Genomic DNA, 258,758 nt, shown 5'->3' with positions numbered 1-258,758 from the left:
TGATTTTAGACAAAGAAATTGAGACCTAGAAAGGAGAAGGGAATTACTCAAGATGATATAAGTCAAAACTCAAATTTTCAGAATTCAAAATCAGAATTCAAATACAGGTGTCTCACCACAAAAGGGAACAAATATAATAATCATACTGAAATTTTAATGGCACTTTAACGTCTATTAAGTTCTTTGTACAATATTGTTTCATTTAAGACACCCAAAAGCCCTGTGAAGTGGATATTGCACACCCCTTTTACAAAGCAAATGATTCCTAAAGATACTTGCTCATGATCATGCAGATACAATTTGAATTTAAGTGTTCCTGACTCAAAGTCCAATGTTCCTTCTATTACACTATGAGTTTGTCAAGATCTATGTTTTATTAAGACCATTCCACTATATAACAAAGGTTTCCTCCTTAGCAACGCTCCATTTTTGGACAACTAATAGACAAACATATAAATCTTAATACTACTACTACTACTACTACTACTAATAATAATAATAATAATAACTTCTTATACTTGTACATCATTTTAAAATTTATGAGTTGTTTTCACAGATAGAATCTTATTTGATTCTCACAACAAGTCTCTGAAGTAGGCAACAAAAGCATTATTTTCCCCATTTTACAAATGAAGAAACTAAGGTTCAAGATGAAGAAGCAATTTGCCTGCAGACATACTGTTGGCAAGTGGCTGAGCAGGGAACTAGAATCCAGATATTTTGATTTCAATTCTAGTGTGGTTTTTTTTTTTTCCCACTACCACAAATTGTCTGTCTTTCAAAGCTATGTACTCCTTTAATGACATCTGACACAGAGGATGGAGGAACCTTTCTCAAGATGGCAGTAAAACAGGACTCACAGTAGCTTAGATATCACATCCTTCTTTTTTTGTAGACATGGTATCATTTTATGTAGGTTTAAGAAGATTAAGAGAAACAAAATGGAATTGAGATCTATTTATTTAATAGCTCTGCCCCTCATTAACCAAAGATCATTAAATGGGACTCCATAGGTGACAGATCCATCATGTATTTTTCTATAACCCACTAAAACTAACATTCCAGGAAAAGATAAGTCTGCCTAAATGGGAAACAAGACTAGCATGGATTGCTAAATGCTATTATTTTTTTTATCTTCCCAGTTTTTATAACACATAAATGTTAACTGGGTTTGGAGAGGACCTAGTTCTGCCACTTTATTGATTGTGTGATCTGAAGCAAGCAACAATGTCGTTAGGTCTTGTTAGGATTACAAGGTGAGAACTCAGATTGTCTGGACAGTGACAAGGTGAGAACTCAGGATGTCTGGAAAATTACAAGGTGAGAACTCAGGTTGACTTGACAGTTCTCTGGCTCAGACCTTTGGTTTGGGCCTTTAAAGGGAGTTTACACCTTAGGAATTCTAAGAGGAGCAAGTTCATTGGTGGAAGTATTTCCACGCCCCATTGAGTTCTCACATGCCTATTATCTGGGAGGATAAAAGAAGGGCAGCATTGGGTCTGAGAGAATCTACTGTGGGATAAGGAGACCTGTCTGATTTGGGGAAGGATAAGAGCTGGAGGAGATTCAGAGCTCCCAAGAAACCTGCACACAGAGGAAAAGATTTTACAGATCTCCTCCCAGAGAAGGATTATAATTGAGCAGATGACCGGACTCTCACAATTCAAGAACATTACATTTTGGCGTCCACAACTTGGGGCCAGGACTTTTGCTTATGCTGATAAGGACTTATTCTGAGCCCTTCAGAGGAGCTAGTCCATACCTTTGCAATTTGGTGCCAGAACAGGGACAGTTTTTTCAACTATAAAAGGAGAAGGTTGGATTCCATACCCTCTAAACTACATCCAGCTCTAAATTCCATAGGATTCCATAATCTCTAAGCTACATCTATCTCTGATCTGATACTCTTCTTATCATTTGAAATAAAGCAAATCTGTGAATTAAAAAACAATTCAGGTTCTTTAATGACAAATCAATTTAGAACTATGAGTGAATATATTCTTATGTCATGTAGTCAAAAGACTAAGAGTGATCAGATTCAAGTGGATGAAATATAGTTGTCATAGTTTTCACATTCTCTTTAGTATTTTGTTGCCACTCTGTACTTAGCAGCTTTCTTCACAGATACCCCACAGAAACCTGAAAGAAATCAGATTCACAGCTCCCACCTCTATAGTTCATCTATCCCTCTCCCTAGTATCTTCTCAACCTTTTACTTCCCACTCTTCCTTGGGATTGAAGATCTGCCAAAGCAAGACTTTTATTAAATAACTATGACCACATTCCCCGGTGAAAAGGACCATGATGCAATATTTTGTGAGAAAGACTTTCAATAGAGAATCATGAAATCATAGATCTAAAGCCTAACAGGACAATCATACTCAATCCTTTCCTTTTATAGCAAGGGGAAAATAAGGGCCAAAGAGGATTAAGTGTTTTGCCCCAAATTACACAGGCAATCAAATAGCAAAAAAATAAAAAATAAAAAATAAAAAAAAATTACTCAGCAAGCCATTGCTTGTAATAATTTTTTAAGGCAGAAAAAATAAGAAGTTCAACAAAACTAACCAATACAGTGACAACTAATACAATAGTACAAAACCCTATTCTTGTACCTCTCCTATGATGTGAGAGAAGGTACATTTTCTCAACCTTTTTCTAAGGTCAAGCTTGATCATTGTATGGAAAGCAGTTCTGTGGAATAGTTTTCAATTTCTTTTACTTACATTTTTGGTGTCATTGTGCGTATTGTTTTCTCTGTTCTGCTTATTTCACTCTGAGTCAATTCACATAAATTTTCTCAAACTTATCTGAATTCTTCATTTTTTTTTTTCATTTCTTATGGCACAGCAACATTTCATTATATTTGTGTACCACTAATTGTTTAGCCATTTCCCAAATGATAGGTATCTGTTTTATTTCTAGTTATTTGCTACTATAAAAGTCATTGCATTCAACATTATTTTGGTGTATGTGAAATCAGCCTTCTTGTCTTTGTCTTTCTTGTGATATATGCCTAACAGTGTGATTTCTAGGTCAAAGAGTATAAAAATCTTAGTCATTTTTATATTAATTCCAATATACTTACAGAAAAGTTAAATCAAATTCATAGTTCCACAAATAGAATGTTAGCTTCCATCATCCCGCAATCTCTCTGATAAAAATTATTTCATTTTATATTATCTTTGCCAAGTTTCCAGGATATGAAATAAAACTAAAGAAAGGATTTGAATTCAGCTTCTATGACTTCAAATTCAGTACTATTTCCTTACAATTCCTCAAAAGTGGGATAATATTGTGTCATGAAATTAAAATTCAACTACAAAAATACACAGGGAGTCAAATATAATAAGAATGTATGTTCTTCTACAAATAGTCAGGACCGTAGACAGTAGTAGCTATCAATCAACTCAAAATCCTGCCCACTACTGCTATGTCACCCTCTCAGATCCTTTCTTATTCATTTAATTATATGATTCATTCAGTCTCACAACTCATGTCTCCATTTCCCTGGTCTTCTCCCTTTCTTCCCTTCCTAGCAATGTTGTTCCAATCAAAAATCTCTATCCAAAGGGTGATAACTTTAGCAAGCAGTTTAACTATACTAAGTAAACTAGCAATAAAATGCAAGTATCAAATTCAAGTATTACAAAACCAGCAGCCATCTTAGTTCCCTTTCAACACCACCCCAGAGTGATGAGAAGTGGGGAGGTACTCTAAAAAGCAGAGGGGAAGAAACAGAAATATTCATCCTGAATGTAAACCTTATTATTCCCACTGAGTTCAGGGAAAGAGGTGGTTTTAGTCAATCATTCAATTCTATCATCAGATATAAACTGGACATCATATTCATTGCTTGAATGGCTATGAAAACTTAATCTTGCCCCATTGGCTTTCCATGGCGATTATTCATTGACTCAGCCTTTGCCCCGTACAACCATTACTTCTGACAGATGACTTCTGCTAGAATAGAAAGCTACCCAACTGCCATAAAAACAGTATAAAGAATAAAGAACTTTCCCATTGCCACCATTTCTCCAAGTTTCTCTATCTCTTTATCTCTATCTCTGTATATGTGTGTATGTTTCTGTCTTTCTGTCTGTCTGTCTCTCTCTCTCTTTCACACATACACACACATCATGAAAATCCACACACAGCTATTCCAAAAGAAACTTTCATTTTTATCATTTCATCCCCAGTAACTAATAAAGTAATTGACACAGAGCAGGTGCTTAATAAATGTTAGTTTTTTTGGTTAAGTGATCATATTCACTCCAGAAGTATATCAATCTAAACAAATTTCATTCCAAAGGTATGTCAATAATTGCTTTTTTCCTGATGTCTCACTCTAAATAGGAAACAGAGTCCCACCCCCTGTGCATACTCATTTTGCACATATGGAAATATTGTTACTTTTAAAATATAAAGCCCAATATTTACCAAGCATTGGAAAAAACCAAGTTAGGAAACCAACTAACATACTCTTTTGTGGAAGTTGGTTCAAATGCATCTTGCATGTGCACATAGATAACATATATGAAAGTTTATGCAAAATTTTTATTATTATTTGTAAACTCCTTTAATTTTTGCTCTTCAAAACAAGAAGTTTTTACTTTCCCTCTTCCACCATGAATTTTAATACTAAAAGGCAGAAAAAGAGGGCTTTAGTTTTTTTTCCCCAAGTAGAAGCAGTTCTGAGAAATGCATTCTAAGGCCAAGAAAATTCAGTCTAACCCCTCAAAGACACTAAATTAGAAGGGGAAGCTCAGTGCACAAAAACTTATTATTTCTAACTACTTTCCTCCTGATTATTAACCTTACACAGATATATCATAGTTCATATATTTAGAACTGGAAGAGACTTTTGAAGTCATTGAGTTTATTTCCATTATTTAACATAAGAAACTAAACTGAGAGGGGTATAGTGACTTGACCAAGATCACAGAGAATGTCTGAGGGAAGATTTAAACCAGGTCTTCCTAACTGTGAACATCTCTTTTCATATATGCTGATTCCCAAATCATCTCAGACTGGGCACATGTCTCAAAAATGAAAAGAAGTATCAGTTTGCTTGATTTCCAGTTCATCAGACAAACGCTGGAAGAGTAGACCTAGGATTGGGACTGACTATCTAATCCCTGGGGAAGTCCACATTGTCATCTGCTTGCTTTCCTCATTGACCATTAGCTACTCCCCCATGGGATTGGCAAATAAAGATCACTAGCTTACTTTTTCTTACTCTCATTTAGTATTTATACCTTAAAGAGTTAGCTGAATATTATTGTTCTGTAAGAAATGACTAACAGGACGATTTTAGAAAGGCCTGGAGAGACTTGCAATAACTGATGCTGAGTGAGATGAGCAGGACCAGGAGATCATCGTATACTTCAACAACAATACTATATGATGATCAATTCTCTTCAACAATGAGATGAACCAAATCAGTTCTAATAGAGCAGTAATGAACTGAACCAGCTACACCCAGCGAAAGAACTCTAGGAGATGATTATGAACCACTAAATAGAATTTCCAGTCCCTCTAATTTTGTCCACCTGCATTTTGGATTTCCTTCACAGGCTAATTGTACACTATTTCAAAGTCTGATTCTTTTTGTTCAGCAAAACAACTGTTTGGTTATGTACACAGATGTTGTATTTAATTTATACTCTAACATATTTGACATGTATTGGTCAACCTGCCATCTGGGGTGGGGGAGAGGGAGAGGAAAAAATTGGAACAAGGGGTTTGGCAATTGTCAATGTTGTAAAATTACCCATGCATATATCTGGTAAATAAAAATTATTAATTAAAAAAAGAGTTAGCTGAGACACTAGGAAGCTAAGTGAGTTGTGTGGATGTATCAGAAGTGGGAGCTTCCTCTCTATCCATAACACCATGCTGTAAGAATATAAGATCAGGTGCCAATCTACATTAGTCAAGAAGGTTCTCAGTAGGAGCTCTCTATATCAATGAATGAATCACAAACCTTATTAAAAATGATGTTATGGTATACATATGTTGTATTTAATTTATATTTTAACATATTTAACTTGTATTGGTCAACCTGCTATCTCGGGGGGGGGGGGGGAGGAGGGGAAAAATTAGAACAAAAAGATTTGACAATTGTCAGTGTTGTAAAATTACCCATGCATATATCTGGTAAATAAAAACTATTAAAAAAGAAAAAAGAAAAAAAAAAGAAAAGGCTTGAACATGAAAAAAAAAAAGAAAAAGATTGAACATGAAAATCTGTATTGTTTTACCATATAAACAAGATACAAGATATAAGGAATAACACACCCAACCCACCACAAAGACTCTTGACTTTTTTGAGGACAGTTTTGGAATACTGTCCTATCAGAAATAGAAGAATTACCCTCAACTATGCATTTATTCTCATTACATGTGTTACATAGATGTATGTCCTTCCACATAAGTTCCCATGTATTCCAGTTCATGAACATTTCTTACGTATGTCCATTTAAGAGAGTGAGTGTGCCACAGGTTTATGGGGGAAGTATTATATAGCTACTTTTCTTGTTCTGATATTTTGCTATGAATTAAATGTATCATCTGACTGATTAGTAAGAGCAAACACATTGTTGAGGCTCATAAACTATGATTCTGAGTAGATGTGGACACATGAAATATTTTAAAAATTAGAGTATATTAGACAAGTAACATTATCATTAATTTTGTCAATCTTTGTTTATTTTTTATTAGCAATCTTTTAGACAGGGAATAAGTACCTTGAAAACTCATTAGATTATCTATATGGCTTCCCATAGAGGAATCACCACTAGAAATGTATTACTGCTTGACTTTTAAAGAAAAGGGCTTTGTAAATCACAAAACTTTAGAGTTGAAAGGGAATTATAAAATCAGTGACCTGAAAGGAGTAAGTCTAATTCATTATTTTATAAAGAGAAGGTTGAGATTTAGTGTATGGAGATGATTTGCCTACTGTTTTCAGACAAGTTAATAGTAAAACTGGAACTAAAATCTAAATCTTCTACCTTCAAGGACACTATTTTGTTGTTGTTGTTGTTATGTTGTTCTTTTTAAGCTTAACAAGTTGTAATATAGCTTAAATTTTCTCATTCACAGGAAATAGAAATAATATTTGGTCCAAATATTGATATAGAATCAGTATATGAGTCGTCATGAAAATTAACATTATTAACAATTTTTGCAAAGCAATTAGGGTTAAGTGACTTGCCCAAGGTCACATAGTGAGTGTTAAGTATCTGAGACTGGATTTGAACTCAGGTCCTCCTGCTATTTGGTCTGATTGATCAGCTTCTGAATATCCTATTGCTTGGGGTTACCTATCTCAAGTTAAAAAGTTCCAGAGGAAAAGACCTACTCTATATCCCTTCGGTGGAAAACTTTGGAGTCCTTTGCTTAAAAATTAAAAATATAAGTGTACCCTCTTTTAGAGGAAAAAAAAGTCAACATATACAGTAACAGCTTTTTTTCTTTTCTGCATAAGAGAAAACTATCAGTTTTCAGATCTTTGGTAAGTGTTGATTTTTTTTTTTTATTCTAAAATAAGACACTACCTCTAGGGGTCAACAGACTAACAAAATAATCAGCTAGTTAGGTAGCACTTAAATACATCATCTGGTTTTTTAACCTTTCTTTTCATTAAAGGCCAAGGTTAGAAATGCCTTATATTTCATGTTTAATATGCAATTACCACCCTGTCCTCTCTCTGGATCATTTGAGGGCCCTCCCATTTCAACAAATTGATAAATACTATTTTGGTCTAAGTCCTTCCCTCCACCTCAAGGTTTTATTAATCCTGACATTCTTCTTTCATGTAAATGAATTCGAGAAAGGAAAAAGAATAGAATTTTCTGGATGAAATCTCTGTAAGGAACTGCCCTCTTTCTTAGTTCTTTGCACCAAAATTTTTTTTCTTCCAAATCTAAACAATTATTTAATTAAAGAATGCATTGAAGGGCAACTAGGTGGTGCAGTGGAGAGAACATCAGTCCTGAAGTCAGGAGGAGCTGAGTTCAAATGTGGTCTCAGACAATTGATGTGATCCTGGGCAACTCACTAAACCCCAAATGCCTCAGCAAAATAAAAAAGAAGAAGGATACATTGAAATAACATATATTATACTGTGAGGATTTTTTTTTTTGCAAAATAAGGAAAAAATTTAAAAAGGTAGAATGACAGAAAAAGTGAAAAAAAATGTTACATACCTAGCAGAACATTGGAGAGGATTCAAAATATGTTAATTATAGGGGACAGCTAGGTGGTGCAGTGGATAGAGCACCAGCCTTGAATTCAGGAGGACCAGAGTTCAAATGTGGTCTCAGACACTTAATACTGCCTAGCTTTGTGACCCTGGGCAAGTTACTTAACCCCAGCCTCAGGGGGGGAAAAATGTTAATAATAAATTTCCATTTCAAGAAAGCATATATAATAATAGAAGACATTGTATTCATAACTGTCCTTTTTTTCTGTTTCCTTGTAGGTTTTCTTTTGTATATTTTTTATTTTACTTTTCCTCCTTTCCTCCTCTCCCCAATGCAGACTACAGTTAAAGATGGATTTATTTATGTATAGATATATTTTGCTCCAAATTCTTAGCTTTATTATATACATGTAGCCAGTCAAACATTTTGAATTGCTTTATACATGTATAAAATCTACATTCTCACTAAGTGTGAGCTAATATAAAATCTACTATAACTTTGTCCCATTTGATTTTATTAACAGGTAGATACTGTGGTGAAAAATATCATGGATCTGAGTCAAATAACCTAAATTCTACCTGTATGGGTAAGTCATGGAGTAGAATGTAAGCTTCTTGAGAGTAGTAACTGTATCACTTTTCCATTTGTCTTTCCAGTGGCTAGCACAGTGACTGGCACAATTAAGCTAATATAAAATTTAAAGAAGGAAGAGACCTTCCTTTCTCAGGACCATAGACACCAGATATGAAGCCAGTTCTTAAATGCTAAAAAGCCAGTCATTTAAGTGGAGAGTGCTAAGGTAGAATTCTAATAAAATTACTGTGAGTTTTTTTTAATTACAATTTTATGGAATTTTTCCTATAACATGGTTATAAATTTTATTCAAATATTTACTCAGTATCTCTGGTCTACCCAGTTTTTTGGCAATTATGAATACAAAGAGCATAGAATCATAGATGTAGAGCTAGAAGGAATAGTATAGGTTATCTAAAGCCAACTTAATGATTTTATTGATGAGGAAAATGAGGTCTAGAAAAAATAATTTTCAAATCTATCAATAAAGCTTTGTTGATTACTTTGTGCATGTCACTATGCTAGTCACTAGAGAGACAAATGAAAAAGTTATATAGTTCCTACTCTCAAGAAGCTTATTTCATTATACTCTATGACTTGCTCATGATCACAAAGGTGGCAAAGCTAGAATTCAGGTTCTTTGATTCCAGGTCCAATATACTTTCCATTGAACTATTCTGGCTTTCACAAAAGACAAACTCAAAGCCATTTTTACCTTTTATGAAAACAAAGTGAAGATATTGAATTAATTTCCAAACATCTTGCTTCTGGATTTAACCTCCCATTTCTCTTTCACAATGAGATTCCAAATGGAAATAATATAAAACTATCCAATAATCAAAAGGTATTATAAAGGCTAGATTTCTTTTGGGGGTTGAAGAAGGCAGATTAATATAAAAGAAATGTATAGGATTTATTAAAACCTGAAATAGTCTGCTTCCTATGCTACCATTTAGAAAAGCAGGAAAAGTTTGCCAATTGATCAGAAATTTAGATCATTTAGACAATCTCTCCATAGTTGCCTAAGTCAATCTATAAGCAATAGAAAATTGATTTCCTCCTTGTGGTTGTATCTATTTTTCCATGTGATAGGAAAACACAAAGCAGAGATCATTTGAGTCTATTAAATTCAATAAGCATGTGTTAAGCATCTATTATGAGCCAGACTCTGGGGCATAAAGATAAAAGAAAAAAAAAAAAAAAAAAAAAACCTAAACAGTTCTAAGTCAACAATCTGGGACTAGTCATTGAATAGTCACCTCAGATGAACTCTGCAAGACCTGCTCCTGAGGATTGACTCCTTTAAATGTGCTTCATATATATACAGAGATGGATGCCTTTTTAAAGCCTACCAAGCAAAGACTGATCATTCAATCAACTAATAGTTAAACATTCTAAAATTCCATCCTATTGAAGTAAGAATTTCACACACACACACACACACACACACACACACACACACACACACACAATATACCAGTAATTTTTTTTTCTTTAAGGCTATTTACTTTAGTATTCTTGATTTTATAGGTCATTGAACCAAATTTTATTCCACTTTGTAGAAATTATGTACCTTAAAAATCATTTAAAAGTCCTTTCCCAGGAATGCAACGAACATCATAATCCTGAATGAATAAGGCACAGCATTAAAATTCTTTTAGAAAATTAGCTAGTTTTATCAGTGACCCAAATTCCTAAGCACCAACATTTCTTTTTTTATTTTTAATTTATGGAATAAAACAAACATTTCCATAGCATAGTACAATAAAAAAGATGATTGTATACAAATCTACTATGCAGAGTTTATTATTCCTTTCATATACACAACTAAATTGTTTTGCAAATTTCTTCCCCTGTCCATTTATCAGTTCTTATTCTAGATGCAAAGTAACTTATTCACTCCAAGTCATACGTAAAACAATATTGCTGTTATTATATACAATGATATCTTGGTTCTGCTCATTTCACTCTTCATTATTCTGTGCAAATCTTTGCAGGTTTTTCTAAAATCAGTAAGTTTATCCACGTCTTCTAACATAATTCTGTCATAATCATATATTACAACTTGTTTAGCCATTCCCCAATTGATGGGCACCACTGCAATCTCCAGGTTTTTTTTTTCCCATCACAAAGAAAGCTGCTATAAACATTTTAAATATATAGCTTCTTCTCTTGCTCTATAATTATCTTTAGTAATGAATAAGTAGTGGTATTACTTGGTCAAAGGGCATAGGTAGCTTAATTATAAATTGGGTACAATTCTAGATTGCTTTCCAAAATGGTTGGGTTATTTTACAATTATTTTGTACATTTTACAATTATGGATTAGTAAACCAGTTTTTCCATATCCTCTCTAACAGTTGTCACTTTCTCCTATAATTTTAGCCAATGTGGTAAGTATAAAATTATTTTTAAAGTTGTTTTAATCCACCATATACCAAGATAAGATCAAAATGGATCCAAAATGGCATAAAGAATGAGATCATAAATAAATTAGAGGAACATAGGATAGTTTACCTCTCAGACTTGTGGAGGAGGAAGGAATTTGTGACCAAAGAAGAACTAGAGATCATTATTGATCACAAAATTAAAAATTTTGATTACATCAAATTAAAAAGTCTTTGTACAAACAAAACTAATGCAAACAAAATTAGAAGGGAAGCAACAAATTGGGAAAACATTTTTACAGTTAAAGGTTCTGATAAAGGCCTCATTTCCAAAATATATAGAGAATTGACTCTATAAGAAATCAAGCCAATCTCAAATTGATAAATGGTCAAAGGATATGAACAGTTTTCAGATGATGAGATTGAAACTATTTATACTCATATGAAAGTGTTCCAAATCACTATTATCAGAGAAATGCAAATTAAGACAACTCTGAGATACCACTACACACCTGTCAGATTGGCTAAGATGACAGGAAAAAATAATGATGAATGTTGGAAGGGATGTGGGAAAACTGGGACATTGATGCATTGCTGGTGGAGTTGTGAATGAATCCAACCATTCTGGAAAGAAATCTGGAATTATGCCCCAAAAGTTATCAAACTGTGCATACCCTTTGATCCAGCAATGCTACTACTGGGCTTATATTCCAAAGAAATACTAAAGAAGGGGAAGGAACCTGTATGTGCCAAAATGTTTGTGGCAGCCCTTTTTGTGGTGGCTAGAAACTGGAAAATGAATGGAGGCACATCAATTGGAAAATGATTGGGTAAATTGTGGTATATGAATGTTATGGAATATTATTGTTCTCTAAGAAATGACCAGCAGAATGAATACAACAGGCCTGGAAAGACTTACATGAATGGATGCTGAGTGAAATGAGCAGAACCAGGAGATCATTATACACTTCAACAACAATACGGTATGAGGATGTATTCTGATGGAAGTGGATATCTTCGACAAAGAGAAGATCTAATTCAGTTCCAATTGATCAATGATGCTCAGAATCAGCCACACCCAGAAAAGGAACATTGGGAAATGAGTGTAAACTGTTTGCATTTTTATTGTTCTTCCCAGGTTATTTTTACCTTCTAAATCCAATTCTCCCTGTGCAACAAGAGAATTGTTCGATTCTGCACACATATACTGCATCTAGGATATACTATAATATAATTAACATGTATAAGACTGACTGCCATCTAGGGAAGGGGGTAGAGGGAGGGAAAGGAAAAGTCGGAATAGAAGTGAATGCAAGCAATAATGTTGTAAAAAATTACCCAAGCATATGTTCTGTCAATAAAAAGTTATAATAAAAAAGAGAGAATTAAAAAAAATAAAAATAAATAAAGTTGTTTTAATCTGCATTTCTCTAATCAACAATGATTTAGAACATTATTATGTTACTATAAATTATTTTGATTTCTTCATTGGAAAATTACCTGTTCATATCCTTTGATTATTTATCAATTGTGGAATTTCTAGTATTCTTATAGATATGATGAGATATGACAAAGTACATATTTTAGATATGAGATTTTTTTTCTTTTTCTTTTTTTTTTTTTTTTGCTGAGGCAATTGGAGTTAAGTGACTTGCCCAGGGTCACACAGCTAGAATGTATTGTCTGAGGCCACATTTGAACTCAGATCCTCCTGATTTCAGGGCCATGTTCTATCCACTGTGCCACCTAGATATGAGATTTTTATCTGATAAACTATCTATAAATTTTTTCCAATTTTCTGCTTTCCAATCTTGCTATATTTGTTTCATTTTTATAAAACCTTTTAAATTTAATGTAATAGAAGTTATCTATTTTAAACCTAGTTTTGTTCTCTTTCTCTTCTTTATTCATAAATTATTTACCTATCCATAAATCTGATGATTTATATATTCCATATTCTTCTAATTAAACCACAGTTTTGAGTAAAAGTTCCTCTGCTTTTCATGCATATACTATATTTGAGAATAAATTTTGAAGTTCATTCACATTATTTGTCTACAGTGTAGTTATTACTTACTCATACTAACTCATTTATAGAAAGCAATAAGAAATTGATATATGAAAATCCTTCACACTCTGGCTGGTCTATTCTTTTTTTATCATATCTCTGACATCTGGAGATAGTGGCATAGGTTTGCTGATGAGATATGAATTTATCTATATCATAGTTATCCGTTATCTGAGGGTGAAATGGAGGGAGAGCTTCCCTCTTCTTTAGCAGATTATGGAAGAATATTTGAGACTTGCTACCTAAAAATATCACATTTGTGGTTGACAACCAAATCTTTCTTTGGGATTCTTGTTTAAAAATTCCTTTTATATGAAGAGGACTTTAACAGAGAGTGATATAACGGTTCAAACTGATTTCTCTCTCTCTCTCTTTTTCTTCTTCTTCTTCTTTTTCTTCTTCTTCCTTCTTCTTCTTCTTCTTCTTCTTCTTCTTCTTCTTCTTCTTCTTCTTCTTCTTCTTCTTCTTCTTCTTCTTCTTCTTCTTCTTCTTCTTCTTCTTCTTCTTCTTCTTCTTCTTCTTCTTCTTCTTCTTCTTCTTCTTCTTCTTCTTCTTCTTCTTCTTCGCTAAGTTTTGGGGTTAAGTGACTTGCCCAGGGTCATGCAACTAGGAAGTTAAATGAATGAGACTAGATTTAAACCCAGGTCCTCCTGACTTCAGGACTGGTTCTCTATCCACTGCTCTACCTAGCTGCTCCTCAAACTAATTTCTCAAGAAAAGTTTGAAAGGGGAAAATTTCAGTGTTCATAACCAGATTGTTTGTAATTATATCAAATGGATATTTTCCTGTCATCATCTCAAGTATCAAGATCCCATGGTCTCACAAATATAGGATTTCTTCTCCCTTTAGGATTTGTGATATAATATAATTTTATGTCCCACAGAAAGTGTTAGGTTCTTACTAAGTGTTAATGAGATAATGAGATATTAGGTTCTTACTAAGTGCTAAGTCAATACTTGACAATTCTCTAGTTCCGGCCTTTCCTGGGGGAAGAGCTTGCATGCTTAGGAGCAAGTTCATTGGTTGAAGTAATTCTTCCCAGAAGACCTTGCATTATCCCACGCCCATTCTCTGGGAGGATAAAGAGGGCAGCTCTGGAGGAAAAAGGCAGTTGTTTTCTGGACCAGACTTCAGGCTGTTCTCTGCAGGAAGGGAAGTCAGCTCTCTACAGGAAGAAGAATCTGTCCGAGAGATTTGAGTTGACACAGCAGATCTCCCAGAGAGCGATCGGCAGCTTCTGGAGACAACAGCACGTTACAAGAAAGTGTTTGTTGTGTCACAGGAATTCATACCTTTCCTGTAATCTGTTCTTTGGCTATAAGAAATCTTATCAACTTTTAAGTCCCAGTAGGTAAATCCTAATTTCATCAACATAAAACCTGATATATTCTTCTGGAAACTGTTTTTGCCTTTGTCTGTGGAACATGAGATCCTCTTCATTCATATGCCCTATGACAAGGAACAATAGATTTGCTATTTAGAAGCAGGAATGTAAGTAAATGGATTACTGTGTCAAATACAAGTTTCAGGTACATGCCTCTGGTCTGTATACAATCTATGTCTTCATCATTGTGGACAAATTTCTTTATCATTTTCAAAATATGGTCATTTTTTTAATGTCACTAAGAGAAATTTAGTATAACTTCCCCATCCAATAACTCTGTTTAGGTCAAAGACTTTTAGACTGAATCTCTGAGATATTTTAATTTCATCTACTTCATCAAGTAACTGATGTAATGTCCCCAGAATCTTCTTCAATACAATTATGCTTCCAGATTGAGGGAATACAGGCACATCCATCACTTTCTTCTGAGGATGCTGACTTCATTATTTTATCAGCTATTTAAGATTTGTGGCTTTTTATCATCTATGTGAGGTACAAATCTACATGCCTTTTTCAGGGGGTATGAGTACATGATAGCATTTATAGATCAGTTACACTTGATACATTTGTAGCTTTGTCTTTCAAGACCCCAAAGCCTTTGCTTGTAGTAACCATGATATTATGCTACTATGTTAAACATATGGCTTCAAACACATCTCCATTTACATGGTAGAGCTTCCCCCAATTTTGGGGCTCCTTGGTAGGATAGATTTGGCTTTCCTAGGATAAAACTGGATTCTCTAGAATGCTAAGAAAAATGCAAGTTACCAGTCCTTCACCTCTGTGTTCATAATACTGGTAAAAGTTTCTTCCTTTCTTTCTTATATTATTTCCATTTGAGAAAATATGATACAAAAATCCATCTGAAGATAAATGGTCACAAAGTTCACTATAAATGGTAGATGCATTTGGTATAGCCCAGTACAGAATAAGGAGCTAAAGTTGCCTGACATTCCCAAAAGAGATTGTAATGCCTCTGAGAAGGAAAATACTATTATTGGTGGGGCATCCTTATGTAGGGGTGATGCCCACTTATCCTGAACCTATAACTGGGTCTATTGACAATTCACATAGTATAACATTATTATTATATTAATTAATCATTAAATTTATCATATTATTAATAATCATATTAATATTATTACTATCAGTTATATTAACATAATTATATTATCAATTACTATGTTATATTATTAAAATATATTATATAATTAATATTTTATTATGCTATACAATATCACAATACTATACAGTCCTATTCAATGGAGTAAGGGTCAAACAACCTCTCTTAAGTCTAATAATTCCTATTATTAGATAATTATTATATGAAAAATTATTAAATAGTAGATAGAGAATGAGGCCCAGATTCAGGAAGAGCTATGTTTAGATTGACACATATTGATTGCATGACTCTGAACAAATCATTTAACCTCTTAGTGCCCTAGACAATTAAGACTATAAATTACAGAACATTGCTAATCTACATTAGTAAAGGGAATTTCTTCACCAGGAATACTATTTGTAAATTTATATATTCACTATTTGTTAGTGTACTATTGGAATCTTAATACATGTACAATAATACAAATAAGGAGAATGAAATAAAAATGCTATTGAATACTTTTTTAAATTTATCAATGTGCAAAATTTTCTGTTTTCACTAAAATATCAATAAGAACACATTTAGTGAGAACAATTTTAGGATATAGTTCATCCTTTTTGAGAATGTTTGTTTAACATTTTGTGGTAGAATAATTTGGAGGTATGGTTCAATGGCTAGTTTATTTTGACACTAGATGTGAGAAGAGGAGGGTTTTACAGGTGATATGTTTTGGGCCATAAAAGCCTGGGTTAGAATGGTTTTAAGCTATCATTAGCTCATATCTCAAGGAAAAATACAAACTTATTACAAGGTTTATTATAATGATAGTGAATATGTACCCATATTTCAAATAATATTAACAATTTTTCATGTTTGTCAGCTCTAATTAGATGCCATTGTTTTTGACCCACAAAGGAGCAGACAGTTCCACTATTGTATTGTTCATTCATGCTCACAGTATTAGCATTATCTTCAACCATGTCTTCTTTGCCAGATTCTCTTTAAGCCATTTTGTTATGAGAGTTAGTTTAGTTAAAATTAGATAATATAATCTGTGACTCAATTAGGCACACATAAATTGGAATACATTGTAACATATTAAAAGGAAATAAATGAATAAGGGCAGCACTGTCAATACATCACATTGGATCCTCTGGATTCTCCACATACTGATACCAAAGTGACATGTGACCATTTGACGTATAGAGTGGATGAGGGTGTGATGTTAATGTCAATCCACATACTAAAAATTGGGAGGGGGAACCAATTTATTTCTTTTTATTAGATGAAAATACACAGAATTAGACATACTGACATTTTTCCTTCCATATTCAAGTGAATTATCAAATGTATCAAATGAAAATAAAAAGCTTTAATAAAAAAAAAAGAATAAATTTTTTTCCCCAGAGCACTGTGATAAGTAATACGAAAGAAACAAAGTTGGATAAGATGGGGTTCTTTTCTTCATGGAATTCACAGAAGGGTAAAGGATCAAAAAACAAAAAATATAATAAAGACACTGATGTCAATCAATCAGCATTTCTTAAAAGTCTGTCATATGCTAGGGAGGAGATATCAACCTCCTGATGTCACTGGTCCTCTGAAAACAAAGGAGGAACAACAAATACAAACTGTATGTCAAGTAAATACAATACCATTTCAGGGGTGGAAGGGATAGTAGAAGCTGGAAGGCAGCAATCAGGAAAATCTTCATTTTGAAGATGTTCTGAAGAAAGAGAGAACTTATAGAAGTCAGAAGGAATTAGGAGACACATTCTAGTCAGGGAAAACAGCTTGTGTAAATGAATGAAAATGGTAGATAGACTATCATGGATGAGGATTAACAAGTAGGCCAACTTCCTGGCATGTAACGTGTCTGAAGAGGAACAAAATATGGTGAGTCCGAAAAGGCAAGCTGGGGCCAAATTGTGAAAGATTCTAAATTTCAAAGTTTAAATTTGTTCCTAGAGGTACTAGTGAGTCAATGGGGCTTTTGAGCAGGAGAATGACTTGGTCAAACCTATGTTGTTTGTTACCTAAGTATTTTAGAGAGCTGTAGCACAGATGTTTTGGGAGGTTGTTGGAGGACAACTACTACAGCAGATGGGGAAAAAGTGGAATCTGCATTGGACTTTAAAGAATGAATAAAAATATACCAAGTAAATAGAGAAACAATATCGACCCAGGAATAAAGATCTGATTTTTATATGTATTAGGTTTGCTCTTATAGCCTCTCACAAATACAGGATCTTCTCTCAGGGTCTCCTCTGGTAATATTGATGTGGGTTAAGATTCCTTTCTAATTCCCAGCCCCCATGAATCCCAATGGGAGATATCTAGGCTTTCCCAGATCCCAGCGGATCTGAGCTAACTTGGGCTGTCCCAGCCCCCACTCTAATGATCTGCTCAGGTTTCCCCAACCCCCACCCCCAGCACAGTTCTATTTAAGTTCTAACCCTGGTTGAAACTAGCCAGGAGCCTGGGACTTCACCCACCTTCAAGATTACCAAAAGCCCCCATTATAAAAAGGGGAACCCTGGAGTCCACTCTTTGCAGGAGCCCCAAACATAGCATATGCCAGCTATGCCAAGGGTTCCTGTCCACCCGGTGCCAGCCCTGGCCTATCTTTCTACCATTAACCTTACTTCCAAATCCCCAAATAAACCTCTTTTATTAATTTAGGCTTTCGGGTCTGTAAATTCCTTTACAGAGAACTCTTGGGGCAGCTAGGTGGCACAGTGGATAGAGCACCAGCCCTGAATTCAGGAGGACCCGAGTTCAAATCTGGTTTCAGACACTTAACACTTCCTAGCTGTGTGACCCTGGGCAAGTCACTTAACCCCAGCCTCAGAAAAAAAAAGAAAAAAAAAAAGAGAACTCTTGCGCTGCTACTAGATTTCATTTAACTCTGTATTCTTGTGCCGAATCCAAAGGGGTTGCAAGAGAGCTCTATTTTACTCCCTGTACCCCGAACCTGCCACTAGACCTCAATTAACCCTAATTTCATCTAGGTACCCCTTACCTAACTTTCATCAATATCAAAATTTAACTCATGCCTAAAACTTAAGAAAAAAGTTTTCTCAGTTCCTTTGAAGGTCCTGGAGCTAATAATGCATAGAATTTAGGATTCTTTCTTTCACTTTCATTTCACTTGAACTAAAACAAAAAGTCTCATAGCAAAAGCCATAAACTATCAAAACAATTCCTCTGGTGGACTTCTAATCTCTCCCACCACACAACAGGACACTTCAGTTTAGGAAACCATAATCTGACCCTAGCTTTCCTTTCCAGAGTTACTGCACTTTATTATCCTTCATGCACACTGAGTCCCAGACAAATTGACCTATTTGCTGTTCCCTACTATGATATTCTAACTCCCAGTTCCATGCATTTTGTACAGGATGTTTCCCAGGCCTGAAATGTAGCCTCTCTTTCTTCTGAATCCTAGAAACTCTCTCTTCCTGCAAAGCCTGGCTGAGTACCTTCACCTTTTCCTAATTTCTACCTTCCAGTTTTTAATATCCCTCCCCACTCCTGAAATGACATTGTATTTACTTGGTTCATCGTTTGTATTTACTTATGTACTTATATTTACTTATCTGTACCCATATAACTTCCCAGTTCGAAATTGGGTTGTCTTCCTCCCTTCTTCCCCCACAAGAGAAAAGCTCTCTATATAAAAAAGGATAACCTCTTTTCCATTCCTTTTTTCCCCTAAATTTTTCAAATTTAGGTCAGCCTAAAAAGTCTCCATCCTATATAGTACCAGTGCAGATCAGGTCTTCCTCTCCTCAATAAGGCTTCCTCTTACTCTTCTTGGTTTTACCTTCATCCAGGAGCTCCTTTGCTTTGTTAAAGAGGTTTGATCAAGAAACTTTTCCATTCCTCCAAACATGCCCCTCCATTGCTGCTGGCCTATGTTCCTATTGCTCCTAAATTAATCCAGGAACTCTTTATCACTTGGCATTGCTTCTAGCAGTACTAGAATGGAAAACCAAGGTTCAAACCCAACTCAAAATACCTGCCAGCTGTATGCACAAATCACTTAACTTTCTGAGTGTCGTTTTTTTTCTCATTTGTAAATGAAGAAGTAAAATTTTAGTACCTTTTTGCTCTAAATCTGTGAACCTCTGATCTTGTAGTCCATTACCTGCCATCTCTGAGGCTATAGCTCCCTGGAGTAGCTGAAGTAGGCTTAGTGAGGCAATATCTATCCCATTCCAGATTCTCTCTTTTATAAGGAACTCTGGTTTCCTGACCTGTTTCTCCACCCTTCTTTTTAGGACAAGTCTTTAGGCATAGTTCTAGTAAATGAACCATCCATGAATTCTTAGATGTAATAATAAAGGGCAAATGATATCATATAAAATAGAGATCAGTGCCAACCAGGAAAAAAATTTAAGTTCAATCATATCAATAAATATTTATTATGCACCTACCATATATAAGTCCTGTATCTCATTTGTGTTTACTTTCTTAACCGGGAGTGGTTAACTTTGTCAAAGAAATCTCACAGAAGAGCCTTACTTAGCCTCTGTATATAATTTCTGAACCTACAGGAATCTGGTGGCAGAAGAAGAAAAAAATATATATATATCAAACAGCTAGAGTTCCAAACACTCAGAGCTGCTCATATGCATATAATTGAGCCCACTAAGAAAATGGAACCCCTTTTGTGTATTGTAATGATAATAATAGCTAGCGTTTATACAGTATTCTAAGTTTTACAAAGTATCCTGAGTCAGTGCTGTTATACTCTTTTTAAATAAGGAACCTGAAGCTGAGAAAGAAAGATTGAGTGACTTTCCAGGATCACATGGGATACCAAGTATTCTTGAAAGAATTTGAACTTAGGATTTATTGGCTCCAGGTCCAATATTCTATCTACTGCACCACTTAGTTAATTGTTTTACAATAATCAATATCCCCTCAGACTCTATGCTACCTTTCTGTGACTTCATTTTTATTTGTTCTCTACAGGGTTTTCCCTGAAAACATCCTAAGCAGATTTCACCTATATAAAGATGAATTTTGTGGGGCATGTTCCCTAGAAATAACCTTGCTCCCAAGTTTCCCCACAACTTAACCATATTAGTCCAATTATGTAGTCCTAACTTCATATCTATTCTAATAGGCAGTGTTTGCATTACCTGGGAAAGCCTAGATCTGGGCTGGTTCTTAAACCAATTATATACAGTCTAATGGGAGATATCTATGCTTTTCTTTCACTTTCAAGAAGCAACATCAACATAAGGAAAGATAATATACACAATACTTTTGTCTTCCTAGGCCCCAATTTCCTCATTTTAAAAAAAATCTCTTCCACCTAGGGATACACTGTCAAAGTTTAATACCCACCAAGAAAAATCAACACATGACATGTTTTTAAATTTAATCTGTAAAAATATCACTTTCTTAAGTCTAGACAAGCAATGAAACAATAAATGAAGGCCAGATTTGCCATTTTGGAAATATAAATGGTCACAATGAAATTTTAATAATCAGCTCTCAAGTCCAGAAAGATTTAGCTCCAGCTTATCTTTGCTTCCATTTCTAACATCTCATAATTTCAAAATTTTGGATGAGTTTTCCCATATACTAAAATATATTTTTAATGCAGATAAATACAATAAGTAGAATTAAGAAAAGAAGCTATTTATCTAATTGCTAGTTAAGGTCAATAGAATACAACCAAAACCTCTAATTAAGACTCACATGGCAAGAGTATTGGTCTACACCTCAGCTCATCATACCTAGGCAGAAAAGTAACATAATTTTATAGCCTTCATGATTTGGTGGTTATGTTACATTTAATTTTTATTACTAATCCTTTACTAGGCATCTTAAAAGAGCTTCCATGAGGCCCTATTTATTACTGTCTTCTGGAATATCAACAGGTAATGAGAGGCCATATTTAAAGTTATGTTGCCATATGTACGAATGCCTGTCCTCAGAATCAAGAATTCCTGGATTCAAGTCTCACCTATGAGATAAACCAGCAAGTGACCCAGGCCAAGTTACTTAACTTCTTGGTGCCCACAAGTTGCCTCCAAGGATTCTAAGTTGTAGAACAGTTGTCAATTTTGGTAGAGGCAATTTCCTGACAAGGAACACCTTATTCAAATGACATCACAGACCCAGATCCTCTATCCTTTTAAATGTCACACTCACCTTAGATTCTAGGGCTAGATGGAACCTTTGTAGTCATCTAATCAAATTTCTTCTTTTCCCAGATGAAAAATCTGAAATAAGAAAATAATAAGGTTTCCAAAAATGGTTTCCATTTTGCTTCCTAGGTGGTTCCACTCCCACTTAGAAATAGGAAAAACAAAAGACTTATCCTTTGCTTGAAGATGTGGTGAAAAGCTACTGAATAGACCTGAATATCATTGGGATTTTTTAGGGGACAGGAGGTGTGGGCAGAAAGAAAAGGGAAAGGAGATGCCTTTCACACCACAGATCAGAACTGAGAAGCCAAAATCAAACCAGACTTTGACTTGAAAAGATGATAAACTCAGTGTTATCAATCTTCATAATCAGTGGAAACTACAGAGGCTGTCAGAATGAGAAAGAATCCAATCAATTTGTCAAGGACAAGTGATTGAAAACAATAGCAATAATAATTAATTAGGTGTGCTGGAAGCCTTCCTGACTATTGTGGTCTATCATTCAGAGTAGAGTTTCTGAAGGCTTTCCCTTTTTTGGACCTTTTTTTCCCCACACACATGCTTTCTACCACAATCAACATACATTTATTCATGCAACAAATACATTTATTCATGAAATATTTATTAATTATCTACTATATGACAAGGTCCTCTGCTAAGCAGTGGTGAGATGCCATATATGCAGATCAATCTGACAAAGGGTAGGATATGAGCAGAGGCAGCAGGAGATCCATAAACAGTCATCTAAAATAAGGGTTCATCTCTTCTGTGTCTTGGACCCCTTTGGCACAATCTGGTCCCAGACCCCTTTTCAGAATTTTTTTTAAATGTAGAAAAATAGTGTTCTTAGGACAATATTTTAAATACAAATACATCCAAAAAGAAAATTTTAAATCAAATTCATAGACCTCAGATTAAAAACCTTTCTGTTCCAGGAAAACTTGAAGATGAAGATGAAAACTTTCAACTGAGAAGAGGAGGGGAAGGCTTTCTAGAGGGCTCCCATATCCCCTGAATGCACACTGTTTTCTCCCACTCCCATGAGAATGTCTTCTCTACACTTTTTCTGTTGAAATTCACATCTATTCTTCAAAACCCAGTTTAAATGCTTGTCTCCATAAAGTCCTCCCTGATGCCATTTTTTTCCCTTTGTAAAGACTTTGCCCCTTAGCTATCATAAAGCATTTTGTTTTACAACTCTCTAACAAGCTTTTTATGTAGTGTATATTCTGGTTATCTGTGTCTATGTCTATTACCAGACTTTGTCCTTAGTAGACTGAAAATTTTATGAGGGCTGATCCAGTGACTGATGTTTTTCTTCTCAGTGGTATTTTATTTTTTCAATTATATGTAAAGATAGTTTTCAAAATTCATTTTGGTAAGATTTTGAGTTTCAATTTTTTTTCTTCCTCCCTTTTTCACCCTCCTCCTTCCCAAGACAGCAAACAATTTCATATAGGTTATATATTAAAATAATTTAAAAAATATTTCTATATTAATCATATTGTGAAAGAAAAATAAGATAAAAAGGGAAAATTATGAGAAAGAAAAATCAAACAACCACAAGAAAAAGGTGAAGATAGTATGCTTCAATTCATATTCAGTCAACAGAGTTCTCTCTCTGGATGCAGATGGCATTTTCCATCTCAAATCTATTGGAATTGACTTGGATTACTACATTGCTCAGAAGAGCTAAGTTTATCATAGTTGATCACATACTCTTGTTGTTCCTGTGTACAATTTTCTGCTTGTTCTACTCACTTCCCCCTGACTGATTTTAGTTGCATCTTTCTCATAGATACACATATACACACACACATACACACACACACACATATACATACACATTTTCTCTTCCATTGGCACCTTGGAGGCAAGAATTTTTTTTCTTTGTATCCCTCAGAACTATATACAGTATCTGACACAGCATTACTCAATAAATACTAATTTATTGGAGTTATCTTCACTATCATTTTCTTTATTCTATAGCATATTCCATGAGACTCTGAAATCCTTCACTATTCTGGGTTCAATGTAAAGTAGTCTGCATCATTTTTCAGCAACGGTTTGAGCCCCCACCCAGTGGATCCTCTTTTTAAAAAAATTTCCCTAGTTTTATTTAAAACAATTATTTTGCATTTGCTGTTAAAATTTTCAATTCTAGATTTATCCCTTATCCTCACCCTCAGCCCTCATTAAAAAAAGTACATGTGAAGTTATGCAAAACATTTCCATAAAAGTCATGTTGTAAAAGAAAATAAGCTCTTCCTCATCCTTAAAAAACACTCAAGAAAAATAAAGTAAAAAGAGGAGGGAAGGGAGAGAGGGCAAGAGAGTGAGTGAGAAGTAGAAAGAGAAAGGGGGGGAGAGAGACAGAGAGACAGAGAGAAAAAGAGAGAGAGAGAGAGAGAGAGAGAGAGAGAGAGAGAGAGAGAGAGAGAGAGAGAGAGAGAGAGAGAGAGAGAGAGAGAGAATATGAAGGAAAGGAAGGAAGAGAAAAAAATTTTTTTTTTTTTTGTCCTGAGAAGAAAGCTGATTTCAGTAATATTTGAATATATGGCTCCTTTCTCCTTTTTAAAAATCTCTTTTGGGATTCATGCCTAGTAGTGATATTGTTAGGTCAAAGGATATGCATGATTTTATAGCCCTTGGGGCAGAGTTCATAACTTTTGATCATTTATCAATTGGAGCATGGTTCTTTTTTATAAATTTTATAAATTCTCAGCTTCCTGAGAAATAAGGCCTTATCAGAGAAACTTGCTTCAAAATTCTTTTTACAATTATTATTATTAACTATTCTCCTCCCCACTTATTCTAATCTCTCTTCTTTTACACTGTCCATTCTCAAAGGTGTTTTGTTACTGAGTACCCTCTCCTTCAATATATTCTCTCTTCTATCACCTTCCCCCCTTCCTGTATCTCTTTCTCCTCCTATTTTCCTAGAGGGTAAGATAGATTTCTATACTCCTATTGAGTATGTATGTTATTTTCTATTTGAGCCAATTCTGCACTCACCTTCTCCTCTCCCTGTTCCTCTCCACTGTAAAAGCTTCTATTTGCCTCTTATGTCAGATAATACATCATTCCACCTCTCCCTTTCCCTTTCTCCCAGTACATTCCTCTCTCACTCCATAATTTTTTTTAGATATTCTTTCATATTCCACTCACACTCATGTCCTCTATCTCTATATACTCCTAACTTCCATAATAATGAGAATGTTATAATGAGTTTCAAGTATTATCCTCCCATGTAGGAATGTAAACAGATAAATCTTATTATGTGCCTTATGGTATCACTTTCTTGATTACCTCCTTATGCTTCTCTTGAATCCTATATAAATTTCCTATTCAATTCTCGCCTTTTCATAACAAATGATTGGAAGTCCTCTATTTCATTGAATTTCCACATTTTCTTCTGAAGGATTATATTCAGTTTTGCTGGATAGGTAATTTTTTGTTTTAATGCTAGCTTTATTGCTCTCCAGAATACCATATTCCAAAACTTCTTGTTCTTTCATGCAGAAGCTGCTAAATCTTGTGTTATCCTGACTGTGACTCCACTGTACCTGAATTGTTTCTTTCTGGATGATTGCAAATATTTTCTCCTTGACCTAGGGGTTCTGGAATTTGGCTATAATATTCCTGGGAGTTTTCATTGGGAATATATTTCAGAAGGTGATCAATGGATACTTTCAATTTCTATTTTACCCTCTAGTTCTAGAATACCAGGACAGTTTTAATTGATAATTATTTGAAATATGATGTCCAGCCTTTTTTTTTTAACCATTATTTTCAGGTAGACCAATAATTTCTAAATTATTTCTCCTGGATCTATTTTCTAGATCAGTTGTTTTTCAAATGAGATTGTTTCATTTTTTCCCTATTTTTTTCATTCTTTTGGTTTTACTTCATTGTATCTTGATTTTTCATAGTCATTAGCTTCCGTTTGCTCAATTCTCATTTTTAAGGAATCATTTTCCTCAGTGAGCTTTTGTACACCCTTTTCCATGTGGCCAATTTTGTGTTTTAAGGCATTCTTCTTCCCATTAGCTTTTTGTATTTCCTATCATATCTTTCTCAATTCTCTTCATAATTTTTCCTCTATTTCTCTTACTTGATTTTCAAAATCCCTTTTGAGCTCCTATATTTTTCTTGGAGAATATGGGTGCAGAAGCTTTGACTTTGTTTTCTTATTCTAAGTGTATGTTTTGATCTAACTTGTCACCATAGTAACTTTCTATGGTCAGAATCTTTTTCTGTTGTCTGCTCATGTTTCCAGTCTATTACTCTGCTTTTAACTCTTTATTAAAGAAGGTCTCTGTTTCTAGGATGGATAGTGCACTGTCCCAAACTTCTAGGATTTGTGCATCTGTTTTCAGAGATCCTTCTAGAGACCTGATTGTAGAGGGATGAAACTCCCAAAAGGTGTGCTTGAATAGACAACTGAGCACTTATGGCTATTTGATGAGAGATAATGACTCTATTAGCATATATTTAGATAAATGGCTCTTCTCACTATTAGTACTTGCTGAATGTTTGGTGTTAAGATAATTAGAGGCAAGGATTGAAGGGCAGAGGGAGAGAGGCCAGAGTCATTTGGCATCAGGAGGAGGAGGAGAGAGGCTGGTGACTCAGAATTCCAGAATCCAGGATACATCTTTGGCAAGCCTTGTGGCAGTTTGCTTGCCTCCTTCACTTCTCCCCCTAAAAACCAAGGACTTCAATTCATCCTGACTCTGGCTGACCCCGAGGCCTCCAGGGAGCTAGCCCTGGATTTACACCTGATTACACCTGATTATAAGCACTCTTTTCTGCCCTGGAAGTGTGAGAAGTTCCCGCTAAACTATAGCTGTAAGATACAGTGTGCTAAAGCAACAGAATTCTTCCTCGGTTGCTAGTAAAGGGACCTACTGCCAGCTAGACTGCTGGAAGCTACTACCACCACCACTGCCCATATCCACTTTTAGTATGCTGGTTTCCCAAGGCCTTCTCATCCTACTGATTAACCTTTCCTACCAATCTCCCAAATTGTCTTTGGATTCTCTGGGCTAATAGATCTGGAAGTCACTAGTATTGCTGCTGATTTAAAGGTCCCCTGACCAGTTCCTGCTTTGTTGGGGCTAGGCTGGTATTGTCTGCATTGAGATTGCACACTTGACTCCCACCCTAGTGCCACAGACCTTTCCCACTGACCTTAAGTTGTCTTTAGCTGGATTATTAGATTCAGGTTTTGTTACTTGCTTCTTTTTATGAGTTAAGTTCATATCATTCACAATTCTGATTATTGTGTATTTCCCTCCATCCTATTTTCTTCTGTTTATCTTTCCCTCTATTTTTTACCCTATCCCTCCCTGAAAGTTTGTTTTGCTTCTCACCACTCCCTCATTTAAACTGTCCTTCCTCTTATCTACTCTCCTTTTTTATTGCCCTTTCCTCCTCTTTTTCTGTTGGGTAATAAATTTCTATACCCAAGAGAGTATGCAATTCATATATATATATATATATATATATATATATATATATATATATATATATATATATATATATATATATATATATATATATATACTACATGTATATATGTTTAGGTATGTGTCCGCCTTTGAATCTGTTCAGATAAGAGCAAGATTCAAGTATTGTCCATTCCCCTTTTCCCTACCCACTGTAAAATTTCTTACTTAAATGCCTTTTTTTACATAAGGTCCACTCTTCCTTTCTCTTCCCTTTTCTCCCATACATCCTTCTTTCTTATCCCTTCACATTTTTTAGATCATCCCAATATAATTGATTTGCACTCATGGATTCTCTCTCTATAGATTCCTTCTAATTACCCTAATAATGATAAAGTTCTTAAAGGTTATTTATATCATTTTCTTATATAGGAATATATACAGTTTAATCTTATTAAGTATCTTGTGATTTCTCTTTCATGTTTACATTTTTATGTTTCTCTTGATACTTGTATACAAATTTCAAATATTCTATTCATCTATGGTCTTTTCATTAAGAATGCTTGAAAAATCATGTATCTCATTAAAATATTCATTTATTTTCCTAAAGGATTCAATTTTTCTGGATATATTTTTCTTGCTTAGAGTATGATATTTCAGAAGGTAAAGGAATTAATATTACAATTAATATTACTCCTTTAATGTGGAAGCTACTATATCATAGATGATCCTTTCCTGCGCCTCCATGATATTTGAATGGTTTCTCTGTTGTTGCTTGAAGTATTTCCTTGACCTAGATGCTCTGATATTTGGCTATATAATATTCTTGGAAGTTTTCATTTTTGAGAGCTCTTTCAAGAAGTGATCACTGGATCTTTTCAACTTCTATATTGCCCTCTAGTTCTAAGATTCTAAAGTTCTAAGATAGATTTCTCTTACATGATGTGCAGATTCTTTTTTTGACATGAATTTCAGGACATCTAATAATTCTTAAATTACCTGTCCTTAATCTATTTTCCAGGTCAATTGTTCTACTAATATCTTACATTTTCTTCTTTTTTTATTATTTTTTTGACTTAGTTTAGTTATTTCTTAATGTGCATAGCATCATTGGTTTCCACTTGTCCAATTTTATTTTTTAAAGAAATATTTTCTTCACAAAGCTTTTTCCTTTTGGCTAATTCTACTATTTAAGGGGTTCTTTTCTTCAGTGAGTTTTTGTACCTATCTCATCAGTTCCTCAATTCTGTTTTTAAGGGGTTATTTTGTTTAGTATTTTTGTGCCCTTTTTACCAAGCTGTTCATTGTCTTGAAATGCTCTCAATTCTTTTCTCAATTTTTCCTTTAACATTCTTATTTTGTTACTTTTTAAAATTGTGCTTTCTTTAACTCTTTCAGGAATTCTTTTTTTTTTCTTGGTAAGGCAATTGGGGTTAAGTGACTTGTCCAGAGTTACAGAGCTAGGAAGTGTTAAGTGTCTGAGGCCATATTCAAACTCAGGTCCTCTTGACTTCAGGGCTGGTGCTCTATCCACTACACTAACTAGTTGCCCCTCTCAGGAATTCTTGTTGGACAATGCTTTGCTTAAAATTGTTTCCACATCATTATCTTTTGAGTCTATGTCTTGACCTTCTGCCAGGCACCATAATGATTTTCATGGTCAGATTCTTTTTTGTTGTTGTTTGCTCATTTTTCGACCTATTTCTTGACTTTGTACTTTGCCTTTAAGTTTGGCTCTGCTATCCTTGAGTGGGAGTTGGAGGGTGGAAGCACTATCTCAAATCTCAGGCTTTTCCATACTGCTATTTTCGGAACTAGTTCTGAGAGTCTGAAAGATTTCAGTGCTTTCAAGGTGATGATCTGAGAAGAAGTGTAGTCACTGCTCAACTCATCTGTATGTACTCTGGATCTTATGCAGGGAGGTGCTCATTCCTTGCAGTGCAATTAATCCTTAGGATTTCCACTCCTTTCCTTCTCAGAATTGGGACTCAGAAATATGGAAAATGGAGTTGCTAGTGCCTGATGCTATACCCAGTGCTGCAACAGAGGAGCTGAGGCAATGAATAGTATTGTTAATGGCATTTCCCTGAGAAAGGGAGAAGAGATATAAGGCAATAGCTTGAGGGGATGGTGAGGTCTAATGACAGAATTTTGAAGATGGGGAGACTTGGATGTCTAGACAACAGAGAATGAATGAACAAGAAGGGAAAGATTAAAGATTAAATAAAGGGATGAGATTTGAGACAATCTGCTAGCAAAAGGATGAAGGATATTGGTAGAGTTCTATTCCTAGAAAAAAATATTCCCTCTCTGCTACCTATTGACTATGTCACTTTGGACAGATCATTTAAATTCTCAGAATCTCAGGGTTTGTTTTTTTTTTTTACCTGTAAAAAGAGGTTGGATTAGATGATCTATAAAGTACCTTCCAGTTCTAAATATATTATCTGTCATTTACTAGCAGACTCTGTCCAGTAATACTGCCCCCCCCCTCTAACACCACCCCTCACACACTACCCTTAATGTTAGGCATATGTAATGTAAGGCAAGTCAGTGCTACTTCTCTTTATTTAAAACCAACTGAAATGTATTCCTAGATCTTGGTGACAGCTAGGTAGTACAGTGGATAAAACACTGGACCTATACACAAGAATATCAGAATTCAAATCCAGTCTCAGACACTAATTGTGTGATACTAGACAAAATCATTTAATGTCGTCTACCTCAGTTTTCTCATTTGTAAAATGGGGATATTAAGAGCAACAATCCAGGGTTGTTCTGAGGATAGAATAAGATATTATTGTAAGCACTTTGTAAATTTTAAAACACTATATAAATGGCTAGCTATTACTATTGTCTCTTTATTAATAAGCCCAAAATGTGTTCTTCATCATATGAAATGTCAATATTCCTCAAACATAACTACAGTTCCATAGGATGCCAGAAAAACCAATGATATTTTCATCATTGCTCCAATCTTTGGTCATATAGCCAGATCAATAACCAACCATTTGGGCTCTACTATCAGTTGCTTAAAGTACTAAGTTTTTAATAATTAAGTATCAAGCTTGCCTCCCTGGGGCATGAAGTTGCAGATGAATAAAAGGAGCCTAGAATAGTGACTGAACTAATAGAAGGAATCTGGTAGGTATCAAATCTTGTTAAAAATTAGTTTAGTTCAGAAAAGTGAATGAAACTAAAATGTTCAGGTGCATATCTGAGGTTAGGCAAGAAATAGGTCCATTCCAGAAGATCAGATAAGAGAAAATCTTGGGGTAGAGGAGGCTGGAAATGGAATTTGAAAAATGTCATGATAAAGAGGAGGTTCTAATAGTTTGAAAGAACTTGTGTCAAATGTTGTATATCTTTAGTATTATAGGATTGTAAATTTAGAGCAGAAAGTGATCTTTCATTTTAAAGATCAGCACATTGAGACCCAGCTTTCATTAGAATGCATATTTGTTAAAAGCAAAATTTGTTTCATTCTCCACCCTGGTATCCCCAGAACTTAGCAGAATACCTTCCGCATAGTATATACTTAATAAATACTTGTTGATTTACAATTGCAGTGTAAGACCACTCAGGTAAGTAAATGTCAGAGCTAAGATTGGAATTCAAAATCTGTGACTCCAAATTTAGCGCTCTAATAGGGAATCCCTCTCCTCAAAAAATCAACTTAATAAGCAAAATATCTTTTTCTCAAACATCATTCTCTTATTCTAAGACTTTTGCTATTGTTTTTTGGTCATTTAGTCATGTCCAACTCTTTGTGATCCCATTGACACACCAAATCCTTCTTTTCTCCACTATCTCTTGAAGTCTATGAAGAATAGATGGCATATAACTATACAAATTCTGAGGTTCTTGTTGCTTGAAATAAGTCAACCCTTATACCCCAGCTGCAATCTACCCTCTCTGATGATATTTGCATGGGACAAAAATGTACTAAAATAATACTTCAGTTGAAGACTCCATAAATCAGATGAAGGTAGCTTGAGTGATTAACAGTCTATTAACAACAAATATCTTTTCTTTTCATAAGGCAATGAAGTGCACCTATAACTGTGAGAAATCATGTACAAGGGCTTGGAAATCTATCAAAACCTGACAAGGGATTGGAAACTTGTCAAACCTGAAAAGCTATGACATCCCCACCACCAACATTCACTGATAGGTTATTCTAAGACAGTTAACCTTAGTCAACTCTTGGAACTCAATCTATCTTCTACACATTCAGATTTTATGTGTTCTCACAGATACTCACCTCCAGGCAACTTAATCATGCTAAAGTGATTGAAAAGGAAAAGATCAAGTTCAGACCTAAGTAAACTGGCTTCTTATTCTTCTTCATACATAACTCTCTATCCCCATTTCCATGCCTTTGAAGTATCTATCTCCCAAACCTGGAATGTATTCTCTCCTTATTTCTACCTTTCAGAATCTCTAGTTTCTATCAAAATTTGACTCAAAGATAATCTTCTATATGAAATCTTCCCTAATTCTCCTGCTCCATATACCACTACCCAGCAAAAAAAAATTACTTTGTATTTATTTAAAATATGTATATATTTATTTATTTATTTTTATATAAATATATTTATGCTATGTATATATATATGTATACATATATAAAATCAACAAAAGCATCATTAACAAAATACTAGAAAACTGTTGAAGAATAAATAACCTCAACAGTATGATGCAATATTCAAAGTAGACTTAGGATTTGTAAGGCACCATTAATCACCAGGACTGAATTGTTTTCTTCTTTAGGTCAGATCTAGCAAAAGTACTCTGTTGCAGGTAACTAAGATCTGTAGAACAAGAGGAATCTGAAGCCTGTATTTTCTCTCTTAAATTACCAATACACAGCCAAGATCCTCCTTCCTTTTCCACAAGAATCACAGAATTTCTTAGTTGAAAGGAATGTCAATGGGCATTTAGTCCAATCTGTTGTGCTAACAGGAGATGTTGGTATACTGGGAGCCACCTGACAGTGGCTGCTGGAGGTCCACCCCAGAATAGATCTCCTCTTGTGAGAAGATGATACAAGGACACTGAGGGGAAGTTGCTGTTGTCTGACCTCTCTCCTCTTCCCCCTGTCTCCAATTTATCTCATTCCCAGTCTACAATACCTGTGTCAGCAAGGCTGCCCTGCAACTCCTTCAGATGCTATGATCTACAGCTGTGGAAGCCCTCGGAGAATTGACCTATCCCTTATCTGGAAAAACCTTTCTCTGCCATATAGCCAACAAGTAGTTATCAGGTTTTTGCTTGAAGAGTCCCCCAAAAAGGGGAACACCCCACCTACTGAAGCATTTCACTCCAATTTAAAATGACTGTTAACTAGGTTTTTTTTCTTTATCTGAAATCTCAATTTGCCTTTTTGAAACTTCCATTGCTCTTAGTTTCTGCTCTCTGGGACCAAAAATACAAGTTTTGCTTTGTATAGATTTGTTTTCCTAATATCTCCTCCTTAGATTAAATTCCCTATTAAAAATAAGAGGAAACATTTCCACCACTACCCCACCAAGAGGTCTCTTAAAGAACCATGCTCATCTAAAGGTCAACCACCAAGCCCATTTAAAGGTCAATTATGTAAAAAAGAAAAAAATGATTCTTCATCCAACTTTGGAGGAATATTAGTAGGACAAGAATATATGAAAATATATAGTAGTTCATTTTCTTTGGCTGCAATATTGAGATTTTTATTTCCTTGATGTGCTGGATTGTAGCAGGTTGTGTCAGTCAAGCCCAAGTGAGATTGTTTGCATACCTGGGGCTAAAAAGAAATTAATCATGCTGGTGTGCACCATAGAGATGAAACCACAAGCAAAACAAATGGGTCCTTTATCAGCCTTTTCCATCTACAAGCCATTAATGCTAAATCTCTCTCTGCAGGAAGTTTTGTCCACAATAAAGGCCAGCAAAACACCTATGCTCCTGATGGCAGATACTTGGCTACAAATAACAAGACATCTGAGAGGAAGGAGTTGAATTACCCCTAGTTAGTTTTGAAACAAGGCCAGTTTGGATTACCTCGATACTAATCTTACCTGCTTCAGGACCAACTCTGGGCGATTTCTAATCTCCAGGGGACAAGTCCCAGAAAACCAAAGGAAAGTTAAGGATTTTCAGGACATCTGCAAGATTGAAGCCAAAAGTTTTCCAGAGGTTTAAGGTTGTTAGCTGCCATAACTGAGGCTTCTTTTCCTAATTTGACGTAGAATTTAGGGCTGCAAGAGAATTTAGAGCTCATCTAGTCCACTCGCCTCATTTTTAGAGATAAGAGAAAGTAAGTTACTTCCTAAATTTATACAGCTAAGGGACAGAGTTGGGATTAGAACTCAGGTCCTCTGATTAAAAATCTGGTTTTCTTTTTAGTTAACCATGTGGACTACTTCCATAATTGCCTTGAGTCCTAGGCTTTTTGTGGAAGGAAATAATGGAGCCCAAGGAACCAACCATAAAATTATAGTATTCTAAGGTGGGATGGGGAGAGGGGGGAAATTTCCTCTGTAATTTCCAATCATAGCATCATTCAATTTAAATCTAGAAGGAACTTTACAGGTCATTTAGTTCAGGTACACTGAATTTGGAGTCAGAAACCTCAGTCTGAATCTTGGCCATGCTAATTATTACTTGTGTGACTGATTCTGGATAAATCATTTAATCTTTCTAGTTTCAGATTCCTTATCCTTAAAATGAGAGAATTATATTAAATGATCATGTAATTTTAAAATTTAATTTTAAAATCCTATCATCTCAAAATATTTCATTTTATAGGTTAGGAGGCGGTGACCCATAGAAGGGGAAATGACTTGTCCAAGATCACAAAATAAGTAGCAGAGGCTGAGCTTAAAATAAATTAAAATCCAATGTTCTTTCCACTAAGCCACATGACTTCATAAACCACCAAGTCCAATGTCTGCCTAAGAAAAATTTTCAACAGGCAAGAGGAGAAATTCATTACCTTTTTAGTCAGCCCACTGTTCTTTCATATATTTTTTTTTATTTTTAGCAGACTTTATCTGCTTTTATAAAAATCCAAAATCATCATCTCTACAATCTTTACCCATTACTTCTAGTTCTACTACCAGAAAAAAACCTATTCCTTCTTCAAAATGACAGCCTTTCAGATATTTGAATATAGTCATCAAGTTCCTCCAAATCTCTCTTCTCCAAACTAAACGTGGACATGTCATGATGCTTACAAATTTTCTTCAGGCTCTCTTTCCCTCGACTGAAACTCACTACCCAACCTCACCAATACCTATTTTGATCACTGACTTTCCTAAAATGTGATCTCCAGAATTGAGCACAAATATTCAAGATGGAGGTAGAGTACAGTAGAGGTATTAAGAATTTTATATATTGGAGCCATGTCATTTCTTTTAAAGTAAAAAGAAAGACTGTGGCTCTCCATCAATTATTCACAAAGGACATTAGACTCCATATTTCCCTTATACAGTTATAAATTCAGAAAATTGTGTCTTATTCAAAAGTACTGTTTGAAAGTTCTAAGAAAAAGAACTTCAAAGAGTATCTAAGTTAATTGCCATGAAAATGGACCTTGATAAAACAAAGCAAGTATGAATTTTTTAGCATGAATTAAAAAAAAACTTCATGACAGAAATAAGAGAAATAAAATATTAGAGTTGAATAGAACTTCAAAGATAACCTAATCTAACTCATCTATAAACAAGAATCCACACTATAATATATCTAATGAATGATCATCCAGCATTTGCTCAAAGACCTCAAATGAGGGAGAAATCAACACATCTAGAAGCAACCCATTTAACTTTCTAACTATTTAATAATAATTGTTAAGGTTTTCCCTGCTATTATGAAGCCTAAAATGGCCTCTTTGCAATTTTTATCCATTGCCCCTAAAAGCAAATTGAATGAATTTAATCTCCCTTTCATAAAATAGCATTTAAAATATTTGAAAGCAACAATCATGACCCATAAGTCTTCAGTTGGCTAAGCCGAATATCCCCACTTCCTCCGACTAGTCCTCGATTGCAAACATGCCCCCAAAAGAACTAAATATCTTTCTCCTTAAATCCATCTTTTCTCTTAACTTCCCCATATTTTTCAAGCACCTGGGCTTGCAAACAGGAATCACGCTCGACAAGTCTTGTTAATTCTGTTTGAACCATCTCCTCTCCCTTCACACCTTAGTTCAGGTTCTCTCTCATTTGGCCTGCTACAACAGCCTCCTCATTGTGCTTCTTACATCTGGGATCTACTCTTTCCAATCTATTGATATTACCAAAACAATGTCTGATATTGTCATTCCCTTAGTCAGAAGGTTAGCTGACTCCCTGTTTCCTATGGATTAAAATACAAGATCCTCATTCACTCATTAAAATCCCTTTTCCAGCCTAATTACACATTTCTCTCATCACATATTCCAAACAAACTGATCTACTTGCTATGGCTCTTCTGGAATTTTCTCCCTTCTTGACTCTATTTTGTGGAATTCTTAGTTTCCTTCAAGGCTCAGATAGTTGTTGGGACAGCTGGTGACACAATAGATAGAGCACTGGAGCTAGAGTGAGGAAAACTTCAATTCAAATATGACTTCAGACATTTATTAGCTACATAAAACTACTGACTGTTGTCTAATGATATCTCTGCCTAATTTGTACTCATGAAATTGGGTGTTATTCTTTTATTTGAATAAGGAATCATGTTTATGCCTATCTAATTTCATCTTCTTAGATTCAACCCAACTTTCTAATCTTTCAGTATCTTTTTGGATTCTTACTCTGTAATTCAGTTTACTTATTCACTCCCAAATTGTGCTCACTCCAAATCTGATATACATTCCATTTGTGTCTTTATCTAAGTCATCAAAAAACATTTTAAATAAAGACCAAACCCAGATCCTGGGATATATTCCATTATATACTTCCTGCCAAGTTCATGTCAACCCATTAAGAACAATTTTTATTCAAACTTTTTCTGATGTGTTAACCCACATCAGGAGTTCTGTGTTCAGTAACATGTTTAGATGGATATTTAGCCAAGAGGAGTGATTGTAGCAGGTGGGAGATGGGGGTAGCCATGGCAGGGGTGCCCACACTCTTTAGGTATTTGAAGAACTATCAAATAGAGGAAAGAATAGGTTTGTTCTACATAGGGCCAGAGGAGAAAATTAGGAGTTATAGACAAGTTATGAAGAGGTAGATTTATGCTCAATAAGATAAAATTTTCCAATGATAGCTGCCCCAAAGTGAAATGAATTGTTAAGGATTTCTACTCAAGTTTGAATCAGGGTACCTACCTGGCACTATGAATAGAATGCTGGGCCTGAAATCATGAAGACCCTTCTTCCTCAGTTCAAATAAGGTTTTAGACACTTATTAACTGTGTGACCCTGTTTACCTCTGTTTTCTCATTTATAAAATGAGCTGGAGAAGGACATGGAAAACCACTCCAGTGTCTTTGCCCAGAAAACTCCAAAGGGATCATGAAGAGTTGGAAATGACTGCAACAACTGAACAACAAATACCATAGATGGAGACACAAGCAACTTGGCTTATTTCCCACTAATATGGAAAATGACATGGACATAAAAATTTGGGTAAAAATGTTTAATTCTAGAGGGCGACTAGCAGGGATCTATGCATCCATATTCTGCACAATGAAAATGCAAAGGACAGAAACTATTGGTCGCCTATCAAGCAATTAAAAAAATTACATAAATCCATCTACAAAACCAATATGAAATGAAAAACTCCACAAATGTGCCAAAGACTATGTATCATGGTGAAAATACTGGAAAGGTCATATGGTAAAGATAATCTATAACAGATAAACCACCTAATTAATATACTTTGAGATATCTTCAGTTTCTTTATCTGTAAAATAAGAGGATAGAGTAAATGATCCCCAAGATCCTATCAAACTCTAAATTCTAATTCTGAGGCACACATTCTCACCAACTGTTGCAGACTAGAATGTCTTTGTTTCTCCATGTGGTCCAGCCTCCCTCGGACCCACACTTTCTGATTTTGTGAAATTGATCTCTTGCTTGCTTGATGTTTTATACAAACCTGATTCTTCCAGCCCTAATCACTCCTCCCTGGAGTCAGCTATTGCCCCCTACCCTACTGATATCTGCCAGACTACTTCAGCTGAATTCAGTTACTGAGCTCTGTCTCCCTAGCATTAAAACTATTTTTGCCACTTCAATTGGTCTTAGCAATCTGAATCTAAAGAGAGACAGTACCAACAATTAGAATGGCCTGATAGGAAATGCTGCTGCAGTCTGAAGAATATCCCTCTATTGAACCTCCTCATGAAGCATTTTACTCAAAGAATAGCTATAGCTAAGTGGAAAATTCTGTGCCTATCCATTTCAAATCACAGTCAATTAAAGCATGAAGGGCAGGTTATACATTTGTTAGCATCATTTTGTCCTTGATTTAATGTATTTAAATTAATTTAAATTATATTCTCTAATGGGAACATTTCAGCTGTGTGTTTGTCATTTTTGTTAAAATCAAAACAATTCCATCTAATTCAAGTCATTTGTTAAATACCTACTATGTGAGAGGCACCAGACTAGGCACTGAAGATGCAAAGACAAAAACAAAAAACAAAACGGTCTTTTTTGTCAAGGAACTTACATTCTTCTGGGAAGAAATTATATGTTCCCAAAGAAATAAATATAGGATAGACAAAATAAATGCCAAGGAATTTGGGGGAAATGCTATTGATAAAATTCAGGAAAGATCTCTTATAGGTAATTTTAAAGAAAGCTAGAATTGAAAGACATAGAGATGATTGGGAAGAGACTTTGAGACATTATGGATGTCTAAATGAAGCCATGGAGATGACAGATGGTATGTCACATATAAACAAATAAATCAATCTGTCTGGAGCACAGAGTGTGTGTGAGAGAGTTATGTGTTATCAGACAAGAAAGATAAAACAGCCAAATTGTGAAAGGCTTTAAAAACCCCAAAGTGACAAATAAATTTTATTTTAAGGGAAATGGGGAGCTACTGAAAGCTTCTTATTCGGGGGATGTTGTGGTCACTTCAGGGATATAAATTTGGCAGTGTATAAAGAGTGGGCTGGAGGAAGGGAAGATGGAAGCAGAGAGACCAATTAGATTTCAAGGTAGCAAGAGACTGGACAAGGTCTAGACAAGAGGTGACAAGGACCTCAACTAGGGTGATTATAGTATAAATGATGAAAAGACAGAGAATTAGTCTTGTTTCAGGGGTTAGCAAGAATTATTGACAACAAAAATTGAACAAATTCTCCCTTCTATATTATTTCCTACATTTAGTACCAATTACCTTCTAAATGAATAGCCTTAACTAGGCTGACACATGAAGGAAGAAAGAAATAGCTCACCTATGGAATTGATTTTTTCCTGACAAAATTTGTCTGAAGAATGTTCTTGATAACTATCCAGAAGAGGTTTTGAGAGGCCTGGAGATAGGGATTCTCTGGTTCCTCAGATCTATATCTCAAGTTGGATATCCAAAAGCTATTTGAGCAGAATAAAACACTATGGCCTCAGATTGACTTGTGGTGAGTAGAAGTGCCCTAAGTAACTGAAAATGCCAAATACAAATAGGGTTTGTGAAATGGGCAGCACTACAGACTGAGTGGCAGTAGCCAAGGTGTTTCTCAAGCTTTCCCCTTTTATACAAGTGGCACTCCCTTTTGGCTATCTCCCCAATTTAGTCCCCATTGGTCAGCAGGCTAGATCACAAGAAGGTTAACTATTTCCAAGATAAAAGGGATGAGTATATAGATCTAAATAAACTGTAATTCACAATCCCTCATAACAGAGCTTACCTTTAAAAAGTGATCCAATAGAAAGAATTAACTCAAAGCGAAGATCATATTGTAAGAATAGTAGGGGCAGCAGATGGCACAATAGATAGAGCACCTGAAGTCAAGAGAACCTGAGTTCAAATATAGCCTCAGATGCTTAATACTTATTAGCTACTTATTAGCTTAACCCTAATTGCCTCACCAAAAAAAGAATGTCTAAGGGAAAGCCTGTATTCAGGGCTTAGCAGATTTAGCCAATCAAACTTCCAATTCAATAATAATGCTTATATATAAAGTAAAGGATGATAGTGCTCAGATATCTTATTTTTCCTTCAACACATTAATATCTCTTTATCTCTTTTATCTACCCCTGTCTTTCTTTGAGCACTCCTCCTTTACATAAACAAAAAGTTCTATTTCTTATGCATATTTTCCAAGAGATTTATCTAGGGACAGCTAGGTTAAGCAGTGCCTAGATCACTAGCCTTGAAATTAGAAAAATTCATTGTCCTGAGTTCAAGTCTGGCCTCAAACACTAGGCAAGACAGGACTGGACAAGATACTTAACTCTGATTGCCTCAGTTTCCTCATCTGCAAAATGGAAAACCACTCCAATATCTTTGCCAACAAAACCCCAAATGGAGTCACAAAGAGTCAGACATGACTGAAATACAACTGAACTACAACAGAGTTTCTGGGGATGTGATTGGTTAAATGATAATGACAAAGGTATCATCAATCTATGAAGTCATAATTTTTGGAAATATGGGGAAAATCAGTCAAGGGAAGTAAAAATAGTAGTGGAAAACAATAAATTACACAAGTTAGCAGAAAATTGTTCATTCAATGGGAACTCCAGGTATTTTAAGGGAATTCTCTATGTAGCACTAATTGTTCACTGCCAGGGAGAATGGGCTGAGACATTTTTTGATGCAAAGATAATAGTCCTTTGCCTTAAAAAAAATTAAAGGTTTTTTGGAAATATTTTCTTTTTTATAATTTTTCCCATTGAAATATTTTCTCATAAGCAGTCTATTCATTCACCAGGGAAAGAGAATATTTGTAATTTAAAAAATCCTTAATAAGAAACATTCCTACATTCATGCATATACATATATATGATATAAAGTAGTATATAGTAACTTCAAACAAAATTTTATAGAATATGCTATGGTTTTCACAATTTAGGTATCCCTAGTACAGAAAGAGGTGAAAGATTTTTTATAGATAGCAAGACTAACCAGAAAAAAAAAAAAAGATAAATTGCAACTACACATTATTGCTTATTATTGTCTTTTAAAACAAGTTCTTAAGATTAGGTATTGGCTGCTTATTGTCCTTTATGCTTGAAAAGAATCAAAATGACATAATTATGTCAGAGTCAAGGTGTAGTTTATCTGACCAATCAGACCAATATGAGCTCAGAAGGCTCTATCACAGGTCAGGCACAAATAGTTCATATGAATTTTTGGAGTGAAAATGTCTCTAAATTTGCACATCTCACATTTCTTTAGAAATACTGAAATTCTGCTTTACTTACAAAGCATAGTGCCTTCTTTGATACAACATGCCATGCTGGGTAGTCCTATGCCAGTATATCCCATGACCCACAATTGATTCCAAAGTTCTTCAGAGAGACCTTGAAAGTATCCTTTTTGTGTACACATTCTACAAAAAAAAAAAAAAATAGGTTTTAAGCAAATGTACATTTGTCATGGGAACTTGGTCAGCCCATTTAAGTTGTGTTCACTGCAGTAGAGTTTGAATATTTGGCAGTTCAGATTGAGAAAGGACCTCAGCATCCAGTACCTTATCCTGCCAGGTAATCTACAGATTCTTCCTAAGACAATTCAAAAGGAAGTATTTCAGTTTTCTAGCATGGCACTGATATACTATTCAGGTTTCATAGGCATACAGCAATAAGATCAGCTCAATGACTCTAGAGCTTCAGTGTGGTAAACAGCCTAATCCCTCTTTTCTCTCAGATTTCCCCTTCAAAGCCTCTCAAATACTAAGCTACTAGCTCAACCTCATCATCTATGTGTTCATTCCTGGAAAGTACACTGCCAAGGTAAGGGAACTTATCCACAATATTCAAGAGTTCTCCATTTGTTGTAACACATGATTCCACACAATCATCTGCAAATAAAAATTTGAACACCAACTCTCTCTTCACTTTAGCCTTGACTTTTTTTTTTCTCAAATTAAATAATTTACTATCAGTGCAGTAGATGCCTGACCTTCATCTTCCTTGAAGGTGTCTGACAACCCTGTTAAAAACTTCATGCTAAGTAGCATGGGAGTAAACACATATTCCTACCTCACTCCATTGGTGCTTGTGAAAGCACAAGAGCATCACGCATTATCCAGAGCCCATGCAAACCATCATGGTAGTGCAATACAATATTGATGAACTTCTCTGAGCAACCAAATTTTGCCATGATCTTCCACGAGCCCTCATGACTGATAATATCAAAGCCCATGATTAGATAAATGAATTCTATATACAGACCTCTGTTCTGCTCTTGGAATTTCTCCTGAATTTTTGTTGGGTAACAATCTCTAACAACTATTCTTCAGTCTTTTTGAAGTCATATTGGTTCTTGGGTAGATGACCATCTTCCAGGTGAAGAATCAGCCTATTAAGGAAGAATCTGGCAAGAATCTCTCCAGAAATAACTAAGAGGGAGACCCCTCTGTAATTATCACGGGACAACCTATTTCCATTTCCTTTATATAGATGGACAATGGAGGCATGCTTGAACTCCTGAGGAATAACCTCTTTTTGCCATGATCCCAGAAGACATCAGTCAATTTTTGTACGTGCATTAGATCCTCCCCAACTTAGCCTCTATCATATAAATCTCAGCTGGAAAATAATCTTCAACAGTTGTTTTTTGTTTTTTTTTTCCATTGAGAATTTGGCTAAAGAAGGATTGACTTCAGCTTAAGATATATTATCAGTGGCTTCACTTTGGTTGATGATAAATGCTATAAAAGTGTTCAGCTCATCGATTCCAGGACCATGTCTTTTTTTGCTAATCAATGTGGCTCCATCAATGCTGGGTAAATAAGATATACCACAGGTCTTTAGCCCATAAATAGCCTTTAGGATCATAAAAAACACTTTGGGCTGTTACAATTAGTATAAAACTGAATTCTATTTGTCTTCTTACTGAACCAAGAATCTTGCACCTCTCTAAGCATAATTTACACTTTACTTTTGGTGGATATAAATGCTGCCTTCTTAAACTATCCTACTAGTAAACCATGTGGAGTGCTTGTTTCTTATTTAACAGTTTCTGAATTTCTCTATAATTTTCATTAAATCAAATGTTTATAAGTGTTCTTCCCCAAATGTTTGTAAGTATTCTGGCCCAAATGAGTAAATGCGATGCTGTTTCCCAAATCTCTGAAAGTTGCCCACTCCTTTTTTGTTTTACTGTTTTCAGCCATGTGTTAACTCAGCTTTCTTTCCAATTCAGCAAGAAATTTTTCACATAATACAAGCTCTCTAATCTGTTAACATTAAGTCTTCTGGTAGTCATCTTGCCTTGAGGGGGGGGTCACTGCTTTTGATAATAGTGAATGTTTAGCTTGGAGTGGACAAATTTATGATCAGTACAGTATGCTGTACTGTCCATTGCCTTCATCATTCCTACATCATCTTTTCTCTTCTCCTCACAGAGACATAGTCTACTAAATGTCAATGTTTGTTGAAAGGGTGCAATCAAAATATTTATCTAAATACAATAAAATGTTGTATTGGTGATGACAAGGTCATGAGACACACTAGTCTTTGGTTGTAAGTGACCATTGCTGTTACTGTTTTTGACTCCATTCCTCCCAAGGACCTTCTGCCATGTCTTATCATTTTTACCTCCTCTGAAACGATATTGATGATGAAGCTGTCCTGCTCTTCATAAAAATTTCCTCTGACCTCAACAGGCTTTGTCATGGTGGGAGGATACACAGTGTGGCACTTTCCTATTAGGGGAAATTACATTGTCATGAATATGTCATTCACTCATTTGGGAAGTCATACAGGCTTGTTGACTAGATTAGTTTTGATTGTGAAAACTATGCCAGTTTCATGGCACTCACTAGCAAAGCTGCCACTCCAGAAAAATGTGTATCCAGCTCTAACTTTGATAGGATGGTTTTTATTTGCCAGCCTTGTATCACTCAGAGCTGCTCTTTAGATGTGATACCTGTTGAGTTCTCTCACAGCAAGAGCTGTTTATTTTTCAGGTCCACTGGATTTCTTATTGTCCATAAGTTTGTACACATTTCATGTACCCATAGTGAGTGGAATCATCTTTTCAAAAGGTTTTGTACATTTTTCCTGCAAGAGAGGATCCCTGCCTGCTATGGTAAGCAGACTACTTTTCACTAGGCTAAGTGAAACAGACAATTTTTAAAGCCCCTCTCCTAGCCAATTCCTCATACCAAAAAATAAGCCCCGAAGTACTTCAACAAAGACTTCTCCAACACCTATGAAGTTGCCAAATCTCATTGCTTCTTCAGTCCGGGAAGAAGATGACCCTATGGCCATCTGTGTACAGAGTTGTGACTATAGCTGTTGCTCCATACTTGTTGCTCCATCATTTGTCTGTTGCCACAGAATTTTGAAGCAATTTAAAATGGCAAAATGATATGAGTTTTATCTTTTAATTCATGCATAAATTGAATTTAAATGAAGCAAAGTTAGACAATGTCATTGATCTGACTCTTCCACAGCCATCAGTGTCCAATGGCAAGACAACTAGTGATGGCTCAGGATACATCAGATGACCTAGGTGTCTTCAATGTTTACTCACAGCACCTGCTTCAGTCACATTCATGGATATTGGAATAAATTGTTCTCATCCACCCATTTCATTGGGAGAAGTCTTCACATGCTTGGGATAGACTATCACCGATGACTTTGAGGTGCCTCTGTTATTTTCAGCCTGGTTTAGCCCATCTGCCAAAACAGTTTGCCAGGATGTGGCTACTGAGAATGCTACATCTTCTGGGAGCCCCAGGTGAGAGTTGAGAAGCACCAGTGGTGGAAAGCAGCCGTGAAAAGGTCCCAGCAGCCCTCACATTAGCAATATTGGTCTTCCCTGAACGCCAATACAACCCATTAGGCATCTCTCATTTTCCCTATACTACTCAAATCCTTCCCACCCAAATCATAACCTTGGGAGGATGTCTCCATTTCTCAGAGAGGAAATCTTCTCTGGATTCCCACAGAAGAAACCTCACCAGGAAGATCATTAGAACTAATGAATGATAGGGTTTAAGGCCAGGATCCTGAAGAGAAATACAACTAAGTGACAGAGTGACTAGCTGGATAGAGCACTGGATTTGGTGTCAAGAAAATTTGAGTTCAAATTCTTCCTCAAAAATGTACTAGCATCCTCCCTTCCAGGGTCATGGGAAGATTAAAATGAGGTAATATTTGTAAAAACACTTTGTAAATCTTGAAGTGCTATGTAAATGCTATTATTATTATTATTATTATTACTATTGTTTTTGAAATTTACAAAAAGGCAGATTTAGGGTCAATATAAGGAAGTGTTTAGGTGCTAATTAACTATTTTCCAGGAACATGTGGAGGTTAGTTCTTAAATTGGGTAGCTAGAGGACACTAAGATTCCATGTTCTAGGATCCTAGTTAGTAGCTTCATTTTAAGAGGACTTGAAGTAGCAAGAGAGTTGAAAAAAGTCAGATTTCCATTTAACAGAAGGAAAAACTTCCTAACAATTTACCTCTTCAAAAGTAAAATGGGTTGCTTTAGAAAATAAGCCTCCTCAAATAAAATCTCCCAATATGTCGGGCAGTGACCCTTTGTGTATTTGTATCCACAGTTCCAAACAAAATGCCTTATACAAAATAGTTATTTGTTGAACTGAATATTTATTCAAGAGTGAATTCCCCCTCACAGAAGGTCTTCAGAAGAAGACAACGCTGACCACATGCAGCAAAAAGAACTATGGAGTCTGAATGCAGAGGCATGCTATTTTCATTTTTACTTTTTTTTTATTTCTGGTTGTTTTTCTCTTTTGTTCTGAATCTTCTTTCATGACATGCCTAGTATGGAAATATGTTTAACATGATTGTACACGTATAATTTATATCAGATTGCTTGTTGACTTGGGAAGGGAAGGGAAGGGAAGAAGGGAGAAAAACATTGGAGTTCAAAATCATACAAAGGCGAATGTTGAAAAGTATCTTTACATGTAATTGGACAAAAAAAACCCATCAAATATATATATATATATATTTGCTGAGTGAGGCAATTGGGGTTAAGTGACTGATTTCTTTCTTTTTTTTTTTTTTTTTTTTTTTTTTCTTTTGACTTGCCCAGGACCACCCAGCTAAGGAAGTGTTAGGTGTCTGAGGCCACATTTGAACTTGTGTCTTCCTAACTTCAGGGCTGGTGTTCCAAAAAAAAAATTTTTTTTTAAAAGGAAACTTGTAATGCATGTTCTGGAAAATATTGCTATTGCTTGAGATAAAAGCTTGTGCTAGGAATCCTTCCCAATTCTATAATTTTGTGAGTATATAATGAAGGCAGAAACAGATGGTACCACTGAGGCTTCCCAGAAGTATCACACAATCAGGAATCAGGGGCCAATAACTAGGGAACTACTTCAAGGACTTATCTAAGGAAGTAGGTTCTGGAAGGGACTGATATCAGGCCTCCCAACCCAGCTGTAGGTGGAAGCCTAAGCATATTAATGCTTCCTCCTTCCTCCAGTTTGCCTAGGACTGAGGAAAAGGTCATTAAGGGGCAGGGGAATGGAAAGAGCTGCTGAATTTCCTGGGTTCTGCTAGCTCGGGCCAGTCTGTGGCTAAACTTTAGTTAGGACAAACATTCTGTGTTCTATCAGCTTATCCAATTTCATGCTCTGGTATTCACCTTCTTTCCTTTTCTATCAAAATTTCCTTTTTGGAGGGGGTGGGGAGAGGGAGACTATCTGACTAGTCTTAAATAAACTGAAGAAAAGACCTTTCTCTATGTTGGTTAGGATAGGTGGGAGGACTCCTAGTGGCCACATCCAGTGGTAGCAGCAGCTGTCCAAATTTCATAGTTGGGAAAGAGGTAATAGAATGGAATTCAGTGGAGTGGAAGAAGCTAAAAGGAACCTTAAAGACAGAGGAGGAGGGCCATCAATTTTAAGTTGAGAAAAAAAATCCCAACTCCCTTCATCTTACATGGGAAGAAAATACAGCTGAGAAATAGGAAGGAACTGGCCCGGTTACACCGATAAAAGCAGCAGATAATCTGAATCTAGTTGAATTTCATTCAACATTCAGTTGTACTATGATTCCTAGACATCTATAGGCACAGATATTTTCTCTATAGAGAAATCTCTATAGAATGTTGCATGTGCCCACTAAGCCTTCTCTCATACTCATATCCCTTTTCATTGCCTAAAAATGTATTTTCATAAAATCACATTTTAAAATTAGAAGAGGGACAGTTAGCTGGTGCAGTGGATAGAGCACCAGCCCTGAAGTCAGGAGGACCTGGGTTCAAATCTGGCCTCAGACACTTAATACTTCCTAGCTGTGTGATCCTGGGCAAGTCATTTAACCCCAATTGCCTCAGCAAAAAAAAAAAAAAAAACTAGAAGAGACTTCAGATGTTAGCTAGTAAAACCCCCACCTGGACAGCAGTACTCCTCTTTAGTCCATCCTTTATAAATTCCTCATAAATGATGATCCAACAACTTCTTGAACACCAACCAGAGACATGGACTTCATCATTCCCTCACAGGGAAACACATTTCACTTTTAGACACTTCTGATCAACAGGAAACTTTTTTTTTCTTAAAAAATACTAGAATCTAATTCTAGTTCTGAATTCCACTTATTCAGCCAAATGAAGTGTCTTTCCTTCAAAGAAATGCTATTTAGAAAACTATTAATTTATTCCAACATTACTGCTTTTGCTTGAACGTGCTTTGGGAAATGTCTTGCCAATAAGATAGTCTCATTACTTTATAGTCACATTTTATTTATTAAAAATAATATTAGATTTTAAAAAATCAAATTCACTCTCACAAGGTACAGAGTTATAATTATCATTGATAAGATAAAATATTTAGAAATGGAAAGAACTTTATGTAGTAATTTTATAGATGAAGAGCTGAGTTCTAGAGAGAGTAATTTGTCCAAAGCCACATAGGTACTAAGTCTTAGAATTTGGGTTCTCTGGATTTGAACGAAAATCTTTTGACTCTAAATCCAGGATTTCTTCCACTGTGCCATGTGCTGTTTTCTTTAAAACAGGAAGGCAGAAATATCAAAATATTAAAAAACTATGAAAGAGACAATATCAATAGAAAGGCAGTCAAGTAGCCTAGTAGATAGACCACTAGGTCTGGAGTCAGGATGCTTACTAGCAGTATGATCCTGAGCAAGTAACAATTCCAGTTTATCTCAGTTTCCTCATTTTTTAATAGAACTCATCTTCAAGAATTGTAGTTAGGATCAAATAAGATAATTGTAAAGTTCTTAACATAGTGGTTGGCACATAGTAAGTACTTTATAAATGTTAGCTATTATCAATACTGAAGAAACTGAGGGTCTGAGACATTAAGTGACATACACAAAGATGCATAGAAAGGAGCTAAGAGTTGAAACCCTATATTCTGATACTAACTCCCTTGTCTTTTCTGTCCTTCCAGGCTGCTTATTGTCTAAATATCCTGTCTTCTGTTGTTTGAAAAAAATGAAGCTGGGGGGGAGGAGAAGGAAGAGAATGAAGGCAAGAAAAAAGGGAGGAAGGAAGAAAGAAAAAAAGAAAGAAAGAAGAGAAGGAGGGAGGAAAGAAAGAAGGGAAGGAGGGAGGAAAGAAAGAAGGGAAGGAGGGAGGAAAGAAAGAAAAAAGAGAAAGGAGGGAAGAAAGAAAGAGGGAAGGAGGGAGAAAAAAGATGGCAAGAGAAAGAAAAAGTACAAAGAAACAAAGAATAGGATAAAAATGAAAGGAATGAAGCAATGGTGTCTGTTTACTTAGGTTGATTAGAATACTGTGATCAAAAATTTGGGTTATTAATTCAAGTCGTGACATGGATTAATTAAAAGAAGCAGAGAAATGTCTCTAATATGTTGTCTAGCTTTGGAATTCTTAATCTGAGGTCCATGAGCTTGTTTTTAAAAGTATTTTGTAATTGTATTTCATTACACTTGGTTTCTTTTGTTTTAAGCATTTAAAAACATGATTCTGGTGAAGTCTATAGGCTTCACCAGACTAACTGCCAAAGGGTACAAGACACACAAAGAAATGAAAAGTCCCTGAGCAAAAGATTGATTTAAATGAGCCACAGTATGGCTAGCTGTGAGGCAATATCTGCTAAAAGCTTATTGCATGTCAGATACAGTATTTATGAGCTATTATAAGGAGATTTGAGACTAATATTCCTTGCTTTATGTCAACAAGTACTTTACTGAAAGATTACAATGGTCTGGATCTATGATTTCATTAGTGTGAGTAACTTTCAGTATAGAAATTGCGTCCATGCATATAGACCGTCAACTTATCTCTTACTGACAGTCTTAGAGACCAGACTGGGGCACTAATAGATAAATTAACTTGTCCAGGATCACAATTCTGTCATATGTCACAACCAGCACTTGAATACAGATCTTACTGACTCTGAAACTGGGCTTCTATTAGCATAGCATAATAATACTTCACAGAAAATAGCTGTAGAATATTTTCACAGAATTAGAGAATTTCAGAGTTGAAATTGTAATGTTCTTGAATTGTGAGGGTCTGGTCGCTTCTCAGTTGTAATCCTTCTCTGGGAGGAGGTTTCTTTTCTGTATAATCTTTTCCTCTATGAGCAGGTTTCTTGGGAGGCTTCTGGAGCCTCCAGCCAGCCTCTTCTTCTTCCTGAATCCTGGCTCTGAATCTCCTCCAGCTCTTGTCCTTCCCCAGTCCAGACTTTGTGACCATTGATTCCAACTCTATCTGAAAAATAATCTTTTCTAAAACATATTCAACAAGTAGACATCTAACCTTTTCTTGGAAACCCACTTTCACAGGGAACTCTCTAGCTCCCTGGCTAGCCCATTCAAATTCTGGATAGCTCTAATTGTTAGAAACTATTTCCTTACAACAAATCTAAACTTGCATCTCTGCTCTTTCCCTTCAGGACCAAACATGCCAACCCTAATCCTTCTTTTGCATGACTGCCCTTTAAGTAAGAGCTGGGCTATCACTAGTCATCTTGACTTTTGTCCCGGACTTTGATGACCTTGAAGGAGAGAATGAGGCTGGTGACTTTGCCTAGCTCGGGCTCATTTCAATCCAATTTATTTACATGTTAAGACATCACCCTCATGATGTCATTCATCCTTATCCAGAATGAAAAAAGAACAACAATATTTAAATATTCAAGGGAAGCTCACTTTTTTTTTTAATTAATAGCTTTTTATTTACAAGATATATGCATGGGTAATTTTCAGTATTGACAATTGCAAAACCTTTTGTTCCAATTTTTCCCCTCCTTCCCCCACCCCCAGATGGCAGGTTGACCAATACATATTAAATATGTTAAAGTATAAGTTAAATACAATATATGTATATATGTCCAAACAGTTATTTTGCTGTACAAAAAGAATCGGACTTTGAAACAGTGTACAATTAGCCTGTGAAGGAAATAAAAAATGTAGGCAGATGAAAATAGAGGGACTGGGAATTCTATGTAGTGGTTCATAGTCATCTCCCAGAGTTCTTTTGCTGGGTGTAGTTGATTCAGTTCATTACTGCTCTGTTGAAACTGATTTGGTTCATCTCATTGTTGAAGAGGGCCACATCCATCAGAATTGATCATCATATAGTATTATTGTTATAATGATCTCCTGGTCCTGATCATTTCACTCAGCATCAGTTCATGTAAGTCTCTCCAGGCCTTTCTGAAATCATCCTGGGAAGCTCACTTTTTAAAAGGATCTTTTTGTGATAGATTCTTGTATAAAAAAAGTTATTTTGCAAAGTGAATAATTAGTATGCAAATTGATTTACATTTTTTCCCTAAATGTGAATCTCTACACATCAACTTTTCTTTTCTTTTCTTTTCTTTAATATCTTTTTTTCCTCTTGTGAGGCAATTAGGGTAAAGTGACTTGCCCAGGGTCACACAGCTAGGAAGATTTGAACTCAAGTCCTCCTAACTCCAGGGCCAGTACTCTATCCACTATGCCATCTAGCTGTCCCTATATTAGCTTTTCTTAAAGACACAGTTTCTATCCTTGTGAAGATTATCATTCTTTGGGAATCAACAGAAGAAAACTCCATCAGCCATCATAACTGGACATTGGATATGAGGGTCTCAGTCTGGGTCTGAGTTGGCTTCCCAAAAACAGATGGGAAAGGAATGTTATTAGAGTATGAGGAATGAATTTTTTAAGGCTCTCACTCTTCTGACTTCTTCACTCTAACCTCAGATTATAGACTCAAGGATTATTTTATCTGATCTTTGCCATGATCATGAATCCTATCTATGCATGGCTGAAAGGTACTCATCTAGCTTCTGCTTAAACATTTCCAGTGATAGAAATCTCACTGCTTCTCCAAATAGTCCATCTCACTTTTTGGATAGCTCTAGTTTTTAGCATTTTTTCCCCCTTATGTTAAGCTGAAATCTCTCTTACTATCAACTTCATGCTAGAAAAGATGTACAAAGTGATTTACAGAGTACTGAACTTAGAGTCAGAAGAATTGGTTTTCAATCTTTTCTTCACTTATTTTATAACAATTACTAATATTGAAAATACTTTCTCAGAGCTGTTGTAAGACTCAGATGAGATCATTTATGGGAGCATTTTTCAAACCTCAAAATTGCTGTACAAATGTCAATTATTATTACTTCTTATTTCTGCTCTCCAAGACCAAGTCCTCCACCCACCAAAAAAAGCTAATTTCTCTTTCAAATATTTGAATATAGCCCTTAAAGCATTTGAATATCATTTTTATGTTCCACCTAAGTCTTCCTTTCTATAGCCTAAATATCCTAAATGTTTCAATTTAGGAATCTTAGAGAATTGCTTGTACATTGAGTGTTGTGACTTATTCAGAGTCACACTGTGTCAGAGGCAATATTTGAATCCAAGACTTCCTGGATCCAAGGCTAGCTCTCTATCCACTACATTGGAGTGACAAAATATGGGCAACATTACCTAATGCTGCCAGAACCAGATTAAAATGTGATTGGGAAATATTTAACAAAATAAAAATATAATAAAACAGACAACTTTATATTTAAAACTAAATCAGTATCACAAGAGATCATTCTACACAGATCAGAAGTTTTCAGTTCTATTTTAGTCTGAGATCATTGTATTACAAGATGACACCTTGATATTAAAAATAAATTTTATACTTCATAACTTGCTATTAGAAATTCAGGTGGCACAGTGGATAGAGTGCTGGTCCTGGTCTCAAGAGGACCTTAGTTCAAATCCAGCCTCAGAGATTTACTAGCTATTCGACCTTGGATAAATCACTTAATCCTATTTGCCTCAGTTTACTCATCTGTAAAGTGTGTTGGAGAAGGAAATGACAAGCCACTTAGTATTTTTGCCAAGAAAATCCCAAACAGAGTCATGGAGAGTCGTCTAGCTAAAACGGCTTAACAACAACAACAGCTTAATATTTGAAGTTTTTCACAAACTGGCCTCAGTTTATGTCTCTAGCCACTACTCCTTTACTCTATGGACTCCTCTATGACATCTTTATTGGCTTTTCTCTTCCCTCTAACATGGCCTGAAGGTGAGTTTGAGGGTGACCTACCACATCTTGTTTCCATATACTTCTTAGGAAACCCATTAAATGAAACCCTCTATTTATTTTCAAAAGTTTAATGTGAGCTATGGCCTAAATTCAGAATGGGGAAAATAAGTATCCCTGATCCTCTCAGGCTGGTTCTCTAATGAGGTCATGGGGGGCAAGAGATCAAGACTTTACACCACAAAGCCAGTCTCTAAAAAGGGAAGAAGCTGCTATAAGCCAGTTTTAGCCATAGAAGAAGATATAATTCATTAATGACCATTTAAAGACCATATAACTTTTCATTGTCTCCTTTCATTGTTTTCAAAACTAAAAACTAATTCTACTCTCCTAAGGGGAATGGATTCTTTGTGCAATAACTGATATTTATTTACTGTCTCCCTATTCAGCATGCTGGGAATACAAAAACAACTCTTGCCTTTAAGAAGCTTCTATTCTACGTGAGGGCCTGTAGCATTCACATAAATAAGCAGATACAAGGAAATATGAGATGTGAAAAAAGCTTCCTTGAGGTAGAAGCTGAGTCTTGGAAAAAAGATGAATATTTAGATAGGTGGAAGGAGTGATATCCAGGCATGGGGTCAGAGAAGACACAAAAAGGATAATAGAATGCCCAGTTGGGAAACAGCTAATACTTCTGTTTGGCTGGAATATAGAGCATGTATAGAGAAGCAATATGAAATAAATAAGAAAAGATCTGGTGAGGTCAATTATGAAGGGAAAAATGAAGAATACTTTGTTCAAAGCAAAAGAAAATTTAAATGAAAAAGCAGGTTATTGTAATGGGGAGGAAATCATAGGATTTAGGCTCAGGACCAACATGAATTACAGGTCTGCTGTCTGGAATGAATGTGACCTTTCCTCTCTCTGGGCCTCAGTTTCCCCATCTGTAAAACAAAGGGGCTAATAAATTTATAATCCTATATCTGTTGATTTAAAAAAAAAATCTATGCAGTAGCTTATGGCATATGTCCCTGTACAAAATCCATTTCAAATCTTGACATATTGCTTTTATTTTCTCACTCTCACTTCACCCCTAACAAAATGACAAGCATATGGAGTTACTGACAAATGCCATTAGCTGATTGATTGTTATTTTATGGGCTTAACAAGATTGTCTCTGGGTTCCAGGAATTAGGTAGAAGGTAAATTCTTTGATAGTAAGAAATAAAACTTCTTTATCTTTGTATAATACAAAGATACCTGACATAAATGTTTAATTATCAGACACATGTAAACAAAGTTAAAGGAGGATATGAAACCAAGATTGCCTACTACTTTATATACATATAATTATGCATATATATGTATGTATTACATACAGACACACAGAGAGACATATATATATATCCCATTCTACCTGAGTCCATATCATCTTGTACTTGCGAAGTTGATTTTTTGAACCCTGGTGCCAGATTTTATATTTATTCCTATTAAATTTATTTTGTTCAAGTCAGTACATTATTTGCCTTTCAAAATATTTTTAAACTCTCCTGTGTCATCCTATGTGATTTGTGTCACTCAAAAATTTGTCACAAATTTGCTGATTATTAGTTTGTCCACAAGATGGCATGTCTGGAACAGAGGAAAAGCTAAATTCTTAATACCTGACTGCACTAGGTACAGATATCACATAGTATGCACATAGACTTCAAAGTTGAGAACCTTAATGGCCATTTAGTCCAATTTCTTAATTTCCCAGATGAGAATATTGAAAACCAAAGAGAGCAAGTGACTAGCCTAAGATCTCACAGATCATATGTACTTTTTCCCTTCCTTCTCCCTCTCTTTCCTTCCCAACAACCATACATGGCTAATACAAATTTGGTCTGCAGAAAAGATTCTGGAATGATGGGGGAGTAGATCAGGAGATTCCTGGTTCTCTAGATTTCCTACACACACACACACACACACACACACACACACACACACACACAATTGTGCCTGAGGGCAAACACAACAAGTGAAAAATAAGACTTTGGACAGAACAGGGGTCCTCCTGGAAAGACCCCAGGATGGAGGGTTGAGCCAGTGTGAAGTATAAACACCTCCAAACTGGACTGAAACAGCTGGAGCTCTGGGGCAAACTGGGTCCTAAGGCAGCCTCAGACAAAACCACAGGAACTTTCACCTCTCAGACAGTGTAGGGAGTCTGGGGTCTGAGTCTGGAAAGATTGAAGGCACCTGTACTGATAGGATGTTGTGCTGCTGAGACATGGTCCTGGGTGAAAGGGACCAGCACACCGGGTGAGTGCAGAAGCAGTGGGGCAGGGATACTGCTGGCTACAGGAATTCACGGGAAGGGAGAGTTCTTGGTTTTGGGGTTCTAGGCCAGAGGGGGAAACTTAAGTGAAGCAGGAAGCACCATCCCTCCCACCAAAGGACTAAAGGTAATTACACTAATAAGATCTTATTTTTTAAAAAAAATGAATAGTCAAAGAAGAAAGAATCCAACTATAAAAAGTTGATATGGGAATAGGAAAGAATGAGGTTCATCTTCAGAAGAAGAGACTGAAGTAAAAAAAGAAAAAAACTTCTCCTATCCCACAGAATAATGTTTAATGGTTACCTGCACAAAAAAGAATTTATAGAAAAACTAAAAAAAGACTTCAAAAATCAAGTAAGAGAGACTGAGGAAAAACTAAAATAATAATAATAAGGACAATCCAAACCCCTCCCCCAAATCCAAGATTAAGAAAAGAAAGCCAACCAACTAGAAAAGGAGATCCAGAATCTTTTTTTCCCATTTTTAAAAATTTATATTTTTTATTAATTTTATAATTATAACATTTTTTTGACAGTACATATGCATAGGTAATTTTTTTTTACAACATTATCCCTTGTACTCCCTTCTGTTCTGAATTTTTCCCCTCCTTCCCTCTACCCCCTCCTCTAGATGGCAGGCATTCCCATGCATATTAAATATCTTATAGTATATCCTAGGTACAATATATATGTGCAGAACCGAATTTTGTTGTTGATGTTGTTGCAAAGGAAGAATTGTATTCAAAAGGTAAAAATAATCTGGGAAGAAAAACAAAAAAATGCTCACACTTTACACTCATTTCCCAGTGTTCCTTTTCTGGGTGTAGCTGATTCTGTCCATCATTGATCAATTGGAATTGGATTAGCTCTTCTCTATATTGAAGATATCTACTTCCATCAGAATACATCCTCATACAGTATCATTGTTGAAGTGTATAATGATCCCCTAGTTCTGCTCATTTCACTCAGCATCAGTTGATGTAAGTCTCTCCAAGCCTCTCTGTATTCCTCCTGTTGGTCATTTCTTACAGAACACTAATATTCCATAACATTCATATACCATAATTTACCCAACCATTCTCCAATTGATGGATATCCATTCATTTTCCAGTTTCTAGCCACTACAAAAATGGCTGCCACAAACATTTTGGCACATACGGGTCCCTTTCCCTTCTTTAGTATTTCCTTGGGATATAAGCCCAGTAGTAGTATGGCTGGATCAAAGGGTATGCACAGTTTGATAACTTTTTGGGCATAGTTCTAGATTGCTCTCCAGAATGGTTGGATTCTTTCACAACTCCACCAACAATGCATCAGTGTCCCAGTTTTTCCACAGCCCCTCCAACATTTATCATTATTTGTTCCTGTCATCTTAGCCAATCTGACAGGTATGTAGTGGTATCTCAGAGTTGTCTTAATTTGCATTTCTCTGATCAATAGTGATTTGGAACATTCTTTCATATGAGTGGAAATAGTTTCAATTTCATCATCTGAAAATTGTCTGTTCATATCCTTTGACCATTTATCAATTGGAGAATGGCTTGATTTCTTATAAATTAAAGTCAATTCTCTATATTTAGATTGCTATTTTTATTCACTTATCTTGCCCTATGAACCTAACCTATTCTACTGATCAACTAGTCTATTTCTTAGCCAATGCTAAATGGTTTTGGTGACTGTTGCTTTATAATATAGTTCTAGATCAGGTACAGCTAGACCACCTTCATTTAATTTTTTTTTCATTACTTCCCTTGAAATTCTCGACCTTTTGTTCTTCCATATGAATTTTGTTGTTATTTTTTCTATGTCATTAAAATAGTTTTTTGGGAGTCTGATTGGTATAACACTAAATAAATAGATTAGTTTAGGGAGTATTGTCATCTTAATTATATTCGCTCGGCCTATCCAAGAGCACTTAATGTCTTTCCAATTATTTAAATCTGATTTTATTTTTGTGGCAAGTGTTATATAATTTTGCTCATATAATTCCTGACTTTCCTTTGGTAGATATATTCTCAAACATTTTATGCTATCGACAGTTATTTTGAATGGAATTTCTCTTTGTATCTCTTGCTGTTGGATTGTGTTGGTAATGTATAAAAATGCTGAGGATTTATGTGGATTTATTTTGTATCCTGCAACTTTGCTAAAGTTCTGAATTATTTCTAATAGCTTTTTAGCAGAGTCTTTGGGGTTCTCTAAGTATGCCATCATGTCATCTGCAAAGAGTGATAGTTTGATTTCCTCATTACCCACTCTAATTCCTTGAATCTCTTTCTCAGCTCTTATTGCCTAGGCTAGCGTTTTTAGTACTATATTGAATAGTAATGGTGATAGTGGGCAACCTTGTTTCACTCCTGATCTTACAGGGAAAGGTTCCAGTTTATCGCCATTACATATGATGTTTACTGACGGTTTTAAATATATGCTCCTTATTATTTTAAGGAATAGTCCATTTATTCCTATACTCTCAAGTGTTTTTAGTAGGAATGGATGTTGGATTTTATCGAATGCTTTTTCTGCATCTATTGAGATGATCATATGGTTTTTGTTAATTTGATTATTGATATAGTCGATTATGCTAATAGTTTTCTTAATATTGAACCAGCCCTGCATTCCTGGTATAAATCCCACTTGGTCATAGTGTATTATCCAGGGGATGATTTTCTGTAGTCTTTTTGCTAATATTTTATTTAAAATTTTAGCATCAGAAGATCCAGAGTCTTTACGCAGAAAATGACTCTTTGAAAATTAGAATTGGGCAAGGGAAAGCCACTGAAGTTATAAGAGACCAAAAAATAATAAAAACAAAATATAAAGAATAAAAAAATAGAAGTAAATGTGCAATATCTTATAAGAAAAAAATATAGATCTGAAGAACAGGTCAAAAAGAGAAAATATATAAGAATAATTTAATTACTTGAAAGCTATGACCCAAAAAGGAAGAAGAATCTTGATACAATAATACAAGAAACAAATAAAATTATACTGAAGTAATAGAATATCTATACATACATACATACATACAAAAAGGGCATAACACCCTTCCAAATCTATAATGAAATAAGGGGGGAAGGAATAGGATAAGGTTAGATATAGAAGGGTGTATAGATTAATAGGACTGGAATAAGCTATTTAGATTAATGAAAAGGGGATAATGAGGAAGGGAAAGGGTAACATAGGAAAAGACGGGGTACAGAAGAGTGGGAGTAGGATAAGTGTGTAGATTAATGGGAAGGGGCTAAAGAAAGAGGAAAAGGATGAAGAGAGAAGATAAGGGAGGGATCCATAGGGAAGAGAGGCAGAGATTATGTAATAGTCAGACAAGTTAACAGAGGTAAAGTAGAAGAATTAATAGGGATAGGAAATAAGATATTTAAGCAAATACAATAACAATGATCAGGAGAAGAATTATTAGAAAAACAGCAGGGGAACTAATCATCAATCTCAAACAAAGTCATACTTTAAAAAGATACAATAGAGAAATCTATATTGTATGTATTCTTTTAGATTATATATATGCATATGTATATATGTGAATGTATATATATTGGTATATGTGTGTATGTGTACATATGTCTGTGTGTATGTATGTATATATATATATATGTATATATATATATATTTATGTGTACATAAATATATCTATGCTTAACTATAGCCTGCTTGGGGGAGATGGGCAGGATGAAATGGAAAAATAAGGAATAAAAGAAAAGGTGTGCAGCAGAGAACAAAAGAAAACCTACAAGGATGCAAAGAAAAGATGATCAATTATGAATACGTCTTCTACTATTATATATGTTTTCTTGAAATAGAAATTTATTGTTACATTTTTGAATCCTCCCAATGTTCTTTTGGGCACATGACATTTTTTTTCTTTTTCTGTCTTTTTTTTCTATTTTGTTTTTTGTTTTTCTTAATTTGCATTTGTGTTAAATAAGTACAGACAGTAAAAAAAAAAAAAGCATTATGAGAATCATAATGTTCAAAATAATGGAAGTGATAATTCCATTATATTTTCCTCCCAGTCAGACCACAAATAGAATATTGTATTAAGTTTTAGATGTAGTCAAGAAGGTAGCTGAAATATGGTTAATATTGCATGAATAAATTATATTGACTCACATTAAGTTTGAAGTTCCCTAAAACCTTCACAAGAATTATCCATATATCTATCCATGTTTCAGTCATCTTGTTCTTATGAAGTTGATTTTTTGAACCCTAGCTCCAGATTTTATATTTATATATTCATATGTTTATATTTATATTAAATTTATCTTGTTAGATTCAGTACATTATTTGCTTGTCAAATTTTTTTACACTCTTTTATGTCATTTTATGTTTTAGCTATTCCTTCCAGATTTGTGTCACTTAAAATTTGATAAACATATCATCTTTGCCATTACTCACATCAAAAATGAACAGCACAGGACCAATAATAGATCCCTTGAGTACCCTGATGAATTCCCTCAAATTTACCTTTACCCGTTAAATTATGACATTTTGGATCCAATTACTAAATGTTTTATATTGTCATCATGTATTATAATCTATTCTATATCCCTCAATTCAGTTCACAAAAATAGCATAAAATTTTGTCAGATGCTTTACTCAAATCTAGATGTATTGTGTTGTACCTACTCCCCTCATCTACCAGTCTATAAAAGACAAATTAATCTGAATTTTTCTATTCACTACTTCCTGTTTTTTAACATATTTATCAAAAAAAAATCTCTTAATACATTCTAAAATTTTTCTAGGAATGGAAGTCAAGCTTAATGACCTATATTTTATAGACTCCTTCCTTCCTTCCTTCCTTCCTTCCTTCCTTCCTTCCTTCCTTCCTTCCTTCCTTCCTTCCTTCCTTCCTTCCTTCCTTCCTTCCTTCCTTCCTTCCTTCCTTCCTTCCTTCCTTCCTTCCTTCCTTCCTTCCTTCCTTCCTTCCTTCCTTCCTTCCTTCCTTCCTTCCTTTCTCTTTCTTGAAATTCCAATTACAGAATCAAACTGTTACAGGTCATTGAATCATAGATCTAAAGTTAAAAAAGCCCTTTGAGAAGTCTTAATTTACCCCACCCCTTATTGTACAGATAAGAAAACTGAGATTTGTAAATGACTTGTTCAACATTCCACAGAGAGTAAGCTTTAAAAGTGGGATTTGAATCCAGGTCCTCTCAACTCTAGCACTAGTGAACTTTCCATTCTATTTCACTGATTATCTGAGGAGAACCACTGAACTATCTTTCCATTTATTTAGAACTTCTTTTAATCTTCTGGCTTAATTTATGGTGAGAAGTTTGGAGTGATTCAGTTCTTCCCTTAATTTATCCACTGAAACATTAGACAACATTAGTACTCTAAAGCTGCACCCTTTGCACCTGTCCAAATTAGGTGTCAAAACCATTCTCTTTCTTCAAAACTAAGCTCAGGTGCTTCTGTCTCTGAAGCTTTCTTCTATTTTCCCAATTAATAGCTCTTTCCCTCTTTATCTCTATGAAGAGTTCTTTAACATTTTTGCTGAAGCCTATGGACCTCAGAATATTTTTAATGCATAAAATAAAATACATTAATATGTTATATTATCATATATTATTGAGCTGTTTTAGTCATGTCCAACTCTTCATGATCCCATTTAGGGTTTTTCTTGGCAACTCATTTTAGGGTTTTCCCAGAGTTGCTGGAAAATTCAAATGAGATAACTTATATAAGGAGAATTTAATCCAGACTTTCTTTATAATCTAATAATCCCATTTTACAAATAGGTCAAATTGACCTATTCTTAATAAAGTCACAATAGTTCACAATGGTTCTTTGTGATCACAACTTTATATATATATGTATATATTCAATAACTATACCTTCAAACTCACTCAAATGGCTTTGGAATCTCAACAAAGTGAATATTTCCTTCAAATTGCAGTTTATAATCCATCCAAATCTGTTTATTCTTGAAATTCTTCTCTACATTCTCCAAAGAAGTTTCCCCAGAGGATGCAGCCATATTAGGTGACTTACTTTCTCTTGACTTCATGAATATATCATTGAAGAAAATGGACTTTCCAATACTTATTTCTCATTCTTGATATGTAATCAAACCATCTTCATTTTCACTCATACATTTCTTTAAAGACATCTTTTTCTCTGTTTCATTTTTATAGCCATATTTAAAATATAGGGAATCCTACTTGCACCCACCATTCACCTTTTCATTGTCCTATACATGATGCTTATTTTCAGTTTTTCAGAAATTATAGTGTTCTGTGTCTCATATTCATAAACAACACAGAAAGGACATTGTTATGAAAAAGATGAACTTTTGTTTACTGGGCCAAATTTGGGGCCATCAGAAAACTTTCCTATTATTTCCAAGACTATCCAGTATGATATAGTCCTTCTGTTTAAATTCTAGGCTTAACTCATTATCCATATACAGTGACTAAGATACAAATTGATGTATCTATAAATTCCATAAATTGTCTAACTGCATATCACAGTCAAGCAAATAGACAATTTTAATCTATTTAGTTTTTGTTGAGTGGATAATAAGGTCAAACTCTTTTGAGTAATTATAGATTTCATCTAGATTCATACTTGTATTCTTTACTAGAGAGAAACACTGACAAAACCGGAGATGTGTTCCAGTCTGACGGAGAGGTAGGTGGAGGTGTGTGGAGACTTGGGAAAGGAAATTGAGTAGAGTTGTTAAGTTATTAAGAAGTAAAAGTTGAATGCAAAAATTGTATTCAGTTTCAGGGTTTAATGGTATCCATCCATAAAGCAAGTAGCTTGAGTTTTTGTCTTTTTTCTTAAATGCTAAAAATCTCAACTTGAAGGGAGAGTAAGAGAAATAGTGTAGTGACTTGTCTATAAAGTATTCGATGTTTATTTTTATTTTATTGACTGAAGTCTAGTTTATGTCTGAGTGCATGATTTCATTTCCATATTACATGAGTTAAAATAGTGACATCAAAGATATGCAAAAGTCATTCTCCAAAAGATAAGAACAGTTATTAAAAGAAGAAATACAAACTATTAACAACTATATGAAAGATGTCTAGAAATAGCTAATAATAAGAAATGAAAATCAAAACATTTTGGGGGTTTCAGCTAACATCCAGCAAATTGACAAAGATAGGACTGGTCAGTCTTGAAGGGTCTTGGGAAAGACTTTCATAAAAACACGTCAGTAGAGCTGTGAATTGATCTAATCATTTTGGTAAGCATTTTGAATTATTTTAAGACATGAATTAAAATATTCATATTCTTTGACACAAAGATCCCGTTACCAAAGAACATAAATACCCATGTAGGTCAGCCATTTTCTAAAAAAATAAGGCACTATATACATCAAAAAATTTAAAGCAACATCCTTTGAAATAGCAAAGATCAGGAATATATTATATACTCATCTGTTGAGGAATGCCTGAACAAATTTTGATACATTTAACATAATGGAAAAATAGTGAATTAAAAAAAATGATGAATATGAAAATACAGAGAAACATGAAAAGACATACATGAAGTGATGCAAAATAATGCAAAAAGCATCAGGAAAACATTATACACATTGACAATGTAAAGAACAAAAAGCAACAAAATTGGACACTATATAATAACAATGAATATAAAAAAAGATTTACAACTTTATATGTAAACCGCTCTTTTTCTGTACCGTATATCAAAATGTTAGTCTTATTTGGTGTTTGCTACCTAAGTTTAAAATATTTTAAAATTGCAACAAAAACAAGTTTGGCTCCAAAGAACAGATATGAGATGAGATATGAGAATGTAACACCTGTATTAATTTGCAGAGGCATGGGATATTATGGCTATAGAACTTGCATATGTCAGATTAAGCTGTTTTTATTCAACTATGGTTTTTTTTTGTTGTTGTTGTAAGATATAGTTCTCTGATAAAGGAGAGAGAGATATACTGATAAAGGTAATAAATCACAAAAACTATCAATTATTTTTTTAAAAAGAAAAAATAATAACAAATTTAAGAGGAGAGAGAGACAAGGAAGGCCTTTTTTCTCCAAACATTGATAAAGTAACTCATGGAAGCTTTAGGATGAAAGATCATCTAGTAAGAAACAGAGAAAGAAAAGAAGAATAGCAGTAGTTGTTGGTTCCTTACATTGGGATACTGAGGCAACTATTTGTCAACCTCTTAACAATGAAGAGATCTGTTGTCTCTCTCGTATGTATCCAAAACATAATGCAAACCCTACCAATAGGTTTCAAAATAGATAAAAACTATCCCTTTTTGGTGTTTCATGTCAGCACAAATGAAGATGCCAAAAGGAACCATAATTTTGAAATCTTAAGGGGAAAAATAAGCACATGGTGAATTCCAGTTGTGTTTTTCTCATTCTTATCTATTGAAGACAAGAGGTGCAAGAGAGATTAATTTGGAAAGTGAAGAACTGTCTAAAAGAAGATAGTATCAGTGGATAAAATGTCAATTTCTGGCACAGCTTAAAACACAAATTTTGGACAGAGATGTAATATGTTCCACAATAATTGGAAAGAATGTGCTTTCCAGGTGTCTTGTAAAGATAATCAAGGAGGTTTAAACTAAAGGTGTTAAACTAATGCAAAACTCCTGGGCCTGAACCAGATTAAAATATAATTTAGAAATGTATAACAAAATAAAAATATAATAAAATATGTTAAATTTTGTTTTTCTATGTCAATATACTATTTATAGAGATCATTTCTATTTGAATTTGACATCACTGGATTTAACCAGAAAGAACAGAAGACGTAGAAGACTATTAATTAATGTATGTCTACTAAGTTAAATATAAGTAGTTACAAAGAAGGGAATAGCTGAGACATCTACAAGTGCACAGTAAATGTGCACAAATTCAAGACAAAAATTCAAGAAAAGTGCCAATAGTAATAATAGCCTCATTTATAAATATATATGCATATAGATAAATCTCCCATATTTCATTCCCTATAAATACATGTTATATGAAAATATATATGTATACACACACACACACACACACACACACATATATATATATATATATATGTCATATACAGAAATGTCTCCAATTTAGTGAATAAACAAAAAGAAAAAGAGGTCTTAATTCAAGGAGACAAATTTGAACTCATAAGTGTCACTAAGACATTAGTGAAATGAATCATGATTGCACCATGTATAGATTGGTGAGTTTTCTTTTTTTTTAATTTTGTTTTTATTCTGAACTTCACAAACACAAATGGTTCCAGGTACAAAGTAGAACAGAAAAAAAAACAGGATTATATGTGAAACTACAACTCTCCATTAAATACAAATTGGTGTTTTTAGGTATATAATTAATTCAACATGTTACTTTCAAAGCTATCCTGCTCTCTTTCTTTTAAACTTCATTCTGTTCTTTGATAAGCATTTTTTTTAATAAGCTTCTTTCTTTTCTTCTTTTTCTTTTGTCTACAATATAACTAGCTACTTATTCCTCTCCAAATCAACTCCCAAATGAAATAAGAAAAAAAAACAATAAAATAAAATAAAAACTTGTAATACATATAACAATAGTCTACTAAGTGCTAAATCTAAAAATGTAAATCTTATTCTATATATATCTTGAGTTCATCCTGCTATTAGAACTTATTCAAAAGAAACAAGATAAATAAAAGGGAGAGCAGGGTAGTATAAACTTTATATTTTAATATTAGGAAATCCAGAAAATGGGGTAGAGGGAAAGAGGAGAAGAATAGAATAAAAAGCAGTTGGGTAATAGTCAATGAAGCTAGAAACAAGTAATTTTTGTTATTCAAGGCTTCTTAAACTTTTTCCACTGGTAACTCCTTTTTGCCCAAGAAATTTTTACATGGCCCCAGGTATGTAGGTATGCAAATCAAACATTACTGAAAATAAATCATAATTTCACAATTTCCACATTCAATTAGAAGACCCTATATGAGGTCACAAACCTCAGTTTTAAAAGATGGGATATAGAAGAGGAAATAGAGGCATAATATAATTCTGTTGAGGTACTTCAATCATCCATGTTTTCATTCATTCCTTCCATCCTTTCCTCCTTCCCTCTCTCTCCCTTCCTCTCCTTGCTCCCCTTCACTTCCCCTTTCCCACACCCTCCCTCTCTCTAATTTTCTCTCTCCCAGCTCCTTTTCTCTCCTTCATCCCCACTCTCTCTTTTCTCCTCTCTCTTTCTAAGTGTCCCTCTGTTTCTGTACCTCTCTATCTCTCTGAATCTGTTTCTGTCTCTCTCAAATTCTGTCTCTATCTTCTCAACATCCCCCTCCTGTTCTCTCTTTCCCCTTTCTCTCTCTTTCCTTTATTCTCACATCTCATTCTTTCTCCTCCTCTCTCTCTCAACTTACCTTAGGGATAATTTTATCCTTCAAAAGGTAAAGAACTCAACAAGGAAAATTCTATGTGGAATCTTAAATCTCATCTTTTACAGGAAACCTTTCTCAACTTTTTTGATTCTACTGTTGTTCCTCTGCTAATTACTTCCTAGTTGGATAAACATATAATGTTTGGATAAATATGTATATAGTTTATTTTTATCTATTTATTTGTATGCTATCTCCTTTATTAGACTATAAGATCCTTGAGGGATTTTGTCTCTTTTTGTATCCCCAGCAAAATACCACAATGCCTGCCATATGGTAGGCACTTAAAGTTTATTGATTGATCTGATTCTCTCTAATAGACAAAGATTGATTGGTAGGTGCTAAGTTGAAATGATGGAGAAAATAATCATTCTCTTTTAGAGTTTGTGAAAGAAAATAAGAGGAAATCTGGCCATAGTCTGACATGCCTCTTAGATTTTGGGAAAGCAGATTTTAAAACTTTCAGAGGAAAGATAAGATTCTTTGAACTAAAATGTTATAAGGGAGATTACTGCAGAAGGCATAGGAAGTGCTAAAGAATAAAATTCTGCAGATATAAAGAAAAACAATTCCTATGAAGAGAAAAAATTCCTATGAAGAGTAAAAAATATTTGTATGAAGTGATCAATGTGGATACATAGGGAACTCACCACCTAACTTAGATTTTTAAATGCACAGAATCAAAGAAGCAAGTGCAGGTAATAGAATGAATGTAATAGTGTGCTACAGTCCTAAAAAGAAAAAAAAATGTCAAGATTTTTAAAGCAGAAAATGAGCTATGTCTGGTGAGAAAAGCCAAGAACAACAGAAAGCATTTTTTTTTCTAGCGATATTGGGAGAAAAGGGAAAATCAGAAAAGAGACAGGACTTTTGCTTGAGCTGGATGGGATAACAACTGATAACAAAGCTACTTAGTTCTTATATTGCTTTTGTTTCAGTTTTCTCTACCAAGAATGACTTTTGTTCTTAAAATGATACAATTAATATGATTAACAGGAAGTTGATGCCTGTATTAAGTTAGGAGTTAGTATTAGAGCAACAAATTGTCCTTGATGACTTCAAATCACCTCACCCCAATGAACTACATTCTTGGATAGTAAAGAACTAATAAATATGATTTTGCCAAGCCACTATTAGAAACATTTGAAAGCTCATTGATTACAACAACAATGTAAATGTATAAAAATAATAATGCAAAATAATAGAATACTTTCCCCATCACTTTTGCAGAATTGAGACAAAAGATACATAGATATAGAAAAATGCAAATGTCAAAAAATTATTTACTGATCAATTTTGCCAATTTTTTTCTCTCTATTTAAAAAATGGATGTTGTAGGGTATGGCTCTGAGAGGGGAGGAATACAGGGGGAATTTGAGCAATGTAAAAAAAAAGATATTAATAAAATTTATTTTATTTTTTTAAAAATAGAAGGATAATGAAAAGAGGACAAATACCACAAAATTAGAGAAGGGCAAATGTTCTGATTTTCCTCCCCAAAAACTATAAACCATGAGCCATTAAACTTGATTTTGATTCCTAGGAAAATTCTAGAATTAATCATTGAAAAGATTCCCCACCCCAGATATCTAAAAAGGAAAAGAATCATTCCAAAGAGTAGCATGATGTTGTCAAGAATAGGAAATACCAGAGGACTCTCATTTCCATTTTTGTCAGGATTATTAAACCTATAAATGAAAGGTTCATTAAAATTCTGACTGTAGTTCATCTAGATTTTAGTATTTCATACTATTCTTATGGAAACTTGAAAAGATATGGATTAGATAACAATACAAACCAGTAGATTCAGAACTGATTAGATTGGCCATAACTAGAGATAATTGTTAAAGATTCATTTTCAAGTTTGCCAGAGGTCTTTAATGGAATATTCCCAGGGATCTGTGCTTAGTTCTGTGATGTTCACCATTTCCATTGACGATTTAGGTAAAAGTATAGATATTATGCTCCTCAAGTTTGCAAATGTTGACAAAATTTGGAGAAAAGCTAATATTAGAAAAATAAATCAGCTCTGTTTAGCAATAGGAGAATCAAATGGGAGAGGAGCTCTAATTCCACTGTGAGATTTCCCACCTCTTTTCAATGTTGGAGTATAATCTTAAATCATTCCAACACTTTATAATAGAAACTAAATTTGCACTCTTCACTTGGAATGATGGGTGGGATGGGTATAAACAATTTGGGGGTTGAATGTAGAGAATCATTTGGTTTATTATGGGAGAGATGAGAATGGAGGGTACTCTAAAGAACTTAGAACTATATAGGCACATGAACTTTGCTGGATCTGATATATATATAAAAAAAATTAACCTAAACTATCTTACTGGTCTTTTCTAATAGACTTCAAGCATTGACTCATTTTAAAGTTAGCTTCTCTTTCCCTTCTCCAGAAGACTGGAATTCTAAAATCTCAGTAATTCAGTTTTCAAAATCATAGATATAAAAGCTACAAAGCTTAAAAAAAAATACTATGAAACTAGAAAGGCCTGAGATCCATTCTTCATCTAATCATTATATAGTCCCTCACTTTCCTTGTGCCCCATGGCAATCTGATAGCTGAGATTGAAACACAGAAGAGAAATAACTATTCTAAAGAAGGAACAAACAAGAAAGAGATCTAGGTGACCCCATTAAAGGAATTCTTGTTTTTGCTTCTGTTGACAAAAGGTTGCCAGTGCCTCAGTTCCAGCATCCCACTCCCTCCTGGCAAGGACACAGGAGACACTGCAGGAAACAAATGGAGGTTTTAATATGCCTCCCTGCTGATAAAAGAAATATTTCTTGATTTTTCTTTCTACCTTTTCACTCTGGAAGATGGGAGTCCCTTCCTCATACCCTCTAAAACAAATCTTCAAAGCTATCTAAAGACCTAAAACCTTTAACTGAGCTAAAGTTAGGGGACTAGTGAACTTTTACATAACTCTTTTTATAACTATCTAATTGACTATTTATCTCTACATGTATATATTGAGCTTAATATGCATTACTGGATAGTCATTTCCTATATCTAACTTGGACATTATCAGCTTCAACTAAATTTTAGTTTTTCTATTTCTGTCCTCAGTAGAAAGAAGAAAAGAATTAAGAAAAGAAGAAATTATTAAGTGTCTACTATATACCAGACCCTGTGGATCATTTGATTCTCATATCATCCTCGGGAAGTGGATACTATTATTATTCCCTTTTTAGTTAAGGAAATTGAGGCAGACAGAGGTTAAATGATTTGCCCAGAGTCATACAGCTTGTGTGTCTAAGGCTGCATTTGAATTTTGGTATTCCTGACTCTAGATACAGTGCTTTATCCACTATGACAGATGTAAGACATTTGGATAAATTTTCTCCCACCTTTAACCTTAACATCAAGTGCCCAAGAAAACTTTTCTTTCATTATTCTTTACACAATAACCTATCTCAAATTGGCGTTGAAATGGTTATTACCAAGAATTCAGGGACACAGCTCAAATAGAAATTGCAACTTTAGTAAACAGCTAAATTCTTGACCTGCAGAAATTCCAAATGAGATTCTCAGACTAGGAAGGATCCTAAGTGCATAGCCAGAAAAAAATCCAGGGTTTAAAGATAAGATCTTGGCAGAACAGATGAGACATGTTGATGCATAAAGTACAGCTCAGTGGGATAAGCAAGTTAAACTGGATAGACTGTGCTGTTGTCAAGGCTCAATGAGGATCTAAAAAGAAAACAGTTATTGGGTTAAAAACTAGGACAGGAGTTTGGTGAATCCAGTTTGCACCCTACACTTGGAAGATGCAGTTTAGTTGAGGTTAAAAGTGAGTCTTAACTGAAACTCATTGATATGGAACACAAGATAACTGGAAAAATTCTTTGATTTCTCATTTAATTTCCACTTCCTTAAATATGTTCTGGGTAAATCAGATGGCAGTATTTTCCACACACTTTGCTATGGAGGAATCATATCTTTTTAAACATGTGTAACACTGAATTTTTAAGAAGTCTGAAGGAGCTAATAAAATGCTGGATATTTGATGGCTAGCAAGTCTCTGTATTCTCTCATTTTGTGATATAAAACCTCTTCTCTGGCAAGAAATATTAAAATATTTTCTAGTACTTGTACTAGTAAGCAATTAATTAGAGACAAGCATTGGCTAATTTAAGGCAATTCAAACTAATGCTATCTAGAAAAACTGATGGGCTTGAAGCATTGCTGAAATTTGGGAGCTGAAACCTAGTCTCTTCATTAAATGAGTAAAAAGTGTACATTCTTTCCACATATAGACATATTCTTAGAAAGAAACTGACAAAATATTGAAGGTTTCCACTGACCATTCAAAAGAACTGAGAATTGAGGTCAAAGATTAAAAAAAAGTCTTCGATAAATGAATAAATACCAAATAAATAAATAAAGGGGGAAAAAAAGCTGTGTCATTCTGGGCAAGTCACAACCCTAATTAACTCCAAAAAAGTGAGGGGGGAGGAGGGAAGACCTCATATTCATCAAAATATTTATATCAATATAAAGTAGATGCTCATTGAATGGAGGATTGTTAAACAAATACAGGAATGTGATCAAACGTTATTAAACAGAAAGAAACAATAAATATTAAGAAATGCAGGGAGGCAAGGGAAGACATAAATTGATACAAAGTTAAGTCAACAGAACCAGGAAAAATATGTCCACAATGACAACAATTTGTACAAAAAGAAAAATGATAAAACAAATCAAAATTGAATGCTGTATAATTTTAATGACTAAGCTTGATGGGGAAGAGAAGCTATGAGAATGTACCTCTCTTTTCGATATAAAATACAAAATATGCTCCCAAACGTGTCTGATGTGTTTACCATTTTGGGGGAACTTTCTTTCCCCCCTTCTTTTCTTTAGTCTTTATTATAACAGATGGTTCTCTGAGTCTAAGAAAAGGGAGGAATATGTTAGGAAATGAAGATGATATAAAAACAAAAGATATTAATAATTTTAAATACAAAAACTAGATTTTAACATTTAAAAACAAAATAAAAAGAACTGCAATGTTTAACTTGAAGAAGAGAAAAATTACAAGGATCATGATAGTTGTCTTCATATATTAGAAAGACCATCATGAGAAAGAAGTACTGTCCTCAATATAATTAGCCTTAGTGGAGAAAACTCAGAACAATGGATGAAAGCAGATTTCTGTTCAATGTGAGGAAAATTTTCCTAATAATATGAGCTGTCCAAAAGAGCCTCAGGATATAGGTTCACCTCTCTGTTTCCTGTCACTGGAAAGTGTTCCAGAAAAGACTGAATAAACTTGTTTGGAATATCATAAAGAAGAGACAATAGGGATAAATAGGTATAGTACTGAACTTTTCAGGGAAATCTGCAATCAGAAAAAAAAATCAGCCAAAGCTACTTTTTACTTGTCTGATTCTTGGCCTCAGTTTCCTTATTTGCAAAATAGGAATAATAATAGCACCAACTACACAAGATTTTTGTGAGGATCAAATGAGACAAGATATGTATGTATTGTAAAGCATTTGGCAAACCTTAAAGAACTTTATAATTAGTGTGCCTGCCAGTCTACTCAAGTGCAAAATCAATTCAATGACCTCTAAAATTATTTCCAACTCTAAAATCTGTGATTCTATGAAGAGGAATCTGGGTAGATAATCATGTAGAAACAGGAGGGCCAAAAAAAAACCACTAGAGAAAAAACTAAGCCAGTTGGGAGGCTATAACAAGAATTCAGGGACAGGTAAAAAAATAGAGGAAAGGACAATATTTATTCTTTTTAAAATATTTTTAATTTTACAGTTATAACTTTTTTGACAGTATATATGCATGGGTAATTTTTTTACAACATTATCCCTTGCACTCACTTCTGTTCTAATTTTTCCCTTCCTTCCCTCCACCCGTTTCCCTAGATGGCAGCAAGTCTAATACATGTTAAATATGTTATAGTATATCCTAGATACAATATATGTGTGCAGAACCAAATTTCTTGTTGCACAGGAAGAATTAGCTTCAGAAGGTAAAAATAACCTGGGAAGAAAAACAAAAATGCAAACAGTTTACACTCATTTCCCACTGTTCCTTCTCTGGGTGTAGCTGATTCTATCTGATCATTGATCAATTGGAACTGAATTAGATCTTCTCTTTATTGAAGATATCCACTTCCATCAGAATACATCCTCATACAGTTGAAGTGTATAATGATCTTCTGGTTCTGCTCATTTCACTCAACATCAGTTCATGTAAATCTCTCCAAGTCTCTCTGTATTCATCCTGCTGGTCATTTCTTACAGAATAATAATATTCCATAACATTCATATACCACAATTTACCCAACCATTCTTCAATTGATGGGCAAAGGATAATATTTAAATGAAAATTTGATTGAATGTCTATGGGAGTAATTTATTAGACAAAGATGAAAGGGAGAAATTAAAAAAACCCTCTAAGAAAATCGTGATGCCATAGTCAGAAATAGAAGGAATGGGAAGAAGCTTTCCTCTGGAAAAGGAACTAGTAAGGAGAATTAGGAATTCAGACCTGTTCAATTTGAGATGCCAATATAATATTTGAGTGGTAGAGTGATATAAATAGAAGTATAACTGTGATGTAATGAAATCCTCAAAATAAAGATGACAAATTAAAATTCATGAATTTTCCAAGGGAGAAAAGATGGAAGGAGAAGAGAAGATGGCTTTGGGAAAAACCTACAGTAAAGAGTGGAGAAAAGAAAAAAATAAGACAGAAGTTGGGAGAAGGAAATAGTAGGAGAACCAGAGCATAGTGCTTTCCTGGAAGCTAAAAGGAGTTTCAAAAAGGAAGAAAGCATTAACAGAGTCAAATGATGAGAAGTTAATAATAATTCACATATTAGCTGTGTCATTTAACCCTGATTATGAAGGAGGAGGAGGAGGAAGAGGAGGAAGAGGAAAAGGAGCAGGAGCAGGAGGAGGAGGAGGAGGAGGAGGAGGAGGAGGAAGAGGAGGAGGAGGAGGAGGAGGAGGAGAATTCAGGTTAAGCAATGAGTATATATGAAGTGTCTCTTATGAGCAAGACACTGTGCAAGGACTAGGAATGCAGATTCATAAAATAAAACAACCTCCATTTCAAGGACCCTACATTTTAATGAGACAGCTATATGTGTATGTGTCTATATCTACATCTACATAAATATGAGAGGGTTAAGTGTGAGTTAAGGAGGGAGGGCATCAGCTTTGGGAAAGCAAGAAAAGCTTCATGCAGAAGGCAGTATTTGAAAGGTATCATGAAGGAACAGAACAATTCTAAAAAGATGAGGAAGGAATGCATTATCATTATGGGTATAGTCAGTTCAAAAGAAAGATGGTGAAAATAGAGTATTGTGTATAAGGAACAATAATAAAATAAGTTTGACTAGATTTTAAAGTGCAGGAGGGGGAATAATGTATATAGAGGATGAAAAGGTAGACTGGGTCAAGGTTGTCAAGAACTTTGAAAGCCAAATTGGAGTATATATTTCATCCTAGAGGCAATCGAAAGGTATGTGAGTTTGCTGAGTCAGAGAATCACACGGTGAGATCTGTGTTTCAGGAAAATAATTTTGGCTGCAGTGTGGAGGATGGCTTGGGGCAGGGAGACAAATTAGAAGGCCATTAAACTAAAATAAGAAGTAATAAGGGCTTGTACTAAGGTCATAATAAAATCAATTGAGGGTAAAAGGTGTTTTGTAGGTAAAAATAGCAAAATATAGCAGTTTTGTGTTTGGCAGCATATGGGCTAAAAGAAGATGAAAAGTTAAAGGTAACAACAAAGTCAGGAACATGAAAGACCATAAAAATTATGGTGCCTTTGGAAGAAATAGGAAAGTTTGGAAGAAGGATAGTTTTGAAAGGAAAGGGAAAGGATTTCATTTTGGTCATGTTGAGTCTGAGATGTTTATGCAATATATAATTTGAAATGTCCAATAGGCAATTGTTAATGTGAGATTGAAGCCAAATAAAACTCAGAGGAGAGATTGGAGCTAGAAACACACACACACACACACCCCTACATGCATTGATACATACATATATATATATATATTTATATATTTATTTACTTATTTATTTATTCATGTGTGTAAGTGGCCCAGAAAGATACATAAATACACACAACAAATAAATATATGCATATATGTATTTGTAAGTCATTTGCACAGAGGTAAATAATTAAATAAAAGGTAATAAAAAATTAAAGAAGTAAATAATTAAAAATTAAAGCTAAAGAGATAGATATCAAAGTGGATAAAGTGCATGCCCTGGAGTTCAGATAATTATTAGTTATATTACCTTTGGCAAGTCATTCAAACGCTGCCTTTCTCAGTTTCTTCCACAGTAAAATGGAATTAATAGTGCCTATATCCCAAGGTTGTTTCTAGACCCAAATGAGATAATACTTGTAAAGCACTTAGCATGGTGTCTGACCCTCCTTCCTTCTTTTCTTCCTGACTTTCTGCTTTCCTTCCTCATGAAGTGACTGAGAGAAAAATGTATAAGAGAAGAAGATAAGAGATCCCAAATCAAAATATTAGAAAATCACCACAATTAGAAGGTATTATATGGATGATGAATCAGCAGAAGAGTCTAAGAAAGAGAGATCAGAAAGTAGGAAGAGAATTATGGGCATCATAAAAAGCCAGAAAGGAGAGGGTATCCAAGAGAAGAGACCAATAATATCAAAAGAAAAAAAATGCAGTAGAAAAGGCAAGAAGAATGAAGAATGGGGAAAGGACATTAGATCTAACAAATTGATTATTCATAACTTTGGAGAGCCATTAAAGAACTGAGAAATAAGTGGAAAAGAAGTAGAGGCAATGTGTATAGTTATATTTTTCAGGGAGTTTGACTAAGAAAGGAATGAAGAATATAGGATAACAGCTTAAGGGAATGGTATAATCTATTGAAGATGTTTTTGTTTTTTTAAGTCTGGCAGAGGAGATAGACATATTTGAAGTCAGTAGAGAAGTAGATAGGGAGAAGATTGAAAATTAGAGGTGGGGTATGATTATTTGGATAATATGCTGGTGACAAACATCACTGCTAAAAAGTAGGAGGGGATGAGATCAAGAATATTGGTAGAAGATTTAACCTTGGCAAGGAGAAAGGGAACTTCATCAATATAGAAGACTAAAGGAAAAGAATAAAGAATAGGGAGTTATATCAAGAACTGAAATGAGAAGGGAAGAGTTCACAATAGATGGTCTCAGTGTTATATTAGGTGCTCAGCTGAGATAATAGAAAAGAAAACAGAGAAGACATTTATTAAGCTTTTATCATATATAAAGCACTGTGCCAAGGGAGAGGCCATTGGATTTGCCATGTAAGTCATTAGTGGCTTTTCAAAGGATGCTGAAAAATGCAACATACCCAGTCTATTTTAACTATCTTTCCTGTACTTCACCCCAGTAGAATATAAGTAAAGGCTGCTTTTCATTTTTTTTCTTTTTGACTCTAATACCTGGCAAAATGACTTAACCAGAGTAGGTCCTAAATAAATGTTTATCTTTTTTTCTATTTGTATCCCCAGTGCTTTCCAATAGTGTTTTGCATGTGGTAAGAGCTTATTAAATGCTTTATTTTTTCACTCATCCATTGATGGATGAAAAAAATGTTTATATCATTTGGAGTCTACAAATCATAATATGAAAAATACCAGCCTGTTTCAATTTGTTTGAAATATGTAAGGCAATTTCTATGTGGAATGACTGTGCTTAGAAAGTAGCAATTTGTTGAAATATGTGAGTAATTAAAACACCACAATGAAAGTAGTATATATACACATCCTTTGGGAATGGATACTATCAGAGAGTATTTTACAATATAGGCTTAAAGAAGAAAATAAAAATTAGTTCAACTTTTGCACTATGAATACATAATAAATATTCCATGGTGCCACTTGGGACAAATACAGAAATGTAATAAACGCCCACACAATATTGATAGAAAACCAATGGAAAGATGAAAGGAGCCCTGATTGAAGAGAAAAGGGAACAGTGCCAGCAGAAAAAGAATGAAGTATTTGGCTATGATCATGAATATAGCTCTCAGTTCTCAATACTAACTGAAAACCAATAACAATTCAGATCTAACCTTTCCACTATTTTAACTTTTAATAGGGCCATAGAGTTAGAGCTGGAAGAAACCTCAGATGCTATCCAATCCATTATGTACATTTTACAGATGAGGAAACTGAAATCTAGAAAAGACACACAACTGATGAAAGTTGAAAATGGATTTGAATTCTATTTTTAAGGCTTAGTCAAGCTAGATTTACTATTCCCCTTCACTGTAAGATTCACTCAGATCATTTGGGCCACAATTTTATATTTTTTTTAATATTTATTTTCCTTAGGTTACATGTAAAAACAATTTTCTTCTTTTAAAAAAAAAAACATTTGTTTTTAAAACTTTGATTCCTCCTTCTTCCTTAAATCACTCCCCCATTAAGAAGGTCCATGTGAAGTTGTGCAAAGCATTTCCATAAAAGTCATGTGCAAAAAGAAAACATACATCTACTCTCTCTCTCTCTCTCTCTCTCTCTCTCTCTCTCTCTCTCTCACACACACACACACACACACACTCACACACACACACACTCACACACACTCACACACACACTCACACACACACACACACACACACACACACACACACACACCCTTAAGAAAAAAAAGGTTTGTTTTTTTTTTCTTTTTTTTTTTTTTAAGGATGTGATCAGTCTACATTCAGACAATCAGTTATTTCTTTGGGTATAGATAGCACTTTTCATCATAAGTTCAGAATAGTCATGGATCACTATCTTGCTAAAAACAGCAAAATCAAGATCAGTTAGCTTTGCTATTACTTTGTACACAGTACATTTTTCTTTGCTTGAGCTTATAGAAGACTTTTCAGGTTTTTCTGATAGCATTGTGCTCATTATTTCTTTTAGAATAACAATATATTTTTTTTCTTGTGATTTAGGCAACCTCAGGATTTATAACTGTATTGCATTGTAGTTTTTTAATCATAATTCTACCACTGCAACTTCATCCACTACCCACATGAAGGAGAAATTTATATAAATGTTAAACTTTTTTCTAGTAATTACCCCTACCTTTGTCAATCCCCTCATCACTCATTTCCTAGAGATACTTGGTTAATCTAAAGTGAAATCTCAATGATTTAAACTATTATAATAATTTCCATTACTTAAAGGCTACGCTAGTTGCCTGGGAACCTTTGTCTTCAAACTCAAATCAGAAGGTTTGGCTGTGGATACAGAGATTTCAGAAGGTGAGCTCCAAATAATATAATCAATAGCCTATAAGAAGACACACTTATATTTAAGATTTTGCTTTGTCACCTTGCCAATTGTTATTTAAAAAAAAAAAAAAAAACAATGACCCTATCAACCATCACTCAGGGTTTATAGTCCTTAAGAGGCCATTGACCCAATTTATTGATTACTGCTAGCCTAATTAATAAACAGATGATGCTCAGAAACTTGTCTCTCAGTTTACCTTAATTTTCAAACACAATAGTTGATCACACAAGCAATAAGTGGCTGAAATAGGATTCAAATCTAACTTCTCGGAATATAATTTCAATGTTCTTACCACTATCTCATAAACCTCTTTTCTCTTTTTTTCTTTTTTTTTCTCTTTGAAAAGCAAGTGACAAGCAAAGCCCTAGGAGCTAAATATGGATCCTGGAAAGAAAGAATATCCTGATAGAAACAGCATAGGTTTTCTGAAAAAGTGACAAATTTACTAAATATTTGCAGTCATTCATGGCTACTCTGACAGTTTTTTATGAAGTCACAGGCTTTAAACTAGAAGTAACTCGGGAGATTATCTAGTCTCTATTAGGGGAGAAAGAACTAAATCCTCTAGGAAAGCCTTCTTTGAATGCATATTCTACATTGCAGAAAAAGTTTCAAGATGTGGGTTAAATGGGAGTCCATTTAATGCATTTGAAACTACTGAATTTCTTTTTTTTCCCTCTCTTTTTTTAATATTTAAAGCTTTTTATTTTCAAAACATATGCATGGATAAAACTACTGAATTTCCATATCCAAAAAATTATCATTAATAAATCCATGTGAACTTGGAAAGAAGTCTCAGATAGGTTACCTGGATTTTCCTTTCAGCCTGTGCTGTTCAGCATCTGAAGGCATAGAAAGTATGTGTGTCATATTTGAAGAGGACATAAAGCTTTAAGGAAAAGTCAATACATTGAATGGCAGAATTATAATCTAAAAGGGACTGCCATTACCTTAGGAAAATATGTCACATTGAAAAAGAGTCTATTTAATAGAGAAATGTTTTCAGTTCTATCCTTGAATTAAAAAAAAAAAAAAAGAAAGAAAGAACAGCACTTCACAAGTACAAAATGAACATGTTTTGAGTTGAGAAACAGAGTTGAACAAAAGAGATAGGTGTTTTAATAAACTGAAATTTCAGAATGAGTCGACAGTGTTTCAAAATCACATGCCTAATTGTAACCAAAATAAGAGAGGTAAGAGTTCAATTATGCTCTGATTTAGTCAATCAACTAGTCATAAGTCAACATCACATTTAAGATAATCATAGAGAAGGTGATGAGAACTAGATAAGGGGTACCTAATTGAAATTAGGTTTGAGGTCTAGTGGCAGGTTTGGGGTACAGGGAGTCAAATAGAACTCCCCTGCAACCTCTTTGGATTCGGTGCAAGGATACAAAGTTAAATGAGGTCTAGTAGTGGTGCAAGAGTCCCCTGTAAAGGAATTTACAGACATGAAAACCTAGATTGATAAAAGAGGTTTATTATGGGGTTTGGAAGTAAAGTTTAGTTAGTAAAGTTGAGGATAGAGATAAAGGGCACCGGAACCACAGGTTCAGTGGGCAGAAATCCTGACATGGCCGGCGTAAGGATGTCATGTTTGGGACCTCTGCAAAGAATGGACAGTTTGGCTCTTTTATAATAGGGGGCTTTGGACCATCTGAAGGGACCCAGGGGTAGAGTCCCAGGTTGGCTTCTGGTTTGAGCTTCAGCCAGGGTTAGAATTTGAATAGAATTCAATGGGCTTTTAGATAAGGAGGAAACTGTTTGTGCTTGGGGTGGGGTCCCTTCCCTGAGACAGAGTCCAAGGAGGTTTTAAGAGTTTTGTGGTTTCCTCATCATTTCCCACCGCGAGCAGTTAAAACTTAAATTCATTTAAGAAAGAAAGACTTGGGGCAGTGTATGGTATTGAGACAGGGGTGACGATTTACTCCAGGGATCTTCAGAGTGGCAAGGTCCCCTCTTCAAAGGGACTCATTAACAAGGGGACTGGGTTGGGGGAGAACTAGAGACAATGACTTATGAGCTTTAGTTGAAGAAATTGGTTATGTTTAGCCTAGAAAAGAGATTTAGGCAGGATAGTCTGAGTATCAGTAGTACCATCACATGAAAGAACAATTAGTTTTGTTGTACTTGACCCCAGAGAGCAAGAAGAAGAACAAGACATAAAAATTGTATTAAAGCAGATTTAGATTAAATTTCTTAGTCGCTGAAACTATCCGAAAGCACAGGGGGGGCTGCTTTTGAGGGGATGTTCTTCACTAATGGTCATCAAGCAGAGACCAAAAGACCATGTGTGTTGGAGAGAAAGTCCTTGATTAGTTAGGAGATGGACTATATTACATGCGAGATCCCTTCCCAATCTGAGATTTGGCGATCTCGATGATTAATTTGCAAAGAGCTTAAACATTTTCAAATTCAAAGCCCACCTCCAATTTTTACTCTTCTGACCTTGGACAAGATGACTTAGCTTCCCTGGGTTTGTTTCCTAACGTTTAGTCAGCTCAACAAGCATTTATTAAATACCTAGCGTTTGTTAAATGCTTTTTTTAAGGGCACACACAAAAAAAAAAAAGACAGGAAAAAAGACCTACTTCTAGTCTTCAAGGACTGAACATTCTAATGGAGGCATCCACATACTAATAACTGTGCAAAACAGATAGACCTGGGATCATTTGAAGGCTCAAAAGATGCAAAGTCTAGCATTGGGAAGGACCAGGCAGGACTTCTTGTAAAAGGTGCATGTTTTCTGAAGGAAGAGGGGAAAGTAACACCCAGTGAAAATGACCAGATTTAGGAGATACAGTATCACATGGCAGAAGAGCAGAGAGTTCAGAGGATGTGGAGATACAGTATCCCATGGCACAGAGAGCAGAGAGTTCAGAGGATGTCATAGGAAATAAGGTTTAAGAATGATGACTAAAAAGATAATCTCACTTTTTCATTGTTTTTCAGTCCTGTTGGACTTCTGAGATGCTCTTGGCAAAAATACATTGTACAGATGAGGAAACTGAGGAGAATCTAAGAGTCACACAGCTACATGTCTGAAGTCACCTTTGAACCCTGGAGGATCAACCCTCCTGGCTCCAGGCCCGGCCCTAGCTTCTGTGCCACCTAGTCCTCCTAAACAGAAGGGACTGCTTTATGAAGGGCTTTAAATGTCAAACAAGGATTTTACATTGAATTCTAGAGTGAGTGGGAGCTACTGGAACTAAAAGTCAGTGCTGCACTTCAGGAAATCAATCTGAATCTAACAAAAGGAAGGCCTTGGATTAAATGACCTCCAAAATTCTCTCTAGTTGTATGTCTAAGATTCTATGTTCACCTCTTGCTGAATCTGGTAATTTTATGACCTTCAGCGGAAGACCTCATAGTTGCAAAAGCGCAGATAATTGAGAAAGCAAAGGGCTTAAAGGTAAGCTTCCCCAGGTTGCGACCTTTGCCCCAGGCCAGCGGAAATCCAACGAGAAATTCACCCCTTCTCACTAAGCCCCGCCCCCAACTAAGGTCCCTCCCGGAGGCCCGGGCCCCGCTCCGCGGATTCCACGGCCCCCTCTCCTCCAACCCCAGGGCTCGGCTTGGCCTAAATACGAACCACAGAGATGGAGGCCTCCGGATTTCCTAGACGAGCCGCTTGTGTCTCCGCCCCCCTTCCTTTATTCTGAGTTTCATTGACTATGAGTAGGTGGGCGGGGCGTGAGTATCTCAGGAACCACCCCCTCTCCTGTTTCTCAACGCCGCCTCTCCCCACCTCTGTACGGTCAGGCCCATGTGGTGTGACTGGGTGTAAATAGGGAAGACTGGGTGCATCCCGGGGCAAGCGACTCCTCTCCGTCCCGCACTCCGAATGGCCCGTGGGTAAGTGTCCGTCTGTCCGTCAGCCCTGGGAGCGGGGGCCAACCGCGGTCATTTATCACTCGGTGGGTGAGTTACCCCCGTGTGGTCCAGTCAGTAGGTCCCTCAGTCGTGGTCGGCGAATGAGTCAATTCAGTGCTGTTATTTATCCTGTCAGTCACTGAGCCGGTAAATCATTCAGTGAGTCAGACTTCACCAAGTTTGGCCTTAGTCACTCAAAGGTCAGCGGACTGCTCAGTTGGGTCAGGGGGATATCAGCGGTCACTTTTCTTTCAGTCTGTCACCTCAGCCTGTCGGTCGGATGGAGGAGGGGTCAGGCAGCCCGTCAGTCAGAGGGCCAGCCGGTCAGTGAAGAAGTCACTCTCAGGGAGTTACACAGTGCCCTTCCTCCACAACCAGTCAGCAGTCAACAGGTAAGTTGTCAAACTTCCAGTTAGTCAGCCAGCGTTGGGACCGCCCCTCAAGTCAGCCCTGTGCTCAGTCCATCGGTGGAGTCCGCCAATGGATGGTCATTGAACAATTTCTTTCTTCATTCTTGAAGGAACTCTTGTTGAGTCAATCAGTCTTCCCCTCACCCCAAACCAATCAGTCAGCAATTAATTAATGAGTTGTTACAAACATCTGTCCATCCTAAAGAAGGGAATATAGGTGAGACTGGCAAACTTATACTCTAGGCAGACCTAATTTTTAGAATGAAAAAGAAAGGAAATTGTTGATAAGGAGGTTAACTGATCCACTTGGGATGATTTCCAGACTAGAGTAGCCTCTGACGGATGATTGGCCCCACCAGCTCAACTGACCAAAACAAATGGCCACATTAGCCCTGTCCAAAAGGAAAAATATTTGTGCCTACTAGGTGGCATGGTGCAATGGGGGTCAGGAGACTCATCTTCCTAAATTCAAATCTGGCCTCAAGCACTCAGTAGCTGTGTGACCCTGGGCAAATCTCTTAATCCTGCTTGCCTCAGTTTCCTCATCTGTAAAATGAGTTGAAGAAGGAAATGGCAAGTCACTCCAGTATCTCTGCCAAGAAAACCCCAAATGAGGTTTTGAAGTCAACTGAAGTGACTAAACAACAACTATACCCAAACACATGTATGTCATTCTCCACTCTTGAGTTTTTTACTTCTCTTTTCACCATTAGTAGTCTGATCGGAGTTCCTAAATCTTTTTTTTTTTTTTTGAATTTTTTTTTGAATTTTCATTCTATTTTATTTAGAATTTTTTTTCCACAGTATATATGGAGTTCCTAAATCTTTTTGGAATTGTAGTTGCTCAGAATTCTTAAAATTGTCTTTGTGGTATTGTTGTCATATAAATTGTTTTGCCTTTCTATTCATTTCATCAATTCACACAACTCTCTTCAGGTTTCTTTGAAACTATCTCCTTCGTCATTTCTTTCTTTTTTTTTTTTTTCCCTTGATGCAAATTGGGGTTAAGTGACTTGCCCAGGGTCATACAGCCAGGAAATGTTAGTGTCTGATGCCAGATTTGAACTCAGGTCCTCCTGACTTCAGGGCTGGTGCTCCATCCACTGAGCCACCTAGCTGCCCCCTTTATCCATTTCTTAAATCAAAATGCTCTCATACACTCACACACACACACACACACACACACACACACTAAGAGCTGGATCAGAAGGCCTCCCCTGTGCTGGAAGGAGCTGTAAGGGAGGGCTCCCCCGTGGGCAGGAGACCCGCCTCTGCCCAAGTGCTTCCCCATGGTTTCTGTCACCTAAGGTAATGATGCAGCCATGGTGGCGATGACCCCGTCTTAGATGGAGAAACTGAATCCCAGACTCAATTGTCTGTGCTCATCCAGTCAGTGCTGGAGCCAGCCCGGGTCTCAGCCCACTGAACCTCCCCACTCTCCATTCCTTGGTGGCTGGCCTTGCAGGGAGCATGACAGAAGGTGGCTACACCGATTGAGTCTGCTCTGGTCTGACCCTTGGGTCTTCAGCCATTCCCCAATTGATATCCTTCATCCTCAGGTGAATTTTGTATATCCTCAAAAGAAAAATCTATAAACATTTTTGCATATATTTAGTAATTATTTTGTTTAGAATTAATCCCTCCCTCAATCTGACCTCCCTCTAATTCTCCTTCCTACCCTTTCTGCTCTATTTCTATATTGAGTGAAATATATTTATAAACCAAATTACATGTGTGAGAATGACTTTTATCAATGGCTTGTACATCTAATGGTGTTAAGACTTTTTTTTTCAACAAACACCAATTAGAGATTAGATAAAGTTTCTATTTGAGTCATTTAAAAATGACTTGGGGCAGCTAGGTGGTGCAGTGGACTGAGTACCAGCTCTGAAGTCAGGAGGACCTGAGACACTTAACACTTCCTAGCTGTGTGACCCTGGACAGGTCACTTAAGCCCAATTGTCTCTGCAGAAAGGAAAAAAAAGTTTCTCTCAGGATGTATGTATTTTTTCCCTCTTTTGAGCATGAGATTCAAATAGCAGCAGCTTTCCCACTTCTTCGTATGACTTTTTACTCTCTTATCCCAATTGAGACCTGTTGAAGATCTCGAGCTTAAAATGGCCAAGGTTTCCCATTGCATCCAGGGCCATATCTAGTCGTCCTGATCTGTATCCCGTCACTGGACCCAGAAGGCTCTGGAGGGGAAAGTGACACAAGTGACCTTGCATAGCCCTTCCTCACTTAAGTCCAACTCATGTCATGGCATCACTTCCCTGCTATCATGATCCTTTTCAAGATCAAAGGACAAACAACACGCTTATCCCAATAACCTTACTTTCTCTTCCCATCTACCATATTTCTCTTTCCATCTCTTTCTATTCTTTTAAGATCTTCAAGACATAATAAAGCCATTTCCAAGACTTGTCTTATAAAATTCCTTTTATGAACTTCTATCATCCCATATTAGAACATAAGCAGAGTACCTTTGTGTAGTCCCTTATTTAGGGGGACTATTTATTTATTAAACCATAGTTCATGGTTTGTTGGGGTTTTTTTTAATGCATCTTTTATGCATATTTTTATGTTTCATTCACTCGTGTTTAAACTTCAGAGTTTCTACACAGTTCTGGTATTTCCATCAGAAACAGTTAAAAATCTTCTATTATCTATCAGTGATCCTCAAACTTTTTAAATAGGGGGCCAGCTCACTGTCCCTCAGACTGTTGGAGGGTTGAACTATAGTAAAAATAAAAACTCACACTCTGTCTCTACCCTTCAGCCCATTTACCATTAACCCAGCTGACTTCATAACTGTCCTCAGCCCGCAGCATCTGGCCCTCAGGCCATAGTTTGAGAACCTCTGATCTATTTCATTAAAAGTCCATTTTCCTCTCTGTATAATTATACTCAGTAAAACTGAGTAAGTTATTCTTTCCTGTAAGCCTATTCCTTTTGCTTTCTGGAATTTTCTGTTTTATAGTGATGACTGCTAAATCATGTGTGATTTGATTTGTTTCTAGGTACTCGAATTCTTTCTTTCTGGATGCTTGAATTATTTTTTTTCTGATGAGAATACTATGGATTTTGGCTATGATGTTCCTGGGAGTGTTTTCACTTTGGGGTTTCTTTCAGGAGACCACCAATAGATTCTTTCTATTTTGACTTTGTCTCCTGTTTTTAAGAGATCTGGGAAGTTTTCTTTATGGGTTTCTTGAAATTCTGTATCAGATCAATTCTGATGGATGTGGCTCTTTTCAACTGCAAGATTGAAGCCAGTTCCAATGGTCTGGAGAGAATCATCTACAGTCAGAGAGAGAACTATGGGAACTGAGTGTGGGTCACAATATTGCATTCTCACTCTTTTTGTTGTTGTTTGCCTGCATTTTGTTTTCTTTCTCATTTTTTCCCTTTTTTATCTGATAATTGTGGAAATATGTATAGAAGAATTGCACATGTTTTACACATATTGGATCACTCGCTATCTAGGAGAGGAGGTTGGAATGGAAGGAAGGGAGAAAAAATTTGGAACGCAAGGGTGAATGTTAAAAATTTCCTCTGCATATGTTTTGAAAATAAAACACTTTAATAAAAAAAGAAATATTGTATAAGACTATTTTTTTGTAGTCATGGCTTTCCAGTAGTTGTATGATTTTTAAATTTGTTCTCAGTCAGGATTCTAGGTCAATTGTTTTTGCTATGAAATACTTTATATTTTTTTTTTTTTTTTTTTTTTTTAGTCTTTTGACTTTGTTTTTATATTTATCTATTGGCTTCAATTTGATCCATCCTAATTTTAATAGTTTATGGCCTGGACACAATTGTTGATTCCCTTTCCAAGTCTTTCTTTCTATATCCCTCATTTTTTCCCCATTTTTTTCTCTCAAGCACTCTCATTTCATATATAAAAACATTTTTCAAAATTCTTATTTCATCTCTTCAAGGAATTTTCTTTGAATTTGTTCTCAGGGTATTTTTCTTAAAGATATTGCTGATAGATGCTTTAGAGGCATTCTTTTCTGAGTTTGTATCTTGATCATCCCTGTTACCATAATAGCTTTTTATGCTGGAATTTGTTGTTTGCTCATTCTTTCAGATTACTTTCTGACTTCAAATCTGATGTAAGGGCCAAGCTCTGCACCCTTTTGTAGGGAATATCCAGGCTGGTCCTACTCTTGCTTTCTTGGGAATATTGAATATTGTAGAGATCCTACAGAGATGGCTCAGGCTGGGAACATTCAAACTGATCCAAGGCCAAATCTGATCACTGACCCTCTAATCTAAACTCTTCAAGTGCTTTATCCTAAGCAAGAGGTTCTACTGCTGCTGGACTCAGCTGGTAAGCTGCACTGGTTCCCTTTGCCCTGGGATTCCTATCCTAATTTCTCTACAGGCTTCAGATGAGGCTGGAAGTTGGAACTGAAGCCCTGCTTTGCTCCTGGGCATCTCAGCCACACTGCACGCTTCATTTGCTCCTTTCTTGGCGCATAGCCCCTTCCCTAGAACCCCAGGCCTGGGCACAAATTTCTGTCCACCATGGATCTTTGATTTAAATTGGGTTGTAACAAAGCCTCCAGTTGGCACCAGCTCCTGCATCCTGGTGTCCTCTGGGGAGCTACTTCCTCTTGCCCTAGTTTATTATCTCCCTGCTTCCCAGGGTGTTTTCCTGGCCGGATACATCCTTAGTGTCCTCAGACTAATCTGTCTGCTTCTCTATACATATCTTGGCCAGAAAAATGAACTCCTAGAGACATTTTTCTTGTATATCTCCATCAGGATTCAGTCTGTTTTTCTAGGTCTGTTTGGAAGAGTTGGGTGGTCATAGGGCTTGTTGTACTTCTGCCTGCCATTTTGCCATGTTAGCTCTTTCCCCCAAGATATGAATATTTTTATCAAAAGAATATGCAGATTTAAAGTTTTACTTTATGCTAAATTAATTATTAAAATCCATAGTTCAAAATGTAGTTCTTTAGTTATCAGCTTAATTTTGTATAATCTTTTATCTGAATTATTGAAAATAAATTACTTTAGTCTGAGATCTGGCTCATCAGAAAAGCAATCACCATTCCCAGAAAAAAATAAAATTTTAGATCTTAACACAGCCATGATTGAAGCAAGTAGTTTGGGTGCTGAGGACTCCAGAGTGCCCAGGACAATAGTGAAAAACTTCCCAATAAAAACAAAAGTGAGGAGCTCATAAAAATTAGAAAACGGGTAAACAAAATTACCTTTTTTTCTGTTCCTACTTGGCTTGTGCATCATAAAAGTATAGGAAGAACTAAGTGCATTTGAAAGGGAAAATATATGTATATGTATGTATGTAACATTTGGTTTATAGAAATCTGACTTACCCTATAGAGTAATAGGAGGGATAAGGGATAAGAGATAAAGGGGGAGGATAGTGTTGATAAAAGGAAGGGTGGATTACAGAAGGCAGTGATCAGAAACAAAACACTTTTTGAAGAGAGACAGGATGAAAAGAGAGAAAGGATAAACAGAAGAAAATAGGATGGAGGAAAATACACAGTAATCATAATTATAAATGTGAATGGGAGGAACTAACCCATAAAACAAGCAGATAGCAGAATAAATTAGAAATCAAAAATCAATATTGTACATTGTGTATAAGAGATACTTGAAACATAAAGGGCACAGTTTAAAGGGCAGGAGCAGAATCTATTCTGCTTTAACTGAAATAAAAAAAGAAGGAACAATCATGATCTCAGACAAAACAAAAGCAAAAAATATATGTAATTAAAAGAGATAATCAAGGAAACTACATTTTGCTAAACATAGACAATGAAGTGATATCAAAACATTTAACAATCTTTTCTGATAAAGGCCTCATTTCTCAAGTATGTGGAGAAGTGAATCAAATTTATAAAAATAAGAGTCATTCCTCAATTAATAAAAGGATTTAAATAAACATTTTTGCTATTTATAGTCATATAGAAAAGAGCTTTAACACATTGATTAGAAAAAGACAAATTAACACAACTCTGAGGTACCACCTGATACCCATCATAAATGGCTAATGCTAAAGGGGATAAGAGAAAATAGGCATACTAATATACTCTACTAATTGTGGAATTATGATCTATAATCCAAACAGTCTGCAGAATAATAGTCTCCAACTATATCCAAAGAGCTATAAAACTAATTTTATTACTCTTGATTCAGCAATACCATTACTAAATCTATGCTCCAAAGAGATCAAAAGGGAAAGAACCTATTTGTTCAAAAATATGTATATCAGCTCTTTTTTTGAAATGGCAAAAAATTAGAAATTGAGGAGATGTTCATTGATTAGAGAATGGCTGAACACTTTGTATCATATGAGTTTGATAGAATACTATGCATTTTTGGCATTGGTACTCAAATTAGCTATGAATGACCTGCAGTTGTAATGATGATAGGACAATATAAAAATATATTAATTAGAAATCAACATAAGTTTCTTCTTGGGTCATTTTAAAAAATGTTTCGCTTAGAAGCAGTGAATGTGCCTTCCTAATGTCTTAGGACAACATGATTATACATTTAATTCATAAAATTTAAAATCAGGTATAGTAAAATTTGTCACATGATATTCTATTGATCATAAATGTATTCAAAGGACTTCTTGGCTTTGTCAGAAAAATATATGAAATTTACAAAATGACCCAAGGCTGTGCAGTCCTGATGCGCCTTCTGAGTCATCAAGGAAATGTGAAATAAGCAGCCTTCAGTTTTAGTATTCAGAAAATATTATGGAAATTCATAAAGGGTGCAAAGCATTTAAGGACTGTACTAAAAAGTAGAGTTTGTTCTACATGATTTTCTTACCACAATGTTTGAATTTCATGAACCAGAAACCTGAGGCCTCAAAAAATTTTTTCTATGCAAATGACTTCAGTTATGTAGTTATAGATGTGAACATATGTGCGTGTATAGTCTTGCTCCTGAGCTCCAGTCCCCCATCACCAAATGCCTATTTGACATTTTAAACTGAATGTCCCATAGCACCTTTAACCCAATATTCCCAAAACAAAGCTCATTATACTTCCAAAATTCACCATTCCTGTTGAGGGCATTGGATGATCCATCCAATTAAGATCCAGGTTTAAAACATTTGTATCCTCCTCTATTTCTCACTGTCATTCAATACACATATTCAATCAGTTGTCAAAATTTTTTTCTGCCTCCATAGCATCTCTTAAATCTTAAATGTTCATGTGTCACCTCCCAACTGGCCTACTTCAATATCCTCAATATGATTTTCCTATCTCAAGAATTCCCCCCCCACTCCAGTTGGAACTCTCCACCAAAGTAGCCCCACTAAGGTAGAAATCTGACCAGACCACTTACTACCCCCCTCACCCTCCTTGGCTCTTACTAAGCAAACTTCCATTCTGTTTTTTTTTTTAATTAATTTTTTAAATTAATTTTTATAATTATAACATTTTCTTTGACAGTACATATTCATAGGTAATTTTTTTTTTTTTTACAACATTATCCCTTGTACTCCCTTCTGTTCCAAAAATTTCCCCTCCTTCCCTCCACCCCCTCCCCTAGATGGCAGGCATTCCCATACATATTAAATATCTTATAGTATATCCTAGGTACAATATATATGTGCAGAACTGAATTTTGTTGTTGTTGTTGTTGCAAAGGAAGGATTGTATTCGGAAGCTAAAAATAATCTGGGAAGAAAAACAAAACAAAACAAAACAGTGCTCACAGTTTATACTCATTTCCCAGTGTTCCTTTTCTGGATGTAGCTGATTCTGTCCATCATTGATCAATTGGAATTGGATTAGCTCTTCTCTATGTTGAAGATATCGACGTCCATCAGAATACATCCTCATATAGTATCATTGTTGAAGTGTATAATGATCCCCTAGTTCTGCTCGTTTCACTCAGCATCAGTTGATGTGAGTCTCTCCAAGCCTCTCTGTATTCCTCCTGTTGGTCATTTCTTACAGAACAATAATATTCCATAACATTCATATACCATAATTTACCCAACCATTCTCCAGTTTATGGACATCCATTCATCTTCCAGTTTCTAACCACTATGAAAAACTCCCATTCTGTTTTGACCATGTTGATTGTGAGGTGTCTACAAGATAATCCAATTCATATTATCCAAATGTGATGTGAGACTAGAGATCAGAAGATTAGAACTGGATACAGAAATCTGAAAATCAGTTGCATAGAAATAATAATTGAATCCATCGAAGCTAATCATCAAGGGAGAAGTAAAAAGGGGAGAACGCTCAGGAAGGAGCTTTGCAGGACAACAGTGGTTAGTAGTTATCACTTAGATGAAGATCTAACAAAGGAAACTAAAGAGCAGTCAGACAGATAGGAGTTGAGGACCAGGAAAGAGCAGTGTCATGAAAATGTAGAGAGGAGAAAATATCCAGGAAAAGAGAGTGATTGACAGTGTCAGAAGGTGCAGAGAGATCAAAAGGGATGAGGATTGAGAAAAGGAATTCTATTTGGCAATTAAGAGGTCACTGACAATTTCAGAGAGTAGTTTCAATTGAAAAATGAGGTCAGAAGGGTTTAGAACAGTGAAAGAGGAGGACGTGGAAGAAAGTTAACAGCTTTCTCAGAAAGTTTAGCTGAGAAAGGGAGAGAGATAGTACAATAGGTAGAGATGATAGGATCAATTAAAGGATTTTGTTTTGTTTTTTAAGGATAAGGGATATATGGGAAAGAGCTAGGATGTAAGAGGTGACCTATAGTTAAGGAGAAAAGGGATGATGGAAGGAATAATCTGCTGGAAAAGCTAGAATAGGTTAGAATTGAGGGTACATATAGAGGTAGTTACCTTGGCAAGAAAAGGGCTACCTCTTCAAGTGAAACGTATGAGTCATTTGAGTTGAAAAATATAAGAAAAAAAGATCTTTGGAATATCTTTAGTTTGTCCATATTGAAAATAATAATGTGACATCTTTCTTAAAGCATTTTTTTGTTTGTTTTAGGTTTTCTTTAATTGCTTGAGTACACAGACATGGACCTCCAAAAATCTCCTCAGGAAACAGTACTTATAACAGGAGGAGGTGGCTACTTTGGTTTCCGGTCAGTACCTATTGAGGGGGGGGGGGGGGGAACATTCATGGATTTCTTTCCTAAGTTGTTGCTTTAATGGAAGAATAGAAAAAGTATAGCTGGGAGCTGTAATAATTTTGTAATACAGACTCTCACTTATAATGTCATAGTAGTAATCTTATATGTGAGCTCACTACAAGACCACTTTGGACAGTAACATCCATTAATACTTGTGTGTTCCATTTCTCAAAAAAGTCAATATTTGAAAAATCTAATTAACAAAGTAAATATAATTAGAAGTATTTATTCACATCAAAGGATTTTTTTTAAACAGATACCAAAATATCTTTTAGTTTTTTATTTTTTAAACTGAGAATAGAGGAGAGATACTGAAGAAAAGAGAAAATGGGGTTGAAAGCATTAGAAACTATTACCTAAAGATCATTTGAAAGGTAATACCATTCTGTAGTCACAAAATAAGCCAATGATATAAATTTACAAATTATGTGTTACTTTTCACATATTCAATATGTAAATAAGGTAAATTGTAATTCCAAGAAAATTTTATTTAGTTCACATTTCAAACATTAATCATTTGTTAATTTTACTAGAGACAGCATTGTAATTAATACTTGTGATGTTTTCTCCTCATTTCAGTTTGGGTTGTACACTATGCAAGAAGGGTATCACTGTGATTCTGTTTGATATCAACATTCCTATTCAAGATATTCCCAAAGGGATGAAGTTGATATGTGGAGATATTCGCTGCATTGCCGATTTAGAGAAAGCTTTGCAGAACGTCACTTGTGTTTTCCATATTGCTTCCTTTGGCATGTCAGGAAAAGAGCAACTGAATCATAAGCGTATTGAAGATGTCAATGTAAAAGGCACAGAAAATGTACTCGAGGCTTGCAGAAGGAAAGGAGTGTCAAGATTGGTTTATACTAGTACTTATAATGTGGTGTTTGGAGGCCAAGTTATAATGAATGGGGATGAATCTCTGCCCTACCTACCTCTTCACTTTCATCCTGATCACTATTCTCGCACCAAATCTGTTGCAGACAAAAAAGTACTGGAGGCAAATGGAACAGCCTTGGACAGGGGAACTGGTGTCTTGAGAACCTGTGTTTTGAGATCAGCTGGTATCTATGGGCCTGGAGAACAGAGGCATCTTCCCAGGATAGTGAAATATATAGAAAAGGGGCTCTTCAAATTTGTGTATGGAGATCCCAAAAGCTTGGTAGATTTTGTCCATGTGGATAATTTGGTACAAGCCCATATTCTGGCCTCAGAAGCTTTAAAAGCTGACAAGAAACATGTTGCCTCTGGGCAGCCGTATTTTATCTCTGATGGAAGACCAGTGAATAATTTTGAATTCTTCAGACCTTTAGTTGAAGGTTTGGGTTATCCATTCCCTACCGTACGCCTACCATTAAACCTCATTTATTTCGTTGCTTTCATGACAGAGATGGTGTACTTCCTCTTGGGCAGGTTTTATAATTTTCAGCCTTTCCTCACCCGAGCAGAAGTCTATAAAACTGGGGTCACACACTATTTCAGCATGGAGAAGGCTAGAAAGGAACTGGGTTATGAACCACAGCCATTTGACCTCAAGGAAGTAGTAGATTGGTTTAAAGCTGAGGGTCATGGTAGAAAATTCCAAAACTATACCTTAAAGCATCTTATTTGGAATGGAATGTTGGTTTTCCTCCTAGCTATTGCAATTCTCACATGGTTTTCCAACGATAATGGTGATATCAGTTTGAAGGATTTATTTTGAAAATTGTTTTGTGGAGAACAAAAAACTTCCAGAGATAGTACAATACTGTTATTCCACAAGAAGACTCTAGAATATACATCCTTTTTTAATCAGTTGCCTAAATTTTTGACTCCAAAAACTGCTAAAGAACAGCCTTTTATAGATTAGATTCTAACCTTCAATTATCCCTCTTAACTCAGAATAATGTCTGATGAGAGAAAGAAATGAAAGATGAATTTGAAATTTTGTTTTATTTTGTTTTCATTACTTCTTTTAAAGTTATGGCTACGAGAAATGTAGTCATTTCAAAATTTTTGTGTGGGAGCAGCTTTTTCCTGAATTTCTCCCAAAGCAATTGTGCATTTTTCTCTCATGGCATATTTCAGAGCCAAGATAACATATTTTATATAACATGAACTAGAAACATGAACAGACATCATATTAGGTCTTCAGTGATTAAATACTTATAAAAAGGATTTTTAAAAAATATTAACAGCTTTTCAGTCAGATTTCATGGTGGATACTTTTCTGAAGAGGAGGTGGACACTGAGAGAATAGAATTAGAAGAAATTTTAGAGCTATCTGGTATAACCTCATCTACCCAGTTCAGGACAACCCTCTGCATTATCCCTATCAATATTAACATGTTGGGCTTAAATAGCTCTTTTAATAATAAATTCCATATCTAATTTCATACTTGAACATCTCTTATTGTTAAAAAAAATTCCTATATCCAACAAAAATCTGTTTCTCTAATTTCTACAGGTTGATCTTCTGAGGCCTCAAGTTCTTGTTATCTAATAGCTTCTAATATATCTCTCAGGGTCAACTTTTTTTTTTAAGTTAATAGGCTCTTTTTCCCTACCAGCCTATAAACCCCTTGAGATTAGAAACTTTTGTACCTTACTTATCTGTTTTTCATAGTGCCTTATACTTAATAGGCAATAGTTGTTTATTAAGTGAAATTAAGAGTCTGTAGGATAATTTTTTAATCTGTTTAAAGGTCTTCCATCTTTATCTTTTGAGACAGTTAGATTTGATTTTTGGAAAACAGCCAAGATTCATTTCGAGTCAAAGTTCATAAAGGTGATAGAAGATCAAGGTGTGAATTTTTCTTTTTGACCAAAACTGCACAAAAAATGACTAATTTTGTTACATGGTTATAAACTGGTTCTAGGGACAAGCACCAAAAGAGGAAAACAAACACATTTTAAGCATTGGAATCATTGCTGGAATGCATATAGCCTCCCATAGAGACATTATGTAAATGTGTACATCTGATCTGTTAATTAAAAAGAAGTTGTATTACTTTGTAATCCCATCTCTTATAGATTTTTAGTTTTTTAAAAGTAGCACTCAATGCATTTCCTTTTAGGTATTTCACCTATAATATAGCAGTTCCTAGCAAATGAATAGTGATATCATAGGGATAATCTTGTCTGAACAGTTGTTTCAGCCACAGATATCACTGTCTAAGAGAAAGATTACATGTTTTCCACTCAGTTTAACTTTAAAAAACAATCAGAAATATAAACTTTTTTATTCAAATGTTAAGGCAAAAAAAAAATTTTGTCTCAGTACACTTTTAAAGAAGTACTTATCTTGAAGCTGGAAAACTGTGGAGGGCTGGAACTTTGGAGAAATATACTTGAAACAAGGATACTTACAACAAGGTGTTAACTCAGTGCTATTGATGAGATAATGGTTGTCTAGTATACATATACTTAGTACTTAGCATGGTGATGTAATGGTTCTCTAGTTCACACATAATCAGTATGCTATAATGGTGTAATTACAATAAGGTATATAAGGGCTAAGAAGGACTGGAAAAGAGACATTCCATCTTTTACCACCCTCCTGGTGGCTCTTCTGCCTTCCTCATGTTGGTTTTCCTCCTAGCTCTTGCAATTCTCAGTGGTTTTCCAACAATAATGGTGATATCAGTTTGAAAGATTTATTTTAAAAATTGTTTTGTGGAGAACAAAAAACTTTCTCATGTCACCTAAAGACCAAGGCCTGTCCGAAAGACCTCCGGAAAGCTAGCCCGGACATTACAGAAAACATCAGTTTATGTCCAAGTTTTGACTTACTTCCTCTATCTCTGTCTTAGTTTCCTTATCAGTAAAATGAAGAGGGACTAGATGAGTAATTTTCAAAATGTGGTCTGGGGATCCATGTTTTCTGAATCCCTTTCAGAGGTCATAAAGGCCAAATATATTTTCAAATTAGGACTAAGATGTTTTAATTTCTAACTTGATAAACATTGATAGATAAAACCTACATAAAGAAAAGTTCTTTGGGGTTTAAGAGTTTAAGGGGATTCTGAGATCAAAAAGTTTGAAAACCACTGGACTAAATGATTTCTAAAATCTCATAACTATGATGTCACTTACCTATGGTCTACTCTAAATAATAATAGTTGACATTTCTATAAAACTAAGATTTGCAAAGTGCTTTATATAAATTTTCTCATTTGATTAATAAACATTAAAGCACCTAATATGTACAAAGCACTATGCTAAGTCCTGGGAGTCCAAAGACAAAAACAAAACAATTCTTACTCTTAAGGAATTTATATTTTTTGGGTCAGTCACTGATAAGTCTGTAAGACAATCATTGGTAAGTCAGTCTGTATTCATTTATTAAGTGCTTGATGTGTGCCAGGCACTGTGCTACATGCTGGGGTTACAAAGAAAGACAAGAAAGGATACAAAAGCAAACCAATCCCTGCTATAAAGGAATCCACAGTTTAATAGGAGAGGAAACAGCCAAACAGCCAAAATATGTACAGAATAATTTGGAGATAGGTTGTAATTTGTATTGTTTATACAAACAGGTGAGATCTCAAACTTCTAGGCAAATGTCCTTTCCATGGGACTAGAGTATTTCTCTCTCTATAATACCTTATCTTAGAAATGATGATTGTTCCTAACTGATGGCACTTTTTGCAAACTGGTTTAGTTACAAAAAATTCCTTAGAACTACTGCAATTTTAAATAATACTTGGGAAGGGGAGAGGAATATGTAATAGAGACCTAAAGTTGTTCCTTTGTACTCTGTTGTTGAACACTTTCTTCCAGGCTCCTGCTGGTACTGTGAATCTGCTACCCTGGCACCTTGCAGTTTTTTGGGTTTTTTTGCCTTGCCATAGGAAGGAAAATAGCATGCTGTGTTAAAGAGGAGTAGGTACCCCCCTGGAATGCTAACAGTGATCCTCATGTTTGTGATAAAAGAAGCTTAGGAAGTTATCTTGTTCAGAAGACTCCAAAAGTCATGTTCATGCCCCTGGTGACCTAGAATGGAAATCAATATAGATACTCTAGGTTTATTTCCTTCCTTGGCCTCTTTAACACAGTGAAAAGAAAAAGAAGGGGGTTTTCCAGTCTGGCAACAACTATTGAGCACTCCACATGCTCGTTATACTGTGGGATGTGGGGGAGATCAAGGTACAAGACAAGATTTATGTACTTAAGCAGGTTTTATAATCTAACTAAGGAGATAAGATATATACAAGTGAAAATTCAATAACAATTCCAGAAAATATATATTCAAATAGTTGTCACAAGTATTGTTCAAAATGATTTGTTTTAGTTTCAGAAAACAGCAATCTTCACCATCAGTCAGGGCTTCAGAAATAGTATCACTATCATAATTTTGCCCAGCTTAGATAATGGAAAAGGTCCATTTCATAGTATTTTGAACTATAAAAGAAATATTCTAGTCCAATTCTCTATGATCCCAGTTGGGATGTGTATTTGGGCAAAAAAGGCTACTTCTCACAAAATCTTCCTCTTCTGTTCCCATTCAATGAAATCTTGAATTCTTCTAGAACTGACTCATATTCCTCCCCCAAGGTTTAGGTCTTTAGCACTTCTATAAGTATTCAGGCTAACAAGCAATAACAGAACAAGTTTTATTTATAAAGTAAAAATGAAGAAAAGCCTTGTACCTCAGGTAAGACAAGAAAATTCTCCGTTTCCATAAGGAGCTATACAATCCTAGTAAAAGTCCTATCTTGTGTGACTTGGGGTTCACAGAAATTTGACTTTTCTTCTACTTGGACCTGTACGCTCCCTTTGAGTCAGTACCATCAAAGGAAAAGATCCAAATTTTCTCTCCTCCATTTCTCTGTTTTTTGACTGAACCTCATCCAATCTTTAGCCTGCCCTTCTGTTTCTATTCTGTAGTTCTCTGCCACGCCAACTTTTCCCACTTTGGCATTCCAGGGCTTTGCTGTCAGCTGAGTAGCTGAGCAGCATTGACCAGTATGAGCTTCCCTGGAGACTGGGCAGGCTTTTCTCCTGATCTGTATGGGACTCGTCATGTCCATCAAGTCTCGCTCATCTAATGGTCAGGCCAGAATTAGCACAAGCAGCAGAAAGTTCATCTATAGGCCTTGCATATTATTCTCAAAGTCTCCCTTAAGACATGAGAGACGTTGGTACAGGACTACCCAACACAATGAGCCCACGTCAAAGAAGGTGCTGTGCTCTATGAGCAAAGCAGAATGGCAGCAACTCCAAAGAAATGTGAGATGCACAAATTCAGGGACATCTCCATCCCGGACGTGTGCCGAAGATGCACAAATTTGGGGACATCTCCATCCCAGATGTTCAAGTGCATTATTTGTGCCAGACAACAACCACCTCTAGGAAGTTATTCACATGGATGCATGAGCTGTACATCAAAAAGCTTTTAGTAAGCACTAATTATGTACCACAGACTGTGCTAAGTGCTGCTTTATTATTACTCAGTCAATTCAATCCTGTCTGATTCTTCATGACCCCATTGAGGGTCATCTTAGCAAAGATACTGGAATGGTTTGCAAAGTGGTGCAAAGAATTACAAAAACAAAAAACAGTCCCCAAACTCAAGGATCTCCCATTCTAGAAGAAAATGTGTCAATAATTAAGTACATACAAAATATATCCAAAGTAGATGGAAGGCGAACTCAGAGGGAAAGCTTCCTATAGAAGGCAGAATATGAGCTAAATTTTAAAATAAACTAAGGTTTAAATGACAATGGCAGATTCCTCACCCACTTCCCTATTTTTTAGGGCCATGAAATGTTATTCTGAATCTATGCCAATTGTGTTTTCATGTGTTACCTTAAACAGAAACAATCTAGCATCATGAATGCATGCCCTCAGAAAAAGTAAAGGATTTGAAGTTAGAAGACCGAGGTTTGAATCTTGGCTCTACCACTTACGACTTAGATGACTTGGACACATCTCCTGGCATCCTCATCTATAAAATGAGGGAATTAATCAAGATCTTTTCTAACTCTTAAGTCTATAATCCCATGATTTTGCCAGCTGTTTGATGAATTCCCATTATACACCTCACTTTATAAAGGAAACAATTGAGGTCCAGAAAAGTGAACTTACCTGTTCAGATTCATAGAATTAATAAATAATGGAACCAAGATCCCAATCCAGATCCTGTGATCTAAAATATTGTTCTTACCACCTACTATCAAATAAAAATTATGTGCAGTTTCTGGCAAACTGACTCAGAATACAAACAAGTTCTTATTTCCAGTTAGTTTTCCCAAGGTAAACCCTAGTTTAATGTGGGCTCATCAGTAGTTTTCAAATTTGAATACTAGATATTTGAAGAGCACTTTGTAAAATGTGCTCTTTCGCAAGCATTTAATTCTCACAACAATCTTGTGTGGCTGACAGTTATCTCATCTAGAAAATGGAGAGAATAGGATTTGGAGTGGGAAATGACTTCTGCAAGCTCATACCATAATTAGCACAATGGAAATTTAGAATAGATCTAGATTGAAGAGGGCAATTGTTTTTAGATATGTATATCTTTTTCTAGAAAGAATTCCACAAAAGGACTGTTTAATCTTTAAATAGTTCTCAATATACACTTTTTCACTTACAACCCCTTTTCACCCAAGAAAGTTTTATGCGACACCAGGTATATAGGTATATGAAGCAGATCGACACATCAAACATGTTTAAATTAAATTATAATTTCACAACCCCTACATTGTTATATTAATCCATATAGGGTCGCAGCTCACAGTTTAAGCAGCTTTACTCTATAACAGTATTGACTCCTATGAGAGCCAATCAAGGAATCAGAGAGGTAGAAGATGTGTCCTCTCCCTACTTCTGACTGGTTTTATTTTCATTTCTGGAAGGTTTAGGACCCCAGGCATAGAGGTCACAGATTTTCTTTGCTGTCCTAATCCTGACTGTTCATGAACAAGCGAACTAAATTATCTAACTCTGATCCATCAAAATCCTGAATGTTTTCAATTTCAGTCTCCTATGAGTCTCCTCTTGGACAAACTCTCCTTTCTGGGTTTTCTTTATTCTTTTTGTTCTCCTCCTTTCTAGCTGATGGCTTTTTAGTCTCCTTTGCTGACTTTTCATCCAGGTCATGTCCACTAAGTGTATAAGTCCCCCAAGACTGTCCCTTAAGTTCTCTTCTTTTTTCTTTTTGAAGTGGAAGGAAAGGGCCCACACATAATAAAGTCCATCCATGATTAGAAGCTGTCATTCTGGGCAGTTTGAAGGGAGACAGAATAGACATCTCTAGCCCTGCTTCCCTTTCTCTTCTCCAAGGAAGAGTTTCATTCCCTTTAGGAGAGTAAGCAGGAAATTGGGGCAAGGTACTACTGAGTTCTCCTGTTGGAGGGAGGGTGGAGTATCAGGCTTTTCCTTAAGCACTGATCTTCTAAGGGGATATGATCAAGTGTGTTATCTTTTGATTACTGTTATTTGGGGAAAAGAGGGACCCCAAGTTCTATATCCAAGGCATGACCCCTTTCCTACTTAATATTACTTCCATGATGAATACATAGCAAATAGCAAAGAAACTCATTGCAAATAAAAACAGGAATCTGAGAAGGTATATGCTGAACAATAGAGAATGAAAGAGCTCTCCTGTTGGGATCAAGGTAACTCAGCTCAACCAAGAGACAGAAAACTAGATCTCTCCTGGAGGGAATTCTCCAAAATCTTTAGATTTTCTCCTGATCTGTATGAGACTCGTCATAGCCATCAGTTCCTACCCAGCAAGTTGGGAACCGGGACATGATGAAGACTGCCACATCCTCTCATGTCTTCCCAAAGCCTTTTCCTTTAGAGACTTAGAGTTGGTCTCTTCTATCTTCTCTCTCAAAGCTAAAAGCCTGCATCACCAAAAGCAACTCAGAATTGTGAAGATTAAAAGCTTGAAGGGTCCCCAAAGAGGCTTCTAAGGGGATGGGCCCCTTGCATAGGGCAAGGCTTTCATCTCCACCAATAAGGAGAGAGTCCCATGGCAATAGGCCTTGGGACAAAAGTCACATCTCCCTACTTTCTCTATACATATCCCTACCTCTGAGGGAGCTAGGTGGTCTGTACCAAAAAGTTCTGGGTTCAAATGTGACATTATATAATCTCTGTGTGATCTTGGGAAAGTCACTTTACCTCAGAGTCTACCTCAGTTTCCTCAATTATAGAGAAGGTTTTGAGGATCTTCATGAGATATCTAGAAAGTGCTTAGAACAATGTCTGAAACATAGCAGGTACAATATAAAAATGTATTCCCTTCTTTCCTAGCCCACACAGTATATTTTCAGACATGTAACCATCCAGCCAAGGTCTCTTGCCTGAGCTCCAGTTTCCCATCATCAAATGCTTTAATAAAGATTAAACATTTTGACCTGGATTCTACAACATCTCAAATTCAACATGTCCAAAACAGAACATCTGTCCCCCAAACATCTCTATTACAGTCCAGGGCACCCCCATTCTAGTTATTCATGTTTGCAACCTTGGTATCCCTCCTGAAGCCTTTTACTAGCCCAATCTATACAAGAAGTTACCAAATCTTATTTCTCTTTCTACTATATCTTAGATGGAACAGATAGGTACTACTGTAGAGGGCTGGGACTAGTCAAGAAGGAATCATCCCGAGTTCAAACCTGACCCTCAGACACTTGCTAGCTGTGGGATCCTGGGCAAGCCACTTCACCCTGTTTGTCTTAGTTTTCTCATCTGAAAAATGAACTGGAGAAGGAAATGGCAAACCATTTGGGAAGGGAAAGCTATCCCTTTCAATCTGTGCCTGTATCAACCCCCAGTTTTGTTTTTTTTTTTGTTTGTTTGTTTTTGAAGATTCATCTCAAGGGCTACCTCTTCCAGAAGGCTTTCCCTGTTTTCACCACTACTACCACTCAGTTAGCGATTTTCCCTTTTGGGCTATCATCCATTTTTTTGTAAGTCTTTTTTTTTTTTTTTTTATGTGCTGACATATATGTTGTCTCCCCCATCAGAATGTTAGCCCCTTTGGAGCAGAAACTTTTTGTTCTCTTTATATCTCTAATGCTTAGCATATTATATTCCTGCCACATAATACAGAAAAAATCTATCTGTGTAGGATTTTGATGAGAAATCTGTGCTGAAATAAGGCAGCAGTAGAATCTAAGAAATGGGGCATAATCTCTAAAAGAAGCAGTCTTAAAACAAACTTCAAATGATCCTCTGACAAATGTCTGGATGTTCAATTCTTTATTGATTCTGTCTATTCTATATTGAATTCCCCATTCCTATTGATCAAAAATATGATTTCAGGGTTCTCTAAATAAAAGAGAGATGAAGTAAAAAAGAAAGCATTCTCTCTATTTTATGGTTCAAGATTAAGAAGATCCCTTACCAATTAGAGAATGGCTGAATAAATTATGGTATATGAATACTATGGAATATTATTGTTCTGTAAGAAACAACCAGCAAGATGATTTCAGAGAGGCCTGGAGAGACTTATATGAACTGATGTTGAGTGAAATGAGCAGAACCAGGAGATCATTATACACTTCAACAACAAAATTATACAAGGATCAATTCTGATGGAAATGGCTTTCTTCAACAATGAGATGATTCAAGCCAATTACAATTGTTCACTGATGAAGAAAACCATCTACACCCAGAGAGAGGACTGTGGGAGCTGAGTATGGACTACAACCTAGCATTCTCACCCTTTCTTTTGTTGTTTGCTTGCATTTTGTTTTCTTTCCCAGTTTTTTTTCCTTCTCCGATTTTTCTTGTACAGCAAGATAACTGTATAAATATGTACACATATATTGACTTTAACATATATTTTAACATATTTAACATATATTGGGCTACTTGCCATCTAAGGGAGGGAGTAAGGAGAAGGAGGGGATAATTTGGAACAGAAGCCTTTGCAAGAGTCAATGTTGAAAAATTACCCATGCATATGCTTTATAAATAAAAAGCTTTAATTTTTAAAAAATCCCCTCCCCCAAAAGAAAAGAAGATCCCTTAGATGCCATTTATACATTGCCTCTCCATGTCAGAAGGAATTTTTGTGCAAGTGATTTAAATTAATTTTTCATAGGGTGTGTGTGTGTGTGTGTGTGTGTGTGTGTGTGTGTGTACAGGGCTCTGATACCTGAGCCATTCTTCTCTCAATTATGGCATTAAACATATTGCTAATTTTTAGCATTCATTGGGATAGAACTATTCAGAGGAAAAATAACCAGATTAGTTACTAATAAATTAGTGTGAATGAAAGTAATACGTTCTCTTTCCAGTATTACTTTTTTTAAGGAACCATAGAAATAAGAACTCAAAAGAATAAATCTCCAAGGGTGGAATTGGGGGCAATAAAACCTGGGCAGGTAAGATAATTTTGAACAAGTGAGTGTTCCTGGTACTCTTCAAAACTTGAACTCCACAAAAACATGTCAATCAGCTTTGTAGGTATATATTTGTTAGTTCTGAAATTCATAAAACTACAAACTAATAGTGAAACTACATTGCAAATATCTAGTTCAGGATTACTTGGGCTTAGGCTCTATTATCTGTGCTAGGACTAAACAGTATTCAGATTCATGTGGGCTAATGCAAAGGACCAGATTAAGGGAAGCTTTTGGGAGCCTAGGTGCTGTCTTGAGAGAAGAGAAGTAACTCAGTGGTTTGGTTCAAAAGACAATTTACCTTCCATCTATTGCCAGGCTGGAAAAAAAAAAAAGGTGAAATCATCAACCAAAAAGTAATTAAGCTGAGAAAAAAATGTAACAAGGGAAAGAAAAAGCAAGATTTCATTCCTATAGGCTGTGAAGAGGATAATGAGTTGAAAGCAGTTCCGAAATGATGTTTCACAGCAACACTTGGACCAAAGCAATTTTGATTTTTGATTGTTTGTGAAAGCTTTTTGGACCATATGAAATACTCTTTGCTCAGCGGTCTCCAGAATTAAATATATTTACTTCATTAAACACTTCCCCCACCTCAGTGAATGTTCAACAAGTAGTCAAACCACATAAATGTATTTAAACTGGCTTACCCTGAGTAAACCTAAAATAATAATAATATTATGAATAAACCTAAATAAAAAATAAAAAAATAAAAAGCCTAAATTTTAAAAAATAATATTATGAATAAACCTAAAAGTTCAGTTTTAGAAAAAAATTGGGTTACAACTCTCTAAAAGAAGCACTGAAGAGAGTATTTCAGGAAATGATTCCATATAATAGTTTTACCATAATGTAAGGCTTACAAAAGCACATTTTACAAAAAAGAGTCTTCTGGTTAAAGGAAAAAGAATCCATTCTCCTCTGTCTCCATCCCCAATTCCACACAAATATAACTAAGTTTTTCTTATGTGTTCATTGCTGTGTTCCTCCTCAGATTCATTTCATGACAATTCTTGAGAGCAGTGAAATAGGCTGGACCATAAAAAACACTTTCTTCTAAGCCAATGAACAATTCATTCTGAATGGCAACTTACCAGTAAGTCTTGATTACAAGTCCCAAGCATCACCCTTTCCTAAAATAGCTTATTAAAAATTATCGTTTGCATAGTTTGAGAGGAAGTATTCAAAAGGTACAATATAAGAAGCAGAATTGTATAGGGTGGAGAGGACCAGCCTTACAGCAAGGAATCCCTGGATTCAGGTCCCACCTCACACATAAATTGGCTGTGTGATCCTGGACAAGTCACTTAACATCCAAGTTCTATGTCAAGGACTATAAGACTAAATCCTTGACATATAAATTTTAGTCTCTAAGACTATAAATTTCAGAGAAGTTGGTGATTTGCATTCATGATGGAAGGTTTCCACACCAAAGAGTACCCCATGCCAGTGAAATCATACCAAAAAAATAAGGTTAACATTGGCCAGAATATGAATCAAATATATATAAATTCCAAACACTATTTAAAGAGCTTAATCATGAATTTCCCTTAGCACAAAGCTCTGCAGAGACTATGCACTAAGCTTTTCCAGTGCAGGTTTATACGGAAGCATACAAAATTATTTTTTCTTCCTTAAGGTTTCAGTAATGTTTTCACGTACTGGCCCTCTCTTCTCACCTTCTTCATATTACTCAACAAATGTCTCAAAAAGTGGTAAGGAATGCTCTTAAGAAATACTCATCTCCTTACTAACTTCTGAAACAAACAAAAGAACCAGAAAATAATCAGGTTGAAGAGTTTAGCATCATTTAGCCTGAATCTTATGCAAGAAAGAACCCATTTTAGGCCACTACCTTCAAACAAGGACAAAGATTTACAACATGCTGTGTTCTGCAGCTCAGCTGGCCTTGGTTCATCATCAGGCATGCTCTTGGCATTGAGGTTTGGAGGGATACAAAACTATTGACATATAAGTAACTTGAAAACCATGCTTTCCTAGAAATCCTAACCTTAATGGGAAGAATTAATTTGGTCTTGGCAATCAACAATCACTTTTTTAAAAAAGAGACATATTTTTAAATCTCCCTGACAATTTAGACTGTTTTTTTAAAAATTTAATCTAAATTTAAGTAAATTTAGATAATTTATAAGGCTAGTCCCTGTAACATTAAGAGCATGTAAAACCCTAATTCACATATAAAGTGATTCAATAAATCAATCCATTATCTTAAGCTGCCACTTTAAATGTCTATTGACATGTATTGGAGCAAGCTGACTAACTGGAGTAGCAGCTATTGCAAGAAGGGATACCACTGACAGAATAAGACAAGAGGGAAAAATTCCTTCCCAGCTCCTCATCAAAGCGGATGTACATGAGGTAAGGAAAAATGGGGTTTCTTTTCAAATAAAAATCTTCAGTATCTAGCAAGCAAACACATAATGATTCCGGCTCCTCTGCCACCAGTCATCAATTACCTGGTTCACTGAAATCAAGGTATTTTGGCAGAGAAACTATTCCTGCTCATCAAATACAGAAGGCTAACATATGGAGCTTTTGCTTGCCTTTATTCAGGAAATATTGTGGTACTGGACACAGAAAACAAGTCAAGTATCTTATGTATAATTTGTACAGACTATAAGTTAAAAAAGATATCAAGAGGAGAAAGAACAGAAAGTCATCATGGTGAATCCTACGTGGTTCTTCTTAAGACAATTCATCCTGATGACAGAGTGATGACTTTGCAGATTTGCATTTTCTGAAGATCTTAGTGAAATATTCTGTTTATCTCTCTTGTACACACACACATATATAGAGTCCCCAAACTGCAGGCTTGTTCTAGGAGTAGAATTTGCTGTTACTGACTCTCTTCTCCCTTAATCTTAAAGAAATAAACCAAAGTCATAAATTAGACTTTAAAATCCATGTAGTTATACTTTAACATATTTAATATATATTGGTCTACCTGCCATTTGGGGGAGGGGGGGAGGGAAGGAGAAGAAAATTTGAAACAAAAGGTTTTTCAATTGTCAATGCTGAAAAATTACCCATGCATATATCTTGTAAATAAAAAGGTATAATAAAAAATTTTAAATTAAATAAAAATTCATGTAGTGAGGTAATAAGAGACACAAACTGAATTTTGAAATACTCATCCACCAAATAGTAAATTATAGTGTTAATTATAGTTTAACTTTCCCTCTGGAGATGATATTTGTTCTTGGAAAAACTGAACAAAAGGTATTTTTGGAAGTTTGTTTATAAAGGACAGGTGGACTGAGACCAGGGGCAGAGATGAAAATACTTCCAGAACAGCTTATGGAGATAGAAATATAAACACCTCCCCTTATCTTCAGGGGCCTGGGATCTCCAATATAATTGAATCCTTTAAAGCTGGTAATGACTGGTCAATGCTGCCTTACCTCCGGTTGCACTTTTCCTGATACAGCTGCAATTGATTCTCATTGACATTGAATTCATTCACGAGAGCATCTCTGTTGGCATTACGTAAGTTCTGATGCGAATCATACAAGAAAAGCTGATTATTCAACTCCTCTTGCCTCCTTCGAAGCTGGCGGCAGGAAGAATAGAGCTCTTCTTCACTTTCCTGAAAAGTAAGGTGAAGACCAGCAGACACTGAAGATGCAGGCTCAAATCATCTACTGATTGTCAAAATTAGAAAGTATCTTAAGAGTTAACAGGTCCCATCCTTTTGTTTTAAAGAGGAAGAAGCTAAAGCTCAGAAAGAAAAAGCTGATTTGTCCAAGATTACCCAACTGAGAAATAGGAGAGTTGGATCTTGACATCTCACTTGTAGATTGGGGTTATTTCCAATTTAAGACCCTGGAGGGTCTATTTCTAAATTCTACTAGGCTCTTTCTGTCAAAATGGGGGACTGAATCATTTTATAAAATATGTTTTATTTTTTTAAAACTTCACTAAGTAGAGCCAGGAGACCATTGTACACAGCAACAAGACTATGTGATAATCAGTTCTGACGGATTTGGCTCTTTTCAACAATGAGGTGATTCAAGCTAATTTCAATAGATTTGTGATAGAGAGAGCCATCTGCATCCAGAGAAAAGACTATGGAGACTAATATGGATCACAGTATATAGTATTTACACTTTTTTTTGTTATTATTTGCTTGCATCTTGTTTGCTTTCTCACTTTTTTTCCCTTTTTGATCTAATTTTTCTGGTTTAGAACAATTGCATATATTAAACCTATATTGGATTACTTACTGTCTAAGGGAAAGGGTGGGGGGAAGGAGGGAGAAAAATTTGGGGCACAAGGTTTTGTAAGGATGAATGCTGAAAACTATATTTGCATGTATTTTGAAAATAAAAAACTATTATTAAAAATAAAAAAGTTTTTAAAAAAAATTTCACCAATTCAGATCATTTGGAGTTCAATGTAAATTAATAACAAAGCTAAATTGCTGGTAATTTTTAAACAACATAATTTATAGGCAATGACTTAGAAAATGGCTAATCACATTTCTGTTTTTAAGCACATTGCTAAAAGGGCTCATTATAATATAGTAATTCTCATTATGTAAATCATAGGCAAATAAGAGCTTATAAAGTACTTTAAAAATATTTGTTCTCTTTAGCAATTTAGACATCATCAGTTATAAATGTTTTTTAATAGGTGCTACACAAAGGTAAACTTTAACCCAGGCACTAGGCAGTTTATTATCAATCCCAAGTCAAGAGTGTCTAAATAAATAAGGTACAAAATAAAGATACATAATTCTGGTTAAAAAAAAATATTACCCCTTAACTCCCAAGAAACTAAATATTGGAATCTTCCAATAATTTATCTATCAACAGGGCTAGAAAATAGTTATTCTGTATGCTTTATATTTGGTTACCTAGATAAATTCTCCTTTGTAAGCACCTATCATCCAACTAGATGATAAGGAATTGGGAATTAACAGAGTAATTAAAACCAGTGAGCAACACAGCACAAGACAGAGAACAACACTGAACCTGGAAGAATAGAGGACCAAAATTCAAAACCTATCTCAGACATTTGGGTCACATCACTTAACTTCAGTTTTCTTTAATTTTCCTCATCTGCAAAATAGGGATAATAACACAGTACTTGTCTCTCGAGGTTGTTATGAGGATGAAATGAGTTACTTATAAAAAGAAAAATGCTTTGCAAAACTTAAAAGGATGATCTAAATGCTAGTTATTATTATTATAATTATCACTCTTAACATAAACTCAAAAAATAAGACTTTTAAAGGAAAGCAGAAGTGTTGATTCAACATTACTCAGGACTGGAAATGTATAGCAGAACAATCATAATCTCTTACATTATTAAAATCCTGAAAGGAGGGAAAAAAGCAACCTATATCTGAGACAGCAAACAGAGAGGAGAAAATTAAGATTCTGTCCTTTAGGGCTCATTCTAAAAGTGTCTGTAAACTAAGGGCATTCTCTGTAAGAATCAGAGGTCCCCTCTATGAAGTAACATAGAGAGAATATGTTATAATGCAATACTTGGCTTGGAGTCAAGAAACCTGAGTTCAAATCTTGCCTCTGTCATTTGCTATGTAGCAGGGGGAAAGTCATTTAAGCTCCATGAGGAGTTACCTCATCCTTAAAATCGATAGTATTTACCTTACAGGCTTATTATGGAAACCAAATAAAATAAGGCATATAAAGCATTAAACCTTAAAGTATTTTATGTCAGCTATCATTGTTATTATTACAAAACCATAATTTTTGTGAACATTTAATTGTTTTTTGTTATTCCGTTCTTTCAGTGGAATAGAGCATCAGAAGACAAAGGACTTTATTCTGATTCTCGTACAAACTAGTTAGTTATGTGACTGTGAGCAAATCATTGTAACCTTTCACACTTCAGTTCCTTCATCTATAAAATAAAATAATGGATCAGTCAAGATAATCTCTAAGATTCATTCTGGCTCTATGGATCTATTTCAAATTAGATACCTTCAAATATTTTAAGAAAATTATCATCTCTCTTCTGTATCTTAAACAATCCCATTCCCTTTAACATTCTTCATAAGGATTTCAGTGTCCCTCCACATTCTGATGGGCTAAAAAGACAAGACTAGGGTAAAGGCTTTCACTGGGGGCACAGTACACCAACTAATGACAAATCTGTGTCTGCCTGTGTCTGAATGTTAATTCTGCTCAGTTATTTGATCACTCAGCTTATTCAAACTGATAAAGGATGTTTTAAAATTAATGCCATATCAAGTATTAATTATGAGTATAAGGATTCTTCTGGAATTGCTCCAGCTTGGCAATGTCCCTTATTAAAATAACTGCCCAGATTTGAACACCCAGAAGACAGAAAGATACCTCTTTTGATGCAGGTATTATGCTTTTACTTAAGGTACTGTGTTTGATCCAGGTATTGTGCTCTAGCTTAAGATCATATTAGCAAGTCTTTAGTAATAACATTAACCCAGCCAAGCTGATAGTCCATTAATAACTCCATCCAAGATTCTTAGTTTCCCTCCTCAGGAAGTAATTGGTTTTCTCTTAAATATGTTTATCTTTTCTGCCATCTACAGTACTTGGTGGGCATTTAAAGCCATATATAATCTGTCTCCAGCCTAATTTTCCAGGCTTATACGTTATTATTCTTCACCAACTCTGTATTTCAGCCCAATTGATCTCTTTGCTGTTCTTGATACATAATATTCCATCTCTCATCTTTCTGCCTTTATACAGATTTTTCCCTATTCCTGGAATGCATTCATTCCTTATCTTTGCCTTCCAGAATCCTTTACTTTCCTCAGAATTCGGCCCAAGTGCCACTTTGTACATGAGGAACTTGCTGATCCCAATTGCTAATGCCTTATACATCCTGAAATTGTCTTTTCTTTGTTTACACAGTACATGTTTCATATTTTGTTGTATGGAACATGCTGTTTCCCCTCAAGGACACAAACTGTTTTATATCTTCAGTGCCAAATATCATACCTAGCAAATGCTTAATAAATGCTTGCTGATTGATTTATACCTCATTATTTAAATTGCTTAGAATTTTTTCTAGTACTTTTTCTAGTAACTTCAGATAGGCAAATCCTAATTTGATCAGCCCTCAAGGTCCTTCACAATTTTGTCCCACATCTGAAGGGACAGCCTGCTCTCGGTCCAATCTATACCACCTCAATTTATATAATTTGATAATTTGATAAGATATATACAGGGCTACTCCCATACTCATTTCTTTCCACTTCCCCCTACAAAATAGCCCCAGGATCCTGAGATTTTTCAGTTCTTGTTTCTGATTTTGCTGTCTTTATTTTTTCAAGCCAAATCACTGTGCCTACTTTTAGCCCCACCCTCACCTCTCCCCCATCTAACTTGCTATTTCTAATCATCTCTGGCCTTGGAAGCCAGATAACCAATTTTGTTAGAATTATACTGAAAGTAATAATAAATAGACTTTGAATTTAGTGTACAGAGGAAGGGTTCTTAACATCATAGACCTCTGGCTTTCTGGTAAAGCTTATATGTCCCCTCTCAGAATAATGATTTTAAATGCATAAAATACATAGGAATTCAAAGAAAACCAATCATGTTGAAATACAGCTTATCAATGTTTTTTGGTTTTTTTTTTAAATCCTCAGGTTAAGAAGTCCTGGCATAGGATGGGACAAATCATATAACAGTTCAAAGGCCTCTTTTTTTTTTTTTTTTAAACTATTCCCATGTGAGCTCATGTGGCACAAAGTACTCTTGAGTGAAGTGTAAACCAGAAAAATGTAATTGGGAAATATTAGGCAGAATAAATAAGAATACAATCAAATTAAACAATATTGCATTCTAAAACTAAGTCAATATGTGACATAAGGATTTTTACCTCAATGAGTGACCCATTTCTATTTGAATTTGATACCAGTGGACTATTTGATAGTTGACATTGCCCTTGTAATTTGCAAATATATAGTTATTTCTGATATATGAATAATAGCACATTATTGTTTACAAAAAGCTTTATATATGCTATAACTTTATAATATCAACCAGTTGCTGTAGCCCCCAAGCAAAACAAGAGTTTAGAATTGCTATGACAGCAAACACATAGAAGTCCAACTTGTCCATCTTTAAAACTTGAGAGAAGAATCCAAAAAGTACAATATGAGGCCTTTCAGGTTTTTTTTTTTCTCCCACTACCAGACTTCTAATAGAATATACTAACTAGGAAGGTTGAAAGAAGGAAGAGAAGTCCAAGGATCTGTCGATGAACTTTTAGCTGAAGGCATTCAGTTCTTTGTTTTTTAGGAGAACCAACTCTTCCTTCAGTGGGTCAATCCCCTGCGCTAGTGAAGTAGTGAGATGGAGGAATGGACTCAGGGCATTCTACTCACAAGTTCTGAACCACTGACAGAGAAAGAACCCAATGGGACCATCTCTGTTTTCATGATACTCACCAAGACAGGACGCATCTCACAGAAAACTAGAAGAGAGGCCAGTTCAATATCTTCACTGTAACCATTTTTAAGAGGAACTGATCTAAACCCTGGTGGACAAGAATAAAACAAACACAAAAGAATATGAAAGTTAAGAACCTTTGCTCTGGAAGACAACTAAGAGAATTCACACATGGTTAGTTCCAAGATAGATGGGTTCAGTGCCCTCTGTGTGGTTCCTGATTCTTGTAGAAGTCTTCTTGCCTTTTAAAAAATTACCACAGATTCAGTTCAAACACAATTTCTGCTATCATGACACTTTCAGGAATTAGAGCTGAGAAAATATGCCTTTATTAAGCATCCTGGCACAGCAGAAGAATGGGGAAATATCAATTAACTGAGATATTAAAAACTACAAAAGAAAAAAAAAAGAAAAATGTGATAATTATGGAATATCACAAATCCAATTTTAAAGAACAATAGAGCTGGCTTTTTTTTTTGACACTGCTACTATCAACAGGTTTAAAGATACAGAGAAAGACCCAGCCTTTAAGTAGAACTATTGTATGCCAAAGGATCAAGGAAATTTCTTTCTTATATTTAAAGATTCTCATGGAAGGGAATTTACAGCTTTCCCAGGCAATTCATGCCACAGTTAACCAAGCTTGTTGAAAACTTCCTCCTTATTGTTAAAGTTAAATTATTCCCACTCAAAATTTATTTTATACAAAGTAGGAAAAAACATTTTAAAAATAGTTCTTGAAGGTGGATTATTTCTGATCTGAGAAAAACTGAAGGAAGGGTAAAAGTGTTGAGGGCGGTAGCCCCTTTGGTATTCCTTGTTTGATCTACAACTTCCTTTGGCACTTGGACTTTGATACAAGATCTGGTCAAACTAGTCTGGGCTTGTACCCAGCCCCCCACTGGATCTGAGCTGGCTTGGATAAAGCCCGCCAAAAATCTGGCCTTCTAGGAATTAACCTGAGCTCCGCCCATTACTTCTTCAAGCAGATAAAAACAGCAAAGCTAGAACCATCTTTGGTTCAGAGATTTGAAAGATGCTAGCCAAGATGCTTGCATCAGAGATTCTCTGTCCCCGCCGTTTTTGGCGTATATCTTCCTCTATCTAATGCCTTTTACTAACCAGACCTTAACTTTGCTTCCAAACCCTGCAATAAACATCTTTTACCCATCTAGGTTTTCGGGCCTGTAAATTCATTTACAGGGGACTCTCGCCGCCACTAGACCTGATTCAACTTTGTATCCTTGTGCCGAATCCTAAGAGGGTTGCAGGGGAGCTCCACGTGACTCCCTGTACCCCGAATCCTGCCACTAGACCTCACTTAATCCTATTGAGGTATATACCTCATTATTAGATATTTATCTCATGTTTTGGTTCAAGTTACCTCATCATTTTGAGGTTCCCCATTACCTCATCAAAAGGAATACACGAACATAGTAAAGAGGAAGGGAGCAGAACTTGACATTTCTGATAATTGGGGTACCAGGAGAAAAGGTAGGGGAATATTAGATACATCTCAACCTTATCTGAATGGACAAAGGTAGGTTGAAAACACACATGCATAAACATATAGGCAACATTTGGTATAATAATATATCAAACTCAAAAGGGAGGGGAATGATTATTTGAAGTGGGAAGAGGCATTAAAAGAATGGATAATACTGGGAAGGGAAGAGTTAGAAGCAAAATGAACTTCCTAATCATGAAGACAGCAAAAGAGGGGAAAATTGAAATCTAAAAGCATGTCTAATATTACTTCTTAAACAATTGAGATTTTGGCTAAACAAACTCTATAGTATATAAATGCAGTAGAATATTATTGTGCCTTTAAAAATTATATAATTAGCTGGATAATTTGAAATGATCCTGAGTGAAATGAGAAAAAACAGGAGAACAATTTATACAAGGATAACAGCCACATTTTTTAAAATAATAGTGTTGTATGTGTGATCCTGTGCAAGTCATTTAATCAGAATTGCCTCTCCTTGGCCCCTCCAAAAAATTGAAAGATTTAACTCTGACCAAATTAATGACCAAGCATGTCTCCAAAAGACTCATGATGAAGCATGTTATCTTGACAAAAAAAATGGCAGAAACATGGTGAAGAAATAAATTCATCTTCAACACTGAATGGTTCACCTCTGAATCTTCTTCAGGATCTTGTGTTACTTGGCCAAAAGGCCAAAATAAAAATATTCAATAATGAAAAATAACAATGAGCCAACATGCATGCATGAAATTTCATAATAAACAATTGTTCATTAAAATTAGACAGCATAAGTAGAGATTATTTTGCATAACTACTTCCTTGCCCACAGAGTCATTATACCAAAGGTGAGGAGACACGGTCTGCCTTTCAGAAGAAATGAAGTAAATCCAGTTGGTCAAGTCTATGGTAATCCTGTGTTAAGGCTTTTAGCCAATGAGAGGCATTGTCACACAAAAGGGGAATCTGCTTCTGGCACAGATGTCCTGGCAAGAAAGACTACAGTACATACTGTTGCTAAAAGGGAAATGAAAAGTACTTCCAAAGTCAAGCCTCATTGATTTGGACTAACTGGGGAGAAGGCCAATCTGGATCAGGAAAATGTTTCAATTACAGGAATTGTTTTAAATGCCTTTTTATTACTTTCAAGTACATACAGTCAGATGACTGAAGCTAACCAGGGGTTGTTGCCAAGTAGAGTTTCTTTGGGATTTACCCTACTCATGGACAGTGAAGCGATTTTTAATTAGAATATAAATAAACAGATACTTTTAAAGTGTTGGGGAAAAAAACACAGCAAACAGCCTAAGCATTGGCCAAAAAATCTTGCTTATACTATTAATTTGCTTAGTAGATTTCTCTTCACAGATAGTCCAGTAGGATAACCTTAGTCAATTTTATGTCTGATTTAAGAGAAATTCCTCCAAAGCTTTAAATTTGAATTTGAATCCATGAGATTTGTTTATTCAGGAAAGGAAAGTTTAGGCAACATTACACTTTATTATATGAGAAATACATAGGAACTAGGATCCAAACCAAACTTTTGCTCTGCCAGGAGTCCCCAGTAACCTTCAGAAATTTGATTTCAGTCTTTTTGGAAGCAAAAAAGAGAACAGTCAGTCTGTTTTTTCCTTGAATCTGCAGTAGACAGAGGGAGGGCAATAGAATACCAGTCTCAGAGAGAATTCAGATATTACATCTAAGCATAGGTTGTCTGTTGATGTAGCATTCTCCATATGACCCCATTAATTCAGACATTCAATCCATACTCAATAAACATTTATTACAGGCTAAAGCACTTAGAGGATAGAAGGATAAAATGAAGTATTCTCTGCTCTCAAGGAGATTACATTCTGTAGGATATAGAAAACACATATCCAGAAGAGTAAACACAAAATGTGTAAAATTTAAGTACAAAGGAACAGAATGGGAAGGTGGCAGCAATAAAACCTGGGGGAATTATGAAAGGCCTCAGGTGTAGGAGTGGGCCTGAGGCAATGTCAACAAGATTTCAGAGTTTAATAAGCACAATTGGGGAGGGAAATGTACCAAAATAGAATTAAACTATCTATTAGCTCAGAAAGGTGAAAGAAAAGTAAATAAAACCTGCTTTTAATTTTTTATATCAAAATAAACTTATTCATGCTGGTCTGAACATGTCAATCTCCTAATCAAAAAAATTTTAGTGTTGGTTCTTGGATAGAGTACAAACTGCATTGTTTAGCATGTACAGCCTTCCCCTTTCTTTAGCCAACTTTTCCAGATTTTACCACACATTACTCTCTCCCTTATGAACTCTATGTTGATCTATGACATCCATTTTTCATCTCAACACCTGTGCATAGGCTGTCTTGCCTTCCTACCTTCACCCCTATACCTAGAATACACTTCCTCCTTCCCTCTTGACTTGTAGAATTTCTAGCTTCTTGTCAGGCAGAACCCACCTGAGGCCCATCTTTATCCTTTCAGTTACTAGTACTTTCCCTCTTTGAATCTATTTTGCATTTCCTCATCTGTATATGTGTTGCTCCCCTTTCCCAATAAATGTAAACTCCTTGAGAACAGGAACTATTAAACTTGTTTTTGATTTCTGTGCCGGGAGCACAGCAGAGACTTTTAAATGATTGCTTAATGTTTTAATAATGTTTTAAAAAATTGTTCCAAGTTTATTATACTATGTTATATTTTATTCCACAAATTTAAAAAAATAAAAATGATTGTTAAATGAATGGTGCCAAACCAGCAATATCCAGTTATAGAATTTCTCTGCAAAGTATATACTATTGCAATAGAGTGAGGAAGCAAGGTGAATATCTTAATACAAAGACTTATAATAATGTTCCTTATTAGAAAGGAGATGTTAAAAGATCAGTGAGCAAAATAATTCTACTTTGAGTCTGAGGCAGAAATTCAAAATAACAGAAAGACACACTGATCTATACCCAAAGTGAGATAAGAAGTCTAAGGAGAGCTGTTAACCAAATTGACTTTTACCTGATTTGATTCCCTTAATGGGATAAGTAGCATGTGCCAGAAAGTTGGGATCGCTGAACATATCCTCCTCATACACAACAAAACGTAGAAATGCAAGATTTGGGTCATAAATTTCAAATGTCACTTTTTCCTGAGTAGACGCCCAGACTGGACTCAGGCCATTATCATCTGGAATAAAACCAAAGCTCATAAGAGAAATTGTACTTCCACACCCATCATGCCAAGACATTCATTCCACAGAAGTTTTCTGCTCAGGTGCTTTGAAAAATACCTTGATTCCCTCAGGAGGTGCAATAGACTTCAAACAATATAATTAACCTTAGTACTCCACAAAGACCCTATACTTCCAAGGTTTCCATGTCCTATATAGAATTAGATTTTCCCCCTTTCCTTGCTGTAGGTCAAAGGGAACAAGATTTTCCCAGGTGAGGAAAGGAAGCAATTTTCACTGCCTACCTCTTCAATTCAATACAACATATACACGGTGATATTATTCCTCTATTCATGCCCTTTGTCCCTTCCTCCAATTACATATAAGTTCCTTGAGGAAGAAGTCTGTTTCTTCTTTTTCTTTGTATCCCAGCCCCTAATGTAGTGCTCAGCATATAACAGATTTCCAATAAATATGTGATAAATTAAATAGGAGCTCCTACTATAGACAAAGCATTAACCTTGTCATATGGAATACAAAGATAAAGCATGATGTTGTCCTTTCCCAAAGAAACTTTTAATATGGTAGAGGGATATGATAAATACACAAATAATTAAATTAAGTTACAAGGGCTTTGGAGAGGACCAGAGAATCAAGAGAAGCTCAAGAACAGATGGATAGCTCCCAAGAAAGCTAGGTAGCCCAGTGGAGCTCTCTCCACTGTACAAGAAGTCAGGAAGGAGTTCAAATCTGCCCTCAGATACTTAACAATAATAATAATAACAATAACAACTTACTATATACCAGGTACTGTGCTAAGTGCTTTATAAATGTTATTTCTTTTGATTTTTCCAACAACACTGGGAGGTAGGAGCTTTTATTAGCTCCATTTTACAGATAAGGAAACTGAGGCAAATAGTGGTTAAGTTACTTGATCAGGATCACACAGCTAGTAAGTGTCTGAGTCCAGATTTAAACTTAGGTTTTCCTGATTCCAGGTCCAGAGTTCTGTCTACTACATCACCTTGTTTGTTACCTAGCTCCGTGTGACTCTAGACAAATATTTAAAGTTTGCCTCAATTTCCTCAAGTGTTAAATAGGAATAATAAGAGCATCTACACTCACAAGGTGAGGACAAATGAGACAACATTTGCTTAGCACAGTGCCTACACATAGTAGGTATTTCATAAATGTTTATTCCTTTCCTTACATGTAGAAGGAGGTAGTATCTGACCTGGAATAAAGTAGTTCTTTCCCTTTCTTCCTTCCCCTCTTCTGACCCCACAAGCTAAATGGATGAACATAACTGTACAAGTCCCTTAATGTTTCTGTCTACTATACCTGCCAGGAATAAAAAGAAATTAAGAGGCAAAAAATGATGGAAATAGCTGGGGGTAAATCTGGAAATATTGAGAGACAAGGACAAAAGAAAGAGACAATGAAGATAAGTTGGTAGAATGTGTGAATGAATAAGCAATGAATAGATTAATTAATGAAAAGGCATTTTAGCAATTACTATGTACCTAAACTATGCCAAAGGCTAGATTTACCAAAAAAATGTCAGGATGTTCATATTCTAATTGTTGGGGATGCAGTTTGGGGTTTCTAAATGGGTCTGGAAGAATCCCCAAGAGGGCACAGGGTCTCTATCCCCACCATTCCTGGAGCTCAGCACCCGGACATAATGGCTCCCTGGGCCACCATGCCCAGCACTCTGACTGTGGGGGATATTACTCCTCTATTCACCCCCTTTGTCCCTTCCTCCAACTACATATAAGTTCCTTGAGGAAGAAATCTGTTTCTTCTTTTTCTTGTTATCCCAGCCCCTAATATAGTGCTCAGCATTGGGGAACAGATTGAGGAAGAAATGTGGGATCAGAACAGTTGTGCTCAGCTTTGCTTGGGGCCCTTGTCACCATTTGCTTCTCTTTCTCTATCAGGGATGGATCTCTTCAATGAATTTATGCAAATATCTTTTCCAACCTAAAGACCAAAGAATTGGGTTCCATATTTCAGTTATGTTTACTTAGGACTCCAACCCATGCTCTTACTGGTGTGACTATACCCACTCAAAATGCTTGCCTCCTTTTCTCCTATTTATTCAGATCCTTTAGGAAGGATATAGGATTTGAGCTTGACCTCAAAGGACACACAAGATTAGAATAAAACAACAGGAAGAGTGGAGGAAAGAGCCTGGATTGTTAAAACAGAAGTTCAGCTCTCAGATCTAGAACTATGAGCCACCAAAAAAGGCTTTTCACTTCCTTATCCTTTAAATGAGAAGGCTGAATTAGATGGTATCTGAGGTCTCTTCCAGCTCTAAAATTTTGTAATCCTTTGATCTGATGCGTATTTCAAATGGGTACAAAGCAAGTTCAGAAGGTTGCGGGAAGCTGTAGTTCTGCACATGCATGGTTGGTATAATGAGCCTGATCTTCTGTCCTGCAGGTCAGAAAAGAGACATCCATCTTCCTTCCATCAGCAGCTCGGCTTAAAATCTCTCCTTCCTTTTCACTCCAATAATAATTGGTCTGTAGTGGCAATTAATAATATAGTGTGTTCTAACATCTCTGCTACCGTTCCCTCCTGCTGCCATTTCAATCTTGTTATGTAACTTTTCCTGCATTAGTATCTGACCTCTACAACTAGGCTGTGAGGTTCATGAATGCAACGCTGGGCTTGCACTTCACTGCATCCCCCACACTCCCAAGCAGAAGGAGAGGGGCAATTAAAGTTAGTTGCAAAGTTATAATAGGTGTTATGTAATAGAACCAAAGGCCTTGGAGTAAAGAAGGCCTGAGTTCAAAACTGCCTCAGATACCCACTAGCTGGATGACTAAATCATTTAATCTCAGTTTCCTCATCTGTAAAATGAACATAATAATAGTATCCACTTTGGGCAGCAAGATGGCAAAGTGGATAGAGTGCTGAACCCTGAGTTCAAATCCAGCCCCAGACACTAGCTTTAACCTTGCTTGCCTCAGTTTCCTCATTTGTAAAGTGAGCTAGAGAAGGAAATTTCAAATTACTCCAATACCTTTGCTAAGAAATCCCTCCCTCCTGAATAAAGGGATCATGAAGTTAGACATGACTGAAACAGAACACTATAGCAACAACACTTCACAGGGATATTGTGAGAGTCAAATGAATTTACAGATAAAGCATTTTGCAAATTAAAAAGTGATATATAAATACTACCTGCTATCATCATTATTATGATTATTACTAATAGTAATAATGAAAACCACATGAGCCCAGAGCCAATTACATACCACCCTACTAGAGAAGGCATACTTAAAAGCCATTAAGGTATAAACTAAGCCAAGAAGAAATGTTGGTTTTAATACCCATTGTCAGGGTCCCCGCTGCTCAACGGATCCTTTCATTTTCCCCAGGACAATGTCCTCAAAAGGATCCGCAGGGGATACAGACCCTAGTCTGAGTCCCAAACCTGCCCAGGAGATGTGATTCTCCATCCACCTACACTAATGCTGAAGATCAGGGATAATCTGTCAAGCCCAGGAGATTTGCCCTAATTAAGTCAAGTTCCTCAAAGGCTTACAGGTTTGTCTCTTGAGCTGCCCAAGATAAAGGCTGCATTCATCAGGGAAACCCTACGGAAACACTGTTTCCTGGTGAATTCATTTACCCAACCTGGGTGACTGAGCACTGCCTCAAATGAAAAACATGGATGGACATGCTGGATACAAAGGAGTCTGCTTCTGCTTACCACAGGAGGAAGGCATGTCTCATGGGAGAGGTCCAGGGACTGAAAGCCCACGTGCTGCAGTCCTGGCTCTCCAGGCCCATCTCCTCCAACCCGTGACACAACTCCAGGCCTCACAGACAGTATTTATCCCCACTCAGCAGAGGTAAGTGGCCAGTCTAACAATTAGGAAAATCCCACGATATAATATCCCTTCTAAATGGTTTTTTCCTTGGGCCAGAAGCCAAGACCTACCAGACTTCTTCACATATCATGTGTCAATTCACTTGTGTGCACACTCAGGACAACTTGCCAACAGTGATAAAAGTTCCAGATTTGGGGTCAGAAAGATAGGGGGTCAAAGCCAGCTTCATAGCTGTGTGACTCCTTGTCTGAAAATGGAAATAAATGGAGCATCTATCCCCCAGAGTTGTTTTGAATGTATGTGAAGCACTCTGTGAACCTTAAAGTGCTTAATTAATGGGTGCCATTATTATTAACTGCTTGAATCTATCTCATGCTAAATAAATACATATGAGGCCTCAATCAAAAACATACTTTTTAAGTGCTTCCAAGAGCCCCAGCAGAAAGAGACTGCCAACTAAAGGATTCAGTGACTGAGTTCCTTGAGAGTAGAAATTGGTTGTTTTTGCCTTTCACTCAACCAGGCCTGATCATACCAGAGAGGGTGTTTGAGGAAAATGGCTCATTTCTGTCTGAGATTTTTGTTTATGTGGGGTTTTTTTGGTTTTTTGGTTTTTTGGTTTTGTTGTTTTTTTTTTAATGTTCACAGCTATAATGCACAGTCATTGTTGGCCAATCAGTAAGTTAACAAGTATATAAGTGCCTATAAATGGCAGACTGAAGGTTAACAAAAGTTCAGAGTTTGAAGCCTAAAAGTAATGTGAATCTTACAATTATAATGAAATTCCCCTTCTCCCTTCTATGTGCAAACTCAGAAAGCTGCCATCCACATATTTTGCCATTACTGGCATCCTTTTTGGATGATGTAAAAGGGCAACAAGATGGTGCAGTGGATAGAACACTGGACTTGGAATCAGCAAGAATCATCTTCATGAACTCAATCTGGCCTCAGACACTTCCCAGCTGTGTGAGCCTGGGCAAGTCACATAACCCTGTTTGCCTCAGTTTGCTCATCTGTAAAATGAGCTGATAAAGGAAAAAGCAAACTATTCCAACATCAGGAAGAGCCTGACACAACTGAAACAACTCAACACCAGGAGGGTTTATAAAGAAACGAAGGATACTTACTTACTACAGTAGTCTTGAATTTGTTATTATCATACTCAGTCCCACAAATTTCCACCTCTACAAATGGACAGGCAATGCTTCGACCAAGTTTGGGTAGATGGCGAGCCCCCAGGACCTAGGACACAAGGGACATCAGTCATTCCTAGGCCCCTTCCCCCTAATGTAGTATAGGGACAATGATGTGACTTCCTCTGTTTCTAAAGTGCTGTGGATTTTTCACTGCATCCATTCATCCCACAAACCCCATCTCTGTTGAGGCTCATGAGAAAAGCAGATTCAACATGACAGCGAGCATTCACCTTATTACCTTAGACAGCCCTGATCTCAATGGCTTATTCCTTGTGGTTCTTTCTAGGGGAGGGAGGGCTAGAAAAAATTACTGGTGCTGGCAAGTTTTACTTTTATTGTTCAACTCTTTCAGTCATATCCAGTTCTCTGTGACCCCCTTTGGGGTTTTATTGGCAAAGATACTGAAATGGTTTGCCATTTTCTTCCATTTCACAGATGAGGAAACTGAGGGGAACAGGGTTGAGTGACTTGTGCAGGAGTATTTTTTAAATCAGGTCTTTCTGTCTCTACACCAAGCACTCTGTCCACTGCACCACTGAGCTGCCCAAGTTGTTACTAGTCATTTGTATTTATGAAGGGAGGAAAAGGACAAAAGAAGTATTTGTCCAGGGTTACGAGGCTGGCAAGTATGAATTTATAGGCTATTCATGTCTTGGATGTGGAAAGCTATTGGTCTGTAACAGGCAGTGGAGAAGCTCCAGAGTCCCACTGCTCCTTCCAGCTTCCAGCTGGAGGAAGGTAAATAAGCATGTTTGCATGGATTCTGTTACGTGGGAATGCCACAAATTCAAGGGCAGTAGTGGAGTAAAGTAGCATTTCTTCTGTATTTGGTCTTTTTTTTTTTTTTTTTTTTTTCTGAGTCAATTGGAGTTAAGTGACTTCCCCAGGATCACATACCTAGGAAGTGTTAAATGTCTGAAGCCAGATTTGAACTCAGATCCTCCTGACTTCAGAGCTGCCCCTTGTATTTGGTCTTTAAGGAAGGTCTTTGTTAGGATGGGACTATGTTGGAAAGACTGTTAAAGAGAAGCACACTTTTGAACCATTGGGCAACTTGTGAAATGATTCAACCATTCTGAGAAACAAGAAGGCAGCTGGTGGCTCAGTGGATAGAGCTCCAGAACTGGAGTGAGGTAGGGCCTGAGTTCAAATCCAGCCTCAGAAGTTTACCAGCTGTGTGACTCTGGGCAAGTCACTTAATCCTGTTTGCCTTGGAAACAACTAGTGGCCCAATGGATGGCATGCTGGCTCTGGCATTAGAAAGACCTGAATTCACATTCAGCCTACTAGCTGTATGAATCTTGAAAAGTCATTTAACCTCTGTTTGCCTCAGTTTCTTTAACTGCAAAAGGGTTGTTGGGAAGATCAAATGAAATAGTATTCTTTTTTTCTAAGCTCTTAGTACACAGTGCTTGATACATGACAAATACTATATAAATGTTTATTCCCTTAAAAAAAAAAAGTGACTCCTCTTTTAAAAAAGTGACTAAAATGTCCTTACCATTTGATTCAGAGTTTCTTCTCTAAGAAATCTATATCCTAGGAAAGTGAGATATAAAAAGAAAGGTCTTATATATGCCAGAATATTAATAGCAGCACTTTGTGTAAGAGCAAAGAATTGTAAATAAAGCAGATGCCTATCAACTGGATAATGGCCACATAAGTTGTGGTACAGAAGTAGCCATATATCACAATAGACAAAGTGCTGGACCTGAGTCAAAAAGGCTCCTCTTCCTGAGTTCAAATCTGGTCTCAGACACTTATTGGTTGTGTAACTCTGAGCAAGTCAGTTAACCCCATTTACCTCAGTTTCCTCATCTGTAAAACGAACTAAAGAAAGAAATGGCAAACTGCTCTAGTACCTTTGCCAAGAAAACCTCAAAAGGGGTCATGAAGAGTTGGACACTGCTGAAAAGAAACAATTTTAAACAACAGAAAGCTGTATGTTTTTGTTGATATTTTGTTGAACTTTTTTCCACCTCTTTTATTCTTTGTTAAAAGGGATGACGTTCTATGAGGAGAAGATGAAGACTGGGAAATGTAGATGCTAGAAAAACAAAAGATAATATTTCTTTCATAATTAAACTCTTTTGTCACTTGAGTTTGACTTCTGGACTTCCTCAAATCTTTTGAAAAACTCAATCAGGTATTTTTTTCCTCTCACAGTTCTTAGAAGAGAAAAAAAGTATGAAAACACTATGCTCACACACCATAAAGTGAAAAGAAAAATCCTGACATTATCGTAAACCATAATAGTTTTTTAATGACAAACTCTAATCAGGAACTCCAGAAAGACTAGAACTAGATTGTTTTAACCTATGGGGATTTGATTTTTTAATTTTTGTTTGTTAATTTTGTTTTGATGCCTTGCTTTTGCCTGCCTTTCTTCAGAAGCCAGATTTCATAGCTGGCATACCTGCTGAGTTTTCCAAGCTACTGCCAATCACATAGTCAATTCATAATTGACTTTCTCTCTAATAAGAACAAGACATATATAGTTCAGGCTGTTGGTTTCTGAATGTGTCCCCTCCAAAGTTACTGTATGAGTCACTGAGAGAAGTTCTGATTGTCTTTTTCATGAAGCACATATTGTTGATATAAGGAAGGAAATCAAATAGTTATAGGCCAATAATTGGTGATTTCCTCACCAAAGGCAAGCCTTCCCACTGTCCCAATGTCCTTTACATCCTTGACCCCAGAGCTCTGTCCTGCTATTGCCTTAAATGGCCAGAAGAAAGGGCTGGTTTTACCTTCACTGTCAGGGTCATCAGGATCTTTCTTTGCGACTCTGGAGGTGTTGGATCATAGTTTTCATTCCTCATGCTTTCAGGCTGTAGGACGTAGCCAGTCCGACCATTAAGTGCAAATAAAGCATGATTCAGCTGCATATATTTATCTGGAAAGAAAATGAAGGTGATACAAATAAAAACACAAGAAAAGAGCATTCTGTTAAGGAATCAAATGAGTCCAAACAGGCCCTTACCCAGTGAAGGTGAGGGATAGGCAGGGCCCTGTTTCAATGATCAGAAGTACTTTGCTTTAAGACATGAGCCTGAGGTCCTAGGACACAGCCAGGTTCTCTCTTACTTCTACAACAAGGCTTCTTATTCTTTCAGTAGTCAGTCTGGTAAAAGCCTTCTCAGGATAATTTTTCAAATACACAAAATAAAATATTTAAGATGACAAAAGAAACCAATTATATTAAAGAATAGTTATCAAAATATTAGAAGAAAAATCCACAGTTTCAGAAATCTATTCATAGATCCTAAGTAAGAAATCTCAGCTCTAGAGTGAAGTGTCAGTGATATTCACATCAACCAGAAGGGCTTCTCTTCACTTCTGCTCACATGCAGGCAGTGAGGTGAGCCTAGAGCATCACTGGCACTGTTCAGCCTGAAGTCATGAAACTTGGTCATTTAGAAAAGGAAGCAGCTGGGAAATCCAAAGGGACATGAATGGATGGAGAGGCCACCCCGTAACTATGCTTTTGTGCCTCCTCAGCAAGGGCAGCACCTGGACAGGAGCTTGGATGACTTTATCCACAGGGTCAGTAGGGGAGCTACTCAGGAGCTACCTCTGTCAAGAGCTCAGCTATTCAGTCTACTATCTTAAACAGAATAAAGGGAGTTATTTAATGGGTATGAACAACTAAACAGTATTTTAAACCTAGCCTAAATATATTATCTGGGGCATGCCTCCATGAAGAACTGACCATACTAGATTTACTACATTTCCCTTTTGTGACAGGGTTACCAGACTGGTTAAACAAGAGAATACTGGAAATATAATTTACCAAGGTGTTAGCAAAACACTTAAAGTCTCTCATAAAATTCTTGTGGACAGAAGGGAGAGATATTAGCTAGATGATAATAAATTAGGTAGATTCCGAACTGGCTGAATGGCTGGGATGAGAGAATATTTATTAATGGGTCTATATCAGCTTAAGGAAAATTTTCCAGTGGAATGACTAAGAATTTTGACCTTGGCTCTATCCTATCTAACATGCTTTCAAATGACTTGGATGTATAACTGGCATCCTTATCGAATTTGGAAATGATTGAAAGCAGGGAGGAATAGTTAGCATTTGGTAATTAAGAGAATGAGAAACCAAAAAGATCACTGGAGGCCAAAACAATGAGCCAATTTTAATAGGATAAAATTTAATTGGATTGTAAGTATAACATGAGTCAAGTACAAAATAGAAGGCAAAAAAATTAATCTGATCTTAGATTGCATTAAGAAAGGCAGAATCTGCAGGATGGGGATGTCTATAGTACCATAAAGTATATTTTGCCCTAGACAAACTATATCTAGGTAATTGGTGAGCAGATAGTGATAACATGGGGAGCATAAGGTAGAAGAAAACAATCAGTATAGTGAAGGACCTCAAGTTCATGCCATAGAAAGAGAACTAGAGAAACTTTACCTACCAGTCATATTTATGTTTGGGACATTTCATCTATTTACCTTAACTCCAGAGGGAAGAATTTGGAGTAACAGGAGGGAATTGCAAAGAAAGAACTTTAGGCTTGATAAAAGGAAATACTTTGTAACAATTTGAACATCCCGAAGTGCAATGGGGAGCTTTAAGAGGTATCAGCATCCCTGTAAGTTTTCAAGCCATGAGGCAAGGGAACTATTCCTCATGCATAAAAAGAATTAGATTATATTTAAACTTACCTAGCACCGGGCTCTGTACATAGGAGGCAATTAATGTTTGAGTGAGTGAATGGATGAAACAAGGGAATTAGACTAGATGGCCTCGAAGACCCTTTCCCATTTGAAAGTCTTAGGATTCTATGTCCATACCCCTAGCATCATTGTCTTTATATACCTTCCCACATCATTCTGTTCTCTCAGTCACTTAAATTCTCTCCATCTCCAATGCTTCTCTTCTACCATTATTTCAAAAAAGCTGAAAAGGAGGAAAAAACAGCATCTAAGGAATTGGTTGCTAACCTCAACATGTGAGGTTGGCCAAAAAATAATTTAATAAACAAACATTTAATCTTATCTCCCATTGATCATTAAAGCTAGCTCAGTGACTATTTCTTTCCTAACCATAATGCTGCACCTGTTTTGTCTGACTTCATCAGCGACACACCTTTCACAGAATATTCAGAAAGCCACACTCAGATTTAAAAGACAGCACCATCCTTGGAGATTCTTACCTGCAGTCTGGAAATTCAGAGCAACCATCTGGGAGCCACAAAGCCAAAGTCGAAAAGGATCATAATTTGATGAGTCTACCCTTTGACCTTTGGGGTAGACCCGAGTCAGTCCCTTTTGATTGTACTTCAAAAGATCAATTGGCTTCTGCCTAACAATGCTGTCAGCTTTGGTCTCCACGAAAGAGCGAATTTCTCTGAAATCAGGATTTTCTGTACAGATATATAGAAAAGGAAAGGAAATTATAATTTAACTTCAAGACTTAACAGTCCCAATCACAGCTTAGTCCTAACTCACTGTTCAAGAACTGGACAAAGGGTCTGAAGGTAAAGTCTTGCAATCTGACAAGACTATTACCTTGAGCATACCAATGCCATCCCATTTTGTAATTACAGACATTAATTACCATACCCCAACATCACTGCTCTGCCTTCTCAGGACATCAAACCTGGGTGAGCATTTTGAAAAATCAAATGCTTGCCACAAAGGTACAATACTTTCAGAGATATGGAACAGGGAAGGCAGGAAGAGGGGAAAGGGCAGTGCTCACTATGATATACCTTGCTATTACATAGATTCTAGTACAAAAGTTCTTGGTGAACCATTCCAGTTCCTCCCAGTGTATTACTGGCTACACTAGGGACCTTGTGGGAACACTATTGGGCCATATGACATTGCCCAAAGAGACTGTCCCCACAATTAGAGGGACTAAGTCAACTTAATTCTACATGTGAAATATAGAAGGAAAAACTTGCTACAGAAAACTCTCATGACTTCCATTGTTGCTTCTCCTACTTGTTTGTGGGAAGATCACTTTGCTTCATTGAATTATATCCCCTCCTGGGATGAGGGTAGCCTTGAAGTAATCTTGATAACTTATAAGAGATAGTATGGGGCAGCAGAAAGCACTAGGTTCAAATTTAGCTCCACTGCTTGTTAGCTGTATGTTCTCACTTCTGGGTGCCTTCGTTTCTTCACCAATAAAAAAGAAGGATAAATAATACTAGTACTACCTATACCACAGGGTTATTTTGAGGATCAAAAGAAATTATGCATGAGGAAAATCTTTGTAATCTTGAAGCGCAATATAAACAGGGAGTTTTTAGTATGATTTCTGTACTCTCTTAAAATCACCTCTAGAATAGAATTTTAGTTTATCACAGAAAATTTGGGTGCAAATAGAACAGGCTCGATGAACAAATGACATAATCCTGAGCTTCATGTACGGTGATAATAATCACTCACATTTATATAGCACTTTGAGGTTTAATAAAGTGCTTTCCTAGTAGGCACCCAACAGATGTTTGATGAATAAATGAACTGGCTACTCTGGTGTACAGACTGCCTCTGATTTTGTTTCACTGACCATCTGCCAGGAGCCACCTGCTCTGAGAGAGAATAGTCATGCTCTCACCCACCCCTTCCCCACTTCCTCACTATCAGACCTGTTTCATCTTGCTGGACCCTGAAAGGAAGTTAATGATAATAATGGCTACTATTTATACAGTATTTTTAGTTGCAAAGCATTTGTAGACATGATCTCATTTGATCTTTCTAGTAACCCTGTGAAGTGAATAATGTAAGGATTATTATTATTCCCTTTTTACAGTTAAGAAAAAGCTTTACTAAGACTCATTCAAGCCGATTTCAGAAAAGCCTAGAAAGACCTACATGTACTGATGCTGAGTGAAATGAGCAGAACCAGGAGAATATTGTAATAATAACCACAAGATTGTGTGATGATCAACTGTGATGAAATTGGCTCTTTTCAACAATGTGATGATTCTTCAAGACAATTCCAATGGATTTGAAATGGAAAATGCCAATTGCACCCAGAGAAAGAACTATGGTGTCTGAATATGGATTGTTTATTTATTTGTTTGGGAATTTTTTTCTCCTTTTTTTTTTCCCTTTTGGTCTGATTTTTATTGCACAATATAACAAATAAGGAAATATGATTAAAAGGACTGCACATATTTAATCTATATCAGATTGCTTGCTGTCTTGGGAAGGGGGGAAATAAGGGAGGGAGGAAGAAAAATTCAGAACACAGTCTTACAAAAATGAATGTTGAAAGCTATCTTTATATGTATTTAGAAAAATAAAATACTATTGAACATTCAAAAAAAAAAGACCAGAGCTCTTCCCAATTTACACTTCTGCCTACTAGACAAGACAGGCTGGAATTGCACAATCCCTGTTCTTTATCACTATATTCCATGTGACCCAATATAAGAAAAAGCTATATATTGGAGAGGAACTGCCATTCTGCCTAGAGCACTGTTTCCATCAAGAATACAGAAATTCAGAATGTTATAATATTGTTCTTCACCAGACTTAAAATACCCAGAAGTGAACCAAGATGTAAAAATGAAGTAATTACCTAAATTATCCTTGGTTTTACTTGTTGGCTTACAGTAGACAACCAAGTCAGATAGTTCTATGGCAATCGATTGGTTCTTCTCCCAATATTTCATGTTGTTCTCCTGTTTGGAATAAATATATCCCAGTAACCAATTTTTGTGATTATCACAGATTTTACCAGACATTTCTTCTCACAGTGTTATGTCTCAGTGATAGTGTCAAGGGAGTCAATTTTTTTTATTTTAAAATTTTACTTTTTAAAAAAGTTTTCCATCTCTTTCCTCACATAATGGAGGGAATTATATGAACTTTTTTAAGGCCCTGGCTAATTTCTTTCAGGTTCCACACCTACCATCTCAGACTAATGGGATTTATTCCTAGGACAGTCTTCTTTCATCATGAAGTTGTATATGGAGAGGACAAAATTCCATGAGAACATGACTCACTTCTGAGTAAAAGTGTCTTTTAAATGAGCACCCCCTTCACCTCTGCCCCCTATACCTCAACCTGTGGCTAATTACTACATTCAGAATTCACTCATATACAAACTAATGAAGCTTTACCTCATTCTTGTTAATAGGAAGAAATTATTACTCCAAGAAAAAACTCCAATTGCTTCTGCAAATGGTCTAAGCATGGCTCCAACCTTGTGGTAAAAACCCATCCCATCCCAGTTGTCCTAGGAAGGAAATTTGTTTTATCTATTACTACCTAGACATCCCTATTAGAGTCATTACCACTCCTTCCCCACCAAAAACAAAAACAAAAACAAAAACAAAACTGGACTCTGTCCTTGGAATCACTAAGGATTTCCACAGCCTTTGGCCTATGTTTTACTCAAATCTAGACCTCTATAGGTTTTCATTGGTTCAGATCTGGACTACTGCAATACCCCATTCCAGTCCGAGCTCCATTCATCTGCCAAAGTGATTTTAGTCTATACCATAGGTCTGGGTATGACAATCTCTGTTCAATAATTTCTAACCCTAGGATTAAATATAAAATCCTCCACTTAGCTTTTATAGCCCTTCCTGTCTTTCTAATATTCTTACATTTTACTCCCTTCTACATACTTTAAAATTTAGCACTATTAACCTGATTGTTTTTCCTCACAGTGACACTTCCACCTCCTAGTTGTGACAGCTGTCTCTCAGGCCTAGAATTTTCTCATTCCTCATATCCACCTCCCTGATATCTCTAGTTTCCTTTAAGACTCAGTTCAAATTCTACCCTCTCTAAGAAACCTTTCCTGGTTCTCCCTGCCCACTGCTAATGTCTTCTCTCTCAGATGATCTTTTTATCCTGAAAATATTTTGTGTGTACATAAACAGGTAGCCTCCCCCACTTAGGATGTAAGCTCCTGGAGGGCAGGGACTGCTTTTGCTTAAGCACTTAATAGAATGTTAGTTGACTGATTTACTTACTAGACATCTCTCCCCAAATGTTCTCATCCTCCATTAGAATGTAAGCTCCCACATTCTTTTGTTTTTATTCCAACACTTATCACAATGCCAGGCACAGAGAAAGTACTTAATAAATCCTTTATTCTAATCTAATATATTCAAGTTTAGGAAACTCATGGCTTTCAACACTCTCCTTGCCTGGCCTTCTGTCCCACTTTGGAGACCAGTGAATTCTCTCAAGTCTCTCTGAATACATATTTAGATATATTGGAATCACTTCAAATTAGTAAAATTATAGAAGATTGAGGGTGCCCTGCTACTGAGGCAAAGACTGGTAGATTGCTTCAATTCCAGAGTTCTGAGAAGCAATAGAATCAAAGTCAACTGGGTATGCATACTAAGTCTGGCACAAGTATGTGAGCCTCTGGGGAAGTGGGGCAGAAGAGACACCAGGCTGCCCAAGCAGGAGCCCCCCACTGGGTTGGAAAGGAAACAGGTAGACTTTCTGTAGTGATTCTGTACTGTAGGATCTTCCTGAGTGAGACAGAGAGACTTGGTCTCAAACAAAGAAAGAAACAAAAAATAGGCTAGAAACTGTTCTTTCAGGGAAATGATATAAAATTGAAATGGAAACACTGTAGGAAGCCCTGTTGCAAGGTAGCCTGGGGAATAGTGGAAAGAGTCCCTAGACTAGAAACAAAGAAATCTGGGTTCTATACCTCAGTTATTATATGATATTAGAAAATCCCTTTCCCTCATGAAGCCTCAGTCTTAGTGGGTGAAAATAAGAGAATTAGATGTCATGATTGTAAGGTCACTTCTAACTCTATTTCTTTAACTATATCTAGTTTACTCAGATCTAGGACAAGAAGCTAGCCTTTTTTCCCCAAACATCTTCCCCTTTCTCCTGATAACTTTCAGTCTTGAGCAGCTTTGGTCTCAGTGGATATATAGTCAACACTGGTGACTTATTTTTTGCTTTCAAGCATAAAAGTATGAGGTTATTTTTTTAAAACATTCACATAAATGTGAAATCCAATTAAGGGGCAGTTTAGATCAAAGAGAGAACATGCCTAGCTTAAGTGGTTAGGATGATTTCAGGTTATTAAGTAGTAGGGGGAAAAAGAACTTTCCAAAGAAATTACCCTTTATCCTATCAACAGAGCTGCAGAAAGCCAGAGGAGAGTACAAATAAATGTTTTAAAATTGTCTAAGCTTTTCTTCATCTTACATTTGGCCCTATTTTCAGAGCAAGGCCTTGGGCACAATGAAAATGTTTTTAAGTGTCTACTACCTTTACCTGTGAAGTTTCCATATTCTAGTATCATACTTATTTCCTGCAGAAATGGATTTGATTGTCCTAGAGTCTATGAATCTGGAAAAGGAACAGCTCAGCCTATTTGACTAATAACTATTAAAACACAGAGAGAAAAAGAGTGAGGAAGCCCCTGAAAATAATCACTAGAGAACATTACTGAAAAGATCTTTAAAGTTCCAAGGACCCTTAAGACACATCACAGCTATCCTAGGACAAAAGGAGAAAGTGCACACCTCTGAATTTCAAGACAGAGAAACTAGGTTCAACTCTATTTGAAATGAGGGCAGTTCTCCCACTCAGTGACTGTGTGATGTTAGATAATTCACTTAATTTCTCTAGGGGTTAGCTTTCTCATCTGTTAAATAAAAAGGTTGAACAGATGTGATCTATGGTCCATTCCAAACCTATATTTATGATCTGATGAGCCATGAAGATGAGCAGATTTGCAATGCACAGTCCTGTTTGATCACACCTGATATTGTTCCTCAGCTTGTGAAGAAAGAGATCCGTGTGAGAAAGGCTTGCATCTCTAAGGTGACTATCAAAGTATCACAACCAGAAAGTTCTGAATAAGGAAAATTTCTTGCTAGAGTGACTTATGGCCATGATTCTCAAAGGGTGATCACTTGGGTTGTCCATAGACAAACCAGAATGGAAGCACAAAGCGTGTTGGTGTTTAAGGTGATATTCCATTTAACACAGAGGTAGAAGATGGATGGTATACAAGAAAATGGTTGGAGTAGAAAGGACAATGGATCTGAAGTCAAAGAACTAAATCCCATCTCTGCTATTCAGTGTCTGCATGATTTTTGTTGGACAAGTCACTTAACTTCTTCATGTCTCAGTGTCCTCATCTGTAAAGTAAGGAGATTGGACTAGATGGCCTAGTCTAAGGTTCTTTACAACTTTAAATCTATAATCCTATGAATGCTTTATTGCTAGAAACTCTCCCACTGAAACTTGAGAACAGTAAGTGATCCTTTGAAAGGCTCAAGAACATCTAAGATAAAGTTCTGTCTAGGATTAGGGCATCAATAAACTTATAAAACGCAATTTAGTGATAAGAAAAAAATCCTCAGTGATGAAATAGGGCCTTCATAAGTTCCCTCAAAGACCTGCTTAAATATACCTAAGAAATTACTTATCCTTCTGCTATTCCAAATATACTTAATGGTAAACATTTCTGAAATGGTCACTTTTTAAAAAGTCCCTTTCCAGGGAGAAGAGATGCCAATCAGCTAAAAATCCACTTTCCCCTCCCTTCCACCCTCCTTAATATGAGATAACAATTTTAATATTCTCCAAATTTCTCTCAATATATCAATCAATTCAACATTCATGGTTTCTAGCTTAAAGGTTTCTTCAATAGGTAGGGCCCATCTAATAATCATGTTCTATCAAAATGCATGGAATCTATTAAGCCAAAAAATTAAGATGGTTGCTCATCTTAACATAAATAGATTAGCCAACTAGATGGAATCATGGACTACCTAGCTGATTATATTGGACAGACCTCCCTATCCGTGCCCTCTGTGAAGGCAGTGAGGCTCTGGAAAAACCTGTCCACCAGACAGTCTAGTGCTCACCAGTGTCTGCAGTTGCCCTTCACATGGGTCTGAGCCAAAGCTAGCAGGCTTCCCTCTGAATGTTAGAAGGAATAAAAAGTATTTAGGGCATAATTCCATTACTCACAAGCCTTAGTTGTCACGCTAGACCCCCACAAACAGAACCCAAATGGCAAAGATCAATACCACTGTTGCATTCTTCCAGGTGATTTCTCTGATGCTCTGGTACCACTCAAAGAGCTCTTCCACTTTGTCAGTCGCAAACTCTATAGGAGGATCATTGGGTTTCTTGGGTTCCAGGATGAAGACAAATGGTTTCTGGTTTTTTCCATGTGGTACTTTCACTTAGAGAGAACAAAAATAACAGTATTTCAAGAAGCCAGGTGCACCCATTCTATCTGAACTCTGCCCAAGCCACCTTTCCAAGGGATAACACTCCCTATTGGATATGGTTGCTCAAGAACATGGATACCACTGATTGTCGTCCACCCAAAGAAGGACATGTATGAAAATATGCCTGTATTTGAAATGAGTGGAGGAGTCAATGAAAGATACAATCCCATAATAGAAGTAGTGTTTCCCCCATCACCCTTAGAATGTGTTGCTCATTCACCAGCTCATTGTAGTAGACAGCAGTCTGTCAAACTTTTACTACCATAGGGCAGTACTTTTTAAAACTTAAATATTTATAAGACTGACTCTCCTGGACTTCAGATCAAAACATTCTCCAGAAACCTTCTTTTCTCTTTCCAGTCTTAATGCTATTAAGGACAAATTTCTGATCTGTACTAAAAGATATATGTAGTAAAATTATTTGCATGTACATGTGTACATATTGTGCACATACATACATATGCAAGCATATATTTTATTTATGAAATTCATAGTATAGTTTGGATTGAAAAATACAGCCCTAAAAAACAGTTCAAGACAAAGTACTTTACATTTAATGTGAACATAGGTATTAACAATAATTTAAAAAAAAAAAAACTTTCCTTTCTAAGCTGAAGTAAATTGGTTTATCACAAACCTTGGGAAAGAATGACTATCCATCTGAAAAACAATGAAACCCCCCTAAGAGAATATCTATTAAGGGAACAGCAGCAGTAGGAAGAGCAACAGACCAAGAATCACAGGTCTTTAAGGAGAAGGTAACAGAAGCTAAAATTTAGGTCTGGTGACTCCTAATGCAGTGCTCATTCTATATCCACTGGTCACTCTTTCCACACGCTATTGTACCCACAAATCATATCTGTCCCTTCATACCAGTTCCCCAACTTCCTTTGGTCACTTTCCAGAAAATCCTAGGAAGGCAGAATTAACCATGGAATTTAGGAATCACAAAAACTGTCAGGCTACCCTCCAGAACAAACCTAAGGATGTATGGGAATTAATAATGAGATCAGGACTATGATGATCACCTACCAACATTATAGGTGTTAAGATCCAAGATTCCTCTGCATAGAGATCCTAAAGGGTTATCTTCAATAATCTGTAGAAAAACAAGAGCAGTTTCAAGAAGCCTGGAGAATAATTCACATTATTCTTAACTAGAATGCTAAAAACACAGCCAGATTCAAAATCATACCACTGAACTGAGACATTGCCCATGGCCCTGTTTAAAATTCATCCTCATTACAGGATAAATATGTCCATAGGGAGATGGAAAAGGAATGAGGCACAGAGCTTGTAGTGACCTTGTTGCTAGCAAAGACCTGAAACATTCACAATAGGTCATTTTTCAGTCTGCAAAAATTTGCCGTATGAACACTAAAAGAAATTTGGGGCCATTTCTTCCAATCTGCTCTTTCCAGCTTTTCTGTCATCCTTTGTGACCGTGGAATGGGGTATCTTGATTAATGTATAAGTTATGGGATCCCAATTTCCAAAGAATTAAAGCATAAGAGGCTATACTATGAAAAATATGCAGCTTAACAGCCTTCCTTTGATTGTTCAAGACACTGTTTCAGCCCTGCAGGGCACAAGGATCATCATTATAAATACAAATGACTATTGATACGATCATAGATTTAGACTTAATAAGAATTTTACAAGTTATTTCCTATCCAACTCCTTTTTTATCTGAATAGGAAAACTGAAACCTGGAGAGGCTAAGTAGGGTAGCAAGTAATGGAATAAGGGTATAAAGCCAGATGTGTTGCCTCCAAACTCCTTTCTTTGTAGCATTTACATTGTATTGAAAAAAGCTCTGGTGAGGGGGATCTTCTAGTCAACAGGATGCTAGACCATGCTCAGACCTTCACCTCTCAGTTCCACTTGCTACTTTAATTATCTCAGGGTGTACTTAATGTTTCTACCAAGGTCATTTTTCATCTAAAGAAAACTACTCTGTCCACTCAAAATACTCCAAGACAACATGATTAGACAAAATTGGTTTGGTGGAATGACTCCAGAATAATCCAGACCCTTATCACTTCTTGGACCACTGAAATAGCCTTTTAAATGTTTTTTCTGCTTCAAATCTCTCCTCTCTCTAATCCATCCTCCATACAGCTCCAAAAATGATATTCCTAATGCACAGATCTAATTATATCACTCCTGTGCTCAAAAAGTTTCTTTGGCTCCTTATTACTGCTAGGTTAAAATTCAAACTCTTTTGTTGACCTTTAAAATCTTTCACATTCCGGATCTAACTTGTCTTTGAAGACGGACTACATATTCCTACTTTTCATGCACTTATATTCCAGTCAAAATGTCTACTTGGAATTCCTCAAATACAACATTTCATCTCTTACCTCCATGACTTTGTATCCTCCATGCCTAGAAACTTTGTTTCACCATTTCTGACCAATCTTCCTTCAGAGCAGAGCTTAAGTGCCACGAGTTAGCAACCCCTTACTCCTCAAATTACCTTGCATTTATTTCACATATATTTTGCTTTCACAATCTGTCTTTATGCTATATCCCCATAGTGGAATGAAAGCTCCTCGGGGAAAGGATTGTTTCATTGTATCTCTAAAGTCTAGCATAATATTCAGCACTTAATAAATGTTTGGTGACCCAATGAAATAATGAATTCCTTGAACTCTATTTTGATTATGTTCAATCTCTGCCAAGACAATATGGCAGCTCAAGTTAAACCCTTCTATTTGTGCAGTTCATAAAAGGAGACAGATGACTTTCTTATGACCATTATGTAGGCTCACCTGTTTTTCCAGCTCTTCAAAATCAACTGTTGATATGTCTTCCACATAATTAGATGGAAAATATTGCTGAATCCTTCCTCCATAATCACCCTTCCACCTAAATAAAGCACAGGACTATTAAGCCTTTGTGAAAAGGGTATTAATGATCCCTGCACATCCATTTACTTCCCCAGCTGTTGTGCTGGTTCCCTGGTGAGATAAAAGCTGCAGCTGGTTACCCGGTCAAAGGCAGGCAGAGCTCACTAGGGAGGATGCTTTCCAAAGGGAAATATAGCTGCAAGGACTGAAGATCACTCTTTTTTTCTCTCCCTCTCCTCCTGCCCTATTGCTTTAACTGGATGCACAGAAACCCCTAAAATACTTTAGAACAGAAGGCCAAAGGTCTGAGCTGGTTACACATAAATTGAGATGGATGGCAAGACTAGCAGAACAGGAATGTGGGGATGCTTCAGGTGATTTCATCTTTTCTCTAAAAATTTTCTAGGACTCTTCAGATTTTCCTGAAGGGTTTTGTAATTCTTCTTTAACCCATCACATTCAATCAGGTATTAGACCTATTAGGATATATGTCCTATATATTTCACTAGATTGTTAGCTTCTCTGAGGGCAAGTACTATGTGTTTGTTTGTTTGTTTGTTTTTTCCATCTGTATCCCCAGTATGTAACACAGAACATTGCACATAGTAGGCACTTGATAATTATTGGTTAAAATGGACCCTTCCCAATGGTAATAAACAAAGTCCTTGCGATACTCTACCCACCCCAATATTGTGCTCTCTGTCCTCTCACAAGAAGCTCACTATTTAATGAATGAACCCTTAGAACTTCATTTAATACACTACAGTGTATGAATGTCATGAATTGTTACTGCACATATAAATTGAAGTATTAGGAGAAACACAGAAGACTTACATGAACTAATGTAGAAAGAAGCAGAATGAAGAAAACAATAAATCTAATGAATACAACAGTGTAGATATTAAGAACAACAAAATTACATGCTGTGTGGTTAGAATGATCAAGCCTGACTTCACAGAACTGAGAAAATGTACCTCTTTCCCCTCTTTGCAAGATGGGGGAATTAGGTATAAAACAATAAATAGGTGTGTGTGTATGTGTATACATATGCTTACACAAATTTATATACAATTTATACACAAATATACATACATATACAAATATTCACTTGTATACATGTGTGTATACTCATACAAACACTATTCCATGACTAGTTCTCCCATTCTGCAAAGAGGGGAAGGGGATATATTTTCTCAATTCTGTGAGACAGCCTTGATCATTCTAACTACACAAGATGCAGTTTTGTTTTTCTTGTTGTGGTCATCAGCTATATTATTTTCCTGGTTCTGCATTTTTTCCTGTGTCAGTTCATGTAAGACTTTTATACTTCTTCTAATACTTCGTTCCTTACATGAAGTAATCCTCCATTACATTCATACATAAAACCATACATATTATATATGTGTCTATTTATATATGTGTATATCTATATAATGTATAATAATCATATCAGATATGATAGTGAATTTATTTTTTCTCCCTTTTTAAATCCTGGTTACAAATAACAGCTTGTATAGAGAAGAAAAGGATATATTTAGATATTAATTTAATATATTAACAAAATATAACAATAAAAATATGATTTTTAAGGAACGGGGGGAAAGCTATAATAGAGAGGCCCCTAGTCATCCTCAAAGTGAAAATGTTTAAAAGATAGGCTAAAAGATTTTCATATTTTCCCTTTCCCCCATTTTCAAAGAGGCTCACTCGACAGGGACATTTCCAGCACCTTTTGGCCTACAAAGCTACCAGGACTAATCTGCACTATCTGAGAGGACAAAAGGCAATGTTCAGCCAGAGCTGGTGAATCACCCTTGAGCTAGAATCTATGTAACAGAACAAACCCTACTTTGCTAACTCCCCAGGGGCACTCTTGAGAGGAAAAGTACAGGGCTCCAGCCCTGGCCTTGACATGGTTTTGCTCCTAGCAAAGCTCTGAAGCAAAGAGAGCCTTGTGGGGCACATCCTTACCAGCCACCAGGCTCCTTGGAGACATTATGGATGAGGGCCCCCCGACAGAAGCTGAGCTCATCCCCACGCTTGGCTTTGTAGTCATATAAAGCTTTCACGGTTCTCTGAGGCTTTTAATGAAAAGAAAAAGAAATCAGTGAGATGGGGGAGGAGAGGCAGGGCGAGACGAGGGGAATGGGCAGAGTCTGGTTAGGTCCCAATCGATAAGTCCAGCTTCTCGAGCCATTTGGCTTCCTTCTCATTAAGACTAAGAAGGCTTTGCTTCAAGGCTGGGGAGTGACAGCTATTGGCACGAGCATGGGCCAATGCTGCTTAAGTACTTCCTTCCATAGATGTGGAGCTGCTGGGACTCAGAACATTCATCCAAACACACACAGAAGCAGATTTAGCAGCTGTCATCATCCCTTTTCCCAGAACATCCATAAAGGGAAAGACAGCACAGAAATGGTCAAATCAGCTCTATGTCTCTGCAGGCAATGGACTTGGGAAATTCTCAAGGAAGCTCTATTTTCTGAAAATAGCACAGTTCCTTCATTTAATCTATGCCTTTTAAATTATTTTAGTCAAGTTAGTTAGCCAAGTTAGTTTCTGGGCCCATATGACATGGACACCATTCTACAATCCATCCCTTCCTCAGAGACTGGGAGGGAAAGACAAGGAAAAACAAGATTCTCCCATGATACAGTGTGAGTTCCTACTGCAAACTCCCTTAGCTGGTGTGGGGGATGGCCAGGACATAGAAAAGACAAGTAGGATACTCAAAAATTAATTCATTACTATGACCCCAACTCCCATAGACTTCCTCTAAGAGATTTTTTTTCAGTTCTCATTCTCCAGGAGTGAGGGCCAAGTATAAACCTTATAATTCAGAAGTAGATTTGAGAGTGTTTGTTGCTACATGCTCTCAGCACCTTGGTGAAAACTAAGCCCATGTTAGCAAGCTCTGAGATGAAAGGTACTATATAATTGCAAAATATGCTACTAATTGATACTGGTTTGAAACAACTCAGCATAATTAAATCTGAATTTCCAAAACTGGGGAAGAAGAAAAGGAGAGGTAACCACTCTGCTTAAAAAAAACAAGTCTTCATTTCTTAACAAATGATTCAGAATCACAAAATTTCTAAATGAGAAGAGACTTAGAGACCAGTTAGTCCAAACTCTCTCCCCAAAAAGATACCCTTCTTAAACACATTCAGCAAGTGGTTATTCAACCTTTGTTTGAAGACCTTCATGGGAACCTGTTACTCCTCTCAAGGCAACCCATTTCACTGCTTTTAGAAAGGTTTTTCCTAACATTAAACTTAAACTTGCTCCTTTGTCACTCCTACCCATTTCTCCTAGTCCTATACTCTGAATAAACAATTATAATCTTAAAAAAAAAAGAAATTCCAAGAGTGTATTAAATATGTCACTCAATTTAACCTCAGTTTTTAAAAATTCATTTCTTATACTTCCACATAATATCACTGCATTTTAAAAAAATTTCAATCTCAGAATTTTGACAATGCCACTTAATGAACACAGATCATGTGCTAGGTGCCAATGAGAAAAAAAAAAAAAAACAATAAAAATTCCTGTCAACTTCGTCATGTGAGATATGGTGCCAGAGGCAGAATGGCCAAGGAAAAGACTGTAGCCCACAGCTATTAAGGTATGAACCCAGATGGTAAAATGGACATGGAAACAAGAATTAACATTCTCATTGGGGAACAGAAGATCAGAAAACAAAAGAATCTAATGAAAATCTTAAGCCAATACAACTAGTACATCCAAATTACAAAGACTTAACTATAAATCATTTTATCTAAAACTTCTCAAACTTTGGGATTTCAGCAAGCCAAAGCTACACTGGGATTGTATGTGATAGACAGTTTGACATCTCATTTTTGGAAAAACTTAGATTTCATTTCTCTCATGTTTATTTTTCTCCATAAACATTTTAAATAAGGAACACTTTTATTTTTAAATTACAGAAAAGTAAACACTGTACCGTTGAAGGGTTAATTTCACTGGGATCCACATACATCCTGACATCATAAAGTGAATTTATGTCTCTTTCCTAGAAAAGAAGAAATCAAGAAAATATTTTAAAATGGAAAGATACACTATGCTCTTCTGATATCCGTTGCATATATTGTAATAGCAATTACCATCTGGTCGCTTCTTCTCTCTTGGGAGAATACAGAAGGGATATATAGAATCTGGAGAGAGAGTTAATGATCCACAAAAGGTAGTCATGGGTAGAGATAAGAGGGGAACCACAGATGTTCCTGGATCCAATAGACCATGTGAAAATTTTGCAGTTTTTTATGGAAAACAATAAAGCCCAGAAAAAGGTTAAGTATAGAATTCAGTGATGATCATCAACTTAACTAAAGAGGCCCACAGATATACATGGAGGGAGGGAGGGAGGGAGGGAGGGAAGGAGAGGGAGAGGGAGAAGGACAGGGAGAGGGAGAAGGAGAGGGAGAGGGAGAAGGAGAGGAGGGGAAACAGAGGCAGACAGAACTTCAAATATGTAAGACATTTATATCTCTATGAAGCAGTGTAATAGAAATCCTAAATGGGATCATGAAGAGTGAAACTGAACATGACTGAAACAATTGAACAACAATATAGAGTTTATATTTCTAAAATGCTTTGTAAAGTGCTTGGCACATAGCAAATGCTATTTAAATGTTAGCTACCATTACCATTACTAATTGACACTTATATAATATTTTAACATCATGCTTTAAGGTTTACAAAGAATTTTAGAAATACCATCTCATTGTTTGATTTTCATAATAACCCTGGAAGATAGTTGTTTTTATGATCTCTATTTTATAAATGAGGAAACTGAGGCAGAGAGAGATTAAGTGACTTGCCTAAAGGCACACAGCTAGTAAGCTTTTGAGATTGTATTTGAACTTTTGGTCTTCTTTATTCCAAGCTGTCCTGTTATCCATTGTTTCACCTCAGGTGATAAGGTTAATACTATTTATCTCACAGAGTGATGTGCACATTTCCTAAATGAGGAACTCATTTCACAAACCTTTTTTTTTGTTTTTAACCATCCTTGTATGGATTGGGATCTGGGTTTTAAGCTGAGTTCAGAGCTACAAGAATTAGGAGGTCCTGACATTATTAGAGAAGAAGCTCATACAGGAAAGATGTGCACAGAACACTCTACCTACCATTTTGAGAGGAGAGAGAAAGTAAGAAATATCAGGAGGAAATGTGAAAACAATTCATTCACACGTCACAGGAGAGAAGAAAAAGGTTCTGAAGGGCAGAGGATGGAGTTGCACAAGTAGAGGGAGACACAGTAAAGAATAAGGAGTAATAAATTTTAAAAGAAACATGCATTTGCAGTTAGATCTAGATTGCATCAAGTATAAGGAGTTAGGGGAGAAAGAAGGGTTCATAGAAAAGATGGTGAAGAAAAGAAGGGGAGGGAACCAGGAAAGGGACCATATGAGTAGCTTCCCTCAGCCAATAGATACATAATTTTCCAGTAGTTATATGATCCTAGCTCATGGGTTTAAGGATGCCTCTTTCTAGACTTGACTAACACAACTAACGTTTAGATTAATGTTGAAAAAAGACTTCATTTGCCTCCCTTTCTCAAGCACAGGGGCAGGCCAGGCAAGGGCATAGGGAATAATAGCATTCTTTTCTCCAAAGGCTCACCTTCTTCATTTACTGAAGTTTATGCAATTTTATGTGGATCAATGGCATCAAATTCAAATAGAAATAGATCTTGATAAGTTGCATGTTGATTCAGAAAACCAAAAATTTACTCTATACAAGTCTTATTATATTTTTATTTATTTTGTAAAATATTTTCCTGTTATATTTTCATCTGGTTCTGGTCTCACTTGGCAGGGTTATGAGTTTGATACCTCTGCTCTAAATAGTCTCTAAGATCCCTTCCAGCTCTAAGTCTGTGATGTGTGCAAAGGCAGTAGGCAGATGGCAACCCAAAACAATTTGATAGTAACCTTCATGCCAGGTTCAAGACCTGGCAATCATAGGCTTTTGGCTCCAAGACTTAAAAGACTTACAGAACAGACTTCTCACTCAGAGTGAGTCTATCAGATTTGGTTAGATGACAACATTTTTCTTGTACTAAATCCCAGAAAGGAGAATCACTCACAGTGTTGTAACGTTCCAGCAGCTCTGGAGTCACAGGGTAGCGCAATCTCATTTTCCTGTAGAGTGCATGCTTTTCATAGTAGTTGACCAATTCTACTAAACTTTCAAAGTAAGCAGACGTCCCCAGCACAAAGTGGTGTCCATCTTTGTTAATCCGGCAGTGTTTCACTTTTCCCTTGGCTCTGCAGAGACAGGATTTCACATGGAAGCAAGCATAGATATAATTTCCATAATAATTCCCCAAAACATCCTCCATTCCTTCTACCATATTTTAAGACTTGGAGTGGTTCATCAGAGATTCTAGGGCAAAACATGGGGCAAGAGGAATTAACATGAAGAAACCAGGCCTCAGAAAAAAAAGGAAATGCATTCCTGGGCCTTTCTCAGAATGGTTCTGTAAGAAGTAAAATGGGCCATGAAAAAGAGTGCTGGATTTGTAGCTGAATGATCTAAGTTTAAATCAGGAGTGCCACTTAAGCTGTATGACACTAGGCAAGTCCTTTAAGCTTTTCTATGGACCTCAGTTTTCTCATCTGTAAAATAAAGTAGGGTGACTAAATGATCTTCAAGGTCCCTTTTAAATCTAATATCTGTGATTCATCAGAATAGTGAGTTAACTCCAAAGAAATCTAATCAAAATTATCAATTTCTTTTTAAAAAAGAAAAGAAAGAAAAATAGTATCACTATAAATATTCTTGATTCACATGAAAAAAGGAGTTATAATAAAGCAAAAAATAAATGTTAAAGGATGGTGTAAATATTATTAACTCCTTTTACAGATGAGAGGACTAAGGAAATTTTAAAAACTTGTCCCTAGTTCCACAGCTAACATAAGTCAACTAGATCATCTTCTAACTTCAGGGCTTTCTTCATTACATCATACTATGTCTCTGGAGACATCAAGCCTCAGAATTTCATCAAGTTAATAGGCATTAAAATTATACATGATTTTTCTTGAAGTGAGATATCACACTACCAACATAACTTCTCCCAAACTTCATTTCTCCCAGTTCCTTTACCCAACATCAACAGGAGAAAAAAAGTTAACAAAAATCTGTCTTCTGAGGGGAAATTAACCTCAAAAATAGAAACAATGATTACAAGGTTACTAGGTTTTTCATACAAGAGGGTCCAGTTCACCATGTTAAAAATTAAGAAACATTACTGAATAGCTTTTCAGAGCAACAGGGAGAAAAGAAGGATAGAACCATCCTGAAATGTCTGGTTTCCTTCCTGTTCCTCCCCCCCCCCCCCCCATTCTCCAAGGGTCAAAACTTCTGTCAGCTGAGTTACCATTAGACTAATTAGTTCACCTCTATCAGTCCAAATTACTTTGTCTATAAAATAAAAGAAACGATGACACTTGTCCTACTTTTATCAAAAAGCAAAAAGTCACTGTATCTAATGAGAGATAATGGACATGAAAGTGTTTTCTAACTATAAATTGTGTCTAACCAATCCTTCTAGCAAGAAGGAAGACAGTGAGTTGGATTTCTTCTGGGAAATCATATAGTGATTTCAATAATCCCAAGCAGATCTCTAATGAAAAAAACTCTTTTTGATTCCAGTGTACTCTTATATAGTTACAAATCATGGGATCAAAACAACCTCTGGAGAATCAGAATCATGTGTAACCCAAAGGGGGTAAGCAAAATGCAGCACATTCTGATGTGCTACAAAAAGGATATCAACCAAGAGAATATATGAGTATTGAAGAAAATGGGCCATTCATATAAATGAAAACAAAGGAAAATCAGAAGTACAAACTGAATGTTGCATTGTTGTTTATGACATTCTAAAAAGACCTAGAGGAAGGGCTCCAGTACATTGGATAGATCATCCTTGGTACTTTTGTGGGAAAACATGGACTGCAAATGAATGAAAAGGAGTGGATGGGCTATGATGTATTCAATTGGAGAGAAGACCATATTTCTAAGATCATGTGGTAAAAAAAAAAAAAAAATGGTATTTATTACTCAGGAATCACTTTGTAACACCTCTTCTTTCCAAGCCTCCAGAGAACTCAAAAGGATCTAACCAAAGACCCTATATCCCAACAGTTCCTAAAAGGCAACAACAGTGAGCTCAGCTCCTCTATATCATGGGGGATGGGAGAGTCCTGAATAATAAGGAATTACAACAAAGACCATACACTGAAGTTCCCCATTTCTAGAGAATCAAAATACAATAAAGTACTCTGAGACATGCCAATGATTTTTCTCTTTCTTTGAGAATTAAAGAGGCACAGTAGTTACATATCAGGCTTTGGGGTTACCATTACCATTAACTGTGTGATCTCACTTTCGATTGTGCTATGAATCATTGAACTGTCAGATAATAAGCTTCTAAATAACAAAGATGCAATTGTATATTATCAAACTATGTAATCATCTCTCTTCTAATCTTCTCTATCTCCATATCTATCTAACTTTAATCTTCTAATCTCTCTCTAATCTTCTCTCCCAGTGAGAAGCTCCCAGTAGACAGCAAAGAAAAACAGGGAAAACCCAAACCTTTGGGCTATTGGGTTGATCCATGTAATGTAAAATGTGAAGGGAGAGCAAGGGAGTCAGTTGAAATTACTCTGAGGAAGAACAGTGTACATTTTGAAGACTTCTGTTACAAAAATGGCTTGTCTTGAATGTTTATTTTTGTGTTTATTCATGTTCTATGTTCCCCTAAGTAAAATTTTATAACTAATAACTATGTCATAAGCAGCTTGAGATTTTAGGCTCATAGTACACTATACCAAAGGGTTTGTCAGTGAGGAACAAAATACTTCCTGAATCTTTCCTTATTTTCTGAAGAGTGCCTGTGTCAGAAGTTGAGGGATTCTGGCTGTCAGAGGCCAGAGAACCTTAAAATTTATTCTTTCTTCAACATAAGTTAGAACATACCAATGGGAAAGAAAGATTCTCTGATCTAAAAGAATTATGGGGAGAATCACCTACAAAGTTTGGTGGTTTTTCGTGGGAAAGACTTCATAAAAACTCTTTCTTTTCATCAAGAGTCCAAGAAAGCCAAGGGGGATCCACTGAAGATATAAGTCATATTTAATGACAGCCAGAAGACTCTAGGACTTTTGCTCACTTAACCTCCCAATGAGTTGTTCCCTATATATAAGTTTGTCTGTAGACTTACCTGAAAGTAATGGCGTATGCATCTCCCCCTTCTCTTTTCCTAATCAGGAAGGCTCCATCTCGGGGAATTCTCATCAACATGTCTTCAGCTTCTCCTCTGCTCAGGCTATCATAGTACCAACTACAGCATGGCATTAGGGGCGGGTGGAGGAGAAAGATAGACGAGAGATTCTAAAGCTTGTCAACTTGCCAGTCAGCCAGAGTAACTGGTGTTTCCTAAATTATAGTCTCAGAAATTACCATATAAATTATGTATTAGATTTCCCCATCTTCCCTCACATGACAGCAGTTTAGGGAAAAGAATACAGCAACATATCAAATTCTTGGGTAAAACATCAGCATGGCTTGTCTGCTTAAAGCAACACGGAATAAATCAGCTTATCGTTACAAAACAATACAGTCCAGAACTGCCATGCTGGTTATCACAGAATGGCACATTAGCTGCGGCTTCTGTCCTGAAAAACATGAGTCAAAGGATACAGCCAGACATGATTGTTTTCATGCATGTGTATGTATGTGTGTGTTCATGTATGTGTATGTTCGTGTGTATGTATGTGTATTTAAAAAAGAAAAGCAAAAAAAAGGCAAAAAAAATACACAAGGGAATGCATGAATAATTTTTAAAACAAGAAGGATCATCTAACATGAACTGCTTAATAGCTTCAGTTTTAGAAGAATGACTCTTTCTTTGAGATTAATTTTTCTCCATTCTCAACTTCAGAAAGGACCCATCTTTGGTTCAATGTACAAATAAAAACTAACACAAGGACTTTGAGTTTTTTCATTTTTAGAAAGAAGAGCAAGGAACTCTTGTTAACAGGAAATGTTTCCTTGTAATAATTAACCTCTGGAAAACAAACCCCATGTTGTTTTGTCTGACAGAGAAAAAAGTAAAGCATTTGGAAACCATTAGATAGATGCTAAGAGAGCATTAGGCTCCTCTGTGTGAATTTAAAGGAGAAATAAAGGCTCTTGGAGAGCCTGGGATGACCCAGTATTGAGCCTTCTGGGTCCCACTGACATTTGTCTTACTCTCTGAGTCAGAGAATTTTATGTATTTCTTTCTACACCCTATATCTGTTTATAAATGGGATGAGATGTCTGCATGCAAACATTTCTGGGCCTCCGCCACCTAAAGAGGCTATAACTAAGCCCAACATGGAAAGCCCACAGAGCACACATGCTTCTGAGCATACAGGCAGAGCACATAGCCAGACATACGCTTTTGATTCATGAGGATTGGGATTGGGCACTGGGTCTGTCAGACGAAGTTCAAATTCAGCACATCTTAGGTGGGCTTCTCGGTAGTGTTGAATCAAGTCATAGATGCTGTTGAACATGAGGTTGTCAGTCAAATAATACTTCATGGCCCCTCCCTCAGGAGTCGACCGTATTCGACAGTGCTGGACTCTGCCTGATCTCCTGAAAAGGGAAGGGATATATTTGTCAGACCACATCACTTTCAAGGCTGCCTTTCCATCTAAAAAGGAAAACTTATTTTTGAAAAAAAAAATAAATTTAGGTATGGTACTTAATAGGTAAAAGAACAAAGCTCTGAGCACTTCCCAGATGCAGACCACAGGATGTGTATGTACATTTCTGCTTATATGCATGTATCAGTGTGCTTTCTTACTCCTCCAATTGAAATTACATTTTGTCCCTCTGCAACTCTGTTTTTACACACACACACACACACACATGTATAAATATCTATTTGTACATGTTGATTCCCCTGAGAGAATGACTTACCAAGTACATAAGTGCTTTAATAACTGAGTGAATAATTTCATCACCATGAAAGAATTCCTAGTGTGGGAACTCTTTCCATCAAAGTTTTCCAACTTATCTATGGCAGTATATTAAGTAAGAAGTTAGCTAAGACACAGTGGCAAAATGACTTGCTCAAGGTCACAAAGCTAGCAAGATGGAATTTGCACCCAGATCTTCCTTACTTCAAAGCACTGATCTACTATGCCCTGCTGTTTCCTATTTATATATGTATGTATGCAAATATATGTACACATCTACAGCTATTGTTGTTCAGTTACTTCAGTCATGTCCAAGTCTTTGTGACCTCATTTAGGATTTTCTTGGCAAAAATACTGTAGTAGTTGGCTGTTTCCTGCTCTGGATCATATTTACAGATGAGGAAACTGAGGCAAATAGGGTCAAGCAACTTACCCAGAGTTGCAGAGCTAGCAGATATCTGAGGCCATATTTAAACTCAGATCTTCCTGACTACAGACTCTGCTGTATCCAGTATGTCACCTAGCAGCCCCTATATATACACTTACATAGAACATACATATATATGTATATGTACACATATAGATAGGCACAAATACTCAGTGTTCTGAACCTGGGACCCATGGATTTTTCAAAAAATTCTGATAACTACATTTCAATGTAATTTGTTTTTATGTATTTTGTTTTATGCATTCAATAATAGTATCCTGAGAACAGATTCATCAGCTTCACCAAATTGTCAATAACATTAAGAAAGTTAACCATCCTGATTATATATGTATGTGTATGTAGATATATATGTATGTATGTATGTAGATATATATCTAGATATATGTAGTATATGTATGTATGTATGCATCTAGCTATGCAAATATAACTGCATTGGCAACTCTCCTAAATTATAAGTTGCAGAGCAAGTGCTAACTTGCTTTGGGAGATTATTTTTTTCTCTGAGAATTCCCTAAACCAATGAAATTATAGATTCAATCCTAAAATGAATGAATGAATAAGAAAAAAATAATATATGAAAGCATGAACAAGAAATCTTTCTTTATAGCAGTATTCATATTAGTTGAGATAAGACCATACAACAGTAAAAACTATGGACCTACTGTTGTTGTCTAAGAGGATCTGACTCTCCTCTCTGATATCATGGTCTTCTTCTAGACAAAGGATAAACAACTTCTATGAGGAGCTGCCTGAGGAAGCCTGATACACCTGTGTTAACTGTCCTAGTGTTTCCTCGTACTTCTCATTTTATCTGTTGTTGTTTGTTCTTCATTCTCGAAGAGGACTAATGGCATCAGGAGGAGGATTTCTTGATTTGCAAAGGAATTGCATTTAAGTAAGTCAGAGATGTGCAAAGTCATCAAACTCACTCTCTCCTCCAGAGTCAGCTAAGTGACAAAATAGAACAACTAGTGATAGCCTGGTTATTTTATCTACCAAACAAAATGAAATAATCTTGCCTTTGAGGACCAGGCCTTATTTATTTTCCAGATTCAAAACCAATATCCAAGGACATCCAGACTTCCACCTGATTAGATACTAAGTTTTCTGAGCAGGCTTTCTCCCTTCTCAATGTCAGATTTACTTTATCTATGGACATGTCACATCCTCCAAGAAATCGTAACAATAGAAACTTTTTAAATTCTTGTCTTTTGTAGTTCCAGCATCTACTCCAGCACCACATGTATAGTAGGCCTTTAATAAATGTTTGCTGAAATGAACTGAATAATTCTGCAAAATTCAGAGATCTTATGATCTTTTTTGATCTTATGATCAAAGAAAATTTGACTTATGTACAAAAGCAAAATTCCACTTTTCATTTCCATAGCTTTAGTCAGGGGAATATAGTAAAAACCTCACTTTTAGATGCAGTTTGCTCATTCCTCAAGACTGCAACTGAGGAGGACTGCCAGAAATAAAGGCAGGACTGCGTTGATTTTGTTATTCTGACTACTGGCTAAGATTCTGGTAGAAAATGTAGTGATGACAGACAAGGAAAGTGATTTCAAAAACTTTATTTGGCAGTGCTGACTCAATGGACTATTGAAACAGGGAGCTAAAAAAAATGTAGTGGTTTTATTTTTATTTAAGTGTACCTGTGATTTCATTAATGCATGAAATTTCCAGTGAAGAAACCTCTTTAAACCTGCAACTGCTCTACTACTTAAACAAGAAAGTTGCCCAGATACTAAAAAATAAAGTGATTTGCCCAGTCACAAAGACAATATGTATCAGGGATGGACTTGAAATCAAGTGCTCATTGACTCTGAAGCCAGCTCTTTACTCACTATACATGCTGCCTTATGGGATAATTATGGCCCTGCAGTTATTCAAATTCCCAAAGAAAATAAATTCAACTATATCTTAAATTCCTGGAAAGCAGAAAGCACCTCTTATTTCATCTCTCTACCCCCAGCAGACCCTAGCCTAAACTTGACATTGCACAGAGAAAAGGTTTAAAGAATATCGGCTAAATGAATAAAGAGAATGAAATTACCAGAAGGACAATGTGTAGTCATTGGGGAAAGTCTCACTTTCACGGACTAAGAAGGTTCCATCCTTTCCCCCGGTTTCAGCACAATATTCTTGCAGTAATTTCTCAGCACTCGTCCTCTTCTCCATTCTTTTATGAAACCACTTCTCACCAAAATGCAGGTCAGTCTGTGCTACATCCTAGTTACAAAGGGAGGTCAAGTTACAGTAGCTGCCAGGTCAGAGAACTTTTTAGGAAATTCCAACAGGGGGACATGACAGTCACCTCCACAGTCTTACCTTGGAAAGGTGCTATGCTTGGACCCTTTGTTGTCTGTTAAATGCCTATTTAGTCTGTCTATCACCTAATGGCTGAGACCCAGCTGCCTTCCTAAGGCCCCATGTGGTTGATGCAGCCTGGACACAAATATGCTTGTTTTTGCTCTCTCTGTGCTGTCTGGCTCTAGGAATAGAGCCTGACAGCCAAACAAACCGACCTTTCCCCCAGAGCTATTGCTACCTGCATCTCTTGACTCAATGTACCATTTTTAATTAAAGTCAAAGTAAATCAATAAATACAAGCTGTGCTCACTCTAACAGGCCCCAGGGCTGAATCCTGACTGGACACATAGTTGAAGTTCTGCCTGAATGAACAGGACCTTTGGGATCTCCCGTAGTACATAGTCAAGTCCCTTGTTATGGGGTTGGAAACTCATGAAACATAATCCTGGGGCATAAATAGTGGCTTAGTTATCACAATCGCCTGGGCTGGAAAGAGTGGGGACTACAATAGTAAGTATAAGCAGAATGCTTTATTTAATTCACCATGAGGACACCCCCACCTAGTGACAATAATGGGAAGTCCAGCAAAGCAGGAGAAAGGCTATTCAAGCCTTAAGTGTAAAAATAAGAATCTGGTTTTGCTTGAAAAGCTTGTGAAATAAGAAAGAAAGACAAGAGCAATGACATTGTCCAAAATGCTGCTGGGACTCTTTGGTGACCCCCCTGTCCACCATTTGTGATACTGAGCTCCTCAGTGTTGACACTCAGAAGTCTATCTTCACTGCCCTCAAGGAACACAAAAATAATAACAGTAATAATAATAATAATAATAACCAATATATGTTAGTTGTTATATAGTTATTATATAGTGTTTACTATATGCCAGGCACTCTGTTAAGTGCTTTCTCTCATTTAATCTTACCCCAGGAGGTAAGTGCCATTATTATCCCCATTTTGCAGATAAGGAAACTGAGGCAAAAAGGTTAAGTGACTTGCCCAAGGTCACACAATTAATGAGTTCCTGAGGCTGAATTTGAATTCAGGTCCTGAGCTCTATCCACTGTGGCACCAAACTACCCAGACAGAATAAAGAGGGAGCAGGAAAAGAAGTAGAAAAAAGGACCTCCTTCCTTAATCAAGTTTATAGGAAAATCTGCCCTTTTCCATACCTTTGCTGAGTCTTCCTCCATATTCTGCTCTATAACATCACTGAAGGACAACTTCTCATCAGCTATGGCACAATAGTGGCGATACCACTTCTACAACACAAGACCCATATTAGTTAGCCTTCTTAAGTGAGTAACCCAAGTCAGTATGACAACAGGAGCTGGAAGATTCTTCCATGGACATTGCTCATGCAAAAATGTCTTCCATAATTTTTTTCCTAAAAATTCTGAAGATGAAAGCATTCTCATTTCCCCATGCTTATCATCTCCTCCTTGCTATTCTTTCTATAACATGGGCATAATCCTCTTATCCAGATGCTTCCAGCACCCAGACTGAATGCCCTTGCCCTGCATTTTGTGACTACATAACTTTCAGACCTCTGCTCTTCCTTCAGGTTTCTAACAGCCATAAAGGAAATAATGAAATAATGCAGTTATGGAAAAGAAAGAGAAGCTTTTTTTTTTTTTTTTTTCATTTCTTCTTGTTCTAAAGCCCTCCTGCTTGGACCTGCCAATAACATTTTCAGTACCATGGGGAGCAACATTCAGACTTGTATGACATAAGCCATACCTGATCAATGGTATCCCATACGTTCTTTTAGTCTGAAAGCCCTCCTGCTTGTGCCTGCCAATAACATTTTCAGCACCATGGGGAGCGGCATTCAGACTTGCACGACTGGGTCTTACCTGATCAATGGTGTCCCACATGTAAAGTTCCCCTTGCTGTTTTTTTTCCTCTTTTCTGTCTTCAATGTTGATGTCCACATCTCCTCTGGGACCCAGCTTCTTGTGCTAAAATGAAATACACTGAAGGTTTCTCCCTTGGAACTTCTCTTCACTATCAGTCAGTAAATAAAGAATTATTATCAAGATGCCAACTGCAAAGACTCTTTTGGATTCTAAGAAGGATGCAAAAAGAACAAAGGACTTCTACTGCCCAAGGGGAGCAAATAAAATGCTTGAGAAGACCACCAAACTTATCCCTTTCCCACACCATAAGAATACATACATGGAGGGTAGCTAGGTATAACAGTGGAGAGCACCGGCCCTGAAGTCAGGAGGGCCTGAGTTCAAATTTGACCTCAGACACTTAACACTTCCTAGCTGTGTGACCCTGGGCAAGTCACTTAACCCCAATTGCCTCAACAAAAAAAAAAAAAACAAAAAAAAAAAAAAAAAAGAAAAAGAAAAAAGAAAGAAAAAAAAAAGAATACATACATGGAGCAACATAAAAACAAAAACAAAGGAAAATATTGACATATATTGAACATAGTACTCTAGATGTAAACAGACAGGATGGGCAGGATACAGCAGAACCATTAGCTCTCCAGCCTAAGACATTGTACTGCTTTTAATGCATCTTAGGATTACATTACCTTTTTTTGGCTGAGACACACTATTACCTGACATTACCTGGCAATCCACTGAAACACTGAGGTCATTTTCAGATGAACTTATATCTATCAATCTTGGACCACTTGCACTGAATTTTTTTGAATATGAACATTTGCATTTATCTAGATTAAATTTCATTTTACTACCATAGTGCTCTTCCCAGTTGGATTCTGGGAGGAACAGTATCATCTTATGGCCTACTGGTCATAAGGGAATTAGTGATGCAATGGAAAGAGTGCTAGACCTCTGGAATCAGAAAGACCTGAATCTAAACCTTGCCTAAGACATTCACTAACTGTATGATTTTGATCAAGTCAGCTTTTGATCAAGTAATATGTCAGCCTTAGTTTCCTCATCTACAAAAGAGGAATAATAATAACACCTACCTCACAAAATCATTGTGAGTATCAAATGAAATAAAATATGTAAAGCACTTTGCAAACATTAAAAGATTATATAAATTCTATTATTATTCAGAATATTAACTATCTTTCCCAGTTTTGTTTCCTCTACAAATAGAATCAGCATGGCTTCCAAGACTTCATCTGACTCACTGACAAAAATTATAAACTACTCAGAGTTAAGAATACACCTCTAACTAATGTCCCTCCTTCCAAGCAGACATTGATGTATTAATGGCAACTCTGCATCCAATCGACTAACTAGGTCCAAATCCATTGTCTCCCTATCTCTAGATAGATTTTGTCTTAAATGTTGCTGAAGTCTAGATAAACTAGAGCTATAGCATAATCCTTATTTACCAGTTTATCAAAAAAACTGCTTTAAAAAAAGGAAGGTCAGTTTAGCATGAGTTGTTCTTGATTATGCTGGTTCTTAATGATCAAAGTTTTCTTTTATAAATGTTTACAAATCAGGTCTTTTTTTTTTTGTTTGTTTTTAACAAATGTATCATATTGGTTTTGGAGAGGAAGAAAAAACATTTTTTGCTCCTCACTATCACTTCCACATTCTCTCCTTGTTTTTTACTCAGTAACTTCTCCTCTTTGAAGTCTACCCAATTAAAATCAGTATACTCACCCTCAAAGTACCTATTCTCTCCCTATTTTAAAAGTCTTTAGCACTTGGTTCATCATCTTCTTCTCTTTCCCGATTCCTGTCCTTATACTAGGGGATGTTGATATCCATGTAGATGTTCCCTCAAACTCCCTTCTCCCCCATTTTCCCAACACCTTTAAGTCCCATAGCCCACTCCTTCACTATTCCTGAGTTCAAATCTGATCTCAACTACTTACTAACTGTGTGATCTTGGACAAGTCACTTGACTGTCCTTGGATGGCTCATGGAATAGAATGCTAGGATTGGAAGCAAGAGGATATTAGTTCAATTTCAGTCTCAGATACTTACTAACTGGATCATCCTGAGCAAGTCACTTATTACCTCTTTTTTCCTTAATCCACTGGAGAAGAAAGTATGAAACTACTCCAGAATCTTAGCCAAGAAAACCCCATGGACAGTTTAGTCTATGAGGGAATGAAAAAATCAGACTAAAGAGTACAAAACAGATAGATAGATATAGATATCCACAAATACATAGTTATAAATATCTAGATATGCATAGGTATTTATTTAGGCTTATATGTATGTATATATATATATGTATATATAATAGACAGACATCTATATATTTAGATATACATGGAAACTTCCTATTTATGTTGCATATATTTTAATATATTTATTATACCTACCCAATATATCATAAGCTCATTGCAAATAGGGTTTTTTTTTTGTTTTGTTTTGTTTTTTATTCTTTGTACTTATATCCTCAGTGCCTGGCATAAAGTTGGTATTTAATAAATGCTGACTGATTTATTCTATAAATCGTTTTCCTTGTTTTACTTACTTCAATCCACATCGATTAAAAAAATTATTTCTCAATATCATTTTACTATAGCCATATACTATAATTTGCTTAGCCATTCCCCAGTTTATGGATACCTCCTTAGTTTCCAGTTCTTTGCTGCTATAAATATTTTTGTATAAAAGAGTTTTTTTTTCTTCTTTCATTGAAATCTTTAGGATATAGATCTAGTAGTGGAATTGCTAGATCACAATTTAGTGATCTGGTTGGCATAATTCCAACAGGAATTATTTTCCAGAATGGCTATTCTGATTCACTACTCCATGAATAGTGTATTAAAGTGCCTTTTCATAGAATTAAATTCTAAGATGAAATGGTCATACTTCCCAAAAGTCCTATGTATTCTATTTCAATAGCCAATTTGACTTTTAAAATTTCAGTCCAGGTTCAAAATCATAGTTTCCCTTCCATTATCTTTTGAGGAATGGAAAACTGATGAATTATCACACTTCAGATTTTAGGGTTGAAAGGGACTTTCTCTTTTCTCCCAAATCAAAAGCAAATTCTGGGGTTTTTTGATGAAAGCTTTTTATATTTCCAAATACATGCAAAGATTATTTTCAGCATTCACCTTTGAAAAATATTGTGTTCCAAATTTTTCTCCCTCTTTTTTCCTCCCTCTCCCTTCCCTAGACTGCAAGCAATTCACTAAAGATTAAATATATACAATTCTTCTAAATTTATTTCTATATTTGTCATGTTCAAGAAAAAAATCACATCAAAAGGGAAAAAAAAATATGAGAATGAGGGAAAAAACAAGCAATAAACACCATCATTTCCCCCAAAAGGTGAGAATACTATGTTCTCAGCCACATTCAATATCCACAACTTTCTATTAAGTGCCTACTATATACAAACAATATGCTAAGTGCTAAGGAAACAGTCGCCATCAAAGAGCTTATTTTCTAATAGGAGGAAATAACATGTTCACCAATAAGTTCACACCAAATAAATGCAAGTCATTTCAGTAGATGACATGAAACCTCATGGAGGAGGTAGCCCTTAAACCTTGAAAGAAGCTAAGGAATCTGGGAGGTTAAGGGAAAAAGTAATACTTTCTAGATACGGACAGAGTAAGCAAAGGTATAGAAGTAAGAGGTGAAACATTATACAAAAAGAAAAGCAAATAAGAACAAATAAATAAATTTGGCTGGAATATACAGCATCTGAGGGGAAACAACATGAAAACTATCTGGAAATAGAGTTGGAACCAATTGTGAACAGCTTTAAATGCCAAACATTTAGCTCATCCTTGAGGTAATAGGAAGCCCCAGGAAGTTACTGTTTAGAGAAGTGATGTACTTGGGAACTGGGTAGAAAGTGGATTGAAAAGGCAGAGACTAAATGCAAAGAGATCAATTATGAGACAATGCTAATAGTCCAGGTAAGAGATAATGAAGACCTGAACTAGGTTGGTGGCCATGTGAATGGAGAAAAAAGGACAGAGGAATGATAGTATGACTCATTGACTGGATTTAGGAGGTAGGCATGATACTGAGCCATGGGTACTTTTTGAATCAAAGAATGATGGATTTTGGGGGAAAGATAATGGTATCTCTTTGAGTCATGTTGAGTTTGAGATGCCTATGACATTAAGATCAAGATATCCAATATGCTTATAAGTGATAGAGGCCTGGATCTTAAAGAGGAACTAGGGCTAGATATAAAGATCTGGGATTTATTTGTATAGAGATATAAGTGAATTCATGAAAACTGATGAGATCACCAACAGAAAAAAATGCAAAGCAAAAAGAGAAGATTCTTCAACCAGGACAAGCCTTTGCAGGACACTTATCAGGAGTAAGCCACAAATGATTATCCAACCAGAAAGATTTAAAATTTTTTAAATTAAAAAAAAAAAAAAAAAAAAAACAGGAAAAGCCCATGTCAGGAAAAGCTAAGAGAGGAGAGAGTATCCTGGAGACACAGTGATAAATAATGTCAGATTTTGTAGGTCAAAAAGAATAAGAAATGAAAAAAAGAATCCCCAATATAATCTTCCTCCTTCTTGATAATGCATTCTGATTATTTCTTTACTTTCTTTACTAGGATTTCATGAGTAGAAATGCACGGTCTTGCTAAAACCTCTTTATCTTGTGTAAATCACAGAATGTTCAAGCTAGAAGGGACTTTGAAGATCCAAATTCTTAATGTGATTTTTTTTCCCCATTTATTAAGTGACACCAAATACTGGTGAGTGGGACATACCTTAATGATGATCTTTTCTTTCAGCTGGGCAGGGGATGGCAGCTGGTCAGCACTGGCTTCAGTGGGTTTTGTAAGGAGGAGATCCCCAAACACTTCTTTAAATACCCTGGCCATATGGCGCTGCTGTTCTACACAACAGTGCTCTTCAATGGAGAGGATCACTGGAAACCTAAGGAAAGAAAGGAGAACAAAAGTAGACTATTGGTTCTCTTCCACAAAAGGAAGTGTTCAAAAATCTCTCCTGAAAATTCTGGGTAGTTGCCCTCTTTCATTTAGCTAAAAAGGAGAAGTTTCTAGTGCTTACAACAGACCATTTGAGATAAAGACAGCAGTTTGCTCCATGAGACCTCAGCTAGGGTTCCTGGTCTGGCTAGAAACATGACCACTAAATATAAATTTTGGCAGTGATTTTTGTTGCTGCTGTTCAGTCATTTTAGTTGTATCAAACTCTATGTCATTCCATTGGAAGTTTTCTTGGCAAAAGTAATGTGGCAATTGCCATTTCCTTCTCCAGCTCATTTTACAGATGATGGAAACTGAAGTAAACAAGGTTAAGTGACTTGCCCGGAGTCACCCAGAAAGTAAGTGTCTGAGGACAGATTTTAACTCAGGATGAAGAGGCTTTCTGACTTTAGACCCAACACCCAATCCACTGCATCATCTAACTGCTTCTATTGCCTTGGATGAGGTTTAACAAGGGACACGCCCTTAGGGCTCAAGGCTGAAAATGGGACTTAGACAAGAGAACTGGATTGAATATATAGATCTAGTATCCATCAGCAAAAATATTTCTGAACTCCATGTGAGCTAATGAGACCAAAAGACAAAAAGGAGAGTATAAAGAAAGAATCTCTGAGACAGATGGGTCAGAGGCTCTGCCTTAGGAGATTAAAGATTGGGTGAAAAGAATTTGGTCTCTTGTAGCTCCAATGTGTGGGAAGCAATGAGTGTAGGTATTTTAAATATTTTCTGTAATTATTTTATCATTGTAGGTTCAACTACAATGGGTCCTACTAGTATAAATATGTCCATAAATCAGAATAAAAAAGAATGGAGGACTGAGAGGGAGGGTGGAACTTGAGTTAGTAGCTTTTAAAAAGGTCTTTTTCTATGCTAGGTTTTGAAGGAAGAGCTGAGCTGAAGATGTGGTAGTGGGTAATAATAAACTATGATAAATACAAAATTGCTTCTGATTTCAGAAATTCTCAGCTCTATATCTCAGCTCTTGGCCAGATATCCCATCTCCTTCCTTTCACTAATTCTCATAAAGCTGTTGTGAAGAAAATGCTGTAGAAAACGTAAAGTCCTCCAGGAAAGGAAGTCTCCCTTACATGGAATCACTGTGCCCTAGAGATTCTGAAGGAAAAGTAAGGAACAAAAATGCAGATGCCTTCATAAGCATCTGGCAACACTGGAGCCCTCTCCTCCTCCAAATTGGGACCCCTCTCTCAAGACAAAACTACAAAAGCTGAAAGCCTACTGTGAAGAGACAAAAGCATGGTCTCTGATGGCCTGCACCACATCATCAAACTTGATTTTCGTTGTTCGTGTCCAGCCATGATAGATGATCGGCTTTCCATCAGGTCCATCCCAGCAATCCACTGAGGAAAGAAAAAACATCATTTTTATCATGCTAGTCAGGTGCTTTTTTTGCATTTAAGTATTCAGACTTACAGGATAGAAAGCCCAGAGATGATTCACAGTTTCAACATAAATCCTTGGATTTCAAGTAGAACAATTGCATTGGAAGAAGGAATGTGTCTGCTCAGTGGAGTGGGCTTTAAAAAAAGCCTGCCATTTTATGAAGGCATAATATGGAAATGTGGGAAGTGTAACTAAGAAGATAATCTTGCCTTTTTAAAAGTATCAATAATCCCTAAACAATTCTAAAATAATTGGGAGAAGAGAAAAGGAAACCTTCTTCAAACCTGATTGCATGGCAAGTTCATGCCAAAATTTATGCTTCCCAAATTTTTTTCAGTCTATACATACCATGAGATCATTGGGATATCATAAGAAAAAAATAAGGAACATTATTTACATTGTCCCCCAAATGTGTTTCTTTTTATATACACAACAAGCAAAAACCTCAACACTACTCATTCTGCCTCCCTCCCTGCTCTCCCAGAGTCAACATTCTCTTTTTCAAGTCTAAACTTGGCAAAGGTAAAGAAAAAACTTGGGATGTATCTAAGATTTCTTAAAGACTCACCAAAGTGTTCCAGTGCACAGGGATAGAAAAGTGATCTACATGACTCCTTAGCATTCATTTAAAAACAGGGAAAGAATTTGATTTCCCCAAAAATACTATAGAAAGGAATAATATAGAGCATTCCTTCTTCTTTCAGAAAGATCCTATCTACAGGAAAAGTTTCCTAAGAAAGAATTCTAAAAAGTCTAAGAAATTGTGAGAGCTTAATGAAAACAGTAACTATGTCTTATTAGCCTTAAAATAATATCTATAAAGTTCATATGTCTACCACATTAAGCATCAGAAATTACACAGGGTAGATACTCAGTAAATATTGTGTTAGCTGCTCTTCTCCAAGACTTACACTCTATACACCGGCAACCCATTCGAAGACATCGAATGTATGATTCAGTAGAAGATTCACTTCGAAGTTGATCTCCAGTGAGGTACCTGAATGAACAGAGCAGAGCCACCCAAGTCAAAGAGGTCATATGATAATATCATTAGAATCTTCTGAATATTAAAGGTTCCATCTTATTAATTTGTTCCTCTTAGCTTGAGAACCAGAAATAGCTATTTCACAATTAAAATCAGAGCCCAGTCAACTCATTCACACCAAGGGATTCCATAAAGTTGGATAGAAAGTTAGTTTAAAGGGTGGCACTATTTATTAGGTAGAAGGAAAACTGAGTCTGGGATGCACAGTGATTACTAGAAATCTGGAGTTCAAATCCTATCTCAGACACTCGCTATCTGTATAAACCTAGGCAAACTGCTTAACCTCTCTATGTCTCAGTTTCCTCATTTGTAAAATGAGGATGACAATAACATCTACTTCCCAGGGTTGTCATGAGGGTCAAACAAGATATTATTTATAAAATTCTTTGCAAACAAAGTGGTATATAAATCCTAGCTGTCATCATCATCATCATCATCATCATCATCAATCAGTCTCACTTTCCTCATCTATAAAATATAGATAATAACTACTTATTCCAAAGAGTTGTAAGAATCAAATGAGATGACATAAAGCCCTATACAAGTGCCAATTATTAGTGCTATTATTATATTTGCTTTCTTCCTTCATGATCAGTGTACCTGACTATTTTTCATATAGTAGGAACTTAATAAATATTTGTCTAGTAGAATGACATTCACAGAAGAACAGACCAACATTACCTATTGACCAACTGAGATAGAAAGACTAATATAATCTAATCAATTGGGATAAGCAGCAATTATTCTGAATCTTTTAAGGCAAATAATTCAATTTAGTATTTGATGGAATTACTGCATGTCCAAGTCTCAGGAACCTAAAAGGGAGAACAGGTGAAGGAAGGCAAGATTCTCACTGACATTGCCAGAGCTAAATAAAAGATCCTTGCAAGGTTAAGACCACAGGATTATAGATTTAGAGACACAGGGCCCTCAGAGACCATCTAGTCCAAATACCTCACTTTACAGAAACCAAGGCCCAGAGAAGTGCTAGGCTCAAAATCAAAGGGCCTGAGATCAAATTCTGGTCCTGCCACTTACCACCGTATGTGTTTTTCGACAAGTAATATACATATCCTTTCTAGACCTTTGTTTCCTTCTCTTCTACACTGAAGAGTTTGGACTAGAAAGCCTCTAAGGTTCTGGCTCCTTCCAGGTAACAGGGTAACTAAGTGCCCAAGAGAATTAGTAGCTAAGCTAGGAGTAAAACCAGGTTCACTGCTTCCCAACCTCCCAATGTTCTAGGTAGGAGAGAAGTCCTGTATGACACTGACAGATATAGTCACAGACAAAGAAGTGGTTAAGAGGATATATCAAGTGCCATAAAATAGGCTCTGAAAAACTGCTTAGAAATATCAAGAATAAATGAAAGTTATACTAGTTGCATCAGCAGTTTCATATTGTTAGGTCTCACCCCTATCAAAACCTCCTTTTAAAAATACAGATTGACTCACTCCTGGGTCTGTAAGATCATAAAGGATGAAAAGGGACATACATGTGCAGAAGTGTTTGTGGCAGCCCTCTTTGTATTGGCAAGAAACTGGAAACTAAGTGGATGCCCGTCAATTGAAAATTACTGATTAAGTTATGGTATATGAATGTAATAGAATATTATTATTCTATTCTATATATATAGTTCTATAAGAAATGATCAGCAGAATGATTTCAGAAAGGCCTAAACTGATGCTAAGGGAACATTACATAGCAACAAAAGATTATGTAATGATCAACTGTGATAGACTTGGCTCTTCTCAACAATGTAGTTGGTAATTCAAGGAAATTCCAATAGCCTTGAAATGGAAAATGCCATCTGCATCCATAAAGAGAACTATGGAGACTGAATGATGGATCAAAGCTTAGCTCTTTTACCTTTTTTTGTTAGTTTTTTTTTCTTTCTTGTGTTTTTTCTCCTTTTAGTTGGATTTTTCTTATACATCACAAATATGGAAATGTATTTAAAAAAGGCTTACATATATTTAACCTATATCAGATTGCTTGCTGTTTTGGGGAGGAAGAAGGGAGGAAGGGAGAAATATTTAGGACACAAAGACTTATAAAAATGAATGTTCAAAAGTACCTTTTTATGTATTTGGAAAAATAATAAAAATACAGACTGAGACTACCCATTACCTATTCTCCCATAGGAAGGTATCTAGGAATAAAACAAGGTGCCTGAACCTTCATTACTACCCTTAGCCCCAATGTAATTCCTTACTGGCCTTGGCACTTAGCAAACTAATAAGGCCAAACAAGTTATGGAAATCATGCAACAGTTTTCATTTCTGTGACAGAGGGTATTTTCACCTGAGATGGACCTCAGGACTCTTGATAAAAAGCTAAACACAAAAATGTCAGTCTAATACTTGTTGGGACACTAAATACCACAGGCTCTGGCATCTGGAAGCAGGGTACAGTGCTAACATATGTTCAGAGGACCAGAGAACATTCAAACTAAAAAGAACTTTAGAGCTCATGGTGTCCAGAGTAATCATGTGAGACTCAGAGAAGGGAAAAATTTGTTCAAGATCACAAAGAGAGTAAGCCGGGGTAAAGGTTGGGCCAGAACCCAGGTTTTCTAATTGCTAGTCCCTGTAGGGCCTTTTCCATTTCACCATGGAGAACTGAGGATGACCACAGGACCAGATGAAATGAGCATTATAAAGGACTGGGCCCAGCATCCTTAGCAATAACACCCTCAAGTTCTTCTGTTGTAGAGACATCTGTCTATATTAACTACCTCATGATATACAAACCTCTTAGTTAATTTAAATGTTAGTCATGATAGATTTACACACAAGGTGAAAAAGCCTGTTAAAGTAAAGCAAACATGTAAAAGATTAAGCAACTCAGAAATGAGCCTAAACAAGCAGAAAAGGTAGAACTCTAATCTACAACTTCCCATATTTCAATAATCCAAAGTACTGGTTTTCATTATTTAGCATAAACATCAACTTCCTAATTCTTTTAATACAAGTAGAATACTTCAGTGTAACTGGAAAATGTCTGATATCTTATACCACCAGACCTGCCTCAGGGAAACCTTTTTTAGATCCCAAATGGAGAAACTTCAGTCTACATTACCTCACTGGTAAATTAAATGTCCTCAAAAACACTCTTGATTTGCACACTTGTTATTAATATTGTTGTATGCTGAACTATGAAGAAACTTACGTGTTATGAGATGAAGAAATCCAATAATGAGACAAAGGGTTATTCATGTCTTGCATATCAACAGAGTCATATTTATCATCCCAAATGCTGTTTTCTTTTGAAAACAGGTAAGTGAGGAACTAAAAAAATAAAACAGAATAAAAAACAAACAAGAAAAAGTAAAGTCAACAAATAATATAGAGACTAAATGTCAATAAGTGGTAATTTTTAATAATAAGAGAAGTTTTATCCACAGAGACTCAACAAGCCCCAAATTTGCCAATGATTTCAATCTCTTCTTTCAATCAGAATTTCTAATCAAGTGAAAAATTCCCTGAAATGGGTGGGTTTTTCCTCCTTCTTTCCTTTTCCTCTCCATTTCTCTATTAAAAGTATTAAAAAGCCATGAAAGAGCCTCAAGAAAAGCAGGAGGCAATGAGAGGAAGAAGAGTCTATATTAAGATATAGACAAAACAGTCTATACCAATAACAGTACCATGTCATTAACTGATTTGTGTATTGAAATCATTGGAGTAAATATAACTGAAAAGTCATCTTCAGAGTGTTAAAAACTATGCATAAGGTAGGAGCATTTCATGCCAGTTGGAAAGGGAGTCATTTACTAACCTCATCGACAAACAGGAACGGTTCAGCTGTTTCTCTCATAGTGTCATCTATAAATTTTGTCATCTGCTCTCTTACTTTATTTAGATCCTGTGCCCAGATTTCCTTAAAAAAAGAAGAAATATCACCAAAGATGACAAAGGAAAGACATAGGATTTTCAACCAGAATTTGGAGAAATCACCTAAGCATCCATATACAGATTGCCATGAAATCATTAAATTTGTAGTCTTTTGTATAATTAAAAAAGAGGGTGGGCAGATAGGTCTTGTGATATCAAGAGAAATAAAAGAAGGCTTCTGGATGAAACCTCTGCAGTACATTTAGGAAAAGATTTAAATGGGCTACACAGGATGGCTAGGGACCCACAAACTGTGATCTCCCTTGTTGGAAGAAATGCTTCGTTGGAAAACTATGATTCCCTGGAGTCCAGGTCCCACCAAAGTACTGAAGCTTGGCACAATCTAACAAAAAGTGCCAGATAGAATCACCAGATCTTGTAAACATTATAAATTCCCTGGAAACATTTTAAAATATTTCAGAAACTAGCAGAGATGATGAAAAACATGACCCCATTTTGCCTCCTTTTTTAAATCCCAAGTTTTTACACAAATTTTTGCACAATATTAGCACAACTTTTCACTATCTATGTAGTATAATGCAGGAAGTCAACTTTTCCTAATTCTTCCTAGTTTTAGAGGTGCTGAAGTTTGTCTTTATTGAAATGAAAAACAAATGTGTGGTCAGTACTGGATACAATGGGATGGCCTAATAAACCTGTCAAAGAGGAAAGGACAAGGATAGATACATATAAAGTAACATTAAAAAAAATTCCTCCTTCAGGAAAGAGAACAATGCGCCCTTCTACTTGTTTTTGCAAATGTATACTGATTATTAAGGCAAATCAGTTATTTTTGGATAATTACCCTTTCATTTGGATACACTGGAAGTTTTTGCATACTGAAGGATAATATATGAAAAATTTAGTCAACCAGGGCTTCTGTAGTCCCTGGCCAAGAGTTCCCTTCTAAGTTTCTATAATTACAGAAATTATATTATAAGTTTCTATAATTAATATCTTATAGTTTCTATAACCATATCTTATAAGTTTCTATAATTAATATTCTATAGTTGTATTTATATTTATTTTGCTCATTTTCCCTATTACATTTTAATCTGGTTCTGGCCACACTTGTCACCAGCTGTGTTTAACATTTCTGGTGTAGAAGATGACTTGTGTCAAGAAGAATTGAGTTCAACTTCTGCATCTGTGCAACACTAGGAAAATCACTTAATTTCTTAGCCTCAGTTTCCTTATTTGTAAGGTGAAGATCACAATAGTAATAATAAATTCATAAAGTTGTGAGATTTAGGCTATGATCTAACAGAAGCACGGATTTAGACTCAGAAACAGGTCTGGGTTTCAGGCATCCCATCCCAAAAAGGGAAAGACAGACAAAGAGAAACTAATATAAGTCAATTCCTTTCTCTGGGCTTCAGTCCCATTACTTGTGAAATAGGAATAATAATGTCTGACCTGCCTATCTTACAAGATTATTAGGATGAAGTAAGATGTTGGATGCATAACCCCAGAACGAAGCCCACTAGTATGGGACTCTCTCCTCATTGGTATGGATCAATGCCCTGCACCTATGTAAGGGGGTAAGGTAGAGTTGGCCAAGTGGTACAAGTGGCTAGAGTGCCAGGGTTGGAGTCAGGAAAACTCAGCTTCCTGAGTTCAAATTCAGCCCCAGACTTTTCTTGTAATCCCTAGGCAAGTCACTTAGACCTGTTTGCCTTAGTTTCCTTATCTATAAAATGAGCTGGAGAAGCTACACTCGTAGCTTTGCCAAGAAAATCCCAAATGGGATCACAAAGAGTCGAGCACAACTGAGACAACGGAACAACAATGGAGCTGAAGAAACCAGGAGAGAGGGTAACTCTTTTGTCTTTGCTTAAGGCACTTCTGGCTTCTAGCTTCAAGAAAAGATAGAAGGTAACAATCCTCTTTAAGGTTACTGAAGAAAAAGGCTCTGAAAAGGAGTCAGTAAAACAGGAGGAGCCGTCTCCATCATATCCCTAAACCCAACTTTCTACATGAAAGACTCTGAGGAACAACCTTTTGGGTAAAATCTGCTGTTTTTTCTCACTCTCTCACTCTCTGGCTCTCATTTTCCAAGTTACATTGCTTCTAAGGAAGTGCTCCTTCACTCTGTACTATTTAGTATATATTGTATTTGACTATAAAATTGGATGAATGGTTTTCTTGATTAGATGCTATGTATGTTCATTACGAAACTGGCATTTGGTCAGAAGGCAGGGCACGGGGAGAGGGGATAGAGGAAGTCAATTCTTTGGTATAAGGCTTGGTCCTGCTTCCTCCATTTAATCAAACAGCAATCAGAAGTTAGATTAAATAGAAGGTTAGATTAAACCTGAAAATCTTGCTAATAAAACTTAAAGGGTCAGATACATATAATTATAGCCCAATATCCCCTTTTCTGAGGAGAGCCTCTGGTCTCCAATTCCCTGCCTCCCTTCCTGGCAGGAATCAAAGCCTCTCTTGCAGAATAGTAGGAGGAGGAGAAGCTAGAGCTGTGTATTCTACCTCCCTGTTAGCCACACAAGGACCCCTCATACTAAATGCGGGGCGCAGTCTCCACAAGAAGAGACATCATTATATATACAAAATGCTTTGTAAAGGTAATATAATTTATATTTGGCTTTCCAGTTCAATATAAATGTAAACTCTTGTTACTAAAAGCTGAATAATTTTTCACTAGATTATTTCATGCTATAATTCAATTATTTATAGCCACATAGGATCTTCCAAAAGTCATGCCTAGCCTATATGCCCCTGAGTCTGGGACTCTCAATAACCAGGAAGCATTTCACAACCATATTCTTAATCTGTCCTGGTATTTTCTGCCACAAGATGGCACTAGGTAATCACAACCAAGAAGGCTTAGCTAGAATTTGGACCTAGAGAAAGAATAATGTTCAAGATTATATGATGATCAATTCTTATGGACGTAGCTTTTCTCAACAATGAGATGATTCAGGCCATTTCCAATGATCTTATGATGAAGAAAACCATGCGGGAACTGAGTGGGGATCACAATATAACATTTTCACTCTTTTGTTATTGTTGTTGTTTGCTTGCATTTTGTTTTCTTTCTCATTTTTTTCCTTTTTTATCTGATTTTTCTTGTGTAGCATGATAATTGTGGAAATGCATATAGAAGAATTGCACATGTTTAACATATATTGGATTACTTGCCATTTAGGGGAGGGGATGGATGGAAGGAAGGGAAAATATTTGTAACACAAGGTTTTCAAAGGGTGAATATTGAAAACTATCCATGCATGTGTTGAAAATAAAAAGCTTTAATAAAAAATAAATAGAAAAAAATAATTTTGTTAATAACAACTACCATTTTTATAGCACTTTATAAACCATCATATTTAATCCTCAGAAAATGCATAGGAAGTAACTTTTACCAGGTGTCTTTTTTTTTTTTTAATCTCTAATTCCCAGGTGAGGAATATGAAGCCCTTATGGTAAAATGAATGGGTATTAATCACATGGCAAATAATTGCCCAAACAGGGATGCAAAGCTAGGACTGGCAATTACTCCAAATCCTAAAGGTACATCGAGAATAACTCCTCACCTTCACAAAGATGCATCAAGACTAACTTGCCGCCCTACAGATGGGGAAGCTAAAATTCAGTAACTTGTCTCATTGGGGGTCAGGATTTAAACCCAATCTTTCAAATCAAAATCCCCTTCTTTTTTTCCTCACCACACTGTGCTGTGCATGGATAATGTTTTTGGACAAAACCTGTGATTTCATTGCTCTAGATGGCCATTCCTTAGAGGTCTTCAAGAAGAGGTTGATAAGCAATTGTTATATTGCAGTGAGGATCACTTTCATTTATGGGGTGGTTTTGGTGATCATTGATATCCCCACTAATATCTCAAGTTATGTGACACTATGAATCTCTCTCTACCAAGATACATCACTAGCCACCCTACACGTTGTTCTGAAAGAGGCTGGACATATCTTAAAAGCCCAGGCTTCCTTCAAGCCTCATTTCAAGTGCTGCCTTCCCCAGTGGGGTTTTCCCAGATTCCCTACCTAATTTTTACAGTTACCTTCCACATACTTTATATGTATCTAGTACATAGAGAGTTATGTATCTCTCCTATTAGAATGTTGCCTTCTTAGGGGAATAAAAACATTGGATTGGGGAGGAGGGGAATAAACCCAAGAGTTTAACACAGTGCCTGATGCAGTATTTAATAAATGCTGGTGGATGTGTCAAAGGCAGGACTTGTAGACTTCAAAGCTAGCTCTCTATTCCCTATCACATTGCCTTTCTCTAGGGATGATACACACACACACACACACACACACACACACATATGTCATAGCTCACACTTGTATGGCAGTTTACATTTTACAAAGCATTTTCCTGATAACATAATCCTACAGTTTAGAAAAATTAAACATCATGTTTGCTTGTTTGTTCTTTCTCATTTTTTCCCCTTTTTGATCTGATTTTTCTTGTATAGCATGATAAATGTGGAAATGTTTAGAAGAATTGCACATTTTTAACCTATATTGGATTACCTTCTGTCTAAGGGAGGAGGGACGGAGGAAGGGAAAAAGAAAAATTTGGAACACAAGGTTTTGAATGGATGAATGTTGAAAATTCTGCATACATTTTGAAAAATAAAAAGCTATTATTGAAAAAAAGAAAAATTAAACATCAGAGTCATTAATACTATACCTAAGGGACCTTAATGACCATCTAACCTGGCTCCCTTCAGTTTTCACAGATGACTGGAACTCAAAGAAACTGGACCAGCAAATCCCTAAGGTCCTGCCAGCTCTAAATTCATATATTCAAATCAATTGATTGTATATTTATTCTACCCTTACTACTATATACAAACCCCCATGTTGGGCCCTCAGTATACAAAAAGGAAAAAAAAAAGGCATGCCTCTTGTTTTGAAGGAATCTAAAATCTAATATAAGTAAATAGAGACTTGTACACTAGTAAGCATAATATAGGGTATATATAAGAGGTACCTAAGAAAGTTCAGGAAGTCCTAAGACATCAAAGAGGCAAACTAAAAACTACTTTTTAGTACTTGAAATTGGCTCAAATAAGTAAAGATACACACACTCAGGATATAGAAATCTTTCTCATCCTATGGAAAAGTAGGAGGAGAAGGACATAGAAAATGGGAAAGATAGCACTGACAGAAAGGAGAGCATATCAGAAGAGGTGGGAGTCAGAAGCAAAACACTTTTGAAAAGAGATAGGATAAAAAGAAGGGGAAATTGGATGGAGATAAACATACCTGTAAACCATTACTGTAAAAAAATAGCAAGTTTCTTTGATAAAGGCCCCATTTTTCAATTATAAAAGATTTAATCAAATTTATTTTTTAAAAAATTCATTCCCCAAGTGGTCAAAGGATATGAAGTGGCAGTTTTCAGATAAAGTAATCAAAGTTATCTATAGTCATTTAAAAAAAAAACGTTCTACATCACGGTTGATTAGAGAAATGCAAATTAAAAAACGCTTGAGATATTACCCCACACCTATCAAATTGGCTATTATTACTTTTTTTTTTTTTTTCCCTGAGGCTGGGGTTAAGTGATTTGCCCAGGGTCACACAGCTAGGAAGTATTAAATGTCTGAGCTCACATTTGAACTCGGATCCGCCTGAATTCAAGGCTGGTGCTCTATCCACTGCACCACCTAGCTGCCCCTTGGCTAATATTACAGAAAAGAAAAATGACAAGTGTTGACAGGGATGTGGGAAAATGGAGACACTAATGCACTATGGTGGAATTGTGAAATGATTCAAACATTCTGGATAGCAATTTGAACCTGTGCCCAAAACTATAAAACAATGCATACCCTTTGACCCAACAAAAGCACTAATAGATTTGTATCCCATAAAGATTAAAAAAACAAAAACAAAAAGGATCTTTACACACACAAATGTTTATAAGTTATTTCAGTAGTGGCCAAAAAATTGGAAATTGAGAGGATACTCATCAATTGAGAAATGACTGAATAAACTGTGGTATGTAGTTGTGATGTTAAATTATTGTAAAAGAAAAATAATAAAAGGAAGATGTGTGCATGTTTATAAACAGAAGAGAAGGGATCAGGATAAAGAGAGATACTATATAAAGAGAATATAAAGAAGGTAACTGTCAAGGTGAGATCCCTAAGGAGACAGAATGGGATGACATCAAAGACACAAAATAAAGGAATTAACCTTGTCCAAAAAAAGGGCTATTTCATGCATTGATTTTGACATCAAAAAATAGAGCTTTTGAAGTACTAAAACTGGGAATTAGGGAAATCATAATTCTCCACCTTTCCCATGAAGTAGATGATGAGAGCATGCACTAGAAAAAGGAGTAAAGAGGATACTGGAATACACCTGGAAAGACAGGAGAAGGTTAAGTGATTAGAGATCAATCGAAGCTGAATTGAGTTAGCTGCTATTCAGCATTGAAGTGATATTCATGATGTTCAGAGTCACACAGGAACAGTTTCAAGCCTCTGGCTCCCAGGTCTTGATTCTTTCCACTGTGACCTGCTTCATTCTAACCCAACACTCAGCTCCTCAGAGTTGTGAAATCCCTCTGCCAACATGATTTCATTAGGTGATCCCTCATTCCAAGGCTCATGCAGTGGCCAGTTCCTTTTCTTCCTTTCTTACCTGCTGTTCATGCAGGAGAAACCTCTGGAAGTCGTGCAGGTGAACAGCAGATGCATCTGGCCGATCTGTATTTCTACCAGCAGAAGAAAAAAAAAAAACCAACAACAACATGATATTTAGAGAGAGAGCTCTTCCCAAGGAGGTCAACAACAGTAGGAACCATTAAGTAGGGACCTAAGATCTTGTTGAGGAAAATTTTCAAGCACAAGCCTGAAAGTTACCTTCCTTGCCCAGGGAGCAAGTGGTATAGAGTGACTATTCTTTCTGCATGTCAAGATTGGAAACCTTTCATTTGCCAAAAAGGAAAACTACTATTCAGACCAAAAAACCCAATCTCATCACTGGGCATGAATACATGGAACTGCCAATTAAATGAAGGAGAAAATCTCGGGTATAGACTTCAAAGAAATAAGGCTGGATCTGAACACCATTTAACAACAGAAATCTGGCATTATAGAATGAATATTTTTGAGAAAATAGGTAGGATTTTGCAAGAAAGCTGTAAATAAACAATTTTCTTTAAGATTTGAAAAGAGAGAAGGATCTTTTCTGTTTGAATTTGCCAATGCCTCCCCTTTTTTTCCCCTTTATTAACTAAGATAAACGAAAAAAGCAGTTAGGGGGTGCTGTGAATAGAGTGGTGGACCTGAAGTCAGGGAGATCAGAGTTCAAATTTGGCCTCAGACAATTAATATTTGGCCCTGCATAACTCAGTTCCCTCAACTGTAAAATAGGAGTAATAATAATACCTACCTCTCAGGACTGTTGTGAGGTTCAAATGAAATAATATTTAGAAAGTACTTAGCACAATGTTTTATACAAAGTTAGCATTTAAACTCTGATTTTCCTTACTTCTAATGAAGTACTTAATTATCCAAAGGACTTACATCATTTATCAATTAATTCTGTTACTAATTATTTTAATTTGGTAAATTTGGAAGCTTCATTATGGTAAAATGGCAGAAAAACAAATAATAGTTTTTAATTTAAAACTTAACTTTAACTAATAAAGGAGACATCCACTCCAAAACATACCTTGTTCCAACTAGTTAAAAGTGTCCATTTTCACCAAAACCATAAACAGTCCCTCTGATGAGGAGGAGAAGCTAGCAGTAGCTTTGTATTATTATATAAATGACCACAGCTCACACTACGACTTTTACCATCCTCTAAGTGAGAGCATCCCAATGGAGGGTAGAACTGGAAACTAGAAGGGGTGGAGGGGGAAGTAGCATACCCAGCACAGCTATGAACCTGACAGACCTGAACAAAAGTTAGAGAGAAGCCTCACCCCAGAATAAACACAGATGAATCTTTTTTGAACTCATCAAGAATCTGAAAAATAAGAGAAAGAGGAAAAGTAAGGGCTGTGTTAAAAAATGAGTGCTAGCCAATGAGTATTAATATTTTCATTAATTTCTAAACATTTTAACTGGCTAATTTCTAACTTTAAAATTGAAAATAAAATAAATGTTTAGCATTTATTACCTTGTCTTTTCACAACCTAATGGCATAATATTTTGATATTATAAACTAACTCATGCTCCACCAGAGTTCAAGTACCACTCAAATCCACCTGTTCCAATAGGAATCTAAGCAAATCAACCAATAGACTGAGTTCTTCAGTATGTATTCAATAAAATACCTCCTTTCCCAAGTCCCATTCCTATCTACCCAGCTTCTCCAGAATTAATGGAAGACCTAGAGTTTGGTGCTTTGGGCAAGAAACAAAAGAAATGATCTTTGACTGTTCTTTTAGATAAGTAAAGGAATAATTCATGCCAGAAATAAAGGAATAAACACACACAAATGCAAAGAAATAGATAACAGACCAGTTCAATTACTTTCTCAAAAAACTCACTCCCGTCCTATCCCAGCCCTTTCAGGGGATCTGGGACCAGAGTAGGAAAACAAAATAATGTTCTAAAAAGGAAGCACCATTGTTTAAATTTACAATTTGATTTAAGCTTGATTCATTAAGAAAACACGGAGCTTTGACTCCCATAAGTATGTTCTACATACAACTCAATGGAGACCATTCTTCAAAAGGATATGTCTAATTCAAGGTCAAAATCCATGAGTTAATGCTAAAAACTAAAAACTAAAAAAAAAAATTTAAATGTCCTTTTAAATATTCCAAGGGCAGTTAATCAATAAACATTTATTAAGTGTCTACTATTGCTGGGTACTATACTAACCACTGGGGACACAAAAAGAAGATAAAAACAACTTTTGCCTTCAAAAAATTCACAATCTAACAATGAGACAATAAGTAAATATCCTATATAGGATAAATAGGAAATAATTAAAAAGGGAAAGTACTAGAATTAGGAGGGATTGAAAATGGTTTTCTGAAAAACATGGGATTTTAGTTGGAACTAGAAGGAGACCAAAAAAGAGAAGTCAATAGGTGAAGATGAGGAGGGAGGGTATTCAAAGTATGGGGAACAGTCAGAAATGACTAGTCTAGTTCATGGAAGAGGCAGGAGGCTGGTATTACTGGATCAAAGAATATATGGCAGGGAATGAGATGTAAGTTTGGGAAGGGAAGTTAGAAAGTTTGGAAGGGGGGTTTTTTGGATGCAGGATTTTTCATTTGATCCTGTATGTGACAGGAAATGAAAGTAGAATAATATAGTAGGACTTCCTTTTTAAGAAAAATCGCTTTAGTGGCTAAATGGAGGCTGGATTAGAATGCAGAGAGACTTGAGGGAGGAAGACCTATCAGAAAGAAGGCTATTACAATAGTTCAAGTGGGAGGCAATATCAGGAGAGAGGGAGATATTTTCAAAAAATGCTACAAGGGTAAAATCAATAGGCTTTGTTTACAGAATACATGGGGCAGGGGGGAGGGAGGAAGAGTAATTAAAGATGACAATCCAGGTTATGAGCCTGGGAAAATAGAAGGATGATAGTGCCTTTTTTTGTATCCAATATATTAGCACAGATCTGGCACATGTTTTACTCAATCATTTTTAGTTATGTCTAACTTCTTGTGACCCCATTTGGGATTTTCTTGGCAAAAATGTTGAAGTAGTTTGCCATTTCCTTCTCTAGTTCATTTTACAGATGAGAAAAGGGAGCAAACATGGTTAAATGATTTGCCCAGAGTCCCTCTGCTAATAAGTATCTAAAACCAGATTTGAACTCAGGAAGTATTCTATCCCCATAGCTACCATAGTAAGTACTTAATAAATACTTATTGATTGAATGCCTTCAACTGTAAAAAGGAAGTTCAGAGGGGAAGAGGATTTGGAAGGAAAGATAATGGGTTCAGTTCAGGACATTTTGAGTTTAAGATATCTACAGGACTTCTAGTAAGAGATTTTGAATAGGCAATTGGAGATGCAAGATCATAGGACAGTAGAAAATTTGGGGCAGTATAGGGAAATGTAAGAATTATAAGCACAAAGATAATTAAATCTAAAGGAGCTGAGGAGCTAGCCAAGCAAAGTATTATAAAAGGAGAAGAGAAGAGGACACAGAACAGACCCCCTGTGAGATTCCCATGGCTAGTGAGAATGACCTGGATAAGACTCCAACAAAGGAGACTAAGGGATTATGATCAAGTAGGCAGAAAAATACAGAAATACTTCCCAACTCTAGAGAGAAGGGAGTATCAAGGAGAAGAGGGTGATCAACAGTATTAATGACTACAGAAAGACCAAGAAGAATAAAGCCATTGGATTTGGCAATTAAGAGATCACTGATAACTTTGGAGGGAGCAGTTTCAGTGCAATTGATAATAAGGTCAAACGATAAAATCCCGGATTATAAGGGAGAAAAGGAAATGAGAGAAAAAATAAAAGAGAAAATAGAGGCACCTATTGTAGATGACCTTTTCAAGGAGTTTAGTCATAAAGAGCAGAAAAGCCATAGGACATTTAGCAGAGATGGAAGGATCTGGTGAGAATTTTTCAGAGTAGTGAATTTGTAGGCAATAGGGACTGAGCCAGTAGAGAGAAAGAACCTAAAGATAAGTGACAGAATCGGGATGACAAAGGGAATCACTTGAACAGGTAGAGAGGGATTAGTCTTGATAAGGAGTAAAGCTATTTCATCCTATGAGATGCAGTGAAGAAGGAGAAAGTAGTAGAAGACATCTGAGTGACAGGAGAAGAAAATGAGGGGAGAAGAGAGAGCTCACAGAGAATGGCCTAAAATGCCTGGTCTGAAGCTCCAAATCTACTTTCCTATAATCATTAATAATGCTATAATAATTAATAATCCATAATAATGATAATAGCAGCTCCCATTTCTCTAATACTTCAACATGTGCAGAGTCCTATGAAGTCAGGAATGTATTATTATTACCACCATATCATTGATAAGGAAACTGAGGCTCATAAAAGTAAAGTAACTTGTTCAGTCTCATTGCTGATGAGCAACAGAATTGGGATTCAAACCAGGTCTTTTCACTCCAAACCCAGGAATCTGCTTCTTCCAATGGTTAAGTGGTACTCTGGAAATAAGCTAGGCCTAACTGGAAACTCTGACAAATATTTTGGGGGGAGATCTCAGCCACTGAGATGACAACTATTTTCCATCTTACTCGAAAAGACACAAGCAAAGAGTAACATTCTTCAAAAAACACATCAGAGTAAAATCTCTATTTTAATTGGGGCACTAGGCTTTCAAAGGTAGTAGGGAGAGCCATTCAGATGAGAGCAGTAGCTTCTGTGAGTATCTGCTTCTGGGATTGTTGGGAAGAGATAAATCTTTACTATTATTGTAGTATTCAATGAAATTTCATTAATTTACAGCCCACTTAAATAAACATTTACAACATCAAAGACTCTCTTCTCCTAAGATTTTTCCAGGTTTAAGTAAAAGGGACCTAGTCTAAAATATCAGCAAAACATCTAAGTTTCACTACTAGGGTCTGTATGCTCAAAAAAATCATAAATATGCATGTGCAAAACCGAAGCAGTTCTTTTTGTGATGGTGAAGAACTGGAAAATGAAAGTAACAGAATATTATTGTTCTATAAAAAATGAACAGGATGCTTTTAGAAAAACTTGGAAAGATTTACATGTATTCATTGCTTCACTCAAGCAAGCAGAATCAGAAAAACATTGTACACAGCAACAACATTGTACAATGTTTTCCTGGTCCTGTGTGATGATCAACTATGATAGACTTGGTTCTACTCAGCAATTCGTGATCCAATAAATTTTGGATAGAAAAATGTCATCTGAGTCCAATGAGAAAACTATGAAAATTGAATATGGATCAATGCATACTATTTTCACCATTTTTTCCTTTTTTTTTTTTTTTTTTCTCTCATGGCTTTTCTCTTTTGTTCTGATTTTTCTACCAAATCAATATGACTAATATATTAATATTTTTTAAATGAATGTGCATGTGTAACCTAAGTAAATTTTTCAATAAAAAATAAAAGATTCCTATTAGGTTTCTAAAATTGGGGGGCTAGGTATTAATTCTTATAGTATGTTAGTTATTTTTCTTCAATGCCTATGACACAGCATGGTGGAATGTGGGCTGATTGAAAATGTAATGTCTTTTCTGTCCTTGCCTCTAGTTACTTACAAGGACCCATTTAGATCTTACTTTAGATTTTGTTTTGAAGTAATCAAACATTTCTTTAAAAAGCCCTCTTATCAGGTTCCTCATTAAACTACTGTGACCTTTCTCTCAGTCTTCTGAAATAGACAGTTTTACTGTTATGCTCTACTAAAGCAGGATGGAAATACTTCCAAGAAATTAAAATGTAGATTCCTGCTATGACCTGTTCAGACAAGCCAAAAGATAGGAGACAGGGTCAGTACTACACAATCAATACAGTTTCTCTCTGGCTTCTTCAGAATTCAACTGAAGCTCAGAATTTCCTCAATGCATTCATATACTCTTTAAATCATGTGTTGGTGTTGATGGTTCTGATCCATTCATCTGTGAAGCCCTGACCAAAAAAAAAAAGTCAAAGCTGGCCCAGGTGTTTCAGGATAACTTTCTGCATATTAGGAAAGACCAGAGGAAAAAACCAGGATGGTGAAGTGAAGAACCCTGAGAGCATGCTATATGAGGATCAGCTGAAAGAATTAGGACTGCTTAAACTAGAGAAGACATGTCTGACACTACAAAGCAATATTTATATTGACATCTATATATTGAATTATGTTGAAGAGCTGACTTCCTCAATCTGAAGTATTAGGCTTGTTTTATTTGGCCCAAGAGAGTCAATCAGTATAGGATAAAGAAAAGTACTTTACTTATTAGAGCTATACATAAGGGGAATGGGCTATTTTAGAAAGGAGTGAATATAGAATAATTTTCTATATTTCTGTATATCTATTTGTGTCTAATGGTAGCACCTCTAGAGCAGGAAGAGAGAGGAGAAAAGGAGATGGAAGAAAAAAGAAGAAAAAAATTACACGATAATTTTGTTGTATATTTGAAAGAAGTACTGAGTTGTGCATAACAGATTTTCAGTTTCATGTACAATCATCTTTTTATTGTACTGTTATGGAAAGGCTTGTTTTATTCCATAAATTTAAAATAATAACATAAATTTATGTTAAAAAAAAAAAAAAGAAAAGAAAAGAAAGAAAGTATTGAGCACTCTCTTATTGCAGGTCTTCAACCAAAGACTTGATGATCATTTGGCATGATGTAGGCAAAGATATCTCATTGCTGCCTAAAACACTACAGCATATGACCCAAACTAGATTAAAAATAACTTTCTCAAAATAAACAAAAATACAATAGAATGTAGATGATGTTAATATGTGGTTTTTGTTAGGCAAGATTCAGCTTGCAAAAAATCCTTATTATGATTTAATGTCCGAAAATGGTATTTACACACATGTATTGTATCTAGGTTATATTGTAACACATGTAAAATGTATGGGATTGCCTGTCATCAAGGGGAGGGAGTAGAGGGAGGGAGGGGATAATGTGGAAAAATGAATACAAGGGATAATGTTATAAAAAAAATTACTCATGCATATATACTGTCAAAAAATTTATTAATAAAATTAAAAAAAAAAAGATTTAATGGCCCCCATTTCTATTTGAGTTTGCCACCATTGTAGTAGGGCAAATTCAATTCCAGATTGGACTAAATAATCTCTGAGGTTACCCTTCCAATTCTGTGGTTCTTAAGTTTGTCTTTATCTTTTAAGGGAAAAAAAAAGAAAGAGGAACATGATAAGTAACTAAATCTGTAAACAGATATGAGAACATAAAAAGAACTACAAGAGAACCTGTGTCTATAGACAAAGGATGTGAACAAGAGAGAAGCTTCACCTAAGGGTTGCTTTGATGATTTGTAGTGATAAATAATTCTATTTTTTTCATTAAGCAGAACCTCAGCATAACTGTCCAATTTATCCTGTATATATCTTCTTTGAACATAATTTTATATAATTGTTTAAGGATCTTAAAAGACTAGGTGATCTAGCAGTTTTTAACCTGGATTCATAAATTTCATATGTATGCATTATGCTTTCTAGAAGACTTGTTCCAAATGTAACAAACTAGCTTTCATGTTAAAACTTTTCCTTTCAAAGATAATCATAAATGTAGAAGGGAATGTGGGAAAACTGGGACACTAATGCATTGTTGGTGGAGTTGTGAAATGATCAACCATTCTGAAGAGCAATTATATGCCCAAAGGGCTATAAAACTGCATATTCTTTGACCCAGCAATTCTCTACTGGGCTTGTATTCCAAAGAAACCATTAAAAAAGAGAAAAGGCCCACATATGCAAAAATATTTGGAGCACTCTTTTTTGTGAGCAAAGAATTAGAAAATGAATAGATGCTCATCATTTAGGGGATTGTTAAATAAATTGTGGCATATGGATGTAATGGAATATTATTGTTCTATAAAAAATGATAAACAAATTCATTTTAGAAAAGCCTGGAAAGATTTACATGAACTGATGCTGAGTGAAACAAGAAAAACTTATTTATTTATTTCCTTATTTATTTCCCATGACCTACTGTTCTATCTCACCTATACTCCACATAGAAATGATAATATGACCTTGCCTTGATCTAGCCATCATCCACAAAGGCACATTTACTTACAAACTCTGAAATTCCTTCATCTGATCACAAATTACAACACTCCACCTCTCTGCCTCATAACCCCAAAATCCGCTGTTAATTCTGCCCCAGGCCATCCCTTCTAGCGGCTATATTCTTACTTTTTACCCCATTACAACCCCTTCATGAACCCTTTCAACTCTTTAATGTCTACTTCTCTTAAATCCCACACCCCCTTCCTTATCCTATTGCTGATCTTATCCTCCTAAGCCTTGGATCATTATCATTGTTTATTCACTTTGTTTCTCTTTATGTGCTGCTTAATGAAATTAAAGAAAATCACGGCATTGTCCTGAATGGATCCACTGAAAATTTAATCTGAGAAGTGATTTGGCCTTGATCACACAGAGCCTGAGACAAGACTGGCTCCAAAACAAGTCTATCAATCACTAGGCTATGCAGCCTCTCGGTTAAACACATTTAGCTGTATATTTATCTATATAACATATATCACATGCACATACACACACAAACTTTCTTAAACAAAACTTCTACTTTTATATAAACAATTTCCATCAGCCTTTCACTAAGCCCAATAGTCCTGGTACCTTACATTAGTGACTAGCACAATGCTAATGCTCTATCATTAGTTTGGGGGAAATAAGTTTCACAGAGTACACAAATGAGTCTCAGATCACCTAGCTCTCTTTGATTAGATAGTACTTAGCCCAGACCAGCCCTGCTCCAATTCAAGTAATCCTTCCTCCATGCCTTCATGTAAAAAAGATAATTTAAAATGAGAACTAAAGGAAAAACATAATGGGATTATTCAAATTATGTCTGTTCTTACTGATTTCTGTTGCTCAAACATCATCTTTTTGTAGAATAAGTGGAACTGTTCAAAGCTGAGTTCATCCTTGTAGGCACCTATTTCCTATGAAGGAAAAGCAATAGAAGCCGTCAGTCTAGATCCCACCTCAAACACAATAGCCCCTCTAACCTGACAACAAAGCTTAGGTTAGGTGACCATGGTCACACTAACCAGTTGACCTGAGCTGAACCTGCCCCCATCATTAATGAGCAGGACAGAAGCTGCCCCCTGCTCCCAGGGGAAGAATCCAGGGAGAGGCTATATTCATTGTGTAGTCTCTCCAGGTCCAGAGTTTAGAAGGCTGCAGACATCATTTATAAGAAGGGGTCCTTCTCCTATCCCTCTCCCGCCTCAGAGAGGAAATTGTACCAGGAGTCCTTTGATCAAGTAAAATTTAATTCAATTATCAAATTATCGTGTATTAATTAGGCAGCAACTATATACTTGTTACTATACACAGTCCTCAGGATGCAAAGACAAATGAAATAGTCCCTAGTCAGAATGAGTTTACATCCCACTAGGGTGAGGAGACAAAATGAGCACATATAAGTAAATGCTAAAAATATTTAAAATCAAAACAAAATAATTGTGATGGTAGGAGAATGAAAATTAGGAAGGGCCTCTTATGTCAGGTGGCATTTGAGATGAACCTCCAAATGAGATAGGAGTATCAAAAAGATGGGAAAGGGCAGCATTCCAGGCAACGGTAATGGGGCAAAATCACAGACATGGAAAATGGACAGTTTGCTGGATAGTAAAGTATTTGAAAGAAAAATGAGTATTGTGTAATCACCTGGAAAGAGAGACTGGAGCCAAATTATATAGGGCTTTCAATGTTAAAAAGATAGAAGTTTGTTTTTTAATTTTTCAGCAATGGAGAGCCACTGAAACTTCTCGAGCCCAGGTTTGATATGAGCTTACTTAGCTTACTTACTTAGCTGACCATTTATGTGAAAGAATTTCTATGGCTGAGCCGATATAGCTCACTAAGTCCCACTGAGATCAGCCTAATGCTGGAGCTTCATAGAAGTAGATGAGAGAACTCGGTCTCACTGGCTGCACAGCTCCTAAGGTTGCACAGGTAGAGTGATGCTTCATCATTATTTCATTGCTTTCAGAAGAATGTTTTTGCAAAAAATAAAGCAAATGAGGTCCAGAATGCAGGCCAGAATAGCCCAGAAAGGGGGAAATAAGAAGCCCAGGTTGAAACAGCCCAGTGACCACTGTGCTCTCAGAGCAAATTCCCCCACACACTGAAGTTTCTCTGAGGCATTTCAGGGCAGAGACAGAAAATCAATCAAGAACCAAAGAGGCCTTTTATTTTACAAGCAGTCTGAGTGTGAGCCCAAGGCCTCTGGAAGCAGGAGCAGGAGGGTCACCCCAGGCAAAACGTTCACCACAAGTTCAGCAAATTGGGAAGACAGCTCCATCACTTACCAGGAATTTGTCTTTCAGGAACTTGGCGCTGCTCACTTTGAAGTTTACTAACGGAAGAATGGTCTTCAGTTCTCTGAAGCTGATACTGAAAAGAAACAGAGGGAAGCACCTTAGCAAGCTTCCCACACCCCCTCTCCAAGGACACTATTTCACCCTTGATCCTGACTGACAGCCAATTTGGGTCTTTTATATAATTACGGTGTTTGTGCCTTTTCCATGAGGGAAAAATCAGTTAATAAACTTTTGCCAAGTACAAAATAACATGTCTTAGGCATGGTGATGTATGCAAGATGATACAGGATATAGTCCCAACTCTTAGGATTAAATGAGATAATATTTGTAAAGTGCTTTGCATAGTCCTTGGCATAAGTAGGCATTATATAAATATAAGCTATTATCGTGTTATTATTATTATCATATTCAAGTCTCTTCTACTCTTAAAAAACTTTTATTTAATCTTGCTATATCCCAAGCAAGTTAGACCCCAAATATATAGATATAGATATGTATATAGATAGATAGATATTTTGGTGCATTCTTTCCTTTGGTGATCTGATCTGGCCAGGGAATCAAATATCAATAAAATGCATTTGTCTCTGGCCAGAATCTCTCGCTTGAGTTCCTGACCTACATTTCCAATCAGCCATAAGACCTCGTGTGTCATCTTAGCACCTCATAGAATAGTAGCATTGTCATTTCTTTATGATAAATACTGTTTCTTCACATTTATTACCATTCTCCAATTAATGTAAATTTGTTTTGTTTCCAATTTTGTCACCATTAAGAACACTATTATGAAAAAAAATCATTTATATGTGAAGCCTATCATTGAGTGAACGTATTTATATCTTTGAGTAGATATAGATATATAGACAGATATATAGATAGGTACATATATAGGTATACACCCAGTAGTAGTATTGGTCTATCAAATAAGCTGGGTATGAACAAAGCAAAGAAACCAAAACCAAGAGAACAATACATGCAATAACCACGATAGCATATATGAAAATAACATAAAACAGCTAAGATTAACTGCAATGAAAAATCTTGGTCCCTTAGAACAAATGATGGAACACATATTCCTCCTCTTCACAGAAAGGTGAAATGTAGAATGCACTGTTGGCCACGGTTTCCTTGTCAGTCAACAAGTATTTAGTGCTTACTATCAGTTGGCACTCTGATGGTTAATGGCATTATCCATAAGACAAAGGCTTTCCTTTCTGTTATGTGTTAGGAATGAAAGATAAATTGGCAGAAATGAGGGAGGGAGTGCAAAAAGGCAATTTTAACACCAAGCCAGGTGATATTAGATGGATTTTGACAAAACTATTATATTTAATGAAAGCATAAGCATGTCATTTTTATCTAAGTCATAGCAACCAGGACTTAATTGTGTGAAATCAATCTGCTGTGACTTGGACTTGTATTAAATTTGGATTAAAGACTTGTGCTCCATAAAACTTGCCTACTTCCATATTTCCAAAGTTCTATGATCCTTGTCCTGATGAGACAACCCAAGTTAGGTATATTCACATAACCACTGTGTTGGATCCTTCTGCATGAGGGAAAAATCTATCCATAAATTTTCACCAAGTACTTACCATGTGCATGGGAAGAAATGCAAAAAGACAGAGTATTTGCCCTCAGGACCAAATGAGATAATATCTATAAAGTACTTAGCATAGTGCCCCATTAATCATTGTCAACATGAAACAGGGAAGAAAACAGGCAAAAGACAGTCTAGAACCAACCCATACTTTATCTAGTTAAGTCCAAATATGGATGAACTACCAAGGAAAGCAAAGTGATTAACATCTGTAACAAGTCAGAGAACAAGATGGCCCTAGCAGCTAGTGTAGTGTGGGAGCTCTAGAAGCCAGAGAGAATCCGTCTGGGTCAAAATGGGGCAAGGAGAAAGACCCAGTAGGCACAGGTTAGGTCATTACAGATCACAAGAAGGTAACAGAAGTGACTATACTTGAATCTGGAGGAGTGAACCTGGAACCTAACACTAGAATACGGGGCTTCTATAGAAGTTACAATCAGAGTTACTGGGGAAATACCAGCATGGACTAGAGGCAAGAGAAGGAAAGATGAAAATAGCTGAATGCAAGAGTTATTATATATGTGGAATTAAATTAATTCTTCTTGGTCTTAAAGACATTACAGAGGCAGAAAAGCTCAGGGATTAAAAATATGCAAAAATGGAATTCAATTCTTTGGACAGGTACTAGTGACTTCCATTGCCCCACTTATAAGTGATAAGCACTTATCAAAGATAACTTATACAAAGGTTCTTGCGCAGTCACAGGACTAGGTACTCCTAAAGGTCACTTCCAACTCTGAGATTCTATGGTTATAAGTAGATCCAGAACATACCTAAAGGACTGTATTCAGTTCTGAGCACATGAGGATGGGGAGTGGGGAAGGGGGAGGGATTATGAACAAATTGGGACTCATTTCCAGAAAAGGATAACAACAAAAACAGAGCAACTAAAACAATGTCATATAAAGAATGGTTGAAGTAACTAGAAACATTTGGCCAGAAAAAGATGAAAAGATGGAGAATGCCACTTTGCAGATGAGAAAACTAAGGCAGACAGGTTAAATGCCTTGCCCAGAGTCATATAGCTGGTATCTGAAACTTGATTCAAACTCAAGTTTTCCTAGGTCCAGGTTCAGCATTCTATGTACTCTATCAAGTCTAAGTTGTACACTTGAGAAAACTGAAATGTAGAGAAGTTACATGGCTTGCTCAGGGTTAGAGAGGGAGAAGCATGTCCACCATATCATAGTAAAATTCCTCAACATCCAAATAGCCTTCTTAAAGTGTGTTTGCCAGAGTCCAGTTAGACAGAATAGCCCCACAATTTCTTTCATTCTAGATTCTGTGTCTTTCCTAATGCAGCCTGAAGCAGCCCTGGGTATTAGGCAAACATCACCATTCTGCATACATACTGAACTTGTGAGAAAATGGGAGGTTGGGAGGAGAAGGTTACCAGACAATCACATCTGCCCAGAACTCCATTCTTTCTCCATATTTTTCATGAAAGAGCCATTATCTCATCTGTTCCTACCACAAATCAAGGAGAAAAACAAGACAGAAAATCTTTTGCCTCTATTTTTCAGACAATGTGAATTTTTTCCATTGTCAACAAGAATGTTTTGATTCTAATCATGTTTTACCCACCAATATTACAAATTAAAAATTATAATTGTTTTTCTTCTCTATTTTTATTGTAAGTCCATTCATTCTTTTCTCTCTACTTTTAACCCACTTCAGCTACGGAATAAAAGAATATAAATTCACCTAGAAGATGTCATTTGAGTTGGCCATTCCTTCTGGCTCTCTAGAAACCCAAGCAAGGTTAAGGGGCTAGTATTTCCCCAACTTTGAAATAAAATTTAAATTTTTAAAAACTCAAATAGCTGAGATATTTCCCAGTGAGGCACCTAACACCAGATCATTCTGCCAGGGAATGGGGAGGACAGGTGTGGAAGTGATCTGATAACAAAATAAGGAAACTTAATTCAATTTGTCTTCTCTTTTCAAGAAATCAGTCATGTCACTACATGGGAAGCAAGTCATAAAATTATAGCATCCCATAAAGATTATAGCTTTAAAAATTTTTAAACACCTTAAATATATATAAAAATCTTATTTTATCCTCAAAAGTCAGGTGAGATGAATGGTATTAAATAATCCCATGTTATAGATAAAAATTCTGAGGTAGTGAAAATGACTTATCTAAAGTCACACAACTAATATGCATCTGGGGTGGGCTTCAAACTCACGTTCCCATAAATTCCCCCTAACTAGTCCAATAGACCACTGACAACCTCATACTACCTCATTAACCAACAAAACATCCTCTTAATGTCCTATTCTTCTATTTTTCCATTGGGATTATTTACCATATGCCACCTGAGAACAGCTCTCAATCCCCTTTGTTGCTCCCAGTTAAGGGTAAATTTTACAAAAACTAAGATCTAAGAACTGTTCTTTCCCTTAACCTGTCTTTCTCAACTTCCAACCCAATCAGCTGCCCCCATGAATTGCTGACAAAACACTGTCACTTTCTGAGAAAACACCTTGCCCTAATGCAACACTAAATTATTCAGTTTTGCTGTTAAATGGAGAAAAAGGGGATGCTTCCAATTTTCAATCACCTTCAGAACAAAATAAGTATAAGAAATGCAGTGACATCTTCCATCCACTAACAAAACCACTCCTCCTCCAGTTCAGACCCTCATAAAAACTCCTGCCTAGATTATTACAATAATCTCCTAATTATCCAATAATGTCAAGTCTCTACCCACTCCAAATCACATTCCATAGCAGAAGTCTGAACAGGTCCCTCCCCTATTCAAACTCTCAGAATATAGAGCCTTGAAGAAAAAAAAAAAAAAAAAGACACTAGGGAAATTACATAAAGTTCTCAACTTAGGTTTCTGAGTCAATTCTGAGTCAAGACAATCAAGCTGCAAGGAACTCAAGCTTTTTTGTTGTTGCTTTTTTTCATTCTCCAACACAAGAACGTCACTTAACCTCCTTATTCCATAGGCAGTTTTTTTTTTAAAAGGAAATGACAGGACAGAGGCAGACCTTCAATAGTAGAGAGGTTATTCAGTGGAAGCTCCTTAAACTTCTGAAATCACAGGAACAGTCCAAGATAAAGTGAGTATTATTGTGCAATATTTGACAGCCTACAAAAGTTTTTCATCAAATTCATATGACGCTAGTATTGATTGAGAGCTTATTACTACAAGGCCTAGTGCTTCTTGATAGAGTCAAATTAAGTCAACAAACATTTATGAAACAAGTAATTAAGTGAGACTTTTAGTCATTGAATGGGTATGGCTTCAGAAAAACTGAAACCTGGGAAAGATATTAATTTAGAAAGCTCAAGGTTATCCATGGCATCTCAAGTCATCTAGTCTTGCCATTGGACATTCATGACCATGGAGGAGAGAGTGAAGATAATAACTTTGCACAGTCTGCCTCATTTAAACACAATTTATGAGCAAGTCAAGACATCACCCTTGCACTGTCATTGGTCCTCTTCAAAAAAGGAAGTTTGAGCTACTGATCAGAGAAATGCAAATTAAGGCAACTCTGAGATACCACTACACACCTGTCAGATTGGCTAAAATAACAGGAAAAGATAATAATGAATGTTGGAGAGGATGTGGGAAAACTGAGACACTGATGCATTATTTGTGGAACTGTGAATGGATCCAACCATTCTGGAGAACAATTTGGAATATGCTCAAAGAGTTATCAAACTGTACATACCCTTTGATCCAGCAGTGTAAGCCTGTGTTCCAAAGAGATCATTAAAAAAGGAAAAGAATCCACATGTGCAAAAATGTTGGTAGCAGTCTTTTTTGTAGTGGCAAGGTACTGGAATATGAGCAGATGTCCATCAGCTAGGGGAGTAGCTGAATAAGTTATGGTATATGAATGTTATGGAATATTATGAGAACATAGTATTTTCACCTTTTTGTTGTTGTTTACTTGCTTTTTGTTTCCTCTCTCATTTTTTTCCTTTTTGATCTGATTTTTCTTGTGCAACATGATAATCGTGGAAATAAGAACAGAAGAATTGCACCAGTTTAACATATATTGCATTACTCGCTGTCTAGGAGATGGGATGAGAGGAAAGGAGGGAGAAAAAATTTGGAATACAAGGTTTTGCAAGGGAGAATGCTGAAAATTATCTTTGCATATATTTTGAAAATAAAATGCTATTAAAATTTTAAATTTTAAACATTTTTAAAAAGATAGGATAAAGAACAACAACAAATATCTACTATATGCCAAGCATTGTGCTAAGGGCAAAGCATACAAAGAAAGATGAAACAGTTATTGCCCTCAGGGAGCTCACAGTTTGATGGAGAAGATATTAGGAAAAAAAAAAAAAAACACGTAGAACACATAAACACACAGAGGATAAACTGAAGGTAATCTGAGAGGGAAGGCACTAGCAGTAAAGGGAACTCAGAAAGGCTGCTTGCTGAAGATGAGGCATTCCACGGCATAGAATATGAAATTTCTTGTAGGAGGAAATTTAAGAAGACTAGTGTTGGAGAGGAGTAATGTGCAAAAAGACTGCTAAGGTAGGAAGAAGTAGTTTCATGACAGCTCAGAGAGATAGGATTACTGCTGGTTAGGGTGGAGATGGTAGTCAATGATGATTGAATAAAAGCGATATATCTGGGTTCTGAAGAAAAATTAAGAGATTTTAAAAATGAGATATTTTAGAAAAAAATGTAGACTGAGAGGTAGTAGTGACTTTAACCTAGCCCTAAAAAAGAAAGTTGGACACAGAATAGAGAAATATCTGCAGGACCTTAATACTGGGGGAAAATTCATGTCGTTGAGCCATTGTGGCAAATAGCACCAAATCACAATCCTGGGCCACCCAAGACTGAGAGACCAGAGACCAGAATTTCTCAGTTTTGTTCACAGCTCACAAGTCACCAACACGGAAAAAACAATCATGGAATAATACAGTGACCTTGATTTCAAAGGCACAGGTTGCCAATTGAACTTGTAAATGCCTTGATGTTCCCAAAGCATTTGAATAAATCAAAATTCTTTTTTTTTATTTTATTTTAATAGTTTTTATTTACCAGATATATGCATGGGTAATTTCACAACATTGACAATTGCCAAACCTTTTGTTCTAATTTTTCCCCTCCTTCCTCCCCCCCTCCCCCATGGCAGGTTGACCAATACATGTTAAATATGTTAGAGTATAAATTAAATATAATATACATGTATATTAAATACAGTATACACGTCCAAACAGTTGTTTTGCTGTACAACAAGAATCGGACCAAAATTCTTTTAAGGATAGCAAGAGATGAAACCTGAAAACCAAACTGACCAACTCCTTACAAAGAGAATCAAAGCAATAACTCTCCTCGCTGATGCAAAAAACAACTGATTTGCTATAAAGGGAAAATGAGACCTGCTACCTTAGCTCTCTCCCAATATATAAATGAAAAGAGAACCAGCTCCAGGAAACCAGAGAACCAAAGATTATCGAGGAAATCCTAAACTCTAGAAAACATAATAAAATGTAAACTCCTTTATAATAGAAAGCTTCTTCCTTTGCCAGCAGTAGAATTTTGGCATCTAAGTTAGGTCAAAACAAACTAAATATTTCTATTATAAAGGGGTCCCCTTGCACCACAGAGTCACAGGAATAATAGATTTAGAGTTATAAGGGGCTTGAAAAACCATCTAATTAAATCCCCTTTTACAAGTAAAGAACTTAAGATCAAAGGAAATTAAGTGACTTCCACAAATTTATACAGGTAGTAAACATTAGTGGTAAGATTTAAATCCAAAGAGTCTATTTACTTTTCAATTATGATATTTCAAAATATCTGCCCCTTAATTGGTGCCCACACTCCTTCTAACAAAGACTACTGACCCTAAAGATCTCAGCAGACAACTAAGGTTGCTACCAAAAAAAAAAAAAAAAAAAAAAAAAAAAAAAAAAAAAATCCATTCATTGGTGATTAACCCTTTGATGAACTGTCTTCCTGAGCTAAGTTGGGCTTTTATTTAAATGGGGATTATTTTACCAAATTTTTCTTTCCTTTATCTCTTCTGTTTGCTAATATCCTGTATTATTTAGCAGAATTTTTGTAGTCCTTGAGGTAGTTTGAAAGAGAGTTGGGTTTAGTTAGAACCTCACATTCTTTTATCTTTATTAGGACCTTTGACAGTAACAATGACCAATACCTGTACCTAAAGTTTGCACTTGTCCAGCTCTGTAGAACCTAGGAGATCTTGTGTTCCATTGGCAGTGCCTTCAAGTATTAATGAATTCTTAAAGAAAGGCATTTGTGAAGAAGAGCCTTAAAAAATAGTAATTATCTATTTTAAAAAAGAAAAAAGAAAAGAAATAGAAATCATCCTCAGGCTCTATCTCTAGTGATGATGCATGCCTAATATTTTCCTCTCCACAAAATATTTTTGTTCTTTAATATGTGAAATAAGAATTAGAATTCAAGTGAACCAGAAAATAAACTATAAAACATTCTTACCTGTTTCTCCGAGTTTGATCTACAGAATAAATTTGCTTTCTTAGCCAGCTAGAAGGAAAAAAAAAGAGAGAGAGAGAGACAAAAAATTATGAAAATAGCAAAAAACTCACCCACATTCATTTAACTATTTAGAACAAGAAGCCAATTCTGTCCTGAGTTAGGACAGGAAACTAATTGTGTCATTCCCAGACCTTTCTTTACTGAACTCTACTTCTTCAAGGAATCTTTTAGCTACAAATATCTTTTCACAGTTTAGGGATATCTTAAGAAATGCTTAGCATCTAGAATAAATAAATGAATCCTGTTGTCCTCTGTCCTGGTTAAATCCCAACTGGAGTCTTCAACAATATGTTCAGAGGAATATGATCAGAAGAGGTTAAAGATAGAAAAATGACCCTAAGAGGACTGGCTGAAGGAAGAAAGATGTTTAGCCTAGAAAAGAGGAGGCTTAGAGAGAGATTTATAACTGATTTCACATATCTGGAAACAGATTAGACATTCTATGTAGCCCCAGAGAGAAGATCTGGGAGAAATGGATGGAAGGAACAGGGAGATACATTTTGGCTCAAATTGAGGCATTTCCTAACAATTGTTGCTGTTCACTGACAAAATGGGTTGCCTTACAAAAGAGTAAGCTCTTCATACCTAAGGGCATTCAAAGACTAATAGGATAATAACCTGAATGAAATGCTATAGGTTATGAGACTAAACTAGGTTGACTATTAGGTCCCTTCCCTCTCTAAGTTTCTATGAATCACTCAAATGAAGTTAAACTGATTAAAAGATGGTATAAATTTAATATGCTTCAAATGAACTTTTTTAATCTTTGCACACAAACATTAAGTTTTGAGACTGAAAGTTTCAGACTTTAATCTACAAAATCACACAATGGATCCCTCAGAACCAAGGGGACTTGAATTTCTTTGCTGATTAATGTTGTCATTTCAATTCTTAGACGAATCTTATATTGAATTGCCATTTTTCCCATTATATGTTATTCAAGTGTTTTGTTCTCTCCATATTTTAATGATTAGTGACCATATGGTGGATGGGACAGAAAGAACGTTAGATTTAGAAAGATCTGGATTAAAGTGTTGTCCTTGACAAATACTGGCTGTGATTGACTTAAATCCTTGGTTGCCTAGAGATGACTTTCTAAGCATCTATGTTGCAACGTGAACACTGATCTACACTGATAAACAGTGTCGTTTCTTTGGAGTTTTTTTTACCAATGAAATCTTGAGTCTGATTCCACAAAGAACCAAATTGACCACAACAGTTTGTGGATAAAATATAACTGTTGTATATAATTTGAAAGTAATATGGATTCAAGTAGGTGGGTTTGAATTTCTCTTCTACATAACAATTTCCCCAAACACTCTAAAATAATCAGAAGAAAAAGGAAAAGACCAAATACCTCTCAATAATAGCTGGTGTTGAGGCACTCTGAGCTTCTTGGTGCAAAATTGTCAAGCCACAAAGCCATTTATTAGCATCTTCTTTGGAGTCCACTGAAAAGATGAAGAGAGGAACTGTTACACAGAATGCCTGATGAGTAGCTCAGTTCATTTAACAATGAACATGATATAGACAAAAAAAAAAAAAAAAAAAAATTCAAACTATATTCCCCAGTCCATAAAAATATACAATAAAGGGCTAAAGATTCAGCAAATGGAATGAAAGCAAACTAAATGCCACAGCTGGAAGGGCAGTGAATTTGGAGTCAGGAGACTTGGATTTTCATCAATGCTCTGACACAGACTGCTGTGTGACCTTGGTCAAATGCAAGACAATGACCCCATCCCAGCCTCCAACAAACTACCTTCTCCTATTTACTCTAATTTTTCTTATAGAATAAGCACCAGGAAATCATCCCTAAACATGTCAATAACTTTCAACAAGCCAAAAGAGCCTAATTTATTATTATCTTCATTTCAAATATTATGAGACAGCCCAAGAGAAGTTATATATCCATCCCCAACAATAGTTTCTCAGGAACCAAAACCCAGAGCAGTGAGAATCCCATTTCCCTCTCCTCTTAATAGCTATGAAGTCTCTAGCATTCCACCAACCCAAAGTAAAAAAAAAAAAAAAAACAACTACATTCTTGTGCAAGTGAGAGGCTGAATACTAGAAAATTGGAATTCATGACTACCTGATAAATGTTGACACCATAGAAATTCATGATATTATTAATTAAAATTCTATTATAATTAATTTACATCAGTAGAAGGAATACCCAATAAGTCATAGATCCTTTGGATTTCTGAGGTAAAAATGGTTCAGTCATTAGAAATAAGGCTGCATCAAGGCTGTCACTGTAATTATCCATGATGGGAAAGGTCTAGAGATCATCCTGTCCAACCCTTTCATTTTTTGTTGTTTCAATCATATCCGGCTCTTCATGACCTCAATGGGGGTTTTCTTAGAAGAGATACTGGAATGGTTTGCCATCTCTTCTCCAGCTCATTTTACAGATGAGGCAAAGAGGGTTAACTGACTTGCCCAGGATCACTGTGCTAATATCTGAGAATCAGATGTAACTCAGAAAGATGAGTCTTCCTGCCTCCAGGCTGAGTACTCGTTCCACTGTACCACTTAGCTACATTTTATAAATGAGTAAATCAAGGTTCAGGGAAGAGAGATGACTAATCCAGAATCACAAGTCAGTGGGAGAGAGCAGACTAAGATTGATTTCTTTTGTCTATATTTAGGGATTTTTATGCTATTATATAGCTAAGTAATAGTGTAATAGAGGTAATGGAGCAAGGGACTAATTTGCATAATTATCCATTAATATGCTAGATGTTCCTTACTACCAAGTTTGATAACACAAGCCAATATTAAATTTGAATACATTTTATTCTGGGGAAGAAGCTGCTTCACATATCTGTTTTTCCAAGATAAACTCAAAGCTGCCCCCTTCAGCATCAAAAGGTCTTTTTAAAATTTTTAACATTTGGTGTGTTACTTCAACAATGATACTTTATGAGGATATATTCTGAAGGAAGTGAATGTCTTCAACATAGATTAAGAGCTAATCCAATTCCAATTGATCAATGATGGACAGAATCAGCGACACCCAGAGAAGGAACACTGGGAAATGAATGTAAACTGTTAGCATTTTTTTGTTTTTCTCCCCAGGTTATTTTTACCTTCTGAATCCAATTCTTCCTTTGCAACAACAATAACAACAAAATTCGGTTCTGCACATATATATTGTACCTAGGATATACTATAACATATTTAATATGTATGGGAATGCCTGCCATCTAGGGGAGGTGGTGGAGGGAAGGAGGGGGAAATTCAGAACAGAATAATATTGTAAAAAATGTTATAATTATAAAATTAATTTAATAAATAAATAAATAATTAAAAATATTTTTGGTGTGTTAGAAGTCTTCCTATTAATAAGCTACATGAAAACACAAAATTGGGTGAAATGATCCTTCAGAGGAGAGCTTATTCCAAAAGAACAGCTATAAACTGCAGCAAGACTTCACAACCTGAGTGGAGAGTGGGAAGGAGCTCATTATAAAATTATAAAATTTAATATTTCCCATTAATGGCTCTTTTAAAATTTATTAAGCAGTTTCTGGAATGTCATATTAATGCTATCACAAGTAAATGACATCTAAGAGCCCATACTTATTCAGAGTTCTTTTTGCCGTTAATATATTCTCCCTGCTTCCAATCTGTTACCTTATTTTCCCTCACTTTGAAATCAGATGGGGAAAAAAAAAAAAAAGGTGATTTTTTTTGATTCAGGGATCCCACAATTAAGTACATCATTCAAGGAAGTCAGACAGAAATAAAAGTCCCAAAAAGCTTCTAGAAACGCTTTTTGTAGCAACAAATAACTAGAAACAAACTGAAGGTACATAAGACCACCTTATATAGTGTAAAGAATATCTAACTTGTAGTCAAGAGATCTTAATCACCTGGATCTACCACTTACTACTTATGTACCCTGGACACATCACTCAATCTGACTCTCAATTTCTTCATCTCTAAAATGGTAGTATTGTTCTCAATTACTTCTAAAATCCCTTCCAAATCTCAATTTAGAATCTTATCATTAAGGAAGAATGCCTGTGGTTCATGGATATAATAGTATATATATTGTGTCATAAAAAAAATGATAAAAATGAGGAATTCAAAGAAACATGGGAAGACTTACATGAGTTGACGTAATAATATAAAAGCAAAGGACAATAAAACAAAAGTGAATGTTATGTAATTAGAATAACCAAACTTGCTCTTGTAGAAAAAAATGAAAAAAAAAATACACTTCCTTCCTTTATTGAAGGGTGCTCAAGGGAAAAGAAAGGAGGAACTATAGATATGTAACACTACATGGTAGAATACTGTCAAGATACAGTCAACATGTTGGGGGTGTGTTACTTAAGTGCTTTTTTGTTTTGTTTTGTTTTGTTTGCTTTTTAATCTTTGCTACAAGAGAAGACTGATTAAGAGACAGAAGGCAGGGAGTATATTCAGAAATAAATATATAAAATTTAAAAGGCATCTACACACAACAAAAAAATTAAAATCCTAGATAAGTATATTGAGGTTAGTGTCTTCTAAAGAATAAGGTGCATGTGCTTTATAACAATTATTTTCTTTGCTCTTTAGAAGTCTTTTCATTTTCTTCTAGAGTCAGTGTGTTCCACAGGCTCCAGGTTGTTAGAGTGTTGACTCCCAATTAAATGTGACATTATTACAGGATCTTGTCAATTCTTAGCACCAGTAATAGTAATATTCTAATACTTGGAGACTATGACAGAATGCTGATTCTACCATTATTAATACATCTTCCACCAAAAAAAGATCATTATCTATCCAAAACTCCTCATTCTATGCAATTCTTGCTCATATCCTCACATAAATCTTCCATAGGGGCATCTACCCAGCATACTGGAGTCTTTTTTTATTTTTACCAAGGCAGTTAGAGTTAAGAGACTTGCCCAGATCACACAGCTAGTGAGTATTTGTTAGGTGTCTGAGACAGGATTTGGACACAGGTGTTACCTTGACTCCAGGATTGGTGCTCTATCCACTGTGCCATCCAACTGCCCCATAAAGCTCATTTTTAATTAAAATTTTATTTATATCACTAAAATTTTTCTAATTCTCCTCCCCCACCATCTCCCAGAGAGTCCCATATAACAAATACTGTTTTTAAAGAAAAAGAAAAGAATAATCAGCATTGCTGATCAATACATTAAAAAAATTTCTGAAAGGTTATACAATGTACCAAACTCATGAACCTCTCACACCTTTTCACATCTCTTCTTTGAAGCCAGCTTATTCTTTGTAATTTTGCAGTATGTACTTTTGATACTTTTTAGCAGTTCTATCCAATTATGTTACTGGATGCTGTTTTCTTTGCTCTGCTTACTTCACTCTGCATCATTTCATTTATATAATTCCATGTTTCTCTATATTCAACACATTCATCATTTCTTACTGCACAGTAATCCTTACATTCACACGCCATGATTTTGTTTAGTCTCCAATCAATGAGTATCTATTTTGTTTCTAATTTTTTGCTGGAGGGTTTTTTTTGTTGGTAATTTTTTTTTAAGTTTTAAACTTAAATACAAAATGAGAAAAGAAAAAAAATTGCCATGAACACAGCAGACCATGAGAGGATTCAATATAAGATGATGCATTTCCATTTCAAGAAATTCCATATAATAAACACTATGTACTGTTTCAATGCTTCCCAGCTTTTCTTTGCTTCCTTGTGGGTTTTCTGCTGAGAACTTTTTACTTCCTTTTTCCTCAATCTGAAGAAGTCAACAATTAAGCATGGCTGCAAATATATTTACATATATACATATATATGCATATAAACATATATTTACATATACATTTTATACACATATATGTGAGACCATATTATGCTTATTTCCTCCTATCAACTGTTTTTCTGAAGGTTGGACAGCACCTTCCTTCAAAAGTTCAAGTCTTTTCATGTTTTACTAAATGAACTAGCTCATCATTTACTACTCCACAACAATATTCCAATCTAATCATATACTATCTAAGAGATTGTCTGTGGAAGTTTTTTCCCCTAATTCTATATTCCTTCTGTTCTTGGCTATATAAGTTTTATTTACACATGAAAATTTACGTGAAAATTTTAATTTAAGATAATTGAAATTATCTTTTTTTATACTTCAACAATGCTCTTGTCTTATAATATAGTTTAATGTATGCTGAATCTACTTCCTTTACATCTTTTTTTCCTCTGGTTTCTTTAGTTTCTGACCTTGTGTTCTTCCAAATGAACTCTATCATTTTTTTTCTTACTCAATAAAATAATGTTTATTAATTTAATTGAGATGACATTGGATAAATAGATTAGTTAGGTTAAATTGTCATTTAAAATATCATATTGGCTTTACCTACCCATGAACAACAAACATTTCTTCAATTATTTAGCTCTAACTTTATTTATATAAAAAAGTGTTTTATTGTTTATGTTCATGTTGTTTCTGTGTTTGTTTTGGCAGGTACACACTTGGGTATTTTATACTGTCTACGTATTTTAAAGGATACAAAACAATATTTGAATAGTATTGCTGACATATAGAGTAGTTTTTCACTTTTTATTAAAGTTTTATTTCTTTTTAGAATCACCCCATCATACTTAATTCAGCCTGTATCTTTCTTTCAAACTATTAAATGCTTCTTAGTCATATATTTGTTTTCATTCCTTATTTATCTTACCTATCAGACTTTTATTTGAAGTATTTGAGACAGATTTTTCCCAATTGACTTTTTTTTTTTCTCATCTTGGTTACATTGATTTTGTTCAAGCTAAAGCTTTTTCTTTTTTCAGATTTTACTATTGCAATTGTCTATTTCATCTTTACTGATTTTTCTCTCTTATATGTTTAAGAATTCTCTCAGTCATAAATATCCATAAAATAAAAGACAATATTTGAAAACTTCTTAGAGAAGAGAAAGGAGAAATTAGGTGGCATAGTGGATAGAGCATCATGCCTGGAGTCGGGAAGACTCATCATCTTGAATTTAAATCTGGCCTCAGACACTTTTAGTTATATGACTCTGGGAAAGTCACTTAAACCTATTTACCCCAGTTCCCTCATCTGTACAATGAATTGGAAAAGAAAATAACAAATCACACCATTATCTCTGTCAAGACACCACCAAATAGTGTCATGAAGAATTAGACATATTGGAAATGATTGAACACAACCAAGGCATTTGAGTCACTAGTTATTGATGTCTTCTCAAGAGTCTTTTTTTTTTTTTTTTTTTTTTTTTTTTTTTTTTTTTTTTTTTTTTAGGCAATATAGCACCATTCATGTTCTTTTCCATTTTTTTTAGATCTTCTCTTTGAGAATTTTTGAAATTCATTCCCTGAGGATTTTTATAATTGTGTTGCCTACGGGATAGATTTTTTTTTCAGTAAGTATTTAGCCAGACCAGATGTTCTTCCTTACTTCATTTTCTTGACTGCCATTTCTATTTCCTCTAATAGTACATCTGGTAACTGAGCCAGATGTGGTGATTCCACTGTCACTGGTTATAAGAATAGAGCATTAAAGAAATACTCCCAGTTCTCGTTCATTGCATATTGATTTCCCTTCTTACAGGTTTACCTAAAATTGTCCTAAAATGATCTTTAGCTTGATCTTGTAAAGAGCTTTTTTTTTTTTTCAGGCTCATTTTCTATTCTGGGTTTGGTTTTTTTTTTCCATTTTAAAAGTCAATCCTGTTCATAGTCTTCCATTATGGTACTCAGTAATATTTTTTTCAAATAAGTTTCTATCCTAACCAATGTTACCTTTGCTTGTCATGTCTCTCCCTTGGCAATATCTACTCTTAACTTGCTGATTTAGTTTCTTCACTCTGGTTATTATTTTCATTGGTAACAAAAAATTGTCATAATATAATTCAATGACTTCATTTTTTATTCTTTTTCCTTTTGTCAGAATTACTAAATTAATAAACTAGGTTGACTTAGAACTATAAGTATAAACAATGTCTGCCATTTTCTAATCTCTGTACTTTTTTTGGATTTGTGTTATTTTAATCTTTACTCTAACAAGTTGACTACATGCAGGCCACTAATTCTGAAATAACTCACACTTTCATATCTCTATTAATTTCTGGTTGGCTCAAATAAAATAGATTTTATTTTTGCATGATATAGTGTTCATTATATTCAGCATATTCCAACTTTTTTTCTTAAAAGAAGTATACATGGTATATAATATTAACTGAGGTTTCTAATTAGTCCATAAGTCTCTTGCTTCTATTCACTTCAATAAACATTTATTAAGAAATTACTATGTGATTAAATATGTATTGGACTATCTGCCATCTAGGTGAGGAGGTGGGGGAAAGAGGGGAAAATTTGGAACGGAAGGTTTTGCAAGGGTCAATGTTGAAAAAATTATCCATGCATATGTTTTGTAAATAAAAATAAATTTAAAAAAAGAAAAAAGAAATTACTATGTGCAATAACCAAGAGAAGCACTAGGGATTTTTGCTGTTAAGTCACTTCAGAAATGTTTGACACTGTGACCTCTTGGCAATAATACTCACCATTTCTTTCTCCAGTTCATTTTACAGATAAGGAGATGAAAGCAAACAGGGTTAAGTGACTTGGCTAGGATCACACAATTAGTAAGTATCTAAGGACAGATCTGAACTTAAGAAGATGAAACTTCCTAAGTAGATGCCCATTAATTGGGGAAAGGCTGACCAAGCTGGGATATATGAAAATAATGGGATATTATTGTTCTATAAAAAATTATGAATAGGCTTATTTTAGAAAGATCTGGGAAGATTTACAGGAACTAGTGCTGAGTGAAACAAGCCGAACCTAGGGGTACAAAGGCAAAATTAAGAAGGTACTGCCCTCAAAGAGCTTATATTCTGCTGGTTTATTTGGCTTGTACACTGATAAGTCTACATGATAGAAAGTGAAGGGGACATAGGAGAGGTCAAAGTGCTCAGTTGGTCCCTTAGGGAAAACATCGTGAAGAGCTGAGACTTCAAGGAATATTAGGAATCTGAAAGACAGAAATGAAGAGGGATCCCATTCTTTGTTTCTCATTCTACAATATTACAGTGTTTAGCATGGTATTTTGTATACAGTGAGTATTTAATAAGTGCACTTTTCATTCACTCATTCATGGGGGACAGCCTACACAAGTACATGGGGATAGCAGATGCCATGATGACATTTTCTAGGGAAATAACATACCTATGGGAACTTAGGCATATGATGACACACATAGGATCCAGTTTACTAGAACACAGAGTACAAAAGTAATGTAAATTAAGGCCAATAAACTGACACCAGACTCTGAGCATTTCAAATACCACTGAGGAATTTGTATTTTATCTTATACATAATAGGGAAACATCAAAAGATTTTGAGCAAAGGAGTGACATGGCCAAATCTGGGATTTAGGAAAACAATTCTGTTAACTTTGCAAAAGATAGATTGGAGAAAAAGTCCTCTTTAATGTCTTCATCTTGAACCATATTTTTCCAATGTATTTCTTGCTATTTTCCCATCCATTGTGCCTATTTTCAAACACAAGTTAACAAGTACAGATATTTATGCTGACTTCCTCTTTGAACCCTTGCTCTTTGTAGAATTTCTTGACATTCATCATCCTCTGAAACAGATGCTGTAGCCCAGAAGCTGCAATTATCTTCAGGGTGGTCTTTTTGGTTGTACTCATCTTGAACATTACAAGACAAGAAGACTAAATGCCCCAGGAAAGGATGTCCATGGGCCCTCCCAAAAACCAACTCATCCAAATAACTTTTTTCATTTCACTTAGGGGGTCCATGTGTTTGACTTCATTGAGCTTCTTTGTCTCTTATGTTGCATTTTTTAGCAACAATGTTAATTTGGACCTAGCATGGTTTTCCAATGCTATTAACTCATGTTATTAGAGTAAAATCTCTTATTTGAGAACCAAAGTTAAATTCATGTTTGTAGACTGTCTGAAACCTGTGATTCTGGACACTTTCAAGCATTTCTTTCATAAGAAAGTAGAGAAACAAAATTCAGAGAGTGCTGAATTTGAAAATCATAGATTGAGTTCAAATCCTAGCTCTCCTGCTTAAATTCTCCATAACTCTCAGCACATCATTTAACTAAACTCTCTGGACCTCAATTTCCTCATCTGTAAAATAAAGCAATTGGCCTGAATGACTTCCAAGATTTCTTCCAGGTAAAAAATCTATGATTCTGATTCTTTCTACCACTAAAGAATCAGAAAAGGTTACAAATGACTAAGGGCTAACTTGTATTTTTATCTACTTCATGAATTGCCTTGGCCAGAGTTCTTTACCTAATTACCCAACTAGTCAGATGTTGTTTGTCCTTCATTTTCTAAGAGGACCAATGACATTATCAAGTGATATCTTAACTAGGAGTAACGTGGATTTAAGTGAAGCAGAGTTGCATAAAGTCTCATTTTCTCTTCTTAGATTTATCAAAGTCCAGTGGGAAGACAAAAGTCAAGATGATCAGTGATGGCCCACAAACCAGTAGGTGACCTTGAGTCATCCATTCTTTCCACCTGACTAGATTGGTCCTCTCACTATAAATGCTGGGAACAATTTGGAGCCTATGAAGTTGGTAAAATACAATTGTTTCTCCCTTGCAACTGGCTTCTTCATTGGAAAGTGATCTTCTACGCCATGAGGAGGCTTTAGGGTAGCACTTTAATAAAGATAATAGCAATGAGGATTTTAAAGCACTTTCTTTCTGGTAAATACCAAGTGTTTATGTTATTTAGTTTCAAGACAAGAGAAAATTCTCTTTCTCACTGATTCACTTATCTAAAGAACTTTTCCTCCACCGTGGAAGGCTAGCACTAGGAAATATGGCAAAGCTAGAGAAAAAAGAGTCACCATACCTGCTAAACTCAGGGTATTGAGCACAAACTGGGTGCCATAAAATATGGTAAAGCAGCAATCTTCTTTCTGGCGACTGGCTTTCCCACGTTCAAAGTCCTTTGAGTTTTTTCCAGGGCGGATTTCCTTTATCTCCATTAGGTCCACTAAAAGAAAAATAACAAAACTCAACAAAAATAAATGTCAAAAAAAAAAAAAAAAATCCACAGGCTAGGTGGTGCAGTGGATAGAGTGCAAAGCTTGGAGTCAGGAAAAACTGGTTTCAAATCTTGCCTCAGATACTAATTAGTTAAATGAGCAAATTCTTAATCTTTCACCCTCAGTTTCCTTGTATATAAAATTAAGACAAACAGGGTTATTATGAGGATCAAATAATAATATATGTAGTACTACCCAAATGCTAGCTATCATCATTAGTATTATCATTTAAAGAAAAAAAAAAAAAAAAGGCCACTTTTATATTGTTATGACACAATTGTAAGACAGTAGATAGAGTATTGGGCCTGAAGTCAAGTCTCTTGCAGGACATATGCAAATCACTTAACCTCTGCTTATCTTAATTCACAGAAGAAGGAAAAGGCAAACCAGTTCAGTATCTTTGCCAAGAAAATTCCTAAGATAGTATGGGTGTGTATAGTTCATGAGATCCCAAAGAGTTGGACACAACTGAATGACTGAACAATAAATAACTTACATGTAGCTCACATTTTAGAATTTATAAAGTACAATCCTATGATCGAGTAGATAATATTATTATTATTTTACAAATAAGGAAACTGAGTCAGAGAACCCAAAAAGATAAATTCAACTTCAGTGGTAGCACTGAAATTTGGCAAGATGTGATTTATGACTGGCTATATGGCTTAATGTCATGGAAAAAGAATGTTTAAAGTCAGGTGACCTGGTTTCAAGTTCCTAGTTGAAGTTCAAATTCCTCTACTCCTTTATATACTATCTGTGATAAACAAATAACTTCCCTAAGGTGGGTCTCAGCTGCTTCATCAGTAAAGGAAAGTATAAGATTAGGTAATTTCCTCTAAAGCTGAGATAATATAAAAGGGGTAGCAGAGTAGCATTGCCTTCCAAGAAAATTTATTAATCTGGGAGATGAGCATGAAAATCAGCAAAGAAAGTGACATAAACAATTTTGTGGAATAGAAATATTCTATATTATCACCTCTTTGAAGAAAGAATTAGGTAATAAATTAATCAATCAACAAGCATTCATTAAGCACCTCCCATGTACTGGACACTGTTGTGGGCACTAGGGATATAAGCACAAAAAAAAAAAAAAAAAAGAAAGAAAGAAAGAAAGAAAGAAAAAAAAAATCCCTATTCCTGAAGAGACTACATTCTAATGGGGAAGACATATCTATATTTAAATATACACAGAACAGCTATAAATATACAAATTACACAAGGAGTTACATATCAGATAGTTTGGAAAGAACTAACATTTGAGAAGATCAAGAAACACTTCATAAAGATGATAGTGCTAACTTTTGTAATGGCAAGGAAATGAAAATTGAGTGGATGCTCATCAGTTGGGAAATGGTTGAATAAATTATGATTTATGAATGCAATGGAATGTTATTATTCTATAAGAAGTGATGAGCAGCCTGATTTTCAGAAAAGCCTGGAAAGACTTTACATAAACTGATGCTGAGTGATGTGAGTAGAACCAAAAGAACACTATTTACAGTAACAGCAGATTATATGAAGATCAGCAGTGATGGACTTGACTCTTCTCAGCAATGTGGTGATTAAAGTCAATTCTAATAGACTTGGGATGGAAAATGCTATTCACATTCAGAGAAAGAACTAGAGAGACTAAATATGGATTAAAACATAGTATTTTTGTCTTTTATATGTTTCTTTCTTTGCTTGATTTTTCTTTCTCATTTTTTCCCCTTTAATCTTTCTTCTACAACATGGAAATATGTTTAACAGGATTGTACATGTTTAATCTATATTAGATTGCTTGTTGTCTTAGGGGAAGGTAAGAGAGAGAAGAAGAAAAATTTGGAATACAAAGTCTTACAAAAATGAATGGTGAAAACTATCTTTAGATAGTTTGAAAAAATAAAATCTGGAAAAATTTAGAAAAATAAAATACTATTGAAAAAAAAAAGGTGATAGTGCTAGATGATAAGTTTCTAAAGTAGAAATCAAAGTTAACATGGAGATACAATATAGTAGTAATGGATATTATGTTAATGGTTCAAAAAACTGGAATAAAGTCTTAGCAGAATGCTCCATGGATACATTCTTTACCAATGACTTAGATGAAGCCATAAAAGACACACTTATCCTATTTGCAAATGATGCAAAGCTAAGGATGGTTAACACTAGAGAATTTTTTAAAAACCATAAAAACACCTTGATAACTTAGAGCTACAAGCTGAAACAAATGAAAAAATGACAAAACTTAATTTGACAATCTACATATCTAACAACTGGAGAACGACAAAAATGAAATATATCAATGATGACAACCATATTACTTAATCTCTCTGAGTCTCAGCTATACGATAATAATAATAATATCTACAGTACTTTTCTCACCGGGATGCTGTAATTTACAAATTTTAAATAATATAATATACAATATTATAATATACAACATACAATATTGTATAGGGCTAGAACTGAGCAATGCACTTGGATAATGAAGCATGTGAGACTAATTGCCAATTGGACAGTTCCCTATTAACTTGTTTGAAGGTTGACCCTCCCCAGCTGTTCTGTGCTGACTTGATTGGTGGGACAAAGAGGGGGAAGTGACGTGTGTGGGAGGAGTAGGAGGAAGAGGAATTGAGATGCAAAAGCTGACTCAGTCTCTCCAGCGTTTGAGGGAGGAAGATGTGTGTGAGGTAGCTAGGCCTAACCCCCTGATCTTGACTGTAAAAGATCAAGAATAAAGACGTTTAGTGATCCTGACTCCAGCTGATTTCTGGGAAGACAGAGTTCCAGCACAATATGATAATATGCAATTTTTTTGTTTGTTTGTTTGTTTTTGCAACATCTAAATTCTTTTTTTTTTTATTTTGCAAATTTTAATAATGATAAAAATGTCACTTTTTGTCACTACTAAGTCCAGAATGATGGAGATGCTAACTACATTGTACTCTGTCTTGGTCATACCCGTACATTTTAGGAGTGATAGTAATAGCAGCACAACAAGACTATTCTACATGAGGACGGTTTGAAGGGACCATGGAATTATGCTCTTTTTAAAGCAGAGAATACTTAGAGAGACATTACAGATGTCTTCAAATACCCAAATATGGCTATTTATGGAAGAGGGATCAAACTTGTATTAGCCCTAGAAGAGAGAAATAGAACAATGAATGAAAGCTGAAAGAGTTAGAATTCAGTTTAATGTGAGAAAAATCTCCCTAATAATTACAATCATCCAAAAATCAAAGTCAAAGTTCTGCCTCTGGATATTTTCAAAGGAAGGCCTGATGAACCATTAAGAATGCTACAGAAAAAAATTTCTCTTTGGGTTAGAGTAGAGAACCACTAAAGTGGTTGTGTTATCAAGAATTATTGAAGCAAAATGAGAAATTCCCCAAGTTCTTTTTCATTTCAGCTATCTTATGATTCCAAGATTTAGAAACTTATCATCTAGCACTATCACCTTTTTTTTTTCAATAGAATTATATAAGCAAAATGAGAAATTCCCCAAGTTCTTTTTCATTTCAGCTATCTTATGATTCCAAGATTTAATGAAAGTTACAAAGCTAGCCAGGGGCAAAGCACAGGCTACAGATTTGCCTTTGAGATCAGAACACATGTATTTAATTTTTTAAAAAACTGGGCCTGTGATTTCATTGGAATAGAACGCCCAAATAGAAAAGAAACTCCACCGATGGAGATGAGCATCTACTCTGCAATTGCTGCTGGAGACAAAGTGATTTATTCAGGGTCACACAATCAGACCCTCCTGACTGTGAGGTTGGGTCACTATTCACTGTGATACCCTTCTTTGTAATAGATAGGACAATGGCACTAGAGTCAGAAAAACCAGAGTTCAAATCCATCCTCAGATACTTCCTATGTGACTATGGGCAAGTCACTTCGTTATTATTATCTGCCTCAATTTCCTCAACTCTAAAATAAATATTTACTAACCTCTTTTATAGCATTCCCAACAAGTGGTCATTTTTCTAATTTCCCACTGAAGACTTCCAGTGAAAGAAAATTTGAAAACTTCCAAAATGTAGCTTGATCAAGACAGAATATAAATATATTATCCACTCATTTATTTTGGAGATAATACCTCTCTTCTTTTAAAATATATATATTTTTGCAAGGCAATCAGGGTTAAGTGACTAGCCCAGGATCACCCAGCTGGTGTCTGAGACCATTTGAACTCAAGTCCGACTGAATCCTGGACTGGTACTTTATCTATAGTTTTATCTACTTGTCCCTATAATACCTCTCTTAATTTAAGTGTTCCTTATATCCAACATTCTAACTGTTGTTGCTTGTTCTAACTTCTATGGCCAAGTGGAATATGTCTTCTGGTTGATAATTCCATAAATAAAAACAACAGCCAGCAAATCCCTCCTAAACTTTATTTTCTCTATATTAAACATCCCTAGTATTTCAACTAATCCTCAGATGAATTGTGGTCTCCTCGATATTCTCATTACCCTCCTATTTTCCAATCCCTTTCCTAAAAGATGGCAGCCAGCCTCTGACATAAACTTTCAGCTGTGTCCATGGTTGAAGATTTACAAAACACATAACATATACTATGGCCTTATCTGATCTTCAAAACATTTCTATGACAGGTACAAACCATTCCAATTTGTTAAGTGAAGAGGCTGAAGTTAAGAAAACTTAATTAAATTGACTATAGTTACACAACTAGTAAGCATCCCAAGGTGGGATTCAAACCTGGCTAGCTATAGAAAATATTCGGTCTATTACAAGGTGTGTAATGTTTTCAATTTTGTTAATGCCACCAAATATGGTGGTCACATCTTTTCTATTCATTTTCCAGAGGTCTCAGCATACACAAGATCTCACTGACTTTTGCTAGTTGTCACTTCCTGAGCATTACAATAATTTTCCTGGCAGCTCCAAAGCAGAGCTTGATCAACATTCATTTAATATTTCAACAAATATTACTTGAGCATTTGCTGAATGCAAAGCACTGTCCTTGGCCATAAAAACACAAAGACTGATATGACAGAGGCCCTGCTCTCAAGAAATTTCCAATCAATTTAACATCTTTGACATGTATTGGACTACCTGCCATCTAGGGGAAGGAGTGGAGGGAAAAGGGGAAAATTTGGAATAAAAGGTTTTGCAATTGTCAATGCTGAAAAATTATCCATGCATATGTTTTGAAAATAGAAAACTTTAATTAAAAAAAGAAAGAAAAGAAATTTCCAAACTAATGGAGGGGAGATTGAGAACCATCCTAGAATAGTTATCTTCCTTTCCTGACTTCACTTCATCTCTATTCAATCACTTCTCAATCCCTTGCAACCTGATTTCCAAATAAACCATTCTGCTGAAATCGTTTTCTACAAGAGTACCAAAGATCACTTAACTGTTAAAACATGGCCTTTTCCTGGTCCTTGTGCTCTCCTCCATCCCCATACTCTCCTCCATGACTCTCAGTGTGAGTATTCCCCACAGCTTTGTCCTGGACCATCTTTCTTCCCTAAAAACATTTTCGTGAAAGGCTCATCTGCATCAATTATCATCTCAATATAAATGTTTCACAAATCTTTAGATATGGTTCCTAATCTCTGTCTTGAACTTCAATTAAGCAATAAACTGCTTATAAATAATTGGACCAGGATGTCCCTCACAGATGTCAAATTCAGTATGTCTAAAATGGAGCTCATTATCTTCACTCCAAAACCTGTCTCTCCTCTGAGCTTCCCTGATTCTGTTGAAGGTATCACCAACCTCCCAGTCATTCAATTTTACCTTGGAGTCATACTTGACCCTTCTCTCTCACCCACCATACATACTCAGATATGTATTCTGTCAATTCTGCCTCCATAGCATCTCATGATATGGTCTCATATCTCACAATATATCTCAATATGGTCACCATATTAATTCACTTCCTTCCTGGATTGCCCTGATAGAATCCTCATTGGTCTTTCTGCTTCCAGTCTTTCTTTTCTTCAAACTCTTTCTTTCACAAAGAACACTGGGAAATGAGTGTGGACCACAACACAGCATTTCCACTCTTTCTGTTATTGTTTGCTTGCATTTTTTTCTTCCCAGTTATTTTTACCTTCTTTGTAAATCTGATTTTTCTTGTGCAACAAGATAACTGTACAAATATATATACATATATTGTTTTTAATATATATTTTAACATATTTAACAGGTATGGGACTACCTGCTAATTAGGGGAGGGGGAAGGGGAAGGAAGGGAAAGTTGGAATAGAAGTTTTTACATATGTTTTGTCAATAAAAAGCTAAAATAAAAATAATAAACATTTTTTTAAAAATTTAAAAAAACTCTTTCATACACTTTCCAAAAACCTTTCCTAAGACACAGCTATGATTATGTTGCTCCCCTGTTCAAAAGCCTTCAATGATTCCCTGTTGCCTCTAGAATAAAATAAAAACTCTTCAGTCTGGCATCTCCAAAATCTGGTTCTCACCTACTTTTCCAATTTTTTTGCATCTTCCTTTCTTATATGATTATTTTCTAGTCAAACTGACCTACCAATCATTTCCCAAATTCAGTACTGGGTCTCCTGTTTCCAGTCACACAAGCTATTCCCCATCCCTGAAATATGCTGCAGCATGATATCTGCCTCTCAATGCCTTCTCAGTTGTTAATTATCTTTCCTTCCTCATTTTTCCTAGTATTGTACTGATTTTGTTCCTATTATATTCACTAATACAATGTATACTGCTGAAGGGCATAAACTGCTTAATTTTTCTATTCATATCCCCAGTGCCTAATACAGTAAGTAGCACAAGATAGACACTTAAAACCTACCTAATGAACTGAATTCTATGAAATACTATAATACAAATGATCAATCCATAAGTATTTATTAAGTACTTCAATATACTAAGGTGCTAGAATACAAGTACAAAGAACAAAATAGGAAGGGATCACTGTAATCATATTAGTATGTTCTAAGGCAGAGTAAGATAATTGTGAAAACCAAATACAGGAAAGAAGTAATCAAAGGGAAAGAAGTAATCAAAGGGGAAGAAGTAATCTAAGGAGAAGAGAGAGAGGAAAAAGCATTTATTAAATACTTAATATGTGCCGACACTATGCTAAGTACTTTACAAATATTATCTCATTTGATCCTCATTAGAACTCTGGGAAATATGTACTATCATTATTCCCCATTTTACAGAAGAGAAAACTGAGGCTGTCAGAGGTTCATTGACTTGTTCAGGATTGAACAGCTAACAGTTGTCTGAGTCTAGATATGAATTCAGGCCTTCCAGACTCCAGGCCCAGCACTCTATCCATTGTATATTCATTGTATCAGCTAGCTGACTCTAATGAGAAATTTGAAAAGATATAGAGACATCAGGAAAGGTTTCAAGGAGAAAAGTAGAAGTGAAAGAAGAGATTTTTTTTTTTTGAGAAATAGATTTTGGGGTTGGGAAAAGAGTCCACTCCATATACAGTGACCATAAGAACAATTAAGTAGGATGATACATGAAACCAGACAGTAGTCTGATTTGACTGGAACATAAATAAATGAGGGGGAATAGAATGAGAAAGTCTGGATCCCTAGATACCTACCTAGGAAGTTTAGAAAACAATGTGGAGTCACTTTAGACTTCAGAGTAAGGGAGTATCACAATCATTAAGGAAAATTATTGTAGCAGTGATAGAGAAGATGAATTAGAGATGGGAGGATATGGGAAGAGCAGTTAACATCTCCAAAGTTTCAAAATGAGTCAACTCCTTGCAAGGATTAGAAGCCATCAGAGACATAGCAAGTGACCAAGAAATCTTTGGTCCCTGCATGTCAGGAAGACTAAAAAGAAGTGGGAGGATTCCTCTTCTATTCTCATGAAGAAGAGCTAGAACCCCAGTTAGGGTTGGTTGTAGGCAAAATTGGAAACAAAAATTCTTCAGCCAACGGGCGCCATGTTAGCAGAAACTCAACAGAAATAAGACAGAGAAGACCAGCAGGGAGATCTGGCAAAGGCAAGGCCATGACCTCTCCAGAAGACATCTGTGTCCTTGTAGTACCAGTTGAGCATTGTCCTTCCATGTGTGTATCTGGTTATGTGTTCACCATTGTTGTGACCCTCCATATACATGTCCCAGTCATATGTGTTTCTTTCCATAGATCATCCTTCTATGTGTCCCATTCTTCCTAAGGATTATGCATGCATATTTGGGGGAAAATCTGATCTACATTTATGGAGGAAATACTTAATTGTACTTTTCTTGCTTTGATATTCTATCAAAAGTCTTTGTTTTAAACAGTGAACTTTGGTAGACTAATAATTCTATGTGTCTCATTCTTCCTAAGGATTATGAATGCATATTTATGGAAGAATCAGACCCACATTTATGAAGGAAATATTTAATGTTATTTTTCTTGTTTTGCTATTCTATCAAAAGCTTTTGCTTTAAACTGTGAACTCTGGTAGACTAATAAAGATAAAGACATTGGATGGGAAAGGTATTCTCTCTTGGGAATTTTTTTTTAATAATTAACAAAAGGGACCCCTTTCAGAAAAATGTTATTTGAGTATCTAGAAGTTAAACTTCATGCTACATTATCTCTCTCACCAATACAGAAGTTCCTAATCTTTTTTTGTATTATGGACCTCTTTGATAGTCTAGTGAAAGCTATGGGTCCCTACTCAAAATATTGTTCTTTAAATATATAAAATAAAATGCAAAATGTTACAGCATAAATCAATTATATTGAAATAGAGTTATCCACATATAAAAAACAAGTTCATGGACCCCAAAGTTAAGATCCCTGCACCAATTAGAGTGTACATCAAATAGAGCAACAAAGACTCAAGTAGCTTCAGGTCTTAAGCACTGATGACTTCCAAAGAATCTCCTGCCCTCAGAATCCTGGAAGCAGCTCTACTCCTTTTCTCACACTTCAGAGGGAAAGAGAGATGTAGGACTCATAGCAGAAATCTTAAAAAGATGGTGGAGCTTGAATTACATTTGAAATTCTTCTCATAAACTGTAGTATATAGAAATATGTTTCCTCTTTTTTAAAAGTAAGATGGCTCAGCTGCAAGAAGGATTACTGCTTCTGTAATGTATCTAGTCTTTTCTAGTATAATCTCACCTCTTTATTTGTTTTAATGCCAGCTGCCACTCTATGCTCTCAGGGTCTGTTTAGGAGCCAAACTCAACCTTCATCCACCCTTACATCCAACTTCCTTTCTGAACAAAAACCTCTTTGGTCACATCTTCCAGTTCTGAATTCATGCAGAATACTGTGCCCATTAGCCCCCACCTACATCTCTGCTTTCATTTCCTCCTCCTCCCCGCCTCTTCACTGGTGAGTTCCCATGACTCTACTCTTTCGACTCCCATTTCCTCTCTCCTCCCACATTTTACTTTGTGTCTTTTCTTCACGCTGCTCTCCATTCCTGGCACAGCCTCCAACATCCTGTCCACTGGATCCAGCTCATTTTAGCCAGCTCATACCCAAAAGCACCAGTGAAAAAATTTTCCCAAGGAAATTAAATATCTATTTCACCAGTACAGAAACACAATAGAAGGATTCAGAAGGGAAAAGGCATGAATCACTCCAACTTCATTTAACTCTTGCTCATGTTCTTGATCAAGAAGGCATGAAACATGGCATCAGAGTATTAGAAGGGACCTCAAAGAGCATCTAATCCAATTCACATCTGAACAGGAATGTTCTTTAAATGGTCATCCAGTCTCTCCTTGAAAACCCCTTGGCTTTTTTTTATTGTTGGGGTATTGATAGTGACATTAAAAGCAATAGGAAGAGAAAAAGAGCTCAGCAATGAATCATTTTAAAATACACAGAAGAAAGCAGAAAGAAGCTTAGAAGGGGACATAAACAAGCAGGATAGTGTTGGAATTACCACAGCAAATGTAAAAAAGACTTTTAAAAAGACAGCATGTAGTGAAGCCATTTCATTGACAGTATTCTTTTCCTATTTTCTGTATATGGAAATGTTCATGTTTGTTGCATTTGTCAAATTTATAATAATAAAAAGGAATTATTTAAAGATTCTAGCCTTCTTCAGACCTCTCATAACACTTTGTATCTCTCTATTATAATACTGCGTAGTATAATTATCCATCTATGTCTTCTCCACATATTAGAAGGTCAGGTACTTGAGAGCAAGAGCCATGTCTTTTCTCAACGTGCTTATTTTCTTCATTATCCAACACAATATATGTTTATTATATTGTATTAATCTGTAAACAGCAGGTGCTTATTAATTGTTCATTATATCTGTTCTTCAATAACAAGGAACTTACTACCTCACAAAGAAATCCATTCCACTGTCTTGTTTGCTTTTTTTATTTCCATATTTGTCACACTGTACATGAAAAATCAGACCAAAAGGGGAAAAATGCCTTGAGAAAGAAAAAGCAAACAAAGTGAAAATACTCTACTTTGATCCACAATCACTTTCCATAGTTCTCTCTCAGGATGTGGATAGCATTTTCCATCCACAAATCTATCAGAATTGTCTTGAATTGTTAAGAAGAGCCATCACACTTGATTATCACATATAATCTTGTTGTTATTGTGTAAATGTTCTCCTGGTTCTTCTCATTTTCCTCTGAATCAGTTTACTTAAGTCTTTCCAGACTTTTCTGAAATGAGCCTGCTCATCATTTCTTATAGAACAATAATATTCCATTATATTCATATACCATAACTTAATCAGTCATTCCCCAACTGATGAGCATTCACTCAACTTCTAGTTTCTTACCATGGGAAGTTTTTCTTTATACCAAGTCAAAAACTACTTCCTTGCAACCTCCACTCATTGCCCCTTCTTTCTTTCAAGACAATCCTTCCGGTACCTTCAGGTAGCTATTGTGCCATCTTTCCTTCCTTAACTTCTCAATACATATATCAAGTCTTCACTTTTTCCAAATAGACATTTCTTGTTCCCTCAACCAATCTTCATCTGACGCTGTCTCATTCCCTCAATATCTTGATCATTATTTTATAAACATGTGCTGTTAGTCAAGCTCTCCTCAAAATACGGTGCCCAGAATCAAACACAAAACTCCAGATGGAATATGACCACAGTAGAGTCTGATGGGATGAATGTATTCACCATATTCTTCGAGCTATGCCTTTCAAACAAGCATTAACATTTTCATCTGCCACGTTATATACTGAGGCTTCAGTCCACTAACATCTTCTGGTTTATTTTATTTTTACATAAACTATTCTTTATCTATAGCTCCCCAATTCTGTACTTGAACATTTGATTTTAACCCAAATGTGATACATCAAATTTAATCTGGATAGATTCAGAGCATCATTCCAATCTATCAAAAACTTTTAAAATATTTTATATTTATTTTTTATTACTTGATATGTTAACTATACCAACTTAATCTCATCTGCAAATACACTAAGCCTGATATCAATACTGTTACCTAGTTACTGATAAAAATATAGAACAAAGAAGGGGCAACTACTAGAAAATTTTTCATTTTTGATTGAAGAGTTAAGAATAGTATGTAAACTGTTTACCCCTCTCAGGAGGAGGAAGGGGGAAGATAGAGAATTAGGAATTCAAATTTTTCTAAATGAATGGAATTGTTTTTATATATAATTGGGAATAATGAAATATTAAACAAAAAAAGTTTTGTTTTGTTTTTTTTAAAACTAAAATACACAGTTGATATCTCATTTTGGAAAAGATCATTGCATCTGACCTTCCTCAGTACTCCATGAACTTGGTCTTAATAAATAACAGTGATATAGCACAGCTTCATGAAATACCATCTCATAAATAATAATGATGCTGTATAGCCTCCTCCACTTAACAGGCTCTGAAGACATCTCTGTTATTTCTGGGCAGGACAAAAATAGGAATGACCATGTGTACCCTTATGATAAGCCAATCATTAAAAAACTAAGGAAGTAGCTTCCATCCATCTAGGTCATAAACTAGACAGCATTTATTTTGAAGGATCAAAGATAGAGTAAGTAATGAAGATACTGAAAAAATAATTTTGCAAGTGGGCTCTGGAAATTAACATTTCAATCAGCATCTAAAGGAACTCAAAGATTTTGTTTTTCTTATAATAAACATCAACCAGGCTCAAAATCATCTCTCCTAACATAGCACTTAATATTGTGAGGAATTAAAAACACAATGCATACAAGATCTCATTTGTATATTGATCGAATTTGATCTTTACAGCAGTTTTGTGAAGCACGAGTTACTATCATCATCTCTTGTACAGACTAGAAAAATTAGTCTCTGAGGCAAGAGTTTTGACTCTAGACCCAGTGCTCTATCCAATACCCCTAGTTACATACATACAGGGATTTCCAGGAAAATAACAGCTTTGAGGCAAAGGAAAAGGCTACTTAAAATTTACTCCATGAAACCAAAAGAATTTCATCAAAGAGCACCAGATTGAATGTCGAGATCAGATGTTCTTAACTTCTTGTGTTAGAGGACTATTTATGTATATTTTGGTGAAGACTATGAGTCCTTTTCTGAATAATTTTTTAAATTCATATAATAAAATATTTAGGATGACAAAAGAATGACAATAATATTAATAGCTGTTATTTATAGAAAATCAACTGTGTTAGGCACAGTGCTAGGCTCTTTAAAAATATTATCTCATTTTATCATCACAACTGTAGAAGACAGGTACCATTATGATCTCCATTTTATTCCTGAAGAAACATGCAAACAAGAAGTTAAGTAATTTGACCAGAATCACATAGCCATTAGCATCTGAGGCAGTATTTGAACTCAGGTCTTCCTGATTCAGGCGCAACTTTCTATCCACAATGTCACCTTATACTGAATTATAGTTATCAAAATAAATTCATAGGTTAAGAACTCCTGACCAGAAGATCTGGACTCTAATCCTGGATCTTCCCCTTACTTCCGATGGGAGTTTGAGCAAGTATTTCTTCATCTGTTAACTGAGGAAGTTAGATTAGATGATCTTATCTTTCTCCAGCACTAAGTTTTGTGAATTTATAATCCTACAAACATTAATAGTCAAAACAAAGGCGATCAAACTTCCAGATCTCAATCTTAGGAGAAGTCAGCCATCCTTTCTCTATCCCACGTCCCTTTTAGCCTGAGAAATTTTACCAAGTCCCCAGGTATGTAAAACACACAAACAAACCAAACATTTACTGATAATAAATCAACATTTCATGATCCCCACATTCAGTTTCATAACCTCATCCATTTTTAGGTCATGATCCACTGTTTTTAAGAACTTTACTCGAGCTTGAAACCCAGATCACTTAAGTTAAAATACTGTTTCCCCTACGCTCAAGGCTCATATTTCTAGAGAAAGATGGTGCTGGGACAACATAAAGAGTGCTCTTATAAATGGCCACTGCCACTTACCATTGAGTAAAAACCCACTGAAAAGGAACCACTAGGAACTCCCATTCTACTGTTTGTAATAAGAGACTGTTAGAAATTCTTCAACTTTCTGCCAATTCAAGTTGCCTTTGCTACTAGAAATAGTCTTCAAGATACAATCATAATTAACCTCTCCCTTTCCTTTCTGCTGCCAATTATCCTAAAAAAATCTTGCCACCAAGAACCCATCCTTTCAAACACACAGAGTACAGAAACTCAAGAGCTGAATGACACTTCAGGGTTCACTTAATCTAACCCTTCAGTTTTATGGAGAAAATTGAAACCCTGGATTTCTTCTAAATTTGATTGAAAAAACCATGACTAACTTGATGTCCAATTCACAGGAATTTGGAATTCAAATTAATAGAATTTAGAAGAAGAAAGAACCTTGTAGATCACCTGGTCCAACAGGTCTTCAATAGGGTGTGGTTAGCAGAGGAACTGACAAAAATTAATCCCTGAGGTAAATTATATTTCCTTAAAACACTGCTGTCCAAGATGAGAGCTCTGCTCTTCCCTTCCCTGCTCTGTGGGTTCTGCTCAGAGCTAGATAGGATAGCTTTTGGTTAGACTAGGACAAAGCCTGTTAGGCTCTCTACCCAGTGCCCAAGTCCTTTTGAACATTTTGGCTCCTGTGTCCTTAGCTGCCCAAGTGACCCCTTTACTGTGTTGCTACTGTCCCTAACCTCCAGTGGTCAGGTTTATTTTCTTCCATGCTTTCATCAATTCACCTTCGAATGACCAGCTCTAGAGAGCTGTATTGACCAACTTCAGGGATCTGATTCAGAACCTCACCAGATAATTCACTTCAATCCCCTCCTGACCCACCCCTCAACATCAGCTCTCAGTCCATTCCCAGCAAGAAATAGTTTCAGAAGATGAGATCATCGTCCTATACCCCAAAGGAATTTGGGCTCCATTTGTATAGAGGGAAACATATTATTAGAGTGAATGGACCCCAGCAAAACACTACCCAGTGTCTGAGTGGTCCCCCAGTAAAGTACAAACTGACTTTGTGTTAATCTCTGCTACCGTGTCTTGGTAACTAACTTTGTATCCTATGGTATCACCAAACTTTGACTTCAGTTCATCTCTGTTACACTCGGACCCCACAGACCACTGTATTTCACTCCTTGTTTCTGGACACTACTTATATAGCCCCTAAAATTTTAGCTTTGGTCTGACAGAGCCCCTTCTGTTTAGGGATCCCTAGCCCACTTTTCAAAAGATTTCTTTAATAAATTAAAAGTGCGGGGAAATGATGAGGTCTTCAATGTTGAATGTGGTTAGCAGAGGAATTGATAAAAATTCATCTGAGGCAGAGAGGGAGAAGGCACTGGTAGATCATGGTCCCACCTGCCGGGGAGACAGTCCAAGTTATGTCAGATCCCTAAGATCCACCCTCTGTAGGGCAGCTTCACTTTACCATGTTCTGCCAGAAATCCCAGTCATGTCCCTGAGGTTAAATTTCTCTATAAAATCTACTTAAGGGCCATCCCATGGCTGCTACCTTCCTTGGGTCAGTCCACCACTCTGCCTCATGGGGTCTCTCTCCTAACTCCACTATGCTTCTCAACCCCACTTTTCCTTCTGACTCTTTTAGGGTACTGGGTCCCTTTCAAGATTGAAGGTCTGCCCACTAAGCACATGTCCCAACCTCATTGGGTGCTCCTTTTCTACCAAGTAATTATGAGTTCCACTAAGGAACTTGTCTTTATATGTTCTCCAACTCTATTTCCTATGTACCTTGTATCCCTTCATTTTGTCTGTTTCCTATTCCCCTAAATAAATCTACCTTTTGCCAAAGAGACTGGAAATTGTGAATTCTTTCTATAATGTTCTGTTGCCTCTAAAACTCCTTTTAAAGATGTGAACTAAGCACATTATCTTGTCTCAAGTTCTGGCCCATAACATCTGCAAGAATCCTAACACTTTCCATGACCTAATGCCAACATTTGGTGTCTACCATTATCTGTTGTCCACTTCACCCACATCACCATGACAGGTAACTAATTTAGACAGACACTACCTAAGCCAACTTCCTCAGTCCTCAGACAAGGAAACCAAAAAGTGATATGTTCAACAAAGCCAGCAAATACTGGGGACATTCAGAGAAGAATCTGGAGGAACATGATAGATATGTTCAAATGTTGGAAGGGCTGTCATGTGGAAGAGGGGCCAGACCTTGTTCTCAGACTGAAACTCAACTTTCTTGAATTACTCATCTCATTATTGCCTCCTTGAAAATAAAATTTAATTGGGCTTGCAAGTTTTCCATCTTCTTACAAAAGATATTGATAGATAATCTTGTTTTTCTTTAATTTTATATATTTTCATATTCTCTTCAGGAACTATAAAAATTTTAAACATGTGAATCATAATCACAGAAAACAGTTCTAGCAATGTAAATGCATGTGTGTGTGTGTGTGTGTGTGTGTGTGTGTGTGTGTGTGTAGGGCGCCACAGATTGAAATTAAGGCAACTCAAGTTCTAACCCTGGCTCTGCCAAAGATATGAGTAAGTCAAACTTTCCCCTATATGAGACTTAATTTCCTCCATTGAAAAATAAAAGGATTGGGATGACTCTCTAAAGTCCCTTTCAGTTCTGGCATTACATAATTCTTTGATTTGAAAAAGCATAAACAAGCCACTGAAAAGCTAAGACACCACTAGGAGAACAGAGAAAAATACTTTCCAAATCAAGAGGCTATTCATTTGCCTTTGCAAATATTCTTCACTGTGGTTAGGGAGACAATGCTTAATTTCCCCATTGCAAATAGTACTTTGCAAATAAATGGTCAGAGTGGGCAAGAGAGGCCCGCCAGAGTTCCTAAGGTGGGTTCAAAGGTGAGGTATTTCTTTCCTTTAAGAGTAGCTGGAAGTTCCAACCCCCTTATTAACAGAAACCCAACTCCAAGGCTCCAAGGAGACTCTAAAAGGCTATTTATTGCTATGGGGCAATAATAACAGGAAACATAATGGGAAAGATGGCTAAGATTCTGGTCAGCTTGAGGGCATACACCATGTTCTTTTACACAATGAATTCTCTTTTTTCGAAGTTAAAGGTTGGGTTTCCATGGGATCCTGTTTATGGGTAAAGCTTCCATGTGGAGCAGCCTTGTTTGCCGCCTTGATTTTACTATGTGGACACACTGGCTGAGAGGGCACTGGAGAGATTAATTGAATCTTGGAATCCCTGAGCTGGGCATGACATCAGAGATCATCCAGCCCAACTCACCCTGAAACATCTGTAAATAATCATTTTAACAGATGGTTATCTCACCTCTGCCTGAACAATCCAGCAGAAGGCAGCTTGCCATCCTCCAAAGCAAATTGTTAAGAAGTTCTTTTTTATATGAATCAAAATCTTTTTCAATAACTTCTATCCACTGCTCCTAGTTCTGACCTCTGAAGTCAAGTGGGATGAAATCTAACTCATCTTCCACATAAAAACCTTTCAAATGTTTGAACATATTTATCATGTTTTCCCAAATTCTTATCTTCTCTCCACACCCTCGGTTTCTTCACCTGGTCCATGAATCACCTTAAGGTTCCTTGCCATCCTGTTCTCCCTTCTGCTGGATGCTCCCCACTGGCATAATGCTCTTCCTCAAATAGGATGCCCAGAATGGAACTCCAAATGTTGTTCGATTAGGCCAGAGGGATCAGACATGACATTGACAGCTTCTGAAGGCTTGACTTCCTCTGGGGGCTTAAGCTGACAGAGAATGCCATTTATTATTTCAATAATCATTCCAGTCTTGCCAACAGTAGATTGCTTGCAGAATGAAAGAATAAGAGAGTGACTAACTTAAAACTTCTCTAAGAGTCTGTTAAGTTCATAACAGTAAATTAGTGGCTCTGAAAATGGATAGCCACAAAAGAATGGGCACTGACCTTGAGAAATTCAAGACACATAGGAAACAAACAAACCAGAATAGAAAAACACAGAACATCTGAGCTGAAAAGACTTTTGGTTCTACAGAAATTTTAACTTTTCTGTGTCATAGTTCCTTTTGTTAACCTGTTGAAGCCAATAGATCACATCTTTGAAAAATAGTTTTGAATGCATAAAATAAAATACACAGGGTTACAATTATGATGAAATACAGGTATCAAAATATGTTTAAATACAAGCTCTTTAGCATGAAGTTAAGATGTTGAACCCACTTTTAAAGATGAGGAAACTGAAGCCCACAAAAGAAAAGGGCCTTTATACCAGGCCACATAACAAGTCAGTGGTGGAATCATGATATAAAATAATATATCCACAGCTCAATTAAAAACAAGAGATACAAAATGATGATGTAAGGACTGAGGAGCCAATAATTTCAGGCCATTGCAAAGCCAATGGCAGGGGAAAGGAGGGACCCATTGTACATCACTAAAAGCCAAGATTTACTGACTCCCAAGGGGAAATTCAAATATAATCCTACTGTAAATAGAGAAATGAGCTCTGGATCTTTTTTTGTTTTAAAGAGCTCCATCGCCTGCATGTGGATCATCAACCAGAACTGACAGGAAAGGGTTTTTAAAAGCAACATACCTACTCTCTGCCCTGCTATTATCCCTGTCACCATAGACTCTCCTCAGATACCCAATGCACTAGAAGCTCCTCTCCCTCCTCTTTGGCTGCTATGAGCTCAGAGAATACAAACTGGCTTCAATTAGCCTGAATCCAAAATAATTCTGCTCTGGTGAGACCAAATCTGGAATACTGAGTGGAGATCTGGCTACCACATTTTAAGGACACACACAAAGTGGGATGGAGACCAGAAGAGAACAACAAAGATGGTGAGAGGGAAAAGCTGTAGAAGCGACTGACTGAAGATCTGAGGAAATTTAGCATAAAGAAGAGAAGACCTACTGGGAAGCAGTAGAAATGGCTTCTGGTATGTGAAAGACCATCCTATGGGAATAAGGAATGTTTCATTTTTTCTATTCAGACTCCCAGTCCGAGCACAGTGCCTAGAACATGGTGACTGATAAATACTGGTTGCTTAATTAATTTGGAAAAAGGCTAATTATTTTCTGGTTAGTAGGAAAAGATAATGGCCATCTGAATCTGTACCTCTTCATGTAGGTAAATTGCTAGGCAATATGAGGCAACTAGTGAATAGAATGGAGAGAATACTGCACTGGAAGCCAGAACCATCCAAGTTCAAATCTTGCCTCTTTCACATATCATCCCTGTGACCTCAGACAATGCATTTAATGTCTCTGGGCCTCATTTCCCCATCTGTAAAATTAAGGAGTAAGACTACAAACCCTCTCTGAGCTCTTGAAGCTCTCTTCCAATGATCTCTTTGATGCTTCTAGTCTGCCATCTTCTTTCCTCCCCCTTCCTACTAAACTTCTTGAAAAATTTTTCTACACCTGATGGCTCCACTTCCTAACTACCTTCAGTTTTTTGCAATCTAACTTCCCCAGCTACTGAGGTTGTGTGTAACCTCCTAGTTACCAAATACAATGGCCTTTTTTTAACCATTATCTTTGACAAAAACATCTCTTGACACTGTAGAATACCCCTTCCTACTGAATAATCACTTTTCCTTTGGCTTCAGAGACTAAATATTCTCCTGGTTCTTTTCCTACCTTTTTAATCACTCCTTCTGTATCTCATCCTTTTCTTCCTAACTACTTTAAGTATTCTTCAAAGTTCTGTCATTGGCACTCCTGTATTTTCTATCCTCTTCCTTGGCAATCTTATTTATTCCCATAATTTTAATTCTCCTCTCTATAAATAAATATATACACGTATATATATGTGTGTGGCTGTGTGGGGATGTGTTTATGTGTGTATTTAATTTTCCCTTTGCTATATCTCTACTCTTAACCTCTCTTCTGCACTCAAAAAATGTACTTTCATTGTCTATAAGACATCTCTCCCCTGAGGAGAGTAAGCATTCCCATTAAACTACCTAATTCTCCTTACAACTTCTCCATTTTTAGCTCTGGTACGATTCATTCTGTCCCCCATCTTCATAACCTTGAGGTTAACAGAGTTTTCCCTCTATCTCCTTTCTCATAATATCCTGTATTAAATCCATCTTTCTATTCCTAGTTTACTACCTTAGAATAAGTCCTTATTATCTCCTACCTTGGATTACTCTAATCCCCCTTTAATACGTACTCTACTTTCTTCCAATTCCAAAGCAGACTTTATACAATATTAACATAATAATATATCACATACTGTGACATGTAAGCTCAAAAATCTAAAATTTTTTCTTCTTCTGCCTTCTGCCTCATGAGTCAACTTCAGATTCTTTTACCTCACATTAATGGTTCACCACAGTCTGGCAATGCTTTATATTCTTTTTAAATTTTTAAATTCAAGCAATATTTACAAAATGTTTGGAAATGCCTATTCTGTACCATATCCAGATAAGTATGACAGGGTAAATTGAGAGAGAACTAACAATTGGGAAGATCAGAGAGGGCTTCTGGGATGCAGCTGAGCTAGGTCTGGAAGGAAGATGAGGATTTTGATAAGCAGAAAGGATAAGGACTCTAGTTTCTGCAAGTGCCCAGAAGCAGAGGGAGTGGAGAGCTTAGGGAACAATCCCAGTGGCCCCCAAGTGCTGGGTCTATCCCCACCTTCTTAAGAGAAAGAGGAAGATCCTACTGCTAAGGAAGTCTTACAGCCTAGGGTCAGGGGAGAGATTCAGAAGCACTTCAGGAAGGACTCTTAGCTCCTCAAGGAGGACCAGCCTCTTGTGGTAAAAGCTAAATGCATGCATGCAGACCAAAGAAGCAGTAGAAAAGGTCCTATTTTTCTGACCACATCAAAATGAAGGCAGGGGCCTAGGCCCAAACCGGAACACTTGCCTCTTGACAAACGTGCAGACTGACAAGGGAGAGAAAATAGTTGAGTAGAGGTCCCGGATGGAAATCTTGAGTTTTTAATCACTGTGGAACTATAAAAAGATTCAAGGGGAGGGTGTGTTCAATTATTGGAAGGGCTATTGTATAGAAAAGGAATCAGAATTATTCTGCTGGGTCCCAGAGGAAAAGAAAACTAGGAGTAAAAAGTAGAAGTTACAGGAGAAAAGGTTTATAGAGGGGAAGCTAAGTGGTACAGGGGATAGAGTACTGGCCCCAGAGTTCAAATCTGATCTCAGACACTTACTAGCTGTGTTATCCTGGATAAATCTTATTTAACCTCAGTTGTCTCCCATAAACAAACAAATACATAAATGTATGAAAATATGCATTTAAATATATATAAATTTATATATATGTATGTATCTATGTATATATGTAAAGAAAATATGTATTTATAAGTAAAGGAAACATATAGATTTATATATATATATAAAGAAACATAAACATTTATATATATATATATATGGAAATTATTATTTATAAAGGATATACATGGAAATGATGTAAAGGAAAACTTCCTAATAATCAGACCAATCCACTAAGAAGTCCACTTTTCTCCTGCTTGGAGAAAAGGTGTAGGCTATGTTGTAGTGGCAATTCTTATTCCTTTATGGATTAGACTAGATAGCCTCCCAATCTTTTCAACTCTTAAAATTTTCTGAGTTTATCCTCCAGATAACTCCTATGGAGTCCCCCAAACTGGATCCAAAGATGGGGTACATAACCAGACCTGAGTCACACAAAAGCCTCTGCTCTGCCATATTCATAGACTCTGAGGTGGTCTGCCTCTCACATCCTAATAAAATAATAAAAACCAAACTTAACAGATGTAAACAGGTCTGGGGAAAATGGGGCAGAAAAAATGAGACAGCTCACCCCCTAAACATGCACACATGGGGCCCCCCTTACACACACACCCCACAGTGCTACCCACCTCCTCTCCACCCCCCAAACTAAAAAAGCCTCGTATTGTTTCAGAGATGGACAGAACAGGAAATCTGGGCCTTGTAAATTAGCGTTTCCTTTGCTTTTTTGTTCCTACTGAAGAGAGGAAGCCTTCAGTGAAGCAGTTAGAAAGGACACATGTGTTCATCTCGGCACCTGACCACAGAAACCAATCTCTGAATACCAGGCCAAAAAAGGGAGTTGGACCAGGGCACCAGAGAGTCCCAGGGGACAAGGCTAAAATAGGCCCCACCAGCTAAAGAGAAAAAAAGCAAGAAAAACAGAGTGTTTTAAGCCAGTTTAAACAAGAGGCCATTCAAATCCCTCTTTAGTGCTTCAAGCCAATCCTTGAGCGGGGAAAATACATTCTAGAGTCATCTGCTTAGTCAACAAGATGATGTAGAGTTCAAAGCACTGAATTCTGCGCCCAAAAGGACTGGGTTCAAATCCTGGATCTGCTGCTTACAACTTGGGTAGTCTTAAATAAACCATTTAACTTCCCTGAGCCTCATTTTCCTGAAATGTAAAAGGAAAGAATTAGGCCAGATGATTTTTAAGGTCCCTTTTCAGTTCTAAATACTGTGTTGGTGCAAAATTAAGAATGCCCAAGGCAAAAGTAGGTCCCCAAGCTGTAAAAGAGACCGAAGAATCAAGTTTAAACTAATAAATCCTGGCCTTATTGGGGGATGTTTTAAGAGTAGATGGGAAAAAAAAAAAAAAAAAGTTACTCAATTTTCTTGATAGTCAATAAATCCATTAACTTTCCATTGGAAATTAAGCAAAACCCTTTGTCCCGTCTCCACAACGAAACAAGGGGAGAAACCTCTATAGGGGACCCTGGATCCGATGGACTGCTAATAATTGGTGTTAGTTTGAAGCACGTGACTTGTGGCGCTGATCCAGAAACAGCACAAGTCACTTCCTGAGGGGAGGGCAATTCAGCTCCGAGGCTCGAAAACCCAGTTTAGTAACCACAAAGAGGAATGGGAGGAACTGCTGGGCTGCCAACATAATCCATGGAGGAGTGGGTGGATCAGGAAGCTCTGAAGTACCATTCTCCACCAAGGGCAATTTCTGGCCCTCACACCCACTATGGCTCCTCAGCTAAACTAGTTTACTTTCTTATAAAAACATAGGAAACACACTGGCACCGAGGACTAGTTCTACTCTTTTAGGCAGGTTTGACTGATACAGGATTATTCGAATTTGGTGAGGGGTAAATTCTTTGGTTAAGGGAACTCTCCGGGAGAAAGCTCCCTTGCCAATGTAGATTAGCAACCAGTCTTCAGCTGACAGACATCAGAGAGTTGTTTAAGACACGAAGAAGATGGGAGATAGATGCGATCAGTAAATAAGCATTTTTTAAGCTCAATGTGCCAGATACTTTGTTAAGCTTTCTGGATACAAAGAAAAGCAGCAGTATTTGTCAGAAGCAATATATGAACTCAGGTCCTATCCTGCTGAAGGGAAGAAAGGACCCCCAAATTTAAACATTTCTATCTACAAGGAAACTTCATGGCCTGAAGAGTAAATTTCATGTTCTCTACTGACTTCCCTCAAGGGCAATGTGAGTCAAATAAAAGACCTTTGTCCAGGCATCTAAGGACCTGGAGGCCTGGTTTTTTGATTGTATGATATTGAGCAAAGTCACCAAACTTTTCTAGGGGAAATTCCACATCATCAGTAAAGTGGGTATCACATATTACTCTGAATGTGGCCAAAGTTGCAATAATTTGCTTCACAGTCCTACAAAGGATTTTAAAGATAAAATTAATTCTCTTTACTGATTACTTCTACAACTGCAATCTGGTAATGTGACATTACTGATAAGGAACCTGAAACAGCATACACAGGGACTGTCACTCCCCTGTTCTGGGGAGCTCTGTTAATGCAGTCTCATATCACACCAGCCTTTGCAGCCACCACTGAGGTAGCTGATTCACAATGACAGGAGAGTTTGGGGGTATAGATATATATACATCAATATATTTTGGATAGCTGTACCTTCCTAAGTAGCCTATAATAATCTCTTTATTTCCTAAATCTATCACCTAACTTGTTAACTTTTGCTTGTCAGAGAACCTACTTTAACTCTTGAAAGCACGGTATAATTAACTTCAAGATGCAAACTAGCCTGCTGGGCTCAAGATATTGTCTATTTGCAGTACTCATCCAGGTAATATATGGGGGCAGCTAGGTGGCGCAGTGGATAGAGCACCAGCCCTGAATTCAGGAGGACCCGAGTTCAAATTTGGTCTCAGACACTTAACATCTCCTAGCTGTGCGACCCTGGGCAAGTCACTTAACCCTGCCTGGGGGGGGGAGGGGGGAAGGTAATATTAGCCAATTTGATAGGTGTGGGGTAATATCTCAAGCGTTTTTTAATTTGCATTTCTCTAATCAACATTTTTTTAAATGACTATAGATAACTTTGATTACGTTATCTGAAAACTGCCAGTTCATATCCTTTGACCACTTGGGGAATGAATTTTTGAAAAATAAATTTGATTAAGTCTTTTATAATTGAAAAATGGGGCCTTTATCAAAGAAAGATCATCAGGTAATATATGCTAAAAATAGGTGAACTCAAAGGACTACCTAATCAGCTGAATGTCATTGGTAGAGCAGAGTTTCTTAAAATTTTTCCACTCTCTATTCCTTTTCACTCAAGAAATTTTTACTCAGCCGGCTATATAGGTATACAAAAGAGGCATATAAATCAGACATTTATTAACAACAAATCATAAGGAAATTTATTTTAAAACAATTCTTTGGTACATATAAAATTTTATCATTTATTAAAGATGAAAGCAAATTTACATACTAATAAGATAGATGTGCTTGTTTATTTTTATCTAAAGAATTAAATTTTTCAAATAATTTATACCTTTTACTTTTGCCAAATTTTTTATGACCTCCACATTCAGTTATACAACCCCATATGGGGTGACAATCCACAGTTTAAGAAGCTTTGGGCTAAAGCACCAGCTTTCAAATGTTTTGGTCTCAGAATTTTATACTTTTAAAAGGTACTTGGACCCCAAAAACTTTTCTTTATATGGGTTATGTCTATTGATATTCACCATAATAAAATATTATTATGAAATGTGTTATTATGAAAATTGTTTTGACCTTGAAAAAAATGGTCTTGGAGACTTCTGGGGGACTTCTGAGCATATTTTGGGAAATGCTGGTCTGAACAATAGTCATTCTTCATCCTTTTTTTTTTCTGCATCACCTGCTGAGTGAATCTAAATATTCATGTTAAATGCATGTTAAAAGTTCTAAAATATTGGCTTGATAAAAGTCATAGCAATATAATCCACAAAGAAGAGAATCTGAAGCCTCTTACTATCTTTGGGGAATCCTTTTTCTATTTGGATTCAGAGACTGACATCTTCCATGATATGGTAAATACCTTGCTTATGCTAAACATAAAACTGATAATCAGGAGATCTCTGTAGTTACAACTATCAAACTGGATTTTTAATACATTCATAGAGAACACTTCATTTTGGAAAAAAATTATATATGAAAGTTTTCCTATTTATTTACCAAATTTTCCTCAAAGTTACCCTTATCACAACTATAAAGCATTCTATTAAAAATTGTATACAGATTAAAAAGTAGGCATGTGGGTCAATATTTATTGTCATTCTCCAAGTCAAAGCTTCTTTTTTCTTTTCTTTTTTCTTTTTTTTTTTTTTTTTTGACAAATGAATAAGTTGATTTTCACACAGGAATCTCAAGCCCTGCAAAAATTTTATGATTTGATTGTATTTGCTTGCCTCCACTCTCAATTTTATATAATGCCAAACACAGGGCCTCACTCAGAGCCTTTTAATAAGTGGTTGGTGAATGAATGTGTAATTTCTTGCTCCCAAATGATTTTTTTTAATTTACATTCAGTCTCCATAGTTCTTTTACTGGATGCTAATGGCATTTTCTGTCCAAAGACTTTTAGGAATGCTTTGGATACCTGAACCACTAAGAAGAAATAAGTCTTGTTACTGTGTACAATATATTCCTAATTCCACTTGTTTTGCTCAGCATCAGTTAGTACAAATCTTCCCAGGCCTTTCTAAAATCAGCTTGTTCATCGTTTTTTATAGAACAATAATATTCCATTATCTTCATATACTACAACTTGTTCAGTTATTTCCCAATTGAAGACCATCTACTCATTTTCAAATTCTTTGCTACAGGTCAAAGCTTTTTAAACTATAGGTCATGACCCCACATGAGGTCACAAAACTGAATGTGGGAGTTGCAAATTATGACTTATTATCAGAAAATGCTTGATTTGTATACCTATTTTATATACTTATATATTTGGGGTTGTGTAAAAATTTCTTGGGCAAAAAAGGGTCACGAATGGGAAAAGTTTAAGAAACCCTGCTAGAGGTCACTCTTTTTGGTAATAATGTCACTCATTATTTTTTTCCATTTGTTAAGTATTTTCCTCTTTTCAGCTGTGTAAAAACTTAATCCCTCAATGCTTTCAGAATTGTGTCACTTCTTATATAATTTTGTTGCTGTATATTTGATATAATCCTACTTCTGATTTTACCCTTTAAAGTCCCTTAGAGATCTAACATTTATCCATTAACCACTACTCTGGTTTAATAATTCAAGCAATTCTAGACCTCATTTCTCTCTCTCTTAAGTGCACAATATTTTGAATGACTGTCAAATGCTTTCAATTCCATGTCTGCAATGAATAATAGGCATTATTTTCTCTCCTCACCCCTCACAACCAGTCCAGTAACTGTATCCAAAAGAAAAAAAAAAAAGGAAGAAAAATCATTCTGCCATTGATAATTAATTTAACCCTTCTAGTCTTGAAATGATCATGCTTGCTTTCAAAGTACACATGAACCATCCTTTTAATATCATCTAGAATTCATAAGGAAATGGAATCAAAGTTCTATTGCTTAAGGATTTCATCTTCCCATTCATGAATTTATCTATCTTTAATTCAATAGCATCTCTCTCGTTCTCCACAATTGTTCAATGATCACAAACAGTGATCATATCTAATCATTCTTTTTAGCATCCTGGGCATAAATTTTGCCCAGATATGAATTTTTTCCTTAGTATTTATAATAAATCTAAATTTGTTCTCTAATAGCTATTCATGATACTCTCTTAGATATACGTATGATTTTAATTTGAATTCATCAACCAATTTCCAGAGAAGCCCTATCTGGCTTAGAAATCTGGCTCCTCATTTTCATCCCAGCATTTGTGTTGTAGTCTCATTCCTTCATACCCATTCTTTGGGCTGATTTATTCTATAAAAGCGAAATCCTTGGATTCTATTTATCCTTTCTTTAAACACTCTGGAAATTCACTTCCCTAAAAAATCTAGAGTAATCTTATCAGACTATGCCTGAACATTAAAATAACATGGTGATTTCCAAGCTTTTCACCATTCCCATTTCACCAACCTATCTATTCTTACTGGACAGAGTCAGATACAAATAGCTGTGCTCATTACTCCTTCATCCTTGAGGAATGAAAGAATATTTCCATAGAAACACAGGTTTAGAGCTTAGACCTTAAAGATCATCTAGTCAAAACTCTCATTTTGTAATGAGGAAACTGAGGTTACCCAGAAAGTTTAAATGGCTTCCTCAAAATCACAAAAGTGAGAGTCAAGTGTTTTTCTCCAAATCTAGTACTTTTGCCACTCTGTCACAGTGCCTCCCTCATTAAAGCAAATTAAGACTTCTTCAGAGTTAGTTGAAGTCCCCAGTCAATCCACTGCCAGCTTCGCAAACTCCTAGAACTCATCATCCATGGCTTCCTTCTGGTCAAGTGGTTTGTAATACCACAATTTCACTTCTGTTTCTCATTCCACTGATCATTACCCAATGCTTCCATGACTCCCTCTAAGTTCCTCTGCTGTTTCATTTGACCATATCTCTTTGATAATTACTCTCCTTAATTCAATTTGCCTTTTTTTTCTTTGTTCTATTCCTTTTGAATAGGTGTTCCAAGAAATTGGAACCAATTGGTGGCACAGTGCTTCACACATAAAAGTGCTATATAAAACACATAAAATATGCTACATAAATGCCTATTTTCTTCCCTTACCCTGTCGTTTTCCTTAAGCATATTCCAGTTATTAGTCAAATCATTTCTTATTAAGCCTCAGAAACCCTACAAGGTTGAACTATCTCCTTGTATTAAGATCTCTACTTTATTTTATTACCCCATCACATTTGTATATAGATATCTGAAACCCTATGTGCTATTATTATTTCCCCTTTTCTTAAATATCACCTCCTGCAAATTCTTTGGCTTTTTTAGAAATATTTTTTTCCTATATGCTGTTACTCACTAGAGTATCTGCCTCAAAAAACTTACCTGGAAAATTTTCTCCCTTCTCTATTTCTAGGTACAAAAGTTCTCATTTAGATTCCCAAGTCTTCTAGCAAATATATATTCTTTTTAACTTTCATTAAATATATAAATTTCATTTTGGAAAACTACTATTCCTTTATTTAAGCAGAAATCCAAATATCATGTTACCAAATTTTCACTTTCTATATAATAACTGTTGCTTACAAAGTGCTTTGAGGTATTTGAAGCAATATATATATATGACGCCATTTGATCCTAAAATCAAATATTATCTCCATTTTAGAGATGAGCAAACTGAAACTTAATGAGATTTAAATGACTTGTTTAAGGTCAAAAATAGGATTTACGCTTTCCTAACTCAAGAGTTCATCATTGTCCATACTACTCAGCTGATTTCTCTTCCACTCTATACCTTCCTCTCTCTTCTGAAGCTGCAGCCTTCACTTAGCCACATTTGTGCCAGATCTATCTGCTAGAAGTGTGGGTTATAGAATCTCTCTGGAGAGATCCAGCGAAAGTCAAGTTCACCATATATATATATATATCTTGAACAGACTATTTCCACCATTTCTACTTGACCTCTAAGTTATTAAAGTTTAAATGCACAAAAAGGCTCTAGAAAGAACATTCCCTGTCTATATATTGCTATAGCTCACACTGTATGAAAGGAAGCTAATAACTCAGATAACCAAATATTTCTGTTTATATCAAACACTGTTTATACCCTCTCACAGCTTAGGCTGTTGGGACTTGCCAGACAATGGGAAAATTTACAGACTCATAGAGAGCCGTCATGATTTAGTTTGAGGAAGAACAACTCCAGAATGAACTGAATTGAATTCTGAGTAAGCTTGCCCACTTACTCCCAGCTCCACTCCTCTCAGTTCCCCAATCTATGCTGGACTAGAATGGCATCACCTTTCAGAATGCTACAAAGGAATAACCTTAGAAACTAAACATTGCCTATTGAGTGGGAATGGCAAAGCAGGAAGGATGGCTTACTCTTTAGGCTATATGATAGGGAAAAAAGAATTGGGGGGGGGGGTTATAAAGTGGGGGGAGGGGAAGACTATTCCAGTTATTTAACTGAGAATACCCTAGCGTTCTAGCCACAGATGTCAAACCTCCTTCCCTCCAGAGCTGACTTAGAGAAAGTAAGCAGCAATTAAGCCACAGCAGTGACTGACTGATCTATAAAAATCCCGCCTGTAAGTATCTGTTGATTTCTTCTATAAAATGTTAGGTCAAGAGATGCTCACTCTTTTTATTTGAACTCTAAAATTCATTCCCCTAAAACCCCAAAATTAGAAGTCCTTTGCAGCACATTTCAAATAGCAAGGATCACTTTCATTATTTAGTTCTTAGTGGGACCTAATGATACTATACTACAAAAGATAATGAGCAGATACTTCTTTTTTTTTCGTTAATAGTATTTTATTTTTCCAAATACATACAAAGAGTTTCCAACATTCACCTTTGTAAAACCTTGAGTTCCAAATTATTTTCCCTCTTTCTCTCCCTGTACTCTCCCCAAGATAGCAAGCAAACCAATATAGGTTAAATATGTGCAATTCTTTTAAACATATTCCATTTTCCATATTCATCATGCTGTGTAAGAAAAAATTAGATTAAAAGGGAAAAAACACAAAAAAGAAAAAAATTAAACAATAGCAACAACAAAAGGTGATTTGATTCACTATGCTTTTATTCACTTTTAGTCTTCATAGTTCTCTCTCTCTGGTGCACTTTCCATCACAAGTGCATTGGAACTGCTTTAAATAATCTCCTTGTTGAAAAGAGCCAGGTCCATTACAGTTGATCATCACATCATCTTGTTAATATGCACAGTGTTCTGCTGGTTATGCTCACTTAATTCAGCATCAGTTCTTGTAAGTCTTTCCAGGCTTTTCTGAAATCAGCCTAATGAGCAGATATTTCCAATGACCACCTAAACTGGGCTTTTGCCAAACTATTTGGAAAATAGCCCAAATCCCTTTAGTAGAAGAGAATCTGGTCCTGTACTAAGGTGGTCTCTAGCATAAAGCAAGCCAGGCACATAGTTTCCAAGTTCAAAGTGCCTCTGAAAAATAAATGTCACCTACTAGATTGCCCTCCATAAGACTGTATGCTTCTTGTCTCTCCTAAGTGTTCCATTTCTTGTAGCACCAGGGATCCCTGCTCTGCACACAGCAGGTAATTAATAATAACAGCTGGTACTGTTGTCTTGTGCCCACTTTCTCACAGAAGAAAAGAATTCCCTTGGCACATGTTTTTCGGGGAGCTCACAATCTAGCTCTCTTCTCCTCAAGTTATATTTAGAATTAAGGCAATGAAACAAACTACAGAATCCAGAAAGTCAATGGGTGCCATGATAGAAGTGAGGAACTACAAATCACTGGCCTTGGGATATGGTCCTCAGGGGAGATAAATTTACTTTCTATTATGTACTTCCTCCCTGCCTCTAGGTCCTGGCTATACCTGGGTAAAGGTGTTTGTTTGTTTGTTTTCTATCAAAAGCCTCATTTTCAGTTAAGCAAATACTGAATTTAGAGGACAGCCAGGTTTCTTTTTTCAGCAGACTCAAACATACTTTTCATTACAAAAAAATTAGTAAGCTCCTTGACATGGACTACTTGACACACTGCAATAAATGTCTGGATGGTTTTATGCTAAGTAGACAGTGGTATTTTTGTTTCCTTTTTTCCTTTAAATTTTATCTTATTTTTATTGATTTTTTTTGTTTTTTTTATCTCACATTCATAACCCTTCCAATATCTCCCATGAGACATCCCTAGAAACAAGGATTTAAAAAGAGGGGGGGGAAGCAATTGAGCAGAACCAATAAACACATCACCCAACTCTAGCAGTTCACCCAATATTGCCTAAGCAGAGTGCTCCCAAACCTGCAAAGAAGAAAGGAAGAGGCATTTGGAGGCCACAATATTTTAAAGGACAAACAACATTATGGTAAAAGCTAAAACCCTCAATAGGTTTAACTCACATCACAACTCTGGCCGGGCCTGAAAAGTAGGGAACTTGTCCCATGACCTGCTTTCACCTCTTTTATAACTAGTGGGTTTTTTGTTTTCTTTTGCTTTGTTAACTCATCAAAGAGATTGTTGATAAAAACAGAGTTTACCACAAGACACCCAGCAGAATTTATGGCATATCACAGCTGGAGAGAAGTCACAGAACATAGGTCATCTTTGGAAATGGCCTCAGAATATCTAGATCATGGTTTCTTGCCCTTTTTTTTTTTTTGGCAGTTTGGTAGAAGACTTCTCAGAAAAAAATTTTAAATACATAAATTAATATATGTATCAATACATAAATATAATATATACAAATATGTATTAAATACAAAAGACATATTTAATACATAAAATAACAAAATAAATATTGAAATATAGTTGTCAAAATTTAGGAAAAAAAACAAGATCATAGATGCCAAATTAAGAATCCCTGATTTAGAAGACAGAACATAGAATGTCAGGACTGAGAGAGACCTTCTTTACCACATGCAGAAGACAGAGCATTCCATCAGTAATGAGACCTAAGAACACAAGGGGCCTCAAAGATCATCTCATCTAACACTCATTTCAAAGAAGAAAAAATAAAAGTCAGAGAAAAGCCTTGTTTGAATTAAATTTTACAACAGTTAAGCATAATAAGAAAAGTCCAATCCTTTTTTTTTTAATATCTTAAGAAACTGGTCTTTTCATTTCATTTTTTAACAAAGTGTACTCTGAAGTGACTCCCCTGTTTAAAAAAGAGTTGGAGACCTTGTACCCTCCAAGAGCTACTTGATTTTACAAGGAAAGTATCTTGACTGCCCTTCAGACTTCTCCAGTCATAAAGCACTCCAAGGTCACGGAGATCTTTCAGAGACAGCAAGCAAGCATGGAGCATCTATTAAACATCATAATTAGGCATTAGACACTGAGGTAGACACTAGAGATGCAACACAAAGAATTAAACAATCCCTACTGAGAAAGAGCTTTCACTCTGATGGGTGACAGCAAATACATACATAAGCACGTACAGCATAATGTGAATAAATAACAAATATATATGAAGTGATTAAATATAAGGTAGTTTCAGAAGGAAGGCCCCAGCAGCTGGGGAAATCTGTATGGGTTTCACACATAAGAGATGCCTGAAATGAGTCTTAAAAAGAGAGAGAGGGACTCGGAGGCAGGGGTTAACGGGGATTACCTCCTGCTATGTGAGAAGGCCAGCAAGAAAGCACAGGGACCCAAGGGACAAAGAGGAGGCCCACTGAGTGGGCTGTAGAGTAGTCTGTATATCTACAAGACACATTTCTTGTATGGTTTGGGGTACACTACTTGGGGTACACTACTACCTTGGGACAGAGGGTAGATGATATGGACTAATGAGGAACAACCAGTACTGTTTATCAGGGGTTTCCTAAGACTCAGAACTCAAAAAATGTCCATTGGAACTGAAAGGGCTTTAAAAATCAAAAAGCTTCCAGAAAATAGAAAGCTAATGTTTGATGCTTTGGGGTTCCCTCTCTGTTTCCCTAAGGCAACGTGAAGTCTGTAAGGGAGTGGAAATTCCCTCACAGTGAAAAGTCAGGGGGACGGTCCAAATGCCTTCTGCTGTACCGGAAAACCTGATTCTGGCCCACAGCAGTCTCTAGCATGAGGAAGGGACCACCCCTACCCACACAGCCAGGTTTAAACCACCCTCCCTGGCCACAACAAAACAGTGCCAGCCTTGTCTCAAGAAGGATATTTTCATTCCTAACCCCTACTTCCTCTTGGACAATAGCTGCGTGTTTCCCAGCAACCCCAAGGTGGTGCCCAGTGGTGATTCATCTCAGATCACACTGCAGCTCAACGCTCACTCTGCCCGCTTGTGCCTCAAACTTTGCCCACTCCAAGTGAACATTTACAGAGACAGAAAAGAGGAACAAACACCTTTTGTGTCACAGACTATCAGCATTCCCAGAGCCATGGTGTATGCAGGAATTGAAAAGGGGGATATAGAAGGAAAAAATGTTCCCCGGGGTTAAAAAAGCCTGTGGACTGAATGATAATTCCACTGAAGGACAGGATCTGTTCTATTTCTACCTAAAGTCTCTGCAGAGGGCTTTAAACACTTGACTGATAGACAAAAAAACTGAATTTTTCACGTACAAGATCAGTAGACTAAAGAACAAAGCATATTTTTTTCCTAGAAACTCAACATTAAAACAAGCCTCAGAGGACATCTAAAGCAATGTGATTCTTCTAAATGACAATTCCCTTCTATTATATATATTAAAAGTCAACCTACTCAAATTGTACTCATGAAGTCCAGTGAGGGACAGCAGCCCACTCCAAATTTGGGATAGATTCTAATTTTTAGCAAGTTTTTCCTTTGCGCCAAATATTTCCACTCAATGATCCCAGTTCTGTCTTCTTCCATTAAACATCTAATCCTTCTTCCACATGGAGGCTCCTTAAATAATAGAAATACAGCTCTCCTGTCTACTCCCACACAACCCAGTCTTCTTTTTCCATCCATTTCTTTAAATGATTCTCAAATGTCAAGGTCTCCAGGTGCTTCACCACCCCAACAATCCTCTTCTGACATTATAATGTTTTTCCTAAAATGTGAAATATTCAAATACATACTCAATGGGACAAAGTACAGGACTATTTCTTATACTGTTTCTCTATGCTGCCTAAGATTGCATTAGCCTTCTAAGCTACTCATATCGACCTTGCAATCCACTTACATGCTGATAAAGTTACTCATGGTCTCCTTGGTCAAGTTTAATTAGTGATAAGTTTCCTTTATCCAGGGACCAAAGTCCTATATTCTCTGCCCCTGAATTGTTGGTGCACAATCATTAACCATAATTTCAAAGGACTCATCATGATGAAACATTCTACCCCATGTTCTTTTTTTTTTTTAAATAATATCCTTTTTATTTTCAAAATATTTGCAAAGAGTTTTCAACATTCACCCTTGCAAAACCTTGTGTTCCAAAATTTTCACTCTTTTCCTTATTCTCTCCTCTAGACAGCAAGCTATCCAGTATATGTTAAACATGTGCAATTTTAATATACATATTTCCACATTTATCATGCTGCACAAGAAAAATCAGATCAAAAAAGGAAAAAAATGAGAAAGGGGGAAAAAAGCAAGCAAACAACAAAAATGATGAAAATACTATGTTGTGATCTATATTCAGCCCCCACAATCCATACTCTGGATGTAAATGGCTTTCTCTATTACAAGACTACTGGAATTGGCCTGTATCACCTTATTGTTGAAAAGAACCACATCATCACATAATCTTGCTCTTATTGAGTATAATGTTCTCTTGGTTCTATTCACTTAGCCTCAGTTTCTGTAAGTCTTTCCAGGCCTTTCTGAAATCATCCTGCTGATAATATATATAATATATAATAATATTTCATAACATTCATATGCCATCACTTATTCAGCCATTACTCAACTGATGGCCATCCACTCATGTTGCAATTCCTTGCCACTTACAAAAAAGGCTACTACAAACATTTTTGCACTTGCCTTTTCCTTTTTTTATGATCTCTTTGGGATATGGACCCAGTAGAGACACTGCTGGATCAAAGGGTAGGTATACTTTGATAGCTTTTTGGGCATAGTTGCTCTCCAGAATGGTTGGACCAGTTTCACAGTTCCACCAACAAAGTATTATTGTCCCAGTTTTCCCACATCCCTTCCAACACTTATCATCTTAGTCAATCTGAGAGGTATGTAGCCCTACACATGTTCTGATAGAGAAAATGAAATGTGTTTTTAGGAGGGGGCCACAGGTAATATGGAATTTAAATTGCTTGATTATTTGCATTTGTTCTAAAGAGTTATGTTTTTCTTTTCTCTCCTCTCCTCCCAACTCCTATGAGGCAAAGTAAAGAGATAAGAGATGAAAATTGATTTTTATTTGTTGAAAAAATAATTTGCTTTTAAAATATTAGTTTATCAGGTTTGTGCTGATAAATCAACATTTTAAAAGCAAATTTTTTTTTTAGGAATTAAATAAACATTTTAATCTCAGTCTAGAATAATTGAGACAATCTTAAAACGTCTATTGCTTTGTTCCCACTGATATCTGGAGAAACATTTCTCCTCCCCTTTACAATGTGTAATTCCTCTGAATATACACATTCTCAAACCAAAAAAATATGTCATGTTTGGCAAGGGCTTCCAACTACCTTTCCAATTTGATCTCCCATGACTCCACATATTCTACTCTCCAGCCAAATTATACTTATTCATCCTGAAATATACTCCACATTTTCCCATATAAAGGGCCTCTATTCACACATTCCTCTGGACCTCAGACACTCTTTCCCCAAAGCCACCTCTACTTTTAAGACCTCCAACTTATACTGTAAAGACTGACTCAAATGCTATCTCCTCTAGGAAGCCCTTTGTAAACTTGGGCCACTTAATCTTCCCTTTGGTCTAAGTTTCTTCACGGGTGAAATGAAAGGGTTAGACTATTTGACTTCTGAGCTCCCTTTCCAATTTGCACATTGGTTATTTGTCTATGTATGGTTTCTCCCTACCTCTAAGATTCTTCAGAGCATCTCAACTTTATATTTCCCCTAAAGTCTAGGATAGTACTTTGCACATAGTAGGCACTTGGGAAATATTTGTTGAATCAACTTTTCTTGTATAGCTATAGTACCAAAGCTTCATTGGAGTCACAAGACATGAGTTCTAATCCTGATTCTGCCACACTTTACTGTGTGACTTTGAGCAAATTGCATAAACTCTCTTGTCTTCAGTTTTCTAATGAAAGGTTTAGATTAAATATTTCAAGATCCCTTCTAGCTCTACATAGGATTCTAAGAAAAATCCAAATTATGATCTATCTCATGTCACTGGTAATCCAACACTACTCTGAGGCTGGCAGTGGCTCATTTTCTTAAAATCCCACTTTCTGAGTCATTCTTCTGCTTTAGAGCCTACAATAGTTTCTCAATGTCAACAAAATCATCATTGTTGACAATTAAATTTAATGACTTCCCACCAAAAGAGGGAAGTTGTACTCCTAGGATCATAAATTTAGGGCCATAAGAGACCTTAAAAACCATTATCCAGCCCCTTTGTTTTTTAAGAAAATTGAACCCCAAGGAAATTGTGGCTTGCTCAAGGTCACTCGGAAAAAATAAATGGAACAGCCAAAATTTGGTTCTAAATCCTCCATTTCAAATTCATTGTGCTTTCTATTATTCTATGTGGCCTCCAATCTAGGAGGGGAAACAAAGACATTACATAAAATGAGAAAAACAATACAAAGTAGCTTGGGAAATTGCTTAAGTAGTGTAGTTCAGATGCTAAGAACTAGAAAAGTTTGAGGTCCAAATGATCACAGAGGGTTGTAATGGGCAGGGAAAGTCTTCACAAAGAAGGCAGACCTTGAATGAAAGGCAGCATTTTATAACATGGTAATATACAGCACAGAAGAGGAAAACAACATTGAAAGTCTATAGAACCCTAGATAAATATAATGACTAACTTCAACTATGGAAAGCTGGATACTGCAACTTGCCTCAGGCCTGTCAGCAAAGAGATGATGGAGAACAAATGAGGCATCCATGTTCAGCCATGGCCAACATATTCATTTTCTTTGCTTGGCTGTCCCAAGGAAAGGTTCTATTGTGGGAAAGTTACCATTAGGAAGTGATAATGAAGTTGATTGTTAATAAAATGCTTTAAAAATAAAAGGCCTCAGTCAAAAAGTGAGAGGATACTATTCATGACAGAAGAAATGATGTGGGCCAAGGTAAACAGGTAGAGATGTTTCATAAATAATACGTTTAGGAAAACAGTTAATAGACAATTTGGCCAAAATGGATGATTATGCTAAGAGAACAGAGGAAGAGAAGCCTGAAAGAAGTGCCTACGGACAGACTGTGGAGCTTAAAGAACTTCAACTTTATCCTGTAGGCAGTGGGGAATTATTAGAGGTTTTTAAATAGGAGGATGTTACAATCAAAAGGATTCTTCTGGGATTAATCTTTCAGGTTGGATCAATTACATCTTCAAGAAAATACCAACTCTCTTGGGGCTCTCTAGAGTAATGTTCCCTTGAAAGATAGAAGCAGAGAAACTGGGGTGGGAGAATAGTTTTAGGGGAAAGTGGAGGAGGAGGAGTTTGGGGGTAACTCTACAAAAAGTCTGGAATAGACAAGGAGTTAGATGAGAAACTAGGAAGGGAATTGTGGCCAAGCCAAAAAAGACCTAGAGGAAAATAAAGTAGGGAAGGCCCAACCACAAACTGGGCTAAATGGTTAGGAAAGGGCCCCTTCCTTCTCTGTGGTCTGTGAGCTAGTTCTTCCCTTCCTTCCCTTTCCCTCCCCTTCTGTGTGGAGCACCAGCCCTTTTTCCTTACTCTGATCTGTTTTAATGTTCTCCTAGTTCTTTGAGCGAGTCCTCCTTCCTGAAATGATTCTTTTCTTACTTACCTGTGAACATATTATATTCTCCCATTCCAACAGAATCCAAGCTGCTTGAGGACACAGGCTATTTCATTTTTTGTTTGTTTTTCAGATATAGCACAGTGATTTACAGACACTGTGTAATAATTGCTTGTTGAAATGATTATTGAAGTTGATGGACTTGTTATTAACTCTCTGAAGAAAATTTCTTATTTTTCTTTCTCTAAAAGGGTTTTTTTGGTGACAGCTCCCTTGTCTCCTTTCTTACTCTCATCAACTCCCACTCAGGTTTAAGTCCTTCAAACTCCTAGAGCTTATTTTCACCAGATATTACGCCATCCAAACCAATTCAGCAAAACAAACACTACTACTTCCAGATCAAAAGAAATAGTTGACAAAACTTCAAGGTTTCATCAATGGGATTGTGACAGGAAGATTTTTATCAAAACTATTCCGGTGAAACCGTCACATTGTCAAAAGCACCATTTGACCTTTCTCCTTTGATGGAATCAATACCTTTTCCATGAATTCTTTTTCTATAGCCTCTGTAACCTAACTGGTCCCCAAAGACAGAACTGTAGCTATCTTTCCCACAAAAGGCCTCTACTGCCAGGAAGTTAAAGGCAAGTCTGAATCCTCTAGTATAAAGCCCTAACAGCATGCATAAAAGATGGACTATCTATCACTAATTCACAATCACAGAATGTTCAAGCTCAAAGTCACCTTGAAAACCATCTAATTCAGTGGTTCCTAAACTTTTTTTTCCCTTGGACCATGGACCTCTCTTGTCAATCTAATAAAAGCTGTGAATCCCTTCTCAAAATACTATTTTTAAATGCATGAAATAAAATAAACAGAATTATAAAAGAAAACATATTGGAAAAGGCATCCAAAAAAGTTTTCTTTAAACTAGGTCCCAGACCCTCAACTTAAAAATTTCTGCTGTACTCCAGCCCACCTCCCATTTTATAAAGAAGGAATCAATGAAGATCAGAAAAGGGAAAGGGAAATCAGTCTGTTAGTGGTAAAACTAGTAGTAAAACCCCTTTTACTTAATTTCTAGCATCTATACCCTGTCTTCTATGGGTCTATTAATGTATGAGGGAAGAAGAAAAGTGTTATTGGACCCAAGAATCCTCTATTCCTTTGTATTACAATATCCTCTCATCACAAATACAAGTGTTTTCCTTCAGATGAACCCCCAATAAATAGCCTAGAGCAGGGGGTTCTCCAAACATAGTTCAGAAATCCAAGCGTCCCAGTGTCCTTTCTCATTCCAGCACAAACTAATTTCCTTCAGAAATCCTTCCTTCTCTCTTCTAATCACCACAGGTACAAGGCCACTTGAGGAAGTAGCACTTCATAGAAACACTGACCCAACAGAAAGTCAATCTGATGGACTATTGGGAGTGGAAACTATATGAGACCTGGCCAATCTTCTCTGGAAAAGAAAGGGAAGGGAAGAACATGGATGGCAATAAAACCCCAATATCAACAACACATGAGCAGAGAAAAGGGATATATGAGGCTACAGAGTGAGAGTTAGTCCCAAGGTTCTAAAAGAGACCATGAATCAAATGGAATGGGAACAGAAACACCTCACAAAATTCCCCCATGCAGGAAAATGCCCAGGGCTCTCCTTTCATGAACTATATAATATGAGGTGGAAGAATATGAATAATGAATATATTTGGTATCAGACTAAATCAATATGGGGGATGGTTTTACTAAACTTCTTTTTTTATTATTATTCTTTTCAACAATGGATAAGACAGAAGGAGGAAAGGAATAATGAGAAAAGCAAAGGAGAAACAAATTATACCAATAATTTTTAAAGCCATTCACTTCATTTAAAAAACTCCAAAGCCCAAAAATAGGGATAAAAAAGATAAACCACAGTAGATGAAATAGTATTGCTTTCAACAATATCTCTTTCTTATTTGAAATATAGTTCTATACTTTCAGAAGCCACCTGTACAACATGAGGCATAATTGCATTATTATAAGGATCAAATACAATAATATATGTAAAGTGCTTTGGAAAGCTATTGTAATGAGAAGAAAGAAGAGAACATGGAGGAAGAGGAGGGAAAAGGTATCATAAGCCAACTAATCCAATCCATTCATTTGCAGATGAGAAAACTGAGGCTCTGTTCAGTGAAGTAACTTTACTGTGTCCAAAGACACAAATAGCATCCTCAGAAGTACAACTAGAATGACTCCAGAATTAATGATTTTTCCATTGGGCCATCCTGCCTCCTCATTTTGAGGTTCTTTCCCTGGGTGCTATACATATGCTAACTGAGCTCTGAATTTTTGACTTTTTGAGAAGATAGGACTTCCATGAGATCTCTAAGATCTTTTGTTGTTGAGTCACTTCAATTGGGTCCAACTGTTTATGATCCCATTTGGGGTTTTCTTGGAAAAGAGACTGGAGGGGTTTGCCATTTTCCCAGCGCTCTGTACACTGTGCCACCTCGATGCCCCTTTCTCAGGCCTTGGGATCATCGATTTTTTGAGCTGAGAGTTATTTAAAGATCTTATAATCTGACATACATACCCTTTATTTTATAAATGAGTACAGTAAAACCCAAAGATGCTAAGGGACTGGCTCACAATCAAAGAGAGAGTTAAAAGCAGAGCTGAGACTCAAACCTGGTCCTCTGAACTCAAAGTCTACCAATCTGTGTATCACATCTTAACTAGCAAGCACTCAATGACAACATTTATGATAAGGCACTTCTCCCAAGGGGCTCTCCAGGGGGCCCTCTCTCCTCCCCCTTAGTTTACAGGAAAAGGAGATAAGGCAGTTAACTTAAGTTCTCATATCTCCCCAAGCCTGGGAAATCACCTCTCCCAAAATGTAAATTAGCCCTTTCAACTGGGTCACCTCAAATTAGTAACCTGAAGGATACTAAACCTAAAACATAAAGAAAAAAAAATATCAACAGAATCTGCCAAGGGGAGGCCAGAGGGGTCTGTCTGCAGTAACACCTTAGTCTTCTAAAATTGTGGGTTACAATAGATTTGAGCAGCTAAGCCTCTCAATTTGGTCCAGGACATAAGGTGGTGGCTTAGAGGCAACTTTGGAACAAGATATGATTTTTTGTGGTTGTTTTCCTTTTAATTCATCTTCAGAAAACTTGAATTTGCCCAGAACCCCAGAGCCCAAAATTTTAAAAAGAGTTTTTTTTTTTTATTTTCAAAGTACAATAACTGATTTTTTGATGATAGCTTAGAGATGCTACAAGAGCCACTCCATCTATCTTTCAAGGCTCATTTCCTTTCTTTTCCCACAAGTGATCCTTTCCTCTGTTGAACTCTCATTGCACTTAGTCACTTATCACATTTTATCTTGTAGCAGTTATTTGTAAGCAAGGCTTATTTTCTCCACTAGCCTGTGAGCTCCTGAGGACACTGAATGGGTCTTATTTCATCTTTGTATCTCCCCAGGTGCAAAGATTAGGTCACTGTTTGTTATCCTTTTTGCTGGCACATAGTTTGACATATTTTTATTCTTTGAGCCTCAATCTCATCTGTCACTACTCCCCTCTAGTTGGTCTGTTTTCCAGACAAATGGGCCAACTTATCCATTTCCCAAATATGCCCTGCATTTTCTGTCCCTGTTCCCTTCTCATACTATTCCTATTCCTGTAAATACCACTTTGCATTTTCTCTAGTTGAACTCTACTTATCCTTCATGATCCAATTCAGATTTCTCCTCCTCCATGAAGTATTTCAGGTCCCTGCAGCCTAAAATGACTCTATTCCTCTGAAATGTACAGGGTAAGAATTATTCGTCTTTTTTCCCTATAACCATAGACATGATAGATGGTGAATAAATACTGTTTGAATGAGTGAATAAATAAATGTATGGTATATATTGGCAGATATATATTTAGTCAGAGATTTTCATCTTTCTCTTGATAGCTACAGCACCAAACTTTTTACCAGGTATGTAACAGACATACCTAGTAAATTCTTGTTGAATGGAACAGAACTGGATCATTAGAAAAATTATAGGATCATAGAATTGTAAAGAAATCTTGGAGTCCATGCAGTCAATTCCAAAAGAATCTCTTCTGTAACAAAAGATCATCTAGCCTCTGACTAAAATCTCCAAGTGGGGAACTCACTAAACCCTAAAGACAGGCTTGTCTGCTTGGGAAAGTTCTAAACATGCAGAAGTGTCCTCACACTTCAAAACTAAGTTTTCCTCATTGTAATTTCCATTCAACTATCAGCAAATTTAATTATCTGTGACACAATCAGAGAACACATGGAAAGGGTTTAAATTTGGGTCTAAAAACAAGACTAAGACATTTGTAAAAGCATTTAATGGCTGAAATCATCAGTTCTTTTGTGAAAACATTTAAATCAGTGAACAAGCTTCCAAAGTGTCTATCATCCATGGCCAAAGAATAAAATACAGATATCATAGGTCCTAAAACAAATGTCAGGATCAACCAAAACACAATTAAGACAATATATTATAAAGTGTCCCTACCACACAATAAAGTCATTCATCCCACAGCTTAAGTGATATCCTTCATGTATGGTACACATATAGTACATAAAAGAAACCATATACAAATATACATATACATATATACACATACACATGTATATATATATCTTCTCTTTCTCTATGTACCTAGAAAAAAAAATCATATATTCAAAGAATCTCAACGTTTAAAGGGACCTCACTGGCCAAAAGAGAGACCTCAAGTCCAATCTATACTGGAAAAAAAAAAATCCCTCTACAATGTTCAGTGGTTATCTACGCTTTGTTTGAAGTTACCTCCTAAAGCACTAAAGTAGTTCATTTGATTTTTGCATAGCTCTATTCATTACAGAGATTTGCTTTGACATCAAGCCAAAATTTGTCCCTAAGCAACGTTCAGCCATGTTCCTAAGTTCTGCCCTCTCAGACTGTCTATTCTCTTTTCTCTGTGATAGCTCTTCAAGACAACCACTTTCCCTCTTCCTATTTTCTCTTCTCTACATAAAAAATGCCCTGTTCCTTCAGTCCATTTTCTTTGATTTAATAATCAAGAAACATTTAAATATCTGGTCTGTGCCAGGCACTGTGCCAAGTGCTGAAGATACCAAAAGAGACAAGAGACAACCCTTGCTTTCAAAAATTTCACAATCTAATTAATGAGGGAAGCAACAAATATATGCAAACCAACTATTTACAGAATTTAAAAAAACACTTAAATTAAGAGGGCTTAAATTAATTAAATTAAGAAGGCTTCCTGTAGAAGATAGAATTTTAGCTGGGACTTAAAGGCAGCTTTGAAATTTTAAAAATTTTAAAATTTTGAAAAATGAAAAATGACTGGGGACAGTCAGAGAAAAACAGCCAGAGAAGGGGAGGATTATCTTATTCTTGGACAGTGAAGAGGCCAGTGTCACAGACATTGTCCACACATGTTTTGAAAAATAAAAAGTTTAATAATTGTTTTAAAAGAAGAGCTTTGAATGCCAAACAGAGAATGTTTTACTGATCCTATATGTGAAAGGAAGCCACTGGAATTTATGCAGTAGAAATCCCTCCCATAGCTGCATGGAGAATAGAGTGGAGTGGGGAGAGGCCTGAGACAAGCAGACCCAGCAGCAGTCTACTGTAATAGTCCAAGTATGAGATGGTAAGGGCCTATACCAGGGAGTTAGCAATATGGGAGGAAAGAAGGGGGCACATTCCAGAAATGTTACAGAGTTGAAATCAACTGGCCTTGGCCAGTCAAGTCAAGTGAGAAATAATAAGAAGAAAAATAATGAGGATGACCCTAGACTGTGAAATCGGAAAGCTGGGAGGATGGTGATGTCCTCTACAATATTAGAGAAAGGGGGCAAGGTTTAGGAGTAAAGATAATGAATTCTCTTTGGACAGTTTGAGTTTAAGATCTCTACTGTTCAAGATGTCTCATGGGCAATTGGAGATGCAAGACTGGAAGTCAATAGAGAGGTTGCCAAGATAGGTAGATTTGAGAACTGTCAGCATAGAGATGGTCATTAAATCTGTGGGAGCTGACAAAGTCATTAAGTTAAGTAGTACAGAAGAAGAAAAGGGTCCAGGACAGAATTCAGTGAAACATCTATGGTTAGACAGCACAATCTGGAAGAAGGTCTACCAAGGAAAACTCACGAGTTGTGAAATAGGTAAAAGAGAAGAAGACAGTGATTTCCCAAAAATCCTGGAGAAAAGTAAGTATCAAGTAAGAAAGCATCATCAATGTGCCAAAGGCTGCAGAAAGATTCAGGAGCATGAGGATTGAGAAAAGCCACCAGATTTGGCATCTAAGAGATCACTGGTAACTTTGAAGAGAATAATTTTGATGCAATAAGATCAGAAGCCGGATTATAGGGAGTAAGGAAGTGAGAGTACAGGAAGTGGAGTCATCTATAGCAGATGATTTTTTTTTTCATGATATTTATTCACAAAAGGCAAAAGAAATATAGTACCATATTTATGGGAATGGAACAAGTGACAGTTTGTTTTTCAGGATGGGGGAGAAATGGGCACATTTGTAAATAGTAGGGAATAAGCCAGGAGAGAGGGGAGGGAGAAAGAGAAAAGGGAAAGAGAGAGAGAGAGAGAGAGAGAGAGAGAGAGAGAGAGAGAGAGAGAGAGAGAGAGAGAGAGAGAGAGAGAGAGAGAGATTGAAAATAAGTAAAGGGGCAGATAGTTAGTGCAATGGATAGAGCATCAGCCTTGAAGTCAGGAGGACCTGAATTCAAAAAATCTGCCCTCAGACACTTAACACTTCTTAGCTGTGTGAAGCAATTAATCCCAATTGCCTCAGCAAAAAAAAAAAGAAAGAAAGAAAAAAGAAAAGAAAGAAAAGAAGAGAAAAAAAAGGAAAGGAGAGGGGAGGAGAGGGGAGGGGAAGAGGAAAAGGAAGAGGAAAACAGAAAGGAAGGGAAAAAGTAGGGATGAAAGAGGGGGCAATCTGCTGGAGGAGACAGGATGGAGTGGGATTACTTGAGTAGACAGAAGGGCATGTCTTAGTAAGGAGCAAAGCCTTTCATCATGTGAGTCAAGGGTAAAGGAGGAAATAATGGCATAAAGCATATAAGTGATATGAGATGTGGGGAAAGGAAAATGAGGAAGTTCACAGTGAATGGCCTCAATTTTTTCTGAAAAATATGTTGCCCTCCTACACTCTCTAAATTTATCAGTGTCCTTCCTAAACTGAAATCTCCAGAACAAAACAAAAACTCTAGATGTGGTCCTACTAAGACAAAGGAAAATGGTGGTATCACCTCCTTATTCCTTGATAGTATTCCTCTCTTAAGATAGTCTATTCTATTCTCTTGCTCAAGAGGGGGACAAAGAAAGGAAATAAGCAACACAATATCTGGCACATAATGGCACTTAATATTTATTGATTTATTATGAAGTGTCTACTATATGTGAGGCACTGTGCTAAGTGATTTTTAAAATATTTAATTCTCAAAACAACCCTAGGAGGTATATACTATTATCCCCATTTTTATATTTAAGGAACTGAGGCAAAGAGAAGTTAAATTAAATGATTTGACCAGGGTCACATAACTAGTAAGTATGTAAAGCTGGATTTGAACTCATGAATCCTGACTCCAGGCTCAGCACACAATGTACTATGCCATCAGCTTCTTCCAATTTAACAAAGCACCTAATAAGAAGCTATAATGTACCAGGTACTATGCTAGGTACTTCATATACAAAGATAAAATCAATCCATCAACAAGCAGTTATTAGGTGCCTAGTATACACCACTGTCCTCAAGTTCATATTTTACTATGAGGAAAAGCAATATAAAACAGAGAATATAATGGGGTTGATGGAGGGGAACCTCCTCTAATAAACTCACCCAAAGGAACCCAAATTTACGATCATATGATCATCATGGGCCATGTCCCTCTCTTGAGGAAGCCTAAGATTATTTTTTAAGACTTCCTTACCACAGCATTGTCTCAAACTAAACTAGCTTGCAATCTACTAAAGATTACAACAATTGATGTCGTCTCATCAATACTTCTTCTGTTTATAGGGTTTTTTTTTATTTAAATGTAGAACACAATAGATAGATAGATAGATAAAATTTCTCTTTATTTGAGTCAGTCCAAGTTTTAATCATGTTGAGGTTTTCTTTTAATCCTGTGTCAGCTGTTTCTTCTGATTTATTATCATCTGTAAACTTGATGTGCATACTTAGCCATTCCTTGAGTGAAATTATTGATTAAAAAAAAGTCACACAACCGGTTCAAGCACAGGTTCTTGGGGGTATTCTATTGGAGACATCCTGCCAAAATGACATTCAACCATTAATGACTAGACACTCAGTAAACAGTATTTGATCCACTAAATTGTATTAAATTGTACAGTCCAGCCCATGCTTTTCCACATTTTCTATAAATGATAGCATAAGACTTTATCAAATGTTTTGCTATTTATATCTCTATTATTCAACAAACTACCAGTTTAGTAACACTTTTTTAAAAAAGGAAATAAAGTTACTATGGCATAACCTGTTCTTGATGAAGCCATGCAGACTTTATAATAATTCCTTTTCTGGATATTACTAATTATCTCTTTGATGGTATATTCTAGAACCATTCTAAGAACTGAAGTCACATTTATTTGTCTTATTATAGTTCACAAATTCTGTTCTTTTCCCTTTTGGGGGACATCTGGGACATTTGCCTATCTCTGGGCCTATACTAGTTCATTTGCTCTCCACAATTTTTCAAAGATGCTCATAGTAGCTGACAATCATAGCCATCTTTAATAACAAAAATGATATCTGGGGTTCCACCACTGAGCAGGTAATGGCATTTAACTCTTTGTAGCTACCAAGAATGAAGAACTATTTCAGATTTATAGAAGCTCAGAGTAGAAAAAGAGTTTACAGAACATTTGGTCCAATTTGGATCTGAATAGGATTTCCTTCATCACTGAAAGGGGGTCATTCCGCCTCTGCTTAAAGAATGACCTCACTACATCTAAATATTTAGGCTAATTCTACTTTAGGCTAATTCTAATCACATCAAGTCTTCTCCAGAGCACATATCATCCCCAGTTCCTTCAACCATTTTTCATAAGGTAGGAACTAATGTCTCTTTAACATACTGGTCACCCACCTATGCACGCTCTCCAGCTTATTAATGTATTCCCTAAAACACAGTATCCCAAATTGAACACAATACTTAAGATTCAATCTAACTAGGCCAGAGTACAATAGAATCATTAAGTCCCTAGTTCTAATACTATGCCTCTCACAGGCCTAGGATAGTACTGAGGGGTTTTTTTTGTTGGTTTTGCTTTGTTTTTTTGACACACTTTTAGCATACTATTTCCTTTACAATCCATCAAAACTCTCGTTTTGTATTTTTTACAAGAACAGTTATCTAACTATAACTCACTACCACTACCTCCACTATCACCACCACCAATCCTATACTCTTGGTCTTGATTTTTTAGCCTAAATATAATATTCTGATTAAATTAGGTCACATTATATTAAGCGCACTGTCCTAGTCCATTAGGATCTTTCTGCATTCTGATTGTCACCCAACATGTTAGGGTTAGCACCCTACCCAGCTTTAAGTCATCTACAAAACTGATAAATCTGATATCTCTGCCTTTATCCAATTCATTGATTGAAAGGTTGACTATCATAAACACGTTTGAAACATTCTTTATGATCATCAATCTTTAAATCACGGACAAAGCAAAACTGTGGCTGAACCAGGAAACACTGCTCCCCACCCACATAATCTCTACTCCTATTTGGATGAATACAATTTAATAAAAAGAAATGTAAATCCAAGGGAGATTGTCAGAATAAAGAGCCAGGAGGTTGAAATGGATACTTATTATAGGATCAAAGAATTAGTACTGAAAAAGCCTTAGAGGCTGTCTAGACCAAGTCCTTCATTTTAGCTTTTAAAGTTTATTGCTATATTTTGTTTTTATATTACAAATATTTACAGATAGTTTCCACTCCATGAAAGGATTCTTGTAACAAAGCAAAACAGGTAAGTAAAAATGATAATACATGACCTCATCTGAAAATGTCTGCATTATTTCCCATCTATAGTAGCCCCACTCCTTTCTAGTAAAAAAAACAACAAAAAAACAAAACAAAACAAAAAAAAAAAAAAACCAGAACATTATTTTTCTCATCTTCCCCCAACAAAAAGGGAAAAGAAAAAAAATTTTCTTATAACAAATATATATAGTTAAGCAAAACAGTTTCAACTGACATATATATGTATATATGTGTGCATACTTATAGGTATGATATACATATATGTAAAAACATACACAAATACACACACATCTCATTCTGTACTCTAAATTCATTACACCTCCATAATAGCTTGTTTCATCATCAGTTTGTTTTAATAATGTCGTTATTATGTAAACTGTTCTCTTGGTTCTACTCATGTCATCCATCAGTTTATGAAAGTCCTCCAAATTGTTCATTTTTATAATGCTGATGTTATGCTATAAATTATTCGTATAGTTCTCATTTCACATTGCAGTCCATCTCCATATCTTTTCTAAATCATCTATTTCTTCTTCTCTTAGAGCACAATATTACTCCTTCACATTTATATTACAATTCAACCATATCTCATTTGATGAGCATCCCTTTAGTTTCCTGTTTTTTGCCACCACAAAAAGAACTACTATAAGTAATTTTGCATGTTAAGGACTCTTTCCTTTTTCTCTCCCACCTCTTTTAGGTATAGGTCTAACTAAGTAGAAGGGTTTGTAGCATTTAGTAACTTTTTTGTTATAATTGCAAATTGCTTTCCAAAATGGTTATCTACTAACAATGCTTTTATTTTCCCACAGCTCTGCCAACATTTACCATTTTCCTTTTTAGTCATCTTTGCCAGTCTGATAGGTATGATTTAGAACCTCAGAATTGCTTTAATTTGCATTTCTCTAATTAGAACTAATTTGGATAATTTTTTTCATTTAATTGTATATATCCTGAATTTCTTTATTTCAGAACTGTCTATTCATATCCTTAGACCATTTATCAGTTGGTACATAAGATATAAAAGGTCACATCATAAACAAATTAGAAAACTATGGAAATAATTACCCATAAAATCTATGGATAGAAAAAAACTTTATGATCATCAAGGAATAAAGAAGATCATTGAAGATGAAATATATAATTTAGGTTACATAAAATATAAATTTTTGCAAGAAGATAGCTAATAAATCAAAGAATAAAGAGCAAATAACTAGGAGAAAAAAATTGCAGTAAGTTTCTCTGATAAAGTTCTAATTTACAAGACATGTAAGTAACTGATTTAGATTTGCTTAAAAAAAAGATTCAACTCCTTCATTTTCTGGATGTGGACACTGAAGTTCAGAATAAGTGGCTTTTTCAAGGTCACTTAGGTCATTAAGATCAAAGGTAAGAACAGAACCAGATTCTGCTGTTCTAAAGCTACTGTTTCTCCAATACACTAAGTACATGAAAGAATTCCTACCTATAGACATCAGCCACTTAGAATCCAACCCAGTGAGTTTCCACTGTTCCATGCTATCTCTACTTACACATTCTGTCTCTGTCACTGTCTGACAAAAATATTCCTCTGCTTTCCAAGTCTCTCTTAAGAAGGCTAAAGTTGGAAGGTTGCTGGATGCTATGATTTTTGGTGACCCGAAAATGAGACCTGAATTGGGGAACCCACAGCCAAAATTGCTGCAAGGTATAAGAAGCTGATAATTTTGGCAAAGAAGAATGGCAGCTTAGGGAAGGGGAGGGAGAAAAGTTCGAATAATTCATAGATGTTGATGATCTATTCATTATAAACCTTAACTAACATCAGCATTTGGGAGCCTGGTTTAGGCAGACAAAATTCTCATATAATGGCATTGAAAATCCAAAACTGAGCTTAAAATTCTCTGTTAAAAATAAAGCCCTTCTGGAGAACAATTTGAAACTATGCCCAAAGAGCTATAAAGCTGTGTATAACCTGCAATATCACTACTAAGTCTTATCCCAAAGAGATTTTTTTTTAAAAGGAGAGGGAACAACCTATCTGCACTTTTTGTGGTTAGTAAGCATTGGAAATTGAGTGTATACCCATCAATAAGAGAATGTCTAAACAATTTATAGTATATGATCATAATTTAATATTATTTAGATATAAGAAATAATGAACAAGAGTAGATGCCCATCATTTAGAAAATAGCTAAATAAGTATATGTTATGGAATATTATTGTTCTATAAGAAACAATCAGCAGAATGATTTCAGAAAGGCTTGGAGAGATTTGCATGAACTGATACTAAGTGAAGTGAGTAGAACCAAGAGAACAGTAACAAGAAGATTATGTGATGATCAATTTTGAGGAATGTGGCTCTTTTCAACAATGAAGTCATTCAGGCCAATTCCAATAGATTTGTGATGGAGAGAGCCATCTCTATCCAGAAAGAGGATTATGGGAACTGAATGTGGATCACCTTTTTTATTTTCACCTTTTTATTGTTGTTTGCTTGCTTTTTGTTTTCTCTCTTATTTTTTTCCCCTTTTGATTTGATTTTTCTTGTGCAGCATAATAATTGTAGAAATATGTATAGAAGAATTGCACATGTTTAACATATATTGAATTACTTGTTGTCTAGGGGAGGAGTGGGGAGAAAAAAAGGGAAAAAAATTTGGAATACAAGATTTTGCAAGGAATAATGTTGAAAATTGTATTTGAACATATTCTGAAAATAAAAAGCTATTTTTTAAAAAATTAAATTAAAATTAAAAAGATGTTTATAACAATAAAAGATATGGATAGTATGAAAAAATGAGCAGTACGATTTCAGGAAAAAAAACTGAACTTACATCAATAGATGCAAAGTAAAGTGAACAGAGTCATGAGAACATTGTACATAGTGACACTAATATTGAATAATAAAGAACTATCTATTATTCTCTGCAATACAATGATCCAAGATAATCCCAAAGGATGCATGATGAAAAATATTATCCATTTCTGGAGAAAGAACTGATGCTGTTTGAATACAGATAAAAGGATACTATTTTCACTTTCTTTTTTTGTTTGAGTTTTTTCACACAAAATAACTGTGAAATGAAATGAAAATGTTTTACATGATTGCACATCTATAAACTATATCAGATTGCTTACCATCTCAGGAAGGGGAGAGGAAAGGAAGAAATATAATTTGAAACTCAAAACTTAAAAAAATATTTAAAATTGTTTTTACAAAGAAAACAACTGTTTAAAAAGTAGAATTGATCAAATGGAAAAGAAGACACAAGAATCCACCTAAGAAAACCACTTCTTAAAAAAGTACAATTAGTCAAATAGAAAAGAAAGTACAAAAAATAGTTTTTACATGTAATTGGGGGAAAAAATAAAATTTTATTTTAAAAAATAATGCCTCCATTTACTGCAGGAACTGTTGTGGATCTATTTTGTATAAAATGTAAGTATTTAGAATCTCAACAAAACTCATCAGTCAACTCTAGCAAATTCCCACTGATCCTGTTTATGTGACTTGGTTACACTCATAGATATGTATGAGAGATGGAGTTATTCCACAACTGATGTACCAAGTTCTGGATATGAAACAAACAAAACCTTGCTTCTGTTTCTCCTTAGCCACAATTCCCTCTTCTTCCTGAAAGCCAGATAAGACTAAGGGGCCATTAGTTTCTTGAGAGAAAAACAGCAACTGCATTTGACTAAAAGTAGACCACAAAAGAGACTTTGTCACCTTTGGCCACCTGAGCCTCAGCACAAGGCAAAGGAAGGCTGGTGTGGTCACTCAGTCAATAAGCATGTAGTGCCACACAGACTTGGGGCTGGGAAACCATGAATTTGAATCCTGCCTTAGGTATTCACTAGCCATGTAAACTTGGGCAAATCACTGAACTTCTGGGTCTCAGTCTCCTCATTTGTAAAATAAGAGAGTTAGACTTACTGATGTCTAAGGTCCCTTCCAGGTTCAAACCTCTGATGCTATGTATAATTGACCTAGTTGCAAAGGAAGCAGCTTTCACGTCATTCCCTTGGGTCCCACAATTGGAGAATACTAAACCTTGTCCTTTAGAACATTCTGGTGCCCTGGAAACTGAAATATCTCTCCCATTCCAGGTAAGAATCAAATGGAAAATGGAAGTCACTATTTGGATTTTCACTTTACAGTCAACTTGGCTAGAACACATCTATTCCAGATATAGCAATGAGAGGCAGTAAAACTACAAGCCATGTTTCCTCTTCACCATCCCACCACCCCAAAACTGCAGGGTTTGAGGTATAAAAGGAAAATATCCCCTCCCCCACTCACATACTTAAAGAAACAGTGGCTCTTACTCCATGAGGAGCAAAGTCCTTCATCTCACAATGCAGAAAGCGACGTTTCAGAGTCTGCTCCAGTAAAATAAGGTGGAGCACCCCATCCCTAACGAAAGAAAACCAGCTTCAGGAGCAATCTAAAAGCCCTGGAGAAACAAGGGGGCAATTTATAGTAGAAGTTTTCTTAGACTTTTAAATTGTGGCTGTAATAATGCTATTAATGCCAAATTTCCCATCAGGAAAGCAAGAGCTATTACTAAAGAAAGAAAAATAACTCCAAGCGCCACCACTATGCTCAGATTTAGGGCTCTCAACTCCATAAGTCTGACGGACTTACCTCCTCTCAGCAGGGAAATGGTAGGCTACAGATACATAATGGGGCAAACACTGCTAAACATGGCCAGTGTGTTGGTTTGTTTTCTCTAACTATACCTCATTGCTCTAAGTTAGGGTTCTATTTAGAAGGCTATTGAAGAAGGGCATCAATGGAAAGTAGCAGGGAAATTTTTTAAAGCATTAATAAAGCATTGTTTTAAAAGAATTGGTTAGATTTCTCATATTGGGCTGCCTAGATTCATTTTTCATCAAGCTAATAAAAATGTACACTTCATTTCTCTCAACTGCCCCTTCAGAAATTCAGAACTAGAAGGAGCTTAGACTATCAGATTCTGGGGCTTCATTTTACAAATGAGGTAACAGAGGCCCAAAGAAGTTATGATTGTTGGGTCACTCAGAGGGAGAGTAAATGACAGGTCTCCTGTCTCAGGTACTGGACACTGTCCTCCACTGTGTTCCATTTCTTCAGCCCTGGTTCCAATCTTTGCTTTCACACAGTGACATACTACAGGTGCTCAATAAATGTTTACCTGAGGTCTACTTGAGTTCTGTATTAAGGCTGACTCAAAAGCCTTGCTGACATGTGAGAGATCTCAGTGACCTTTCTAGAATACAACTGAGGAAACTGAAGGCAAAGGAAGTAAGTGAATTGTCCAATGGCACACAGGTAGTCAGAGTTAGTGCTCAGTCCAGAATGTCCCCCTCAGGATGCTCACCTTGCAGCCAAGAATACAAACCAAGAGCACTTAAAACCAAAACCAAGAGACTTCCTGTTGAAGTTCAACCTCTTCACCATGACATGAAGGTGACCTCAAGGCCATGCAAGCAGAGTGCAGGCTCCATGTGGGACCACCAACCTGAAGAGGTTACTATGGCAACAGCAGAACAGGGTCTGTCACCTGAATACCAGCCCCAGATCGTGCAGACATTTAGCACCAAGATGCCATAACAATAACCCAAATAAGTCAACTAAATTAGGAAGCCAATTAACTGTCACCATACATAGTCCCTTCCCCAGCCCCTCATCTCTCTCCCCCTCCTCCAAATTACCATACATGTAAGATAAAAGACTTCTGCTTTTTAAGATGTCTGGGACTACCCCAATGCCCCACAGATCAAGAGGAGGAACTAAAAAAAAAAGGAAGCCCTTGACACATACAACACACTTAATTAAGGCTTATTGATTGACTGAATTCATCTCTTAAGATCTTATAGTCTATTAAACTAGTTCCTGTCATACTACCACATGTCAGTAGGGCAGTTGGAAATATGGCATCAGCTGCTAGTCTGAATGGGAACTGAATCAATGATAAGAATAATAACAAGAGCCAGCATTTATACAGTCCTTGAAAGGTTCGAAAAGCACTTAATATATAATCTAATATTATCTCATTTGATCCTTATGACAGCTCTATGAGGTAGGTGCTATTATTAACCCCATTTCACAGAAGAGGAAATTGAGGTCCATGGTAAGATTTGAGCCTGTGCTTTTACCTCTGGTCTGAATATCACATAGATGTTCTCTAAGATTCCTCCCTCCCTTCTTAACCAATAATCCTGTAATCCTACTGATGTGATAACAGAGTAGTCACTTAATCTCTCTTCCCAGCAGATGGACAAGAAGGCCTCTAAGGATCTTCTGATCATAAATCCATCATATGAGTCACTACTTTGTTTAATCAATTGAAATCGATCTTAAGATCTTAAAGAAAATGTGAATTGGCACTACAACTTAGAAAACAAAACAGACCTCCCTTTCCTCTGAAAAATATTCATAGGCCCAAATTTTTCATCACCTCCCATCCAGTGTTTTCAGTTTCCTGCATTAGATAGGGGTGCCCATCAGGTAAAGATGTCCAAACTGACCTACCCTCCACCATGGGACTCAGTTCCTGATGAAAAACATTCAAAAAAATACCAATAGGTCTCCATTAGTAGACCAAAAGAAGCATTCAGCAAGGTGAATTTCCTCCTCTATTCGGATTCAGGCCCAAACAGCAAAGAACTCAAAAAGGCTAGTGGGGCTTATTCCAAGGTGCCCCTTGACCCATCTTCAGGGCAGATACTCACAGAACCCTTCGATCTTGTCGGCCGTCTTACTCCACGCCACTTGCCTGGTCTCTGTGATGACCTGGACCGTTCTCCTCTCAGGGTTAGACTTCTTGAGGCTAAACAGGGTCATGACAGTTCCCAATTCCAGGGTCCTCTTGATCTGACTCTTCTCATATTCAGGAAGAGTCTCTAAGTTGATCTTGGTGGTCATTTTCAAATCAAACTCTTCAAAAGATGAGCAAAATGAGGAAAAAGGAAAACCAGGCTACTTTTCTGATGGGCTAGAAAAAGAAAAGAGAAAACAGCTATTGGTCTATGACTTATATCAATCTAAATTCTATAATTTTTCTCAAGCTCAATTTTGTGGGAAATTAACAGGACAAAATGGGTTACCCTGATTTAAGGACAAGGCTCTAAAGTTCATGTTTCACACTCATACCTGGTTATTTCCTACACACTTTAGATAAATCTCATTTGGACATTTATTTATATGCTGTTTCTCCTACTATACTATAATCTCCGTGAGAACAGAAATTCATCTTTTGTCTCTCTTTGAATCCACAGGGCTCAGCAGCCACTAAATAAATGCTTCCTGACTTGACTGATGAAAGGCCTCTCAGATAAAGAATCCTGAGATCCTTAGCAGAGTAACTAACCAATAAGACACAAGGTACTTACACAACATATTGTAGGCTGGTTGAAGTAACATCAGTCCTTAATGAAAGATTCTCTCCTAACTTTGAATAAGCAAAGCAACCTCCTCAACCACAAGATATTATAATCTAGCTGCTTCTTAGGACTATATGTTTATACAATATAAGTACCTTCAGCATGGAAGTCATTTCCCTGTTTGTTGTGTCTAATTAATGTTTGTTAACTGATTATATTTTTTAAAAATAATTCCAAAAGGCTTTCTCTACAGAGACTAGGCTACTTAAAGCTTTAGGGCCTACAGGAAGGGTGGTGCTGGTTTCAGAAAGAAATAACATTATTTCATTATCAAACACACAGAATGTGCTTGGGCATTAAGGCAGGCAACAATCCATTGCCATGGGAATTTCTCCTTTATTAATATGTCTTTGTTTTAATTGTGAAAATAGCTTGGCATAGTGGAAAGAGAACAGATCTCATCATCAGCAAGACCTTCCTCTAATGTAATACTGACTTTGTGGTTCCAGGGAACTCGCTAAACTTCTCAGTGTTCCCAAGAAAGTCTCTCTCTAAATGTATAAGTTGCAAAAGAGCTGCCCATCTGTATTTGTAAAGAGTTTCCTACTTTGGGAGGTCCCTATACCAATGAAATCATTTGACCCACCAGAATCAGTAAACAACCACCTCACAGACTCGATCAGTGTCAAAGTTTTAAATATATTCTTCCTCCTCAAATTACAGTATAGATATGTCTGTTAATTTAGGGTGGCTCCCCAGTAGAATATAAGTTCCTTAGAGACAAGAGCAGTTTTTTTTTTTTTTTTTTTCTATTTTGTATCTTCAGCACCTAGTTCAGTGCCTGACACACTGTGGCAGCCAATAAATGTTTGTTAGTTGTCTGGTGCATTAAGTGGATTGGCTACTTATTTTTCCTTTGAGTAATTTTTTTCAAGCCTCAAAGAAGCCAGCACAGTGATTAAAGCTAGTGTCAAAGCAAAAAAGTCCTTGAGTTCAAATGCTATCTCTTACACATACTTAACAGGGTAGTACGTCACTTAAACTCTCAGTGCCCTAGCTCAGGCCTTTTTAAATTTTTTCTGCTCAAGACCCCTTTTCACCTGAGAAGTTTTTTCATGATCCCAGGTATATAGGTATAAAACAGATATAGAAATGAAACATTTCCTGATAAACAGTCATTTCGTGATCCCCACAGTTAAATATGAAACCCATATGTGGTTATGATCCACAATTTAAGAAGCTTTGCTCTAGCCAATTCAAATTTCAGAGAAAGAAGTGGCCTGAATTGGAGAGGGAGTCCCAACCTAAGAGTTCCTTTACTAATGAAATCATAGGTACAGTCAGAGTTCCCCTTTGTCAATTAAATCACAGGTGCAATCCCTATTCTCTCCCTCAGTTTACTGAAATGGCTCTGGAGCCAGCTCTTACCCATTTTCTTGCTAGAGCAAATTGTAAATTTAGCAAAATATTAGAGGAAATATTAACACTTCAGAAATCTGTCACAAACAAGGCTCTAATCTATTTATTGTTTTGTTAATTGTCTATACTGGAGAAAGCATGCATAATGCAAAATAAATTTAAAAGTATGTATGTATGCATGCATCCACCCCAGAATCCAACCCCATTGTTAAACATTTACCAGAGCCAGATAATCAGTTCTTCAGCAAGTAGTATTCCATCATAATTATACACTATAACTTTTTTAGCCATTTCATTATTAATAGACAGTACCCCTCAGTTTCCAGTTCTTTGCCACCAAAAAGAGAGGTGCTATAAATATTTTAGAGCATACAGGTTCTTTTCCTTTTTCCTTGATCACCTTGGGAAACAGACCAAATAAATAATAGTATTGCTGCATCAAGGATATACACTTAAGTGTCTCTTCCCTTCTTTGGGTCTTAGTTTTCTCATCTAAAAAATGACAGGTTTGAACTAGATGACCTCTGGCCCTCCCAGCTCTGCATTGATGATTCTACAATTCTCATTTTGTAGATGAGGAAACTGAAAAGCAGAAGCATTACGTGTCTTAAGGTCATATAGCTTTGGAAGGGCCAAGATCGTGACAAATCCAACTTGTAGTCCAATGCTGTATCCCCACTATTCTGTGCTGCCTCTCATCTTCTAAATAAGTCCAACAGACATAAAACACAAGAAATTCCCATAGATAGATTGATAGATAGATATGTATGGAAGAAACAGTAAGACTTTATAGTTGTTTAATACCTTATACTTTAATATTGAAAGTTGTTTTTGAAGTATTTTTCCTCTCCCAGAATATAGTTATGTGAGTCAAATGAAAAGAATTCTCTTGATCTCCCACCCCATCCCCACTGAAAACTGTTGCAAATATCTTGAAGAACAATATGCAGTAAGATTTTCAACAATTCCATAATGGCTTGAAATGTCCCCTCGCCAAGAATATTGAATGAACCTAACTGTACAAAAATAGTCAGTCTACTCCATCTGAAATTTAAAAAAAAAAAAAAAATCTTAAATAACCTCTATGTCCTTATGACTAAAAATTGAAAAATAAATGACTGAATCAATTATGATATTGATATAATGGAACATCACACTCAAAATGATCTGTCATATCAACAATTTAGATTTTCCCTCCCTGATGCAGATTACAACCCAGCCATGCCTTTCCCATCCTATGTAACTGTTGTCCATCTCCTCTTAGAATTTCACCAAAGAGCATCCATCCAAAGTGCCAGAGGCCTTAGCAGAATATTATTCTTCCATCAAAAATGATGAATATGAAACATATAAGGAAATATGGAAAGAATTTCTCCCCTCATCCCATGGACTACAAGCAGAGATAGTGGCAAGATAGTAAAGATCTATACAGACCAGGAGTCTGGAACAAAAGCAGTTTCCTCCCGTATTAATTACACCTAATTAAGATTCTATGTAAGATTTTACGATTTTGTGTTTATTCTTTTGTTTATAACATCAAGAAAGGAAAAAAAAAAAAAAACTTTTACAGAATTTCGGGCCATAGTAAAGAGCTCAATTACTCTGGTCTAATTATTTCTTCAGAGCCACAGCAGAGTGAGGAGCTCTGTAGACACTAGACACCAGTTCCTGATCAAAGTACTCCAGGAGGCAGCCCCAGACTCCACAAGCTGTACTTTCCATTCTATCCACGCCTCGATTTTGCAATTAAACGTAGTATCTCCCCAATGCCTAGGGCAATGCTCCACACACAGTACCTCTAGCACCAAATACATTTATTTAATTGGATTATTTCATATTCCAGAACTCATGACAGTTACTACAAATAGCCTTTGTTGTGGTACAAAAAGAGGGGCCCAGATATCATAAAGAAACTTGAAGGAGAGAGGGACTCAGTACCGGCAGATGCCAGACACTATTTGTGAGGGGTGGGGGTAACCCAGTACTGTGCATCTTACACAGAATCAAGTTTGAAAGGAGAGGAAGACCACAATTTGGACACACAAAAATGAGAAAAGTGAGTAGGAATCATCATAAGAGAAGTGGAAGAGGGAAAAATACACGGTGAAAGATCTGGCTCGAACAGGGTTCACTAATACGGATTTAGGGTGGGCTGGTGTTTGGGAGGGGGGGCTCTCCTTGAGGGGACGAGCTCCCGGGAGGAGATTGGGAGATTCTGAGGCAGGAGGTTCGAGGTGTGGAGGGTGAGTGTGTGCGCGCGCGCGTGTGTGTAAGAGAGTGAGACAGACAGAAAGACAGAAGACCGAGAGGGAATGATTCTTGAGCCCTGACGGGGATCTCGGAAGTCAGACCCGAGGGGCTCGGGCTGTCGGAACCTCAGTCCCACCGCACGTAGCAGCACCTCGCAGCAGGACAGACAAAGACGAGCACAGTTGGCCAGCAGCACCCAACCCACAGTTGCACGGCTTCCTTCCCTTCTTTTGCGAAATGCAAGTAGCGCCTCAACAGTGCAGACGCGCCCCCCTTCCCCCAAACTGCAGCCCGTGGAGGTAGTGACTGCTCGGCAGGGGTGCCCAGTACGCAGCTATGCCCGAGCTACTCTAAGCGCCCGAGTCCGGACAGTAAGGCAGTGAGAGGGAGCGGATGGAGAGTGAATGTTTCTCTGAAGCAGACACACGCATTAGGGATGGGGAGACGGAGTGGGAACCAGACGGGCAGCCCAAAGTGCGGCACCCCCTAACTCAGCTTGGATGCTCAGCGGGGAAGGAGGAGTCAGTTCCCTTCTTCAACTCCTCTTCTTCCACACCGTACGTTTATGGATGGCTAGATGCATACATAACATTCTCTACCAGGACCCGAGGAGGACCGTAGAGCTCACGCCACTAGACCCAACCCATCCTCAGAGGCAAACGCCAAATTCACCCACCTGCGGCCAGGGTGCCCTGCCCCCGAGCAGGAGTGCAGGGTGATTGCCACAGCTGGGACAGCCAGCCGGGCCCCCGCACCTCGGGACTATTGCTGCTGCTACCGCCCCTTTCCCAGTGGGTCTCCAGGACGCTCCGGCTCCTGCCGCAGCCACGGCCGCTTCCTCACTCAAGAACTTGAACTTCTGCTTCTGCTTGTGTGGCTCGCAGCTCGCCCCTCCACGTGACCCACCCGCCTCCTCGCAGGCCGGCCTTGCCCGGGCCCTAGTCCCTGCCTCCCCTGGGACCCGCCCGCCCGCCCGCCCTCCAGCCAGGGGCGCGGCGCTCAGTGGTGTAGGCTGCTGCTGAAGCTTCCGGGCACAGCAGCCTTGAATTGGGGCCAAGCAGAGCCAGAACAACCCCTCAGCCACACGCTCTGGGTTCTCCTTGGCATCCTACCCACCCCTCCACCCACTCCCCCAAAAAGTTCCCCTTTTATGATTACTAATGTTTCTGCAAAACAGATCCTGGGCGCCAGTGGCTCAGGTCTAACCACATCTTTCCCCTTCACAGCCTCAGTGGCTCCTTATCACCTCCAGGATCAAATATTAAATACTCTGTTTGGCTTCCAAAGCTCTGGGTGGCCCGGCCGCGTCACCCCACCTGAGCCTTTCTAGTCTTCTTCCACCTTCACTCTCCCCACGAACTCACCAGGCAGTGACGCTGGCCTCCTCGCCGTTCCTCGGCCAGGATGCTTCATGTCCAGGTTGCGCTTTTCCACTGCTTGCAACTCTCTCCTTTCTCATCTCTGCCTCCTAATTTCTCTGGCTTCCTTGAACCTCAGCTCAAGACCCATCTTCGGCAAGAAACCAATCCTCATTTTAGCGCTTTCCCTGTGACACCATCCTCTACCCCACTTATCCTACAATTTGTTTACGTGTAGTTGTCTGTTGTCTCTCCCATTACACGAACTTCTTGAAGTCAGGAACCTTTTGTTTTGTTGTCTTTCTTTGCACCTCTTGCTTAACACAGTTCCTAGTGCTTCTTAGATGCTCTCACATTGCCATCTAAGGACCCTGGACACTGGCCAACTCCCTCTATTATGAAAACGTAGATAAGTGAAAGTAATTTGGCCAACTTCTACTGCCATTTAGCGTACTAATAAACTTAACCAAAATTCAGTCGAATATAAAAACGAGGATAGTTCCAACACTGTGCTAATTCACAGTCAAAATATCTCAAAGTCGTAAAGTTTTTTATCCAGTGTCTAGGTCAATTCCCTTCTTAGTGGATTCCTTAAGAGACAGTGGTCCTGTAAAAACGTCTGGATTTGGAGGCACAAGATTCTAGTTTAAATCTCCCCTTTTACTACAGCTGGTAACCACAGTAACTCCAGCCTTGGATTTGAAGTCAGAAAGATGGGTTAAAATCTTGTCTTCACATTTAGCTGAGTAGCCATGTTCAACTCTAGTAAGATGGGGAAATGTTTTAGATCTGCAATGAAGATCTGGATTCAAATTCTGCTATTTAGTACTTTGGGACTTTAAGGAAGTCACCCACAATACTCTGGGCTTCAAACTCCTGAACTATAAAATGAGAGAGCTGAACTAGATCGTTTGTTGGACTATCCAGTCTAAATTGATGAAACAACAGCTTAACCCCTCAGTTTCTTTAGCTAAAAAAATGAGATTGAAAAATCACAGAATTTTAGGATTAGAAGGAAATTTATAAGCCATCTAACCCAATACACATTTGAAAAAGAAATTTCCCTACAGCATTTCTAATGAGTTATTTATCCAGCCTGTTTTTGAAGACTTCCAATAAAGAAGAACCCACTGCCTTTGGAGGTAGCCATTCTACTTATGGATAACAATGATGATTATATTATTAAAGAATAATAATGCTCCCATAACAATTCCCTCATACAGTTATTTGGAAGCACCAGTAAGATCATATATGTAGATCTTTTACAAGCCTTCAAGCAATATATAAATGTCAACTGATATAATTAAGATTACTTGTGTAACTGTGTTCCTCATCTTTACAAGAGAATATTGGACTAAATTAGATAATTTTTTCTAACTGTTCTAAACCTTGTAATGATCTTCTCTTTCTTCTGGAAGACAGAGAGCTCTGAACATGTGTGATACCAAAATTTCAAAATGATCTTAAAATCCAGTTCCTTTCTTTCTTTCCTTCTCTGTCTGTCTCTGTCTGTACCTGTCTGTCTGTCTCTCTGTGTGTGTGTCTCTGTCTGTCTGTCTGTCTGTCTCTGCATCTTCACACATCCCCCCCCCCAGCCTTATGGAATTGACAAGGGTCTTGGGAAAGTCCAAAAATTACAACTACACACTAAGACAAAAAAAAAGTTTTCTTGTATTTTGACTTTACATGGTATCTTTCAAAGACTCAGGGCTTTCTGGAGTACTTCCTTTAATCCCTGAGGGATATCACACCTGCAGGACTGGGGGACTGAGTTGAGAAGGAGGGAAAGATGGTGAGAAAATAAGAAAAAGAGTGATTAGAGATTTTTTGCCTGGAGACTTTCAAAAGTGTCTTAGCTCATTCAGAAACAGCATGAAGAAGCAGCTAAACTTTGGACTTGATTAGAGCCTGTCCCTAAAAGAAAGAAAGGAGAGCTAGCCAACTCCAAAAATTCTGAGTCTTCTGCTTATGATTCTCTAGAAGGAAGATTATCTGCTAGTTTAGAGATAGAGAAGGCTGGATAATAAAATTCAGACAAACATCATAGACCAAAATATTCTGGATTCTAAACCGGATCTTAGAGAAGAGGGTTGTCGTCTAGGACAATGCCACTGAGTAGTCATGATAGCCCCATGCCATTTGGTGGGATGGAGATAGGGAAGAACAGCTGAGGGGATGAGGAAGCATTTTTGTGAATGATATTCACTCATCAGGTGACATAGGCATATGACATAACAAAAACAAAGTCAAGGAATCAGTCTCTTTAAGCTGTGTCTTCTTTAAGGTGACACTCTGGCTTCCTGTGATTTTTTTTCAGGGGGAGTTTGGTATAAGGAACTTTCTACCAATTCAAACCAGCAAATTTTCTGCAAAT

General features: G+C 36.2%; 2 protein-coding genes across 3 annotated transcripts; one reads left to right on the top strand and one right to left on the bottom strand.

Annotated features, from left to right (window-relative positions):
- The first annotated feature begins 79,615 nt into the window (after positions 1-79,615).
- Positions 79,616-92,286, top strand: SDR42E1 (short chain dehydrogenase/reductase family 42E, member 1). Of its 2 annotated transcripts, XM_074288226.1 has the most exons (4): positions 79,616-79,743; positions 80,017-80,153; positions 89,141-89,237; positions 89,865-92,286. In XM_074288226.1, exons 3-4 carry the CDS (start codon positions 89,170-89,172, stop codon positions 90,985-90,987), a joined length of 1,191 nt encoding a protein of 396 aa, XP_074144327.1. In that variant the 5' UTR covers positions 79,616-79,743; positions 80,017-80,153; positions 89,141-89,169; the 3' UTR covers positions 90,988-92,286. The 2 variants fall into 2 exon arrangements, with proteins under 2 accessions (XP_074144327.1, XP_074144328.1); XM_074288227.1 differs by lacking the exon at positions 80,017-80,153 and having other exon boundaries at positions 79,636-79,743.
- A 10,892-nt stretch (positions 92,287-103,178) lies between these two features.
- On the bottom strand, positions 103,179-255,879 carry PLCG2 (phospholipase C gamma 2). Its single transcript, XM_074288225.1, has 33 exons — positions 255,703-255,879; positions 250,707-250,969; positions 196,738-196,881; positions 187,230-187,323; positions 185,813-185,860; positions 177,746-177,830; positions 176,288-176,371; positions 168,719-168,762; positions 167,428-167,500; positions 160,677-160,778; positions 160,071-160,189; positions 156,769-156,854; positions 155,694-155,814; positions 154,214-154,382; positions 149,416-149,520; positions 148,732-148,821; positions 147,306-147,481; positions 144,275-144,475; positions 143,055-143,174; positions 139,914-140,094; positions 137,766-137,834; positions 135,773-135,882; positions 133,724-133,820; positions 131,982-132,048; positions 130,743-130,900; positions 126,290-126,392; positions 123,909-124,118; positions 121,488-121,633; positions 118,669-118,783; positions 113,540-113,707; positions 109,059-109,147; positions 104,053-104,237; positions 103,179-103,511 (listed from the first exon to the last, which is right to left on the bottom strand). The coding sequence occupies exons 2-33, from the start codon at positions 250,897-250,899 to the stop codon at positions 103,469-103,471; spliced, it is 3,795 nt and encodes a 1,264-aa protein (XP_074144326.1). The 5' UTR covers positions 250,900-250,969; positions 255,703-255,879; the 3' UTR covers positions 103,179-103,468.
- Positions 255,880-258,758: the final 2,879 nt, after the last annotated feature.

The sequence above is a fragment of the Sminthopsis crassicaudata genome, chromosome 2 (genome assembly GCF_048593235.1).
Source record: "Sminthopsis crassicaudata isolate SCR6 chromosome 2, ASM4859323v1, whole genome shotgun sequence".
Lineage (NCBI taxonomy): Eukaryota > Metazoa > Chordata > Mammalia > Dasyuromorphia > Dasyuridae > Sminthopsis > Sminthopsis crassicaudata.
The sequence above is the reverse complement of the archived record's forward strand: the minus strand, read 5'-3'. Positions and strand labels throughout refer to the sequence as shown.

Bases quoted from the DNA above. Each gene is read 5' to 3' on its own strand.
- SDR42E1 (XM_074288226.1), top strand. From the start codon at position 89,170: ATGGACCTCCAAAAATCTCCTCAGGAAACAGTACTTATAACAGGAGGA. The intron at 89,238-89,864 runs GTCAGTACCTAT...TCCTCATTTCAG, and splicing joins GGTGGCTACTTTGGTTTCCG to TTTGGGTTGTACACTATGCA.
- PLCG2 (XM_074288225.1), bottom strand. From the start codon at position 250,899: ATGACCACCAAGATCAACTTAGAGACTCTTCCTGAATATGAGAAGAGT. The intron at 144,476-147,305 runs GTAATTTCATTC...TTCCCTTTTCAG, and splicing joins GACTACACATTGTCCTTCTG to GAGATCAGGCAGAGTCCAGC. The intron at 133,821-135,772 runs GTAAGGATGTGC...TGCTTTATTTAG, and splicing joins TCCAAGGAGCCTGGTGGCTG to GTGGAAGGGTGATTATGGAG.